The 288,358-nt window shown below is 37.2% G+C and overlaps 6 protein-coding genes and 1 pseudogene across 23 annotated transcripts; 4 read left to right on the top strand and 3 right to left on the bottom strand.

Annotated features, from left to right (window-relative positions):
* The first annotated feature begins 41,756 nt into the window (after nucleotides 1-41,756).
* On the top strand, nucleotides 41,757-59,376 carry LOC142060584 (NAD(P) transhydrogenase, mitochondrial-like; annotated as a pseudogene).
* Nucleotides 59,377-67,356: 7,980 nt separating this feature from the next.
* Nucleotides 67,357-86,374, bottom strand: DTWD1 (DTW motif tRNA-uridine aminocarboxypropyltransferase 1). Of its 7 annotated transcripts, none has more exons than XM_075100432.1 (6): nucleotides 86,274-86,374; nucleotides 83,625-83,906; nucleotides 82,425-82,568; nucleotides 80,869-81,145; nucleotides 75,161-75,405; nucleotides 67,357-67,677 (listed from the first exon to the last, which is right to left on the bottom strand). In XM_075100432.1, exons 2-5 carry the CDS (start codon nucleotides 83,898-83,900, stop codon nucleotides 75,176-75,178), a joined length of 927 nt encoding a protein of 308 aa, XP_074956533.1. In that variant the 5' UTR covers nucleotides 83,901-83,906; nucleotides 86,274-86,374; the 3' UTR covers nucleotides 67,357-67,677; nucleotides 75,161-75,175. The 7 variants fall into 7 exon arrangements, with proteins under 7 accessions (XP_074956533.1, XP_074956535.1, XP_074956532.1 ...); XM_075100434.1 differs by lacking the exon at nucleotides 86,274-86,374 and adding an exon at nucleotides 85,780-85,986; XM_075100431.1 differs by lacking the exon at nucleotides 67,357-67,677 and adding an exon at nucleotides 69,518-73,529.
* A 1,964-nt stretch (nucleotides 86,375-88,338) lies between these two features.
* LOC142060583 (protein FAM227B-like) lies at nucleotides 88,339-92,518 on the top strand. The gene is given in 4 exon segments (XM_075100956.1): nucleotides 88,339-88,464; nucleotides 90,069-90,150; nucleotides 90,153-90,369; nucleotides 92,395-92,518. Coding segments are annotated over 4 exon segments (492 nt in total). The 5' UTR covers nucleotides 88,339-88,395.
* Nucleotides 92,519-108,884: 16,366 nt separating this feature from the next.
* Nucleotides 108,885-139,943, bottom strand: FGF7 (fibroblast growth factor 7). Of its 2 annotated transcripts, XM_075100430.1 has the most exons (4): nucleotides 139,711-139,943; nucleotides 138,605-138,799; nucleotides 111,428-111,531; nucleotides 108,885-111,046 (listed from the first exon to the last, which is right to left on the bottom strand). In XM_075100430.1, the coding sequence occupies exons 1-4, from the start codon at nucleotides 139,748-139,750 to the stop codon at nucleotides 110,852-110,854; spliced, it is 534 nt and encodes a 177-aa protein (XP_074956531.1). In that variant the 5' UTR covers nucleotides 139,751-139,943; the 3' UTR covers nucleotides 108,885-110,851. The 2 variants fall into 2 exon arrangements, with proteins under 2 accessions (XP_074956531.1, XP_074956530.1); XM_075100429.1 differs by lacking the exon at nucleotides 139,711-139,943 and having other exon boundaries at nucleotides 109,209-111,046; nucleotides 138,605-139,144.
* Nucleotides 139,944-176,757: 36,814 nt separating this feature from the next.
* Nucleotides 176,758-226,363, bottom strand: GALK2 (galactokinase 2). 4 transcript variants are annotated; one of them, XM_075100426.1, is made up of 11 exons: nucleotides 226,073-226,204; nucleotides 223,356-223,444; nucleotides 222,698-222,898; nucleotides 221,858-221,981; nucleotides 216,847-216,937; nucleotides 213,819-213,965; nucleotides 200,814-200,912; nucleotides 197,930-198,082; nucleotides 192,809-193,019; nucleotides 184,006-184,207; nucleotides 176,758-177,237 (listed from the first exon to the last, which is right to left on the bottom strand). In XM_075100426.1, exons 4-11 carry the CDS (start codon nucleotides 221,941-221,943, stop codon nucleotides 177,030-177,032), a joined length of 1,197 nt encoding a protein of 398 aa, XP_074956527.1. In that variant the 5' UTR covers nucleotides 221,944-221,981; nucleotides 222,698-222,898; nucleotides 223,356-223,444; nucleotides 226,073-226,204; the 3' UTR covers nucleotides 176,758-177,029. The 4 variants fall into 4 exon arrangements, with proteins under 4 accessions (XP_074956527.1, XP_074956523.1, XP_074956525.1 ...); XM_075100422.1 differs by lacking the exon at nucleotides 222,698-222,898 and having other exon boundaries at nucleotides 226,073-226,363; XM_075100424.1 differs by lacking the exons at nucleotides 222,698-222,898; nucleotides 226,073-226,204 and adding an exon at nucleotides 225,204-225,291.
* A 703-nt stretch (nucleotides 226,364-227,066) lies between these two features.
* On the top strand, nucleotides 227,067-250,377 carry COPS2 (COP9 signalosome subunit 2). Of its 2 annotated transcripts, none has more exons than XM_075100428.1 (13): nucleotides 227,067-227,395; nucleotides 237,021-237,134; nucleotides 238,193-238,270; nucleotides 238,869-238,994; nucleotides 240,351-240,440; nucleotides 240,559-240,636; nucleotides 241,488-241,662; nucleotides 242,732-242,910; nucleotides 243,036-243,088; nucleotides 245,371-245,468; nucleotides 247,348-247,430; nucleotides 248,518-248,576; nucleotides 249,348-250,377. In XM_075100428.1, the coding sequence occupies exons 1-13, from the start codon at nucleotides 227,342-227,344 to the stop codon at nucleotides 249,490-249,492; spliced, it is 1,332 nt and encodes a 443-aa protein (XP_074956529.1). In that variant the 5' UTR covers nucleotides 227,067-227,341; the 3' UTR covers nucleotides 249,493-250,377. The 2 variants fall into 2 exon arrangements, with proteins under 2 accessions (XP_074956529.1, XP_074956528.1); XM_075100427.1 differs by having other exon boundaries at nucleotides 227,271-227,395; nucleotides 240,330-240,440.
* A 6,892-nt stretch (nucleotides 250,378-257,269) lies between these two features.
* SECISBP2L (SECIS binding protein 2 like) lies at nucleotides 257,270-288,054 on the top strand. Of its 7 annotated transcripts, XM_075100421.1 has the most exons (19): nucleotides 257,474-257,524; nucleotides 259,995-260,184; nucleotides 267,910-268,088; nucleotides 269,499-269,823; nucleotides 270,350-270,485; nucleotides 270,794-271,023; nucleotides 271,106-271,130; nucleotides 271,886-272,019; nucleotides 273,835-273,969; nucleotides 274,515-274,598; nucleotides 275,391-275,558; nucleotides 275,722-275,863; nucleotides 277,507-277,676; nucleotides 278,903-279,035; nucleotides 280,011-280,173; nucleotides 280,861-281,081; nucleotides 281,707-281,861; nucleotides 282,337-282,556; nucleotides 283,514-288,054. In XM_075100421.1, exons 3-19 carry the CDS (start codon nucleotides 267,973-267,975, stop codon nucleotides 284,185-284,187), a joined length of 3,231 nt encoding a protein of 1,076 aa, XP_074956522.1. In that variant the 5' UTR covers nucleotides 257,474-257,524; nucleotides 259,995-260,184; nucleotides 267,910-267,972; the 3' UTR covers nucleotides 284,188-288,054. The 7 variants fall into 7 exon arrangements, with proteins under 7 accessions (XP_074956519.1, XP_074956518.1, XP_074956517.1 ...); XM_075100418.1 differs by lacking the exon at nucleotides 259,995-260,184 and having other exon boundaries at nucleotides 257,270-257,524; nucleotides 271,904-272,019; nucleotides 273,835-273,966; XM_075100417.1 differs by lacking the exon at nucleotides 259,995-260,184 and having other exon boundaries at nucleotides 257,270-257,524; nucleotides 271,904-272,019.
* The last annotated feature ends 304 nt before the right edge of the window (nucleotides 288,055-288,358 follow it).

Below are 288,358 nucleotides of genomic sequence, written 5' to 3'. Positions count from 1 at the left end.
ATTCAGATTTGACTGAAAAGTGTGGGATACATCAACTGTATCAATCAAACAGACTAAATAATGAATGCATTGGATCATCTTGCTAAAAGTTCTTACTTATTTTTCTGAAATATTTCCTTATTAAACAGTTATTTAATGTTAATTATGTATATATTAATCTAAAAATCAGCTTAAAGGAAAATTTTATTATCAGCTTTAAAATATTTAAAATAGTAATGAAGAAAGTAAGTAAGCAGTGATGTACATGTAACAAAACTTATAGGCCATGACAGAGGATTTTTATCTAAGCGAAAACAATCTGCCAGGAAAAGAAATGTTTGTATGATAGATTGTAGTCTGATGGGAGATCTTAGATGACCTCTCTAGTAACAATTCTAATATGAAAGAACTTATTTCTATCAAAACAAAATACATACTTTTTGGGGGTGAAACCAAATGTGCTTTAGGTAGCATAACAGGCAATTACTGTACATTGTACTGAGCTACACAGTTTAGCAATCTTATGCTAATGAGTGTAGTTCAGTTTTGACTTTTTATATTGCACTTCACTCTTAACCTTCAGGGTATGCAAATTAAGGACAAATGCTTTTGTCTTGGGTTTGAGATCAGTTTGGAACCAGTGACCAAACTTGGGGTACTTTATGTCACCTCTGTATATGTTGGTGGCCTGTGATTTCACTCGCAGGTTTCGGCTCCTGCAAGCTGTGGTTTGCCATCTCTGTCACTATAGAATTGATTTCAGTTGGCTGCTACAAGTAGTTTGCTTTTGTCTTACATCACATGGTGTCCAAGATGCTGGTAATGGAATCTCTTTAGAATATCTTGCCATGTGCTGCACAGTACTGTATGTTTGCTGGTTTTTCCAAATTTGAGCATTGCCTAATTAGGACCATGGAAAAAATTAAACAAAAGTTGAGGGGGAGAAAGTAATGGGACAGCTGAAAAGAATCACTTGCATTCCAATACACTCTTTAAATAAACACAAGCTGTGTTCCGTGGTTAAACATGCACTGTACTTGTCTTGAGTCTCAGTCTTCTGTCTGCGGTATACAGCATTTAGCCAGGGCATTATTTCCATTTTTGCCAAAACATTTAGAGAAATAAAGACTATTCTACCGTAATGCCACTGAAAATGCAGCCTGGCTTTATAGCACAGTAGAATTAGGAGCTCAATCACAAGGGGAATACCAGAAATGGGAATTTTTCACTCCTCCTCTCCTAATTACTTGAAAATTTTAATATTTCGCTGTGGAAAAAGTTCTAGGGAAATACTTGATAGGTGGGTGTTTCCAAAGGACAGGTAACATCATTTCACTCCTAATGCTCTCCACTTGATCCCAAGAGCAGGTTTGTTTTACTATGATAGCTTAACAGTGATGTTTCTCTATAGGGGAAGAACAATTACCAGGTGAATATGGAACATGAGCTCTAAAGAGAAACAAGACATGTTCTTTGCTATGTGTAATCTTTGTTTAAAAGCAAATATATGGATCTTATTGGCCAGTTTTCTGTTTATTAGTCTTTTCTGTATCTGTGGATTTACATTTCTTTATTTGTAGTGCATAAAGCTGTCTCACTCTCTGAGCCAACCAATGCAAGGAGCCTAGGAGGTATTCATGTGAGTCAAAATTGGCACCTGATGTAATCAGCTGAAACTAAGCTAGGAAGTCTCAGTTTCCCGCTGAAGTCAGTGGAGACTGATTTTTAAGATCCTTTAACAAGTGATTCAGGGAAGTCTTGCATGTCTGCTGGCTTCTCTTTATTGGCTGTAATTGCAGCTTGGAGAGCCTGCCTGACAAATTGAGGTGCCTAAAGTTGCTAAGAATATTTCTTTTTTTCCCTGTGCATTTGTAGACACTCTGCTTATGTGTTTACAAGCCCCCAACAGCTGAAATAAGGTGACAGCCACATCAGTGCTGTCACAGGACAGTAAGATAACTACTTCATATTGTAAGATGAATGTCAATATTTCTTCCTTCACTCATGACACACAATCTAAAAATTTTTATTTAGCTCATCGTGGTAGAAGTTTTGTGATATCAGCAAATTCTTCTACCTTTTACCTTTGTTTACCTGCTTCATCTCTCTTGTGCAGTTAGACTGCTGAATTTTTCACAATGTCCTTATAAAATGCTTGGCTGTCAGCACCGTCACTATGAAAATAAATTTTAAAATTATATTTGTATCTACAGAATACCACTTCATAAGTTTTAGTTGAACTTAATTCTTATGATATGAAAAGGTTTGCTTGAGGGAGGAATGTTATTCCAGAGTGATACAGTGTGTGTACACCTAGTCCTTACTGCATGTTTGTCCTAAGAATTCTCTCTCCCTCTTGTTGCTAGTGAAACTCCTAAAACCAACTTAGATAAACTCACAGGAATTCTCCTTTGGGAAGTTAGTACGTACTCTCTGAATAATGACAATATGCTATTTCCACCCCCCCAACCTACTTTGATTTCTTATCCATCTTTCAGCTCCTTACATATGCATGTTTTGTACTTTTTTGAGTGTATAACAGCTATGTGTCACCAGTTCTGTGCCTCTGAGCAGAGGATAAGTGATAGTAGTGCAGATACCTAGCTTAGTGCATCTGTATGAATTTTTGAAGGGAAACCTTCTGATAAACCAGGCTTCTACACAGAGATTTAAATCAGTGGGTAGAATCCTATGAACATTCAGAGAGGTAAAAAACTCCAGAAGGTTGTGTTACCCCCCCTAACACAGTACTGAAACAACTGGCATTTCAGAATCTGCGTTTTATATTTGATGATAGTATCTCAATTTGCTTCAAAGAGATTGAAAAAAGTTATTGTACTAAGAGTGAAGGAATGCTATTCTATTCCTATGGATTGTGATTGACATTCCTGTTATGGTGCACCTTTTATTCTAAACTCTAAGCACAAACATATTTGCTATGATAAGCTTGATCATTTTTAAAATGTTTTTAAGGTTTTTGTCTTAGTGTAGAAATAATTTGTCTTGGTCACAACTACTTCATAAACTGGGAATGTCAAATCTATTACTACAGAAAAAGCATATCTGCTGAAGTCCTAGCTAAACACTCAATGAAGAATTGGGGCACGCTTGGATATATTTTCCCAGACAAAAGAACTCTAACTTAAAATGTGACACCACAATGAGTGCTCCATTAATGTGAAAATACATGGAAAGGTCATCAGTGTTGCTGATTGACCAGCCATTCCACAAATGGGATTGTGTTTATAACTGATGTTGAATTTTACGTATGTTGTGTTCTTTTCATCTTGTTGCAGTACTTGTTCCCTATTTGAGTCTGAAAAATTATCCAAAGAAACATGTATTATAAAATTGAGTTCTATTTTATGTTTTGGATAGCCTTTGTTTTGTAGCTGAAATATGATAGGCTTGGCTAGAAAATATAAATTAATGAGGTGTAGAATGATATTTAGAAATGATAAGGTTGTATTAAAGGATAGTCCTTATCTAAGTATAAAATTCTTTTAGTCAATTTTTAATATTAAATAATTTTTCTGAGCTTTCAAGATAATGTAATAAAACTAAGTAATTACTCTAGAATAGTAAATTGTGTGGGGTTCTTTTCTGTGAACATGTTTTCTGGGTGAGCTATTTAGGTAAATTCTAATAGTTATAAATCTTTACAACTCCTATAGCTCTACTCTTTTTTTTTTTTTTGCCCTTGCCAGTGATGTTGCATGCTATTCTCAAAGCACGCAGTATGAATGTTACTATGTCAGATAAATTATGTACTAATTGTTTTACTCCATTAAAAAAGTGGAAAGCATGATTATCAAGACAAAACCTATGGCTATATGTGCCATATACTATAGTGATGCTTATCTTAGAGGTGCTCAGATTGCTTTGTCTTTCTAATCCAAAAAGATCAGATAGTCAGTCTTGGGTTTGCATCATCTAAGTCAACTGGAGGTAGTCTTTTATAAGCTGCTATATATAGTGACAAAATTCAGGTGGGCCATTTTAGTTCCTTTATCCATCCAGCTTGTTTTAATAAAAAAAAATAATAATCTGTATAGTAACATTTGTGGAAGGAGCAGTTTCATTGCTGCTGCTATAACTCTTAACTAGGATGAAGTAAAGACTATGCAAATAATTAAGTGGCTCCCTTTTGAACTTTAAGTACCATTGATTTCAGAAGGGATTTTGAAAAAAAGTTGTTATAGGTAAGGTTCCAACTTTATATTGAAAATTCATATAGATAAGAATGTGTCTTTAAAAAAATTCCTTTCCATTGTATTAATATATTATGGAGAACTAAGTGTAAGAACAATATCTGTTTAATACATATTCATTAACATAAATATTTTTATTCACTTGCCACTTCAGTCTGTCTTTCTAGAGCTTTTGTTTTCTTGTTTTCCCCCTCTGGTTTTGAGCTTCAGAGCAAAAGACTATTCCAAAGAAACAAATGACTGATTCAAGAAAACCTGATTCTTAAAACGTCTGTGACTTTACTAAATCATCATAGCATATACTTAATATGGGTTATAAACATTGTTTTCCTCTTCATAACAGAGCTTTCTCTTAATCTTTTCCAGAAGGCCAACATCGTTTATATGAAATGAAAGCTGGAGTTGTAAGCATCTGATCTTTTTTTTTTTTTTTTTTTTTTTAAAATCATTCTTAGATGCTAAAACCTTGAGTTTCCATACGTATTCTGTGAGGTTAAGAGGGGCGGTAGGTTTCTGTGTGTGGCCAGGGTACAGCTGCCATCTGGATAAGGGAACAACACAGTAGTATGGCTGAAACAGTGCTGTACAGCATGCGCACACTAAATTAGATGATGATGGCTGGAAAGACTTGTTCCTTTAACCTCTTTCTGTCAGCTTGCACCTGTGTCTCTATAGTCAGTCAGTCTTCCTCCTTTCCTTTTCTGTCTCTTTCCCTCTCTTTTCCTTCCACTCTCTCTCCTCCACTCAGGCAATTTTTTTTCTGCAACAAAAATAGTTTTCCCTTAATACTTAATCAGTTACAAAACTTCATTACCTTGTAGTCCAATTTTTGATATTTAATGTTCCTTTGAGTTTTTATTGTATTATCTTATACTGGAATATAGGGAATGATCAAGCTATGTTGTTGTTAGTGGTGAAGCATACAACAATTTGTTTTGTTGACATTTGTTTAAGGTGAAAAACATTTCCTGACATATTTGCCTTTTAACAGTGAAGCTGCTCATGATCTTTGCACTTAAAATTTCAGTGAGTAAATGTCTTTGAATTTATAAACAATGCAGTGCATTTTGCTTAAAAAAATGCCTCGTGCAGAAGAGTTCAGTAAAAGTACAAGTTTTGGATACCATCATATGCATAATAAGTTATTTCTTGAATATCAATATTATCTGTGGATTTTTGAGTTCAGTGATTGGTCTTAGGACTTTCACCACTGCAGTTGTAATGGGCATGGGTCATTGGAATATTAACATGAAGGATGAGAATCATCACATCTCTTTCTTAATATGCTTGGAAGTCTTGCAATTTGGCAGTAAAATATCTGTATCTGTGTGCTGGCCAATATTTACTTAATTATATCCTTATTTTCCTAGGTGTTAACTAAAGCCCATAATGATCTTGGAGCTTATTGCAAGGAATCATTGTTCACTTGGCTGTGAAACAGTAATGAGGAAGTGTTTTAATTGCAGATTGTTCTGTCTTCACAGAATGATAGAACCATTAAGGTTGGAAAAGACCTCTAAGGTCATCAAGTCCAACTGTCAACCCAGCACTACTATGCTTCCCAAACCATGCCCTGAAGTGCCATGTCTACATGTTTTTTGAACACCTCCAGGGATGGTGACCCCACCACCTCTCTGGCAGCCTGGTCCAATGCCTGACCACTCTTTCAGTAAAGAAATTTTTTCCTCATATCCAACCTAAACTCCCCTGATGCAGCTTGAAGCCATTCCGTCTCATTCTATTACTAGTAACTTGGGAGAAGAGACCAACCCCTGCCTCGCTACAACCTCCTTTCAGGTAATTGTAGGGAGCAATAAGGTCTCCCCTCAGCCTCCTCCAGGCTAAACAACCCCTGTTCCCTCAGCTGCTGCTCATAAGACCTGCTCTGCAGACCCCTCACCAGCTTTGTTGCCCTTCTCAGGACACGCTTCAGCAACTCGATGTCCTCCTTGTACCGAGGGGCCCAAAACTGAAGCCAGTATTCAAGGTGCAGCCTCACCAGTGCCGAGTACAGGGGCACAATCACTGCCCTGCTCCTGCTGGCCACATTATTCCTGATACAAGCCAGGATGCTGTTGGCCTTCTTGGCCCCCTGGGGACACTGCTGGCTCATATTCAGCTGGCTGTCAACCATCTTCCCCAAACACTTAATATAATTTCTTGCAGTTCTCCTAGTACTTAAAATATGAGTATCAGACTTATTTTCGTGGCTCGGTGATGATATCTAGATTGAAGTTCCTCTGTTTTGCTTATATTCTAGTACCAATTTCCTGATTTTCAAAGTTAATATTCCTCCTATGTAACAGTTATGATGTGCATTAAGTAAATAGAAATTACATTTCCCTGAATATTTTAATCATAATTGTAACTGCTATTATTGTAGCATAGTTTGATAAAAGCATAACTCTGAAGGATCTGACAGAGAACACTGGTCATATTGTGCTTTATGTAGGTATCTTTGGAGAAAGGTAACAATGTAAAAGGTTCTACTGATGGGTGTGTATAATACCTGCAGATGCTACTCATCTGTGCTTTGGGAGGTTGAGTTCTTTGTGTTTGTAATGTATCTTTAGAGAATATATATGATATAAGGTGAGATTTAACGGGGAGAGTACATTTATTTAGTAATTTTGAATATTGCTACAAACTGCGTTTACATTCTCTGGGTATTATGTTGATGCTGGTTTATGATGAAAGTTCTTGGAACTCATAATCTAAATTGAATGTTGATCCTTAATAGCAAGCTCTAAATCTCTAAACTTAGAGAATTATGCAATTTATTTTAAGACTGATTCAACAGAATTTTGTTTTGTTATTCTGAGTAATGCTTTGTGACAAGACTCTGTTCTGTGAGAAAGAATGGAGTTTATGATGTCCTCAAACAGAACAGTAAGGATATCTGGGTTTTAATATCAGTTATTCCTTTCATTTTAATTTTTCCACTCAATAGTTTTCTTGCTGTTTCTGTACTTTAATTTGTTTGTTTAGACTGAAAATTCTTTAAGCTTTTGCAAATATTTTCAAAGTTAGTATCATAACAGGACCTAATTTCAATGAGGTACTTCAAGTGCTGTACTACAAATAAAAATTATTTATTTCAGGTGAAAGGGCATCTTTAGTCCTAAAATAAGTACTAAGAAACGGTGTAACTGTATTGGATGATTTATAGTATTATGATAATGAAATATTTCCAGGATAAATTACCTATGAATGTAGTCGCTTTAATTGCTGTCACATTAAAATGGCATTAATATTTCTCAAACTGCCATGAATATCAGTAACTTCTGTCATATGCTGACAGGTGCAATGAAGGAGACTGTCATAATGACTGGTCACACAGTGATGAAGTACATAAATAACTCTAAGTAAATGAGAGCAACGCTTTTTCTGTCCTTCCAAACCAAATATACTAAATTAATTCCTTTCTCTTAAAGAAAAATTAATTATTTTCAGTAAAAGTCTATCTATTCATTTTGTCAGTTTAACTAGAACTATGCAGACTTCTGTCTTAATTTACTTTGTAGAAAAAACCCTTGCTTTTCCACTCTTTTAAATATATGAAAAAAATTGCATGTGTATTGAAGTGTCTTGAGGCCTACATGGTCTCAGGGTTTGGCTATTTGCCAGTTGTCTTAGAAGTTAACACAAAAATTGTGTTAAAAGGATGTTATTAATGATACAAAGACAGTTTCAAGAATTGTCGACCTTCATCATTGCCTAAACAAAGCTCAAGTTTCTGCTTCCAGGGGAAAACTTCACTTATTGCAAAAGAAGAAAGAAAATATAAGGAGTGATTAAGGCTTTTTTTGGGGTTAGTGTGAATAGAAATTAATTAATATAAATGGTGCTGAGATACTGTAGTAATAAATGATAGATCTAAAAAAGGAAATAGAGCATACTGTCTTCAGAATAATTGGATCAGTGATTGTACCTGCATATTAACCACTTCATTGTCTGCATCTATGGCCATTTGCCATCCCACAGTGGTTCAAGGGGGATTCTTATTTTTGCATTTCTGTCAGCTTGCTTTCTCTTGACCATCAGAAAGTGTGTGGCTTGCTGACAGGCAGTATAATTAAGAAGGTCCCTTTTCAGTCTGTTTGGGTCCACCTTAGCTCCAAGGAAAAGAACATTGCAGGAAAAGTGTAGCTCTTCCTTGGCTAGAGCTCAAGACACCACCTTTGTGTGGTGGCCATAGCTGCTGTCTGGTTGTGCTATGGACCCTGGGTGCTACCAGCCAGTCTAATTTTATGTGCAGGGAGGCAGACTTAACTTGCTTGTACAGATTGGTCATGCAGCATGTGTACAGTAGACACTGTCTGCATGTCAAACTGTGCGTGCTTGCAGTTGGCTGCTGAGGCCACTTCTTAACAGTTTTAGAATGACAGTGTACTCATTTGTTCTTTGGAGATACTATGTGAGCATCAGTGCAGAAGATGACATCTGAAAAGTGACAGTGCCACAAAACACAGACTCCTAGACACTAATATTTAGCTTTGCCATGCCTATCAGCAGCCTCTTAAGATCCCCCCCTGCCATGCACATATGAAGAACCTCTGTACGTCTAAAGATGTTATATTGATAAAAGATTCCTGAAGAGTACTCAAGTGCCTTTGAGTAGCCTGTCGTTGGAGCTGTAAGGTTCAGATATACTCAGAGTAGTCTCTCCAGATCCTATAAACCTCAGAGCATAATCATCTCCTACTAGCATGTGATTTTTTTGAAGGTTCTTAACTGAACTAAGTATTATAGGCATTTCAGTCTTACATTTATAGTGTATTAACTTAAAACGAAGAGTGGAAAATTTACTTGTGTGTTACTCTTTAATTTCTGCTTATAATGTCAATACCACATGTACATTACATACTATATCAAAATGTGTAGTTTACACTGAAAATCAGTTTTGCTAAATCAATTTTATTTTTTATCATTTGTTAATTTATTTGGAATCATTGGTCAAGCAGATGCAAAATACAGGGGTGAAAATCCAGCATGAATACTAGTCATGGAGGACTAGGACTTGAGAAAACATATTGTCAGAATGAGATAGGAACAGTGTAAAATGAGTATAATGATTCTTTTTCTCTTGGAAATATATTAGTGTAAGGTAAATTCTTGGGGGTACAATATGTATTATCACAGCCTTTTTCTGTGTAATATAGTGACCTGAATGCTAGTGATGTGTATTATTTTACCAAGCAACATGATGCAGTTTAACAAATGATACATAGGAAAATTTAGAATTTTTTTGGTCAATGCTTCCATCAGGTATTTTAAATTACTTGAATTCCACCATTTCTCTGTATTAATCTGTAAACATACCAGTAAGCCTGATTTGCACTTCACTCCTCTTCGGAATGAACAACTTTTTTTGTTGTTGTTTTTGTTTTTCTTTGAAAGTAAAAAAGATTCATCTGCACTAAATTTGAAAGAGCCAAATTAAGAAAGAAACCCAAAATTCATTGTAGTTATTTCTGAGGAATAATTTAGGCAATTTTTATATTACTGAAACTTAAAATACATGTTTAAAACATTGAGGATGGAGAGACTTTCTGGTGGATGAGCAGACAAATGAATTCTGGCTTGGGTCTTACCAATTCCCTTCCCTACTTCATTCACTGTGAAGCTTTTAATAATGTCTTGGTAATCCTGTAGTAATTTCCACTGTTAGAGTTGCCATAAAGATTGTTTTTTACACACTGAAAGATCCATCTCAAACTTGTTAGTGAATGAACATCTTCCTTGGATGTGAAATTACTAAGTAATTTTTACTATAATATTGTCTCTTATCCAAGACTGGAAATATGTGAAAATTTTTAAAAGTAGTTAGCTCCTTTAGCTAATAACTTTCATGCCACTTTTGTATCAAAGCATGCTTAACTGTTCACCTTCATACACAGAGGCCTGCTTTTGTTTCCCTTTTAACACGTTGTCTCTACCCTTGAGGTGATTTTGAACTGGTGTGCACTTGTTATCTTGAATCACAAATTCAACCACCAGGTGGCCTTCACAGAACAGAAGTTGGCCTTTCCCTGGGCAGCAGCTTCCTCGCTGCTCTGGGCTGCTTCCTGGGCTCCGGTGTGTCATAGTCAGGTTGCTGCCCGTTTTGCAAGCCTCGATGATGCCATAGGGCAAATAAACACTAAACACTGCTCTTCAGTGAAAAGTTTAAAAGTTTCCTGCAAAAACTGGGTGTGGTGGGAAAAGAAAAACTCACTTCTGCTCACCAACATAATTCTAGGGATTCTTGACTATTGTTGCTACTATCATTACTGCTATTACTGTTGATACTGCCTACTTCTGTACAAGCTTATTCTCTGAATCAGTAGTGGAGCAGCCTTTTGAGAAACATACATAAATTTTTGGAATAAAGCATCAAGACTTGATCTGTGAAGATAGGATCTACATTGTGTTGTGGCCATTTTTAGAATCTGGATATGTTAAGACTAGTTTCCTTTAAGTCTATATGATTAAAATTTAAGAAAGCTGAGTAATTTCTAAATAAAATAATGAAAATTAAATAGACATCTGTAACAACATTAATTATTCCAATGCTAGCAGTTACTAAAAGGGCAAAATAAGGGAAAATAACAGGTATCAATTTAGTTTAATAAAGATCTCCCTTCATGAGATACATGATCACTCTTGTATGTGCTCTACTGCCATAGTATGCCATGAACTGTCTATCTAGTAGGTCAGCTAGCATATATTGTGACAAAACATTCTTTAAGTGTTATGTCATAAGAATAAGACATTTGGAAAACACTTATAAAAACCTCCTTATGCATAGTCCATTTCTAAATAACACTTTAATTTGCAGCTGTATCAACAAGATTTTGTAGAGCTTACCAATAAGTGCTTCCTTGCTGTTGAGAGAATGAAAATGTCCTTTGTCTGGGAAACAGCAATCCAGTAGGCTCAGGAGGATGTCAATTAAGCTCATGGAACCCAGTGCTTGTTCTGTTGTCATTATTTCAACTTATACTTTTCTCCTTTCATATTCCTTTTCTACTTATAGAGCATTACAGAGTATTCATACAACAAATGTCAATGAGATTAATGTTCAGTTTTAATAAATTTCTAATGAACAGCATTATCTCAGCCATAGATCTAAACACGCACAAAGCATTTAGAAAACAAAAATAATGAAGAGATTCCAGGCCAAAAAATAATTCTAATACTAAAATAAAAAAGATAATTTTAAAAGTGCCCCAGATCTGTATATAGGCTCTCTGGTGACACCTCTAAGTTATTGTTGGGTGGCCACGTTCTTTTCTTAAACTCTCTCCCCCCCGCCCCCTTTCTTTAAAGGAAGCAAAAGAATACCTATTTGGATGAAATGAAGAACTTTACGGTTCTCAGCTACTCTGTAGAAAAAATGCAAAAGTCAAACCAGGGCTCATTTTGGGACAAGTGTGTCATCGGTACTCAGTTAACACCTTAGTAGTCAATGGTTATGGCCTGGTAAGTAGGTTTATCACTCCCACTTTCATTCCCACTCCAATTGTATGTGTTCTGTTCCAGGAAAGCCAGTTTGTTCTCCAGAACTGCTCCAATCTTAAAAAAAATTTTAGATTGTTTGGAAAAGAAATGAAATTAGTATTCTGTACAACTTTTAAAAATAAATTTTACTGAAGATAGACTTGTAGTCAGAAATGTTTCACACAATCTTATCCATTCTTAATTAAAATTAACCACTGCTGCTATTAAGTGCTTGTGTGGGAGTAGCAGCACAGGACTAATGCCAATTATCTGAAATACAAGTAGGCAGATGTAGTACAACTATTTTTTCCTCATTTTGCTTAAAAGCACAACTTGACCTTAAAATCCTTACTACATCAAATTAATGTCATTAAGTTACCTCCAGTGGGTTTTCTAAATATCAGCATTTTATGGGAATGCCAGACCAATTTCCTTTGATTAGAAAATCTGGTTCCTGTCATAAGAACAAGCTTGTGTTCCTTTCATGTACTTGGGGTTTGAACTCTTGAAAAAAACCAAAGGTTTTTATTTACTAATTTAATAGAGTTTCAGGCTTCATTCATGAGAATGTAGCTGCATTAGATGATACAAGTTGGAAGTTCTAGTCTTCACCTGTTCTTCTGACTCTTTTTGAGTGTGCAGTACATGCTTTCCTCATTTCTGTGCATTTTTTCTTCATATTTCACTACCATATCCTGTGATTCACAGCACTCCCAAACTTCTGAGATTCCTACTTTTTCATTTCAGAAAGATTTTCTATTTACATTTTATTTTAATGTAACAATTTTCAAAGAAATTAAATCCTATAATATATATGCAGATGCTACAGAATTTGTGTTGCTGGCCACGTTCCCGATGTGGTTAGCTGTAGTATTAAAAATAAATCCAAAAGAGAACTATCCATGGGTATGGCTGAACATTATGTAATGATAAATTGCAAAAGTTAACAACAGGACATTCTTCCAAGTTCTGAATCAGAGAAACACACATTCCTGTACTAAATGCGTATTGACTTGATAGTTCAATTTAGTAAGTCTTTTTGTTTACTCCCTAATCCTCCCAGGGTCAGCTGGAAAGCCGAATGTTTTCCTTAAGTAGCCAATTTTAGGGAGTTGTTGTCTTTTTTAGCATTTAGTAGGTAAAAATGAAATAAAATATTGTTGCAAGAAAACGTGTTTTATAATCTTTTGTGTGTTGAGATTTATATAAGCACATATGCGTACACATAAGAGGATGATCTATGATGCTGAATAGGAATGAGGTTTTCTGCTAAATGCTGTAGTTGCTTAAAATTCCTTTGACTTTGCTACAAAAGAAAATACTCTACTTATTAAATGCAAGGAATGACCAAAATCGTGTTGTCTTATAACAGTTATGAAACCAGCTGCTTTACCAGAAGTTTTCAGGGTCTTGCTGTTAAGGCTGATCAGGAGAAAATTCTTGTAACTTGACTGTGTGTGTAAAACTGACTTGCTGTTGAGTCACTCCTTTACAAAAAGCATGCGTTTCAGAGCTGATTAGGAAACAAGTGAAGGCGGTTGCATTGGCAGTAGGAGATGGAGCTAATGATGTCAGCATGATCAAAAGTTGAGGGGAAATTTAGAATTTAAAATGTCAACAAAAATGATGGTTTATTAATGAATTTGTAGTTATAGCAAGCCCATTATGTAGACCTTTTTTATTTGAAGAACTGCTTTTCCTTTTATGGAAAAAATAAACTCAGATCAACCTTTGTACCATTATTTGGCACTTGAAAGGAACTATGATAAAGAAATAAATTAGTTTGCATGGGGTGAACTTAAACTGAGTCAGACCAAATATCTGTCTAATCCAGGGTCCTATCTTTAGTGTCCAAGAGCAGATGCCTAGGAAGGAGCAAAAGAACAGGGCAACCGCTGAGTTGCTTGTACATCTTCCTTTATTCTTTGCGTCTCAGGAAGATGTGTATTTTCTGTGTTTACTAGTTTTTGATTGTTTTTTGTCCTGTAACTTTCGTCACCTTTTAAATATGTGGGAAAGGATAGCTTCCACAATAGCATCCAAATGGTTATTTTCCTAAAATGCAAGGTTACTGTTAATTACAAATGTTTAATGTAAACATAGGTAAAAGAATATGACTGAGGAACTTGAACAAGTGGTCCATGTTTCTCAAATGGGATGGCTGATAGGTGTTACTATTGTGCTATTTTTTTCATGACCTATCTGTTAGGAGTAGAATACAGCCTATGTAGCAACCGAAAGTATGAGTAGAATTCTTATCCTCTGCCTGCCACCACGGACTTTTTTCATTCAAGTCATTTACTAAATACTGCATTGAATCCTTTTAACTGCTGTCCTGAAATCTCACCTTTTGTCCTGCTTTAAGGAGATGATTTTAATAACAAATTGTGCATCTTCTGCTGTTAGCTGAAATATTTCTTTCATTGCTTTATCTTGCTCATAGCTGGGTCTTTGGAATAAAAATAACCCAAGTCTCTTGCACAAATATGTAGTTATTTTACCCGCTCTGGGCTGAACTACCAAATACTGGACCAGATAGAACTCGTACTGTATTACTGTTCAGAGATACCATGAGCAGTAGAGATGCCAGAATGCAGTAGAGGATATCCTTATTTGGGTATCATTTAATTGCACGCAGATGTCTCAGTTGAAATTAATGTTTCAGGAAAGTAGAATACTATTAAACTTTATGTTTTGATGTCCTGTAAAACTTCCCACCTGACTGATGTTCCTACTCAGAATGCAGTGTGGTGGGATCAGAACATCAGACACTATTAAGCACAGAAAATGTTTTATACTGAAGTTAATATTAGTAACTGCTCTGTTCAGATACTTGGAAGTTCCTTTTTACAGTACAATAGCTATGTGTGACTATACAATAAGTATATAATTTCCTAATTAATTGGTGGGCAGTTATAAAATGATATGACTTTATGATGAATGATGGCCTGAGTTGCTTGCTTACTTTATTTCACCTTGCTCCTACTAGTTTTGCCCTGTAAATTTGTCAGAAGCTTAAATTTCAATGCATATTTTTGAAGCAGGAAAAATAGCAGAACAGGACTCCACCAAATAGTCACAGAATAGATTGTTCTGTAACAGCTTTAAGTTTTGCTGTTGGCATCTAAACCTGGAAAAGTTTATAGTTAAGTTGCATTCATCTAGTTTGGTGTGAAGAATTGGGAAATGGTCTTCCAGAGGCAACAAAAGAAAAGGAAGAATTAAACAGGATGTGGAAGGAGAAGGAAGAGAAACTGTGGATTAGATAACAAATAATCAAAACATTAATTTACACAGGGAGATTCTTAAACTCCCGGGATGGGAGGAATTGTATAAGTGAGTCATGAAAGCAAGTGTTGGTATGAGGCCATTCCCTCTTTAATAAACACTTTTGGCACTTATTTAAAATTTCTTTTAGTCTAGGGCAGTGTTTTCCATTGACAGTAATTGTATCTATTGCCTGAAACTGTCTAAGTGGTAGCCTGATAAGCTGATATCTGTTTTTCAGCTACTCAGTAGAATTAAGTTTCCTCTCTTTGCTTGCAGGTGCACAACCTGATGCAGGAGTTGGCATCAGTGGTCAGGAAGGAAAGGAATCAGTCTTGGCCAGTGACTGCCCAGTTCAAATACCTTCAGAAGCTCTTGCAGATTCATGGCAGATGTTCTTGTTTGAGCGTGTGTAAGTTCTTGTGTTACTTCTTTTACAAAACCTTTGCTTTCACACTGCTGCATTTGTGGTTTGTCTTCTGTGGCTTGTCTGCTCAGGTTTGTTTCTGTTTAAGTTTATAAATGAAATGGAACTACATTCTCTCACTGCAAAAGATGTTCAGTAAGCAGTTATACTAAGGCATAATCTGTCTTGGAATTTCATGCTTTTAAAGCCACAACCTAGATGTCTTACCGCTTTTTTTTTTTTTTAAATGCTTGGTGTGTGGGCATTTTATTTTGGGAAACATTAAGTGGTGATTTAAGAAATATTGAAGGAAACAAAGAGTGGAGTCCTTGCAAGCTAAACATAATGTTTTAAAAATTCTGGTTATGTTGGACTGAGAGAGCTTTATGGGAGACTATATTTGGAGACGTTTAATCAGTCCTAAATTTTGTCTCCTGAGCATTTCAAACATGTCTCATACGAATGAAGACAACTTCCTCCTTTCCAAATTTCTTCATTTAGTGACATTATATATCCAAAAGGAAAACAAAAATCTTCTTTTTAAACCAATATTTAATAGATTAAGAAAAAACTAATTTAAAAAATTTTGTATGCTAGATACCATAGTATCTAAGCAAACAGGGGGTTCAATCTGCCTTTTGTAAGTTCTTTGCTGTTTGGAATCTTCCACCTCTGTTCAGGAGTTTTTACTAGACCTAAAAAATGGCAATACTAGTCAGACCAATGACCTCTTGTCTTGTCAGAAGCATCTTTTCAAGTGTCCACCAGCAAGCAACTGTAGAAGAGTGTAAAACTGGGTCAAATACATAATGGTACTTTCTCATGTTACTTTCCTAGTTTCCAACAATGTGCAGCTGAAGGACTTTCTGAACCAAAGGTGGTGGTTTAAGTGTCAAGGGTTTTGTCTTCAAACATTTACAATGTACAGCAGTAAGTTCTACAACTTAAGATTCCTTTCGCTATTGCACCTGCTGTCTACTACTTTCATTTGATGCCCCTTAGTCCTTGCCACTGAATTAATCATGATTTTATATACTACTTTCCTCAATAGTTCCTCCGTTCTTTTCCAGCTGAAAAGTCCCAGTCTGCTTATTTAGTGTCTGATAAATCAAATAGTGATTGGAATATCCTCTTGAGATACTGAAAAATAGTTAGGAAATAAGTAGGTAGCTTTGGTTAAGGTGGGTTGATCTGGCAGGAAGAAAGAATGAGAAAAGAAACATCTTCCTTGAATACCTTGAAGCATAGTGATGTGGGGTGTTTTTTTCTATCCATGTGTAACTTCTGAAACCAGATAGAGGAATTGGGGGAAAAACTCTGAACTGCAGCTGCAATGCATGTTCCCAAAGTTATACAGAGGTAACTTTAGAAGAGGAAACCACTTCTAATGCTACTGGCATGGTTCCAGAAAACAGAGAATCAAGGACTCTGTAAAAGCATGAATAATGGTGAAAATATGTTGGTGTTCTGAGCCTTGGGAAATAACCTTTCTGTGTCTGTAGAAGGGGATGTTTTTCAGTAATTGCAGCAATTAAACATTTGATTATAATTTCTAGGATTACACAGTATTGCAAAGCTTTTAGTGAACAGTAGAACAACCAGTGTGATTCACATGAGTATTTTTGCTGGTTTTGCTCACCTTACTAAATGTAGTACACAAGTTTTTGTTTGTTTAGGGTTTTTTTTTTTTTTTTTTTTCCTCAGAAGTGTTAAAAAAACAACCGCCACACTTAAATTTTGTATCTATATGATTTGTTGTTAGGGCTTTTTTCTAGAGTTTTGGTTTGATTCAAATTTGAAGAGATTTTCAGACTCATTATGACTACTTGCCTTTTTAATTAATCTTTCATATTCTTATCAGTGAGCTGTGCTTAGTGTGATATAAAAGACTATGTATGAAGATGAAAAAGCTAGAGAGGTAAATTTACATGGAGATTTTAGAAGAAGTGCTATAGATATTTCCTACATGCTCATTCAGAAAATGGAAGTCTGTAGAATAAAAGTAAAGAAAACATTTAGCATATAATCAACTGTCAGCGTACTAAAAATCCTTCAGTCTTATTAAAAAAAAATCTTCCACTTAAGCTTTTGTATTCAGGAGGCTGGCATGTATGTGTCATGCTCAGGTAATTGCTACTTTGCACTACTTCACATTGTTGTCACAGTAGACTTCGATTACTGATGGTCTCTTATGTGCTTTGTTCTGTCCCAACCAAAATTCCTTGGTAGGTGGGTTGTATACACCAGATGACATTTTTTGAAAATTTTCTGGAATGTAATCTGGTGATGTGCATGTCTGAAAGCTGTTCTCTTGTATGGTTGTGTGATACCAAATACTGATGGTGGGGCAACTAAGGCTAATACAGCAGCAGTGTCATATACCTGGCAGTCGCTGATAGAATGTTCCTTATGTTTTTTGCCTGGTCTGATTTAAAATGTGGTTATTTTGGTTCCTCGTTTAGGATTATATAGTATAAATTCTCCTTTATAAGATGTATAAATTCTTCTTTAATACTAAGTATAGTAATAATTTGTATAGTAAGTGTAAAATCTCCTTGTATGACTTGCATACAAGTATAGTGCAGTGGAATATTCTTTCCTCTGCTTTGACCTGCCTGTTTTGAAAAGCAAACTGACTGCAAGCTCTATAAAGAAGCAAGCATCCTGTAAAATAAGGCATTCTTATTCACAGAACTTTCTGGCTTGGTTTATGAGCAGATCTATATCAGCTTTCATGCATTACATGAACAGAAACTAGGATAAGTTTCCAGAATTCCTACAAAATGCAAACTCAAATTTTGAGAAAGTGTTGCATATTAAAACACTTCTGGACTTTGAATTCTTGACAACCTGCAACTTACGTTTGTACATTTTGAGTATTTGAGGCCAGCAGATATGCTGCTATATCAACTTTGGGGACTTGTGGGATTAGTTGTACATCTTTGATTCAGACTCTTTTACATCATACAGCTAGCCTAGGCTAGGACTCATTGTGGAGGCTTACAGATAACTGTCCTAGACAGGGCTCCCTCAATATCAAATGGAGTGAGAGGCCTCCATGAATGACTACTTAAATGGGGGTCACTGAATACACTGACAATTTTTAAAGTTGTATTGCTAAGAAATTATTGTAGCTTCAAATTGCTCTGAAGGTCTAGGCAAAATGTAAAACTGCTGCTTGTTGAGGATCTTATGTTTACAGTTAATTCAGCTGTGGCCAGCTTTTCTCTAGTGGATCCAGGTATCCTTCTTGCTTCATAGCTTAAGATGTAGCCAGTTTGCCCAATGGCTGTAAGAGAATGACTTGAATTGGAGGGTGGCTGTATCACATACCTGAACCTTAACAAGCAACACAATTCTCTGGAATAGTAATGCTCTTAGTAAATAATCTTTTGTCACTGTCCCTTTCAGACTGCATATGTACTTAATCATTTCTCTATACAAGAAAAAGGCTTTACTGAGTATTTTACTTGTACTAATTATTCCATTTTGTTTTACCAGTACTATATGACGATAAACCACTGAATTGTTGGATATCTTCTACTGTGTCATTACAATTCATATATTCTGTTAGAGGATATTGTATTCTCTTACTCCAAGAAAATATCAATGGAAATCTTCAAAATGGTTTTGTTGACACTATTTTTTTTGTATAAGATGTCATCCTTCTAGGCTGTTTATGGTCCACAATTTATCACCCTTTCCAACATTGTCTATATTTCACTGCCTGTACTAGATTTGGGGTTATTTGACCAGGTGCACTTCTATTTGATGTTTAAAATACAACTAGTAATTTGACAATAACCACATTGTGACAAGTGTTAAAGTGGTCCCAGCATCAGGTGGCAAGCCTTTGAAGAGGCTGCTTAAGGATTCCTATTTTTGATTGCTTTGGCTCTAGTATCCATAGCTTAAGCAATGAATTCTCTAGGAGCTGGTGTTTTAGTGGCTGAGGCAGCTGGTGACTGGGAGCTTGGCTGCCCACTGAGGTGGTAGAGTCACCATTCCTGGAGGCGTTCAAAAAACGTGTAGATGTGGCATTTCAGGACATGGTTTAGGAGGCATGGTGGTGTTGGGCTGACATTTGGACTTGATGATCCTAGAGGTCTTTTCCAACCTTAATTATTCTATGATTGATGGATAATGTTTTTTGCTGATGCTATAACTTTCTTGCTCTGATTCTGCCTATTCTGAGGATGTGATGAGTGGATATAGTACAGAAATTACCTGATATTTTCTGGCAGAACAATGTGTATGAGATGTAGAGGGTGAAAGGCCATCTCATATGCTAGTACTAAACACAGTCAAGTGCAAAGAAGACATAATAGTTAAGAATATTTTTCTCTTTGCTTGTATTTAAAGACATAGAATAATAATATCAGCTCAATAAGATTTGCTTATGTTTCTTCTTATCAAGAGGGCTATGGGAAACAGATCATCCAGAAAGAATATGTACATCAGCAACTCACATTTGTCATCAAGGTTATTGAGGACCATGCATAATAGCACCAGTGGACTGACAATTTAAATTATTTAAGGGGACAATGGAGGCAGTGAGTAGTTTTAGTAGTGACAAAAATCTGAAACTTTGAGTATAACAGCAAAAACAATTTTTTCTAAGTTTCAACTGTTTACTAAAGTTATTGCTGTATCTTCACACTGTTTGATATTTTGACAGCACTGAGCTCAGCATTACTGTTTGCAAAAGACTGGGATCAGGTGACTAACCATCTGCATTTTGGGGGCATGATAAGTAGTAATGTGAACATGGTTATTCCAGGGGCTATTCCTTTCTATTTCTTTCATTTCTGTGAAAATTCACCTTAGCAAAATAACCTACATTGCTCATTAAAGAGGAAAAGCACTGAATGGATAATTTTCTATATTAAAAGATGAATGCAGTATTCATATATTTGTATTAGATAGCTAACCTGAGATCTTTATTTAATTCTGTATATACTTGCATTCAATAGAGGCACTATTCATTTGCATTCAAACACATGTTAGGACAAATAAAAAATTATTATTTTGCATTATTAAAAATGCATATATGGACTAAAAGGTTCCAACATGTTTCAAAATTTTGAGGTCAACTGTTTTCAAAAGGTACTGCCTTCTTAAGGATAAAATTTATAGGTACTGGTGATATCTTCTGTTAAATCAAAGTAGTGTAGTTGCAAAGTGAATTTTAGGGTATAAAACCCCTTTTTCAGGATATGACTTTACATTCTGAAACTTTTTTTTTCCTCCCCAAACTACATCAGATAATCTCTGCATGTAATTCAGTATTCATCTATTACCAATGGCTCATCTAAAGTGCTTTTCTGTTAGACATGAATAACAATACAATATTCCTATGAAACTGAGCTTTCACACACCAGTTCTGGGTTAGACTTTTAAAATATATTTCGAAGCTCGGTCTACTGGAGAGAAAGAAGCATTCCAAACTGCACATTTAAGTATGTACTGGTAGTATGGCAAAGCATGCTGCAATTTTGTCTTGTGAGGTGCTTCTGATCCAAACATCTGAGTGTCTGTTTTTATCACCAAAGAACATTCATCAATATCCTTATTAGACATAGAGAATAAATGTCATAAGAAATTCCTGGATGTTTTTTTTTCTTAATAAGAGACATTTTCATTTAAGGGAGACCAAAAGGTGCCCTTGATAATATTCAGTTGTGCTTCTGAGACATTTTTCCCATTCTGTTTCATGGATGTGTGCTGTCATGCCTTTGCAGTTCGCTTTCTCATAGCCCTCAAAAAGACTGTTTTATATTTGCTTCATTCACATGAGTTTGTTTTCTAATGCACTGCCTTAAATAGTGGCCTTTAAGACAGACAAACGTGTCTAATAGATCATTTGATTCAATTAAATGACTCATCAATCTGTTTTGCATCTATTAATCTGCTTTTTGAATTATTACACTGCAATACTATTGATCTTTTCAATACGAGACTTACATAAACAACACTGCATAATGCTTTCTGCTGAGACGCTGTTTAGAAGTCTCTAAATCCACAACTTTAAGCTTTGCAGCTTATTTTCAGGACATTATTTGTAAAACATAATATTGCATTTCCTTTCATGATAAGGATTAATACATCCAATGTAATCACTCTGTGCTGAACAGATACATTGCTTCATCTAGCAGCTGCCTTGTAGTGGCTGTATTCTTTCCCTAATGTTCAAAGTTGGATGTCGTACTCCCTTCTTCAGCATATTTTCTGAACATGGCTTCTAACAAAATTGGAATTTCAATTTGACTTTCCAAGATTAAACAGTAGCTAGTAATTCCTAAATAGGGTTATATGGAGGATGCAGCTATCCTCCATAGCTGTCATAATTATGTATTAATAGCCCTATCCTGTACAGCTCCCAATTTAAGTTCCCCCTGCGCATCTTGAAGCCTTGTTAGGCTTCAGTTGTCCATGGTTCATGAGAAATGAAGTCAGATAAATAATTTGGAACTTTTTGCAGTTTAAAATTTTCATCAAAATTAACATGTCAGGAAAGAATTCAAGCATTTGGTAAAGTTTTTGTTAGATTAAACATTTGCTTATTAATTGGCTACTTGCACTTTTAAAATAGCTTTCCATAACAAATTCCTTTTGTTGCATTAAGCAGCTGCTCAGGATTAATGTCGTGTGAATGTTTCAGACTCCAGGAAAAGGATAGATGAGTAAAACTCAACCTCAAATGTCAGCAAGCTCTTCATTTTTACATCAGAGATTTTTTGCTGGGCCACCTTGTCTAGACTGCGCTCTTCCTAGAAAGGTTGGACTAGATGATCCCTGAGGTCCCTTCCAACCTGTGATTCTGTGAAAAGAGCTCTGTCAGGTTAGGTAAAGAAAGAAAATCAATTAATTGAACAGTATAGTGCTTTACCAGTGGTGTCTTTTCTTTTTTTTTTTTTAAATATAATCATCTTAGTTAATGCTAATATGTCATTATGATGAATTGGAACTACTTGCCATTGATTGCAATAGCAAGAGTTGATCACTGTCTACATTATATGCTGAGCACCTTTTTCTGACACTTAATGTGACTCATTGACAGTCAATTTAATTTTCTTACTCTATGCTGACATATGCAAGAGACAGGCAAGCAATCCATTTGACAGCAAAATAACACACCTAATGTATCTGTAATGAAGTTTTATATTACTGCCTGTTAATGAGTTATTCGGGACTTCTACATTATCCATTGGAATTTTTTTTGAAGGCTAGTTAAAGCATGAAAGAATTGAGGAAGGAAAAATCACTGCCTGTCTTTGAGAAGGAAAGCAGATACAATGTTATAGACAAGTCAACTTCGGTTCGGTTCCCATAAAAAGAAATATTATCACAAATGATGAAAGTATCTGTAAAAACCTGAAAAGGATGATGATTCACAGTCAGAACAAATTTGTCATGGGGAATTGTACCAAACTAGTTTAATTTCTGTCTGCCAGAGTTAGCAGGCCTTGTGGCTCGAGAAGAAGCAGTTTGACTTTGAGATCCTTGTTGCATTCTTATAAGCTGATAATATTTAGTCTTAATGCATCTACTGTAAGGTGGGTACTGGTCTGTTTTGTAGAAGTATTTGGAGTTAGGCATCAATGCTTTTCTCTCAAAATGGAAAGTTAAATATTGAGTGGGGTTTGGCAGCAATCAGTCTTGGGTCAGATGCTAATTAATATTTTCATTAATCTGAATAATGGAATTCAATGGCTTACTTATTGAATTTGCATTTAAGATGAAGCTGGGGGCACTGAGGTTTTATTATAGGACAGGATTTAAATTGAAAATTATCTTTGCAAGCTGAGAAGCACTCTGAGGAGAAAAAAAAAGAATACAAATAACAGGGATGACAGCAAGCTCCCACAATTAGCATTTAGGAGAGATCTGTTGCCTAAATACTATGATGGCAGCAATTGGGTAAGTAACAGTTTTGTAGAAAAAGATGTTGGTCTGTTTGTGTGCTAAGATTCAATGTGACTTGACAGTGCTACAAAGTTACAAGAAAGGGAGCTATCTTATAGGGTGCATAATGAGGATGACAGCCTATATGACATCTGAAGTAGTCAGTCTGGTCCATTTAGGATTGGTATGGCCTCAACTTTAGCATGATCAGTTTTGGTTGTCACGTTTAAGGGAAGATGTGGATCAGTTAAAGAGAATACCAAGGTGAAGAGTAAGAATGATTAAATGTTCAGGAAACATGACTTAGAAGGAAAGGTAAGTAGAATTTGACTTTATTCACTTAGAAAAGCAAGCTTTTATATCAGTCCTTGGATATGTAAAAGGCTGTTGCAAAACCAAAACTGATTTATGTCTTTTGTTTTTGGCTTTGCTGGTGAAAGAGGACTTTGGAGAATAAAAATGAGGTTTTGGCACCGGAAAGTGAGGGTTTGGATGTTAAATGTGAGGGTTTGGGACTTTAAAAGTAGGCATTGAGCAGAATAAGCTAAATTAAATTAGATACTTGGTAAGTTAAGATAGTGGGAAACGGAATACATTTCCTGAGATGGAAGTGTAATTTTGACATTTCCAGCAATTTCTAAGGTACACTTCATACTATTTTGCTGCAGAAGGTGGTCTAGATGATGTCTTGAGTCCTTTCAAGTCCTGAGATTCCATAAAAACAGTTTTACTTATTTACCTAATGATTATATTGGTTGACATTTGGTTTCAATCTTGAGTGTGATTTTGTTGGAAAAGCTGTTTCATATGGAAGTCTTTGATTCTTGCATATCTTGGGGCAAGAAACACCTGTAGTGATGATGACTTATAAGCAACTTAGCTCACCAGGTCAGTGAAAGTACGTTTAAATTGGAGTGGTATACGCACATAGCTGTATGATGTGTCAGCATATACCTCGATAAGATCTGGGGTGCTTGCTAAAATGAAATACAGATGAACTCTCCTGTCGTTCACTACTTCCAGAAAGTAAAATATTTACATCAAAAGATGGAAGTACTGCAAATAAATTGAGATTGAGGAAAAAATGATGTTACTTATAGAAGTATGGAGAGGAAGTTGAGTGTCTTGATGTGTTACCATTCATAATCCTGTAATCTTGGTTTATCTCAAACTGCTTCTGGGTGTTGAGATAACATCTTTAGCCAAAAGCTGTTTTACAAATCAGGGTAAATTACTTTAAAAAAAATTGTATTATTTGCACAATGGATCAAACAATGCATTGGAAGATAATTAATCCTGTGTACTACCTTGTCATTTTGATTTATATTAAAATTCTCCATTTAATTTGTAATAGGTAGGAAAACAAGTTAGATTTTTTGCGTTTAACATAACTGTTTCATCTCAATACTGACAGGAAGGGTGACACTAAATTTACCATTTACTGAATCTCTATACTTAATTTGTATACATAATCTGTATACTGAAGAATATTTTGAAAGGCTAAATTATTTGTTTAATAAGCAAAATTAACTTTCTACAGTTAATTTTCATGCAATACATCAATGACAACTCAGAAGTTAAACTGTACGATAATATACAGGATGTGGTGATGTTGTAATAAGGTATTATTCATTTGTCTTGGGAAAGTCTGAGAACAAGTCTTACTCAATGTAATAATTTGTGAAAACCCCCAAACAACCAAAAAACCCAAAGCAGAACCCTGTCTTTTACTTCATAGGTCAAGAGTTCCATTTTTTGCTGTGAAGCAGATTGATTTCAGTAGACTTCATTTTTAAGTGGCTGAGTAATGTTCTATAAGGATGAATGTTTAAGAACTTCCTCTCAATCATTCTGGTCATGTGTTCTTGGTAGTACTTATGAAAAGATATTTTTTATAAAGAAATTGTTTTCACAATACTGTTGATGTGCTACTTTTTTTTAAGTGAGGGTGTGTTAGAGATGCCACATTAATATTTCAAAAAATTATAATATGTCTTTAATGACTGGATGTTTGCGTTATAATAGTTATTGTATTTGCATATATTTGTTCTTTCAAATGAACAATGCTCATAGAATACTGTTTTCTCCTGTTATTGTTCAGTGTGCAGTTCCCTTTTTTGCAGATGTTTATTCTTACTGTGTCCATCCAGATAACTGACCTCTTACTAAAAAAAAGCCTGAGACAGGGCAACAAACACCTTGTGAAAAAGTTTCTGAGTTTGAAGGAAGCAATTGAACTAGTTCAGGTTACGCATCTAAAAGTTAGATGTCTGGAAATTAGCTAGAAAGAATCCCACTCATGAGTGCCTCAGGCTGAGCACCGAGAAAATGAGTAACTTGTATGCTGCGAAAAGGTAATTCTTTTCAGTTTTTAATGTAAATAAATGATTTAATAGTAATAAAATAGGGAGATAATTTGCCTCCTTACTAATGATGCAGACTTACAAACAGGCCCAAGAGCCACAGCAGGAGTAGTAACATGATGGTAAGATAATTTGACAGGATGCTCCTACCCAGAAATAGGGCACTTGGAGTGTATGAAAGGGCAAGGATAGCACCAATGTTGGAAAGGAAATAGTACCAGCAATGCACAAAAGTTTATTTTCTTAAACTTGACTTTGTCTAAAACATTCACATAACTTACAATAATAGTGTAAAAATAATTCTTCCACTATGAGGTCCCAACCAAGTCTTAAGTAGTTAATGATACTGGCTGAAGTTTGTTTGCCTAGGTTGTCCTATTGCGTAAAACTGAAAGCTTTACACTGAAGGAGGAAATCAGTCTTACAGGCTTTGTAATCAGCCTGTAAAGGCCTTTGTTTTTTACCTTTATTTGAAGGATGCTGCCTATATAAAAATGTGGGAGCGCCTGGCTGTGCTACAAAGTGAATACACAAGTGTGCTGAAATAACTCAGGCTATTTGTGTATCCCTTCAGAAGGAAAATGTGGGTAGGGTTTAGATGAAAGCTGCTGCTTGTATTGCTAGACTAGTTAGGAGAGAACTTGGCTGATAAGCCATTTTTTCCTGAGAACTGTGATCACATGTTATGTAAGCTTATTTAAAAATACAGTAGAACTGTGTGTTCAGAGAATGAGTTAAAGGCTTTTAGTATTAGGGAGCATAATCCAAAGGAAGACAAAACAACTACTTGTATTTTTGATAGAGGACAATCTTATTTCTGTAGGTTGTCAGCTCTGAAGCTCATTCAGATGGCATGGTGTGCAATGGAACACACAAAAAATGGCAAAACTGACATTGGAGGGAAAATTCATAAGAATATAGGAACCTTGTGCTCATTTTTTTCCACCATCAGTTAATATACTGGTGATGGTTAAGGAAAACCCAGAGGCTTCTCTTCTCCAGGCTAAACCCTATCTGTCTGTCTTCATAGGAGAGGTTTTCCAGCACTGATCACTTTTGTGGCCATCCTCTAGACCTGCTCTAGCAGGTCCATGTCTGTCTTGTGCTGGGGACCCCAGAGCTGGATACAGTATTCCAGGTGGGGTCTCACCAGAGCAGAAAAGAAGGGGTAGAATTACATCCCTTGGGCTGCTGGCCACACTTCTTTTTATGCATCCCAGGATACAACTGGCTTTCTAGGCTGCAAGCGTGCACTCCCAGTTCATATCCAATTTTTCATCCACCAGTATCCCTAAGTCGTTTTCCACAGGGGTGCTCTCAAACAGTTCTTCCCCCAGTCTGTATTGATACTGGGTTAGCACCAACCTGGTGCAGCACCTTGTGCTTGGCCTTGTTGAATTTCATAAGGTTCATGTGGGCCCACTCCTCAAGCCTGCCAAGGTCCCTCTGGATGGAATCCTTTCTCTCAAGGTATCAACAGCACCTTTCAACTTGGTGTCATACGCAGACTTGCTGAGGGTGCACTCAATGAAGATGTGCCTGTTTTGCATGCTTAGATACAACTTCCAGGAGGATCTGTTCCATGATATTTCTGGGCACAGAGGTGAGGCTGACTGGTTGGTAATTCCCAGGGTCCTTGTTATACTTTTATAAAAATGGGTGTGATATTCCCATTTTTCCAGCCACTGGGGACTTTGCATGACTGCTGTGACTTATCAAATATGATGGACAATGTCTTGGCAACTATATCAGCCAATTCCCTCAGGACTCTGGGATGCATCTCATCAGGTCTGATAGACTTGTTTATGTAATGAAACTGTCAGTTGAATGAATTGAGATGCATGATCATTCATGCAGTTCTATATAGAACAAATATTTTAGAGGATATCCCTTCTCAGCCTGTCTTCATCAGTCACATCTTTTTGCCTTCCTTTTGGTTTCATGTGGAGTCTTCTAGTATCTATAAATAGGAATGCTAATAGATGTACTGTTCTTGATTTTTTTTTTTTTTTGTTTGTCTGCTTAAGGAAACAAACCCCACAATCTTTCCCCAAAATCTACCTGTGATAGCAGTGATTTACTTTATGTGATGCTGAAAAATTTATAGCTCCTGGACTGTATTTTTTCAGTGGTCTGAGGCTGATTTTTCTGTATCTAATTCAATGAATACAGGATTCTGAATTCTAAAGTGACTGGAGCCTACTTTGTACACTAATAGTGATGCAGACTGCCTTTAAGACTTGTCTGTGTGGTTCCAGAAGACCATATTAAGATATGTTGGGCAGAAATAATGATTTTGACACTGCTTAATTGCTGTGATGCCAATAACGAGAGGATAAGAGCATGTATGCCTGTCTGTCTTCCCAAATGTCCCACTACCTCCTGAGGAATAATGTAGCTGGTGTCAGTTAATACAGCCATTTGATACTGTAATAGTTATATCTCACAAACAATCTTATGCATAAGACCACCAAGATTAGGAGTCCTATACAGTGATATTACACTACTTTTTTTTACATCCTTTCTTCAACTGCATTATTTACTCCTTGGCTAAAGCTTTTTTTCTGCATTACTTGGTTATCACTGTGATACTGCGATAATATTCTCTAAACTGGAAACTGCATTATTGGGTATTTCTCAACTACAAATGCATCACTATAAAGTTCCAAGCAATGTTTTTTGTAATTAAACTATGTTTCCAGTTTACTTTACTTAGCTTGCATTATCCGGTTAGGCAATCATTGTCTGGAACATAATAAAATAATCTAAACTACTGTTCTTGTAAGAATAAACCAAACAATAATTAATATGCCATTGATTCCTTAGGGACATTCTTTGAACATTTCATTGAAAAAGTTGAGAAAACATGAAGAGAAATCAACAGGATATGGCAATCATGTTGCCATAAAGGAGTATTTAAACAGTGTATTTCATTCAAAATGCTTAGAAAAACGTTAAAGAATTAAATCTTTTAGGTTTTACTTTTTATTTTCCGTGGCAGAAAGCCTTTAAGGCAAAAGTGTAACAAATCATGTGAGGAATATTGCTCAAGTGCAGTTGCTGTTCTTAAAATCAAATGTGCTAGACCTTTACAAAATAGTGGTGTTAAGGGTGTGAGCTTTTGTGTACACGTGTGTGGGTGTGCAAGTGTTTTATTCAGTCTGTTGTAGACACATTTTAACTAGATTATCATAGCAAATGTACTGCACAGTGTGTAGCATATGTTTTTTTACTGTAATCAGTGGGAGACTTCTGAAAGGCAGAGTGAATATACAAAAATATGGCTGCAGTAAGGCTCACTGCCACAGAGAGACACACTACTAGCTGACCTTCAGCTAGCCATTTTAAAGCTAATTGTGTGAGCAGATGAAATTATATTTCTAAACGTTTTTCATAGTGTGTATCACAATAATTTCTTTTCCTAAATGAAGCCTCTAAATCTCTCACCATACAAATAGTGACAAGCCCCCCCACCCAACCAAATAAAAATCCCAACAGCAAGAGATATGCTAACCCTTCTCTGAAGCAGACTGCAAAAAGCGTTTCATACTATTAATGCTTCTGTGTTTAGAATAGACTTCATAGATTAAGTCACGATTGAAAAGGTGGTGCTTTCTCTTTCTGGATATTCTACTTTTATGTAAATGAGTTACGAATGTTCTGTGCCTCACTATATATACCTCAAATATATTTGCCTTCCCACTGAAAGCAATGGCAAAACCCCAAAGACTGTCTTGGTAAGTTGCTGGATGTCACTATTCAGCTAGCATGAAAATGTTTTTAAAATGCCTATGTTTTCCTTCACAAATCTTTAATTGACTTTCCTGTTTTTTGACTATGAACTTCTCAAATGATGGACTACCTTTTCCTGAATTCCTAGAAAACTGTCAGTATATTCTGTCAACAGCTGTAGACAAATAACATAATAAGCGGCTAACCCTGAATAGCCACTATTTTCCAACAGATCTTAAGGCATATTGCAAAAAATACTGCTTTACCCAATGAGCTTGAGCCTGGAGTGGGGTATGTGTGTATTACTTTTTTTTTTTTTTTTTTTTTTTTGCCGTAAACGAAGCTTTTGGAGTTCCTTTAGATTATAAGATGACGTAAGGTTGCTGCCAACTATATCCAGACTGAGAAGAGCTGTGGAAAATTTTAATTTTCTGGAGGAGGTTTGACTTGGATACACCAAATGCTTGTGGCAAAGGGATTTCAAACCTTTAAGTGTCTGACAGATTAATTATGTCAGAAAGGAAGGACTATAAATTATTAGAATGAATGCATGATCTACGACCTGTGTGGAATGAAATAATAAAACTAGTGATCTTATTACTAGGAGAATTAGTGTAAATTTAGAAAGCAAAATCTACTTAAAACAAATGTCCAAGTTCAACAGTGTGTTGAATTATATGGGAGGCCTACTACATATGGTTTTAAAGATTTTAAAACAAAAAAATTGTACAAATGATTTTCAGTAACTTACAATTTTCTGTCTCTTCTTTCCTAATGGAGGGACATAACATTTGTGTGTACAGCAAAGATACATAACTAATGAATTTACTTTACTGACCTGCAGAAAGGAGCATGGTTGTAACTTATCTGGTACATGTACACGGCTCATAGTCTTAATGAGGCTGTAAATTTGCTTTAGGGCATAATTATTCAAAACTATTTACATTACTGGAAGGTCCCAGGAGCACAAAATTCAGAAATATTCCTGTGGTTTTGCTGATGGCACCTAAAAAAAGTAAATTCATGTGCATCCTCGTTAAAACCATAATATAAAGGAAATTATCTGAATTCTTCAAATGCAGTGGTGAAGTTTCCTGTAATTATTCTTTCTGCAGTACAAGTGAAGGACTTAGTTTACCCTATGCTAATGTTAATTATTCTTAGGCAAGCATTTTTACATTCGAGTATGTTCTTTTCTGTAAGCTCATTCACTGATTTCCTGTCTGTAGCCTATTGTATTGTACACAGTAATACACAATGTACCTTGGACCATTTGGTAAAATGTGCTCAGAGGAGGGTCAGCCCTGAAATAAGTGTGGTTTGCAAGTGAAGGCATTATTCATGGGAGCTTGTGCAGCTCCAGATTTATGACAGTGCTGTGTTTCATTAGTTCAAATTTGAAATGAATCATCAGCTTGGCAAACGAAATGAAGAGGTATATAAGGGACAGGACTAACACTCAGCTCCAGATCGCATTCTAGCTTGATTACAGTCTGTCTTTAGGATCAGAACTATGTTGTTTGGTTTCTTGTTGTTGGCTCATAGTGCCAAAGAATTTTTTTTTTCCATTTGGGGGACAGTTAAAATAGTGAGCTTTGAAATGTATAAAAGTCTAAGCTGAGAATACAGGTGTTCCAATGACCGGTTTACCAGAGGAGAGAAGTATGAGCCTGAATGTGTCTGCTTCAGGCTTGCTCTCAAGCTAAACTGCCAATTTTCAGAAAAATCTTGCGGAGGTTTGGATCCTGTTGATTCTAGGGCTGCCAGAACTTTTACTGCTTTTGCATATATAGAGATAATAAAAATATGACTTTTTTCTTTCCTCCAAAAGTGGTTATGGGAAGAATTGTATTAACAGAAATAGAAGGTGTAGAATGCTTTTTATCAATGCTGTCTATACTGCACAGACTTTTAGAATAGTATTTCACTGTAAGAGAATAGTCATAGTTGCTTGCACGATACCGAAGCAGTGATAGGTCAAGCAAAAGACTTGAGGATTCAGTCTTTTCAAATTTGGTGTAGAAATGAGTATACCATTTCCAATATGAAACTTGAATCTAAATCTTGAAGACCACATGCTGGTCTGCAGTGCTGTCATAACATCAAAGAATGGAAGTTGATATAGATGACCTATAGAATTGACTACAGATTGAAGGCTAGTGCTGAAAACCAATTCTTCCTATATTGTGTGACCAGTTTGCAAAGTATTAGAATGTTCTTATAGATAAAAAAAGTTAAAATGGCAACGGTGTTTTTCTGTTTGACCTTAAAATCTAGGATACAAAAATTACTGTGGGTTAAATCTTTTGTTTCTTTTATTTGTATAATTCCATTAGCCATATGGGATAGAACAGGATATAGGTTAAGCATTTCCAGAAACCATTTTTGTTTCTCGTTTGGATTACTGAGATCTTGCCTCAGAGGGATTCTCTGCTTATTTCCTTTCTTGCTAGAGTAAATGGGCAGGATTTAGAAGGAGATTTTGCTTTATTTTACCTGCTACTCATTAACCAAGCAATTGAGATGCTGCAAGTGCATTGTGTATAGTAATGGCTGATAGTGATGAATTGCTGTCTTCTGCCCAAAGACAGAGAAGAGCTATTAATTTGAGGAGTGTATCTGAAGCATATTTTCGTTCTTTAACAGTTGGTTGTGTATCTTCCCAGGATTGTAACAAAGCTTTGATTTTCTGTGGCACCTTACATATACAGGTTTTCCTTTTAATTAAAAAAAAAAGTATTTTGTTTTAGTTTTATCTTAAGAGCCTGAAAATATCATGCACACATGTGCAGGATGGAACTGAGAACTTGTTATGACGCTTTTCTTTGTAGAATTATAAATACTGGCAGTTATTTCCTTAGTGTCAATAGAAGTTCTTATACTTGTTCCCATCTTTGCTCTAATGCCATGTGTATATCTTCTAAGCAAAGTGTGCTCTGTACTAAATGGCTTTGTTTAGAGTGTTTCTAATAGAAGTGTCCCTGCCACATGTATCTGCTTGGTCTGTGTAATCTCTTGTAGAATGTTTTCTGGCATTGAACGGACAGTGTATGTTTAAGTAAGCATGCTTTAGTTTTTGCAGCTGTGCTAGTAACTAATGTATAGCTTGGGGTATCCCCAGTTAATTATGGGGACAACCAAGTTTTAATGAGTTGTACGCAATCAGACATTTGATTGTGTTTAATATAAAAAAACTTTTCAGAAATGATGTAGGTGAAACATTTTATTCCCTTTTTATAATTGGTCTATTTTGGGGCTAAATATCAGGTCTACCCCATGTTTGTGAGAACATTCCTGTTGAATTGGCTGGGAACAGTACTTGAGTGAAACTGATTGATCTTTCAGGACATCCACCTGGTTCTCTGTGCATACAACTGCGAGAGACAGCATTGGGTTTTGACAGTATTCTGGAGGATCAAGCCGTAAAAGTAAATCTAAAAAATTCAGGGAAGCGGTATTTAGCCTTTCTATCACTTCAATCTGTTTTGAAAGCACAGGCAGGATTTGGGTGACATGTAGCCCTCACAGTGCTCAGGACAGGGGGAGTGTAATGCTTAGAAATCCAGCTTCCCTGAAGTTAGTCTTCCACTGCCTGCAAGGGATAGTGAGTGAGAATAATAATCTAGGATTTCATCCTTATGTGGATCATTGTATTTAGCATTGATATGTGTGTACAATCAGGCATATATATTTATATATTTCTTTTATAAAAATATTTATGTGCATATACGTGCTAAGGGTAAAGAGAGATGTTCCTTAGTTTGCCTCACAAAATGACTTCATTTCTTTATTAATAAAAGACGGTTTATTCACACACAAGCCAGGAAAAACAGAGTGTCCTTTTCTAATCCTGCAGTTTTGTTATTGGTTTTCCCACCTCATATGTGAATGGAATTGAGGTTGTCACCTCATTGTGGTCAGTTCCACACCTTCTTCAGAATAAAGAGCATGTGAACTTGTATACACAGCATCTGAACCAAGGCCCTTTTATAAACCAAACTTTAATTTGTTATTTTTTTGGCATCTATGAATGTGTGTGTGAGACCATGTGGGCTGGCTGTGGAAGATGCGCTATAAAAACTAACAGATCATCTGGAGATGTTCTGTGTTATTTATGAAAACATGGGGCCCAATCCTGCCACCTTCTCTCACGCTAACCATACCTCTAAGGTCAGCCAGTGAATATACTTCTTTACGGATGACTTACGTGCATAAAAACTTACTGGATTTGATATATGGATGGAATTTTCAAACTTAATAAGGGAATTAGATAAACCATGTCCACTGACATCCATTGGATGTTGAAATGCAATCTGTGCCTTTGGAATTAAATAAAAACTAAGTTGATGTGAACTGGGGAGGAAAAGTCTTGTACTTAGTTTTATCTTTTACTTTATAGGTGTTCACTATAAAGACCTGGTTGTGGAAGTTACCAAATAAATGTAAAGGTGAGAAGTGGTTTGCAGACTCTCCTACTGGTGTCCAGTCCCAGGTAAAATAAGGACTAAAAGTGTAAGTGGAACATAAAGCTGACAATGAAGCAAAGCTCTCTGCTGAGCAATACAAAGAAGCTGGAGCAGCAGTGAATGCTGTGAAAACTGTATTTGGTTCAGATATTGTTTTAAAGGTAAGTTTGTAATTTGATGTGAATAATGTAACTATATTCTGAAGACCCAAAGTTTCTTTTCATATTTGTACCAAATAAGTTGAATTACCTACAGTGTGAAATCATTGAGCAAGCCGATGTAACTTCATATATTTGCAGTAAATGAGTGGATATTTTGTATGCTAGTGCTGTAGACTTTTATTAAATTTCTTTTCCATTACAGATCTTGTTTTATGTATGTCCCAGACTATTCTATTAGTAATCTCTTATCTTGTAAGCTTTAGCCAGATAAGTTACCTGCCTGACTGGTGGAATTCTGGTCATTTAATGCAAATGGATTTAGTCTACTTGTTTTTACTATTGCTGGTCCTAGAGCCTCAATTGTGTGCCAGGATCTGCACTTAGTATAGTGAACACTGAGAGGATAGTAGCGGGCTGCACAAGGGAGAAGATTCTATGATTATTTAAAGCTGCATCTTAAATTGTTACTATATTTAATTAAACAAGCATGGTATGTTTTGTGTCCAAGCTTAAATGAGGATTGAGAAGTGCATGAAGCAACTTTGCCTGAGAAAAATGCAACACCTGACAGCTTCACCTATCCAGCTCAGAACCCAGTCCTCCTGACAAACTTACTGAATGCAAAGCTACAGTTCTAGCAATGGACTAAGTTGCTCAAGGATATTATGCCCTTAGCCTGATGGTCAACATCAGCAGAGTACTACCAGACAACAATGTTAGTGCAGTACTGTTATTCTTGCATGCCAGATAATACTGGATTATTGTTTGTCCTGCTGTGAGCTTTACCACACAGGTAGAATTATCTCAGAAGGGAGACTAGAGCAATGCTGGCAGTTTCTAGAACCTGCTTTCCAGGTGGGCACTGAGAGAGGAGGAGCCAGCTGAAATATTGTCTACATGAAGCAAAAACAGAGCTAGCAAAGGATGGTTTTCCTTACCAGTCAGGCACCCAGCACAACACAAAGGAGGGATTGAAAAAAGAACTGAATTAACCTAATCTGTCAGCTAAATGTCATTGTCAATTTAGAAACTAGAGCAATTTGAGCTTTAGGAATACTCCCCTATTTTTTGGCTTCTGCTCTACACAAGCAGTGCTAAAGAAATGGTTTCAACTGCTTTACCAAAAGGTTGAACCTTTTTTTAGGGCTTCTGTCATGTTTTCTTTTTTCTGCTGCTTAAGCATCACTCTTTCTTTTTGTAAAACACACCATACGTGCCCTTTCTAAGAATGATAGCTGTTACAGGTATAAAACAAAACTAATTTTAGTAAATCCATTGAGACATATGGTAAGAAATTCCATTGAGAGTATGATAAATGTGTCTTATATTTGGCATATCTTTAACATACCACTTTTTATTATTTTTCCATTATAATCTCTCACATAAGTTGCAGTGTAATATAAGATTGCAAAGGGAAGTGTGAACTGATCACAATGTGCAAGCAGGATTGTCTTCAGCTTGGTGTGGAACCTATAATAATGTCTTTGAAGTTGCTGTGTTTGAGGACTGGCCCTGGGAACAGTATGAACTGGTTAAAACAATCTGTTACTCTTTCTAAACTTGCAGTCTCTGACAAGTAAAGGTGCAAATTTCTCCCTGCTAGTTTTGAGCTCTGGTTCCCCATGTAGTATCCCGTTGCGTTACTGGCCAGTCAAGACCAGTCATCATTCAGAATAAGACAGGCTTTGAAACAATTCAGATTTGGAACTGATTTCAGAGCCATTTAGATTTCTATAAGGAACTTTAAAAAAAAAACAACACACAAAACCAAAACAACCAATCCACAAACAACTAATTTAAATACTGAATGAATTATTTATGTAAATAGGCTATGTATTGAAATGGTTTAAAATTTGAACCAGTTCATCTCAAGCAGAATCAATTTGGTAAAGATATCAGACATATAAGTGATTCATTGAACAAGGCATTTTCCCTGCCACTTGCTGCCTTGCCGCTGATGTTTTATTCAGAAATAATCTGAAAACAGTTTTACATATCACTGCTTATGTTATCGTTGCATTCCACTGTGGAGGTACAGAGTGAATGTAGTCCTCTGTTTTCCACATTGTGCTTAACATGCTGTAGCAAAGTAATTTTATGTGTTACTTCCCTGCTCTCTGCATATTCAAAAAATTTAAGTGCTCTTTCACAGCAAGAAGGGTGTTTGGTCCGATCTCTGGGCCACTCCTGCTTAGATGTTAACATCCTATATGCAAAAGAGAAACAACTCTTTCCTGAGACTTCTATTTCTGCAAAACCTGTCCAGGACTTGGATGTCAAAGTGTCTTGAGAATCAGTAAACAACAAGGTTAACTTTCAGTGTTAAATTGTAAAAAACTCTATATTTTTATGGAAGACTTCCTTTAAATCTTAAGCATAAGGTACAGCTGGCCTGATGTACTGAGAGGCTAATGCTTTTATCATAATATGTCTAACAAAACTTCAATGGGACATGTAGGAGGTTAAGCTGAATCAAACCATAAGTATCTGAACAATCTGAACAATTCAAACCAAGATCTCATGTTGCTTTATAGGAGACCTGTTTAGCAAAATGACTTACTGCAGTCTGCAGAGCAGCAATTTGTCCTCCCTTCTTTTCCCCACTAGAGGTGAACACTAAGCTGCTATTGAAAGGAGAGAACTGATTCACCCTTGAATACCTGTATTCTCATGCTGTTACTCCTTGGAGTGCCCCATAAGTGCTTGAGGTCACATCAGCTTTCACCCAAACCCTGCCTCAATTCCATAATAACTCAGTGTCATGATGTGCATGTTTATGCTCTGTGCCATGTATATGCAGGCTTAGATTTGTCAAGGAGAAAGAAGCTAAGAGAAATTAAATCCTCTTCACCATATTTTCCTATTTCCCACTTTACTGTCACAGTGCTGTCACTACTGGTTTCCAATGACGTTCAGTTGCCACTGTTTCTTCTGATCCTTAGCCTCGCATCGTACATTGAGGGAGCTGCAACTATATTGGGATGCTGTTTTAAGAGTGCAGCAGTTAAGAAGAGGCAGGGTTAATTTCTTCTGGTTTAAGTTTTCTGATATCAAGGTTTCTCACATCCTGATGAGAAACCTCTCTGGTTCTGATGGAACTAGTTCTAGAGATGCACAAGGGTGTCACTGTTACCCAGTACCAGCCCTGGCTCTGGCAGGCTCAGCGCAATGATGCAAAGCAGTAGTTGTTTTCTGTGACTCCTGTCTACTTGCAAGTGGATGGAAAGAGGTTGCTTTGTTATGTATTCTACCTGGTTTGGCCCTCCATGCTTTCAGGAAATTATCTACCAGTAATTTTCCCCTCTTAGAATAAGATTGACCTGGTAGAGATGTCCATCTCTTACTATTTCTTATTTCTGTACCTTCTGAATTTATATGGTCTATGAACCTTTTAATGCACCTATTAAGTATCTTATACCAGTGTTCAAATTTCTTCATATCTTCCCTTCTGGCAATGAGCATGTCTAGGATGAGGTAACTGATCAATATGGTGGGAGAAAAAAAAAATGTGGGGGGCGATTCTGCTGCTGCTTTAGTCCTTCTGGACACCTTGGATCAAATGTTATTATTCTTACTTGCAAAATATAAATTATCAGGGTCTTATGTCATTGAGAGAAAACACAAAGAAGTGACTAATAAACAAAACTGCAGAAGCAAGCAGTTAATTTCAGTATGATCTGATTTAGTGTCTGGCTATTTAAACTGAGATAGTTGGGGGTGAGTAAACTATCCATTAACAAACATTATAGCTTAGGAAAAGGCTAAGGTTATGGCCCTCTTAATGTTTCCATAGCAAAGAATCCACAGAATAGGATTCAGTAATGATTACTAAAGAGAACTAAAAATTCATATATGCTGATATATGGAGAGCTTTGTGGCATTTTCATTCCGTGGTGTTTTCAAACCAGACTTTTGTAGTCAGACTGAACTGAAGTATATTATACTAGCCAGAAATTATCTTTTCACTTTCTGTTCATATCTGAGAATGAAAAAAGTAAGGTGAGAAGTTGGTGAGCAGTAAGGCATGTTGATGAAGTCAAGCTGGGAGTTAGCTGACAGCAAGTGGCAATTAGCAATTTTTCTTTCCACAGAGGAAAGTGATGTTAGTTCAGTGCTATCAGGAGTAACAGTATTGGAGAGCTAGAAAAATCCTTTAACTGTATCACATCTGGGCTGAAGAACAAAGTAAAACTTCTAGAGATCTAATAGATGTCTGATGCATCTCTATGCAAACCATAACCTAAAGGACAGGCTTTCTTGTGATGAATATATATGAATATATATAGCCTTCCCACATCTTTAGGGACATGAAACAAAACCTTGTCTTGTACCTGTGGAAGAAAAAAAAAATTATGCTTTTCTTTCCAACTTGGTGAAGTTTTTGGTTTGACTTAGTAAGGTTTGAATTGGATCAGATATGAAGAAAGGCCTTAGTCTACAGCATGACAGTTTTGTTCAGTAGATCTGCTCCTTCATTTGTATCTTTTTAAGGAAATTATGACTATGATGTCACACTTCCAATTACCTTTAATAGGAAAAATTTTCTACTTACCTATTTCCAAAGCCAAATTATGTTCATGATGGGGATTTTGTGTGGTGTTTGCAACTGAAGGAGACCGGACATTATGGCTTAGATTGGGCCCTTCACTTGGATCTTCTTATCTTATTAAAAGGGCTATTTTTCTCTTTTGTTGCAGAAGGAGATGAAGCTAAAGAAATGACTTCTCATGTATGTAGTCAGCCACAGTGAAGTTAAGGGGGGAAAAATTGTAAGTCATGATAATGTCGGCAGTCAATATTGTTTCTCTTTACAGAACCATAAACAAAATCATGAAACTAGTCTCTAAAAGGTCTTGATGACAGCTCTGGTAAACTTAAGCAATCTGGCTACAAAGATGAATGGTATTTTCCTGTTGCACATTCATTCTGCCTGCCTCTCTGCCTGCCTCTCTGCCTGCCTCTCTGCCTGCCTCTCTGCCTGCCTCTCTGCCTGCCTCTCTGCCTGCCTCTCTGCCTGCCTCTCTGCCCTTCTCTCATGCGATTTAAATCTAATTAACCTAGTTTCAAACTCTGACTTCCCTCCAAAGTTCTAACGCAGGGCCCTAAATGTTGATTTTTTTTTTTTTTAAATTTGCCAATGTCCAAAATATTTGTTTTTAACATTTATCTTTCTATTTGCCTGTAGACCAAAATAAGTTATTACCTCAGAATTGGATGGCTGTGACAGATGGTACCCCCAGAAGAAAAGACAGTTTTTTGACTAATATAGAAAGCATGTGTATACATTGACTGTCTTGCCCTGGCCTAGCTTAGGTATTAGCAATTCTTATTTTTGCCAGTCTTTAATTTCCTTCCACTGGGTGAAATTTTACTTCAGTGAAGCCAGTAGCAATTTTTCCGTTAACTTCAGTAGGAAAAACTATCACTCATTGCTAGGTGCAAAATACTAATACTAACTTTTGTAGAGTTATATACTAATACTAATTTTGCAGAGTTATATAGTAATTCCTGGAATGACTGCCTATCTTACCCTGCAGTACTGACAACGGACCAGCTTCTCTGCCATCTGTATCCAAGGAATCGGGAAAGTTGCACTGGATGTGCCCTGCTTTGGCATTTAGATCACTGATGTTAAACTGGTTTTATACCTGTTAACCTTTTAGGATAAAGAGGATTTTATTCCATTCCCAGCTTGGTTTTATTTTAAACTTTGAAAGAAGGAGAAAAAGGCTTTAAGTAAGAAAACTACAAATATGGAAAAAGTTTTCCAAGTATTAAAATTTCTAACCAAAATCTTGAAGTTGCTTGGTCTTTGTGGCCAAATATTATAAAGCACTGAGAAACTCATAGTTAATTGGCCTGAAAAAAATATATCTTCAACAAAACAGGCCCAAACCAACAGCAACCCCCCTTCAAATTACCGTATACCTGCAGAACTTTTGAAGAACTTGGTGATTCTTTCCTTAATTCCAGTAAGTTAAAAAAACCCCACCAACCAAAAACTCCACAAGTAGTAGATGTTGCTAACAAGGCCTGCTGTAACAAAGATATATTCCTTATTATAGTGTGGTCCATATAGCTACAAAATGTTGACACAAAACAGCATTTTAGTGAATATTTTCTAGGCCACCTCCTTTTCTCTGAACAAAGAACAATAAACCGAAAAAAAATTGAGCAATAGCTTATTGGGAAAGGTAAGTTGTACAAGAATGCTTAAGCAGCACATAACTATGATTGCAGCTTATGTTTCAAACATACTTCCTTTTGAGGTAATTAAAGGTTTGCCCTATTTTCCAGCTCATGTAAAGTTTATATAATCATCAACTTGTTGATTTAGCAAGGGAATCTGTGCTGTAAATTACTGGTATAGCTATGAGCAGCCTTGTGCACTGTGCACATTCTGTGCAAGTGGGTTGACAGTCAAGTATAGGTGTGCCAGTTGATCCACGGAATTAAAAATAGATAATTCTTATATTCCAGTTGCAAGAAGCACCAACCTTGGTATGCATTTTGTTCCCATCATTTGTCCTCCATCATTCAATTTTCTAGCCACTAGTATAAATTGGAATGACATTTGAATAGACTGTTTCAAAATTTATTGCTTTAAGATGTCCATTTTGCTATTGTTGTAATAAGGCTTCTATTAACTATCTAATTGATTTGTCTTAAGAGGTTTTGGCTCTGCTTCTGTAATTTGTATACTGACATCTGAACTCTGGGGACTGTGATTTTAAGGCATTTTTTTGGCATGAATACTTGAATGTTTTCTCATCTGAGGGTGTCACTATGTATCTACAACATTATCTGTTTACATGTTATAGGTACAAATCAGTAGTGCTGGCATCTAATCTTTTTGGCAGGGATTTTACTGGTCAGATAATGGCAGCAGGACAAGTTTCTCCTGTGAATATACAGTTGCTACAGCTGACATTTACAGAGTAAAATTTTGCCCTGGAAAGCTAGACTACTAGTGTAATGAGGCAGTTCAGCTCTCCTACATGACCTTTCTAAGACATAACTAATAGCATTTGTTTTCTTGTGGTTGTGTTTGGGTTTGCTGGATGGTACTGGCTTTAGACAGTTCAGCCATCCTGTAAAAATTTATTTAACTCTATTTGAACATTTCTGAATGCAGACTTTTCTTGATCAGAACCTTTTAAGACTTCCTCAGGGGGTCAGGATTGGGTAGTTCACAGGATGGTCCCAGAAAGGGTGTTGTACTGAACCTGTTTCTCCTTGGCAGGATGCTAATGTGGAGGACGACTCCTGTCTGTTCTCACCAGTCATAATGCAGTACAGCCAAGGCAACTGAAGTTTGGAGGTGAATGTATTATGTATGCTTTATTTCTGCCTTGGGTTTTTAATTTATTTTTGGCAAATGCTTGATCAATTGCAATTATTTTAAGTGTAATAATTAACTTTTGCTAATAATAAAATAAATTAAAAAATGTATTTAAGTGTAAAAATACCTTAAATGACATCATACCTCAGAAGGAAACTATTTTTTTTTTTTCTAATGACCTTAAAACAGTTTTTCATTCTGAGACTGAACTCTGCCTTCTTACACCCATTTCAGCATACCAGTCAGAATTCATATCTGAGAAGAGCTATAGTGAAGGAAAATGTTTGCATAGCTGGACAAATAGGGTTAGAATCCTTTATCAAAGTCTGAGTTAAGGTCTATGTCCTGTGGAATAGAAAGTGGCCCTAGTGATGTTTTGTTTAACTCAATGTTTTCCAAACTTATTTCTATCTTATTTTCTACATGTGGCACCTTCGTACAGATGACCACCTGCTCTTACAGCCTAAACCAGCTGTTTAACTGTGTTGCATTGGTAAGATTTTTGTTTTTTTTTAACATCCCTGAAGTACTTATAAGTTTTAGCCTCTGATGTTCTTTAAAGTTCCAGTGCTTTGGAAGGTAAGGCATACTTCAGGCACAGCATGTGGTGGAATAAGTGAACATAGAATGCACTTTACTATCTGTTTGATCTTTCTAGATGCTGATAATTAGTGGTGGCTTTGCTGGGCTGGCTGCAGCAGGAGCTGCCAAAGCAATGGGAGTTCCTGTCAACGGATTTGATACCAGGTGGGGAAAAAAATATGGCTTAAAATATAGAACACTGCTTAACACTTGATAAAATATTCTGGTCAAAGTTCTGCTCTTCTTTGCATTGAAGGATGTTCTTTGAAAACAATCTGACAGGTTTCTCTGTCACAGGCAAAAGAGTCTTAACTCACAAAAATTTGTAACTGTGTTACTTAGGAATAAAAACTTCAAATTATTGATTTGAACCACTTAAATGGTTCAAGCCATTTAATTGGTTTCAAACCACCTACTTCCCAGGCCAAATTTAAGCCAAACATCATCATCTTCCTCCCCTCTTCCTAGTCTCAACTTTTCTTGTTTTCCCTGCATGTTACACTCAGTCCATCCCAGTTCCTTTGAGTGTGAGGTTGCGTGCAACTGTTTCTGACCCTTGCCTCATGGCTGCCCCCACCCCAGTGTGGGTCATTCCTGGGCTGTGATCCCTCAGGTATGGAATTCCTCTCAGTATGGAATGCCTGCTTCCAAGAGTGTCTCACCAGCTGCCTGTTGTCTTAGCACTCCATGTGTCTTTAAATATCTGTTCATATCTCCTATCATAGCAGCTTCTGCTCACACGTGGGGGCAGGGGTGCCATGTGCTGCTCTGGCAGCTTTTGGTGTGTGAGAGAGGGTGTTTACATGGGTTTTGGAGCCAGCTGGAACTGGATGGCACAGGGCATTCCCCTGCCCAGGTCACCTCTGCAGCCCCTGCCCCCAAACCTTGCCATTTATGCCCACTACAGGGCTCACACATGAACTGATTAGGCACTCATGCATGTAATAATTGGGTGTTCATGGGTAAGTTAATTGTGTGCTCATGGGTTAACACAGCAGTTTATATCCAGGATGCTGGTGACCTTCTTTGACCATGAAGCAGCAATATGCCCTTGTGGCAATGTGTGTACAAAGACCCCAGTCTTTTTCTATAAAGCTGCTTTCCAGTTATGGGTCCAAAGTCTCTACTGGTACATGGTGTTATTCCTCCCCAGGTTTCTAGCTGGTGTTCTGCTGTAGATGATGTATTCCTGCCAAACTGCTTCATAGTCAAGCTTCCAAAAACTGGAAAACAAAACACAATTTTGGATAGAACATCCTGTTATGTCATTAGTCCATTTCACTGCCAGTGCAATCCAATACCTACAGTCCCTTTTTATTTGAATAGTCAAGTTTGTGTCCCAAGCAACTCAACTTTTGTGGTTCCTCTCCCATCCTTTGGGAATCTATTTACTTGTAGGCAGGTAATGCCTTTTTTCCCCACTTTACTCAGACAGTTATGTAGATGTGACTGGGCTCCAATTCTGTATCAAAGTCTGGGGACTCTTCACCTGGCCCCATCAAAATAAAATGGGAATCTGCACAAGAACAGCTGCTCCTCTTCATGTATGAGACAGATTTGGGACCTTGGTATTGTAGCAGTGAGGAGCAGTACTGCAATTCTAAACGTACATCGTTAATTAATAGAATATAATTATTATGGACTAATTACTGCAGTATCTACAGCAAAAAAAGGAAAGCACTACCAAAGTTCTTTAGTAATCTGTATAGATTATAAAACACTTTAACCCGCAACAGAGAAAATGTGCCATTTAATTGCTGCAGAACTTATGATAAGTGGTTTATCCACAGGAACAGCAACTCTCATCACTTAAGAAGGCAGATAGGTTTTTCTAACGAAGTTGTTAAATCATATGTTTAAATGTGTTGGGCACAGATTTTTTAAGCAGTGACTACTTAGCAAAACCAGCTTCTTTTTTTTGTTGTTGGGTTTTTTTTTGGGGGGGGGGTGAACTAACTTTAGGTTTTTCTTTAGTAAAATAAACACCCAGGTAAGTATATTAACAGGTATGAAACTAATTTTAATGATCAGTTTATTTTTGAAATTTTTGTTTGAAATAAAGTTTAGCAGCTGCTGAGGTAAGGCTGATAAATTGGCACAGTCTGATTTGCCTGGTTCTTATTAAAAGCTGACTCTTGTCCCTTTTCTTTTAACAGATCTGGTTATGATGAGAGAGTCTAACTACTGTTGCCTTGATACTGGTAACACAGCAATGATTGTTTTTATAAAAATAGAAAAAATATAATCCTGTATCTGTCATCTGCATTATTTTTGCTTGGGCCTCCAGCACTGGAACAACTTAAACTACCTGGAGCAGAAACTCTAGGAGGAGGTAACTGCTGAAACAATGGGAAAGAGTGTTGGAGGCAATGCAAAAGTGTCCCAAGAATATATTGAAGCAAACCTGGTATTATTTGCCAAACAGTGTAAAGAAGTGTATATAGATGTATTAGCACAGCTCTTATTCCAGATAAGATACTGGTTATAACTATTGCAGACCCAAACATATGTTCCTATTCGTATAACATGCTTAGTAAAATATGTGTGTATCTAGATATGTAGCAAAAACTATTAATGAGTAAAGGCTTCAGGGATTATGTTTTATAATTTTTATTCAGTAGTTTAGAGTATTTCCTTCTCTTCGCTAATGATTTCCTATTCATTTTCAATTCAGATTCGGTGATTAATATTTCATATTTACTTTTGAAAGCACCCATGTGTATTACATATTCCCCCATTTACCCTCTTTATTTCTAGTAAGAATTATTAAACTTCTTTGGTTTGCTATCTTAAACATGAAATTGGGGAAGAAAGATCCAACTTGAATCATGAAGAGTATGATGAAGTTGATCATAGAATGATCAGTAATTATGGAGCTGAGGCTGGAGGTAAGTTCTGCAGGATGAATAATTTCTACTTTATGTAAGGTGTATAGATTATACATCAGCATTTAGAAATAACCGATGCGCAGAAAAAATATAAATAATGTCAGAGTTGCTCTAACAAATGAAAAAGTAATAGATGCTATAGTAATAAAGACTCCTTGAAGCCACTGCAAGTCTGCCATGGAATTCTTACCAATGTGTTGTGGGGTAATTAAGCAGAGTCTTTCATAAGTAATGAAAGCACAAATTGGAATATTATCCAGACACCATTCTGTCTTTAAATATTTTATGCATAGTGACTTTTGTAAGCATGGTAACAACATTTTTAACAATGATATCCATAATGCTTCTAAATTCATCCCTAAAGCTTTAACAAGAATTTTCAGTGTCCAATTCCAAATATAGAAAAAGAAAAAAATCAACTTAGAGATTTGTTTAATTTCAATATTAAAAAAAAGGGTTCTGTGCCACTATTTTACAATATGAATGGTAGATTTTAACAGATTACCATTCAGAAGACTATTTTTAGATGAAGACTAAGTTCAGGTGTGATCTGGAAAAGTCAAGTCATGCGGTGTATAATGGTAAGATGCAATATAAAGGTGCAATTATTTGTCTGCCACCAGAGTGTATGTTAGAGTATTGTATAAAGAGTTCAAGTTTTACCAGTGGTTTGGTTTTTTTTTTTTACAACACTGCAGTTCTACTTGGTGATATGCCTAAAATGGGAGACTGTTTTCAAAATGTGTGAAGATATAATCAATCTTAAACTTTTTATTTCATTATCTCTTCGGGGTCACATTTCCAAATTATTTCTTTAGTTACAAGGATATTTTTCTTTTTGAATGGAGGATTATTTTTCCGTAATGATCTGGTTCTAGCAGATCAAACTTGAAGAATGACATCATAAAACTCAGGCTTTAAACTGAAGGACATGGGGCATGGCAACGCTAATGCCATCACATCCAATGGGGGAATAAGACAGGCCAACCAGAGCAGCAACTAAGGTGCCTTGACTGTCTCAAGAGAGATGACAATCAGAAGACCAAACACCTCAAGGGTGTGTGTGGCTGTAGTGGATCCTTGTGTGCCCCTCCAGGGAAACCTGTGTGCTCAGTTACCTCTCTGAAATGCCTGTACACCAGTGCACAAAGAATGGGGAATAAATAGGAGGAACTAGAGATCTGGGTGTGGTCCCAGGGCCGCAATTGCAATTACAGACATGGTGGGATAGCTCGCATGACTGGAATGCAGTCATGGATGGATACATGGATACATACTTTTTAGGTAAGACAGGCCAGCGTGGTGAGGTGGGGGAGTCGCTCTTTATGTGAGGGAGCAACTGGAATGTATCTGCCTAAGCTCTGCCTAAAGGTGGAGGAAGAATGAGTCGAGAGATTATGTGTAAAAATTAAGGGACAAGCAAATATGGGTGACACTGTTGTGGGTGTTTGCTACAGGCCACCTGATCAGGAAGAGTAAGTCAATGAGGCCTTCTACAGACAGCTGGAAGTAGCCTCACAATCGCAGGCCCTGGTTCTCATGAGGGACTTCAACCACCCTGATATTTGCTGGAAAAGCAACATGGTAAGGCGCACACAGTCCAGGAGGTTCCTGCAGAGCATCGAGGATAACTTTTGACACAGGTGCTGGAGGACCCAATGAGGTGAGATGTCCTGCTGGACCTTATACCAACAAAGAAGGTCTGGTTGAGGATGAGAGGATTGGGGGTAACCTTGGCTGCAGTGACTGAGATGCTGGAGTACAGGATCCTTTGTGGTAGAAGCAGGACAACAACTAGGATTACAGCCCTGGACTTCCAGAGAGATAACTCTGGCCTCTCCAAAGACCTGCTTGAAGGAATCCCATGGGTTAGGGCTCAAGAAGGTAGGGGGTCCAAGAGAACTGGTCAACAGTCAAGTACTGCTTTCTCCAAGCTCAAGATCGGTGCATCCCTAGGAGGAGGAAGTCGTCAAGCAAAGGAGCCAGGATACCTGCATGGATGAGCAAAGAGCTTCTAGAAAAACTCAAATGGAAGAAGCAGGTTTACAGCATGTGGAAAAAGGGACTGGCCACTTGGGAGGAATATTGGAATGTTGTCGGGGTATGCAGAGAGGAAGGGCAATGCCCATTTGGAACCCAATCTGGCAAGCAGTGTCAAGGATATCAAGAAGGGCTTCTTCAAATACATCAGTAGTAAAAGAAAGGCTGGGGAAACTGTAGGCCTGCTGCTGAACAAGGTGGGTGCCGCAGGATGCAGAGAAGGCAGAGATACTGAACCCAAGAGGTGGTTGTCTCTCCTCCACACATGGGCTACCTAGACTGTATGCCCTATGTTGTATTATGTGTTGGTATAGTAGTACGATTTAGGCACACAGAAGGCCTGCATGTATGCTGTGGGGCTCAGAGGTTTGTTCAATCTATTAAATGCACAGCTCACATAGTGAAAAACTTATCCAAGTTGTGAGTCCTGTAGCGTGAAAACACTTCAAATACTAATGTATCCTCTATGCACTTACTTTCTTCAGTAATAACTATAATGCTGAATTTTCCTCCTCTTTCTAGTGCTATCATTTGTTTTACTCTGTAAAGACCCATTATCTGAAGCAATTAAAAATGCTATAATTTCACTATGTAGGACTTTACCTGAGGAGGAAAAGTCTTTCATCAGGAACCAACTTGGGAAGTGGATTATGAAGAAATAGCAGAATACTTGCAGCCTTCACTTTCCTCCAGGTAGTAGATACAGGCATTGGCCTGTTCTGGAAAGCTAAGTGAAGACAACAGTCCAGCTAAAAGTATTTCAACTTTACCTTGCATTGACTTCTTCTGTGGCTGCCATACTTGACTATCATGTCATGACTTACTCCAGGATCTGTACTGAAGCTAACATGTGTGGCTGCATATGGGATGAACTGGCAACCGCAATGTCTATATGGCTATCCTGGAATGATGCAATGAAAGAAAGAAACAATACTTTAGAGTACAGTGTTCAAGATCAAAATTCAATTCAAGTTGTTTTCAGAGCATGGCATTAGAATTCTTTTGTGGTTTTTTTAAATGTTCTGCATTCATAGTAATATAAAGGGATGTTAAAGAAACATGATCTTAATCAAGATGTGCTTGCAAAGAAATTTGAAGGTATCTCTATCTTCTTCCTTGGGATTGATTGAAGTGCAATTAATCTGTGAAACACATTGTGCAATGTGAGTCTTATCAGACAATGATGAAGTGTTTTTGAATTTGAAGTAGTTGATTTCTTATTCTCAAAAATAAGCGCCATATGGTTTTGTAACCAGTTCCCTGACTGGCCTCCCAGCTCATTTAGTCTCTGGCTTTCTGACAAAATTGCTGACTTTCTTTGGTCATGCATCAGAGTAAGCTATTAGTTTTAAACAGAATCCTTAACTTGTAAAAGAATGCTTTAGTAACTCATGTCTGCAGTAATATGCAAATTTGATTTACTAGCATGTATAAAACACGCATTAGATCTGTGGAACATGTGAAAAGTTTCCAATACATGAAAGCTTTGACAACTATTTATTTTTCTTTCTCATCAGGGTGTGGTGAACACTGGTTACAAGGACTTGCCAAGTAGAATGGCTACTCAAGCCAGTAGCCTTTATTCCAATAACATCTTGAAATTATTAAAGCCATTTCTCCTGAGAAAGAATATTTTCACTTTGAACAAAAGGACGATTTAGATTATGAGGCTATTGATCATGTCATTAGAGGAATTTTGGTATGAAGGTGAGTTTCAACACCACTTAAACATTTTTGATAAAAACATATAAAATATGTTGTATGAAAGCAGTGATTTTGATAGTGAGTTTAGTCATTCCAAGGAAACATTATCGTTCAGTGTCTACATGACAATGCAGTGAGGAGAATTTCTTGCACGTTTCAAGATCTAAAGCATGGGGCAAAAATTTATACAAATTTTGATACTGTACATTTATTGTTGCACTTTCAACTCATGTTTTTAAAGAACATGTTACTGAGAATCGGCCCATCTTCTGAGCTACTGAACTGTGCCTTTAGCAATATGATTTCAAGTGTGAGATAGGTTATGGACTCAAATCAGTATGTACTGAACAAAGGTGCTGACAAGTTGGAGTAGGTGAGCTGTGTGTGATACTCAAAAGGACTTCAAGTAGTGCAAGTACTTCAAAGGCTAAATGGTTTGACACTTACTATGTCTTTGTGCCAAGGTCAGGAGAAGTTGAGCGTGGTTGCTTGTAAGGAGACAGTGGGTTTCTGTTGAAACTAGCAGGGAGTTTGGCCTCAGAATATGAAATGATTTTCAATCTTGATATGACATCATTAGGCTATATCCAGCATAGTCTCTGTAATAGCAGTAGCCCTCATATCTTCCTACATCCTTTGGCCCTTTATTGTGGGAGGGGAAAAGGAACTAGACATACAGTTAAATCAGGAGGCAGCCTTAAAATCTGTGAAAACTGATATTACTTGTATATTGGCTGCAACTTTCTGTATGTGAGTGTATCTTGAGGTAGACCGATTCTTTTTCAGTTAAGTTTATTTTGGACATAGTAAAGAGGAAGGCTTAATTTCTGTAGTCACAGTGAGCTGAAGATTGACAGGAATCCATATTTGCTTGCAGGTAGCATTAAACCAAAGTACAGGCATGCTTAACATTTAAATATTGGGAGACTGGCATTACAGCTTGGCTAAGAAAGTGTTTGTAAAGAGAAGCATATTCATGTTCAGCTTTTAAGGAATGTAGTCTAGGATTTAGGTAGGTTTTCTTGTTTAATGTTTGTTTCCTGGGCTTGTGTGTGTGTTTTGAGTTTGCTTTTTTCCCTTCCAGTGTCAAGTGTATTACATCTGAAATATATCAGACCAAATTTGGTGCAGTAAGAACACGAAGATGGTTTTTACAACTGACTGAATTCAATGGTCAGTGCTATTTTACAGGCCAAGGTTTATTGTAATCAGTGTAAGGTAAAGGCAAAATCCCATTCCATTTACTTATGTGAGTAATCCGGCTAATTTCAGAAGGACACATGAGTAACCACGAGAGAACTTTGCCTGAAGGGTCACCCCATAATGTAATGAAAGGCAAGATACAGTAGGAATCAATCATAATGATTGTTTTGTTCTGCAACGGGAAGGTGTAAAGTGTTATTTCAATAACCTTCCCCAAGAACAGCACCCTTTGTATTTAAAAAAAAAAAAAAAAGGAGGGGTGGGCACAAGAACAGGAAGAGCCACTCTGTTACAATCTAGGAACATGATGACCACAGCTGGAATTTATATAAAAGGTACAAGGGAATTAATTTATCTATAATTCTTATTGTCAGTTTGGCACTTAAATGATGAGCCATGCTAGGAATAATTATGTAAAAATAAAATGAGCTCCTGAAAGGTAGTGTGGATTAATACTGAAAAGCAGCAGGCAGTGGTAAGTCAGGGTTGCTAACATATCATGTTGCTTTCCATTTGAATGAAAGGTTAAAAATTTAACTCCTCAGGATCCTTGGTGAATTATTGGATACCTTTTGTTACCAAGATACTTTTTCTGATATTAATTATGTATGAAATAAAGAGCCAATATGGTATAGGTTAGGGACCCAATCCAGGGCCAGTTGAAATTAACATAGGCTGTTCTCAAAACATTTTGGATCAGGGCCTGTATATACTGCATAACTCCAGATGTCATTATCTGTGTTGAAATATATGTATGAAATGAATAACATAGCAAGGTTTTGATTATGTTGAATAATATTTTCCTCATAAACAAGATTGTTCTGCTCTTTGCATTAACTGCCTTCAAAAGTAATGATGGAATGAAAAAAGAATAATGCAAATGATAACAGAAAAGGACACATATAGAGCCTTTTCAGGGGTTCACTACCTTCAAAGCACTTGCTCAAGGTAAATGAGTAACAGTAGAAATACCTATTAGTTCAAGGAAAGCAATTTTTTTTGTGGTACAGAAAGTTGATTTCAAAGGAAGAAAAAGAGAAGGAAGTCTGTTTCACTTAGTGAACCATTCCATAATGAAGGTTTGTACAGCATCTGAAGGACCTTCCTTACTGCCTCCTCCCAGGGTCACTGACTTAAAATGTTTTGTCCAAAGTATCATCCTTGTCTGAAGAACACTTTTCTTTGATTAATGTTGGGAAATTTGTACACAAAATTATAATTCAACTGAAAATTAAACTCCTGTGATGACCAAGAGCAAGGCTGTGATATCTTTCTACATTGGGCTTTGTCTTGATTGGAGAAATTCATACTGTACATTGCTTTGCTTAGAGCTTACTTGGATATATTTAACAAAATATTTTGCAAGTGATGACAAAATGTGTCTCCAAGTAAAATATCATATTATATTGCATTAATGAAATGATCTAGTCTTTTCCTAAAGAGGAAAAAAACATTTCCTTAAACCACCAACACATATGGTCAAAGAGACTAGTACTGGGAGCAATAATATTTTCTCCCATGGAAGTATTGTTGAACTACTTGTGTGGTCTGCATCTCTTAACAATGTTCAGATGCTACACTGTGGTCTGTGTTCCTACTAAAGCAGTAAAGGTTGTGAGAAGCCACTGGGGAATTTGACATCTTTAATTTTGGTGTTTTTTTTTTAATGAACTATTTCTCCATATTTGCCCAAGCGGAATATTTTTTTATTTAAGAAATTTTGTTTGGCAGTCCCGTGTGCATCTGCCAGATCTTGGGGTCCCCACTTCATCCTCAGGTTGACAAAGATTCTATTATTCCAAAATTAATTTTCTGGCAAAAACAATGTATACAAGTAATGCATGTAAAAACATGTGCAGGAAATGCCTTCTGCTGCCATGGTGTCAGTGACATGGCTTCAGTGGAACTGAGGTTTGCCTGGTTTTATTTTATGATTAATGAAGAAAAGTGCTCTTTTTAGTCTTCTGAGTACATACTTTTTTTCTTTATAGGTTTGGCAGGTATTTTAGAACTGATGCTTGTTTCTCCTAATCTTTCTTCTACTCAAATGGTGACCAGAATTGTTCTTGCTTGGAATAGTGGTTATCACACTACCCAGGGAGACACACCTGGCCTCCATTTGCCTCTCATACCAGAAATTGTATTTATTATTGCAAAGTGTACTGTCTGCTGCTTTCTTCTCTTGGATGCTTCATTATGACAGATTTGAGTTCAGTTGCATTAGGAGGGACCTACAGAAAGTCAAAACAAGATTAATGGCTTACCCAAAGTGAATTACGAATGAGATTAGAATTTATGAGTCCCTGCCTCAAAACTTTTACTCCAGACACTAAACAATACTGTTTTCATCTTCACTTAGATCCACGATGTATATTGATGCACAGAAATTTTACTGGCAGCCAAAGGACTGCATAATGAGCATTCCTTGTAAATATAGAAATGCCAATACAAGTATTGGCTTTATTTTATACCCACTGTCTCTACAGTAAATACTCTATAGTAAAGTTACATATTTCTGTGAGTGATAAGTTGACCAGAGAAGAAAATGTGTAACAGAATAAGAATAGTGAGAAGGCGTGATGAGAAAACTTTGTCACCTCAGGTATGTGCATCTATATCCTTTTGCTTTTTCATCTGCATAGGACCAGCTTCTTTCTGCATGGTCTTGTCCAAAAAGGAAGATGTATCCGAAAGAGGAAAATGTTCTTCAGTCGATGAAAATACTAGGTTAAATTCTCCAGTGATCATTGGTACACAAGTAACTAGGTTACTTGGCCAAATTGAAACTACATGTGCTTGCCCTGATATAGAAGTACAAAGCTGCATATGAGAATCTGCAATCTGAGCAGGATCCTTACTGGGTCACCTGTCAATTTCTTGGAGTAGAGCATTTTGCAGAGCAGACTTCCTGATGTTTTCAGCTTTAAACTTCCATTTATGATGAAAAAGGTATTTAAAAATTGGATTCTATTCTAAGCAAAGCTGAATGCAAGTGGACCTCTAGTTTGACTTTAGAAGCATTTTAATTCCAATTTAATTTTTTATAGAACTTGAGACCATAGAATCATAGAATGTCCTGAGTTGGAAGGGACCCACAAGGATCATCAAGTCTAACCCCTGTCCCTGCACAGCACAACCCCAAATTCACACACTGTGTCTGAGGGCATTGTCCAAGTGCTTCCTGAATAGCGTCAGGCTTGGTGTCATGACTACCTCCCTGGGAGCCTGTCCCAGTGCTCCACCGCCCTCTGGGTGAAGAACCTTTTCCTAATACCCAACCTGAACCTCCCCTGGCACATCTTCCTGCCATTCCCTCTAGTCCTAAATAGAAGAACCTGCTCTTAGGACTCGGGTCCTAAAGAGACAGAAGAACCTGCTCTTAATACAATTGCTTATCTACAGTTCTGTGACTAGTATAATCGCTTTGGTAGAAGTCAGTTGTCACTATTCAAGACCTTTGCTCTGAAAAAGCATTTTCTAGGATAACTGACCGATTTTTTTTCCATATAACATACCCATCTCTGATGTTCAGTATGTCTTATGTTAGGTTTCCATTGTACTAATAGGGTGTCAAAATCAATAACCTGATTTTTAAGTATTAAACTGCTAGGATGGTCCTTGAAATCTCTTTATGTTCACTAGTTATGTGAAAGAGGTGAAAAATAGTTCTGGACTTTTGGTCCACGCAATTGAGTATTCAGGTGTGGAAAACTTCATGTTATGAAAGTATCTGTGTCAGCAACTTCATGTACAGAAGGAAACCTGTAACAAAAATGCTTGCATAGATGCACAGTGGAGAGGGATAGATTAAGTTAATTGATTCAAAGGGCTCATTGTAAATAGCCACAATCAAAACATACATTTATATTTTAGTTTGATCACATTTGCACTGAGACTAGCCCTCCACAAAGAGGGTTTCCTGCTGGAAACCTGTCTTAGAATCATAGAATGCTTTGGGTTGGAAGGGACCTTTAAAGGTCATCTAGTCCAACTCCCCTGGAATGAGCGGGGACATCCTTAACTAGATCAGGTTTCTTAGAGCCCTGTTCAACCTGACCTTGAATATTTCTGGGGATTGGGCATTTAGAGACTCTCTGGGCAACCTGTTCCAGGGTTTCACTACCCTCATTATAAAAAAAAAAAGTCTTCCTCATAACTAGTCTGAATCTACCCTCTTTTAGTTTAAAACCATTATCCCTGGTCCTATCGCTCTAGGTGCTACTAAAAAGTCTGTCCCCACCTTACTTATAAGACCCCTTCAAGTACAGAAAGGCTGCAATAAGTTCTCCCCATAGCCTTCTCTTCTCCAGGCTGAACAACCCCAACTCTCTCAGCCTGTCCTTGTAGAGAGGGGCTCCAGCCCTTGGACCATTTTTTTGGCCCTTCTCTGGGCCTCCTCCAACAGGCCTATGTACTTCTTGTGCTGAGGGCTCCAGAGCTGGACATAGTACTCCAGGTGAGGTCTCACCAGAGTGGAGTAGAGGGGCAGAATCACCTCCCTTGACCTGCTGGCCACGCTTCTTTTTATGCAGCCCAGGATATAGTTGGCCTTCTGGGCTGCAAGTGCACATTGGTGGCTCATGTCCACTTTTTTATCCACCACTATCCCCAAGTCATTCTCTGCAGTGTTGCTCTCAATTCCTTCATCTCCCAGCCTCTATTGATACCAGGAGTTGCCCTGACCCTGGTGCAGGACCTCGTGCTTGGGCATTTGTTTACCAGTTGTTTCAATCAGTGGGTTTGTCATGCTAATTAGAACTTACAGTAATTTGTGGGTGCAGATGTAGCAGATTTCATAAACTATCTAGCCAGTTTCTGAGTTCTGAGTAGTAATCTGTGGTCAACTAGTGATGTGAAAAAGGTGGAAGAGAGACACTAGAAACACACTTCAATGCTTTTGAGTCATTAAAGACAAGAACCTTCATGCTAGAATTTTTCTGAAATGCTCTCCAAAACCACATATAAAGGCAAATCCTGCATTGACAGGAAAGAAAGATGTGTTTAGATTTTTTTTTTTTAAGGAACTAGGAAACCTATGGAATAGATAAAGCTTACAATAGAACAATGGGTTCTATTGAATGGAAGATGAAAGGCTATTGGCACTTTTATTAAAAAGATTATAGGGTAGTTCTTAAAACTCCAGATGGAGAAAAGCAGATAAATTAGACAACATAATCTACAATTAAGTTCTGTAACTCTCAAGGGAAAAAAAAAGGTAGAATTTGATAAAAGTAATTTTCAAAAATAGCATAGACAGTCAACTCAAAGTACCTTCTAAGTAAGAAATTAAAAAAACTAAGCAAATATATACAAATATATAAGCAAACATATATAATATAACATATATAACATATATATAAAATATATAAGCAAACATATATAGTACCATAGTCGTGCTAGAACTTTAAGAAATAAGATTAATAAGGGAGCCCTGACTTTGAAAGAAAAAAAGGAATCAATTTTAGAAGAGCACAAATAGTTAACAAAATAGAAAATGGTCCTAATGAAAGGAAAGTAAGGTAAAGTCTGATGTCATATGGGAACTGAATTTGCAACTGGAATAAGCTGCAGAATACAAAACGACGGTTACAGCAGTTTCAACATGAAGGGTTGTGCAGAGAAAACAAACATACTATCAGGAGTTTTTACTTTTTAATTCTTACAGGTAACACTTTTGTTTCTGAAGAGGAGGTTTCTTAATTACACAGAATGCTGGATATGTTCAAATGACCTACTCTAGAATATGATTATCTCTGCCTTCTCCCTAAAGCAGTGTTTATAGGAGGGTATGGTACCTCTCTATGCCACTGGGCATAACATTGAACAGGTTACTCAATGTTAAGTTTTCTTCTGTTCAATAGTTACATAATCCAAAACTAGAAGGGTGGTCTTGGCCAGCAAAGCTAGTCATATGAGCAAGCAGAGACCCTTGCTACAAGCAGCGAGGAACGATAGCTATGTGCAGAATCAGGCCCTGCAGGAGAACTATTCTCTTATATGGGCAAATGTTTGCCATCCCTCTTCGTTAGATCATGGAATCTGTTATCCCTAGGGCCAGGGAAACAATTTTATAGCCTTTTTGTTTTCTACTGCCCTTATTTGAGCATATTCCTTTGACTGTGCTATGTTCATTCAAGAGAAAACAGCTTTGCATTTCCAGTTCTGTAATATTCAGTCAGTTAAAAAGCAGCAACATATTCATCATTTGCAGAAGTACCAATCTGTAACTAGTTTAGAGTGTACGTACATCAGGAGAGTTACCATATTAACTCTTATTTGCTATTTTTTTAATCCACCTCCAGATGCATGTGTTGTTCAAAACTTATTAAAACTAAGCTATTTCTTATTAGAGGTAGAATCTAATTGGTAATTATCTTTACTGAAGACAGAGAAAGGAAGTATTTTGGAAAGAAAACAATCTGATAGTAAGCACACCTGAACTGGTTCTCTTATGTGCCCTTAAGGCTTCCTACGTCCTAGAAAAGTGTTCAGTACTAGATCTGGAAGAAATGAGGTGTGGGATTTCGTTAATTCTTTAAAGTTTGGGTTTTTTTGTTTTTGTTGTGGGTTTGGGGGATTATTTTTGTGGGTGTTTTTTTGTGTTTTGTGGTGTGTTTTTTTTTTTTTTTTAAAAGATACCATTACTGGAGAGAAATCTAATGGATGCCCTGGAACTTATTAGAAGGTCATATGGCAGTCAATATATACATAGCAACAAAGCTTATTTTCCAAATGGTTGTTTCACAGTTAGTTTTACATTGGAACCCCATTCGTTGAAATTATATTGTATTACCATACTAGAATAGCTCATATGTGTATTAAAAGAATAAAGTAAAACATTTCCCTCTATGGTAAAATACACAAAAGGAATGGATCAATAGAATCTTAAAATTAATAAATGCCTCAAAGACTGACTGAGCTCAGACTGAACTGGAAGCAGCAGCAAATATTTTCAGTTTATATTTGCATACAAAGAAAGGAGACGTCAATCCTTACACTTAAATTTTGATCTGTTTCATTGTGAGGATGAGGCTAATAATTAGATGAGTGCTGGATCAAAATTATATGTTGCATTGTTGCTTCTTAAAGTTAAGGTGAAAAATCACTGAAGCCAATATTTTTTCTAGTTGTCTTACAAATGAGTACTTGAGATGCATTCTGGGAAATTTACGTTGCTTCTTGGTTCTTGTTATGTTGCATCTTTTCCATGGGCCATAGTACAAGCCACATCAATACAGTCATACAGCTATTCTGTTTAATGCCAAATCTCCTCAGGATGCAGTATCTATAAACTTGCTCCATCTCAGCGATGTTAATATCCTTATATGACAGTTTCCCTTCTGTCAAACTTAAGTCTTTGGACTTAGACTTCTGAAAAGCTTATAAATATTTCTTGAAGATACCAGCCAACACATGGTGTTTGGCTTTTCTGAATGTTCTAAGAATGTTGTCAAAGAGCTGTATTTGTTAGTTATGATGTAAGCATCATAGATTTTTTCTGATTATATTATTTTGGATCATACTTTCAACTCATTCAGTGATGCAGGTTAAAGGACAACTTATTTAAAATTAAGTCAGTATGTGCTCTTTAAATACCAAAAGGAAGACCACGTTTACTAAATAAGGCCGTGTAGGAATTCCAGAGCATATTTTATATCAAAACATCTAAACACAAAATTTAAGAGAATCAGAACTTTATATTTAGCTTGATAAAACACGCTACTCTTACCCATAAAGAATATAATGGCTAAAATAGTTTTAAACTTGATCAGTGCAGGTCAAATATAGTAAAGGTGTAATATTTTTCAGCTTTAACTAATGCAATAAGTATTTTTCTCTTGGGATAGAGTATTAAGAAATAAGCCTGAAAACAATAAAGAATAAGGCAGTAATTGAGGCATTGTAGACTAATATTAGAAAACAATACGTCAGTGTTGATGATAATTGAAAACATGTACTCAAATATATGTCAATGGATCCTGGAACTGCATTGCTGGGATGCTAATTAGTTTCATGGTTGCTTGGTGGATTGGTGTCATAATGAAATACAGAAACCAGAAAACGTGAAAGGAGGAACGTGCAGAAGTCTTATAATTAGAAACGGATATTCACTTGCATAAATTAAAAAAAGAAGAAATCTTTCTCATCTTTAAAGATAAACTATTGGTTCTCAGTCCTGAAGACTTTAAAAGCCTTTCAAAGCCTTTATATTCCTTTACAAAGAGTAAAGCTTGAAGTACAGCAATGCTACGTGTGAATTTTCAGATGATGCATTTTGGCTCAGCTGTGGGCTGTGCAGGAGTGCTGGCAGGGTTGTCTGGTCGGAACACTTCTGGATTTGGGAATGTCCTTGGTATGATTGGGGTGTCAGATTTAGGAGCAAGCAGCGGTAGGAGCACCAAAGTCCTCCCCAAAAGTGAGGATACAGACCTCACAGATGTCTATAGCCATGGCTCTGGGTGGCATACTGGGTATGTACACTTCTATATACTATATGTGCTCAATTCACAGTGTCCTTGTTAAGTGTAGTTAATTAAATTTACTATTCTTTGAGAGGATAGTAGAATATATTATGTAAGTACATGAATTCCTAAAGGTGATGCTCTTAACTAAGCAGGGGGAATATAAATTGGGGGTGAAAGATCTTAACTGCTCATAAAATCTTAAGTTTTATCTAAGTCAAGTGTTGTTCTGAAATGAAAAATTTGATGTTTCAAAAAGCACTGAAATCATTAGATGTTTTTGGAACTTTTATTTTCTCAGCTGAAACAATTTTCTTGTTATGAATCTACCAGCTGTCTCAGTTGATCTGAATTAGAATTTATTAATTGGTGGAAAAAGAAATATTTGAAAAATTGAATTAAGTTTTAATGCTGATTCCCTAAGGAGGGTTTTGTATCTGGTACTATGGAGGCCAATAGAAATTCACAAAGGTTGAAGTTGAAACTTGGGAAGAGAGAAGGGAGGAAGGTACTACTACTTTACCAGTTGGTCACTTAGATTGTGGCAGTGTTCTAATGTATTCAGAGGCATTTGGCCTGCCTTGATTCTCTGTAGGCACAATGTGTTTGGAAACTCTGGTGGGTGAATTCACACAACTCTCTCCCATACATAAGAAACAGTGCCTTCAAAAGAGCTGTTCTAGCTCTGTTTCTTACAAGCTGTCATCCCAAAATGTTCTAGGAATGTATTTTTGGAAAACACTTAAATTAGGTTAAAATTTCCTATAACTATTATATTTTTATTTCATTGTACGAAAAAAGAAAACAACATTAAAAAGTAAACAGGCCTTTCTTGCTCCATGATCTGTTTGTGCTTTGAGTATAAAACACAATGTAATATCTTATTTTGGGCCTAAATAATTTAATTTTGCAGGTCTTACCATTGCAAAAGGAATTGAAATCTCTGACCTTCCTCAGCTTGTAGCTGCATTCCACAGTCTGGTTGGTTTGGCAGCAGCAGCTCTTACATGTATTGCTCAGAACGTGATCAAATATCCATACCTTGATGTTCGCCCTTCTGCCAAAGTTCTCAAAATTGAGGCATATCTGGGCACTATGTTGGGGTGTGGCTTTCAGTGCTTCTTTAGTGGTTTGTGGAAAACTGCTGAGTACTCTTTACTTTAGTCTGTCCTATGAAATTTAGGATTAAGTTCACCAGAGGCCCTTTTTTGTTTTCCTCAAAATACAGCTGAATCTTAGGAAGAGTTGGGGGCTAATTCTCTTAGCTCCTTGTGGAATAATTACTGGGGGTGAAATTACTGAGGCTGAAGTTATATCCACATTTCATAAAAGTCAACTTCCAGGGTGAAATACAGTTGGCATGCTGAAAATTGGTTCAGTGATTGTTCCCTAAGCAACACCACCTGCACTCTTAGATGTTAGGAACACTGAGGGAGCTCAGCATACTAGCTTTAAGAGAGATAATTGGAGAAGGGAGTAGAGCGAAGGCTCTGTGGCCAAACTTGCCCATAAATCACTGCAGGTCCAGGAACTAGATGGAACCATGGAACCATGCCCTGACCAGCACTGTAAAATCATGCCCTGTGACTGAACTTTACTCATTATAACCTCATTATAATACTAAAACACACACCTCCTTCCCAAAGTTACCCATTGCCAAGGTATGACCACCCCTCACTGAGCATGCACTCTGAATTTCTCTTAGTCTATACCTTTAAATCAGGAAGTAATTTCTACACCAATCAGTAATGAAGGTATGTATGACTAGAGTCACTCAAGCTCCACCTAAACGTATAGTAGTATAAAATGCCCTTGAGAGAAGGATGTTAGTGAACATATCATAGCAGACTACTGGGATCAGTCAACGGGCTGAACCTCTTTTCCCCTCCATAGGGATGGCTATTTGGTAAGACTCGAACATTTGGTTATACTAAGGAAATTTAGAGAACAAGGTTGTTATTTTGTATTTTGTGTTTTAGCGCTTTATACTTGTATGTGCTTTGCAGACAGTGCCTTTATCACCAGCAATCCAATAAGAACCTGTATTTCTGTTGTTTGAATAAACTGCACTATTAGTGGATCTGGCCATGAAAAGTTATTGGGCACCACTAGGCTGATAGTGATTGTACTGTTAGTGCATTCCTCGACTGGACTGACAGCGCTAAATTTCCACCTATTAATGCAACAGTCCCTTTGCAAGGGGAGGGAAGTAGCCTTATACAACTTAGCTTAACAAATTTGGAAAGGCTGGAACACAAGGAAGAGGTTGTTAACGACTTTGGCTTTTGTGTTGATTAGGAGAGATCTTGATGTTGGTCTCAAGGATTTATTTTGCTGGATTTGCTAGAGAGGGCTTGTTTAACTAAGAGGCTGATTTAGATTCCATAGAGCATTACTCTGAAGATTCTGATGTGAACAATTAGTGGCTAGAGGAATTGTAGTAAGAGATCTTCTAGGTGCCTAGGTATCAATTATTTCCTACTGCAATGATACACAGCTATTGAAGCTTTGTGTCCTATTTGCTACTTCAAAGCAATCATATATCAAACTGCATTTGTTTTCCCACAATTAACAAATCTGACATAGAAGGAGTAATGAAGACAGGAGCTGGAACACTTCCATTTCTGAGAATTCCTTCTAAATATTTCTAAGTTTTTGTCTTGATCTGCGATAGGTGGATCTGTCTTCCAGCTAAACTAATTTCCAAGGAGACCAGCATCTTTGGTGTTTTTATTCTGTATCCGTAGCCTGTTTTAATTTCTAGTGCTTTAGCATTAAAAATATTTCAGTGCTAAAGTCAATACAGTGCTAGAACAGCATGCTTGCTTCCAGGTTTGCTGAACTCGGCACTGTTTCTACTTGGGCACCACTAGTTGAGTGCTGATTTGCTGACAGCATCCATGGCTGGTATGATAATTTTTGCACTGGATCCAAGCTATCCCCCTGGATTAGTGCCCCGTCTTGGTGTTACAGGACTCTCCTCAATTCTGGTAATAGTATCAAGAGAGCAATTTTTGAAACTCTTCATTGCAAACAAATGTAAGGTTTTTGCACACAAGTCCAGCATTTGCTGAATGCTAGCCACAATACAGTCTTGCATGTTAGCTGAAAAATTTGGCATAAATTATGAGAAATCAACAAAGCACTCTGCAGAATGTTTGTCTTGCCCTATGGAAATCTGTAACAAGTCTGTAAGGCCCTGAAGGATCCCACAAACCATACTGCAGAGATCCAAAACTTTTTAGCCAGCAGCAGTGCTGTAGAATAAGCTGTGCATGTTTATCTAGCCAGATGTATATGTAATCCTAGCCGGTGCTGTAACTGTGGACTAGTTTTGGAAAGAAATAAGAGAGTAAGGGGGATTGTCCCGCAAAATAACAAATTATTTCAGCTCCTATTATGGCTGTATAATCTTTCAGCAAAAATTCTAAAGGCGTATCTGTTTACATGACCAAACCCAATAATGATCGTAGGTAAGTCTTCTGCTAACTGTGTACTTGAATGAACTTTTATTTGCTTTTGTTTCACTTATTAAATGTTTTAGCAATTATATAATTTCTTGAAATATGAAATTAATTTTTCTTTCCCTTATGTTGTGTTTACTAAATTGCAGGGACTGACACAGCTGTAGGTGGAGAAGATACACCTGTTACTAAAACATCAAACAGTTACTCTGGCTGAGCCTTGTGTGCAGAGGGATTTAATCTTGACAACAGTCTTGACAATTGTGGCTGCCTTGATTGGTTCCTCTGTTGGAGCTAACCTGTCATGCATTGTGTGTGTGGTAAGGAAATACCACTAGTTTGTCCCCTTTTCTGTGTGAAATAAGACTAGGGCATCTACTTTTGAAAACTCTTAGAAAGAAGATATTGCAGGAGATTGGATGACTGGACTAGCTCCCTGACAAAATTTTGCTCATAATGGTAGAAATAATGACAAGTTATGACAACTGGATAGATGTCTAGTGGGTTTTCTAGAATTAGGATTTGACAAATGAGCTCCTTAAATGCCAAGAACAGGAAAGAAATCAGAATATGTCTGAATCACATGATGCTGAGCTATAGAGAGATATCCAGCCAACTCAAGGATTACAGGCAGTATATATGTGCTAGGAGAGCCCTTTCTCACTTTTTTACCCTGCTTTGTAGTAGCTCCTTTACCTATTGCTCAGGCGCTTCCACGTGGCATTTCACTGAACAATGTAAATATGTTGTCAGTTCAGTTCCTGCTGGTCACAGGCATGGTGGACTGGGCATTGACTGGCACTCACACATCAGCATGGAGATTAAACTACTGGCCTTGAGAGTGTTGATTCCTTTAGATCAGAGTGGTGGTCTTATAGCATAAAAGAACATGCATATGTTTGCCCAAGTTCTAGCCATTCTGTATGTAAACAGTTCCTACTACACTAAATCTGGCAACTGAACAACTAGGAAAAGCAATAAAAGAATGTGATTTACTCATAAAACCAACAATGTAACTTAATATTTTATAAAACGCTGAATGGCCTTCACTGAAGGATCTCACCCAGCAACTGACTTTGAGGAAATGGGAAATGTGCTGTTTCATAACAAGCAGGAGGGGAGATGTTCTCTGTTTAAATAACATATCTATTTTGCTAGGAAAAATGTTAAGGTAGTTTAGGGAAGAGAAGAAAATTGTTTAAAAATGGTTAAAACCCAAGGTTTTCTCAAAGGCGAATCTGAAAATCTGTTTGAAATGTGTGATTTTTATGCCAAGTGGCATGCTGAAGCTTTAAAAAAAAAAAAAAGAGGCAATGCAATACTGAACTGTTGAACCATCGCTGTATCAGCTTCACAGCTTGTTAAAGTAAACTGTAATGAGCTGAAGAATAATGCAGTCTGCCTTCCCAAACAAACTATATGAGAATTTACAGCAAATGAACTATTTATTTTGGGATTCTTTTAATGGACTTGGAACTGTTGTTTCGACCAATATGCTCAGGCCTTTGCCAAATGTAATTTTTGGGTGGATATGGCACAGCATCTACAGCAGGAAGGAAACCTATGGAAATTGTTAGAACTTGCACTGAAGCTGGATTAGACCAAACTATTGAAATGATAAAGGAGTCTAATTCTATTTAAAGGAGTCTAATTCTATCATAGCCTCCAGTGAGAGTTCAGATATTTGTTCAATTACTCAACAGTAGGCTTTTCAAGCTACCTGGGGTCTTGCATAACATTCTTATATTTCACTGTTTACCATCACTTTAATCATGTCAAACTCTTGTTTCCAATTCCTTGAATCTATCCAGTTCATGCTTGTTATCCAAATATTAAAATTGTAAAATATGTTTTCTTTCTTGTGCCACCTGTGTCTCATCCGATGTTAGCAGTCATTCCTCCCTGGGCTTTGCCCATAAATACAGACATCTACAATCATTAGCCAACTTCATGCCTAATCATCTCTGATCATATGTATATGCTATGCATATACATATATGCATATGTATATTCCTCAGAAGCTGGAGTGTCCAGAGCTTTCCAACAGAGTACTGTTTTTCTTTACCTTGAAGCCTGGATTGAAAGCCTAAGCCTGCTGAGTCATTTACTGAGCGCACCACCTGAGTGTACACTATTAAAGCATTGTCCAGCCTCACCTTGACAAGTCTACTGTCTTTGATGCTAAATTTTTCCCTTGATTTTAAGTGTTTCAGGGCGCAGACTTTGCTTCCTTGTCTGTTGCAGACTAGTGCTAAGTATTAACTGTTATTTTAGTGATGTACTGATATGCAAGAGACTTGAAAATTTGAATTATAGACATTAAAAATACAGTATAAGCTAAGAAGGGACTTATAACAAATGTTTGGTTATTAATCACAAGGTTGTATTTTCCCTTTTCTATGTTTGGCAGTGAAACCATTTGTTCAGATGTATTCAAAAAGTACGACATTTTGGGGACCTGGTACCTACTTGTCATTGGTAAAGCCATTTAATACAGTGTCCCAGATGTATGTGACACTAGTCCTTCCTAATGCTTCCTGATGTAGTGAATTACAACCATAATTAATGTTACAGTTCTAATGAAAAACATTGGTTAACTAAAAGTATCACACCTGATAACACAGCGTACCTCTTTGCAGTACTACAGTCCTCATCCTCTTGTGATGATACAGCATAGGGCAAAAGGGTTCATCAAGGCCCTAGATCTAAGACTACACTAATCTTAATTTCATCAGGTTTATGCCATTTGCCATATCCTGGAATTTTGAGGTTTTACTACTGATGTATACTCCAGTTCTGATGTAAGTCAGACCTTTTTATGATTAGACCTTAATGAACAATGCTTCACTTTACATCTGTGAACTCTGTTGGGAGTTTTTTTCATCTTAAACAATGAAGGCCTCTAGTGTAGAGCTGGGGATAGAGGAAATACAAAGAATCTGGGCACAAACCTTAAATGGATTTTTTTTTTTAACCTTTGGCTGGTACTGGTTTATAGCAAAGAAGTGACATGCAGTTAACTGAAGTTACTTCGCCGGGCCGCCCTCTTCATGTTAATTCTCATAAAATAAAAAAATCTCTTGCTTTTCCTAAAAATGGGTAACCAGCACAGCCAAGATTTATGCAGGGTAATCAGCTGTTCAGTCTGAGATTTCTCCAAGAATGGCAAGCTTTGGCCAACATTCATTTTCAATTTGCAACAACAACAAAACTTTGTGTCATGATAATTTTGGTGAGTTCAATTTCTGTAGGATACCTATACATGGAAAATGCTAACAGAGATCAGGAAATGTTCAGTTTTCACACATGTTATCTACAGGAGAGCATAGCCACTGAGTTGAAATATGCCAGCTAATCATTCTTCTTTCATGATAAAAAAATTGCAAAAAGTTATATTATTTTATGAATGCTTGTGAACAAAAGATTAGCTTCCATATATATAGGAGAAAATTCTTAACTAAAATAATTTTTAAGCACCAGATTGCCTGAAGCTGTTGAGCACTTGCTACATAGCCGGCTGATCTGTTTTGCACCTCCACTGAAACCTGAGGTAAGGCCTACATCTTCCCTCCCCTAAGTTATGGGTGTTAGAAGCACTGTATATACCTACAGTTGTAATCAAGCAGACTTCTCCAGCTGACCCAAGAATACAGTTGGCTTCTTTTGGATGCAGCTGCATACAGCCCTTAGCCAAATAGATGGGTCATCATGATGAGGGGCCTCTGAAAGGAGAGCGATGCTGAAAAAAAGGAAGAGAACTGCCAAAGTACATCCCCCAGCAAAGCAGGCTGCTGTAGAGAGTAATGTTAAGTACTGTTGTTTTTGTATAGTCACATTAAAAATCCAACAGAAAACACTCAAAGTCCTAGAAATTTGTTATTAGTCAAGATGTTTATATACTCTTCTCCTGATGATTAAAGAAATTACTTTTAAAAGGGTCAGAGGCGTTATTTGCAATAAAATAGTGAATTACAAATAGAACACTGCAGTGTTAAAAACACACACAAAAAATTCAATGTTCAGGGTGTTAATGATTTGTGGTTTTAATTTTCACTCACTCTTTTGTCTCTTTTGGATTTTTTTTTTTTCTGTATAAGTCCTAGGCTTGTGAGGAGGGCAAATCCTCATCCTAATGTATTCCACACTGCATAAATCAGGAAGACCATAACAGCTGTGATCATTTTTCTGGAGATGCATATGACCTGTAGCATCAGGAAGAAAGGCAAAAATGGCTTTATACTGCCTCTAGGCCTTCCCCCTCCTGAAGCTGCCAACTGTTAAACCAGAGACTGTGTAGGCCACTGATGACAGGTGGGGAACTGGTAATTTCAACAGCACCTTTTCAGATCTTTGTATCACCTTGCACTGGCCATATTTCCTTCACATAAGAATTCTTCACTGCTTTATCTGTTTTAGAGCTGCTTTGCATCACTGAACCCAGCTTAATGATGGGAGTCAAACTATATTAGATTTTGCTCCAAGCAAATATGCAGGTGATAGCTGATAAAGGAAAGTTTACAAGCTAAATTTAGTACTTCTGAGAAGACTCCATGTCAAATCTTTTCAGCTGACAATCTTAAAATGTCTCTGACTCACTGTTCATCCTATAAACTCAGTCTGGAAAGGCAAGATGATGTATCTACTTTTCATAAACGTCTGCAATAGGTGTAGCTTTATTGCTGTAAATGTGGCTAATCTGCTTGCATTGTTGTATCTGATGTTGTAAGTTTGTCAACATTATATTTGCATGCATTTTAGGAACTTGGAAACAGCAGGGTAAACACATTTCTGTGTTAGACTGCTTTTATTCCCCTTTGCTCAAAGTAGACCTATGGTTGTCTTACACCTGGAGGCTGTTCTCCATGTAACAGTACACTAAATTCCTTTGGCTCACACATGTCAGTCACTTGGAGGGCTGCTGCAGAAGATATAAAAATGGTACAGCCAGAACATTCTTGCCTTCTCTGGTTGCCAGGCTCCAGGGAGGCATAGCCAGCCCTGTGGTTGAAAAGGTTAAGAGGAATGGAAGTTGGAATGTGATGCTGATTTTAATAATGACTCTAGGAGATTGAACAGATGTACAAGCCATCAAGCTTGACTTTACTGGGCAAACTGTGAACAACACAAAAAAAAACAAACCTAAAACTGGTAGGCACATGGGTAAGGATGTGTGGCAGAGGAATCCCTGCTGCTTCTGCAGATGTCGCATTTCACAAACCCAAGGCTTCAGTGAGCATGAGGATAAGGGTGCTATAGTTGATACTGCTGCTACTACAGCTCTAAATTAAGCCCCATTTCTTTATCAGTAGTTACTCTAGAAATGCACCATTCATGAGCACTGTGTCTAGAGATTTTAGTAATTACTCGCAATTGTTAGAACTGCGTTCTACCATCTACAACCCAAGTTGTGGAATCTCTTGGACTACTGAAATACTAATTCCTGGACCTACAATGGATTGTGTGTTAACAGAGTGTTTCTTGTATGCAGAGCCACGGAACTGAGGAACTGAACAGAAAAGAGATTGTAGATTTGGACCATAAGTGAGTAACGTAGCAATAAACTACATGGTATAACATAACAGATATCATCCTCAGGTTCCACATATGCGCTCTATTTGGCGACCTCACAAGGGCCTTGCGTAAGACTGCCTCTTAAATCTTGTATTTATTTTCATGATATCTTACACAGAGAACGCACAAAATTTTTAATAGGTTTTATTAGTGCATGTAACTGCCAAGATTCAACTCTAGGTTTGAACACCAACAGATGGATCTAATTTTTTCATTCAGATGAAACAACAAACTGTCATCATTTATTGTATGCTTAATTAATGTGCTTTGGTGTTGTCTTGATAACTTGAAGCAGTGGCTTTTCCCTTCAGAGTAACACATTTTGTAATAGACTTCCTTTTTGTCTCAGATACAGACTTGGCTCTGGTCACCGGTGCAAATGACAGAATGAACTCAGCAGTGCAGGAAGATACTGGCTCTATTATCACTGGCATGCCAAAGCTGGAACTCTGGAAAGGAGAGGGGGGAAAAAAAGAAGTATGAAAACCTAGTGGCAGAGTTCAGTACAGTGTTAGTTATGTTAATTTCTCATAAGAAAAGTGCCAACATATAGAGAAACAAAAAAGAAATGTCTCTTCTAAATTGATGCCTTACGAGATGAATATGTGTAGGCACGTTTAACTGAAAATGGCTACCACCTGTGCAGAGGGGACAGAACTTTAGAGAAAAAGTAATCCTGGACACTTCCATAGGACCATCTGTATGTTGGAACAGCAACAGTATTGCACGTTACCTGGCTTGCTTGAATCTGTGTTAGTTTTCATGGACTTCAAAAGATTTAAGATTTCTTGTTACTTACCCTGTTATATTTTTTCAGTGGATTCTCCTTTTAAAATGAGCAAAATCAAGTTAGCCTGTGCCTACGTTAAGAGATTATTCTGCGTTTAAGAGTTTGGCAGTATAGTTTTGTTGGCAAATTCCCTGGCAGCTGCTTCAGGCATTGATTTTAAACCAGTTCCCCAGATAAAGTAAGACTTATTCAAGGAAAAGAAGCTTTTGGTAACATAAAGGTTTCTATGTTATATTTTTTGCCAACACAGTCATGATAGAAAAGAATGCAAGCAATTTTATACTCTTAACTGACATAGGTATGTACATTGACACCACTATTCCAAACACACTTAGACACGTGTGAGGTTGAAAGAGGAAATAGCACGATCCAACTGCGTTAAGTAGACTGAGGTGCTTTACATGCTTCTGAAAATAGAAGCTGTATCAAGTTGCTTCCTTGTTCGTGTAAATACAAAAAAAAATTGACTCTGCAGCATTGATTTAGCCCAAAGAAAGCCTGTGAACAGAGAAGCTACACAGAATGCTTCAACTGTATAGGCTAATCGCTAGAAAATGCAGGTTCAGGTCAGCTGGAATTCATGCTGCATTTGGCAAACAATTTACCCATGAAACTGAAGCCCCAGAAATATTTTTTGAAAGATATAAAACATTTATGATCTTGAAATACGGAATTTTTATTTAGCATTAGCAGCAACAATTAAGTCTGTAGTCAGCTTGAGCAATCTTTTTTTGCTGGAACCCGAAGTATTGTTGTTCTGCAGAAAAGACACTAAAAAGACACTAAGGATACTTTTTTTGTTGTTGTTTAGACTTACCAAGAGTCTGATTTCGTTTAATTCATTAGCATCTTCTCCAAAGTAAATAGTTTCAGAAATTGTACTAAAGCAGACCTTTAGGCTGTGAGGGTGGCATTCAAGTATGGTTTAAAAGTAAAGGCTCACTGATTATATCAGACATTTCAAAATGGAGTGCATCCTAGGAATGTATTTTATAACCTAGTTTCTAATTGAGTAGAAGTTTGGTTTTCCATAGGGAAGCCAGCCTAACTCATTATGATGAAAGGTGCAAGAGTCCAAAAGTATGTTTAAAACCAGGACTTGTACACATTAACAGATAGGTATTAATATGACTAGAGATGATATCCAGTCACTGTTGATGGTATGTCTGTTGAAGATGATAATGAGGCATAAAATGTTGCAGAAAATGAAAAGACCACGTTACTTACCTCACAGACAACTTGCTGTATTAAAGTTACATGTTGTTCCAGATCATATGTACAAAAATGTATTCTCACAGAGTAAAGGCCAGGTCTTATCTCAGTTTGGTAGGATGGGAGGTATATTATAAAAGTTACAGTTTTACATTAACAGATGTACATGCTGTTGTTTGTAATAAAATTACACTGAAATACAGTAAATACTAGCATAAACTGAGGAATTTATAAACTAATTGTATATTATTAATAAAAAAACCCAAAAATAACAGAGAAACACTAACTCTGGTTTGATTATTTTATTCTCCAGTAAATAATCAAAAGACAGCAAAAAAACCATCATATTGCATTATATATAATAAGAATTTTCTATCGAGGGCCATAGACATGCATGTTCACGGTCGGTGACCATGCATGCAATTACTTGAGGCAAACGCATTCTCTTTCGCACCAGGGTGGGTGCACTCTTGCTCCTTTCTCCTCTTCTCTGCTAAACAAATGGCAGGGCATGATCCATGGCATTTCCTCTGTGCAGGTGAGTCAGAATTTCTGAGTAGTTCAACACTCTTGATTTTTATTTGCGGTTTTACTCTTTTAATTGTTTTGAAATAACCCGTTTACCCCTTTGGCCTCTTTTGGCATGCCCTGTTAAGCCTGGATGGATGTGCTTAACTTTTTTTTTTACAAATATAATACTTCAGTGCTGCTTGGAGATGCAAAGAAAACATGATACTTTATGAGAAAACAGTGGGAGCTACGCTACACTCGGAACAGTGAAAAGGTATAAAATATTATTTGTTTTTCCAGTGTATTGTTTGGAGGGATAATCCAGCACTTGTGCTGGATAGTGCACCCAAACTTAACAAATGAATTCCTAGTCAAACTACTCATCTGTGTACATTAACAGGCTCAGCTATATGTCTATATCTAAAGTATACATTTGCTCTGTACATTTAACAGCTTATTCTTTAATTTAGTAAACTCTGATATCACACTTTGATTTTCTTTGTCTTTACATTCCCTAAGACAGAAACAGCATACGAGAAAATCTTTGGCTCATGTCCTAATGCATTCATCGCTAGGAGACAGGTATATGTACACATACTTTTGTATAGCTCTCCTATCCCTGTTGTTGGAAAAGCAGAAATTATACTCAGAGCATTTGAAGTAATAATACTTAGCCTTTAGATTTCATACTGAGTTCAACTGGTTCATGGACAAAGCTTCCTGTGTAGGGACATGTTACTGAGAGGCAGAAATTAACTTTACAGGTAAGGGAAGTGAAGCGCACAGGCTCATAGGTCGAGTAGGACTCGATCTTGGGTATACTGGTGTGGAGCATTCTCTTCTGTTCACTCTTCCGTGGTATGTTTCTAAACATCCTATTGCAACACCAGCAGTCTGAAAAGTCAGCGGTAAAATCATAGTTGATTTGAATGTGATAACAGCACCAGTATTGCTAAAGTTAGACAAAAATGTCAGTTTTCACTGAGGCAAAAATACAAAGTATGCTTTGCATTAGAGAAGTAGTTCCCACCTCTTGCAGTGGGACTCAAGAACTATTTGACTTTTTTTCTGGCAGTTAGTGGTAAATAAACCACACCACTATGAGTGTTTTTAAAGTTTAATGTGATACACTGCTTTCAAAATTCTACAGCATCTGATTTCTCTTCAGAATCCATAAAAAGGCAGCAATGTGTTATCTCTCCCAACAAGGGAACAAGAAGAATGTCGTAAATTTTTCATATAAACACTTACTTTGAATGTTGGTATGACTAAGTGTTGCCAGTCAAAATGAACATTCTTACTAGTGAGAGCACTGGAATTTTACTAAAATAGTGTCTCTCAAGACAAGGGATAACAGTTCAGAATTACATTGAATTGTTCAGTACCTCAGTAGGTGACCTCATATTCTGGTGTCAATAGATAAGCGTCTTACTGCCACATGCTCTTTTCATCTTAGTGGGAAAGCTTTCCTGTTTTAACATTGCTGCAGTCACTGTTTTGTGTTGCAAAAGAAGTTAGATGAATTCAGCTGATGCACAGGTTTTTGGAATACTTTGAAACACAAGTCAGTGGTACCTGGGAGCGTGTTATAACAGCATTATAGTAAATTATGGGAAACTAACAGGAAGTTTCCCTCCCTCCTTATTTTGGTATTTTCAAAGATAGGAATTATCATATTATGTTTCATCTTACATAAGTATGCTAAGACCACCATTTATGGAGACAGACTGATTTTTAAAGCATTCAGGCAATATACTGAAACTTAGTGCAAGAGAAAAGCAAGAACAGATCACTACATTACTCCACCATTGGGGATGAAGCAGCCTATGTGGAAAACCAGATGGACTCAAACTGAAAAAAAATTGCAAAAAGCAGTAGCAAAGGATTTAAATTGGGTGAGAATACAAGTGCTTTGGAAGATTCTGCTGCGGATTCCAAGCTGCCACCTCTTTTCAATCTCAGCATGTCTTTACCCCGTTCACTGACATGACCCTTTATTCAACCTAGGCTTGGATGACTTTTATGCTACCTTCCACAAAAAGAATTGTCTTTTGCAGCTCCCTCTCCTATTCATTTTGAGAAAGGGATTAAATCCTCCCTCTGAGCAAGCATACAAACATGTTAAAGTGAAGCCACTTCACACTCCTGGCCAAACAAAGAATGAAAATACCCACAATAAGCAAAAGCAGATGGCTTCAGTGGCAGGAAATGAATGAGCCAGACTGCAGGTAAAATGGTTCTCTGAACACATCTTGGAGGTTTGTAATGACAGGTTCTTTGTTATCTGTGACCTCCCCACAGGAGGCCAGATGTCTTCTGTTGAGAAAGGAGATAGATAGAGATGCTCTTCCTTTTCCTCCCCCTTTAACTTATGGCTGTTTAAGTTACTGCTAATGGAAATAGAAGCCTGTTTTCCCCCTTGCTCTCTCTGATGTTTTTGGAAACAGAAGACATAGTTAGTGAAGGGGTACTCTGATATGAAAGAAAAGGCCCAGAACTGGCCTTTACCTCCCCGTGACCCTCATTTTAAAGAACAGGGAGGCCAGTGCTGCTAATTGCATTTGAAAGGATTAACCACTTGATCGCTTTCATTTGGTAGAACGCAATGTCTCAAAGCTGGAAAAATGTATCAGCCGTATTGAGACCTTTTCAGCGTGAGGTGGGTGATTTCATTGGTTTGGCTTCTTATACCAGTACTGAAATAGAGGATTTAAATGTATTTACAGAGGGGAGAGCAGGATATGGGAGAGAAGGGGGAACTGCATCTGCTGCTCAGATCGAACAGATTTGCAGCAGAAGCGACAATAACCTCCTTCCTGCCCTCATAAAAGGTTATCATAGGAATATCAACAGAGCATGACTAATTACAGATATTAGATGTGCCTCTGTCACTTGGTATAAGAATGACTCTTGCATTACACTGAGGTTACATTGGAAGAAAAAGAATCTGAACCCAATGCCTGGACAGAGTGTCCAGATTTAAAATCTTTTCTGTACATTGATTTCACCTGAGAATTAAAATTACTTTTGGAATAGATTCCTAATTCCCATTGCTCAAATAAAGTGAGGTACACAAAACTTAAATTTGGAAACTGTTTTTAACCTTATGAAAGTATTTTCCAAAAGTAACAAAGAACAGTTTATATAAGCTTTTATCTGACCTCTGCTTCTTAAATAAAAAAACATGTTTTCAGGGAAATCTGTCTTGGAAGTAACCCTTCCCCCCTGATTTTTCTCTCTGGTTCTTGTAAAACATTAGGTCAGTGGGTTCATTTTATTTTTGCTTATTTAAAGTGGGTGAAAGTTCCCTTCTCAAGCTATTATACTTGTGTGATTTTTTTGTTAAATATTACAGCAATCTTTGTTTAAGAAATACAAGAACAGATGGAAATGTCAAAAGACTATCAAAATTCATACCAAAGGAAATAGCATTAATCATTGTAAAAAGCCGAAATAACCTCTCAATAGCAATAAGAACCAAATGAATAAGAAATCTGTTGTTTCAATATCACTGAGACATGACTGCTGATTTTTCTCATTGCCTGGAACATGAACTCACAATACACTTAACATCTGTGCCACTATATATGTATATTTAAAAACAATCTTTCTCATTCTGACTTCAAGCCTGCGTTTCTCGTGGTGCCGTTGTAGTTCACGCATGCTTCACATGCACTCACGTATCTTAACTAGCATTTCCTTTTGCAAATCGAGATGTTTTAGTTGTCCACTGAAATGCGTTTTTATGTGTTCACTTGAGCAGATAAGCATACAAATCTGAAGTATGACCTGCAAAGAGAGTGCATTTGTATCTTTTGTTTTAAGCAATGTTAACTTGGATTTCCATATCTCAAAGCATGAAACATAGTACAAATCGGTTGTTTGAGCCTGTATGGATTGCTGTTCAAATGTAAAAAGAATTTCTTGAAGTATTTTTCAAGGTGCTGTTTCTGTGTTCACCAGGGTGTGAGGATGCCCTCCTGGAGAGTATGCTGCAGGTCATAATTTAGCCATATTTGTTGAGGAAAATGTACAATAAAAACTTTGGAATTTTTGTTTGAAAAATAATGTATTATATTTTTCAATCTGTGTCACTTCAACAAGATTTAATTTTTTCTTAAGTAACACACTTCTGAGAGTATTCAGAAATATTTATCCATCTTGTATCGTACCTCTAATGAAACATTTTTTTCTACCTTAAGACTATAATTTTTGCCAACATGAATTTTTCTAGAACAACATCCTCATATGATAAAAATATATTTGTATAACTCTGCTTGTAAAGACACAGCTTAGGTCTATTACTTCTGCCAGAACTAGCTGTATGGTACAGCTTGGCAAACACACTTGTATAATTACACTCACATGTGATGACTCTGCGAGCAGTGCTACAAATACCAGCAAAAATTTCATCGGCATAGACAAAGCCTTATTTATGCTGTTCAAATCTGCACTATTACTGCAAAAGGAGAAACACAGCAGATTCATAGTCTGCCTAATTTAAGGAAGTCTTGTCAGAAACGTTGTGGTCAGAACCACCACCTTCTCTATTTCTTTTTTCTGCAAATTACTTTAAGTACTGCAAAAAGATCATCATTCTCAGGCCACTCCTACAGTGCAAGGAGCACTTTCTGCTGCTTAGAATGCAAGTACGTGGCATGTACAAAATTTTATTGTCTGTGATATGCCATAGTGACATTTGTTAAGTTAGTGTTCCCAAAAACAATAACAATGATATTATATAATAATAAACACTGGACTAAATTAATTTGTTTGAAGAAGTCTAAAATCATCCAAGAGGTTGGAAATAATTTAACAGAATGTGTAAAGAGATTGCTCTCTTCTATTACTAGGACAATTTTCCAGACTTAATCTTGAAAGTACATAATTTATATTCTATTCACTTAATTGATATGGTCTTTCATCTTGTATTGGTGCCCTCCTCCCCCCAAATTAAATACTATCCTAATAATTTCAGTAAGTTTTTGCTGTCATGGAAGTGAAATCACTATTACTGGTTAAACCACAAAGAAAACACCTGAAACAAAGTATTAATAATAATCATAATGATAAAAAGCTAGCATGCAAATTCCTTTTTACAGTTAGATCGCTTCTTCTGGCAAGAGGGGCCAAGTCGTCCTATCCCCCACCTCAGGAAATAATCTCACTGTGATGAGCATATCAGTAATATTTAGCAAAGCATAACTGTTTTCAAATAAGCAATTCTAATCAGACTGCTCATCTGAGTAGTTCTACAGCCTCAGGTGTGCAGGACATGAGGTCTGCAGCTTACTTTTGGGCAAACACTATGGCCATTACGAAGAGTACAGCCTACTTCCAGGTTTTGGTTAGACAAAAATAGTTATATTTGTGCAGTTTATCATTACAAAAGAAACAAAATAAAACGTACTGTTACTTACCTATAGACAGACATCTTACTCTTTTCCTGCACAACACTTGGCATTTTTAATCAATGTGTACATAAATGAAAAGAAAAAAAGCAGATTATCATATTGTCCTTTGTAGTTCTCTTTCAAAATCTCCTGATGATAGTCCACAAGGAAATAATAAATTGCTTCTATCGTGGAAAGGTATGTATCTGGCTTTCCCTTCTGATGGCGCCAAAAGCAAGTCTTCCTTGTCTTCAACTCAATTTGCAGCAACCCTGCCAAGAAAAAAGCTGATACATTAGACAATGTGGATTGGTGGATGGGATGCCAAACACATCTTTATTTTTGTTTTCTAACTTTGCCGCTAGCCTGCTAGGTGCTGGCATGCAAATAATTTCTCTTCCTGTACCTCCGTTTTTCATGTGTAAAATGAAGGCAATAATTTTATCCTCCATTAAGGACCATGTTGAAATTTGATTAAAAAGTGCTGTACGTTCCAGGTTACAATCCTCATATTTGCAATTAAAACTTAGAGGCTATCCCTACATTCATCCAGCCTCACAGCCCCCAGTAAACTGCGGGGTCTCTTCAGCTGGGAAGAGTGAAACCTACACCTACAAAGACTCGTCAGTGCTCATAAAATAATTACTCAAACTTCATCTTTTGCAAAGCTAACACCTTTCAAGTGTAAAATAGACTTCTAGCTTTCCGGAACTGAGGAGTATTTGCTAAGAGCCAGACACTTTTCACTTGTGCTTAAGTAACTGAAATCTCATCGAGATTACTCATAAGTAAGTACAACAGAATCTGGCCATTAATTTTATTAGAAACTAAAAGCATTCCCACTTGAGATGAAAGAAAGAAGTTTGGTCTTTATATGGCATATGAAAATCTTTTACCTACTAGAGACTCAGTAACTGTTCTATTATTCAGATGAATTTTAAACATGTATCTTGATTTTTATGTTCCTTAAGATGTACAAACTACTCAAAATTAAAAACACCTTAATGTGTAATCACTTTGAAAACAGGTTGGACAGTGTATATACCTGTCAATACCATGATCAGGCTGTAAAATTATCTTTTTCTAAATGTTAAAATCAGACACTAAGTGTTTGTCATAGAATGGTTTCATACAAGTAAGAGTATAAACAACAATATGGCTTAAGAATTCCTTGGAAATTATGGACAGAGAAGGTTCCGCAAGGTCCAAATTCAGGATCGCCAACGGGCCTATGGCCCAGCACTTGTTATTCTATACTTTCTACTTTCAAACTAGGTTTAATTCTTTCTAGTGTAATTGCAAGATGGATTTAGTTGTTCACTTTGTAGTTAGTAATGTGTATCTTGCATAGTAACAGAAAACAGTAAACAGCGTTTAAAAAAAAAAAACCAACACAAAAAACCCCAACAGGAGATTCTATCACTGAATTTAAATGTTATTGCTGGCATTTTGGAACTAAAAAATCAAAATAATGTAGTCTAATTATTACCTCTAATAATCCTATATATGTGTATTCAAAATAGCAACAGGAAATTGCATTAAGCTTGTTTCCCTCAAGAGGTTTTAGTACTCAAATTCTCAGCCCTAGTCAAAGTGAAAACTTTCATCAAGTTCAGGGAGGTTTCCACCCTAACAGCAGTAAACTAAATTTAGGTGATGATTCCTCCAATGTAAACTCCCACCTATTTGTGGTTTGAATACAAACAAAAGTTCACTGAAGGCAAGACTACTGATACGGCTGAGCTTGCCACAAATGCAGGATCAATTAATTTCAAACATAGAATTTTAGGAGTTTTGTCACAAAAAAAAAATTAGAGGGGGTTAAGGGTTACAGTTTACTGAGCATGTTTCTATCATCTGTACTGTATTTGTATCTATGCAGCCAAAGGCAATGTTTTATTACAAATACTGATTGTTCATATGACAGCTTACAAACTAAGGAAATTAACAAGTTGGTTTTACTTTTTTAGCATCCACATACTTTGAGCTCATTAGAAAGAGATGTTTCCATGAATTTGAGATCAAGCGAAATGGAAATACAGCTACCTTTAAATCTACTTAGGCAATGTAACCAAACTTCCTTCACAAAAGTTATTCTCCTGTATATGTGTCTTATGGCAAGACAATACCTTTCCAAGAGATCTCCCACCTTTCCTTAAGCCTCCACTTTTTTTTTTCCTGACATGTTACATCCTATTATCACAGCGAATCCCTGTGGTCCCTCCACTGTAATAATCAAATGCTCAAACCTGTAGGATCCTATATTAATCATGTTTGGTCACTGATGTTACATCTAAGAGAGATTTTAAGTTCTTCTCAACAAGATGTAAGCAAGCTGTGAACTTTACACACATGATGAAGCCTGTTGCTTACTCTGAGCCCTCCATCACCTCTTCATCCCTATAGCTCATATAGTGAGCTGGGAGATTCACCAGTTCAAGAAATACCCTTCCTGAAAAATTTAAGTAATGAATAATTACAGTTTGTACCTATGGTAGTAAGAGTCTAAGCTCTTACTAATGTACCTATTGTTATTTTAATTATACTGTTGATTTCCTAAAGACGTAACAGCTTGAAAATGCTATTTCAGGCAGGAATTCTGCTCTTTTCCTAACCTTTTAGATTCCCAAGGTTTATGAGTAACTGAAGGATTTAGGCCGAGGAAGAAGGGGTTTACACACCTTGGATTCACCTTGCCTCTGCTATGGCCCCTGAATCATGTCTGCATATCTTATTTTAGAAAGAATGTGGAAACTCATGACAGAAGTCCCCCTTTTAATTTGGATCACACCCCTGCATGTGATTTTGAGGGAAGAAGAAAGATGAAAATGTGAGGACAAGAGATTTGTCAGAAACAAAGGATGAGGGGTGTTTGCCTCAGAGAACATCCACTTACTGTTCTCAAATATCGTAGCTGTGTCTAGGTAAAGGCTACCATTTTCTTGCAGAAATGAGAGCAAGCACAGAAACTTAAAAAAAAACCCACAAATGACTTAAGCAGATATATGATTCAGTGTTGTACAAGAGAATGTACGAGCTAAAAAAACACGACATTTGGCTAATACAAAGGGTATCAAACTTACAGGTAAAAAACCCAAAGCAATCTGTTTCTTTAACAACCATGTTCATGTTGCCAATAACCTTCATTGCTCATATGAGAAAGTAACGGTTAACATTAAATGCAACTGTTTCCTTTCTGATCTAGTGATCACTTTTAATGAAGTAATTAATCCTAGACATTACCAACTTTCAAATATTTCCTGTCTTTAACACAACTGATTTAGTTTTGCTTTCTAAAGATATATTACACCACTTTTCCAAGATGTATTTTTTGTCTGTTTTCTAGGCTGTTTTTTTAAGATTGATGTACTCATTTGCTTTTTCTTGTAGTACAATTAACTAGATTTACTCTACATATAACTGTGGGATTACAAAACACAAAGCTTTTCTTCCCATTTTATTGGCTCCATTAATGTTTCCATCCCGTATTTCTTTTAAGTTCATCTTTCTGAGTATGGCAATTACTTTTTATTTGGAATTATGCTCATTTTTGAACTTAAAATATTCCTTATATTAGTTGGACAATGGCTTCATTTGTAGTTGAACTGAAAAATGACAACAGTTCTCTATTTTTAATGTGTGTATGTCGTGGTTTAACCTGGCAGGCAGCTAAACACCACAGAGCCGTTCGCTCACTCCCCCCACAGTGGCATAGGGGAGATAATCAGAAAAAAGGTAAAACGTATGGGTCAGGATAAAGATAATTTAGGAAGGAAAGAAAAATAATAATAATGATAAAAGAATATACAGAACAAGTCATGCACAATGCAATTGCTCACCACCCACTGACTGATATCCATCCAGTTCCCAAGCAGCAGACCTGCCTGCCAGCCAACCTCCCCACTTTTTTTTCAGCATGACGTCATATGGTATGGAATATCCCATTGGCCGGTTGGGGTCAGCTGTCCTGGCCGTGCCCCCATCCCAGCTTCTCGTGTACCTCCAGCCTGCTCGCTGGCAGGGCATTATGAGAAGCTGAAAAGTCCTTGACTTAATACAAGCACTGCTCAGCAAAAACTAAAACATCAATGTGTTATCAACATTATTCTCATCCTAAATCCAAAATGGCACTATATCAGCTACCAGGAAGAAAATTAACTCTATCCCAGCTGAAACCAGGACAGTGTAGGACATAAACATTTCATCAATTTATGCCTAAAGAAACCCTGCCCCATTCATCTTGGAAGGCAAAACTGCAATCTCCAAAATTAGTATTAATGCAACTTATGCCCTCTCTGGCAGGCACTAAGGAAAACGAAGAATGCATGGGTTGTGCACACTGTTATACCTGCTGCGCGGAGGGCAAAATTCTTCCTGGGTGTGGATAAAAGAGACTGACTTGCATGACGCTAGTCATGCCTTACAGCAATCCTGAAAGGTGCTTAGGGAAACGGAGGACTAGAATACAGCTAGAACAGAGATGGAGTTCTAGAAAGGAGGAAAGCGTCCAGATCAGCATTCACATGGGGTAGCTGGAAGCCATTCTCTAAGAGTTCCAAAGTAACAACAACCATGAATTTTTGACTGACTGCATAAACTTCCATGGCAATCTTCAGTTCCCCTGGGTGCCTGTTACTTTTCTTAAATTTATCCTTTTAAAGTAAGTTCCAAATGCTTTACAGTAACTTGCAACATGCAATTACTCTAATCTTTACAGTAATACTTCAATTTATTTGATAGAGTATGTTTTGTGTTAAATGGAATACTTGGTAAACAGGATTTTAATTAGCCAATACATTATACTAACGTGGGATTCTTTAATAAACGGACCAGACAGCAAGGCAACATTAATCCTGCATATAAGAAGTCTGTGAAATTCCTTGTGGGGTCCAGAGCAAAGCAGGCATTAGTAAGCAGTTGTATATATGTTACATCTAAACTGGATAGCCTGCCTCCCAGCTAAGTGCACCTTTTTCACTAAGGAAGATATTTCCAAACTCCTACTTATCTCAAAGGAAACTGAATATTATTGCTAAATTGTTTTATCTTTTGCAGTTTTATTTAGAATACTTAACTGTAAATTTCTTGTAATGAACCTAAGACAAAAAACCTTTGCAGAATTATATGTTTTTGCTTTCAGAGATGGGAGGGTGTGGAAGGCAAGCAGGCATTCCCCCTTCTTCTGGAAAGCAGTGAGGACACTGAAATGACCACGAAACACAGAACTTTTACTAGAAAAATAAACCAAGCCCTTACATGCTTGCGCTTTATCTCCCAGATCCCTCTTTCACCTTCTAGTGACCTGTCTGCCACTAGTGTGTATAAAAATTTTCCCGTGTCTCCTGAAAAAGCAGGTAGCCACCTGCACAGGAAATCTTTCTGTATTCCTTCAGAGGTCATTCAAACCACTGTTCTATTGTCTTACATGACAGCTTCCATTCTGTAAGATTGAGGAAATTTTTTTCAATAGACAAGTGGGAGAAATAAATGGAAACGCTTTCTTAATAATAATCTTATCACTTTGCAAAATAAATTATATGATATGAAAAGTAATGGAGTCTTTAGCTTAGGAAGTCTTTTACAGCACTGAAAGAGGCTGTTGAATCTTTCATGTATACTCAGATATAGGGTGAGGTATACACTTAGATCATGCTCAGGTCTCTTATGTAGACATATATTTCCCTTAATAATTTCTGTAGCAATAACATCTCAACATATCAACTTTTTTTTTTTACCTTGAAGTCGTTCATCAGTTATAATTTTGTTAGTCTGATTCCAGGTACTGTCAATAAATATTATTTTCTTCAGACTAGTGCCTTCATTCCTGTTGCTTGAGATGCATTCATTTAGATTTTTTTCTTCTTCTTTAGATTCTAATTTTGCTTGCTTAAAAAGTGGCTCTCTGGACCAGTCATCATCATCATCACCAACACCTTTCTTAGCGTACTTTTGGAGATGGAAAACAATATCTTTTACTGAAACTGAATTGGGGCCAGGAAATATAAGTGCTATCTAAATAAAGAAAAGAAAGAAATGAGTGTCAACAAAATCTAGTAAAACACCAGGAATTGTTTCACTAAAGAACAGAAATTTTCTATCCCCACCCACAAACATTAGAGTCAGGGGAAGATGAAAGCGTATTTAAAAAAAAATATTATATTGTCCAAAAGGATAGAAGACTATGTTAAGATAATGAGTAAAGATACTCATTAGAGATCTTTAATTAAATGTCACCTCCCTGCATCTACTACCAACTCTAACAGTTCTGTAAAAAAAAAAGGATTTTTTTAGGCAAGACAATGGTGTCAGCCCTGAGGGAAGTTCCAATTTCACTTGTCATTGCAGTGTATGTGGCAGGAAGGCCATAAAGAATACTTCATTCTTTATGTAATGTAATTTCATTCACAAATTCTAGATCAGAGGAAACAATCTCTTCTGTCCTTGCGTCCACTGCAGGTCCCACTAATATCTTACGTGAAGACAACCACTGGCCTTACTTAGTATGTTTCCAGTAGCTTATTGCAGCATTCAGAATCTGTGACTCGGAAATCCTGGACAATACAAAGTCACTGCCATCTCTTCTCACTTTTGCCTGCCTTCCCCATTGCTCTTTTTGCTTTTTTCCAGCTTCCTGCCCCTTTGCCACATATGCTTTTCTTGATGGCTCACTCCTTGAAGAAAGTAACATCTCTATGAGAGATGTATATTATCCTCTTCTTCACGTAGTCAAACAATAATGAAAGTGTTAATTATGACATCAAATGTGTAAATATTAGTTTTCAGATTAATCACACCTTTTAAATAAGCATATAAAGCCAAGCTCATAGCTCACGTTTTTCAGGCTCTGTTCTGACTGTGACAGACAATAGCTCCATTTCAGTGAATGTTAAAAATTAAGGAAGTTTAAATGCTGCAGCTGCTAAATACAATGAGAACAACAACTAACTGCTGTTCAACTTGCTGTAAATCAAATACTTTCACGTGTTTAAGCAAAATACTTATGGTACACAATGAATCATATTATCCATTATCTAAGGAGGCGAACGTACAAAATTCAAGGTGGTTAGATAGTGCTACAGCTTTTCCAAGCTCTGGAGCACAGCCCATAACCACTGTACATTTGTAGGCCCAAGCTTTGAGAGAGCTCAAGGTGGAGAGGACTGGATTAATACAATAGTGCTTTCCTCCTGCTCCCTCCCAGAAGAGTGCAGTACAACTGCAGGAGGAAGTACAGAAGATACCTCTGCATCTCCCCAGTGCAAAGCCCTGCTATCTATATAGAATTTCTTACTTCATGCCTTTTTTCTTCATATCCTGGAATGCAAGGGTATTTATAAATTGTAACATCATCAGGTGCCAGGAGCTTAGCATGCACAGCAGTGCTTTTGCCATCTGTTTCATTTGGGTGTTTAATAATGTCAATCTTCAAAGGTAACTACAGTAAGAAAGGAAAAAAGAAACAACATTTATGAACATATATACAGGGACAAAAATTTGTACAAAAAATTTATGCAAAATCCAGAAGAAATCCTTATGAGCATGTAATTAAGGCAATTTGACTTTTTGACAATGTTTTTGTTTTAATAGATTTACAACTAAACTAGACACAAGTGAGAAGTACCTGTTACATTTTCTCTGTTCACGTAACCACCCAAGTATGCAATGAATGCAATCTGGAATGCTGCAGCAGAAGCATGGTAGAACGCCTAGAAATTCTATCAATAAGGTAAATAAGACATGGTCTTAATTCAAGCAATAAAATGACCCTGAATATGACTAGTCATCTGTATTAGGTATCTACCCTATTGCAAAAATGGCCATTTCAATGAAAATACACCTCAACTCAGTAGGTCAAATTTCCAAAGTACTTCTAAAGTACTTTCACGATGCTGTCAAAGTACAGAGTGTCTTCAAAATGCATTCTAGTTCCTAGGTGATTTTGCAAAAGTCTCTCAGACCTCTTTGATGGTTTCTCCACATATTTTAGCTGAAGGGCATTACACTTTTTATTCTTTATTTATATTTAAGAGTGGTTATCTGATATTCAGGAATGCCTTTAGGTCACAATTTATGTAAAATTCACTCTTGGTTGTGGACAGATCATACTCTTTGTTCACAATACACTCTGTACTGGCCAGAGATGTTAGAAACTGAAGAATCAAGGTAGGAGCACTGTAAATAAACTTTTAAGAACTAAGTGAAAACATTGCCATTTGCATAGGAAGCTAAGTTCAACTTATCTTCTCTCCTAGTAGATGCATCAATATTTATGTGAGGACCGGAACATTGTGAATGTTTGTACATGTAATTAATCAAATAAGAACAATAATTTTATCTAACTGTAGTTTACTCATACTTGTAGCTGTGTTAAAGATAAATGTCCGTAAAGAATTAATCAGAAAAGCAATGGTCACAGACAGACTGTCTGTTCTCTGTCCCCAGTAACTACACGGCCCAAGAATATCGTAAAAAATCCATACGAAATATTAACCTTCACAGTCGGAATTTCTTTGGTAGGGACAGTTTCAACAGGAACAAAGCATGTATAACAATAAAACATCCTTGAACTACTGCATCGGGGGCATTTTGATCTCCCACTCTTTTTTGCCTTTTCGAGTACTTCCTGTGATGCTAATTGTAATTGTTGAAGTGGGTTATCTTGAAACGATGATGGAGTCTGCAATTCTAGACTTCCCAAACATTCTGTATTTTGTTTTGGTCCTTGAGAGTTTTCTTCATTGAAAAGCGTAGACGAATTTAAAGACATGGTTAGCTGAAACAGACAATATGTTGCAGCTGTTAAACAAAAATCCAATATACTATGAACTAATTTATTGGAAAGGATCCTATTTAGCAAAACATACTCATCAGAGAAGGCATTTCCTATAGTGGAAAGAACAGTAAAATCACCTGATTCAGTTGTTATAGCACCAAGAACTCCAACCAGATTTCAGAAGAGCATGAGAGAAACAGCTAGAAAGAACTTGAGACCTCTATCCTTAATGTATGTATATGCACTTACTAAGATTAGTTATCCCACTCACTTAAATCCTTCAGAATTATATTTTTTTCTATTGGTAGGATCAGTGTCTAAAAGCTTGTGAAAACACTGGTAGACACTATTGACCTGGATGAACAGTTCCATTAGTCTTCAGCATGACTATTGACAAGGAATTAAATGTTTACAGGACAGAAATCCGTAAGAGAAAAGTTAATTGTACAAATTTAGATCTCTGTCCTGAACTTTATTGTGTGTGGGCAAACCAAACTACTTGAACAAAATCCCTGTTGACAGCACTTTGTGAGGTAAAAAAAACTCTTCCAGGAGCAAGGCTTGAGGCTGAAAAATTAGTCTCAAGAGCTAAAACACAGCTTTGGTACTTCATTGTACCAGATTGTAAGTGCTGACCCAGCCTAGACTCGTTCTGCAAGTTTGTATTTATTTAATAACAGCAGTGGATTTTTTTCAGGCTTTCTTCAGGACAGATGTCATCTCACCCACTGCAGCTGGCATAATATTTTCACCGTGCACTGAGTAATGTATCAGAAACATGACCGTGTGCCCGTACCCAACCCGGACAGGTCGGTGGTACTGTGTGCAGAGGTTCACAGTCACAGTTTTAGTGAAACCCTTTTGACTAGATCACTTGGGGTCCTCTTGGTCTTCGAAGCAGCCCGCAATTAGGGGCTTGCAGTAGTTATAAACTGCCTTTTGTACTCTGTGCTGCATCACTTTAAATGAAAGAAGTCATTCTTAGTATTTACCTTCAGCTAATTTAGGTTTACTTTTTCATGTCAGGGATCACAACTGTGAAATGATGTAACAAAACAGCCATATTTAACAAAAACAATCAATCATTCCTGAGATGTGATCCAAAATTAAGTGTTTAAATAAAAACAAGTGTCATTTCACTGAAAAATAACAAAAACAAAACAACTGCCTAACTTTTCAATAAAAATCTAAAATTAATCCCAGAAAAATTAGTTGTTACTTTTTAGTAACATTAAATACTCATACATGCTATGATACTTTCCCTTCCCCCACTGACAAGCTCTAACTTTTAAAAGGTCAGGGATGTCCAATTACAAATTTTATAGTGTAATTTGCTTTTAAATATCTTTCAGACAAAGCAAATAGAGCCTACATCTCAGACTAACCCACACTATTATCAAGTTTCCTGAAGAAGCAAAGCGGGCGAGAGGCCCTGTAATTGGACATGCATTCCCAGCCTGCACACTGATTCTTTTCAGTATAATGTCTTATGGCACTGTGGCGTTCAACTGTGACACCCCGAAGCACTTTCATTATTGATACTGACAAGAGATATGCTGCTATAATGGCACAGGGAAACCTCTGTCGTCTCAAAATAGCTGTTCTCGAAGTTACAGCAGTACACATACAGCGTGCTTTTCAAAAAGAGAGAGCAATAGAGTTTAAGCAACTTGTAAGATCCAAATATCGATCGAGAAAGTTTTAAGACTGTACAGAACGGCTCCCTCTACACCTAACCTCCAAACCCCAGGTGAATCAGCGCCGCTGGAAGGTACCCTCCGTGTTCCAATCGCAATTCTAAGGCAACTTAAAATCTCAGTCGAGACATGGGGGTTTTGTGCAAAGGTCACGCAGCGCGGGAAAGCACGCCCACCTCGGTCACTGCCGAGTGCTGGCTGCTCGACGGCTGCCGAGGGCTGGGGGAGCAGCACAGCAGGGCCGCAGCGCGGGAGCAGCGGCTGCGGGGGCGTCCCGTGGCACGCAGGGCAGCGTGAGGCAGCCTGCAGGACAGCCAGCGGAGCCCGCACAGGCGCCGGCCTTCGCTCTCGTCATGTCTGACGGAAACAACCACGCACGGCTCCCCTCCGGGCGTGGCCGCGCGGCCGCCGCTGCCACTGGGGCTCCAGGGCCCCCCAAGGGGCAGAGTCGCCTCCTGCCGCGGGCCGGCCCCGGCGGCGCTCTGGGGAGCTGCCCGGCCGCCCCACACACGGCCCCGCCGCAGCCGCCCGCCTCTCACGGGCGACGGGAGCTGCCAGGAACGCGCGGCCTCCGGCCCTGCGCCGGACTCTCTCCTTCCCCCCGCCCCGCAGGCCTCGACGCCCTCGCGGTGGGGCGGGGAGCTCCACACCACACCGCACCGCTCCTCACCCGCTCCCTCGGCCCCAGCCTCTCCGCGGGCCGCGCTCGCCGCTGAGGGCCGCCCGCCTCTTCTGCGGCCCTCACAGGCCCCGGAACGAAAGTGTCGGGCTCGGCCGCCGCGGGGAGTAGGGGGGGCCGGAAGAGTGTGCCCGGGAGGGTGCTTTTCGGCGGGGAACGGTTGCTAGGGGCCCTTACTGACGCCGAAAGGCCGCGCGACAGCCCCACGCGACAGACTGGCTGACCGGAGCCCTGAGGGCTCTTCTCCGCGGCGGGGCGTCCCGCTCTCCGCACATCCGGCTGCTGCGGCGGGGTGAGCCCCCGGTAGCAGAGGGCTGCCCCCAACGGGTCGTGTCTAGCGCTGGATTTTGTGTTTGTTCGAGGGCCTCCTGCCCCGAACCGCCTTTTCCACGTTTTCTGTCACAAAAACCCGAAGAGAAACCACATCCTGTAGCCTGCAGGGGAGAAATCCGCCTTTCCCTGCTGGTTTCGGTTCCAGGTTTCTCCTTTTCCCCATGGAAAGGTCCCTTAGGCTTTACTCCCCTGCGGCATTTCCTCTGTGGAGGTGGTGCGGCCCTGCGGAGTCTGTCGCCTTGGCGGAAGTGCGTGGAAACCACTCTGTTGCAAGGCTGAAGGTTGTGTCTCGCTCCCTTGTTAATTCCAGGAGAAGTAGATCACTTACATTTTTTTTACCTGTATTTTACACCCACCCACCCCCATCTAGTAGTATACTTACTGCGTATTTACACCAAGGGCTGGAAGAATTGTGTTGCCATATTGCTTTCTTGTTTTGCATCTCTCTCTAAATAGGCCACAGGATCTTTTCCATGGAATTCCTTGGCCTGATTGAGGATGCTGTTTTACCGTAGCATTTACCCAATATTCAGTGTTCAGTAACTGCATTTTTAGGTTGAAGTGAGTGAACTAAACCAGTAATTTTGGTATAGAGAATATTTCTCTTGACTTGGTGAAATAAAGTCTGTGATATATTAGTCGTAATAGCCCTAGGGGAAAAAGCTGACATTGTAGGCAGATTTTATGCCAAACTTTGATCTCAGTTACACCCCAAAAACCTCACTGACTTCCGTGGTATTACATTCAGTGGCAGAGGATTTCTACCAGCGTTGTGTTATTTGTTTTCTTTTGACTTGATCCGTTTTTTTTTGTGTGTGTGTTACCAGCATGTAATACATTGCAGTAGTAAGAAAAAAGAGCTGCATTCCACCATCATACTTTTTTATCTCCTTATACTGTGACAATGTCTTGATGACTGGTAGTTAATTATGTCGAATAACAAAATGTTTATTGGACACAAAGAAGGCTTCTATAATAGTTTCTGAAATGCTTTCTTGCCAAACGTAACTGTGGTAGGTTTTACTAAGTGTACCATCTCTTACTTTGAATGATTTCTTTGGGTGCTTGATCAGAACTTGTTTGGGAACAAGCAGAGCCTGCTTATCATTTAAAAGCAGACTCTGAAATCTGAATTACTCCTTTGTATACTTTTATTCTATGCAGTTATTTGCACAAAAGCTGTGATACCAACAAACCCATTTTTAGGAATGGTTGCTATATAATTTTTGTTTGGGATTCTTAATGTCACAATTTACTAAAAAGATAATTTTCAAACCGGTATTTCTCACACTTGGATTCTGCTCAGATATAAAAGAGTAAAGTTTGAGTTTTTAACTCTACTGAACTCCGAAGATACCAGTTGACTGATTTCAGTAAGACTTCTGCTTAGCTGCAACCATCACATTTCTTCCAACTTCTAAACAAAAACTGAATATGTAAGAACAGAGCAGATTTACCAGATTATTGGACATTCACCTTTTCTTCAGTATGTATTTTAGAAGTACATAAATAATAATAGTATAAATATTTTATATGGAGGTACTGAGAAGAAAATGGAAGTTCTGCCTTTATGATTAAGTGTCCTTGCATATCTTTCACATTTTTAGCACGTTTCTCAACATCTGAGAATGTGTAGTATTCTTCTGTTTATTGGAAGAAATTACAACTAACATGTTCTATATATGCTATAGTGATAGCTTTGACTGTCAGTTACCTAAAGTTTAAATATTTGCTAATATATGTTATCTTAGGGTTTTTTTAAGGCATTCTGGTGAGAACAATGCTTACTGTATGTCAGCAGAAAATGCAAAAGCCTCCTTTTACTTTTGAAGAATTCTTATGGTCTCAAGTTTGGTGAGTCCAACTACATATTATTTTAACCACCCATGTGTATGGTGAAGTGAGCATGCAGGAGTCGGGTCCTGAGCAAAGCCATGTGAATGCAAACACTGAAGATTGAGTTTGAGCATAGATTGTATTTCCAAGACCCTCAGGCAATGGAAACTAAGAGGTTCATAGAAATGGCAAACCTTTAAGAGAGCAGCCCCACCTTTAGGAGAGCAAGCTCTTTGTTGTTAACTTTCCTTTATCTCAACAGTAAACCATAGAGGAAGATTTTTGTCTGTTGTACAGCAATTTTTCTATTGTTGGAAGCATGCTTGAGTGATGACGCTGAATCAAGCTTTGTTTGAAATATTTGACCAGTCCACAGCACTACTAACATAACAGAAAGTCCTGAACCCTGAGGCAAAAAGTTCTGATGAGTATGAAAAGGGGAATAGCTAGTTTTGCTTTTTAATGAGCTTTCTTTCTTTTCTTGTACCGATAAGACTGCTAGGGAAACCCTTGAATATGCCTTTGTATTTTGTTAAAGAATTTAATATAATGTGGTTACCAGTATTTCGTTGAAATTACATTCTTTTTGGAGGAAACAGAACATTCCTTTTGACCTGCCTGCAAGTATTGATTCACTCAAAGCCTTTAACTACAGAGCTATGAGAAAAATTGCTCTTTTGCTTTGAACCAGAACTTTTTATCTCACAGGAACAAAGAAACAAAAAATCTTTAGAAGTATTTTGACAGGCAGAACATTTCATGATAAAATTTACTCTTTTCCTTAAAATGTATATTTTTAAGAGGAGCAATCTGATATAAAAGTGGAAAAAATTTATTTTGGGATAATATCAAAACAAACTATTAGTATGTTTTAATTTTCTAATTGTTTTTGCTCATCTTTTCTCTTTTTAACCTAAAATGTTTGCATTTAGTTTGATTTTTTAAAGAAATAATTTGTCTTGCTGTCCTGCTATTCAGATAGAACATGTCATTGTCTTTCAGATACACTAGAGGATTTAGAACCACATTGATTACACTGTATTGACACTTACTAAGTTATTTCAGGGAAGGGACCAATTTGATGATTACCTTCAAATAACTACCGTTGGTTTCAACAATTTGCTCAAGTATTTAAGCTGCTAGTTTAAATTCTTTGCTAGATCAAGGAACAGAGTTTTTTCCTATGCTTCCAAGGCTGTTCTCAACAGATGGAAGGCATTACTGTCCTTTCCGAGAACTTAAATTGCACGTTATTTTATTTGTCTCTTTAGAAACATAATAACTCTTTTTTTCTTGAGTTATCTCCTTTTCTAACTAAAAAATTATAGTCTTTTTAATTACTCTGTGTATGCTGTAATGGGCCTCTGTGGCCTATTTCTGTTTTTCTGTCTTTTTGAGATGATGTAATCATCTCTGAATGCAATACACGGGAGAGGAGGAAATCGCAGTCTATGTTAACCATGTTACCAAAATTAGATTCTTAGATGGTATATATAAAATGCACTTATACTGGTATTCCAATTCTTTATGCAAAATAAAGTTCACAGATTACCTAATTCAATCTTTTCATTTGTATCATTTTTTGAAATAACTATTTTTACTATATACTGTTTCCAGAAAGAGTGGCCAAGTTGTATCTCTCTCAATGAGCCTTATTCTTTAGTGGATAAGTTATAAAAAGATTATTACTTCAATGCTATATGTGTCTGTATTCATATGTTCCATTGAATGTCAATCTACCCTCAGAGTTGGAGAAGAGAATAAACACGTGTATCACTGAACTAGAGAGACATGCTGAAAAAATATTTTCATTACAGTGTGGACCAGCATATCTAGAAGAACATCTTCCTGCCCTTGAACAAAGTAACCAGTGGACATTGGCCAAGAGAAGTGTTTACAGCTTTTCTTCAGTTTGCAAGTGTGAAATGTCAAGTTTATAATTTAAAAAAATCCTAATAAGCTAAAGTCCCAGTTCTGCCTAGGTTTTAGGAACATTTTGTTTCAGGCCTAAACAAAGTGCAGGCAAAAGTCTATGAAACCTTGTTTTCTCTACAGATCTTGGAGTTAAAATGGAAAGATGAGACATATAGAAAGACCAAAACAATGATTTTTAAGCCTTCCAATCATTCCAGTGAGGCCATAGGACTATACAGTGTGTTAAGTTTTGGGCACGTATGCATCTAGATGTCGATCTAGTTATATAACAAGTCTTTGCCTGATTAGAGCTTTTAATAACTAATATCATCAATCCAAGCTCTATTTCTAGCTAACCTTGCTAATATTTTTAGGACATTGCTGCTGAGCAAATTGGTGCAGAGGAGGTTCTGACTCAGACAGGTAAGCTGGAGAAAGCAAACGTATATTACATATTTTTAATTCTACTTATGGATTAGACAAGAAAGACCAAAATTTCAAGTTTTTTCCTTGGATCCGGAAGTGGGATTACACCTATCTCTGTATATTTGTTGGGGGAGGGGATGGGGGGGTAAGGATGGGGCACCAACTGGAAAAGAACTTTGTTTTCTTTATATCACCAAAGGTATTTTGTAGTTACCTAAAATATTGATTTTGACCATTGCACCTTATCTGAAGTATATTCACAGTTCATAGTATGAATTGTTTTAGCTGAAAATATTGTTATTATTTTGTGTGAAATAGTGTTAATAATTAATTAAGTATTTAAACATTGTTCAGGTTGCCAAATACATTGTTGGGAGGTCAAAGGGTAGAAGTGTAGAGGTGAGCTTTTCTAAACTACCTGTAAAAAAGTACACAGCATTCTGTCTTATGAATATGCTTTGAACTAGAAGCCAGAGAAATACCTCTGATACCACACCAAGGGAAAGAAAAGTTTTGAGATTCACTCATTCAAGAGTCAGTCAATTTTTCTAAGACTAGATGAATTTAAATATATGCAGTAATGGAAATGCCAAATACAGTGTAAATACGATGATTTATTCATTTGGCATATTATGGTCACATCTTTGAAGCCCAGGTCTGGGACTTTCCAGTGCGCTAGATGAGGGACTTGAAGGAGAACACACGTGTCTCTGGTAGTTTGGAATGTCTTGGTCCTGGTATTTCTTGGATGTTGGTTAGACTTCAGGCATAACCAGACATGAACGGGTTCTTTATTTGAAATTTTAATGTCAATACTGACAAAAGCAGGCCCTAAATTATTAATAACCCATTGAGTTAATATGTTATGTGATTAAAAAATTTTAACATAAGGCTGTATCCTATTTGATATTTGGCTTATTAAAGCTCAGTTAAAATTTCTATTGAAGAAATTAATGAAATATGTAAAAATAGCAAATCCATTGTTAGATTCTTCTGAGACATCTCAGAAATTTGGCATGGGTTTAGTCAGTTTCTGATATAACAGAAATTTTTGAGCAAGAAGAAACTCACAAGAAACAAACCTCATCAAAGACTAAAGTGGTCATCTCGTGTAGTCTTACAGACTCTTAAGAGTAATAAAAGAAAGCAACTGCTAAACCCAGTATTTTTAGAAAATGGGGTCACGAGCAACTGATCACCTCTATTTTAGAAAATTTTTTAATATTACTTTAGTGTAGCTGTACGCTTCTACGGGAGAACTTATCTTGGGCCGCATGTCTCCGGGACACAGGGCTCTACCCACCCTGGGGACAGTGATGCACAGACATCAATATGATGGATACAAAATGTCCGTTTATTTAGCTGCGTCACACGCTTATATAGCTCTTGCGCTTCCTGTTCCTGCCACTCCTATGGGGAGGAGTCTATCTTTCCGTCACAGCCCGTGATCTTCCGGTCGCCGATCCCTGTCTATTCCCCTACATTTTAGAAAAAAATTGGTTATATGTTTGAAATAGTATTTTCTTATTGGAGCAGCTGTTTAACACAAAGGGAACATAGTATTTAGCTTTATTTACTGAATCTTTTTATTTTCTTTTTAAAGCTATAACTACCCTGGTTTCAAGGTAAAGCAACTTTCAGAACCTAGACATTTGGAATCTCCAAAACTTTGGGACTTAGTTATAAAAGCTCAGCATTTCCAAGCAGTCTTTCTTTCGATGTCCTGAACAGAAGCTACTGACAAAGAGTATTGAAAATATTTGGACATGTTCACCTTTGTGTTCCATTTTCATACTCCTTTTAGTATCACTATTAGTATTTCTTGAAGCTGTCAAATTGACAAATCTAGTAGTCATTTATTACCAGGAGCCCTTATTGTTGAAGGATTATTCTTGCTGCCCTGTCCTTATGTCCCAGAGTTGACCAATAATTACAGTACTGAAATAAATAATGTTTAACTAGTATTAAACCTGAAAAGAATTTCAAAAGTAAGGTAAACCCAGAATTGGAATCTAGAATATATAATCTTATTGCAGTCCCCTTTGGCATATATGTTACGTGTCATCTTAAATTACATGATAAATTTTTTTTATTGTGTCATTGAGTACGCAGATCTGACAATGCTCAGGGCATGATTTAAGATTATGCAGTGCAATGATTGTAACACCTACATCTGATTTGCTGCAGGAACTGTAGGATAGGTAAAGTAGAAGTTTGCAGGGAGTATGTAAAACACTTGGATGCTCTTATGCAAATGAATTTCAAATTAATGTCTTCTGTGGGTGATCATGCACTTTTACTCCACAACTGGTGGGCATGAACCTCAAGGTTGTGAAATTTATCTCGTAGCAGCAGTGTCAGACAGGGCCTCTCAACATACTGAAGTACAAACTTATGCCTCCCACCTGGGGGCGTAAACAGTGAAGACATTCCTTATTTCTTTCACATGACCAACGGCAGCAAAAAGAAGCAGCTGGACACTGGACACTGTAAGGGCTTCAGTGTGCACTGTTAATTAATGCTAGTTACCAGCTCTTTTTTGTCAGCCAAGGCAAGATTTATTTGATGATGTGCTAGTTCCCCATTCTTTACCCATTCTTTACATGACTGATGTGAGGTACTAATTATATGTAAAGATAAAGCTTTTGCACCTGCCCCTTGGCAGAATTAGCCACAAAAATTGTAAATGACAATTTAGAGTATTATCGCAACCCTAACCTTTCTGGTTTGATTTTTCACTCACTTTAGTGGGAATGAGCTATGCCTTTAAATACTTTAGTTTTTCTTTGTGAATTCAGTATTTTAAGTAACAGTTGAAAAAACAGAGCTGATGTAGAGCTATGTGTCTCCTGTCTTTGTGATCTGCTTCAGGCAGTGATCCCTAATCCTGTGGCCAGTTAGTTGACTGGTAGTCAGGATAGCTTTCTCCTTGGGAAAGTCAGTTTGGGGCAGAGTCAGAACCCATGGCACTGTGAAGGCTAAGATACAGATGTTATATTTTTTTATAATTTCCACTTGAAGTGGAAATGTGTACGATTTCATTAATACTTATCTTTAATATGTAAATGCTTAATGTAATAAGATACAGATTAGAGAGCATACATACTTAGAGTATAAATTAGACAATAAGGAAAAAATTATTTTACGAACAAATTGGAATGCTCACTATAGAAACAGTTTTTAAATTTTATAAGTAGCTCTCCAAAATTACTTCGTTTGTGCTGTAGGATCAGTTGGTTTGCACTGGTACAGAAATATATATAAACAAGAGGAACAGATTCCTAATAGTCATGTGATCATAGTTATCACCAACATAAAACAATCACTTATTTGTTACTGGTATCAGATGCTCTGAAATCCTGATCCATTGAAAAATTTGAAAATTTTGATCCATTTTGCATATTGTTATTATTAATCAAAATAAAAATTATTTTTATTACTTTTTTGCAAATTTACCTATCATTAAATAGTATTACACAGACTGAATTTCACAATCTATGTTGCTAACTGATAAGACTGGAGAATATTGTAAATGTTGTGTCACTAACGTACTGCATTTTTCTGAATGAATTTTGACGGCTTCAGATTTATAAATGAAGGAAACTGTTAATTCTGTCATTTGTCTAAGTCCAAATACTGTCAAGCTGATAAAAACAAGTTGTGCAGAGCGAAGGATAGATTTAAAATTCAAATTGTTGAGCAGTCTTGATAAACCCTATGTCTGAGTAGTCCTGTTGATAGTACTTGCTGCAAAACATACGTGTGCAGGAATGTTAATTTTTTGATAAAAAGGATTTAAATATGAACAGAAGCGTGCTTGTTGAAGTTGACAGTGAAATATCAGTATACAGAAGTAATCACTAGTTCTACAAAATATGAAATGTCTTTTTTTTTTTTCTAACACCTAATGTCTTGGCACTCAAAGAATGGCTGTAGACCTTACTACTTGCACTGAATAAAAATCTTAGCTGAGTTTATAATCTTCAGCTATTCCTATTAGAGGCATTTGTAATACACTGCCAGAATACGAGGTAGCTTTCTGAAATGCCTCATCTGTGTTTCAAAAAAACCTTTGGAGGACTAATTTTAAAATTTTGTTTATTTGTGCTTAAATGTGTGTGAATGTACCCAGATAAGCAAGATGCAAGGAATCACAGAATCACAGGTTGGAAGGGACCTCAGGGATCATCTAGGAACCTTTCTAGGAAGAGTGCAGTCTAGACAAGATGGCCCAGCACCCTGTCCAGATGACTCTTGAAGGTGTCCAACATGGCCGAGTCAACCACTTCCCTGGGGAGATTATTCCAATGGGTGACTGTCCTCACTGTGAAAAATTTCCCTCTCGTGTCCAGTCAGAATCTCCCCAAGAGCAACTTGTGTCCATTCCCCCTTGTCCTCTCCATGTGACTCTGTAAAAAGGGAGTCTCCATCTTCTTTGTAGCTACCCCTTAAGTACTGGTACATGGTGATGAGATCCCCTCTAAGCCTCCTTTTCTCAAGGTTGAACAAACCCAGTCCTCCCAGCCTATCCTCATATGGGAGGCTTCCCAGACCTCTGATCATCTTGGTGGCCCTTCTCTGGACCCCTTCCAGCCTGTCCACATCCTTTTTGTATAGCGGGGACCAGAACTGTCCACAGTACTCTAGGTATGGCCTGAGAAGCGCTGAGTAGAGAGGGATGATGACTTCTTTATCTCTGCTGGCGATGCCCTTTTTGATGCAATCCAGCACCCTGTTGGCCTTCTTGCCGCAGCAGCACACTGTTTGCTCATGTTGAGCTTTCTGTCCACCAGGACCCCCAGGTCCCTTTCCACAGAGCGGCTCACCAGCCAGCTGGATCCCAGTCTGTGCTGCACTCCCGGATTATGTTTTCCCAGGTGCAAGACCTTACACTTGTCCTTGTTGAACTTCATAAGGTTCTTGCTGGCCCACTCTTCCAGCCTATTCAGATCTTCCTGCAGAGCAGCTTTCCCTTCTGAAGTGTCTACTTCCCCACTCAACTTGGTGTCATCAGCAAACTTCATCAGGCTACGCTTGATGCTGTTATCCAGATCACTTATAAAGATATTGAATAACATTGGGCCCAATATTGATCCCTGGGGGACTCCACTAGTGACAGGTTGCCACTTGGAAAAAGAGCCATTTACCACCACCTTTGGGTGCGACCGGTCAGCCAGTTCCCCACCCACTGCACAGACCATTCGTCTAGGCCATAACGCATTAATTTCTCCAGGAGGAGACTGTGGGGGACCGTATCAAAGGCCTTGGAGAAGTCCAGGTACACAATGTCCACTGCCCGCCCCATGTCAACCAGGCAAGTCACTTTGTCATAGAAGACCACCACTGGGTTTGTCAAGCACGATCTGCCTTTAGTGAAGCCATGTTGGTTTTTCCTAATCACGTGCTTCATTTGACTTGTGAGGGCCCCCAGGGAGGATTCATTCAATAACTTTCCCAGGGATTGAAGTAAGGCTGATGGGCCTATAGTTACCCAGATCCAACTTGACCCCTTCTTGTATATAGGGGTAACATTTGACTTCCTCCAGTCCTCAGGGACATCCCCTGTTCTCCATGACTTCTCAAAGATTATGGAGAGCAGCCTTGCAATGATGTCAGCCAGCTCTCTCAACACCCTTGGGTGGATGGCGTCAGGGCCCATAGATTTGTGGGGGTCAAGCTCCTGTAGTAATTCATATACTAACTCTTCCTTCACTGATGGTGGGTTGGTGTTTGGATCAATCAGCAATTTTGTTCCCAAAGCCTGAGACCCAACAGTGTTGGTAAAGACAGAGGTGAAGAAGGTGTTGAGGACCTCTGCCTTTTCTGCATCATTGGTGATTGACTCGCCTTTTCTGTTTAACAGTGGGCCTATGTTTTCCTTCTTTTTCTGCTTATGGTTGACGTGTTTGAAGAAACCTTTCTTAATATTTTTCACGTCTACAGCCAGTTTCAATTCAAATTGGGCTTTTGCTTTTCTAACTGCACATCTGCACACTCTGGCTATGCCCTTGTAGTTCTCAGCGGATAATCCTCCACTTCTCCATTTCTGGTGTGCTTCCCTTTTGGATTTGAGTAGACACAGGAGGTCATGGTTGAGCCATGGGGGCCTCTTGCTCCGCTTACTTCCGTTTCCTTTGTAGGGGATAAATTGGCTTTGTGCTTCCAATAGAGAGTTCTTGAAGAATTCCCAGCACTCAGTAGCTCCTTTGTCTTCCATGGAAGCTTCCCATCGAATCCCTCTCAAATGAGCCCTGAATGCACTGAAGTTTGCTCTTCTAAAATCCAGAACCCAAATACGGAAATGGAATATGGAAAACCTATTAGCACTTCTGCACACATTTTTCACACAGTTTAGAATCAATGATTGCCTCCTAACGTAAAAGGAAATAAGTTAATACTGTGTCTTAATCTGCTTTGTTGTTGTGGATATTTACAATATTTCTGTTCCTACATATTTCTAAATTAAGTAATAAATTTAATGTAACAAGTGTGTCTTGCTTCTTACTGATTTTGTATGTCTCCATTTTTGTCTTTTATACTTTCGATAGTTAGACTTGTAGTCTTAGGTTTACTGAAAATTTAAAAAAAAACAGTAAAAAGTTGAGAGAGTTGTAAGTATCTGGCAAATCCAGATCAGTCCCTATATTTTGATATGTTGAGGTGCCCAAAGAAGCTGGTTTTGTTCTTTTCAGTAAAGGCTAAGCATTTCCCTGCAAGGATTTTTCCCATCAGTATTTCTGCAAACAGAAAGAAGTTCCTATTTGCTTTTGGACTGTGTTCCAAATGAAAATCCTTCTACTTTCTACCTTTGTCTAGTTTTGGGTTGGTTTATGGTTTTAGGATTTTTTAAATCTCTGCATTCTATGTAATGAATATTTTATTGTTGTTTTGACAGAAAAATGTTCTCGAAGTTTGGAGATGGAGAAGTTTGCTTCTCTCAAAATCATCTATTGCAGTGTCTCAGTATTCTTTTTGGTGGTGGTTTCTCCAAAAGTTTAAGGTATACATTAATTTCAAGCATTCTTAGATCTGTTATCAAACAAATAAGGTGCACATTCTGCAAGTACAAAAATGCAAGTGTTTTAACAGATTAAGCTCAACTGCATTAAGTGTAGGGCCAAGCCTAACTTGTCACCTAACTTTAAAGAGCAGTAGTTGAACATGTGAAGAACTAATTTAGTTAGCAGGTTTATACCAGGAAGCTTAAAATAAACCTTTAGATCAAGTTGACCGTTTATTTTACTTTGCTTACTTTGTGTAATGGTGCTAGGATTTATAAAAGCTATGGGTTTGGAATATTTAGGTTAAGAATGTAAATCAAAAGTGTATGGATTCTGTTACCTCAGGTGATCACTATGTTCTTTATTAAGAAGAGAAGGAAAATATTTATGTGGCAGGAGACTGTGATTATGTACACTGGCTTTGATTCAGTTCAGGACTTAGATTCCATCTTAATTGTTGGCTGATAGACTTAACATATGCTTCAAATAATGTATGTTCCTAAGTGCTATTCTGAATGAGGAATTACTGCAATATGCTAAAAGAAAAATATCTGTTAGTACATTTAGAAGAACAACATACTGGAGTAAGAGGTGGAACTAATTTAAGAATATGTGTTTCAGTGCTATTCCTTTGTGTTGTCAATGCCTCATATCGTCAGATAGGTGAACATCAGCTCTAGTAATGTCATGCATTGGTATATCAGCCCACAATTATACCTGAATTTATGCTGATACCTTTTTCCTGAGTTTTTTTTCCCCTTTGAAACCTAACAAAGAAGATTAAGACCACTTGTTTGACAGAATTGCAGATTTTCTTCTTGTTCCCAGGGATCCTAAAGATGCTTTTTTTCAGGTAACAGTACAATTAACATTTTCAGTTATATATGGGTAGATGCTGTATTTCAGCTCATAAAAGTATTAACATGTCACATAAACCAATTTACATCTATCCAGATTGGCAGCATTTGGCTCCAAAAGAGAGTTGGAAGCACATGCATGTAAGTATCAGAGAGAGAACAATCAGAAGTGGTGAGAAACACCTAGAAATTATCATGGGCAATCAGAAATTATTTCTTTTTAGCTCATATAATGTGTGGATAGTAAAATTTAATTATAATATTAAAAGATATGATTTTTTAAAGTCTTGGTTTTCATTAAATATAATGGTTAGTTAAATATTAACAAATAATACTTTATTTTGCATCCTGATTTTAACCTAATTTTAACTGCGTGACTTGTTCAAAGTACATAATTTGTTGAAATCGGTATCCTCCAGTTTAGGCTTAACTGGGAACTTTGACTTATACATTGATTGGGCAAATTTTTGAGAAATGAATTCCCCTATTGTTGATAGAGTTGCCTGATGTTTCACACAAATAAAAGGTTTTACTATTTCTTTTTAGCAGAATGGTTTTGTAATTACTACAGTTCACTTGAATATTTTTGCATTAACTAAAAAAATTGTAATATGAAATATCTTTTGCAGCCTTTTTAAGTACACTGTTATTCTTTATTTTAAGGATGGATTGATAGACATAATTTGCAGTGGATATCAGGTACTGGTATGCTTTTTCCTTCTCCCTGAGGCATATTTTGTCCACACCACCAGGTCTACATTTCAGTGAGAATCTATTGCTTTTTCCCCTAGTAATTATATACAGATATATGCATACATAGAAAATTCAGTACCAGAAATACTAATGTCAAAGCCAGCTTTCTCTGCTCTATAATAATAATGATGATGATGATGATATCTTAGTTCTGATTGTTGGTACATAAATATGGATAAATAGTTTAAAACACTAGCTTGGAAAGAAGGCAAAGACTCTGAGCTGACTATCCATGGCATTATTTCCCTTTAAGGAAAGATAAAACTGGACCCGACATTTCAAAGTTTTTTTGGCAAAAGCATGTCAAACAAAGTATGTTACCTGCTTTATTTGTTAAACTGTGCTGTTTAGATCTGTCCTGACAAACCTGTTCAGTATCCCACAGCTGACACAGCGGAGGCACACTGTGTTCTAATTACTTATTTGTGTAGGAAGATTAGTTGGATTGGATCTCCCAGTGCTCAATAATGATAAAGTCTTACTGCAAATATGAGACATTTCTGACAACTTGTTTCTATCTTTCTATCGTGATACATGTTAGATCCAGTTTTGGGACTGTTCCAATGTAGGATGACTGAGAATGAAGCTAGATTGATATTTTTCTGTTTGATTTAATCATATATATTTTTCCCCATTAAATTAAGCTCTGATGTCTCTTGGTGTTTAAAAGCTTATATGCCTCAGAATCTGAGTGGATGGGAACTCATAATCCCTTTAGCGTTGGTATCAGGATGATACTGAAAAGAAAGTATTGTATTTTTGAAGTTATATGTGGGCTCTATTTGAGTCCATTCATTGTCTTACTGTGTTGACTGTTCTGTAGCAGCCCTTTTAGCTGTTAAAGTGCTTAACTATTGCAGAATTAGCCATCAAGGATATAATCATAGCCAGAGACGTAACTTATAATTGAACTGATGAATATAGATTTCATTTCACTGCTTTCTTTGTGATACTGTGTAGGACATGTATTCTGGAAAAATCTATGGTAAACTCATAAATACAGTCAGGAAGGAAGCCTTAAAATTCAAGCCCTAAGCAAAATCGTACTAACTCCTGGAAAAGCTGCTGAACATAGCGAGGGTTTGGGGTTTTTTTTGGTTAAAACAGAAGACTGGGAGATCTTCCTCAGTAACTATTTGTAGGTGGCCTTGAAGGTATCTCTCTGTAAAAATGGTCACTTTCCATAAACATTCTTACAGAATTCAGACTGTATCTGTCCTAGAAGTTTCTATTGGAAGTAGTATTATATTACCATTAAATATCTGCATGTTTTAACAGTAACAGTTTATTATTTTTAGATTGTATATGTCATTTAATATCCATTCCAAAACTTAGATTTAGAGCAGATTCCTATCTTCAGTGCCCATTTATTTCGATTTCGTGACAATGTGGATTTCATTATCTTATATGTTGAAGCCGATTGACAAATGCAATAGAAGTATGTTTTTGAAATAGATATAAAATACAGAAGTATTTTCTCAAAACCTTTCTCTGTGTCAGTCACTATTTGTTGGGCAGAATTTTCTTTTTAGTTACAGAGAGAGAAAATTGTGTGTAGAAAAAGATCACCCTGAAAAATTTGATTTAGAGGAGGTTTACATACTTCAAAGTTATATATGCACCAAATTCCAAATGGGCCTTTAACTTGGAAGAGCTGGGTAAACCCACAGTATACTCTGTAATGTGTGACCACTATAAATAGATAATGGATAGAATTAACTGAAATTTAGTAAGACCAGAAAAAATCCCAAGAAACTAGGAGACCACTGCTATGGCATAGATTCTGTATCTGCATGAAACTTCCAGTGTGGGAGCTGTGCAAAATTCTACTGGAATGAATATTGAAAACCACTGAATAAAGTAAATTATGTATTGCTGCCAGAATCATTCACAACCTCAACAAAACATATGCAAATGTATTAAATTACCAGAATTGAAACAACCACAAAGATATTCACCCATGTGCAAAATCAAGCAGAAGCAGAAGAGAAATAGCAAAAACTGTCCTGCTTGACTCTAAGTATATTAATATAATTATTTTAGTTAACAGGCTTGGATCCCAAGCCTAAAGATGACCATGGGCATAAAAATCTGCACATTGGAGACAGGAAAGAAAGCACTTTTAATTTCATTTGGGAAGATTCATAGGGTGATTTCCAAAATCAGCATAAACATTTTTCTAAATTAGATTTTTGATTTTCAGGCCTAAAACCAAGGAAATGTGTATGGAAGAAATGGAATCCCGAAAGCTTTAAGGCTCCCACAGTAAATCATACCAGTAAAGATACTACTGCTAACATACAAACTAGTGCAGCTGGCAGTTCTACACAAGCCAGTAAGTCTTGTAAATATTTTTAAACACATAATGCATATTACTTTATGCATTTTGGAATGAATGCACATTGCAAAATCTAATTGTCAACATAAATTATTAGTAATATTTTCAGTTTGTTTTACACAAAATCAAAATGTTATAGCAATTAACAATGAGTTGTGTATTTTGATTGACTCTAAACATATGTCCTCACAATGTACTTATACTTTCATTTAATTAAGCTGTAAACAATATTACAAGGTATTTAAAGAAGCTGCTGGTGCTCCATTTACCAAAATCTGATGGTTTTGATTTATCAGTTCCTCTAATACTAATAACAGCTACTGTTTTTTCTACTCCTTTCTTTGGCGCCTGGCTCCTGTTTTCAGTGTGTCTTGCATTCTAGCCTCTAACTTCTGCCCCTTTGTCTTCCCTGTCTTGACGGGTCAGATCTTTGACTTTTATTCTTTCATACTACCCTGCTGTTCTTTGTCATTGCTGCTATTTTAACGTCTTGTCTCAAACTTCTTGTGCTGGTGTTCCTTCTAGCTTGCTCCCTTTCTGAATGTTATCCAACATTTTGTTTCTTCAAGCTAGCCAGATTCTTCTCTCTTCCCCCTGCCTGAAATTACTGTTCCCCTTCTAACAACTACAGCCATCACTTTATGCTGCCAGTTGATCTTCTCTCACTCCTTTTTATCTTCCTTCTGCCCCAACCATAACCAAACAACTTTTTCCATCCATGCCTCCCCCCCGCCCCCATGCTTTTTCCCATGGGCTCATATGCTTTTTCTGGATTTAGATCATTCCCCGGTGACCAAGGTAGGAAAACCTTATTATTGTTGCAAAATAATTCTGATGAAAATATCTGGGAGAAAACTCATAAATTTGTCTCATAGATGTCACTTAAGGCAGTGAAGTCTGTGATTCTTTGATTTTCCATTTTCTAGTGTATAACTGGCTACATAAAATAGGGATCTCATTGACAGTCTTAAAGATAAGCCGAGGAATGATTTTAGAAATTTTTTAGTGATGGAATGTACCTGAATAGGAAAAGATACCTGTGTGCAAATTTTTAAGGCTACTCATGCCGGTTTGTTGATAGCAGTCTTCCCACTCCCCAGCCCCTACCATTTTCAATGATATTGCTCTGAGATGTTTTCTCTACAGTTACATTAATTGCTTAGGAAAGATAGAGGGTTGTCTCTTGTATCTGTTACTGTTGAGAAGGTTTGGAACATGCTGTACTCAGGAAATCCTGAATTAGTGAAGTACTGCAGACATGTCAGAGGAAGGGAAGTGTTCTGGCGTGTGCCATGATTCCCACAAAGCTTTGTCTTGTAACGTAGATGTAAGAGAACTGTGTGGGTTTTTTCCCAGTGGAACAGGCTATCTAAGCAAAGAGAGTTGCTGTTGAGATCTAGCTGAAGGATTTGGTCTCTACAAAGTAATACAGCTTTGTAGAATCTTTGTATGGATTGGATATGCGTGTCTGTGGCTTAATAAAGTGAACTATCTTTCTGTCATGTATTGCCTGTTAGCTTTCCTGAATAATTTTTCTTTTTTACTTTTCTTTCTTTTCAAGTACAATTAAAGAAGTTAAATGTGTTTTTTTTAAACTTGAAAATCAGTGTTACTCTTACCAAGTTACAGTCTTGAAAGGAAATTCAATTCTTGTTTACAGAATCAATTTTTTTGTGTGTTGCTCAGTTTGCAGTACAGTTTTTAGAAACAGAAATGTGTCTATGTTTTTGAACAGAGGAACATTTGGGTTTAAAAAATAAGATGCTTTTACAAAACCTAAAACCAGTGGAAACTTTTGCATGATTTTTATAAATTCCAATGGTTTTGTTCTGGTATAATCATATTTCCTTTTGGATCTTGGTCATTGTAGTACTTTACTAGTATATGAAAACAAGAATATGAAACTGAGTAGGAAGTGATTATTTGTGAAGCAGGTTCAGTAAATCACCTCAGCTTTGGTTATAATAACACTTCTAAATTAACTGAGTCTGTTTTAATGACAGTAATTTCTGAAGTCACTGAAGCTATTGTTATTTTGATGTTTCTCTCCAAGATAAAATTACTTGGGTTTTTATATGGCAATAAAATAAAATGGAGAAGCTGTACTATTTTAGCTCTTCCTGTTAATATCCTATTCTGTGATCTACCTTATTGCTTTAGGCTTGCAGGATGCTCACAGTTTTATTCGATGAGCACTTGTTCTCTTTTATGACCTCTGAGAAGTTAATTGCTTTTCCAGATCCACTTTGATGCCTAGCTTTTGGTGAAGTCAATAGGAATAGGGTGTACAGGCAAGATAGCTGTCTTATTAACATGTCGTGTCTTACAGAAGAATTGAGTGTCCATGGTTTCCAAACGTTCCTTTTCCTCTAAAGGTCTCATCCAGTGTTCCTGTACTATGCAATAATGTCAGAGCAACTCGTGTAGAAATAAACACCCTAACCTTATTAGCTAGATTGACCAGACATAGCAATCTATGACGATACATTGTCCTGTGCAGCAACAGGAGCCACTATGAGTACAAACAGCTACATCTCCCCTGCTGACCTGCGCCCTGTAGTGATTAGTCTGGTAATTTAAAGCTAGTGTGGGTGTATGTTTAATGTTTTAGCAGCATGTACCAGACTCAGACATCTTTTTCTTACTTATTGAGGACGACATTGAAAGTGGCTTGCTTAAAGTTATAGAAGATACCTGCAGCAGAGCCAGATATCAACGGCCAGTAGATGAACTATGGAAACTCAGCAGTCACTGGCCAATGACTTGATTCTTGTCCATCACAACTGGTGCTGTCCAAGGTAATAATGAATTGTGTTTATCCTTAGACAGCCAGTTGTAAAGGAGTCGGTCCTGAACTCTGATTAAAATTATACCACATAATGTTATTATTATAAAAACATTTCTAGTGATAATGAAGATATTACCGAATTAGTTGGAAGAATAGGGGGGTGATTCTTCCCCTCTACTCAGCACTGGTGATGACACAAATGGAGTACTGTGTTCAGTTCTGGGCTCCTTAGTAGAAGAGAGACGTAGACATACTGGAGACAGTCCAGTGAAGGGCCACAAAGATGATTAAGGGACTGGTGCATCTCTCCCGTGAGGAAAGGCTGAGAGAACTGGGACTGTTTAGCCTGGAGAAGGCTCGGGGGGATCTTATCACCACATAAAAATACCTGAAGGGCAGGTGCAAAGAGGACTGAGCCAGGCTCTTTCCAGTGGTGCCAAGTGACAGGACAATGGGTACAAACTGAAAGACAGGAGGTTCCATCTGAACATCAGGAAACACTTTTTTACTGTGAGGGTGACAGAGCACTGGCACAGGTTGCGCAGAATGGTTGTGGAGTCTCTCTCCTTGGAGGTACTAAAAAAATATGTGGACATGGTCTTGGGCAGCTGGCTCTGGGTGGCCCTGCTAGAGCAGGGGGGTTGGACCAGAGGACCTCAAGAGAGGTCTCTTCCAACCTCAACCATTCTGTATTCTTTGAATAAAGTGAAACAGAGATTCTTTTAAATAAAGGTGGGACAACTGAAATGTCTTTGATTGGGGTTCTTCCCTTCGCGAAGAGGGATTGTAGGCTAGAAGTAGTGTCTTTGCTGCTGTATAAAACCAGAAATATATAAATAAGACATTACATCAGGATTTGCATGAGTTGTTCAGCTAACATTACGCCATAGATATGTCAGTCCATTGTTGGCACGTAGTCAGAAAACAGAGGTGTGAGTCAATGAAGACTGGTCTGTAGAATGAGTTGTCTTCAGTGTTACTTTGCAAAGCTGGAAAAATACTTTTTTTGTGTGTTTTAGTCTTACAATATCCTGGACATCCAAGTGACACGAAAGCTTCCTAATTTCACAGACTCTTATTAGCTCCAGAAAGAGTTTAGCCTGCAGAGGACTGAGCCCTTAAAATTGACCAGCCTAACTTCTCAGAAATGGGGAAGCTGTCGATATATGTATAGTAAACTTGTAATGAGTTACACAAAGCTATCAGGGTACTAGGTAAGGCAAATGCCTACTTTCATAATGTAGCTGAGCACACCAGATATCTACTTCCTATTGAAATCTGTTGAACTTTGGCAGCCTACTTAACCTGACACCTTCAAGTTCTCACTAGGTACCCATGTGCACCTTTTAGGTACCTGGTATCCTTTAAGATCTGTACTTCACCTTAAAAGTAAGGATTCGTATTTGGTATTGGACTTCAGTCTGAAAACACTGTAACCTTTATGTGACACATTTATGCATCTTCATTCGAATTCCTCTGCTTTTCTGGTTAGCACTGAAGGAAAATAGTTTATTCTCATGAGGAAGTAATTTCCTCTGAAATGAGTTCTTTTTTTTCCCCCTCTGTGTTACGAGTCAATCTTTTCAAGTGCCAGGCCTCTAAGTAAAAGAGTTTTCTTAATGAAACAACCAATCTCGGTAAGCTAGGATCTGCCTTCCAAAGAGAAATGAAGAAAATCTCCCTTTTTAGGTCTGGTATGTAACCAGTTATATAATTTCAGTGTCTGGAATGCTTGATATTTACAAGCTAGCTTTCCTCAGCCAGGTATTGTGAAGTTATTTACAGAGCTCAAGTTTTAACACTTGGTAGTTTTAACATGATATGTTTGGGGTTTTTTTTCCAAATTTGTATAATTAAATTCTGCAGTTGTATTTTATTTACGGCTATGAATTTAAAGGTATGGTGTTAAAAAGCTTTTTTAGAAATTTTGCTGTGTGAGTATCATTAAAGTTAATGTCATGTTAAAAACATCATGCAACTCCTTGAATATTTTCCCATCTGAGTTTCTGCTTTAAAGACAGTCCTAATCTTCAAAATTATTCTGCTAACAGCACAGAGAAGTTAGCTTTTTCTCCTGCTAATACAGTCACCTTCTCCCATTTTAAGTAAACGTGATTTAAATAACTGTTACCTATTAAAACTCATTCAGTGATGTAAACAGTTGAATTTTTTTTGTCTTGTTATTAAATGTTAGTTTAAAAAAGGTGTAATGTAACTTCTAAGTATGGATCTCAACTCTGATGATGACTGGTTCTGTAATCTGGGGAAAATCATCTAACTTGTCAATTCCATTTTCTACATATGTTAAATGTTATGAAATTGTTATGTTTTTCAGGAAGTTATTATGAGGAGTTAGATTGCATTGGCTTATGAAGTATTTAGATTACTTGGATATGGGTCATTGAGTGCAGTGAAATACTGTTGTTCTCTTATTACTTTATTGATTTAATGTTAACTTATATTTTGCTTATGCTCATTCAAAAAGAATATACATCTTTTCTTCAAAAAGTAATTTAAAACACAGACAAGTCTATTTTAATAATTACTCAATTGATCAATCATTTAGTAATCTGATTATGACAGATGCTAAGCACAGTGGTGTTTTAAAGTATTTGCAACAGAACTAAAAGTGAGACTATATTGTACCATATCATGTCTTTTAAAGGTCATGGAAATTCTCCGTCATTTTTTATTGTGTTATGGAATGTATTTACACCATTTTGCATACCTTTAATGACATACAAGTTATTATAGATAAACTGTGAGGCAAATGTGTAATTACTCCCCTAACCTGGAAAACGTGTTTTGTGTAGTTGTTCAAAGAGGCTGAACTGCACTCTAAATGGCTGTTTTAAGAAAAATAGCTTTCATATGGAATCATAGAGTCATTTGGGTTGGAAGGGTGCTGCACGCTCTCGTCCAGTCTTCTGCTCAAAGCAGGGCCCACACTGATTTTAGACTAATTTGCTAAGGGCTTTGATGAAGTTAGGTCTTGAAAACCTCCAAGAATGGAGATTCTGTAGTCGTCTGTGAGATTCCCCAGATTAGATTAGCTGATTTCAGTGTCACAGAGTATTTATCAACACTAATACAAAAGATAAGTTTGTAAGTGGAACCTTGTTAATTAGATTTAAAGAGCCTGCATAATGGAGCAGTTTCTGGGAAATGTGAATGGTTATTGAAGGTGGCTAAATAGAATGGCTCTTTAAACCACAGGAGCTTATATTTCAGTTTTAAACCACAGACTATTTGCACTGTGTAGTTTCTGTGGTAAACAAAGAAAAAAAGCTAGTGAAAGCCAATGCATCTGAAGGAAAAACAGAGAAATTACAATTGAGAGTGGCTTTTATAGACCACTTTATTTGGATTTTCTTGAACCTTTATTATCATAAAGGATAGTAATGAGCCATATCCAGACAGGTATATCTGTTTCTTTTCGTATGAACTTGTTTTCCTCCCTCATGGTTGCTTGCAGGATTGATATTAAGCTGGATTGTGATGTAATTGATATAAAAGGCTTTTGTGAGGATTTCTGACATCTATTTGAATAATACCTGTTAAAATCTAATAGATTCTTTTTTTATCCTTATCTTTTAATAATTTGCTACTGTAGACCATCACTATAAATTTTCTGATTATTCTTCTCTGGTTTTAGCACTGAACTGTTTTCTTTTTTGGAGACAGCTGAAAAGAAATATATTTCAGAAGAGATTTGCTAAATTAAAAATAATCTGAAAATTGCTCAGCTGGGTTGATCTGATCTTGCTTTTCTGTTCACCTTTTCCGTTACAAACTGGAGTAGAACAACCCAGGATGTGTTTTAACTGTTAAGTCTGTTTCACTATTAAAATGCCAGAAGAAATTAAAGAGAAGGCGTAAAAGAAAGGCAAAATACTGTTTTTTCGCAAATACAGCCCCTCTTCTGCTAAGTCAACATAAGGAAGGTATTGCAACATGTAAGGCCATATGACTGTGCTACTGAAGGGTTGTAACATTTGCACTCAGGTGTCTTTTTGTGAACCATTCACTTGGAGGATGGATTTCGGATATGACAGCTGTAGAACAAAGCAACCTTGGCTTACCTGGTAATGATGGTAATATAGTGATCCAGTAGATAAAGCATTTAGCAGTAAGGGCTAATTACCATTGGGGTTCAGGAATGGCTTGGCTGTATTCCTGTATACTTGAATTACATAATAAAAGGCCTTTAGAAGAGCTTGTCTGTATCTGTATTTACTTTTAAGCTTTCCTAGCATAAATATTCATATATTAATGTGCATATTCACAATTAATTCGAACTTTGGTAAAGCCTTTAAACACAACCTTAATGAGATTTTGTTCTTTTAATTTTTATTTCAAAGCTTCAACTAACCTAATTTAGATCTAGAAACTTTTGCTGGTATGTTAATGTTGATCATGAGTGTGAACTTTGTTTCAGTGTTTATGTAATCACAGAAAATGGTGCAGGTAGTTATCAGCAAAAAAGTCTGTTGTGTTCAGTGAACAAGTAGTAGGTAAACTAGCAAAAGCACAGTAAAGGTTTACTGATAGAGCTCTATTGACAATTTTTGCTACATAGACCTGTTTATATCTACACTTTGATGCTTGATATTAGCACATCAAAAATCAGAAATTATTTCCAAATTACAGTATTTGATAAACAAGGTGTTTTTTAAAATAAATATTTATTAAAGAGAATTGTTGCTGTCTTCTGAGAGTGCTCTTATAAAATGAATCATGTATGAAAAAGTGGTTGACTCTGGGCACTTGTAATGAAAAGTAGAACATTTAAGACTATTAGTAATTAACTAGACTCCATCCCAGTCATCTAGCACTCTGTTAGCTAATTTTCTGGTGATCTTTATCTAAGCACAGTTATCACAATACCAAGAAAACGTGTAGGCAAACAGAACAGAATTAAATAATATAATACATTAGTCATGGAGGGCTTAGCTGAACACTTTAATAGCTAGAAAATTCAGATGTCTCTTCTTCATCAGGTCACATTGATGTTGGCTGAAGTTTTAAACTAGTCATATAGGCTCTTAAATATTTCTGTAAGTACAGGTCCTACCATCTGAGGATTAATTCCAGTACCTGCTGGAACTGTAACCTTCTTTTACCTGGTGTAACTCTGAGCATGCTATTAAATTCCATTAGCAAGAGTATGTGGTGCAGATTTTTTACATTTTTGCATTGTTTCTTTTGAGATGTCCATTGTGCGATTTGCTGCAGGCTGTCATTTTTGTCTGCCATCCAATGTATGTTGGCAAGAGAGTTGTGTACTAGTCTTTGTGTCTGGTCACAGAAAAAAATTCATGCATCTCAGCCAGACCATTTTGTTATTCCTTTAGAATTAAAAGCATATGAAACAGATGCAGCTTAATAAGTATTTTTTTTTATAAATAACATTTAAATAACTTAGAACAATAAAGTTCAAATACAACTTAAAATAAAGTTTAATGCTGTAACAACAGAAAAAGCATGTATAAGGATGGAAAAACAATATTGAAAGCTGTATGCCCTAACAGGAATTATACAAAAGATAAGATATGTTACATAAAAAATCTGAATATGTCTGAATTTTTGCTTCATCGTTATATAAAATGTTAATTTGTGAAAAGTGAGATGAAGTACATTATTTATTCCTATTCTTATTTTACATACACTATTTGAAACATCTTTTAGAGCAGCATTAGTTATTTGTTTCATTAATAGATAGGAACATTTGTAGTAGAGTAAACTTAATTTTTCCCAACTAACTCTTTTATCTGAATACAACAATAAACATTTACAAGATTATATACTTTTTTCTGATCATATAGTTTATGTATAGGATATCAGTTTCTCAGGGGAAGTATTTAAAATACTGCTCAGCCTCCACATTTACTATTGACTTGATAATCTGACAACTCATTCCAGCAGCCTTAAAGTCTGACATATTTTACACATTATCATCTGCTTATTATTATTATAGCAGCCATATTTAAGAAGCAGATAGGTTTTTTTAAATAAAATATTATCAGATAATCAAGTAATGACTTATTCATCAGGGTAAATTAATTTAAGAAACTACCCAGTTACAATGACTAAGATAACGATTGTACAACTCTTTAGAATTTTTTACAACTTTCAGTTAGTAAATCTGGTTTTGTGTATATTTTCAAATCTTTTCCATGTAGTCTCTTAAAAATAAACATAAATGCGCAAGTCCAGCTTGTTCAGTTTCTCAGTAGTATTCCAGCCTCTCTTGATATCTTGTCAAATAGTCTTCTTTAAAATAATCTTCCTGCTGGAACTAGTTCTTTATAGATCATTTGTGATTAGGATATTGCCAGAGGAAGAAAGTGGGATGCTCTGTGTTCTTTCTTTGTTTTTTTACCTTTCATGGGGACCCCTTTGTGGTTTAATGTAACAAACATCTCCTTTCCTTTGTGTGTCCATTTTGCAGAAGCATATGTATTATAATGGTTTTCTTCAATCAGTTCTATGAAGTTGCAGTCCTCATTACATACTTTCTGTTGAGAGTAAATAACAGAGTAAAGTAAGTACAAGCAGTTTTTTAAATACTTAGGTTTGGGAAGATGGGAGAAGAATATGCATTATAAAGCCCACATATTATTATAATTTTTAATAAATAAATTGACATCTGAAATCTGAGTACTGAATATTTTAGCTTTGTCTATTCCCACTTACCATTCCACGTTTTAAAAAAGTATATAAGCTCTAATCACTGAATTTATTAAATGGACATAAAAGTCTAGTATGGGATATATGGGATAACATTTTAATTTGTTAGGAATCATTTTATACAGGCTATACAGATGCTACATCTAAAAGTACATATCTTTAAGCTTGCATGTGATGAGTGTACCCATGAGAGAAGTTTGCATCCGTACCTTTCCATAGAGTCTTCCTGACTTGTTCATTGCCAGAAAGTATTCACTTTCCACTCCTTTGATTGCCACTATTCCAACTGCCACTGTTCGGATTTCTAGAATACCTGCAAAGGCACACAGTAAGCACTGTAAAATGGTGGTTTGTTCTCCAGTCACCTTATAAGGTTTAGTTGAACTAATATTCTGTAATACTTCTATGTTTATTGAAAATCAGCAGCCATTGTTCTTGGAAAACAGAAAAAATATGTATTTATTCATGTGAAGAAGGGGCTATACTTTAAAAATTGTATGCTATCACATCTGCACACAGCCACTTAAAAAATTGTGTGGTGATAACTTTCAAGTATATACTGAAGTTGCGATGTTACTATAAGTAATTTTTCTATTTTCAAAGAATCAGCGTATCTTAGAATTTATCAGGCTCAGGGTTTCATTTGGAAGAGTTGTATACATAGCCAGCAGCGTTCACAAAATTTGTGTAAAGAATTCATTTTGAAGACTTGTGTAGCAGTATCATCTCCTTGGAAGAGTGTAAACCTTAGAACTTGTGAGTGATAGAAAACAGACCACAGTGTCTTAAATAAGATAAAGTATTTGCTTGACCTTTGTATGCTTTTGTGACTGATTGGAGCTGTAAAGATATGTGTATTTGAAAATCATTAAAAGCTGCTTTGAGAACTTATTTATTCAAAACCAGAAAACATTTAGAGTTGTTGTCTATAAATCACTTTATTTTCATCTCGCTGGTGTGTATCTGCAACAGCTTTCTGTAGTCACTATAATACATTTAAGTTAGCTGCAATGTAAAAAATATTCTTATGTTAATTTAAAAAAAAAGGGCAAAGGGAGGAGGATGGGTCAAGTTATTAAGGAACACCAAGTTGTTTTCAAGCTTAAATGTTATTATTGTTTTAAGCAATAATTTAGAGTTATAGTTCTGAGTTTGAGCTGTTTTCTTCCATGTTGAGTCACCTACAGAAGTGTGTGCAGTAGCCTCTATACTGTGACTCGTTCAAAGCCAGCCAACTCTAGGGAAATTCCAATAGCTAAGCACAGGACAGACAAGTGAGGGAGGGGGAGACAGAAGCTTGTGTTAGATTGTCACCTGAAAGATGACCTTCCTCTTGAACAAAACATCTCCTTTTTGTCTCTTTCAAGTTTGTTTTGACTCTTGACCACTGCCACACAGGATAATAATTTTTCATTAATTAGGTTTTTTAGAAAGGCATTAAATACCTATGATATTTCTCCTTCCCTATACTTTTTTAATGTCCTGATGTCCTTTGCTTTCTTTACTGTTCTGTTTTGCTTTTTTCCTGATACTATTGATGTATCAGCCCTAGCCTGTATTGCTTACTTTTTTCTTCCTGTTTTCCCTGCCAGTAGATCAGTTACCTCTTCTCATGGTGTGTGCCCTGCTGGGCATTCATCTCTGAACACTTATACTTCCGTACTTCTCTATAATGCTAAGCAAACTTTAAGTAAAGCTTTTAGAATTCTTTGACAAGTTCCACTCTGCGACAGGCCTAGCAACAACTCTTACAAAGGGTAATTTCTAACTGAAACTTACAAAAATTATATTAACTTTCATTTAAATTTCACTTTAGAAAAACCACAGTGAGGCTGAAAAACAGATGAACATCTGCATCTAGCCAAACAAAGAATATAACAGTGGAGGGGATCTCTGGGTCATCAAGTCCAGTGCTCTGCTAGCCTGGGAATTGCATCAGATAATTATCTTTTCATAAACTTTGCCAATACTAAATTGGAGTTGTTATTTCTTTGCCCCCAGTGTTTCCGCCGAAGGCTGTTCCAGAGTTTGATTTATTTTAATGGCCAGAGACTCTGTAGTGATTTGCAATCTGCATTTTTTCAGTGACAGCTTATATCCATTTGTTCCTTTGCCTGTGCTGGCCATTAACTTAAGGAGGGGTTTTTTTAAAAATCTATGTTTGAGTTTTCTATTTATACAGAATTTAAAAAATGAAAGATTCAAAATGTCTTTTTAAAACAAGTCATGCTAATAGGACTTGAGATTTCCTTGAGTAAGCTGGTGATGGCTGAAGTTACAGTAGTAAGAAATACTACTACTTTTAAAAAGGAAATGCCGAAAGCTTTTGTCCAAGGCAATATTATTATTAGAATTTTTACATTATTTTTTAGCTTGGTTTTTCTCTGAAGTAGATGGTGACATTCATACCAACTTGTAGGATTTATTTTATTTTGGTTTTGGGTACTTGTTTTTCTACTTTATTCTCAGTTTACACACAAATGTCTTTCATGTGGAAAGTTTACACTATAGGATTTGGTATAGGATAGAAATTGGGGGTGTAAAAATATTTTATAAGCCTTCTGTATAGCAAAGCTCAATGGCAAAATAAAATGTTACCCATCAAAGTTGTATTCTACTTATAATTTATAAGGGCACTACGTGTGGTAGATTTATTGTATTCAGATCTTTACATCGTTTTTCGTCTTATTTGTTAAAACCCCGTTGTGCATAAAGAGCAATGCATTTTAAAGACAGATAATTTGAGATTAATAAATTGTTATGCATATTCAGTACTATTTGCTATATTATTATGTGCTTTTCACAATTTTAAGCAATTATGTACCCCCAGAATTAGGGCTAGCTCTCACATAAATAACATTTGACACCCTGACTCAGAGGTGATATGAAATCCAGAGAATGTTTTAGGTCTTTGAATGGTACTTTTCTAAAGATACTCTGTCTGTGCATCGCTCCATGAAGTTTAGTGAGGGAACACCACATGAACTCTCCAATAACTATGTCGCATTAAAAATGTTGTAATATTTGCAGTATTAAAGAGAAAGAAAGAAGACCACAGAGAGTTCAGTGGAAATAGAGCTTGTGTATTCTTGATTCTTTGCTCAGAACGTGTCTATCTTAGAATTAAATGGCCTGTCATAAAGTCCATGTGCTTGTTTCTCTGTTCCCAGTTCTAGATCATGTCTCCTCTGTTCCAATGTGTCTTAAAGTATCCCAGAAAGAGAAACAAAGCATAGATTTTTTCCCTTTTCAGCAAAGTATTTATGTGATTTAGGTCTCTGTGGCAGCATCTCACATGCACTTTTATATTTGGTGTACAAGTGATTCATCACTGAGTTCCTCTCTCTATTTTAAGGGGTATGACACAAGTTCCTTAAGCAATATGAGAGCATGCTGTTAGCTCCCTTTTCTTCTTCTGGAAGCTATGCCTCAGTAATTCTTTTCACTTCAGAAAGGTTGTATTGCTGCAACTCATTGCATATTTTTTTCTTTAAATTAAATAAATTATATAGGAAATGGAAATGTGATTTCTAGCAGACTGGGAAGAGTAAAGTTTTACTGTGTAGTTAGAACTGTGATAGCTGATTTTAGCTCAGGATTTGATTTACGATCTTTCAGTATATAGTCTTCTGTATGGAACTAACTTTTTATGTTAGTTACAAAATGTCACATACATACATTAATTTAAAATTTCTTCCTTTATGTACAGAAACTATGGAAAGAGACTATTAAGGTTGAGAAGTCGTACACTGAAAGTTTATCAGTTTATCAGTGTCAGCATTCAGATGTATCTCATGCTTAAATTTAGTATCCAATATCAGAGGTCTCTCACAGACCAGGAAGAATGATTTTTGAGTAATAGTCAATTTAATACAGACAGAGATTTCAGTACTTTAACTGTTTTACAAGGTGCCTCTGAATACACAACATATAAGGTGACAAGCTTTTTCCTGCACACCTATTATGCGCTGCAAAGCACAAGTTCTTTGCTGAACTGGTTAATGGAATCTTTAACACTTAGAGACAACATAATCTCACTGTGAAAACATCTAAACTGCTTTTCTATTTTTTTAATACTCAGCTTGATACATAAACACAACACAAACTTCCAGGTTAAAGAGAGTCGTGGATAATGGAAATCACTGCCTCTTCCAATTATACTTTTATAACTTATATTTAAATACGAAAATGTGCTTTTATATGATATCATAATTATAGCATCAAAGCAGGAAATTCCTAAAGGATATACTAAAGAATAGAATTCTAAATCCATAAAATAAAGTAAGTTGTATTTTTCCCTCTTTGTTTAACTTCCATTCAGTATTTCTAGTAAGTCAAGATACCACATTATATTACACTATATGACGTTATAATCATACTGGTCTGTCTTTATTTTATATGTGTTCCTGGTACTCAATCACTGTAAAAGAAATTGCATAATGGTAAATAGGCACTAGGATGTGTTGTTGTGGATAGGAACCTAATCCATCAGTAGGTGTCAAGACGTAATAAAACCAGGATTTTTGCCAACTGCAGATATTTCCTGTTTCTTCTATATTTCTGTAATCATCTGCTACTGGCGATTCTTGCCAACAGAATGTTGGGCTAAATGAAATGTGGATCTGAGCTGATACGGTTATCCTTATGCTCTTAGCGTATACTCAGTTGTGACTGTTATGTTCAGCCAAGTCTGTGAATGTGGTCTTTTAAATTAGTTAGGTTTTAAAAAAAAAACAACCCAACCTCTCTTTCTTGTTTTCTCTTTCATTTTGAAATTCTGCGTCATTGCAATGTCTTTAATAAGACTAGCCAGGAACAACATTTGGTGTATTGGAAAGTAACCCAATAATCTCATTTTTCTATAAATGCAGGAAGAGCTTTGCTTCTGAGTAATTGATGGTATTAAAATCAACCACAAAACAGTAATATACCTTTATAAGTATATAGGTTTATAAGTATGGTAACCTGAATTAAGCAAAACTTACCAGACCTAAGCTAAAGGGTGTCTTTTCTAGTATGCCATTTTTGACTGCCTTTAAGACATGAACTGAATTAAAAATATATTAGTTCCATTACTCCTCTACTATGAAACTAAATGTAGCTGAGCCTCAGTGTTCATGCTAATTCTTGTTAGCTGATTCATTGGAAGGACGTAAATCTCTATATCATAGAAAAATGGTGATAGAAGTAAGCCTGCAATTTTGTGTTATGTTTGTAGGCCATTTTATACAGAAAGGCAAAAATTCTGTCCTCATTAAAGTGAATAGTATGAATTCAGCTAACTCAGTAGAGCCAGGGTCTTATCCCTAAGGTTGTTCCTTCAGTGAGGCAGGAGAGGTATAATAGGCTAAAATCTTCCCAGAAAAAAACCCACACAGAAATAGAAAAAACCGGTGAACAGGCACACATGAGATTTGTCTGTGCCAGTTTCTAAGTGTTAGTTTATGTAGCACCAGATACTTCAGAGAAATTATAAAGAACTAAAATCTACAGTCAGAAATTCTACCAAGGAAGGCATCTTCTCCTCAGTCAAATAGTATACCATTCCTTGTCTTAGCAAATTCAGTCCTATGTGCTTCCTTTTGAAGTAAAAAGTTCTAATCCTTTCAATCTCTATTCATGAAAAGGAAAAAGTCACCACACTAGTATGGGAAAGAGAAAATTCTTATATGTAGATTGTTTCATTTAAATACTCTCTTAATATTCTAATAACAAAAATTACTTTAAAGGCATGCTTAAATTGATAAGATGCTGATTGATAAGAGGTTCAGAAGACCAAACTTCAACGAGGTCTTAAATATCCTTGATTTAAAAATGAAAATGTAAACCATGTTTTTCAGTTACTTTATCTAAAGCATCCACATAAAAGTTCAGAAGGGGTTTAAGAGAAGACTTGAATATACCACAAAGTAACTGGGAAAGAAATCAGATTAAAGCCAGAAAGAGGAAAAAAACCTGAAAATGGGCATACAAAATTGAAAACAACTGTAATTTCTATAAAATCAGCATGAAATTCCAAAAAATTTTATATGGTTGCATGGTCAGTGTATCAAACATCTTAAAATTCCTATAGTGCTTGAAGTTCCCTATAGAGCTGAAATTTTGTCCGGTGTACGTAAAAGACACTCAGCTGAGGTGGGCTATAGCTTTTCTTTAGAAGAAGATGACTATGGATGCTGGTAGCAGTCTGTTTAACCACTTGGTGCAAATTAAATAACAGACAGTTGATATAAAATCCACTAGGAAAAAAAAAAAAACAAACAGAGAAACAAAACAAAATTTATTTTGATATAACAGCTCTGGTGGGTGAAATATATATAGGCTTTTGGATACAATTTACATAACAAATGAGGTGAGTTTCCTGGCATTCTGGTCTAGAATGAAAGTTGCTCAGTACTTTACATGTAGACACTTTAATGTCTGGACTTATTCCCTGGCTGTGGCCTGGAAGACAGGGCAGTACCTCAGGCTGGAAATTTGTGTAGAAAAATTGGCATTTAGCTATATCATTGATACAAAATTGAGCATTCTCATGTGAGACAATTCTTTCCTGGCAAGTAGTTTTTGATAATTTTGTTTTTAATAATCTGATATTAAGTACATTTTTCTGATTTAATTAATATTTTCACATTAACGTTTTGATCTCCTTTTTGTTTGTTAAACTTTTTTTGCTTTTACAACACAATAATACTGTGACATTTTATTTGTTTTAACAAATCTTTGCTTTTATTGCTACACAATCTGTTTACAGATTATATTAAACTAATTTCTAACTGTATGCAGCTATAGCTGGATAGGAGGAGTTTCTTTGTGTTTGCCCATAATATCCTCCAATAAAAATATCCTATCTATAACAAAGTAGTGAGAGCTTTGTGATTTAGCAAAACTGGAGCATTTTGTTTGTAATCATTTTGCAGCCAAGAGGCTGAAAGGGCAATTGCAATTCTTGTTTCTGAGAGGTGTAAGGAAACCGGTAAGTGCAGCACATTACTGAAGATCCAGCAGGTGGTAACAACTTGTCAAATGGGTCTTTGGAAGAGAAGAGAGAGCAGAACCACCAGGCTAGATATCTTTTCACATACTAGGGAGCTGCCCCAATGTCGGGTGATAAGATTGCTCAGGAAGGTTTTGGAAGAGGTTTTAAAGTACACATTGTGTTCAGTCCCTCATCAGCTGGCTCTTTCCAAACATTTCGTATGTTGCCAATACCTCTTCAACATCTATCACATAATGTTTCTGGTCACTGCTCCTCGATTTGTTAGTGTCAGAGTTTCTGTAAACATTAATTCAAAGAGAAATTTTGGCATCCATTACATTTTTTCAGCAAGGCTGACAGCAATTTCATCCTTGTATTTTTCTGTTCTGTCAGGTACATATGTTATGAGAAAAGGGTAAGATGCAAACTGCTAGGAAGACTTCTTTAGTCTTCTAAATACTGGAATGAAGGGAAGAAGAATAAAAAGAAAAGTATGTTTAAGGAAAGAAAAGCAAAAGAAAATGTCCAGAAGCTACTTGTTATTTTACATTCTTATTATTTCATTTTTTAAAAATAGTTAACAGATAACATATCTAATGCTGATTTTTAAAATATTCTAAATGCTTTACAATACAGTATTTTGTTTGATATTTACAACACTTTATTTCTTGTGGCCTCTTTGTGCACTGAAGTTGAAAAAAACAGTCTGTTAATTTTTAGGGGTAGGGAGGCTGGCACTGACAGTTAAGTGGTTAAGTAACATGTTTGTGAACCACCCTTTCCTAGGTAGAACTGTCTTAAGATAATGTGGAATCTCAAATAGGGAAAAAGGGGGCAGTAAAGACTTGGATGGAGAATAGGTCAAAACAAAATGAAACTTCTAAATTTCACTAACTCGTGTTTCTAATTAGTTAAATTTGGAGCACTTATTTATGAGTTCAAGTGACCTTTGCAGATGATTCAAGGCCAAGAAAAATGCTCTCTCGTCATTGCTTACAAGAGTGTTTAATGGTATTTAATGTAATTTGTTCTTTTGTTCTGAGATTTAATAAGCTAATGTTTGTGTCTCTTAAAGCAAGAAAATACAAATCACAATGGTCAATCATACAGTATTTTGGAAAAATTTCATGGTGTTATTAGTGTGTACGCACATTTGGTGGGCCAGCACAGTGAATACATTCATTAGCTGGCTTATTACACTTGAAATGTTTTTCCAGACGAGTCCATCAGTATTTTTTTCTGAAAGTAAACTAATGCTTTCATTGGATAGTTTTAGTAAGACATTGGTTTCAGGAAACTGTCCCTTTCTATATCTTTCTAAAAAATAGCATATATATTTTGAAGTATTTGTTTGTGCTTAAGTTATTTTGATTTTTAATAACATTTTTAAATGGATGAGTCTTAAAGTTCATTTTTAGATAGAGCAATTTGTATGCTCAATCTCTCTCAAATATAAAAGCTAATGGTAAAAAATTTACTGCAAATAAACGTATTAATTTAAGAGATATTGGAATATGATTTAATTCTTTTTTTACCTCATTATTAAATTGCAATTGATAGAATATAGAATTTGCATTTGTATTTTGTTCTTTCCTCAGCAAGAGAGTGAAAGAGTTTCCCAGATTGTACCTCACAGAACTTATGTTCACAGGCTTTGTAAGTAGAAATAGATACACAAGTATATGTTATAATGGTTTTCAAAGCAGGGATGAGATTGTCTCCACCCCAGGAATTCTGTCTATGAATATGAATTTAATAAACAATTAATTGTGGTAACAGAAAACAAGCTAGTACACACATTCACTCTCACTTTCTCTTTTTAAATGTCATATATTTGGTTCTCCTTGTGATACTCATACTTTGAATTTATGGCATAAACACATATAAAATATGTGGTTATTTATGGCACAGACCAATATGAAAGGCTAAAAAAGCTTTTATTTAGAAGCTTTGTGCTGTGTCCATGCAGGTATTTGCTGTGCATATGTAGACTATCTGAAGCAATCTAGATATGACTACGACTGTAAAAAAGAATGCACATAAACAATGGGTCGGTCAAGGATTTTCAGTAGAACAGGGGAAGCTACTGCTTCAGTGAGGTGCCAGACATCTGGATATCGTGGACAAATATTCAAAGCACTAAAAACTCCTGGGTTTGTCCCGTGCATAATTTCCAAGCAGGAAAAATTGTAGTTGTCTGAGGAAACCTGGTTAATGTTAGAGAGATATTCCTTGAGGACTTGCTGCAACATATTTTTCAAGCATCCTCAAGTAGCAGAATTTGCTTGTAAGATTTAGTCTGTGTGCAGAACATGTTTGATTAAGCATAAGTAGCTGATGTTTAATTAACTTCTTGCAATTCATTGGGCACAAAACCAGTAGCCATACTGTATTAAAAAAAAATCAACTAATTGCTGAACAGAAGTCCATCAAAGTATTTTTTGAACTTTGGTGGATTTTCATTTATTGATAATTTTAAATATTCCTTACTTGACACTACATTATCTATTTCTCCACTGTTTGCCAGTCCTAGAGACTGATTAACATAAGCATTGCTAGATAGAACAACTTTATAATAAACCATTGTCCTAGTGGTATTCAACAGTTAACTGATAAGTTAATTATGGAATTTGAGCCATGTCAAGGTTTCTGAAAGAAACTGCTAACTTGATAACTCTGTGAAGATAGTATAAAAAATGGAAGATGGGAATCAAACAGAAGAGAGAAGATATAACAGGGCACTAAAATGACTGTTTAGAAATGCTGTTATTTTACTTATAAGATCTGTTCTTTGCATGTATACTTGGACCTGTGGGTGTTTACCTTTATGACAGAAAAGGAAGGAAGAAGCTGAGTTGCACTCTTCAGTTGGCATTGTTCAACGTATTTACAGTTTCACATGCATCATCAAATGTATAATCTGGCCTTCTGAATACATATTACTGGTACCATAGCATAGCAAGAGGGGAGTGTGGGTTGAACTTCCAGATTATTGTTTAGGAAACACACCTTCCTTTTTACTTACAAACTTACCGCATTTGATCTGCAGTGAGAAATATTAAAAGCCGTTGTACCTCTTCTAGTTATTTTCAAAGTGAATAAATGTAAAACAGTGCTCATCAATTTACAACACTCAGTAAATCTTACCTCCACTAATTACTGTAGTGAGGATTTCAGTGATCATATTGCAAGGAATTATTGCTGAAGAGAAATAGCTTAGAATTTCTGAGTATTTTTCCACATTGTACAATCTTTTTGGTCTCAGTTCTGTATTAACACTCTGCTAATGCTGGTGAATTAGATAGGTTTGTAAATCAAATGCTTCATTCTTCATTGAAAATGGTAGCATAATAAGAATTGGTCTAGGATATTCTGACTCTAAATTGCCTTCTCTCCTTCTGTGTATGTCTCTTTGGAACATTAGCACTTTGGACCACTGTCTTTCCAATATTTCTCTTGATTTGATCTTCAGAGCCAAAAGGGTGTGGCATTTTTCACTGAAGTAGGTTGTAAAACTATGGAACTTTTAAATTTAGAGGTCTGACTTGTGAATAGCAGTGTATAGTAGCAACTGAATAACATGCTGCCCCAGGCAGTCATTCACTTGAGAATTTCTCATTAAACTTATTAGAATCCTTCACTTTGCTGATCCTTACTGTGCATTTTATATAAATATTTTCTTGATCAGCCTCTTATACAGCACACAGTCATTTCTCATTTTTTTTTCAGGAAACTACATTTCCCTCCAATAAAAATGGCCTTGGAGCTAAACATATGGTTATAATAAAAAAGAATATTATTTTTTAGAATTAAGTGCCATGTAAAATCCAAGTCTTAATCCTCAGTCTGAAAAAGTACCCTCTTATTACAGCATTAATAATTTACTGATATTAAAAATGGGAAAAAAGGGTGGAATGACTGTTTACAAAATATAATTGTTTCCAAGCAGTAAGAAAATTAATGATTTAATAGTTTAGAGCTAAACTTTTACAACTACTTTCCCTACAGCTCAGATGGAGGATATTTCTAGTATTTATATCCTTTGTGCCAATATCACTAGAATAAATGATGTTTTCAAGCCTGCAGGCTTTTAGAATCTAGCTTCAAAATAGCAAAAGTAAGTGTAAAATGCTGCTAATTAACCTTTCCACAGCAAAATGAGATACATCCATTTAGTGATGCAAAACTTGCCAAATTTAGAGTTTCAGTGCCTACAGCTATTTTGATGACTTGGAAAATTCCACATAGGACCAGAGCCTCCTGTCTCTCCAAATTCTTCCGTAATGCAAAAAAAAGTCTTTAAATATATTAATTCGTTCTTTGATATTTGTTACTATGCTATTTTGTGTTTTCATCTAGGAAAGAGCTGGTGTTTTCATGTCTTGCCCCAGCATCATTGCTGATTAAATTTCCTTCCCCCTTTCCTGGGTAGAATTAGTGATCATGTATGACATAAAATTAGTCTTGTCATTTCTATGGAAGAGTTTTTCTTCTGTTTTTCTAAGGAAAACAGGAGTGCATATTCAGATACCTATTCTGTGTGTAAGAAATCGAATAATTCATTATCTGAATTGTGTTCTGAAGAACTTCCATTCCAGGTGCATTTCATGTCTATTTCATGTTATCATCTGTATAGGCTGGCTGCCAAGATGGCATAAATATAACATGGCACTGTGTACAGGACTTATTCAGTTAAAGGGGGCAAAAATACATCTCAGGTGTTAGCTCAAGGTCTAGCTGATTTGTTCTGTGTATTGCACTGCCTCCAGCTGTTGCTGTGGCAGCTTTTCTGGTCCCTGAAACAGGCTTGACAAAAGGTATAGCAGAGCCGTATTCTGGGGAGAAACTGAATCTAAGAACTACCTTCCTGTTCTTTAAGGATAATTTAGTGTTATATGTAGTTGACAAACATTACTAAAAGCTATTATTAAATGCTCATAAAATGATCATAATTGCATTCTCAGTGCTGAAAACTGTATTATCAGTTTAAATATAAGTAAAATGCATTTTCAATGCTGAAAATGTTCCCAGATGTAGCTAATAACTGAATTACTTAAAATACCTAAGTGGTAAGAAAGTGGATGCATAAGAAAGAATGTGGCTGCAGTATTCCAGAGCTTGAATGTATACTTAGGAGCCTCTGGCATAGGAGCAAGTAGTTTTAAGTGGTTTGAAATTTTGGACAGGAAAATTTTGTTTAAGAGAGCATTTAATTAATAAACACTGCAATCCCTATTGCAAAAGAGAGACATCTTTTCCCACTGTAAGTAGCCGTGTAAAATGTAGGGCAAACACTACCCAATTGAATACATTTTAGTGCAATTTCCAAATCAGACCTGCTTCTTGGTGCAGGAATAGTTGAAGCCAGACATCTAAATATATCAATTACGGTGTCTATGAGAACACAAGCAGGCAGTACACAATTCCTTTTGAGGTACAAAATGTAAGACGCTGCTAAGAAAATCATACTAACCCCTTGCTGCACCACAGAGTGGGAGTTGATAGAAACCATCTGGCTCACCCTTTCTGCCTTCAAAACACTACTGGACATATATTTATACGATATGGTCTCTCAAATTATTCTGGTTTGCTGCCGACAAATAATTTAGATTTAGTTGAGCTTTCAAAGTCTCTATTTGACCAAATGCTGAAATATAAACTAATAGAAGGGGAAAATAAAAAAAACCTCAAAATAAAAAACAATCTAAAAATTTATTCCAATTCTGATAAATAAATTAGGATTTTTGTACCTGATATTTCTCCTGTCTTGCTCAGTATATGGATCAAAATGTGTGTCAATTATCCAACGATCTTTTCTTTTTTCAAAGACCTTAATAATCCCTTGTTTTAATTTTGCCTAATGTCATTAATTTACTTCATTACACACTGGTTTTACCAGTCTAAAAATTTTGTCTAAGATGAAAGCCTCATTTTAGGGAAATCAATGGAATATTTGCCATTGCAAACAGGCAGCACTTTGAAACCTCTCTTTGATTATATGATCAGATAGTTATAAATGTGTTACTGTCATCCAGTTAATCTTTAGTTGTCTTCTAGCTTTACAATTCCACATGAAAACTGAGAAGAACAGCAGCATCAGCAGCAGTGGAGAAAATTGTTCCTCTGATTTGGGACCAATTGCTATTACCAGACCAAATATACAATGGGAGCTGTAGCCATATTTCCCTTTTATTTTGTATTTATTTGTGTGATTTTTAATCTGCCTGTTTAAATTCAGCTGAACTATCCAGTTTGAAAACTGGGGGGCGGGGGGGGGAGTGTCAGTTTTGTCTTCAAATGCTAGGATGTAGAGGAAGTAAGGTGTTAACGATTTTGAGTTTGATGATAGAGATATTAATGGACACACTTAGGTTTTGCCCATGTGCATAATATCAGGAAGTCAGTGAGAAAACTATTGCAACTAGTGTCATGTAAATATCAGCTATCAGCTATCAGTCATAGCTAAAATGTAAAAAGTCATGGAATAACGATAACAGTACTGAGCAGTTAACAGAGCATAGGATTTGCCAAATTATATGAAAAGTTTCTTTAAACATTTTTATTAACCTTAACACATTTTTATTATGTGTTATTGGTTTGTACACAACCGAGTTTCCCATTGCTTTTGTTCTAATCTTTATATCCCATGTGTGAATCAGTGCAGTTATGTTTATTTCAATTAAATTGTAATTGTTTATATCAGCTAAAGATATATAGAGTGGACCTATAAAGGGAAACTATGAAGGTAGAAAGTTGTCTTGGGTTGTTATCCACTGTTCCTTTGCATTATCACCAATAACCCCACCTACAGGCTAGTTTAAAAGGAAGATTTTCATACATATCTAATGCTGCTTAACTCCACCTTTAGTTACTGAAACATTCCTAAAAACCTAGCCCTTAGTGACTTATAAGATAATGTCTCTTGAAAAGGTTCTTTAAAGATTTTGCCCTAAACCCATTAAATTAAATTTAAAAACATTAGTAAAATAAGATGCCATAACAGTCATCTCTTAGTTAACCAGAGGAAAGTATTGTAAATGTGATAGAAACTACTCCACTTTCTTTACCAACTAAGGAAAATTTCCTGTGACCCTGAACGGCATAAGGAAGGATGCAAGCTCTCCTGTGCCTGCAGTAGTCAGTTTTCTTGTCTCTCAGAGCACACAGGCACTACTATATCACTATATGGTGACTGTTTATAATAAAGTTATCTGTGACTAGTCTGTTAAAAGATTTAGTATCTTAAATTCAGATCCATCCTGGCAGCCATATTTTTCTATTGGCAGAATTTCAAATTTCCATCTCTGACAATAATCAAACAACCTGTTTGATAGACTACAGTTCAGTGCACTGGCATAAGCAAAAAGACATACTTTTGCTCTTGAGACAAATGGAAGATTTCATACCACTCAGGCATTTGATAACAGCTTCAGGCAGGGGCCTTTGGGAATGCTTCACTCTTCAATTTCTCTGCTATAATTCACATAATTCTTATTTTGCTTTTATATGTATTGGTGTCATGAATTTTTGATGAGCTCCATAGAAGTAATACATAAGCAATCTGTAGCTGAATATATGAACCCCTTTAAAATCTGGAAAACAGCTGGTCTATGATTTGTAGATGTTTGAAAACATGCATTTCAGCTAATGAGCTTAAACAAGGACCTTGTTCAAGCAGGGAAGAGTAAAATATTCTCTGTAAGGAAGCAGAGGACATGGTAGAGATGTCTTCCATAGGTTCATAGAGCTACAAAAACCCCTGTTCTTGGTAAAGAATTTGCTGTGCTTTTCATTCTGACTGAAATGGATATTCCAAGACTTTAAAGGGGTGAAGAAACCTGTCTTTGCATAAAATATTTGTGACTTCAGCTGTATTGCAACAAGGAGCTAGAGAAAAAGTGCCAAAGTTGAGAAGATGATTTGGTTTTACCACACAAAACTAAACAAAGTGCTTCTTCTGTTCTTAACTTGGTCTTTTTGTGCCACCTTGATTCCTCCATGACTATCAATGTATTCTTGATTCATATATGAATGCAAAAGTTATATGGGAGAAAAAAATTTACAGAAATAGATTATATTTCTACTTTTAAATATATATTCAGTATAAATAATGCAGTCAGTTTCTACTCATTACAGAATGTAGATCTGTGGTTTTAATATAGCTCATAAAAAACTTAGAATAAGCGTTCATTTATATCTTTCATACAGAAATATAAATTTGCACATATATTTGAAAAGTAATAGCTAACGATTTTTCAAGTTGAGTATTCTAAATTTAGTATATTCTAGTGTATTGCGCTCTTAAGGCCATATCTTGAGTAGAATAAATAGAGACAGCAACATTACTCCTAGATAGATGTTGGTAAGATATAGGTAAGTCCTTCTGACTTGAAGGTCAGGAAGAGATTAATGGTGGGACAGGAATTTAATTTTTCTTTATGCCCGGTCTGTATTACCAATGTTATGAAACCGTATCTTAAAGTAAAAGCACATGGATTTGCAGAAGCAATAGTTATTATTTGGCACATTTTAAAATTAACTCCTCAAACCGTTGACAGGCATCAGTAACAAAACTTACTGGGTTCAGTGGAGCCAGGCTTTTACAAACAGCATATATTTGTCTCTTTCCTAATATGGGTCTTTCAACTCTTGAGCAAACTTTTCCTAATGAATCACAGAGTTAGATAGCTTTTCCACTAGTCAGTAACTTAACTCCTCCACAGCTGTGCAATATTCTTTACTTTCAACAGCAACTATTTAGACTATTAATGATAGTTCTGTACAGTTCATCAGCAAGTAATATGAACAGAACAGCCATATTTCGCCTGTATGCTGAAAAGAGAGCTAATGGTCTACTTCTCACGATTACTTTCTCATGTTGATTACATCTCTGTGTTGTTGAGAATGTATTTCAAATACCATGCACACAGAGAAGGAAATCTGTGTTAATCAAATAAATATGGCACAGTCTGACAGGGCTCAAATCAGACTTTTTTGTACAATACCACCTGTGAGGTAAATTGCAGCACGTGTGAGTACAATAGACGATGTATACATAATTCTTTAGGGATCCACTAAAAGATGCTAGTTTGGGATGCAGCTGTCAGATAGCTAGTAAGAGGAAAACAAAGAAAGAAATCGTCCCACTATGATGGGTCTGGAGCTGGAAAAGAGTAAACCCATAAAACAGGAGCTATAACTAGCAATTCTACTTTGCTAAGCGGAGTTCAGCTGAAAGTACCCATAACTGCATTATTGAAGTATGAAGAAGAAGACAATATAGTAAGTTGTGTTCCAAAATCTTCAATATTTACAGTGCTGTATACAGGCAGAAATATCCTGCATTTTTCTGTATCACCTACAGTGGGGTTAGGATACATTCTAGTTTTGGAATTCACATAGTTAATTGTTTGGAGAAATAAGCATGATTACTTTCATGTGCAATTTGTACAAAATAATGTTTGTTAAATATTCTCATATATGGATATGGATATCCCAAACAAAATGGTATCATAGACAGAGAAAAGTGAACAGCTAATGTGAAAAGGGAGAAGGGGAAAAAAGATTTTTGTAATGGCAGTCATGCATTTTAATTTAGACCTAGCAGGAAGAAAAAATTGTATGCCATGCGTACGGGATGATCACTTAAAAGTGATTAGGAGAAAGTCAGGAAATAGGGGTTCTGTTATTTATTTTTCTGACACAGTTGCATAACAGTGGCTACTTGCACATTTTTGAAAATATAATCTGAAGTTATTTAGAAATGTTAGGCTTAAATATTGCTTTTTGAAACTTAATGGGAAATGTCCCTTGAGTACTTGTCAGCACTTTTAGAGAATTGTCTCTGGAACATCTACAGATTGTATCTGAAAAGGACAATGTACAGGATACCTACTCATGTTTATGGAATATTATGTATTTATTTATGGAATGTTATGTACAAAGAAAAAGTGGGATTAGTATTTAGTCTTAATTTGGAAAAGATAGGTATTTATCACATTCTAAATGTTAAACAGTTCTGAATAATTTCTCCAATAATTTATCAGAATAATTATGATAAATATGTCTTCTATCCCTAAATCATTTTCTGCTTAAATGATACAGCCATTGGAACTCATCACATTCTCTTAAATAATCTGGTTGGATCAGAGCTAGGCTGTTCACCACCTTACTAAATTAGGGGGTTTATGCCTCACGTTATGAATCACCTGACAAATTCTGGGTTTGGTCTAGTTTGGTCTAATGCTAGTTTTATGATTTTGGTATAGGCCCGTTTTGCTTCCAGTGTTCCTTCTGGATGAAAGTGCCATTTCAGAAATTCTCATTAAATCATTCAGAATGTGTCCTGGAATGATATGATTAAAATAGATGAATTTGAATTCAAAACACTGGATTGCTTAGCAGAAAAAAACCTATCAGAGCATGATTTCCTTGAAAGATGTGGTAATTTTTTTTTATTTAATTTTGTTGCATGACAATTAAGTTCAGTAATATAGACTGAATTTCCCAAGTCACACAAAGATGCAGTCAGAAATGAAGGCATATTAAGTAATTTTAGTTTGTTATTTATAATCAAGTAGTCTGAGCACCAGTTTGCTGATTTGAACATTCTGATTGAAATTGTTGTACAATGATTTAAAAGGATTTTATTAACAGCTGTATTACTTTTATTGCTCAACTGAAAGGGCATTTAAAGGGACAAGTGTAAGTGGCCTAGGACTCTTGCCATTTACTTTATAATTTGAGCAGACTCTCCTAAGACTGCTCTCAAAATTCATGTAACATTTGGTTTCCTTTGAACTAATAAATATTAACTACAAACTCCAATACCAATTCACCCAAATACAAGGCTGTTACACTGTTAGTAAGGTAGGAAAATGTGCCAGACTGTTTGTTTCGATAAGAAAACTTTCTTCCTGACTGCTGAAGCAGATGCTCAGAGAGAATACTCAGCTACTCTAAAACATAGTACCAGAAACATAGGAGTGGCAGGATATAAAAGAAAGCAAGAGGCTCAAAACACCTGTGTAGCTGATTACATTAGTAAATGAGAGGAAGGAAGATCCAGTCAGTCCCTTGTAGCTGACCAGCAGTGAGAAGGGAGGGTTCCTTACGGGGGAGCAGCTCTCCATGTGTTTCCCACTGTGGTTTACTCCATGTTTCTTATGTTGTCCCTTACCTGATGAGGTAGGTGGTAGTATTTGTTTCCTGAGTGGGTGAATAGTCTTTTTGGAATCATAATTTGGACATAAAGTATAAAATAGCTTCTTTGGTTTTTTCTGACTTTTATACAGTGTTTTAGAGTGCTCTAAAGAAGAACATATTTGCCCTGGAAATTATGTACCTTTTTATTTGGTTTTGGTTTTTAGTCTTTGTTGGAAATATTGACCAGGATGTCCATGCTCAGTAAAAAAATGTAGAAAGTTCAGTTAAAGGAATGGAGTTTATGTTAATTGGAGGAATGGCTTTTTGTTACCAGTTAGTTTGAAGATAGCCTCTTGAAGTTGTAGCCAATTTAGGTTTTGATTAGTAACATTTGTAGGCAGAGTACTGTTTGAGCATTTGTCACGTTGCAGCTCATGTGTTTTCAGAGATGTGCTTAGTACATGGCATAGATACATGTATGTACTGCTAAGTACATAGATTTCTTTTTGTACTATGCTATAACATGGTATTGGTAAGATGGTTCTAAACCAATACAAGCAACAGTGCTGGGCAGGGAATTCAGTTGGATTGAATCTCACTTTGGGCACAGGTATTTGTTCCTGTCCTTATGTACAGGTAGTATTATAGTTTTCTTGTTGTAACATTGGAAAGTGATATGGTTGTGATGTCTTCAAGGCTTCTCAGGTGCAGTTTACCCACATGAGCAAACAAAGGAATGCTGCTGAGGAGGATCTTGTACTTGTCTCCCCCGCAGCAAAAATCTGTCTCTTGTTACAGGGTGGCCCTAACAAGCAAGTCTTGTTATTTGAATCATTATGTGCTGGATTTGCATAGCTAGTTCCCTAAATCCTTGTAAAATCTCACCAATAAGCACTCAGGAACTGCTTGGATTTCTCTGTATCATTTTGCACATTAATTGCCATCTATAAGCTGCATAGGCTATTCCAAAGGAAATAAAGTAACATCGTGGAATTGAAGTTCATTTTGCTGGTGGAAGTTGCACTTTCCAATTGTACTAGCTGAGCTCTCTAGGATTCAGTTATGCTTTCTATTTTACTTCAGAGTTTCTGTCAGGGAACTCAGCTCTTGTTTTCACAAGGTCTTTGCTGCAGAAGCTACACAAGCACTAGATGGAATTAGTCCATTCCCCACCCTGTGCTGCCTTCTTCCCTTGATTTAGCTAGGTCCACATTTTCTCCCAAATCCATCTGCGTAGTGGCTAGCTAGAGAGCCTGAACATTTCATGTAGATCACTCAAAGGGCAAGTCTATCATCATAATGCAATGTTTTCTCTGTGTGTTTTAGGCAAGCAGCCAGAAAACCCTTGTAGTGAGCATTTCCACACACCTGACAAGCATCTAAAACTTCACATTTGCTACTACATTGCTTACAGCTGTGCATATAAACAGCCCACAGAACTATGGCACCAGTTCACCTGGCCAGCTCTGGGACTTCAGCACAGATTCACATGTAATCTTTTCTTGATTGTGATTATTTTTTCTCCTAATATCTTCAGCTGTAGATAGTATGTATGTTAATCTGTAATAATTTCTGTCCTTAACAATCGTCAAGTTCTCTATTTAATTTTTTTTTTGCTGTAAACAGATACTTCTGATTGAAATATCAAATCCTACTTAATATTAAAAGTCACAATAAAAACTTATAAAATTAGCACAGGTCATTAATGAAAATATGCCTCTTGTTAGCAGGTCAGTTTTTTCTGTTTTGAAATACATTACCTTCTAGTTAGACATATATCAAAATTCCAAGGTATCAAAATGGCCAAGGACAAGTCTGATCAGCTTCTTTTTATAGTTTATAGCACCTCCAGGTGTCTATTAACACATTTAAAAGAAAGCAAGCCAGCTTACCAAAAGTAAGGCACGTATGCTAATAAAAGTTGAAGTACTAATGTTAGGAAATACCTTCAAAAATACCCACAGGTAATGGGGGTATTCAGAAAGTGTTTCCATGTAATCTCCAAGTAATGGAGATGAGTGGTGTTTGTTACAGCCTGCTGAGGTTATTGTGGTTATAAATAATATGCAAAGGTCATGTTTTCTGTGTTTATAGTTTTGCATGGATCTATTAATGTTTTGACTGTGCTTAAGTTTGCAAGATTGCATACTGAAAGAAAATTTCAGCATTTTTAACAGAATATCTAGACTTCTTAATAATTTCATCCTGGTTTTGAATTGTCAGATTCCCATTATAACTTTAAAAGAGCAAATGCTCTGTTGGAATAAATCAACATAGCTTTGTTGATGTTAACTGGGATTTACCTGTCTGATCATCTCATTCAGCCTGTTTAGAATATTGTAGTCTGCTGTTGATAAACTGTGCAGGTACCAGATTCATGTCATAGCAGTGTGTGAATATGGTAAAAAACAAAATTCCCATTACAATTTAATAATTTTATTCTTTGTTTCAAAAACTAAATAATAGTCAAAAAAGCGTATTGATTGCATTGGTATTTTTATTGCTTTTTTGGTGTGTTTTCATGAAGTTGTGGGCCACATCTGTGAATATCAACTTCCAACTTTTCAGCACCAATTGTACAAAGAATTTTTTCCATTTGTATAAATGATGTCATGTGTTATGAAAGTTTAAGTGTGACAGTTCAGTGCTATGATTGTTAACCTCTATTATATTATTGCCATAGGAATTTTCACTGTTAACTTTTTCTTAATAACGTTTCTAAAGTATATACACCAGAAGGCCAACTTGACCTTTCTGTCAGCTCGTATCCAGAATTAAAAATTAAATAAAGTCAAAGGTCAAAAAAGACAATTAGAATACAGTTGCCAAATATAGTCATAGACAGTTAATTATGCAATGAAAGCAGCGTGCCACCCAAGAAGAGTAACAGCCTTCATTTGCCTAAACTTATTCTGCTCTGATGAGGAAAGTGTTCCCAAGTATACTACTAGTTGATACATCTTGTAGTGTGGAACAGTGTAATAGATATGGTTTAGGATGTCTTGGTCTTCCTGAGCTTTAAGGAAGATGGAGGGGAAAACCAGCTTTGTTCCTAGAAATCTAAAAAAAAAAAAATCACTTTCAGATATTCAAACAATATAGAAGGCTGGAAGGTGTGAAGGGACATATCTGGATTTTGGTTTAGTTTTGCAAGACTTGACTGATAAGGAATTAAAATTTCTACCAAGTTCTATTTTCCTGTATGGAAAATTGCTGCTTTAAGATTAATCTGAGCTCTTTGGTTTTTTCTGTCTAGCTACTGACTTAAGTTATTTTAGTTAATATACTATTAGTCAATTAATATTCTATAATAAAATTATTTAATGTTTATCACATAATACATAATTCTTTAGTAGGTTTGGAAGTGTTTTCACTAATAATTTTTAAAGCTCTTTACACAGAGGTGAATAATTCTTTATCATAGAGGCACAGAGAGTCAGAAGAATTTTCCCAAAGTCTGTAAGCAAATTGCTTAAAAGTTTGGATTAGCCTCAAGTCTCTCGAGTCTCAGATCAGGGCCACTTCAGCACACTTTCTTCAGGATGGAGCAACAGCATGCTTAGTGATACAGTACTAAATTTTTTTGTACATTCAGAAATTGTAAACAATGGGGAAAAAAGCTGTGGGGGAGAAGGGGCTGCAATTTATCTTTTTAAATGTGTCCTGTAACTGCTTCTGTAGTTGGCTGCTAAACTTGATTGATGATTCCATAAAAATGTAACATTTATCATTTCTGATAAACCTCAATATTGAGAAATTCTGAAGAACTACCAAGTAACAGCTGAACTACGAAGGTATATCAAGGTCAAATGAATCTGTTAGAGCACAGCGTGTATGGGTTCAGCTTAGTATGAGCAGTGAAAACCATCTGATTTTAGCTCATACCCCAGTTTTGAAGCACACACAGGCAGATGTAGCCCTGTTGGTGTGTTAACTTGTGAAGCTGCTACCTCTGCCTGAGCAGTGGTTTGATTCTCCCCTTGCAGAGCTTATGCAATCACTTTGTGTTCAGAGTGAGAAGAAAGTGAGTATAAACTGCTACCATTCTGACTTTACGGATATTTTTCAGCTGGTAAATACCATGGAATAGAGAAGTTGGTGAAGATTCAGGAGGTAAATTCAAAAGTGATGAACAGTTTTAATTGTGTTTTATGGCCCCCCGTCATACTGTGTCAGTTGAGCACTGATGTGAACATTAATATGCGAGATCTGAAGAATCTTGCTGCAATGGTTTAAGACTCTACTCCCTCCTTCCTTCTCCTCACTCCCCCCAAAGGGTACTCTTATCATAAAAGTCAGTAGAAGCTGTATGACAGAAATAGCTCAGCTGCTTCTGTTGTCTGCCTCTTTCCTAAACCCCATCATCAGTGTTGATGGTGAAAAGCTGGGATCTGTAATAAGGTATAGGCATAGAGTCTCTTCTGCTGGTTGAAACTTGAGTGGTGGTATCTACAACCAGTGCTAGACAAAGCACTATAGAGGGAGCAGGAAAACCTGTTATATTTAGATATGATTAGTCAGTGTAGGAGAGAAAGTAATCCTTGGCACTGTAGACTCAATTTTGAGAGGATACACATAACTGCCATTTGAATTAAATCTCTTTCTGTTGTAATTGAGAAGACTAGCAGAGTACTAATGTGAAGCAAAAGCAGTTTCACATTAGTGAAGGTTTGTCTTCTCCTGAGGCCAATGTATTGACTGAACCAACAACCTCTTGAAAATCAAGAATGCAGTTGCAAAGGCAGACTTTCTGTCTGGTTGGAACACACGTAACCCTTAGCTGAATCTGATACGTCAATACCTGCCTTGAAATAACTGGTTTTCAGATACTGAATCTTCTGGCTTCTCTGTGTAATGTGTATTTAAGCAACAGAAATAAAATGTATACAGTGGCACAGCATACATAGTCCAATGTTTGTTTTACCCTAAGAAGCATATATAATATTCTATTGGAAGTAACTTTGATTTCTTAGCAAGTTTGAGTATTTAACCACTAAGATATGTGTAAAGTGTGTTTTGTCATCAATTAGGATTTAGGTTTGAACAAAACTGGGAGTTCATTTAATATTGCTGAAAGGTATGACTTGTTGGATTTTGATCATAATAGAAGTAGTTTTCCAAGACAAAAATTTTAATCAAGATTTCAGCCATTTTGTGCCAAGATATCACTAGACTATTTTTTAAAACTTTTTTGTTTGGCTTTATCCACTGAAAAGAAGAGGAAGTAGGCACTTTCTGGGTTTAGAGCGCACATGGAATATGATAGGATCAGACATCTTAGGATTCAGGTTCCGGGAAGGCTTTTCTAGTAACTAAGAGACCCTTTGAAGTCTTTAAAATGAGATTCCAAAGGCAACAGAGCGTGGAAAGTCCTAAAGCATCATCCAGTCGTAGTTGTAAATCCTCTTGGATAGTCAAAATAAACTCTGGGGGTTTTTTCTGCATTTTTTTCTGAACAAAATCAAATAAAATCTGGCAAAATTCATAAAAACAAATGGAATGAAAGGAGGAATAACCAGTAATAAGGAGATATTTATTTTCTATCAAAGCTAGAAAAGAGTTAACAAATTGCCATATTATCCCCAAGATCTGTTTAGTCACTCTTTTTACAATCATGAATTCAAAAAGTCTGTTCTGTGTGCCCACTTAGATTATTTTACAGGAACAAGCTACAACATTTATTTTTTTTAATAAAAAGCATGTAGTTTAGGCTTGGACAAGGCATAACTGATTGACAAAGAGGAAAAATTTTTATGAATAGTGACAGATTTTTCTGGGTGATATCATGTCTTGGCTGCTTCCTAATTCTTGCTTTAGTTTTTCAGTTTGTGACTCTCAGTTCCCACCCTGCCTTTTGGTTTTCAGAATGAAAACCAGGTGCACGGTGATTTCCTCTGCTTAGTGGAGATCACTGTCCTCTGATTTGCTTAGTTTTACTCGTGAGTTATCACCTTTATGTCCACCAGAAGGCTCTACCGCTTTCTGAAATGCGCACAGAATAATATTCTTCAGGTACTTAACAAGGTCATCACTGTTGTAAACGGGATTCAACCATTTGCTTTCACTGAAACAGCGCACATGTATTTCTTGGACTAAGCAGTTAACTTCTAATGTGTTTTGAAACAAGTGAAGGATAAACACAGATTAATTACAATTGGTGAGTGAGGATGTGGTTTGGTATTAAATTTTGTCATGGAATTTCTATCTGCATATGTTTAATACAGTGGCTTTTGAATTGAAATCTTGGGAAATTTTCGCACTTTCATTATTTTTGCTGTTACTTTCCTAGGATGTGTGTGTATATTTTATTCTTTAACTTCCTAGAGAAGTTTGAAATACAAAGACCCTCGTTCCTCACCGTCTTGGCATTCTTACATTTATAGTCTCAACTGATGAGAGAAGCTCTGTGAACTTTGGCGCTTGCCAAAGTTATGATGAAGTTATTCTACAGACATTTCTCAATGTGAAGATTGCTTTTCACATTATTCATGCTTCACAACTCATGGGCTGAAAACAAGTAGTTGACTCTTGTCTGCAAAACTGTCAATGCAGCTTCCTTTAAGAAGCTAAGTTGTGGTAGTTAAAAACATGAATTTTTTCTTGTTTTCATTTTAGTAGCATATGTTAGTATTCAAAAGGGAAAACAATTCCATTATGCAAGTGGAAAATTAGGATCAAATAAGATGATACTTCTTGGAGCAACACTTTTCATAGCCATTGATTAATTTGACTGCAACTGCTCCAGGATTCCATCCTGAGAAACAGGTCTGATTTACCATTTACTAACCTTTCAGAACTGGAAATCACAGAACAAGAATATTTGACCACCAGATTAATATATCTTTATAATGGATATGATTTTAAGATGATGCTTTTCAGAGACCCTGGTTAAAAATAGCCTGTTTAGTTTTCTAACGTTAAATGTTTTGCTTGGGGGAAGTGTATTAGTCCAGGTGGATGGATTTTGGTTGTTTCCCCCCCCGCCCCGTACCCTTAAAGAAAATATATTATTTTAGTATAGAGCCATAAACACATCTTCAGTAAGGCTTCTTACACGTTCTGTTGAATAGACAGTATTACAAAAAAGCTTTTCACAAAACTAATTTTTTGAGTTTCTCAGAAAATCCAAGTTATCAGTGTTCAGTTTTTCCAGTCCTCTTTGTCTATATTTCCCTGTTCTATTTGTCCAACAAAAGCATTTGGATATTATTTCCTAGTACACAATAGATAGAAAGAGACTTAAACTTAAGATGGTGGGAGACTTCCCACATACTTAGTTAAATTTAGTGGAGACAGTTCATCATAGCGCACATCAGTTACCAGATAAGCTGTTAAAGTATTGATTTTTTTTTTTCTCCTGATATACATTGCATTTACCAGAAAAAGAATTTAAAACTTTATTCACTGCAATATAAATGTAAGGTTTTAACAACACAAGATTTTGCCTTGCTGTAACTTGTAATAGTTAGTTACCATTGCTAAATATGCATAAAGTGTTCAGAAAACTACAAGAAAATGGACTGCCTTTAGCTCAAGATAATCTGATAGTCTCTAATGGTTTCAATACAGAAAGTTTCAGGGTGTCATTAGTGTGTTTCAGCAGCTTGGGATCCTGCAGAGAACTGAGAACCTTTACTAATTAACATTATTTCAAAATCAGGTAACAAAGTTTTTACTCAAACAGCATGGAATTAAGTACAAACGTATATAATTATTCAGTTCTATGTGCTGTCATAATCCCTTTAAAGTGTTTGTAAATAGTAACAGGAAAAAATCTGTACAATGGCTATTCACTTTTTTGAAAAAATTTAGAAGAAACTATTTCAACAGTCAGTAACAGTTTCCCCAGTGAATCTTATGGGAGTAACACTTCACTTCAAAACTAGCCCTATGGATCTCTATTGTAGCAATGTCCTCCTGGAATTCAATGGGTGTCTTCTTGAATGTGGACCAAATAATTGGTTTGGCTGCTGGCCATGTGTTGTCTTTCAGAGGAATATGGTTGTTCACTATGCTATGTAATAGTGTAGGAAGAAAGGAGACATATGGAAACAAATTTTAAAAGAAACAGTAACATTAGTGAATGAAGTTTTAACCACACAAGTTGCCAAGCACTTAATGTAGCCAAGAAGTAAAGAAATAAATTATGAAGCCCACTAACCAGGTGCTTAGCATGTAAAAGTGCTGTTCTTATAGAAAATAAGCAGTCAACTTCAGTTGAAAGCTGAATCACACTAACAGTTCTTGAAGTTTTATTTACTGATTTATTTTGCTGCTGCTGTTATAAAAAGCACAATAATCTGTACAACCTCCATTAAAACTGTATTTAATAGCATCCTTCATAATATGGTTGTCCTTTTGAGATGACTATAAACACTAGACCAGCATGTCTCTGGCCCCTTTTCCTTATAATTTTGGTTTGAAATAGGCAATATAATCCTATGTGTTTTTCTGTTGTGTCTTAATAAAGTGATGTATTTTCAAGTAGATATAATTTCTCTAAATAATATATTTGTAATAACATGAAGACCAAAGTGGCAAAAATAGTGACCATAAAATTGATGTCTTCAAGTGTAAATGGAAGATATATAGGTATTTGTGTGAAAAATACAGATTAGTACAACAATTATTTTGCTAGTTCAAAAATTGTATTTGGTACAGCTTTTCAAAAATATTATATATCCATTCTCTCTAGATGAGTCATGTTTTTGGAAGAAAGGGGAGAGAATATTTTTTCAGCGTCATGATCATTGTAATAATGAACTGCAGAAGCTATAATAGATTTTGTTCCTGGCTTGGCAAACTATCTGAAAGATTTTGCAAGAGAGTTTACATAATTCTTTCCATTGAACTTTCTAGTATTGCATATGTTTTAATTGTTAACTCAAACACACTAAAGTTTTAGGTAGTTTGTGGAGTATATAAATGTGCTTTAATGCTTCATAAGTATTTTATGAGCAGAGTTTGTGTTTATACATTTTCATACTTACAACCTTAATTCACTTGTTAAAATAGGCTCTCTGTTTGCTAATAGTTACCAGCTGTAACTAATACATTAGCAGATCTACAATGTAGTATTTAAAATGACGCATTTCAAAATCAATAACAAATGTCCTGCTGTAGGATTAATTGGAAAACTTGTCTTATAAAATGGTCAGTACACTATACAAAATTCTTTTGAAATTACTATAAATCAAGCAATAGGAAACAATGATGCGCAAATTCCTAAACACGTAGAAATAGGAAGAGCAAAAATATTACTTACTGTAGTTGTTGTTTGCTTCTCGTGTCCCTTTTACTTTGCCTCGCTTATCAATCCTCATATACCACTGAGTTCGACAGAAAAGTCTTCTCACTCTTACATCCCCCCCTTCCATATAATCATAGCTTCTGGTATGTCGCTCAGGGCTGGAACAGTTCACATTTGTAGCCATTTGCTCTGGAGTCATGTCATTGCAAGCTAAAGATATAGTGCCCATTAGAAAGATAATGTAAAAGTATGATCTGTAGAGCAAAATTGGCAGGATCCATGTCAGTATCCATTTGTGCATTATAGTGCAGTGTTCTGGGTGTTCATGAAAAACATAATGAAAACTAAATCTCAAGTAGGCTGTTGCTCTTAGGTCACCGACCTGCCTTCTGTCTTTACGAGTTACAGATTCATTTAAATGAGACTGTTCCCTCTTCTAGAATTCTGATTGTTATTCCTTAATAGTTAATGGCGAAATAGAAGAGCTTCTTAAATATCTCTTCAGTCAGAATATCCTTTAAAGACACAAGTTATAAAAACCTTTGTTGTCGTGACCTTCTGTACTACTTGAATTTGCTGCTTTCACTGAAAGTAAAAGATCTGTGAGAAAAGGTGCATGTATAAGTCTTTATGCTCAATTGGTAACAAACGTGCAAGGATACATTATGCTACTGAAAAGCACTATACATAAATGTATGATATGCTAAGCTGACTTTTAAAAATATACAAATGTATATACAATAGATCTCTCTCACACAACTCTCTACATAAACAGACATTTAACATGATTGTAAGCATCGTTTTCTCTTTAGTTTTAAGTCCTTCCAAAAACCCCTTATTGATTCAGTTGTACTACTTTCTCATATATGGTAAAATTCTGCTGATTACTTCATACTTACATATTCACTGCTAGCACAATCTATCAAATAACTTTCCTCTAGTTCAACTTTCAAAACAGACCTCATTGTCTTAGCCCTGCATATTTATTCCTACCCTTTTCAGTTTGTTAATAGAAATAGTTTTCGTAATGCTTTTTTTAGCATCTAGCATATACAAATGAAGATAAAAGTTATTAGCTATTAAAAACTGTTGAATGTCCTTGTAAAGGACAGATAACTTACTTGTTTCTGTTGATAAGAGCTGGATACCCAAGTATTCCATTTCTGTTGTCTGCTTTTTGCAACATGAGACACTCTACTGTAGCTACAAGCTTTCTCAGCTCAGAAAGACTCCACCAGAATTATAATTGTTTCCATAAATCAACACGCTGGAGAGATGGTGTATATGTGCTTATGCGTGCGCGTGCATGTGTGTTGAGCCTGTTGTTCAGTCCTTTTTGATAAATACCTTTGCTGACCTCACTTGGAAGCAATTAGATTTTAACCAGTCAGCTGTCAGTTGAGCACACGAACAAAAATAAAAGGAGACTTGCATTGTATCGTGTCCAATGGTCATCAGAGGGAGCTATGTACATGGTTTATACTTTAAATCTCCAAGAATGTACTTTCTAAAAACATATATTCCGTGGTGCATGGACAGAATTGCTTCGCATGCTAGCTAGTGTTTCTGTGCTTTGATTTAAGTCAGTATTCTGTCGTTAAAAATTTCTTCCTCCTGTGTTTTGTACTCACACGCTTATCTCAGTTTGCTTTCAAATCTCTTCTGCAGTTTGGATTCATAGTCTGCTTAGTGCCTTTCTGATGATATATGAAACATGTGGGTCCGTTATGTACTGTGGAGAAGGGTATGCTGTGGCCATTATAGATCATGCAGTATATTTTTATATCGTGGTCTTGAAAAGAGGAACAACTGCACTGAAGACCACCGAGTTTTTTATTTGATCAGCTACTAGGTGAAAATGAGAACATATGTTTGGATGATTCAAAGTCTTATATTCAAACACAGCCTTTATCAGCATGAAGAAAAAATTACTAATAGGGAACAGCCTTCCTTTGCATACGTAGCTATTAGGTTTTGAAACTCAGGAGAATGAAAGTGGCAACAATGCAAGAAAAACATGTATGCTGCATACCAACCAATGGGTGACCAGTAGGCTTAAAATAAAGAAATCAAAATAATGGATAGATATTCCTGCTTTTCTGTATGTTTATTTCCATCTCTGGCACCAGTCTGGTATCCAAAGTCATGTTCCATTTCACCCTTAAATTCTACTGAGTTTCTGGTGAATGCATTTGTAAAACACACTGAAGCTAAGTTTTCAGTAGCTCCTTATGCTGTTACATTCACATCAACAGTGTGGAAATTAATCTTGGACACTTTAGTAAACAATAGTAACAAGGAAAGTTTGGAATTAATCCACATGTTAAGAATAGTTTATTTACCTTTAGTTGTCTATACTTGATAATATAATGCAGTTTATCATTCCCTGGTTTTATGCCACCCCTGCTCCTTCCTCTCTGTAGAAATGGATAACAGTTACATGTTAAAAGTTAAGTAAACTGTAAGAGGCTGTTGAAAATCATGGGGAGGACATATGTGCCACCTTGTGGTGAGGGGGGCGTAAGTAAATTGGGGTTTTTTTTCACTGGAGTGATCCAAAATGAGTATAAAGGTGTATGGCACCAGGCAACCTTGTATTACTTAGTGTTTCCTATACACAGAGAATGAGTCATTTCCTTCCTTAACATCCTCAACTTCCTTCTCAGCACTCACTTCTTGGATTAATCTCATTTGTCACTCGCTTTGCATTCTTTATTTTTTAACCGTTTTCACTCGAAGCCCAAAGTTTATCAACTTTTCTTGTCATTATCTCCATTTCAGCATATTGGGTTGCTCCCCATATTCTGTGGCTCAGCCTAATTTTCCTAGCTCAGCAAAAGTCTCAATATATGCACCTTTACAATATGAAGGGTATGGCACTTAGGGCTTTCAAAGGCTGGATGCCTGTAGTAGATACACAGAGGAGTGGCTTTCATTAAGTGTACAGTTGTAAACTGTGATTACAGCTATTTCCAGTTTGACTTGTATCTTGTCAACCCATGACCACCATTCTGGCAAGAAGTGGGGACTGAAATGATTTATCCCAGTTGCGGTTTTTGCCAGTATGCTTGCTGGATTTATATCAGTATGTTTTCTGATCCATCCCACAGGCTGAATTCAGGATGATAGCAATGAAAAAAATTTGTGGCATTCAAAAGGCTTATTTGTTGTGTATTATAAAGAAAGCAACTGAGGATAAAAGGTAATCTGTGTCTTACTCAGCAAAGTAGGATGCAAGTAGAAATGTTTTTGTAAATATTCTAGGTCTTTTATGTGCAGTACCAACTTTCACTTTCAGATCCCTACTGTTTTTAATTTTTGTTTTTCCTTCCTAACTTATTGTTTCTGACAATTAGTAACAGGAGAAAAAAATACATACCTGAGGTTTTGGTTCCAGAAACCTGGAGCTACTCATGGTCCGGGCACAGGCATGTATTTCTTTTGGCTCTGAAAAAATAAATCACTTGCTGTATGTGTGTCTTTAAGTGGTGCTTGAGTTCAGATCTTTATAAAGTTTTGTATTTAGAATAAATGAAAAGCAGTTTAAAAAAGGCACTAGCTGTAAGTTTAGTCAGTGAACAATGCAGTTAATTTTTAATTATTGCTGATAACATTCATATCCTCACATTTTCTAATTAGAGTAACGCTTTTCCACAATGCTTTAAGTGCAGTTCTATTTAATCACACAGTTTTGTCTTGCTATACAACAAGAAAAACTGCATATTTTTAAATGAAAGGTTGCCATGTTCATCTCTATATGCGAGTGAGGATTCTTTGCATAAATCTCTGATCCCTTGAATGACCCAACCATTTTCCTAAAACCAAGAATAACTAGTATCTCTCTCAAATTTAACTGGTTTAGTTTTATGGAAGATTTAGCTTGACTATCACTACTTCTATCTTCTTACAAACATGCATGCCCAGGGCTTTGCAAATCCAATCCCAAGCAAGTCCTTAATGATATACAGAAATTGTCCACCTAAAATGCTAGTCACTTTGCATTTCCTTGGTAAGACTGTACTTGAAGAAATATGTTAAGGTATCAGGATCATATGAAATGTGAAAATGTGCAAAATATACATGCTGTAAGCCATCTTTCAGTATTTAAACCTGCTCCCTTTATATTAACCCATACATTGGTTCCTGCTTCCTAGTTGATTGACGGTTGTCCACAGCATTGCTACAGTGCGCATGATGAAAAGAAAAAAAAAAGGCGGAAATTAATTGCAAGCACTTTGTTTCCAATTATGAAGATTGTGCATAGGCCTCCAGTTCAAACAGAAACAGCTTAATAAAGTTTATTCCCTTTTCCCTCGCATAGGAAATTACTTTTTGTCCTTTTAGATGAAAACATGGCTATAGGGATCCATGCTTTCCTAATCTCCAGGCTGGCCTGTTGTAATGTGTACCACCCAGGTTTGGCATTGGATCATGAATGCAACTTCTTAAAAAACCCTACGTTTTGTCTGGCTTGCCCTCAGGGTAACACGTACCTGCTAAGAAACTATTGTTCTGCTGCTCCTTGTTCCCTGATCCATTTCAAGCTTGCTTTAGAACATCTTCCAGAGCTTTCAGGATTTGTGACAGTAGGAGGATAAAAATCTCTGTATCAGACTTTAAGATGTTGGGATTTAGTGGCCTGTGGCAATAGCTAAAATGGGATTGGAAGGTCCTACAAAAAAAAATAGTGCAGATGTGAAAGTGCTGAATGTTCTTATGGTGAAATCCTCATTCTTAGTCCCCTGATCTCAGAAATCAGAATTAGATCAAGATTGACCTTTGCTCTGTGCAAAAGATAAAATAAAAGTGCTATTGTTTGCTCAAATCTTCCGTCAATATTGATATCTGAAAAACACTGCAATGTGCATGCAAAATAAATTTGTTGAACAAGGCAGTAAAAACGAGAGAGATGAGGAATATGGCACTTCAGTTTGGATTCATCTTTTCAAGTTGTAAACGTAAGTGTAAACTGAAGATTAAAAACCAGAATTATGAATCCTTTGTCTGCCTGACCATGAGAATGTCTTTTTGGTTTTGGTAACTGGTATGGGTTATTAAAATTGTATTGAAAAGACAATAATAAATTTCTCCTAGCAATTTTCAAAACAGATGCCTTAAGCATCATTCATTTCTTTGTTTCCTCCTATTCATCCAGATCATGTTGAGCTGATTTAAATGTACAGGAAAACTGAATGGGATGCAGTAGATACTTAAAAAAAAAACCACACAAAAAAACCCAAACAACAAAACAAAAAACCCAAACCCACCTACCAAAACTAAACTATCATATAGTTGACAACTATATAACAACTTCCTTTCTTGTTAATTAGCCACAGCAAATATTTTTTTATAGGGCTTATTTTAGGGAAAACAAAGGGTGGGAATACCTTAGCTCAATCAGTAATAATCTTAAATGGTAAAGCCTTTTTTTTCACTAGGACAATGTAGTATCATGATACTCACTTTTGAATGAGACAGAATAAAAAAGAATGCAATGGCAGTCAGATGAATCCTTCCTTTCTGAATGGAGTTTGCACGGTATATGGTTGTGATAAGTCTCCTTGTTATTCATAGCTTGATAACCCTCAGCTTCAGGGAATCCTACCTGTGAAGACATCAGGACATTCAAACTGTGATTATAATAACCTAAGACGTTGTCACAGAATTAAATTTTAACAGTACATTTTTGATGGAGGTACAAAAATGTAGAACTGATACGAGAAAATACTGAGAACCATTTGGTTGATCTTATTTATTACCAGGTATGAAGTTCAGAGGTCTCTTTCTGAAGTGATCCATATGTTTGTATGCAATTTTACTTTTACCAAGATACCATGTAGTGATTTCTACTGCCTCGTGTTAACTACATTCTTTTTAAAAAGGAAAAAAAAGTAGCATCTTTTTATATACACAAATGGTTGGATAAGAATCAGCTTGAAGACCTAGATTTGTGTAACTTTGCTGAAGTATCTTCTTAAACTTGCAGAAAACTCTTGTTCCTATGACTTTAAATGTAATCATTAAATAGCAATATTAAGCAGCAATAAATAAAAATAAGGTATTCATGTATAGCTTTTAACTCAGACTGCAGCTATATATAGGTATGAATATTGCATATAATTCAAGACTGGATTATGCAAATTACTTCTGTGGGTTTTTTCTTTTTAAGTGATCAAATAAGCTAGCTGTTTTTAATCCTTCACATAAGTCCATATATAGCATACTCTTGTAATTTACTTAGTGGTTAAACATTTTATGGACCATGTTTAAAAAAAAAAAGTGACACCTAAAGCAAGAATAAAGCTTTGTTGCCATGATAATATATATACATTATTACCCTGTCTATCTGCTGCTTTTTTAATCTTAAAAAACAATTTTAGTTCCTTCTAATTGGAGCCCACCTGAAGGCAGATTCTGGAGGACAGTTTTCAGCCTTTTTTTTTTTATAGTTTTGAATCTGTGGCTTCATTGATCTACTAATACTACCTAGATACTTCATTGAACAAAGGTTAATTGAAAATGAGAATGGAAAATTATCCTCTTATTAAAATATTTCTTTATATCTCTAATTAAAATCTAGACATGGAAAAGAACTGTATAGTGCAAATTATACGGTCTTCTCTTTGATTTGCACCACAAGCTGCACTTCTTGACTGAACTACAATAAAGCTGAAATTATTAGTAGACTTCAGTAACTACCTGTTGGCATTTAGTTCGATGGCAGCGCACTAAGCACCGCATTTTCCTATGTAAAGATGCTACCAGTTAAAATCGTAAAGACGAGACTGTTAAAAGTCCTAGTAAAAATGTACAGCAAGTATAATGGCATGTGACTTGACATCTTCCGTAGATCTATACCTGTACATAATGAAAGGACTTGCAATATCGCTTAGTAGTAGGGGACCTTACACATGTGTAAGGATATCTGTAACTTAGCTGGAAGTGAGCTGGCAAAGAGACGAGGTAGCAACTGATCAGAATTTGGGGGAAAATGCTTTGGGTGGGAGAGCAGTAGGATTTGATTAGGAGATTGGGATTGGGCGCTCCCAGGAATGTGCAGAGGAAGAGGCCAGCACTGAAGAGAAAGTTCGAAAGGGGAACTGGGGAAATTTGAGGAAGGGACAGGACCTAGGTGTGGAGGTTGAGAGTCTGAATACAAGGAAAATAAATCAGGAACGATTCCAAAATCCTAAAGTGAAATGAAGCTTTACAGAGAAGCAATTTCTTCAGCTGCCCATAGGCCTACCTTGCAAGTCTTTTGGCATGGGCCAAAATATTGGGTGCCTCTGTGTGCTTACAGCCACCTTCTACAGCTGTGATTTTCTCCAGTCAAATAGGCGTGATAGATCCAATACATACTGCCCCTATTGTATACTGTAGGTGTAAAAATGCTCCTGTGATGGAATTTAAAAAACCTGGGCTCACATGTATACATGCTCTACATGGAAACATTATTAATGCTGAGAAATAAAATACTCAAAAGGCACAAAATGCTAGTTATTCATCTCATGCATTAAATTGGGGAGGGGGCTTGTGAAGAAAGGAATGATACAGACTTGAATATTTATCATCATAATACATACAGAGACAACCAAATCAGTGTTATCAAAGCAAACTCTCAGCATCTCTGTATACTTCAGTGAGTCCAGGATTTCACCTGAGGTTTAACGTGGATTCCTTCTTTATGATTCTGTGTTATCTGCAAATGTCTTAAGTCTTGAGATTTAGCTAGACATTTTTTGCAGTGGCTGCCTCCTTTCCATATACAGGAGGTAGTAAAGCAGGTTGGTATAATCACTACAAACAAATGCAAAATAAAATGTGAGACTGTGTGTCGCAGAAAAGCTACTGGATTACTACTGGGTATTTAATATTTGATTTTAGGAAACAGCTGGAGTAAGATCTTTCCTAACCTTCAGCTGAGTATATGACCTATTATTCCACTTGGTCTAAAAGCAAAATAATGTAGGGAAAAAGTGCCCCGTTCCCTTGCAAAGCTGTGCTGTTTGCAGAGAGTTAAAAGCTCACCAGTAGATGCAGAACAAGAGCAATTATCTGTAATGATTGCATTATTTATTGCCCATCTGTCAGAGACAGGGACGCCACTTAGTCACAAAAATGTAAGGTTTTCCAGCTGTTTACCATTTCAGTAGTAGATAAGCATTTGCTGAACTAAGGGAATCTAATAAAAGGGTGTTTTTACTAGAGAATCTGTGGTAGTAATTGGCTTACAGAGTGAACTCCACCACATTTCCTCACTCCTTCCATTCTTTCACTTACTGATAATGACCTCCATGATATCCTACTATGATATCTATGTAAATTAAGGCCAGAATAGGCATTTCATAATCTAGTAAGGGTGTGAAAGGAGGATGTGAAGTACTAGGGATCTGACTGCCGTTCACCATATCAAGTGCGGGGTTAGAACAAGTATGTCAGCATCATTCCTGAAGCATCTAGTGTGGGCATGGACTGGCAAGCCAGTTTTTCTAATTATAAAAAGAAGAAAGTGTCAAAATACCATTGCATTCAAAGTAGCAGGGCAAATAGAGGCTATGTCAAAACTTCAGAGTTTCTTTCAGAGCTCCTGCAAGAGAATTAGGCAAGATGGGACAATACTGATTTCAAACTGATTGTAATTTAAACGTGCCTAGACTGAAGATTACCAGATAGTTTATACTGCAAGTAAATAGCACCATCCTGATCCTCTGTACATGTAGTTCTGTAGATTGAAGGAGTGATCCTTTATGTGAACAGCTGTACTTCCAAGAGTTTAAATGCCCCCTGTTGCAGCTGTTCCTCTGTTAGATGGTTATTTGCTTGGATTGTGGCATCAGCAAGGATTGAATTTTGTCAGCAACTGATGAACGTCAGGCTTTGAAACAGATCTTAATCAGAACTTATGTTGCCTCTTTGCTTCTGGCGTACATTGCTTATCCTATCACATTACTGAATTTCTACCCTCTTAATGCAAATTCCAGTTGCTAGTGTTCCATGCTTACTTTTGACAAAGACTGTCTATTGCAACTAAAATATTCTCCACCCAAACCTAAATATTACTGTTATGTGAAGCTGGAATACAGAACATTCAGAAGGTGATAGAAAGAGGGGGTGGGAAAGCTAGGATTAAGGGTTCTCTGTATTCCCTTCTCCCCCATGGCAGACAACTTCTTAGTCCTATAATGGAGGAGGAAAAACTTGATTCCCTGATGGGAATTTGTCTGGTGTAGTGGTAACTTCTCCTTATCAGCTTTTTATGATATTGGGTTGAGTGCATCTGCATCATCTGTTAGTTTGTATTTCTTGCATTTCTGTTGGCTCTGCCATACTTGACAGTATGTTACTGCGACAGAGACCTTTTCTGTACTAGAAAGCTTTTTTTGACTTGTCTGTTAGCAGACTGTGTGAATACAGCCCTTCTGCTTCAAGGACTTAAATGGTACAGATTGCCTTGCCCTGTACATCATGGGTGAAAAACTGTTGCATGTGTGTGGAAAAACAGGTTTGAGGAATAGCTGTTCCTAAGAATGTTAGTTATTCACTTACACAGTAGAAATAACATGATTTTGGAGGCTATTGACTACAAATAGCAAGTCTGTAAAGCATTTCATAAATAACCAGTACCCTGAAAATTCCTTTTCATATCTATTCTGTAAATATACATACACCAGGTTGTTTTTTCCAGATACTTTCTAAATAAAGGGGGTTTGATTTCTTGGGTTTTTTTTTCCCCTGCAGAAACAAAAGGTTTGGTGAAAACTTTTTGCATAGTGAGTAGGTGTGTCAGCTCCAGCACTGAAGTTGCTGTGCTGAACTGAATCATGCTGAGGTGCAAGACGTGGCAGTCAACTAAACAAGTAATTTTTTAAATACAGTTGACTAGAAACTACAGAATAAGAAGATATAAATATTTAAGAAAAATTACTGAAAAGTAATTTTTTTAAAAAAGTAAGTTTTTTTTAAAAGTAAGTTTTTTTAAGAATTTTGACAAGCAGTGTTTTGCTAGTTAACATTTCTATAAAATTCCTCTCTGAAGATCATGCTGTTGTTTCTTTGTTTCATAGCATTGTTAGACATGAACAATACATTGGCAGTGTCTGGTATGAATTCTTGGTCTCTAAAGTTCTCTGATGAATAGTTTTTCAAATTTAACATGTATTCTATAATCTTCAGTTACAGATTAGTTTTTCTGCTTGAGTAAATGGGCTATGCCCTTCCTGATTGTTCCTGCTGGTGAATAAAACTTTTTATATCTTCTCTTGATTGAGAAGCCTGTGGAAGAAAAGACAGCACTCTTAAAGTATCCTAAAATCGGGGGGCTTGTTACAATTCTTAGACTCTTCTATGAGGATTGTGAGGCTTTATCAGTAATCCTCAATACCAACATGATTTTGATAGCCATTATTTCAATAGTAATAAGAAAATGGAAGATATCTATTATATGAGTCTCTCGTTGTACAGCTGTGGAAAAAATATATGTGATAATGCAAAGAGACATCACATCTGTACACACAGAAGTTGAAGTAAGGTTGCATGAACGATGTTAAAAATCTGTTATTTCTCAAATTCAGAGTGCTTGACGTAATTTTCTTCTGATATTGTTGACAGTTAGTGATAGTAGTTGATAGTTGTAATTGTTGGTTTACATAGTTTGTAGTGTGAGGAGTGTAGATCACACTTCTACAAAAACCCCAATGCTGCCATTTATTCAATTACAGATATTTTGCTCTGTGGATATATTGTTTCTTACGCCTCCAGAGGGGTGTTTCCAATGTCAAGTGAAGGCACTTCTGACTCTTACTTCAATGCAAGGGGCGAAGAATGTTACTTAATACTCTTATAACAATCTCTGTAATAGTTATAGGCACCAGTATTTCCAACATAACAGAAGATGTCTCAAAGAATGGAACTTTAATCCAATACCAGTCTTTCAACATCCACAAATACTACTTCTTATGCTGGTTACTGTCTGAGAATGCAGGCTTGGTGAACTTTTGTATAAGGGCAGTGATGGGTGTCCTCAAGTATACCAAGGGGCCTTTTCATGTACAAGCAGGTGCTGGCATGTGAAAGCGAATGGAGAACAAGCTATGGAATAGGGCAATTAGAAGCATTAAAAATAGTGGAAAAGAAGAAATAATGGAAAAAATTCGGGGAACTCCCAGACAGGAGGAGAGAGATGTGAGGCCTGGGGAGGAATGGAGGAAAGTGTAATGAGGTCCTAATGTATGCGGTATGACAGAAAAAATAGGAGCTAGAAAATAGGGGACCCCCAGAGGTGAAGTTTAGTATACTGGGGTAATTTTAAGAAGGTCCAGGGAGGGATCAAGGAATTCTTTATATAGATCCCCTTTTGTGTCTGATGCTTTTCTGAAAAATATGAGAAAAAACAGGCTGGACTGCATGGAATCTTTAATTTCTAAGTTTTGTCTAAATATATATAATAGTGTATTTTGGCTTTGGTAATTCTGCAGTGTAAGACTTCTAGGGATGGAGTAATTACTGTACCACATGGTGACAAAGCTTTGTTCACATAAAAAAATTAAGATGCTGATACCCAAAACTGTTTGTTCATGAAAACTAGAAGTTAGGTTATCTCTTCTGCCTTTATATGGTGTGCTCTTTCAAGCCAAGTTTTGCAGGCCTGATTGTGTGGTCTGTGATTTTCCCACTGGAAGTGACTCTCAGCTGCAGCAAAATGACCTGGTGCAATTGGGCTGGTAGTCATTAGAGTTGGTACTGAGCAGGACCAAATCAGTCTCTCTTCTAGCTCTTCTGTAATTAAGGTAGATAAATATGAAAAAGTGAAAAGGGTATCTTTTTTACTACCCAGGTGCAGAAATCCATTCTTCTCTATGCTTGTCAAAGGACACTGCCCCCCTCTTCAGTGGTCTCTGGTTCCAGGCCTAGATATAAAGGTGCAGGGGAAAAAAATATGGCTCCAGCAGGGCCACCCTGATATCTGCGGTAGAAACTGTGGCATTGATGACTGATCCTGTAATTTCCTTTGTGATTTGTGATCCCTGTTCCTTTGTGAATGGAAATGTTGCTCTTTTCTAATGGATGTGAAGGAACAGATGGTCTGCTCTGCAAAACAGAACCATTAAGTCATACTCAGTCTTCAAGATTGCATATACTGGCCTCCATTTAGTATAAAAAGAGCTCCCATCAGGACTGGCATGAAGACAAGGCTTCCATTTAGTGGCTTTCTGGAGCTGAAGGTAATTTTTTTTAACCTTGGTATCCTACTTAAAGGCCAGCAAACCAAAGTGGTATTCCTGTAAAATGCTGAGGTCTACATGTAACTTAGTCTTCTCCCCCGGCTTTATTTCTTGTGGATTTATGAGCAAAACTGAACATACTGATTTTTCTTTGTTTCAGTGTTGACTGGTGCACCCAATTTTAAGGTAATGGTGCACTGGAGTATAATCAAAATAGGTGTTGGAAAAATGAAGTGGTTTGATGTTTTTTAGGGATTTTTTTTTTGTGAAAGAGAGTTCTGTTTTCGAGTGTTTTTCAGTTCCTGCCCCACCCTTCTAAAAGATACATATGCTCTCAGTCTTTTGGTTTTTGAGAAACACCCCCAGGGCATCCTTTTTATCTGAATTGATTTTCTGGTTGTTTATCTTTTTCAATCTGGTCATGAAAAGCACATCTGGTTCCTATTTTAATCAGTATTCCAGTGGGAGCAACATATTATAGAAGGCTAACAATGCTAAAGTAATAATCCATAATGATGCAACTTCTGGTAATTTAAAACTGTTTTATCCACTGTTTGTAGAAGTGTGTTAATGATGTAGGCCAACCAACTGCTTTGTAGATTAAACTCACTCTGGGTCCTAATAACAGAGAAATATCTGACATCCACATAAGTAAACCCTTTGAACTGTCAGGGATTCCTGGTTTTTTTTTTTTGAAGTGTCTGAGTATTTTAGTACTTATGGAAAGTGCAAAACCAACTGTTGTGGAAACTGAAGTAATCAGTTGACAAAGAGATTGGGTAAAGCAGCCCCAGTGCTAGTTAACATGTTCTGCCTTTTATTTGATGCAGTTCTACGTCTAGAGTTGATAGGGTTGGAGGTCTCTGTCTTGTTTTTCTTTACTTGGTTAGTTGATTCAGTATATGGCCTATATGGCAAGACTGCCAGAAAGTGACAGTGGTTATTTTATTACAAAACTGTGTGCTAGCAGCTAAACTGAGACCTGCCACTTCAAATAGGGGGCCAAACAACCTTCAAGTGGTAGGACTTGTTTTCTGTATTTCTTGTCTTGATTTGAGCCAGCAACAAAGAAGGGAGACTGCTGTCATTTCTCTGATTAATGCATGCATATGTACTTCAGCAATTATGTAAAACTGAAATGTGATATCTCCGCAATTTTCATGTGAGTTTGCAATAGTCCAGTAGAGCAACAGACTCTGATACCTTATGTGACAAGGCAAGGCTTTGCTGAAGTGTGGACCTATCTCAATTACATTCATATTAGCATTGCAACTTACTTTAAAGTATATGCATCCTGGTACCATCTCCAGGTTAGGCTTCCACGATATTGCAGAGTAATCTGAAAGCTCTCCTTTAGAAATAACTTTGAGAGGTGGGAAAACATACTCCTGTATATTGAGAAAGGTCTGATAAGAGTACTCTATCTAAACCTTTCTTTCAGTCTTCAAATTCTTTCTTGAAACTGTCACTTTAATATATACCTGCTTCTCCCTTGACTCTTCGTTCAGCAAAGTTTCTCACTGAAGCAGGATATAGCATATTTTAAATTGGAAGGTCAAGTTTAATGCCAGTATGATCATATCAGGAGTGACTTTCTTGGCAGGATGACAGTGTTACACAGTAATTATTTTAGAGACTAAACTTCCAAGTGAAAGTTGGAGTGCATGACCTCTAGTTCTTTCTAACTTGGTTTTAGCAAAAGCTAAAGCCTCAAATAAAAACAAAAAGTTTGCAAATTCAGCTTTTAGACAGGAATGCTTATGTTTGAGTGCTGTAACTGCAATTTCACTGTTAGTGGAATTCTTCTAAAGGTATGTGTTCTTGGAGGAGAGCATGAAGGAGGTATAGAAATTAAACTCAGCAGTAGGTTTCTCTAGTTCTCTAAGAAGCACTGCTCTTAATTTGCTTTATCAGCTCACTTTCCTATTTTGAGATAACTGATTAATGGGTTAATATCTTAGCACTTCCACGATTTCATTCTTTGGAGCAAAATAAACTATTTTTCTTGCAGTTCTAAGAGCAAATTATAACATCAGAGGAAAGCAATGCAAATTTTAGAGGAGCTAAGCTTTTGAAATGCTGTGCCTGAACTTCTGTAAATAATCTTGCTTGAGATCAGAATATCAGGTCAGGGATATCCAATGACTACACGTTAAAGCAGGGGAGCCACAATATCTCTCATCACTAAAGTTTTTGGTTTGCATTTTTAAATAAACCAGGAACAAGTGCAAGGTATATATAGTATCACAGCCCTATGTTGACAGAGGAAATGTCTTGAATACCTTTGTTCTATCATCTCGAAACGTGGAGTTAGTTAAAGTGGTGAAATGCTATGTTTTCAACTACCCATCTACCAGAGACAATCTCTGTAAGATAGTCAAGTGCCATTCATTGCTGTCATTCAAACTGATGCTACGTTCATGTAGACATGGATGCATTTCAGTAGTAGATAAATGTACTATGTGCAAAAGTACTTTGGAACCCTCATCGTATTGTGGACCTATTACACTTCTCTGCCAGATATAAAACACTTGAAATACTTTGCTTAGGAGGGAATTATAGAATTGAAAAGAATGGGAAGACAGAAGATTCTCTTAAATGTTACTTTGGTGAACTGGATTTTATTATTTGTTCAACTTTTATTCCTATTTTGACACTATAGAACTTCAGAATTTCAGCTGTATTTTAGAAATCATTCTCATCTTTAGAATGTTCCACTTTGAAAGGGCTTTCATGAATACAAAACTATTTTTTGTTTCTACTGAAGAAGGGGATGGAGAATCACTCTACTGTGTGCCACTCATTTGGCACTTTTAGATTTCCCTGGTAGCCGATTTCAAGCTGTGGGTACTGAAACAAGTTTCCACCTTTGGAGGCTTTTCAAGTCATAGAGGGTGTGCAATGGCTAACATTTCTGGTGTTGAAATTATACCCTGAATACACACCAAATTTGTCTTTCCAGGTCCTTGGTTTAATTTCTCTATCCTTGTGGTCTAACTTTTGAAGTGCTTTCCTCTAGTATTTTTCTCATATGTATCACAATTTAACTTCTACATGAGTTGCATAAATGCTTTCAGGATACTCAGGCATAACTGTATAAATAATAAAAAGGAAAAATAGCTTCCCAGTGTGTAAATGTCTGGTTTCTGAAACCTGGCAACTTTCTTCAGAAAAAAGTTTACAAACTCCATGCCAAGAGGCATATGCAAGCAGCAGTCATTCTGAAGAAACAACAGAGAAGTCCTTGTTACTTGGGATCATAGCTGGGGAAAGTCAGGTATAAAAAAGAGATGTATTTTCCAAGGCTGTGAAATGAGGTAGCCACAGATCTTGGAGTCGAGTTCAGGTGGCCTCACTGCAGGACGTTTCAGAAGGAGAGCAACCGCTTAGGCTGTATCTTGGAGTGTGCATTTTGCTTTCTAGATTTTCCCTCTTGTCATCATATTTTTCCTTTTCTTTTTGTACTATTTACAAAAGAATATATGGGTACATAGAAAACTATGAACATGTATTTAGGATCAGTATATAAGTTGTCAAATAAAACATGTTCCCAGGATGGGATAAAGGCTCAGTAAATGTTAAGTCATGACTGACTTTTGAGAAATACTTTTCTACCTGCCGCCCCCAACACACTGCTTAGCTAGTTGCAGCTCAAGTATGTTATTTTTCACAGCTCTCTCCTTGACTTCAGTACCAGAACAGATGCTTTTTTTGCCAAGTTTTATCAGAACACTTCCCCTCCCTCTCTCCCCACTAAAAATTGTTAGCGCCACCCTCTATTTTGGAAGAGGCTACTGTCTTGTTTACGGAAGCCAGTTCAATTTTTCCTTTGGCTCAAGAAACAGCTGGTTTGCTAAAATTTTTCTTCCTGTGTCCATAGTGCCAATCTGGAATTTTGCTGAATAAATGAGTAAATAAGATGCAGGGTGGGTAGGAGAGAGGCTGAAAAATCTTTGGCATGAACTCACTTTCTCCAAGGAGTTAGTCAAGCAAGTTAACAAATTTCAGTGAATCTATGATAGAATGAAGTATAAATCTAGGCATAGTTTACAAAGTAAAACTTGTAATTTTTTCAATAGACAAACTATTTATAAATCAGTGGCATAATACAGCCTTCTTCTTTTGTTTTATACAGTTATGCATTATTAGTTTTCTTTCACTTTCTCACTACAAGTAAGATGATACCAGATCATATAATTCCTCTGTTCTAGAACAGAAAACCCACCCGAGTTCAATGATTTTGCTTAAAAACTGATGGCATGATAAAGTCAGTCTATTTAACATTCAGTATTATAAGATAAGAAGATTAAGAGCAGCTTTATTGTGCAAAATGAGAGCAGATAAACTATCTCTGCTTTATCAAAGCTTTACACATTCTAGAAACAGATGCCTTTTCAAACCAATACAAAATTCCTAGATATTAACTTTTCAAATAATAACAGCTGTCAGAAATCAATCCCTTTTGATTAACTACTTTTAGAGTAAGCCAGATTTGTTTTAAAATTACACACTATAGCAGAATGAGTTTCTAAGATCAATTTATTGTTTTCATGCTTAGTGCAGGGAAATTCAAGTTAGTTCAGAATTCCTTGTATATTTCATACCATATTTCACAATATGGGAAATAATTTGTAAAAGGTAAAATGTTACTTTTGTCTTTGTTCAGTTTAATGCAGCTTTTCTGTTTCACTTTTATGGGTTGTTTTAATCTAGTCACAAGAGTGACTAGACTTAGGGCTGGTATGGATTCAGTCAGTTGTGTTGCTTGCTGGGATAAGTTGTTCTGGCACCTTCTTGAAGGGATGAGTCAGTTTGGGAGTTTCACTTAGTCTTTTTTTAATTACAAACAGATAAACATGCAAATTAAATATTAGGAGATAAAGTTGAAGGAGAGTGCCTGATGTCATAGAGCTGGACTCCTGCTAGATCCTCTGCCACATGCCTGCGTATGTGTACAATTCCCTGCCCAGCTGCACCTGTTCAAGCTTTTTGCTATTCTGAGAATACATTTGTGTGTGTGGCAACTAGTCTGCCTTTTAAATGGAGATGCCCAGAAGGCACTAGAAATACAACGGTAACCAGTGTATTTGGAAACTCAGATAGCATGGTGCTTTTCCAGTCATGATTAATATTTTTTTTAAGAAAAAAAAGTCAATAATTCTTTCCTTCGCTGCTGTTACTGCGATTTTACAGCAAAAGCTTTTGGGAATTCAGATTTTCTAATCTATAAATTGATGGTACAGTTTAGTGAGAAGTACTTAGAGATAAGGAGCAAAGCTCTAACAATTTCTTGTTTATAACCCTCATTTTAGACATTAATTTTTTTAAAAAAACCAGCTTTCTGTATTTTAGGTGTTTAACAATGAGATGCGTGAAAAAAAGGTGATTTACATGGTGAAAAAAGGGTGATCTGTGGTTTATCGTCCATCTTTGGAAGGACTGCAATTCTAACTTTCCATTCAACTTAGAAGCAGCAATAACTGCATAACTGTACTAATGAAGCTGTTAGTTCTTGCAGCCAGAGATACTATCATTTGCGGGAATGTAAATCTTTGCTCATTAACTTTATCACAATGCTTTTTCCTTTACTTTGACACCGAAGACAAGTACAATCAATGTTTTATGTAACACCTAATGCCATTTTGAAGCATGAGACCCAGAGATACAGATACAGAAGTACAAGTTCTTTGCTCAAATGTTGTTGTCTGTACTCAAAAATTAATTACATATGAATTTAAGTGTCAGACCCTCAAAATAATATGAATAAATTTGTAGCGGGCAACTCAATGCATCCTAAGGGTGCATATTTTTAATAAACTCTTCCTCTGCTGGTCATCTTCTAAAAACACTCAGATTGTGGTATAAGTGACAATAATTTATTAATGAAGGATTAAGAATGATAAGCTATCTTCTGGTATTCAAGCAGATGGACCAAAAAGAAAAAAAAGCAGGCTTTCCAATAATATATAAAATAAAAATTTCCAGACTTATATAAATACTTTCAGGAAGGAAAGTTTTAGGTATTTAGGCTGACTAAGAAAAATAGACCTCGGAAAGGTCTGAGTTCCACCTACAGCACCAGTTCTTTTCTGCTTCCATCTGTGAAAATCAGGGAATGTATTAAAGTGCTACCAGGTCCTCATCATGTGATAGTTGTTCATTCAAAATTACTGTAGCAATTAGAATCAGAATCTTACCTCCTTCCTCTTTCTAAGCCTCAATAGCCTCAGAGACTAGAAAGGCCTTGGAGTGCTTCATCATTTTTAGAAAAAAATGGAAGCAAGCTGAATTCCTAAAGCCTCTTGAAAGTTGCTCTTTTAATCAAAAGTATTGTGAAGTCTGAGTGACAGTAATGGGGTACAGAATTTCTCTACCTGTTGTCTTGGGTGGGTTTTTTTGCATGCATGCATATTTGAATGACCAAGTATCACTAACCATTTTGCAAGACCCATATATAAAAACGTTTGCCAGTGTTAAACACATCAGCTTTTTTCTTTCCAATACTGTTCCTGCTGTTAGTTCACAGGGTTACATACAGTATTTAATCAGAAAGAAAGAATATACATATTTTCTACTCCTCTCATTCTTCTATAATGCAAAAATATGCAAAACACTTCATATAGATTGTTTGGTGGCTAATTAAAAAAAGAGCAAATTTATTTTCATTGTGGACTGAGTCTACTTCTGTGCCCTAAAATCTGCTGCTGTGATAGTTGAAATATTTTGCTAGTTATCTCCCTAGCTGAAAAGAAAGATATTTTTCTCTTTCAACATGCAAATACTGCTCAAAAGGGTTCTGGAAGCATTCATCCCCCATGTAATCTCTCTGACAGTGTGCACACTACTAGTGGAATTTTCTAGATATGAGTGCAACAGTCATTTGCCTCATCTTATTAAGGGGGGGTGGGGATGGAGGGAGGGAACTGGACTCATCAGAATTGTGTCATGCTTTTTCTGACCAGGTAATTATAAAGGGTCACTTTCAGTTGTTAATAATGATTTCTTGCTTTCATTTGCAGTTATATCATGGCATGCTACAATAACTAATGACATTCTAGAAACTGTTTTCTAAATAAAAATAATTTTTAAAAAGTTGTTTAACAGTTAAATGTTTTCATATAAGCTGGAAAAAAAAACTTAGCAGAGTAAAAGCTTATATAGTAAAATTTGTGCATGATACTAGAGCAGGCTCAGAGTTCATTCTAAGTTTCTGCATGCTGCTGAAATCAGTGGCAGCTGCCCATTAAGAGGTATTGCAGAACCCATTCGCAGCTTAATGGTTACGAAAATATTAAATATGAGATAATCTGACTACTTCATTTTAATTGTGAAAATTTGGATTCAGAGTTTGGGATAAAATTGTACCTAGACTTCCATATGAGTTTATACATGTCATCAGCATTTACTTCTGAGTATGTCCTGTATGACCTGATCAGGTACTCATCCCAAGCAGTTTGCTCATGTGCCTTTTCCCCTACACACCTTCAATTTATAACTCTATTTGCTAAATCAGCTCTTTATAGATAGATTTTTAAAAAATTATTTTGAAAATTTATTGTAGCAAATGTGATATTGTTTCCAGCTGTTTCTGCCCAGAACTGATATTAAATACTGGAAGATAATGCAACCAGATCACTTTATCAGACTTTGACACTAGGTCACGGGAATTAATAATGTTCAAAATGTATCTCAGATTGAAGCTGGAGAAGCCAGTCAGAGATCTCAGCCAGCAGCAGATGTTAAAGCCAAACTCTGATCCAGTTATTACCTTGCACTGCAAAGAGAAAAAATATTCTGGAGACCAGTCATGACATTTGGTCTTTCTGGGTGGTCTGCTTGTCTCCTCTTCTGCTGATCTATTTTGAATACTACTGAAGACACTTTCAGGTCATTCAGCTAGCAGCACAACATTTCATTCCTTTCCACTGCCCATTAAGATATCGGTGAGACTTATCTCACCCTTAATGTGGGTAAGATATGGAGGAAGTCAGTATCTGAGCTAATACAATTAGATTTAAGTTCTGTTATGGCTGTACTTTGTTAGGGCATAATATCGCCTATCCACTTTGGAGCAGTGCAGTAGCCATGTCACTATGATGTGGTGTATCTAAGATAACCTAATGTGAAAGATATCCCATACTTGCTGGGATGCAGAATTTTTTTCAAGGATCAAGGTACTCACTCAGCTCCAAGTGCTTTTTATCAATTCATTGCCTTGTATGGTAAAATTTGGCTTCTAAGAAACAAAGTAATCAAGGGGGAAAACATGGAAAAAGGGAATAAATCATTCTACTGATAGCAACAGTGTTGGTTCTGTAGCAGCAGAAGTCTGGGTAGCAGTGCTAGCAGCAAGAAGATACTCTATTGTGGTAGTTGGCTTGCACCAGAACATTCTAATGTTGTTTACTAGTTGATCGATCCTACCTGTATACCAGGTAACACGTTGATCATGTCTGTACACCTTGGGCAACAGACTAGTTTGTCACTCCATTAAGTGGCCTTTGTTTTCAGGATGATGCATTTCTGTATAATTTATTCTCTAGTTTTTCTAGACAGCATTGTGAAGGTCCAATGTTTGGTTGAAAGAACATCTGCATAAAGCTAACAATCCCAATAAAGGGGTAGTTCTGCTAGGAACCAATCTAGGTGAGTCCTGAAAAATGGTTGTAGGTCAGAGCTGCTCTGTTCTTCTGATCCAGTTTATTTACTTTTTTTTTCTTTTCTTCTCAGTAGCCGTACTGGGAGGGAGAGTAGAATTTAAATTGCTATATACTGACAGTGCCTCAGAGTGAGTAGCTACTGAGAAAAGCTGTTTACTTTAACCTCTAAGCTATTTGTTTTGCTTAAGGACTGAGTTAAGTGAGGTGTGATTACTTTATTTAACGACTGAGATAAGTGATGTGTGTCTTGGTATTTTGGTCTGCAGGCAAGCTCATTTTTATGGTGATTTATGAAAAGGTAGGGAGAACAGCTGATCTTCATCTGGCTAGTGTTATAAAATAATCTCTCAGAAAAATATAGTCTAACATTAAAATACTTGACAAAACTGCTATTAAAAGTTTTGGTTATAGTTTAAGAACCTGAAAATATTGAATCCAGAAAATAGAAGTTCTCATCCAGTAGTGTAGGAATATTAAAGGAGACTCACTTCCTTCTGCCAGAGGACATTTGGGGAGAAGAATTTTATGTTTGCAAGATGTCTTAATATACAAAAGTCTTCAGCTGTCTATTGCAAGATTTTGTGTTATGAGAAGTTCTCTGATTATTTCCTAATGTTAAAGCAAATGAGACTAGCAGAATGTCAGAATACACAGAAATAAAATAGAAATTACTCTTCCTACAGTATAGTATCTACAGTGTCCTTTGGTGCTTAACAAAATTTTAAAAAGTTTCAAAGATGACTGAACTGGTTAAAAAAAAAAAACTCATACGGGCCTATTAGAGTAACTACCTCTGGTTCCTGAGCCACAAAATGCTTGTGGCCAAGAGAGATTTCTGTGGAAATATCACTATGTGCTTGCCACGTTCTTAGTCTTCCTTAGGCATCTGATGTTGGTCAGAGCTGGAAATTGGATACTGTGCTCTATGTACCTTTGGTTTGACCGAGTACAGCTATTCTGGTATTCTTCTGTTATAACAGGAAACAATCCACATAAGTTTTTTTTTTTTTACTCTACTGAGAGAAGTCAGATTTTTCAAGTTTAGTCAAGCAGATGCAGCATTTAGTTCTCTGATGACTTTTAGTCATACAAGCTCTCAGTATGCTAATTTTGATTTTTAAAGTTTTCTTTCTGATGAGCAGAAAACCTAATCTATAGATTTTATATTTTAAAAAAAGGCACTGATAGCAAGTCTTCTGGATTTTTAATATATCTCATTCCACTCTTACTCAGAGCCTGCATACCTTAGCTTCACATGCTTGCTTAGAAAGTAATTTTTTTTCATTTTTTTTCCTCAAGATTTTGAGAAGATTCAGAGGAATTAAGTGGTATCTGATGGTTGTCAAAGTTGTTCTTTTGCATTAGTGTTAGAATTATGTTCGCTGCTTTTTGAAATATCCTTCTATTGTTGACCTCTTCTTGAACATAAAATTTTGCATGTCCAAGCTCTGTCTGCCATCTTGTTTTATGGTTCACTTACCCTGCACTTAGTCCCTTCAGTACTGAGTGTCTTTGCCTTTAATCTTCCTTGGGTCACCAATCCTTACTACTTCTAACAAATTCATTTTTCTCTGAGGCTCACAGGACCAATAAGGTAGATCATTTCAAATTGGAGAAGCAGGTGACATGATGCTTGCACTGTGTCTAGTTTTGAATCCCCTACACAGTGAGGAAGCTGTTCATCTCCCTTTGACAAAACAAAAGCTTATGGATATTGAAGTGGTAAAATAGACTCTCCTCCATAGAAACCTTACCTCATATCTCTGGACCAGGATGGCAATAGCATCACTCCTATAAAGATCTCCTGTTTCTTTCTTTTTAAATTGGGGTCGTATTTTGAAAAGAAGGATCATAATTCTTGTATATCTGGAAAACTTCAAAAGTTAGAACTTCATACAGCGATGCCTCTGATTATCTGAGCAGGGAACAGCAGTGTTTCTCATTTTAATGGCAATGGTCAGTCTAGTGTTTCCTATGTTGCCATGGTTGTAAAGAACACTAAATTAGATTTCTTGCAGCAGTTAATGGAATATTTATTTTTAATTATATATTTTTGAATATTATTTGTATTTACATAATATATTTAATTAGCCCACTAATGCTACTGTTTTCAAATTCTTTTTATATTTGGAAAGCAAGGAGTAAAAAAAAGGTGCACCTCCAAGCCTAGACTGATGATAGTAGGCTGTGGCCAGTCATGGTGCAGAAAAACAGATTGCAACATAATTTGGAAGGCTGTCATGTAAAATAAGCCAGTTGCTTATGAACACCAAAAGGATGCAGATACTTCATGTGACAAGAATAGTTTAAAATTTCCAAACCTACTTTTAAAGATTCCTTTAAGAAACGGTCTCGTGAGGAGGAGGACTGGCTGGTCTCCGTGCTTATTGTTGAGTCTGTTAGATAATGGGCTAGGTATGTTAGGTATCTGTTGCAGGCAATTTGTTGCAGCACACTTTAAAGTTGACCTGCGGTAATGTTTTGCTTTCTTTTCCAAATGGCTTTTGTCATTCTAAAGAGAATTTAGTAACACGTTTCACTAAGCAAACCAACTTTTCCTTCTCCTTTCACTCCACTTCTTTCTCCTTGTTAGGAACTAAGTCCTGTTGAAGAGAAGGCACTAACTCCTTATCCAATTTCTCCCTTACTGCTAACATAAATTCCTTTAAGGCTCTTCTCTGTAGGATCACATGTTGTAAAAATACAACTATATTCTGAAAAGTGACTGTAGAGGTGGCATCTTGGGAGTGAGTGGGGGAAGGTTATATTTATTATCTGTTAATGACTTCCAGATCAAGTTTGCTCAGTTTGCAAGTAAAAAAGCCAACCCTTTTTTAGCTGCCTTCTCTGCAGACTCAATTTGGGATTTAAAAATCATGCTGTGCTTATTTTAATCCAAGTATTACTGTCAGCAGCAAAAAGGTTCTTCAGGGTACATTGTGCCTTTAGTTAAACTGTCCATCAATGGACTGTAAATGCATGATAATTCTGTTGATGAGAAGCATGTCAAAATCAGGATTTGTCTAGTCCTAGTTATTCTTGATTAAGTCTTCCTTAATTAAGTCTTATTAACCCTTTTTAAACACATCTGTTTAAATAGTTGTTGGACTTACCTACTGTGGAGGAATGTAAAAGGAGGAGGAATAAACCTCAGAGCAGTTATTTTTGTGTCATAAGGATTGATGGGTGAGGTCATAAGAGTTATAAAAGAAGTCCTGTTGACATCCTGACCATCTTGTTAAGTTTAAATTTCTCAAGGATTTGAGTATCTAGTGCTCATGTGTAACACAAATGAGAAAAATTTGTGGGAAGAAGCAGTATTAATTAAACCGAATGATGTAATTTGGAAAACGTCAGCTTTCAGACATGCAGGTCCTTCTTTAGATCCAATTGTAATCAAAATGCTATCAGAGATAGAGCCAGAAATTCAGGAAATCTTGAGATGCATTTAAGTGTGGCCTCTGACAGTGCTTTTATGGCAATGCCGCTGAGCTTGGTGGTTGCAGTGAAGGGAAAAGGGGTGTCAGTGGTAATCACAGAATGGCAGGGGTTGGAAGGGACCTCTGGAGATCATCTCGCCCACCCCCTGCTTGAGCAGGCACACCCAGAGCAGGGGGCACAGGACCGCAACCCAGGAGGGTTTTGAATGTCTCCAGGGAAGGGACTCCACAGCCTCCCTGGGCAGCCTGTGCCACTGCTCTGTCACCCTCACAGTGAAGAAGTTTTTTCTCATGTTTAGGTGGAACTTCCTGTGTTCCAACTTGTGCCCATTGCCCCTTGTCCTGTCATTGGGCACCACTGAAAAGAGTCCAGCTCCACTGTCCTGATACCCACCCTTTAGATATTTAAAGGTATTTATGAAATCCACCCTCAGTCTTCTCTGCTCCAGGCTAAACAAACCCAGGTGTCTCAGCCTTTCCTCATAAGGCAGATGCTCCAGCCCCCGATCATCTTGGTAGCTCTCCTCTGGACTTGTTCTAGCAGTTCCCTGTCCTTTTTAAACTGGGGGGTCCAAAACTGGATGCAGCATTCCGAATGTGGTCTCACTAGGGCGGAGTAGAGGGGGAGCATAACCTCTCTCGATCTGCTGGCCACATTCCTTTTAATGCAGCCCAGGATATTGTTGGCCTTCTTGGCCACAAGGGCACAGTGATGGCTCAGGGTCAGCTTGCCCACCAGCACTCCCAGGTCCTCCTCAACAGAGCCGCTTTCCAGTAGTTCAGCCCCCAGCCTGTACTGGTGCATGGGGTTGTTCCTCCCCAGGTGCAGGACCTTACACTTGCTCTTGTTGAATTCCATGAGGTTCTCCTCGGCCCAGCTCTCCAGACTGTCCAGGCCTTGTTGGATGGCAGCGCAGCCTTCTGGTGTATCAGCCACTCCTCCCAGCCTGGTGTCATCAGCAAACTTGCTGAGGGTACGCTCTGTCCCTTCATCCAGGTCATTGATGATATATTGAACAGGGCTGGACCCAGCACAGACCCCTGGGGAACACCGGTAGTTACAGGTCTCCAACCAGACTCTGCGCCGTTGATCACGACCCTCTGAGTCCTGTTGTTGAGCCAGAGCATTCAGTCCTTTTTCTGACAGATATTCAGTGATTCAGATTGTACTTAAATCTTGTCAACAAAGACCTCGTTACTGACTTGTCAGGCTGCAGGGCTCAGCCACGTTCAGAGGTGTGACTTTTCCACTGCTATTCTCACTAGGCTGGCAAACTGCCTCTCCCTGTCTTGTTCAGCCTGGGACATTGGGATCCTTTGAGGATCAAGGTAGGAGAAGGAAGTGCTCATGTTCTTTGGCATCCTTTTCTCCTTTTTTTGCCTCTCTGATCATCTGGCACTGTCTTTGACAGTAGCTTTTCCTTAGCCTCATCTTATTGGTTACCAATCCTGGTTCCACTCAGTCCAATGTCTTCTTTCCAGGGAGAACACTACTGCACAGTAGGAGAGTACTGCAAGGATTTGAGATCACTCTCTGGTTTTAATAAGCACTATAACTTTTCCCCTCAGTACCCCAACAGAGGAGCTTTCTCTTCTCTGTTCCTGGTGTGAGGGTTGTTTCCTCCTCAGAGGTACCCTGCACCAGTGACATCTAAATTTCTTTCTTCTGTTTTAGTCTTTCAGGCCCTTGTTCACCTGCTTGCTGCTGCACCTTTCCATGGAAGTTTTTTTCCGTGCCTGTCACTTCTTTATGCAGCGGGAGATTTTCATACAGCACAGGGGTGTTATTCCCTGTTAGCATGTCTCTGAACACCATGTTGTGAAAAAGGTTAGGTTATAATTCAGTTTGAGTCAGGACATTATTTTATGCATTTTCTTTCCTAAATTCACATCTTGGGGCTAAAGTGTTGATGTGCTTGTTGGTTTCAGAAAGTCCTGAGCTATGTCTGAAAAACCAGGCCTTTTCAATGATGTCTTTATTTAGTTTTATTGCTGAGACTTGTGACTACACACATCTCTGCAGAGGGGATGAGCATTTAAATGATGGTCCATGGAAAGAATTGCCGTGAGGCAATCAAAATCATCTTCTTCATTGGTGATTAGACCTGCTCCAGGAAGAGTTTATTCCAACAAAGATATGGCCAAAGAATTGTTCCTCCTCACATCTCTGCCATGTAGCTACCTGGAGCTGCAGTCATGCTCTTCTGAAGCTCTGTGCTTGAATACAATGCTCCATTTGCTCTCTTTGAATCATTGCTTTGCTAAAAGAACTCTTGGACATACTTTGAGATTATTATTGAGCTTCTGGAAGGGGAGTACTGCTGCCTCAATTATAGTGTAAAAAAAAAAAGGACGAGTTAAGAGGGAAGAGTACTTTCCGGTAATTACATATTTTATATATGTTGCCCAAATATACATTCACTGTCCCAGATTTTTTCTCTCTTTCTACAAGTCTCTTCTAAATGCTTCTGAAACTGAAGAACTGAGTATCCCTGTGACTGTACATATAGCAGGTCTTGACAAAGATGGATGACTCTGCATAATCTATGTGTACTGCTAAGAGAAAAATAACAGGTATGAGTTGCAGGCTCCTGGAGTAGATGTTTGCCCATGAACCAGCATATCTCAGTATGAGGTAACCTTTCTTCCCATTTGTGTTTTAACATCTTTCTAAGAATTCAGATTAACTGATCTGGAAGTGCTTGGTACCTCCTTCCCGCTTTTGCTAACTTTCATCAGTCTGGAACATTATTCTCACACGTATTCTTTTTGTGAGTATATAAATTGTTTTGAAGCCCTCTGGCATAATTGTCCTTGCTGGAAAACTTTTTTGAATGGTGTTTGTCTGCCAGCATCAAAACTTGAGGTTATTTCATCTTGGCTTTCATTTCAGTTCTATTTTAGCAGTTCTTTGTCTTCAACTCCATCTTCTCTGTGCACTGAGCTGCTGTGTTCAAAGACATTTTTTGAAATAAAATTCTTCACTTTGTGGTTCTTATTCGATGATGTTATTTCTCATTTTAGGAGCTTTTGTATTTCTTTAAGGCAAATGAGGCATGTTAGTGGTTATTTGTAAATCTCTTTTGTTCAGTGGATTTCCTGTTACGCAAAAATGTAAAGCTTTCCTTGCTGTTCTTCCAAACTTTTGTTTTCCTGTCTTGATAGTTTTGTACATCTGTGTCTGCTTTATAACCTGTGGCTAAGATATACTTGCCCAGTTAAGATCTGGCTTTGTCTTCATGGATGCCTCACAACTTCTTGTAGAACTGCAAGTTAGAACTCTCTTGCCTGTTTGTTTCAAGACCTTCAAGAAGTGAACAACTTTTTTTCTTTAACAGCTTTTCTGAATGGACATGAGGGTACCAAAGATCTTATCAAAAAATGCAGCATGTCATGCTTATGTACTCCATTTGTCCAGTAACCATTTACTCATTTGTTATTGTAACTACAAAAAAGATTAGAGGGAGCTTTGTAGAACATAAGGCTCACACTTAGACATGTGTGCACTGCGTGTAGTGTTTCTATATGGCGCACAGGCAAAATCCCATCAGCCTGCTTCCTGTTCAAACTGCAAAGTTGAATACTTGCATGCCCATGTTTTACAGCTTATTTCTCACTTCACTAAGTGGGTGGGTAGGGACAGGTGGGCAGAAAGATGTCAGTCTTGTGAGACTGGATAGTTATTCTCCACTTTCTACCACCCTACGAATCTAGGATTATTAATAGTAGTCTTTTAAAAATATCTGAGATAAGCAGAGCTGTGTTTTATCAGTAGTCTTAATAAGATGTTGTCTAGTTTCCAATGAATTGACAGATCAGTCTGTTCCCAATCAAATAGTTTCATTTTTCAAGGTACAAAAAGTGGATTAAATAACCTCCTTAGCACCATTTTTCATTAACTCCTTATCTGTAGTGAAATCTCTTTGCATAGCATTTTGTCTGGAAAAAAATTGTGGTAAATGTACTAAGGGGAGATTTGGTTTATTAACATTTCACTGAAAGTGTGATATGTATCATACAGTACCAAGAAAATGCTACATGATGAAAAAGGATGTCAAAAAAATAGGAAGACAGCAATATTTATGTATTGCTAGTAAGTGAAACTGTATGATCTTTATATTTTTGTTAGCAGAGGCTATAATTTGCAAAGATCTAACTGAAGATAGGAAATATATGGTAGATGAAGAAGTGAAGATTGTGAACATATATGTGATATGACAAAAGAATCCAAACCCATAAGAGGTTTGCTTTATATACTTCTGATATTAAAAGGAGCATACTATGGGTAGCTCGCTAACAAAAGCCATGTTTCTGTTTATAAATATGAACTTTGCTACTAAAACACTCTACGGAGCTAAGTTGTCTGCACAGTGACAATTGCAGAATTTAGAGGATTATGGAGAGAAAACAATTTGTGTAATTGGAGAAAATAAACTGAAAAACAAGGGAGTTCTGATTTGCAGCTGCAGTAATTTTAGGTGTGATTTGTTTTAGCAAAGTAGACAGTCAGACATAAGTGTTCTTTATGTTTGTTGTTTAGATTATAAGTGGTTTATGAATAGTGCTGCATTTATGTTGGACTTTTCCTTTTATAACCTGTATTTGTGCTGGGTTGTTTTTCAATGCTTTACATTATTTTATTCAACTCTCTTTTCTACCATATTTTAATGTGTTCAAAGTTCACAAAAGGAAGATGCTTTAGCCTTAAATAAGAATTAGTCAGATTAAGGTAAGAGCATGAATGTAGTAAACTGCAGTTTAAAATGGGATTCACAAGGTTCGTTCTTAACCAAACTGAATTATCACACACCTTGATTTCACCACCCCACGCCCCACCTTAAATTACTGTGCAAAAAAATACTGCACTGATTTTAAAAATAACTCAAGCTTATTTGCAGGTGTTTATATTCCATGCCAAACACTTGGTCTTATCCCTATTGTACTCTGAAGTTTTTCTGCTTGAAATGGAGAATGGCTTCCCAAAACCTTGCCATTAGTCTTTGTCAGAAATTCTGATACCTCCTTATACTGGTATCACCTTTATGTAGTACAGTTCTTTGCTTTGGTGAAAAAAATCTTAGTTAAAAAAAAATTTCTCACTAATAAGTTTTAATATGTAGGAGTTCCTAGTCTGTTCTGTTATTATTTTCAGACAGTTTGATAATATCCTTTACTGACACTTCTCCCGTTTTTACAGTTGTCCTGTAGCGGATCAGGTCCAGAATGCAAGCGTACGCTCTTCAGGCTTTGGCCTAAGTCCTTTGGTCTCCTACTATCTTAGGATATGTTAAAAATTGATAATGCTGTGTCATATTCCTTGACTTGCAGGGCCAGTTCTACTCAAGTTTACAACCAACCATATCCTTGTTGACTCCCAACCTGCATTGTGTTCAAAAACCTTTCTTCAAAACTTTTTGCCAAGATGGTTTAAACCAGCTGGGGCGGGGAAGAGAAGAATGCATTACTGAAGTCTCACCCATTTATTTTGTTTCCTTTTCTACTATGATCCACAATAGCTGGGACAGTTTTCTCTTTTCTAGACTGAAACAGACCACAGTAATGCAGACAATCTCAGCAAGTGGTTTGCCTGAAAGAGAAACTTAGAAATACAAAAAAAAGATTTGATTGGTCCTTCATCTTGTTGTCCTTTAACCTAATGTGATTTAAAATGTCTTAAGTAAGACTGCACTTCAGCTTGGTTACTTTATTTCTGTTAGATTTTCAGGGAATAAGGCTGAATGAACAATGTAAATCAAACTTCAAAAAATGTAATGAAACTTCTATCATATCTGGATTCTAGCTTTATATATTGACTTGGTTCTGTTAAGGCCCTGAACTATGCTCTTTGGATCCAAGCATCTATAAATCTTGAGGAAGTTTAGAGTATTTTCTGAATTTGGACATACTTCTGTCTGGCACGTATCTATCCAAATGTAGAGAGGATTTATCTGTTGTGTGGTACAGATACTCAGAGCCCTTTTGTGTTTGTATCTAAACAAAGGGGTTTCAGAAGTAAAGATTTCCTAATTAATTCTGTTCTTTTCCTGATGTAGATAAAATTTTTTTAACTAGGCTGGTTTTGGAGGATTTAATGAAGCCTTACTTGAGTTCCCCTGGAACATTTCCTGATGGGAATTCTGAGAATTTTGATCTCCTGTAAATTGAAGTGTTTGCACACAATAAAGAAAAACTAGTTTACTGCTGCTTTTCAGTGTATTCAGAATAGGGAGGTCAGAGCTTGCTAAAAAAGAATACTGTCAATTTCAGCAGCTTTTGTAACAACAGGGCAACTCTTATTCGATATCTTTCTGTGTTATAGTAGTTTGACTTCTCTGGCTTCAACAAATTCCGCAACATCATATAGAAGAGTGGAGAAAACTCCCTTCCACAACTTTCAGTGTGGTATTTTTATATTTGTCACATTGTTTTTATGACCTTTACAAGCAAAAATGTAAAACTTTTTATTAGGCTGACTAATGGGATAAAAAGAAAATTTTAGACTTCTTGTGAAACTAATTAATGTTTTTCTCAGCAGATTTTAGGTGACTGTTCACATCATGAGCAGAATTCTGTCTAAAAATAAGCTGTGTCCACTTCTTTATGGGTTCATTGAGAGCAGAAATTTCCACGCCAGTCTCCCTTAATGTGATCACAATGGGCAGTCGTAATTTGTCCATTTATATAAAAGGAATGAATTAGCAAATTAGCCACCATAAACTGTTAGTATATCCACTTTTGCTGACATGTTTATTGTAATTCACAATATGCATGATGTTGATTTTTCAAAAAAGTTCAATTTTTTTTTGAGTATGAATTATGAATTCATGAATCACAAAGCAAGACTAATAAAACTTTAAAGTTGGAAACACTACATGGCACTCATTTACGTCATCCTCAGTTTGATTAAAAGCCTAAAACCTTCTATTAATTTTACAGCTAAAACAGCAAGACAGATGATTTTTCATGCATTTATGTAATGAGTGAAAGACAGCTAATGATTCATGTCAGGCAATGTCTAGAGGAAACCTAAAAATAGACAAATATGTAAATTTCAGTGCACCACTCAGAACATTACACAGCACAGAATATCATAAACACAACCTTGTCTAAAGACTTAAAGTTTTTTTAATGTTTTGTTTTAATGGTATGTATTTCAAAAGAAAGGAACTTCTCTCCAAAAAAATGCAGCTAGGAATTAAAGATGGCCTCTAATGAACAGACAAAGGAACTTAAAAAGGAGAAGCTTTTACAGCCATAAAAGTAGAGTTCGAAATATCACCCCTCTTACAAAATATTTCCTGAAAATAAGCTTGTGGAGCACAAAATAAATTCTGGAAACTCTAGAACTATGAAAGCAAGTCCAGTAGTCGGCACTTTCAAAAATAAATAAAACCATCAGGCAACAACTGTATGCTAATTGCATTTAAAAAATAAGCGACCACCTACATAGAAATAAAATAAAGCTCATTACTGGAGCTAAAGCAGATAGCTGAGATTCAGACTTTGTTAACCCAACCCCTTAGGCTTGCTTGAAAGAGCTTACAAAGTCACTGCCATTTTCTTAGTGATGGAACAGAAGCATAAAATGTGCACCAGCATCTCAATGCCCCTAACTCAAGTGGGCTGTAGTAGTTGATGTGCATTTCTTGGCATAGCTGTGCCCTCACTTGCAGAGGATCTGACCAGATTTTTCTTGCTGAATGAGCGCAGCTAAGACAGGGAGAAAAAAGGTCACCAAGAGCAGGTTGTGTGCAAGAGGGTGCTAGTTTTGCATGATACTAAGAAATTCCACAAATCATTACATTTTTTCTGGCAATAAAATTTTGCTAAAACAAATTAAATGGTTAAATTAATAAATCAGCTTTATGAAAGTAAAACCCTGAAACCTCAAAGTCGAGGAAGTTAAATATTTTCTGAATTTCAGACAAGACAATAAATTTTGGAGTTTTTCAACAATAGTGAGAGGCCTGTGAGTCTGTCTCTTGAAGAAGCTTACACATCCTATTCCCTCTAGAGGAAGTATTGAAAAGCATTTGCAACAGTGCCCCTCTCTCCCCCCATCAGCCATCATCAGGTTATAGATCTTCAGAAACAAAAGCTGCCCAGATCTTCTCTCACTCTCTCAAATGCTATTCTGGGGGGGTGGGGGGATGGACAACAAAAAATGAAACTAAAAAAAAAGGTACCCAAACCAAAAAACAACCAAACCCAAGGATTCTGAAAGCTCCTTGCCTGTTCTGCTGCTGATATAGTTGGATTTGCTGTAGAAAGAATTGCACAGGAATTGAACTGCATATATTCTTAGGGTCAAGGCCTGACCACAACTAACTTTAAAAATGTCACAATAGTTATTTTTTTTCCTTGATCTTTAACCCTTTGTCCCCAAATCTTTCCAGAGTTAGTATTTGGCTCCACTTAAGTTTATAATTCAGCTGTGGAGCTTTAACTTAATCTGACAGTTCTGTAAATCCTTGCTAGACTCTTGATTCTGATTTTAGCTCCTGTTTTTTGTTAGTCTCTTTAATTCAGCTATGAAAGTTAGAGCTTTATGCCTCTAACATAAAATTAGGTTCAGACCTTCATAAAAATTATTATTTATGCAGCTGCTATTGCTGCTTAAAAGTGGCTCACTGAATTCTTCCTCAAGGATAGGGTGGTCTTGGCCTAATTCTCTGGACAGAATCCTGAGTAGGAAGGCAACAGTTACAAGAAGGGATGTTCACTGGGAGAAAGCCAGTAGAAAACTCTTCAGCATTTAATCAGAACAATTTTATTTTGATAGTTGATCAATAGAAACACAACTAAAAAATCCTGCTCAAAGTCAGAACAGCTGAGCCAACAAAAACAAATACACAATTTCCAACATGAAGGACAGATAAGAAACAAGAAAATGTAGAACAGCATGAATAAAATCCTCCATTGTATGAGATTTGGCAAAACATAAGGCCTTTAATAATAATTCTTAGGAACTGCTGTAAGAGTTTCATACAAACCTGCTTCATTGTCCCTCGAAAAATTAATTTGAATTTAAAACAAAAAACAAAAACCAAACCCACACATCTGGCTTAATCGTTGGCTATTTTTATTCCCACCCCAAATCACAGCTTGGCTGGAAAGAAGACAGCTGCTTGGGCACTAGTGTGTTTCAGTTTGAAGTACATCTAATCTTCATTGAGTTATTTGAGCCTCCTGTGCCAAGTGCAGAAAGGCATGCTTTTGTGGGGAGAGGTTTTTTTTTCCTTTTAATGTTAATGTGTAATTTTGGCCAACAAAGTAGTGCTTAGGAGACAATAGCAATTTTCAAAATGCGTTAGACTTGAAAGGCAGTAAATACACCAAATGCTTTTGTATAAATCCTCATCCAGTTCGTTGCTTCTCCAGGAACCACTGCTATTGGAAATCAATCTCAAATATTTTATTGGTCAATTGATTCTGAAAGCTCCTTAGTGTCTTCTCATCTGAGTAGCTTTAACATTTTTTACTCCTCTGTAGTTTTTCCATTAGTAACTCTTACACATATGATGAATTTGGCATGAGTGCCTTAATTACATGTGATGTTTTGGGCATGTCAGTTTTATGTGTGAACTATCACTACATGTTATCCTACCGAGTGAAATGTTTGCTAGGGAACATGGGCTGGGGTGAATCCACGTTCTGCTGAACTTGGTGACCAAATCTGCAGATGCTTCAGGGGCTCCAGAAAATATTCATCTACAGGTTTTGCTGGTAAAACAATCATACCCAAGAAAGAAAAAATTAAAAATCAGCCCAGAAAACAGCAATTCCCAATACATCAATTACAGCTTGGTCCTTCTACCTTAGTTAGACTGAGTATTCCAGTCCCACTGACATATGAGAGATCATGGAGGAGGTTAGGGACTCTCTGCATCAGCACCATGGCACATTCTGTCTCCTAGTAAACCTGGCGCTGTTACCAAAGGCTGTGGTGTGGTATCTTGCTGAATCTCGTGGTTAATTATGTTTGATACAAGTCTAAAAGCAGAGGGCAGACTATAAGAGAAGATCAAGAACAGAATTAATCTTTTGTCTCTATTTTATGTGCTACTGAATCTCAGAAGAGCATTCAATGAAAAAGCTGGTCAAACTAGAACAGCTGAGGTAGGGTGGATGAGACAGCAGTATTGCTTGGCAGCACTTTCTCTGCCCATCCTGTGCACGCTGGGAACATCTGTCAAAGGCGGCTATACCCCAGGGAGCAATTTTCAGTTACAGTTTTACATTCCCCATTGTACTCCCTTCTGGGTTGTGAACTAGTCTCTTATCAATACCTAGCCTTCTATCTCAAAATCAGCATTTAAAATATAATTTCCAATGCTGCATGATTCACAGGGTTCGTGATCTTAAGCCTTTCCAGTCTGGTTTTCATGCTACTGTTACTTTGCAGTATAAGTATAAGATAGAGTCCATTTTTCTTGATGAAGCTGATAGTGGCAAGAATCAGAAAGCACTACCTCTATCCTGCCTGTAACATATATGATTTGCAAAGTATCTCTTTTTTTTTAGACCAAGATAGCTCTTGTGAACGTTGTTCCAGGTGTATCTTTGTTTAACTATATCTGATTGGGATTTAGCACACAAATGAACTTTGTAGTTAGCTGAAAATAAAAATCTTTCACTTGACTGAAACTGTAGTGCAGCAGTTGTTCCAACATATCAAGATGTTATTAAAGAGACATATGGACTCAGAGAGGAATTTCAGAAGGATTATACTGAGTAAGTACACAGCAGTTACCAAAATAAAAGATGGCATTCAGATCATATTAACTAGAAACCAATATTCCCAAAGATGTCATGTAAGTAATTAGTATATACTAGGTTGCCACAAATACGTGTCTGTGTGTGTGTGCGTGCTGTGTCCAAGAGAGCAAATGTCAAACATACAGTCACGATCCCTTCCCGTCAAGCGCGTGGTAAAACTACTCTCGTTCTATTTTGGAGGATGAGCATGTTCCTACATACAAGATGCACAGTCAGCAAATGCAGTGATGGAGGCAGACGTGTCAATGGCATTAAGATAATACAGAGTATTAACATGGCACCAGGCAATGTTGCTGCACTTAGATGTCTAACAGTGTCTCCATTCCAAATCCTTTTTGGGAAGGTTTAGAACCCATTTACTGCACAGTAAGATGAAACTTGTCATTGAATGAATTACAATCAGACGTTATAAGATAAAATCACACTCCACTGATAATCATAGCTCATGCTAACAGGATGCATCACCTCTGCATGTATTCTGGCATTTAATTTTGTTAGTTTTCCAAGTGTGTGTGTATGTATATATGTGTGTGTGTGCATGTATACTGATTAGCATAATTTTAGCTATGGAAGAGATTTTGAAAACATATTAAAAATACAGATCTGGAAAGACTTGCTGAGGAGTTGCTGCTTTATACACAGAAATTTCCATCCAAACGAAAATCTTCTTGCTTTATTGTTAGAAATACTACCAATATCCTTGCTGCTTACCTTACACGCTGTTGGTAATCATTCTCATGCTCTCATTATCAGAGCTTTTTTATTATTATGTAGAAAAATGTCTTCAAAGGTTTAAAAAGAAAACAAAAACCCCAAAGCAGAGATTCATTCTTTTTCATTGTTGTTGTTTAAAAGGAAACATTTACTTCCTATTGGTAGTCAGTAGATAAAAATGCCTGAGTGCCATTTTTCATGCATACAGTTTGAATACTGTAGGTCTTTCAATGAAAGTTATGTCCCAGTTTTATTTGCAGATCTCGGCAGAAGTATGGGAAAGATATTGAAGTAATAAAAAAGGAAAGGAAAGAAATTAATCAGAAGTTTAGAACGTCGTTTATACTCTGCTAGGTTTCTTTTTTCCTTTTCTTTGTTTACAAGAATATCATGTACAATATTCATTGACAGAAAAATTATGAAATGTACTGTATGTTTTTGGGAAGATTCCATGACTTTGTTGTCATACTCAACTTAAAAAGAAGGAAAAAAAACCTTAATATACTTGTTCTGCTCCTACACTGATTAGTGCTTCCATGAATCCAGCTGAACTAAAGCTCAATGCAAATACATTAATGAAAGGACGGGTATGTGCTGTGGCGTACTCCATTTTTATGACAGGATAACGAACAGGAACTCACGGAATTAAGCTGAGGACTATATTTAGTAAGGCAGTTGGTACTAAAGCCATGGCATTATTTTCTTTAAAAATCTCTAAGGTTATCTTGGAGATCCTTGAAGGTATTTACCTACTGTTGTTTGGTTTTTGGAGTCCTATGTTTACAGGACAGGTTATCTGCTGTCCGTTACAAATGGGTTACAGGGTATTTCATTTTCATAGGCAGTAACAGTGAATGTTTTGAGATTAAACTTCTCTGTAATTCTCCCTCCTGTTCTTAACTGTTTCCTTATCCCTTGCTTTCCCTTTCTCAGATGCATCCATTTAACTGTCCTCCCTCCAGGTCCTGTCTTTTCATCTCTGCCCATCGTGCCCAGACCCCATCTTTTTCCTCTCTTCAGCACTTGATTTGCTTGATCTGCAGCACTCTGTTCCACTTTTCCTAGTTGTCAGAAAACAGAAATCTTCTCTAGTGATAATATTACCATTATATGTCCCTTCTGAGTTTCCTGAAAAGATCTGGCAGTTTGCATTGGCTGTTGTTCATCTGCTGTGTTCAAATCTGGCAGAGTCCTCTAACGGAATTAGTAGCCTCTAAGAATTTGGTTTTGGCCTGAATTAGCAGGGGTAACGTACAGAGGATCTCTTCTGAGAGATCTGTAATTTGATGCAGACTTCTGGACGTGAACTTGTGCTTAGCATCACAAAAACATGCACAGGGACAAATCCTGCTGTGCCTTTTATGGCTGCCAGTGTTATGACACTAGCAAAACACCTCTCGTTTTCATTGTAGGTATCGGAGAAGGGGAGGTTTGTGTGCTGTGAGAGAGAGGGCACAGGAACCTAATATTCCACTTGGAAGCAGGGTTAGGACATTTTTGGGGTATCTTGATGTACAGTCGCCTCTTCCTGCAGTCACAATCATTTCTCCTACTGAGGCGATGAGTTACAGACTGGGGATGCTGTACTTCCAACACAGTGCAGTTACAACCTTGAGACTGTTGGAAGTTTAAAGTGGGAATAAGATTGGAGTTGGTCAATAATACGTCAATGACATTTACTCTTGGTCTTACCTATTTATTTTTGCTTAGTACAACTGAGAGAATGATCTCCTTAATTATTCCTTACAGATTTTAATTGCTTTTTTACATGGTCAATGGATTGTATTTAATCCTTTGTAATAGTTTTGCATAAAAATGCAGATGCTCTACTTTGTAGAAGCACAGCTAGGATTCAACAGCTAGGTGTTGGGATAACTCAAAACCAAACTTTGCTTTGTTATTTGTTCATTCACTTAGGGGAGTGTGTTGTCAGGTTGTACAGCTCACAGACGGCATCATTTTTGTTGAAACCTTCAAAACAAGACGCCCTTGCACAAGGATACATAAGAAACATAGCTAGAAGGACAGTTTTCCTGCATAACATAATGTATTCCTAATTGTTTTACTTGGCCTGCAGATGCTCCTCCAATATTATCATTAATTACAACAGTAATAATCCTACTTGAGGAGAGTATAAAACTTCTAATGTTTAGCAAGTTCCTTCCAATTTCTTGAATGCCTCAGTTTAATCTTCCATTCCTACAGGACACACTAAACAAAAGAATATCCAGCACCCAAAGAGAATAAGCATTGAAGAGCCCTGCACACATTGCAAGGTCCCTACCCTATAATGAAATAGCTCATTGCTCCACCTGGTCTTACTTTTATGACAGTAAGGGAATGGAAGAGAGAGCCACTGTAACAAAGTATCATCTTTATTTCAATTTCAGTTTTCCTTGTCAATAGATTTTGTAAATCAAAGTTTACACCGAAAGGTATTTTTAGTATATTAAAAAAAAAAATTATAATCAGAGAGTTTTCTTTCAATGGTTTCTTCAGAAATATATTCTGATAATAGGAACTGCTCATTACAATAAAAAACAGAACAGGCATTCATTTAGTGTGGCATGGGAAGTACTGCCAGTTCTAAATGCCCTTCATAGTTTCTTTAAAATTTTTACGTTCTTTAGGCCTCAACAAAAACCAAAGCTCCTCTTCCAGGTTTGGTAGCAAACAGACTATTATTCTCCAATGCTAACCTTTGGATGTTGGTTTGGTAATAAGCTTCTTTGACATTTTTTAGAAAAGTATTCAGTTTGTCAGTAGGCACCATTGACACAGTGCAGCCACCCCATCCAGCTCCAGTCAGACGTGACCCGATGGCCCCAAATTGCCTAAAACAAAATAACAGGGGGGAAAAAAAATCATGTAAAATGAACCGAAAAGGGGTAATTTGTCATATATAAAATTCCTATAGAAAACTACTGAATACTTTACTCAAAACACATCTATATAATCTGATTTTTCTGAAGCTCAGTTGCAGTTACTCAATTTGCAGTTACTGTCTTGGACCAAAAAATGCTGAAGCTTTAAAATTCAATATAGTCACTCCTGTCAATTCCGAAAGTCACCCACTTCTAGAATGCTTCAGCATCAGCTGTTTCAAGGATCACGGCACAGCTGAGATGAAGAAAGCAGGGGAAGAAGGGAATTGTGTTAGCAACATTCATAAGACATCAGAAGTGAAAACAGGAATACATGACAAAAATAACAAAAAAGGGTTCATAAACTAATTGCACAGGATGTAGGCATGCAAGCCATTTTCTAATGTGGCAAAGACAAATAGCTCTATTCTTCCAGGACAGATCTAAAACATGCTGAAGATTCACAGGCTTCTGCAGGACTGCTGAGCATGCCAGTCAAGAAAAGGAGGGTTCAGAAACCCTTAAAAAGTCATCCAGAGTCATTGCATTCGGACATCTGCTTATGCTGAATGGACAGGGTTGGGTATCTCTCTTTAGAGGGACCTCAGGAACTTAACAGATTTACAGCAGTAGAGGTAAAGTAAGAATTTAGTCCCAAAAGAAAAAAATGCTCTTAATAAGGAGGGTGAATAGAAAGAACAATGACAAATAACTGACATCCAAAATATAAACCATTCCCAGCCTCAAGATACTGGCCTACTAGAAATGTCCTACAGCAAATCCCATGCCATTACTCTGCGGGATTCAGATGCCATCTCATTAGAATGTAGTAGAATTATTTTCATTAGTTTACCTTACCTGTGTTCCTGATCTTTACTTAGATTCAGAAAAAGTAGGAAAATACCATGTAATAAATTTCTTTGGGGCTTTTCTAACCTAGTCAGAAAAGGATGATTTAGAAAACTCTTTGAAATCTTATTCTCATGAGAGGTCTAATCTGATTTGCAATCAAATACTTTTGATATTTTTCCCATACGCACGCACAGAGGGATTTACCAGTTTAGAATGTGTTTGAGGAAAAGACGGCATCATCTGAATAACATATTGGAAAATGACAGCTCATTCTGAGTCGGCTGCGGTAATTTTTCATATGTGCATTTTATGTTAAATGAATCTGGTGTACTGCTGGGTGAGTAGAGGTTTAGGTCATATTTCAAGCAAGTACTTACATATGTGTTCGATTCTAAACATGCTTATGTTTCTTGAACAGAAACACTTTCTTCAGTGTGTCTGTGTGGTGCCACCCTTCATATTGACTCGATTTGGTGTTCATTCCTTATTTCCTGTTGGGTGTTTTATTTTACTTTTTTAAAATTATTATTATTATTAATTTATTTATTCCTCCTGTAAGCCACTCATTCTCTGATGCAATTTTAGTTTTTTCTGGTTCATGGAACAACCTCCTAAAATGAGCAGGATCCAATCCAGTCTCAACTGCAATCAATAGGGAAATTTCCATCGACTTCGTAAGGCCCAATCCACTTTCAAAGTCTGCTAAATCAACTGTCTGTACTCAATTGGTCTGTTACCTCAGTCAGAACTTTGTATTTCAGATGGTGTCTGGTTTTTATTTTGGTAGGCAACTGAAATCCCTTCAGAATTGCTCTGAACCTTTTACTGATTTCAAAATTCTCTGTGGTCATGCTCATGCCTCATTTTTACTGAGTCATTTTAAAATACTTAGTTGAAATAAAGCATAATGTAGACAGAAATATGCCTGTCTCAGAGCTGAAGTCACTGTGTTTCAAAATACTGTGGCTAACAGTTTCAAATGTGGTGATATGATTAGGCACTTCAGCCTTAATGCTGAGGAACTTGGCGTTTTGGTGGGCAGTGCTGCAACACCTGAAAACTAGGCACCCGATACTACAAGAATTCAGAAGCGAGGACCTAATTCCGCATCTACTGGAGATGTGGTGCATGGGAGGTATCTGGGTCAAACATGTGAAAGTTAACTTTGGCAGAGGTCTGAAACTGTCTTTTTCAACTCTTAATCAGTTGAGTCCTAAGCTAGACTCCTCTGGTAAAGTGGGATTCACAGCCAGACACTCTTGTCTTGTGCACTGGCACCTGAATCATGCATTTATGAAGAGGATTACGAGCAGACAGTAAGTGCTTGTGGACAGAGCACTCACCCACACAGTGGGTGACATGGATTTAACGTGTAGGCAAGTACCCTATGCATCGCCTGGCCTATGCTAGAGCTGAGGACAAGTAACAGAGGGAGAGACGGAGCACACAAGAAAGATGTATCTGTAGTCCAGCACTGGGGACACTCAGCTCCCAATCCCGGGTTCTGGCCATTGCTTCTTGAAGAGTTTATGTATCTTGTTGCAGTATTCACTGGATAAAATGAGACTTACCTTATGAGGAAGCGGGGGGTGGGGTGGGGTGTAAATGAGAGTAAAAACAGGAGTACTGCGGCAAAGGGAAGAATAAAAAAAATGGAAGTCCCATAGTTTGGTATATGGAAGCAATAGGTAAGACATTGCGGTACCTCATTTTAAAAATAATTGTGCTGTAAGAGGCGAAAAAATCAGAGCAATATTGTTAATTTCAAACACTCAAAATTATGAACCAGCTATTCAGAAAGCATGGACTTAACATGAGATTGAAATATATAAATGGGGGGGTGGGTATTATTCTGTTTTGTAGCTTAGCGTGCATTTGAATAGCATCTTTAAGCCTTTCTGGCTCTGAAAGACCTGCAAACTTCTTGTAGGGTGGTTTTTTTGTTTGTTTTGCTGAATTTTCAAATTGTGCCGTGACTCCAGGCTTTGAAACTCTAAGGAAATCATCAGTGATAAGAGTCTTGCTAAAATGCAGAGTTGTCTCAGCCACCATAATGCAGCTGGATGTCATGTAAAAACTGTATCTTTTAAAAGCGATCAGAGAGGATTCAGCTATCTTCAACTGTAAGGGGCATGGCTGGTAACACAAGAATGATCAGGATTTATACCCCTAAAAGATGGAGAGTAAGGGAATGAAAGTAAGTCGTCTGCAACACTCAAGGATTCTGAGAGATTTTCAAAAGTACCTAACGAATTCAGGAGCTCAGATCCAATATTTTATTCCTTAATTGTTTAGTAAATCTTCTGTGTTACTTACTTTGAAAGACTAAAAGGTAAAACATCTATTAACAGCATGAGATAGGTGGTACAAGTCTTCTGTCTTTGCAAAAAGAGAAAAAACAACTGGCCAACTAGTGGTTACAGTTTTCAGCACTACAAACCACAGCAAGTATGGATCCCTCTGTTTCTTGGCAGAGGTTGTACAGTAAAACATAAAGATCTAGGCAAAACAGAAAACATCTGGATATGCAGATTATTCTTCACAGTTTAAACCTTGTAAGGAGAGAGCAGCAGTAGACTCGGGCAATTCCATGGAATGTACTTTTGGAAACGCTTTTTAAAGTCACAGGGCAGCTGTATATCATTGTAAGTAAAGAATGTAATTTATGTAGTTCCTGACCATTTCTATAATCACATCAGCCAAGTTTTCCTAGAGTGACTAGTGATTTTATGTCCCTTAGGTTTTTAATGTACAACCTGAGAAAAGTTAAGACTTTTTTCCAATAGTTTCCAAAAATTAGATGCTGTCTTAAGCTGTATTCATCTAGAATAGCTATATGCTTTTAGAAATCCAATCACAGAATCGGAAAAACATGAAAGAATATCCAATGTCTAAAGAAGAAAGATATATTTCTTAGGAAATACTCTTGATGGGACAAGACTGTAAGGAATAACAAACAAATAATTTACTTGCTTCTGTGCAATGAATGTAATAAACCACATCCCCCCCACCCCCGATTAAATAAGTTCAATATACCAATTAGAAATTGTTTCACGCGAATGACACTCCGCTGTGGTGCTTAGCTATGCTCATCGTATTAGCTGTGGGCTCTTCTGCTGGTAAGTTTGAAATTTGATGTAACATAGGCATTCACATCACTTTTTTTTCCTTCACTATTTATATTTTGGTCCCTGGAACTGAAATGCTGTGATTAATTTTAATTTAATTTAGTAAAACCCTAACTGTGTACTCCTTTCCTTTGGGTTCTGTGGCTGTGTCTGTGCTACCGCCTGCAAGTCAGTGTCACGATACCCAAGCTAGCTCAGAAAGCAGCAGCTGTCTAGCTGTGAAAGCAGAGAGCTCGGCGTAAATGAGAAACAGAGAATTTCCATCCCCATGCTGAGTATCATGCTGCAATAGACTGTTGCTAGCATCCATGCTAGCTTATTTAAATGTAGCACAGGTAACTCCATGTTGTAGTGCAGATCTTACTAGTTTATACCTACTTGTTTTCCCCTGCTTGAAACAGGACAGTTCTCTCCCAGCATTTCTGAGAACAGGCCCTATTGGTATGATTCAAGCTGGAGACCTGAAGTGAAGACACTTAAAATGGCTCTTTTGCCAAGTTCAGTCATCAGATACTATTGACTGAGGCATCAAGAGTGGGCAGTTACTGTACCTAAAAATAATGCAGATGTTAAGTTTTAAGGCTTTTCCTGTGTCAGCGGTGTCACAGAGACCTTGCACTGGATCAAGACTTTGCAGACAATTGCAAGACAATTTTTGACACTTCAGCATAGTTTTTGTCTTCAGCAGACTCTGGAGACAGTTCTCCCTTCTCACACACAGACCAGCAGTTCCCTTTGAGTAGCTGGGACAACCGTGGTGGAATTGCCTCACTAACTGAGTGACTGTCATAGCTTATTCCACTATGTGGTCATTACGTGATACAATAAACTGAGCATAGCCTGTGAGTTACGTACTGGATTGGCTCCCAAGAGAAGGAACAAAAACTGTATTGCTAAATTACTATCAGACTGTCCAATGGCTATCGGGGCTTCTCTGTGTTTTATCACAAAATAGCATGTGTATCCCATATGCAAAATAATCTGTGAATGTCCAAAAGTCTTCTGTTCAGTTTTTAAGTTTGTAGTTTACCAGACTAACCTAAATAATCATCTGTATCATACTCTATAAATTTACAAACTTGGTAAATGGGTATTACAACTTACAAAATCCTCACAAGTATAGAAATAAGAAAGCATATGGCAAACTTGCATGTTTGTAAAATTCCTATTTTCATTATAAGCTAGACTAACTTCTTACTTTAAAAAAAAAAAACCACAACAAAACTAAACCAAAAAAAAGCCACTTGCTGGTAAAGAAATATTATTGTAACCTTCATTTTTAGGTGATAAGGTGTTCATTTTTTTTAGCTTCAAATTGAAACAGTTTCTGTTTTCTTCAAGGCTGAAATATATATAGAGAGGATGGGATACTTTTTATAGAGTATTTGCTTCTAAAAGACAGTGAAATAACATTTCTTGACCCCAGGGCTGCAAACACTTATGGCACCTACATTCCCCTTCTGGCAGGGCAGTAACACTCTGGTTTAGGGCAGACTTTCCCAAAGGAGAAATAGGAACCATAACAGATGAGCAGAAGTATGAAGGTGGCATCACCGGGAGCCATGATGAAGTGAATGAGGGAAGCAGCTGGGAGAAGGTGGCTGGGGCAGAGGCAGCTGTTTCGTCCCCCACACCACTGTTAAAATGATCACCAACCACTGAATTCCTTCTATAGGCATTGAATTTAGATCACAGCTAGTGTAAGATGTCTGTCCCATGATTAAATGTACCAGAAAAACAAAAATTCAGAGGTACTGAAATGGGTACATCCTTTCATACCAGTCCTGTGAAATGGATGAAATACTATGTAGAATGTGAGTACTATGTATTTGCTTTTACTTTCTGTATTAACCCCTGGCTGTACGAGATCTCATCACCCACTGTAGCAGAGTTATGAAAATAAAAGCCTGCTACACGCAACAACCTGTGATTTCCAGCTCAGTTCATGCCATTTCTCAAACTCTGTTTATTCTGGCTAGAAGATATGAAAGTGAGGAGGAATAGAGGGAGAAGCGAAGGGACAAAATGACACGCAGGGAGTGTGTTCTGGAGTTGAGAGGGCTTGTCTTATTGCAGCCAAACTGAGTTAGGGAGCCCAGCTAAAAGAATGAGGCTGGGGCAGCCATGGAGACTGAATAATGCAGAGGAAACTGAGACATACAATGCAGAGAGCAGAAGCAGCGTGTTAGCTGTTACAACAGTTAACACGCTCATGTTTAAATGGTGAAATACTGTCCAACCTATCTGATACCCTAGACAACATATTTTTTGAGTTGAAACAATGCAATAGCGTTTCACAATGTACCACTACGATTCCAGCACAACCTAAGAATGAAGAACAGCTTGCTTATGCCTTGGAATTCCCATGGCAGCAGTTCTGAAATGGTTAAGAAATATAAATAAAGTATCAAAGTTCAAATAGAATAACTAAGATGATGTTTTAAGAAAACCAGTTATGACTTCTTCTACAACTTAAAAAAAGAATAGCCAACAGTCTAACGTAACACTTGTGATGATGAGTCAGTCCAAAAGCAAAGTCTGTAATAAAGCCATAAACTGCATCTTTCATCTGAAAGTATTACACAGATGTCAGTAGGGAAACAATTGACCATGTAATGTCCCTGCAGGAGATTAATTTTGTAATAAGAGACAAGAATACTTTCATTTTAAAAATGCAATAGCCAACTATGTCATATTTCTCATCAATTCAAACAATATTCTCAACAGGCGATTACTCTTCCTTGTGGTCAAAACTTACAGGCAGATGTCTACCAGCCGATCCAGTTCAGGACAGCTGCATTCGTACATTTCCCTGCAGCTGATGTAGCTCTGGTTCATTAATTCTCCCAGCAGCTGGATTGCATTGGCAGGTGCTTCGTTGCATATCTTCTTAAATTCCAGCACTCTGGCAGCTTCACTGTACACATGCTTTGCACGCTGGTATAACTTAAAGGTGGAAACTAAACAAAATGAAAATATTAAGTACTACAGTTATCCATTAACATTCACTACAAAAGGAAATACAAAAGCATAGTAGAATTATATCTTTTTGGTAATTAATATTTTATATTAGAAATCTCTAGGCTAGAAGTCTTCTGCAAAAGCTCACCTACATCTTCTTTAGAAGCTCTAATAAAATAGCATTTAGAGTGGATCAAAATACAATGTACACATTTTTTTCATGTTGATAACTTCATGCACATGCTTTAGTTCTTTGCTGTGTCACTGAACAGACCCAGTCTCTCCTTTTACTTTGCAGAGGCAAGCCCCAAGTTCAAGAGTTAGCAGAAATGTGCACAAGGGCATTAATCTACAGCTTTCAGGTTTTCAAATACCAGCAAAACTGAGTCATGAGAAGACCAGAAAGGTATCCAGTGCCCTGCAGGCAGCCGTCGGCTGGCACCTGCTGGCCCAGGGCATTGTGTGTGACTGCTCCAGGCCAAATCCGCATCAGTTACCTAACTGTGTAGATGGACCTTTTCTTGAAAAAAAGAAACCAACCACCAAAGCAGAAAAATCCACCAACTGCCCACCCCCACCCCCGAAACTCAGATTAACAAAAAAGCTATAATCCACATCTCCTGGTGCATAGGTAAGGAAGTCTTCTCAAATATTTTTGCAATGATGCAGGCTCACCCTGGCTGTCAATAATACTAGATTAAGGGTTAGGTGAAGAGCACAGGTCTTTTCAGTTTGGTTTTCAGGTTTATTTTTGGTGCGTGTTACCAGCCAGAGTGTCAGTGCTGCCTGTGTGGATGTGAAAAGATGTCAAGCTCAGACAGGTACTGCTTAGTATAGTCCTACTAAGAGCAAAGGCTAGTGCAAGGATTTTGGCTAAAATTTTTCTATAGTGCCATGAAAAAGCAGTTCCTCTGGTAAGGGTGGGGGGTGCCCAAACCTGCGTGGCCATTGGGGTAGAGACCTTGACCAAGCCTGAACAGTGGGGCATAAAAAGGAAGGATGGCTGTGCTTAAAGGCTCCTCAAGCTACTTCTATTTACAGGAGGGTTTGGTTTGCAGCTAATACCCAAGAATTGATCTTTCTTTCCCAAGCTCATGTTGTAGTTCACTATTTTTTTCTCTCCCAATATAGTTCTGTTTGCTTTAATACCACGGCTACTGCCGAGGAAGTAATGTTCACCTGAGGCATGCATGGCATGATTTAATTTATGATTAAATTGGTTTACATGAGCTGTTTGGGTGGTAAACAGTAGCTAAGCGGACTTTATTCTCTATGTGGAGCACCTACTGTAGTATGTTTCCTTATTTCATCACACTCAATCACACTCTTGCTAGAGCACCTCAGAACATCCCTTATTTTCTTTCTACATGTAAATTCTCCTTTAGAGCAAGGTCCCTCGCTTCATTTCAGCTTCCAGTCTCTCTTGCTTTCTACAAAAGGCTGATGAAACACTCAAATAGAGGTAAAAGAAGAGAGACAAGCCCTGTATTCAAAACAGAACACGCTATCTGACCCAGACACATTGAGTTCCCACTTGGCTGCTCCGTGAAGACAGCCAAGTTCTGGAACTACTTCTGATGATTTCAGCAATCTACATTTGCAAGTATATGTAGAAATCTTCCTTGAAAGGCTGGAAATAAAACTGCGTCCTGTATTAAGTCTCTTGTATGTATACTCCAGGTTGCAACCCTTACAGACTAAAACTTCAGCAGCATCTGTATAATCCCTTTCTTTTTCTCCAGAGTAAGTGTAAATCACAACTGTAAATGCTGCAAATATAGTGCTGAGAGACACACAAGTAGTCTAAAATGATAGAGGAACATTGAACATAGCGGTGTTCTGCTACTGGTGATATTGCTTCTTGTGGTATTTTGTAATTCAATACAGCCTGCTACTGAGAAACCTTGTGTTGCTGTCTTTTGAACAGGCCTTCTGAGTGCATTTCAGCTAGGACAGAAATGAGAAAATGGAGTGCCCCCAGAAACATCATCTTGAGAGCGTCACACAGGAAGGGCGTATTTGGTTTCCCATTTAGAGGCGTATTTTACCCCACTGGGGTTTGCTGCTGCTGGAGTTACTTGCACTGTGTTTTGCAGAGCGATGCCTCAGTGGTTTTGAATGTTGAAGAAAAGCAGCTTGGCCTATTTTTAGGGATGGTTTCTCTTTAAATATTCTTTTCTTATAAGGCATTGTTTTAGAGCAGGGAGATTTCTAAATGTGCATTCGTTTAGGGAGTATCTAAAGTTGCGTGAGACATTGCCATAGCTCACGCTCTCTTGTAAATCACCATTGAACAGTAGTAACCCAAAGAATGAACTGAAAACATGTCTGGTTTCAATTGTAAGGCAACAGACTTGCCAAAGGCTGTGATTGATTCGGAGACCACCCTTTGGTAGAGCAATGCTCTACTGGCCTGATTACCTTAAAAATTTCTGGGGTTGTGTTGTGCTCGTCATGTTATGAATTGGCAACCAGAATGGGCTGCTGGCTGCCGGCCAAAAGATCTGAGCTGTGTCCTTGACAGCATTTGCTCCCAGAAGAGTCACTTAATGCAGGGGAGAATTTGCTACCTTGACACTGGCTTTCTGTTGGTGCAAAAGCAATCCTTTCAGGCAGTTCTTAAGTGAGAAGGAGCGGCTCTATGTCATTTTTCAGATGCCTTTGTGGCCACTTACCAAATTAGTATTGGTTAAAGGCTGGTATCATTACGTTAGCTATTGGTGGGTTATGGGCAGCATTTTATTTCAGAAATTTACATTTGTGTTTTTAAAAAAATCTTTTATAGCTTTCTTTTCCTCTCTGGCAGGTACTGTTTAGGTAAAATTATCTTCAGGACAGCAAACACCTCTGTGCTCTGTAAATCCTATTCTAAAACAATGAAATGATTCACATATTTTCATCTTTCAACACCAAATGCCTCTGGTAATACAGAAACCCTCTTGTATCTCTTCTGTTTGGATGGGTAATCCAACTAACCATTGCTATATAATAAAAGATAGCACAGCACACACGATATTTCCAAAAATTACATCTATACTGGAATCTCCTTGCTACATCACAGCCTGCATATTAGCTCTACATAAACAAAATCTGAATTAATAGGACATGCCAAAGAGCTATGGAGTCTGTGATTTTAGAAGAGTGCAGGAACTGATCAGAATCTGGATGCTCCATGCGGCCACATTTTTTACAATTAAAAAGGACTGATTTCCTAAGTTATACTCTGTCATGGTTAAAAGAAACAAAAAACAAAGTGCACATGACTGACTCGTTTATATCTCAGCTAGGGCTGGAGTGCTCTGAAGCCCTCAAAATAAACCTTCCAGTGTTGTACAGGACTGGGTTATATGGTTTTGCTCTCTGTGGTGCTCAAAGGAGAGCAAAAAAGCAGGGTTTAGGGAACTAATGCCAGATTCTTAAAAGCATGTGTATCCTTAAATCTGTTATAGTGTATGGAAATTAGGTTTTTAATCTGACTGAAAATGTAAATATACTTTCCTAATCCAGTAGACTAAAGGCCTAGTTTCTTCCGCTTAAATTTATTTCCAAATTAGGGGTACAGGTACCCCCAGCTCCATCTGAGCATCCTAAGATCAATTGCCCTGGGCATGTCTGAAGTAATGTTTCTTCTAAAGCTGGATCTGCACAAAATCCAGTTCAGGTGCTCTGCTTGTTTACAATGATGTAGTGCCCTTCAGTCTGATGGAGATCTGTGTTGGCTGAGGATCTAGCCTCTGACAAGAATCTTGCTCTCAGAAACTGTTTGTTGAAAATCACCACGCATTTCCTCTCTGCCACGTTCTGCGTAGCTCACTGCCATGCCAGAATTAACTGTTTGATTTTTGACCTAGACACACTTGACAAAAGAGTCTCTTTTGTCCTTGAAAAAAGTGTATGAAGATTGTAATTTATTTTGTATGGTATCAGCTGCACACAGAAAAAGTTTCTTGCAGACTCAAGTGAGGGTAACTGATACCTGTTATGGATGGAAACACAGATCAGAAGAAATCAAAATAAACCTGAAAAGTCAAAATGAGGCCAAAGAAAACTTTAAGAAGGACAAGGAATCGTATACCCAGATGTGCTCTTAGTGACATTTTGTCACAAAGTTTTTAACGCATTTCACCTGTATTCAGCTAATCCACCTTCCAGGTCATAGTCTCACTAACTGGGTTTCTGAAGTTTCAAAGATGACACAGTGAATCTTCTACAAAGAATCTCCTCCACTGTTAACTGCTTTATGTTACCAGTCCTTATCTATTTTTCAGAGAATGTCAGCAACTCCTGCTGGCCCTCTGTGGATTCTTTGCTTCCTAGCTTTGCTCCTCTGCAGAGGATTTCTGTAATATCATCCGTGAACAGGTCGATTCAATTCACTTGCAAATCACCAAATGCCTTTGAAAGAAATGGTGACATTTTCCAGTGCACTAATAGCTCATGCTGCAGCAAGAAAATTCCAGGTTGTTAAGAGAAGCAGACTAACATTAATGAAAGTTTGTCCAAAATCCATATAAAATCTCTTAAAAACAAACAAAAATCCTGGGCTATTAGTCCAAAACAACTGTGGGTTAATTAAACTTAACAGAAAAGTTTACTGTGGATTTTCAATTGTATGGTCATATTTTTAATTTTACCCTTACAAAACTATGTAAACCTGTCTACTCCATTTACAGGGATTTCTTTTTCTGTATAATTAAACGTTGTGGCTTCTCAGCAACTCAAATTATTTCTTACACCTTCAACTTCAGGAGATTCCTTTCTTTAGAGGCTTCCTGTACAATTCTAGCTGACCTTTAGCTAAAGACCAACCTCTCTAGGCTATGTATTTTTTTCTAGTTGCTTTGCCAGCTTCTTAAGATATGTTTCACTGTAGATTAATGAGCTACACATGGCTGAGGGAAAACTACCGACACAAAATCATGTAGGGGACAGTTTCTACCACCATTACTCATGTGGAATAGTACCCTTCTCTGTTAGGCATCCTGCTGATTGAACATGATGAGGGTGAAGGTTTCTGGCTTATAATGTATATAAGAAAATGCTGCCAGATGGCTCTAATTTGAGCCAGATTGTGAACCCCCTACTCAAAGTGGGGAACAGTTACTCTACAGAGACTGCTCAAGTAACTGTTTGCAATCTGGCTTTCTGAAAATAAACCAGGGGACGAGTCATTGCTGGATTAAGTGATCCATTTAGCAGACACCTGCTTAGAGATCATGATAACTACGGGTTTAAAGTGATTTCTCCTCCAGAGGAATTCTAGCTTTAACAAGGCTTTTTCAACCGACCTAGACCGTTCAGTGCCTGTGCCTAACCTGTGGCATGCCCCAAAAGCCTGCATCCTCCAGACAGCTCTGTGGGATCTGCCTGGAGAGGCTGCCTCTCTGGGGCTCGTCCCAAGTAAGTCATGTTTTTGTGGAAGGGGATGGTATATTCCCAAATTTCTCCATGATGTGGATCAGGCTGAGGCTGGAATAGACACCTGGACCCTCAAGCTGGGAAGTGCTCTTAGGTCTACCAGTCTCAAGGTAACTTCTGTTTATGTAAGACAAGGGGACTCTACTAATGCACAAGACAACGTTTTATGTATCCCAGAGCAGCCTGACAGAACATCTGAGAGTCCATCTTCACATACGCCTCTTTGTGCAAATAAAGTTGAAACTATTCTTGCACCGAGATCACCATTAATGCAAATTACTTGGCAGTGGGAATGAAAGGCTATTCAAGCACCACTTACTGAAGCTACAGCACAGATTTAGAATTCTCTTTGCACAGATTTAGAATGAATAGGAAGGCAGTTAAACAGCCAAATCCATGCAACAAATGGGTGCCTGCTCCTCCAATGGCGATTTCACTCCCAGGTTTAAATGTCTCAATTAGATTACAGTTTTACACATGAAAAAGAAAAATAGGTTTAAAAATACCTCATTTAAGAAGGAAAAAAAACATTTCATGGTTAAAGGAATACACTGTTTTACAGAAGAATATCCTTTTGTGGTGGAGCTTATAAATACTTGATGTCCCACAATCACCACACATTAAATGTTCTGTGAAGCACTCAAGTCCAAGCCAAAATTATGGCATAGTGCACCTTAGAAAGTAATAAATACTATTTTTTCTAGAGGTGTTCAGAAGCCACAAGTGTAATCCATGGCTAAACATTTGCAAGGGGAATTTAAACTCAGGATTTTGAGTTGGCCAAGGAACAAGTGCAAGAAGTTGAGAGAGTGTTCATGTACCATCTGTACCTCTCCAAAGCTGGGGAACAAAGTGGTCTGTACAGATGGGAACTGCAGAAATCCTTGAGTACCTGCCTATAAATAGGATGCAAAGTTGCTGTGTGCTTCCAGCCCTGGCCTGGGACTCACCCAAAGCCTGTCCATACCGTTTTTCTTTGGGATGTGGAGTTTTTATCTGATCAGCCTTATAAAATTTTATGTAAGTGTATAGTACTACCACTGGAGGAGTACAGGAGAAGAAGCTAGACTTAAGACTAAAATAATATTTATATAGCACCTTCAGATCTTTAAACATGAGATACAATGCCAGTACAAAACATTATTTGTAACTATCACTGGGCTTTGAATAATACTAAAAATTCAAACTACTGATAATTTGTATTCAGCCACAGAGGAAACTCAGAATCCAGTAAATTATCTAAACAGTAACTCTCATGCAAATTATTCACTCAACATTATACTATTTTACCAGAAAAGTTGATAACGCAGGGACAAAAGAAGACAGACACCCTAAATGTTATAGTTCCTTCATGTTGTTCAACAACATTCTGAAATTCTCTGCAGATATTATTTATTTGCTGGTATGTTTTCTCTCACATGAAGAAGTCAGGAATTGTCATTAAAATATAGCGGGAAAGTAGGGTAGAAATAAGAAAAATATTTTTGTCAAACAGCCTCTGGTTTCCAAAGCCAACATAAAATGTAATTTGTTTAGTGTGTAACAAAAACAAACAGTGGATTTAGATTCCATCTTTCTGTGTCTGTCTTATTTCTTCTTTGCATATAGTTTTACAGAAATCTGTTATTTAATTTTATATTGTACATGCAAAGAGGCTTTCAGCATAACCCATTTTAATTGGCCTTATCAAATGAAATCATGGTCATACAAGTTTAAGAGATTCTGTTCAGCAAACATCTGCAAATGCTATTCAGAGCCACAATATAAAATTTCCTTTGAGTTTCTTCTATAGCTTTCATGTTTAACTTTTTTTAACCAGACTTTTGTTTTTGTTTTTGAAACACATCTAAATAACCTGTATAAGCAATTCACTTCTACAGAACTGTAGAATTTCGTTTTATAAAACAGGTATAAGGAGTATAATAATTTTTAAATTAATAGCCTTGTATTGCTTCATGAATGGGAGAGTAAGGGGACAGCATAAAAGAATTACAGCCTAGTAGTTTCCCATGAAAATGTTGCAGAGTGCAGGTACGCAGTTCAGTTTATTTCTCATGTACTTACAACACAGAGTTACAATAACTTTTTCTGTGGAGATAAAGCGCTGGATTAAGATACTACATTTTCCATCCTGGTATCCTCTGGCAGTGTAATTAGACAATAAGATGGTTTCATGCTCTGATACCACTGGGGTACAAAAGAGGTCTAGGTTCAGGACCTGGTCCTTGGTCAATATATAAAGTTTACAATTGTTCCAGATAGATTATTTAAATATAAGCATCGATATACATAGATATGTTACTGATTTGTATACATCAAATACACATCCCTGAAAGCAGTCTTAGGAAGGACTGGCAAGTATGCAATTCACCTACAAAACAGGAGAGGTATGAAGGCCACAGAATGGAAACAAGGAAGTAAGGATTATTTTAAGTTCTTAAAGATTCTGACCTCAATTTGAAGCCTGTTATGAATGCAAATTAATTATATCATAATTGTTCTATTATTCAGTATTATTAGCAACCCTACTATATGCATCCAGGATCTATTCCATGTGTGCCAGTGCTCATGACTATATGATATAATCATGAGCAATAATACACAGGAAATACTTTAAATAGTAACTTGTTCACTTCCACCAACATTTTCCTAAAAGAAGAAAAAATACTGATAGTGACAGAACTACTTTCTCAGGAACGGCTGCCCAGTGCATGCTTTATGGTATGATCATGTATTTATCAATTCAAAACCAGAAACACAAGCTTCATCTACACCAGTCTTTAACACCAGTTAAGGGAGAGCAAACAGGCTTCATTTTAATGATGCTGTAACCATCCAAATTGTTTGGGTTTGTAAGAGCTATTGCCTAAAAAAGAAGACTTTTCCCTAGAATAAAACCTGGGTTATTTAGAGATGACTCCAAACCAGCACAGGTTAATCTAAAATAGTGAGTGATCTGCTACTTCTATCATCTTAGAAACAGTTCAATCAAAACCCAAAGTTTTGCTCTATTTTAAGTTAAAAGTTAGAAAGAAAGTTGTGACAATCAATTCTCTCACTTGCCACTCAAGGTTCTGGGGAAGTATTCTGGCAAGACTTCCACTTGCGCTACTTATTAATACATAAACTTCTATATAATACAAACCTTGTACACTAAACCCCACCATTTCATATATGCTTACCATCTTGCGTGTTTTGACTAAGGATCTGAGAGCGGAGCTCCTCCAGGCTAATTCCCAGGCATTTACAAATTTCCTCTGTGCTGTAAGGCTCAGGATGTAATACCTCCTCAACAATGGTCAGCATTTCCTCTAGGCTAACTCCTAGCTTGGTTTGCACATCATGGAGTCTCAATGTTTTTTCCCAGTCCAAGCCTTTTGACTTTGACAGAAGCTAAAATTCAAAAAATAAAACAGAAAACATTGTGTCTTCCTGTTTAAAACTCTTTAATTGTCCATAAGCACCTTTAAAACCCATTTGCTTTTTTCACTTCTTAATTGGGAACCAGTAGAAGCTACCTTCTATCAGTACACAGCAGATGATTACTATATTTATTTATAAAAGGTCTGTGAATGACAGATATTCTTCCCCCAAATCAGATATTGTCTGTAAAAGCCCTACTGGCATTATTTGTGTGATATCAAATCAGTCATTTATCCTTTTCCATGGACGTTGTTCCTTCAAGCACCTACTAACCTTTTATAACTACATTCAGGAAATTGCTTATACAAATGCTACGATATTGTAACACTAAGAGCCCCTAAAAAGTCCCTCTGTACTGCTAGAATTTGGTCTAATATTTAAAGCTGTTTGACCTTTCCAATATGCTCCTAATTTTCTAATGAACATTTGAGGTTGTCATTAAAACCCTTTCTCATAATAGCCTTAAAATAAGAAAGCAAGCATAAGATTTGTGCAGAAGAACTAACTGTAAACTTTCTCAATCTCTAGAGTTTAAAGTAAATTTTAAGTACATTCGTTTACCATCCAATTTAAAGGAAGTTTTGAGCCTTATGGGAAGGTTACAATGTGTTAGTTAGAATCTGCTTGGTTCCTTCGTGATTGTTATGATGCTAATTAGTTATAGATATATCTGTTTTTCCCTTGCCAGAAAATGATGTCATACTTCATGTATCTTTGTGATGTTTTTGCAGTTGTCAGTAGTTACTTCAACCACCAGAATCCTAAAAGGAAATATGTCAGAGGCTTTTCTCTGGAAGGTTGCTACATGTGTTCATGCTCTCATGTGCCTAATGAAAATGGTTGAGGAAAGCAGCTTTCCTCATAACGTGGAATATTTTTAATGTCATTAATTACAGAATATTAAGTGATCATGTGGGATCCTACTGACATACCACCTTTAATTTCAACAGATTGCTACAGAGTAAGACACAGATTAGCACATACATGCCAATCTTGTTTTACTGTATTTATAAGCACATGACATATGTCCAATTCTGTACCATTTAAATTGAGATTAAAGCTTCCAAGTATGCCAGATCAGGTTGTATGTTTGCAGAGAGTTTAAACCAGTGCAGCAAGACCAAGGAATGAAACCCTTTTCCTATTCAACTCAGTGTTAAAACCTCTTGTCATCAGTGGCAAGATTTCACCCAGTGTGTTTTGTTATTCTTTTCAATAAATGCTGTTTTTGAGTGAGATTGGTTTGAAATCACTTACGTCTCAATTCAGCAAAGCTGCTTAACTTCCTGGGTTAAAAAAATCATGGGATTTACATATGTGTCTGAGAAGTATTTGCTTTGCTTTGCTTTGTGCAAAGTCACAGCATGAAATGTAAGCGGAAGATCTGCTGCCCAACTATCTGCTGTAGATTCTCACCCTCCTGCTCTCCTCAAACAATGCTTTTTGCAGGGGCTTTTCCAGTTTTGCTTTATTACAGTATATAAAAATTAACTACTTTTGGTGCCATCTAGTGACTTGCTAAGATTTATGTGAGGCTGAGAGCAGAAAAAACAAAATCCAATCAAAATCCAAATCATATGACTATGTCCCCATCTAAACCACAGTTTTGTATGTTCACTGGTAGAGAAAGAAGCAGCGCACTGTCCAGTAGCTAACGCAAAAATTAGGGTGAGAACATTTTCCTGTCAAAGACTGATTAAGTCACTTCCAGCCTCCTTTTCAAAGGCTCTAAGTACCTAGAACTCAACAGCCTTTATGTAATTGTATTTTAGCATACTTATGGATAAATTAGAATAACAATTTTGCTTCATTCGTTCTACTTAAATACTTAGTATCTCTTATGTTGGTACATGTTTTAAACCTGCTTCAAGGTGCTAAATGAATGGAAATTTTTTTCCTTATACTTTAATCCTAATGTTCAGCATCCCCTAGATTTTATTACCAAAAGTTAAACAGAACTAAGAATTTACAAAAAATAACATTCTATATGGCAACAAAAATTTTTCTGTTTCCTTTTTAAATAAATAATCCCCTGTAGAAATATGTTGTGTATTGTCACATCTGTTCCCATTTCTATACTTCAAGGGAGATGCTGTATTTTAGATGAGCTAACTATGCTGGCGTTTTCCAGGTTAAATGTTCCAAATGGAAACTGAGCCCATCAGGCCAGCAGGCAGGGCTTTGTTGGAAAGGTCCATACTGCTTATAGAAAAGTTTCAATTCTAACATTACTGGGAAAAATGTTATGGGCAAACAGAAATGGGTTTTGAAAATAATCTAGCTGCAGCAGCTCAAATTGTAATGGACACAGAACAGAAATGGGAAAAAAATCCCATCTATTAAATGTATAAAAGTAATCCCAATACTGATCCCACAGTTGGATATTTTCTTGATGTTCTCTGACTAGATGGATTAAAGATGTGGACATCATCCAGCTGGCTCTGAACTGCCAGGATATAGCATCTGTAGGCTTTATTGTCCTTTATTGTTCCACACAGGCACACTAGAGAACTGTAAGTAACTGAGAGAAAACATACTTAGTAAATGATGGAACAAATATAAATAAAAGGAAGCCTGACTAAAAGTAAGTCTAGGAATACTCAGCCGTTGTAGAGCAACATCACTTTCTTATACTTTACATTTCTATAATGTCATCTGAGCATCTTTCCACATATAACAAACATCAGTTGATTAACTATATGGCATTCCAGTTGCAGACATTCTTGGCAGCACTCTACAGCTGACAGTGAAGTGAACCACACATGGCGAAGCAGGGGAGATCACAGCATTCACTAATGCTCAAATTCATCCTGCAGCACCAACTGTGCGACTTTTCTGAAGTATGAAGTACAAGTTAATTTCCTTTGGAATTGTGAGTGTTCTGCAGAACATAAGTGTCTTTAAACATGCTGTTTAATGGAGTACAGGAAAGCACTCAGAGGCTACAAGAAGAAGAGGGAAAGAAAAAAAATACCAAGCAAAAGAATGACTGTCCAGAAGGGAAGGGAAAGGAACAGAACCTGATAAAGATAATTTTGTGACAGTGATCAAGAGCTCACTTGCTGTAGAACAGACTGACATCAAAATGCTCTACGCTAACGCCTGCAGGGATATGTTGTGTTGGCATCTTTACTTACATGGAGCTTTCTCCATGGAGGCCCAGCATGTTATTTCATAGTTCCATTAGCTTAATGGTGCTTTAAAGACTTCCCTGCTTCCACTTACATACCTGCCCTCCTTCACCCCACTGTGACCTGTTCCTAAACACAGTCTTTTCCTGGCTCAATGTATTTTTATAGTGTGTGCAACTTTCCATCTGGGTAGCACATGTTTAAAAATAGACAGGTGTATGTTGTTAGTCTCCTTAAAATCAAGCATCTGCTAAAGGTACCTTTTTAGACATGGCATCATAGCTAACAGGAATGTAACAAAAAAAAAAGTAATCTTTCCTTACTACATTTTCAATTTACTGCACAGGACCAATAATTTATAGCAATTTAGAAAACTGTGATTCAATTAACAGAATCTGCTATACATAAGAATACTTTTAAAAGTCTTACAATTTCATGCACTCATCGTAGTTTGCCTCTTAGTATAGATCATCTGTGAAGGCTCTCTGTTTCTCATGCAAAAGAAGCTCTTCCTAAAATACATACTTAATCAATTAACAATCCTAAATTAGAGGTTTATCAGTTATACCAGGACCAACACACAGAGGGGTCCTTATCTTGATTTTCCTAATGACACAAGAATCTTTCCATTAACTTCTTGACAGCAGCTTTAACTACGGTCATTGGTGCTCTTATTTTTACCATATCTTATAGACACCTAAAATGCAGCTGTGTTCTTCATACTTGAGTTTAAAGCCCATTTAAAAAGTCATCTGAAGTTCAGCTTCCCTCTTTGAAAAAACCTCAACACAGTATTTTATATTATTATATTTGCCAGTATCTGATTATCTCTTCAACTATTTTTTTTTAATTTAACATTAACTATGATACTTTTTTCATTGAATGCTCAAAGTACTTTTGAGTATTGCTCAGATTTTGGCCAAATGTTTTGTGGCAAGTTGTTCCTGCAGTTTTTAAAACTTTCATCTAGACTTCGTGACCTAAATTCTGTTCTTCCACACAGCACACTTAGTTATAATTGCAGTGAATCCTTATGCTTACTCCTCACTTAATCTAATCAAAGAAGAATTCACTGTTTTCCTATAACAAACTCAAATCAAACCCTACATCTACATATTCCTAAATGTATGGTCTACAAAATCCAGAATTAAAGCAGAACTTAGATTTTTTTTTTCATGTTTCAATTCCATACATTTTACAGATAACTGCAAGCTGTAAACTGGCAGCACAATCTAAATGTTGGGTTTTGATTCAAGCCTCTTTTTAAACTTCACACTGACATAAATGCTGCTATTCAGCATTTCCAATATTACTTCCAGGCCTCCAACTAGTAGCTTTGATGTCCTCTAAATCCTAGAAAATACACATCTATTGCCATATATACATGTGACCAAACTGATTGCTTTCCATTATTTGTCATTATTCAGCTTTAATTAGAAGCAGTCTATCTTATTAAATGAGAATATTTTTTTCTGAAAAATACTTATTTCCTCCATTGAAATATACTACAAAATAAATGGAATAGAACTACATCACATAATCTTCTATATAAGGGCACAGTCCTTGCACTTCCATTAAACTCATCAGGAGTTCTGTTTCTGCAGAGATGGACGTGTCTGGTTCTGGAAAGAAAAATGCTCCTTAAAGTAGCACCTAGCCAGGTGTTAAAGACACGATTGGTCAGAAGTGGAAAAAAGCGCACATATTTAGATGAAGGTTCATCAGAGTTTGACATAAGCCACACATTACCTTTGTAGCCAGACGACACTCCATTACCCTAATATTGTAATGAGAAGTTGCTGCTTTATTCATTTCAACACAACTGTTAGCAATAACAAACACTGCTCCAGTTGGAAGTCTAACATCAGTAGCCCTCAGAGGACTGAACTCTATCAACTTGGCCTATTGAAAGAAAAATGAATGGTTAGTTTTAATTTAGTACTAGCTAACAGTGCACTTAGTTCTATAAATCAAATGCAAATTTGCATGTGTTTTCTCTCGAAAATCCAGGGACAGTTAAGGAAAAAAACCTGACATGAAACAGCGAGAAAAGGGGTTTAACCTCATTGGCCAAGTTACACATACATTTCAAGCCTTTCCCTTGTAGCTGGATTTTTAAATGCTTCCATTAAGTCTTTGGGTTTTTTCAGCATTTCACAGAACCCCACCCAACCTATTTTTCTTGCCTGTTTAAGACAACAGTTTTTCTTTGATCTACAGAGAAGTACCAGGCCTGGCTGAAGCTAATGGTGCGTGCCACTAGAAAAAAGGGGCTTCACATTCCCTTCCCCTTCACCAACACCCACCTCCCCCTTAGTTTTCTGATTTTCCACTAAATCAAGATTACTTCACTGAGGTACAGAATAGCACTAAAATCTTAGGACTGACTGGAGACAGTGATCATATTACATATGGACAATCAAACACAGAAATTAGATAAAACTATATGTAAAAATGTTAGTTACTACCTCCTTCCAACATAAGAAACTCTCTTGCCTCACAGATGCCTTACACGGGCTGCGTAAGATGTTCCCAACATTTTGTGACCTTTTAATGGAATAAGCTAGGCATCCATTAATTAAATAATTCAGGATGTAATGTAATCAAGAGATTAAATTCACATCTGGTTTTTCATTGGGATAAGTTGTAAATCATGTGCCCTGCTTTGGCTTCTTAGAATACACTGTAACTCTGCAAGCAGGGACGTCTTACTGGTTTTGGCACTGTGCACCCCAGAGAGTTCCTTGAGCAGCTAGAGTGCTAAATAAACAATGACAAATTTGCTTGTACATTATGTACAGCATGTGTGTTACTCCCTGCCACTGAGATTCTGGACCACGTCACAAAATTACTATCAAGACAGACAAGCTTGCTTACATTTAAATATACCATCTAAGAACTGCTACATTAGATCAGAATCTACCACTAAGCTGGTCCACTGTCCTGTTTCTGACAGTAGCCATAAATGGGTATTTAGATGGAATATAAAAATAGGACATATACAAAGCAATCTTTTTTACGTATATTTTTCTAGCTTCCCATAAGCAAAGATTACGGTGGTTATACTTACAGGGGAAGACACATCAGACTATTATGTTTAATAGCTACAAATAGGCTAATACTCTATCAGTGTATCTAAGAATGTCTCTTTTGAACCCTTTTTAAACTTTTGCTTTCCGCAATGTACAGTATTTCTTAATTTAACAATGAATGCTTTGGAAAAAAAACCCAGCAAACTTCCTTGTTTGTTTTTAACAGGCTGCCTGCTAATTTCATTGTGTTTCTATTAGTTCTTCAGTTATGAAAAACATTGAATTCTCGATTTACCTTCTCTTACCCATTCAGGGGTTTTACAGAGCTTCAAAGTATCACCCTCAAAGATACTTGTTTTCCAGGCTAAAAAGTTTTAAATCATTCAGTCAATGCTTGTATAAAAAAATAGTTCTGATCACCCTCAGTGGCCTCTACTGTCCTTTTCTCATTTTAGTTTTTTTTTTGAGATGGGAGGCTAGAACTCCATTCAGCTGCAAGTACACTGAAGCAAGGATATTTTCTGGTTTGTTCACAATTTCTTTTCTAATCTTTCCTAACATTTTCTTTGCCTTTCTGATCACCATCTCAATATGTCAGAAAAGCCTCCACTTACATGATCATCTGCATGTATGCCAGGAAAACATGCTGCTTCCTTCAGCATTCATGTAGCTGTGTGTTTACTACTACCAGTGTAGGTGTGAAGGAAAAGTACAGAGTAGGTACAGGTGATGTGAAATTGAAAATACATGTGTCTGATGCTGGACTTAAATGTTTGGTGTAATTCTAGGAAATAGTTTATTTTCTGAATAAGCTTATCCAAGATATGGCATTAAGGAACAAAAGCTGTAGAGACATAATATCACAATTATAAGCAATAAAGGTCATAAAACGCTACATTAATTTCAATAGAAGTATTGTGACAGGTTTTAGGTTTGAACATTCGCAGTCCTGTGCACCTTCTGGGACAGTGGATGAACTCCACTGTAAATTCCACTGCAAGCACTCATTAATAACTTGGCAGGTCCTGATATCATTGCTAGTCCACCTTCTGTCACCACGTTTAAGACAGCTAAATGCCTTTCTACATCAGAATCCAGCCACAGAATTGTCTGGAATTAAAAAAACTGGGGGGAAAAAAGTCTCCATTGTCTTTGTAACTGGACCTGGCAAAACTTCCTAGAACTGTTTGGTTATAAGAAGTTTCAAGAAAGCATTTTTGTAATAATTATCCCATTTGCACTGAATACAAGGCATACCGACCATTCAGATTTCATTATATGGGAAACATTCTAAGTTCAGCAATGAACTAGCCAAATAGCATGGAACCTAGTACTCTTCTAGACCACATCTTTCCCCACATCTCTTCTTTCCTCCCTCTTGCCATTTCTCATTTTCATTACCTTATTCCTTCAAACTTGTCATACTTGATTGTACGCTATTTTATCCATACAATTTCTGTGTCATTTGCATACCAACAGTGCTTATACTGCTTACAAAGGTATTCCAGTTTCTTGTCTTTCTGCTAGGTACATATGAGGATATTTTTTGTTTACATAAATTAATATTACATTGTTAGTTTAGATTACAAAGATCTACATACAGCTCCTTCTTCTGCCAGAAAAGAGATTGACTGGTCCATTCCTCCACCTTCTGTGCCAATATAACGTTCACTCTTTGTGCAAATTTCTGCAAGTTCCACCTGAAAAAACATTAAGATGAACCTCCAGCCAAGGTTAAAGATGATATTCAGACTAGATACAAGGAAGAAATTCTTTACAATGATGGTGGTGAAACACTGGCACAGGTTGCCCAGAGAGGCTGTAGACGCCCCATCCCTGGAAACATTCAAGGTCAGGTTGGATGGGGCTCTGAGCAACCTGATATAATTGAAGACGTCTCTGCTCACTGCAGGGGGGTTGGACTAGATGGCCTCTAAAGGTCGCTTCCAAACTAAACCATTCTATGATTCTATGTTACTTTTACACTGCTTACGTATGAACTAGTGAGAAAACAAAGGAGATAATGACAGAGCTCTGAAACCATTGTCTCTCCCACACCAAGTAGTGTAAGCTGGTATCCACTAGGATGCTACATGGCCCCTTTTTCCTTTTGTTTTGAAGCAAAATATAATCAACTGTTCAGCCGCCACTGGACCCACCATAACCCGACGCTTTTCAGGATATCCTTGTTTAGACAGTTAATTCTTGTAGCTGGCCTCCTCTCACCTTCCTCATTCACCTGACACTCCTCCATCCCAGTAGACAATACTTTGTTGATTTATTAGTTGAATCCATCTATATGTGCATCTTGGTAGCTTACGGAAAAACGGCAAGTTGTTACTGTGTACTATTTTAAGGCACTGACTCCATAATCAGAAATTATGTATTGAACCTAACTCAGAAACTCCTTCTCACTGTAAATACTCTAATCAGTGGTGCTTGTCATCTCTCCTTGAGATACTGTACTCTGTCTACACTGTTTATCTGAGCTAATTTGTAACTATATGCGATTTCCATTCTTTTGTGACATTTTTGGCATATCTTTGTGCATTCTGATACCTGAAGGTCAGAGGATACTATGGGAGGGAGGAATATCACTATCATAATTGCCAAAAATAATAATTTACAGTAAAGCTTTCAGCCATCAGGCAAAGTCAAAACAGAACACCAGACAAGCCTTGCAGTGCAGTTGAAGAACATAGACTAGTCAAAAGCAAGTAGATCAAAAGGAAAGCACCCATGTCCCCACACTATGACCCCTACCAGTTTGTTTTTCTAAGCACACGGTAGCCACAGGGAAGATGGGAAAAGAACTTTATAAAAGCTGCAGCCCATTTTTCAGTCTGGTGGCAAAGTCAGATTCAGATTCCACACTAAGGATGTAGCATCACAGGACTGAAACAAGCTCACCAGCAAAGCAGGGACATTAGCCAGCACACAGCTGTAAAAGGCAGCAGGCAGTAAATCACCATCCTAAGAGAAAGGTATGTGCAGGGTGCCTGCCTGCTTGCTGGCTCAATTTCTTTAATGGCACCACAGAAAGCTGTAAAATTGGTGCTTGTAGTTAAGTAAATGCACCAACAACCAATTTACTCGGCTCACAGTGCAGTAATGGCCAATAAGCCTTAGGCTGATAAGCAGAAGTTATCAAAAGAACGTTAACAAAGTTACTCTAAAACTATGCAGACTGGATCTCTTTGAATCAAACACAGTAAATGACCACTCGCAAGAGAAAGACCATTAATGAGAGAACATCTAAAGTACAATCAGCAAAAGTACTTTCCTTTTCTGTGATGCCTTTCCTATGTGTATTTTTAAAATGAGCTGAAATAGAGATAATGCTGCTTTTATTTTTCTTGAGAAAGTATAGGAACATCACACATTCTGGTGTTCGTTCTTTTTATCAAAAGCCATCTCCCAGTGCCTGGCTTTTGCTGAAGGTGAGGTTAATAAAAATTAATTTTTCCTCCCTTATCTCACATTCACTCCAAGCAGTCCCATTTCCAGTTGAACCTTAGACCTCTTCATCCCATCAGTGAAAGTTTAACATCCAGTCACCACGTTTCCCTGCTCCCCAAGTTGGAAATAATTATGAATGAAATGTTAATGAATGTAATGATGCTTCCCCCCCACCCCCATTTAATGCTAAAATACTCAAGTGACAGCTCCACAGAAAAGAGAGAACAAACCTCCACACACAGCAGCCTCTAGATGCTCACTCCTTTCTACACATGAAGGCGTGCCTATTTACAATATCTGTTGCTGGGATGTGGAAATGCTGGCGTGTTTCAGCCAGTTCTGCTGAACCTGCCTTTCGCCCGTCTGAGAACAGAGCCATACCACATCCCTCTTTTTTGTAGCCACTGGCAGGAGCCATCAGGCTGGACTTCATGAATATTATTCACTGGCCGCAATAGAAACTTCTCCACGCTGGCTGCAAAGACCATGCCAGCAGTGGCTCATGCACGCTTAAACAGGAGCTGCGGCTGTGCAAACCTGGCCTGAAGTACAGCTCCTGAGGTACTCACAATGTATGTTCCACTCTTGGGCACAGCTACCTGAGGTATTACTTCATCTGCAGTTGCCAGATAAGGCTTTGCAAAGTCAAAAATTAAGGATTTCACCCCTCGCTTAGTCTGGCTGCATGTCATCTCCATATACACATCAGCTACCACTTGATTGCTTAAATCGTTTAGACTTTATGAGCCTGGGCTTATTAAATAAATATCAAGAGAAGTCTCGCAGAGGAGGAATGTTAACAATTAGGACAGTGCCACTCCCCTGTCCCTTTACACAGTCTGGTGAATTGTGCCTGGTTAAGCATTGGGCCTTGCTTCGTCCCAGCTCACCAGCTGTCCAGCTGTGTATGCTGGGCTTACAGTGCTGTTCAAGCTTGAGCAACTTTTGTTTTGAAACTCAGCAAGGATTGGCAGGACCACCAAGTAGTAACTGGCAAGGGTTGAGAAGAACCGTCTCCACAAGACAGCCCAAGGCATCCCTGAAACATTATTTGGTTTCTAATTTAAACAGGCCCTTCTGACACAGGCTGGCCTTCTAATACTAGGATGAGAAGCGTGTGAATGGAGAGGAAATCGTCATCTGTATAGAAAGCAGTTTCTACTTACTATTGAGAGAAATAGGCAAGTGTTTGCCTTTTTTGCTAAAATGAGTGAAAGGGCGAAGTTCAGAGGAACGGAATTGTAGCGTTGGAAACAAATGTGAAGACTAAACTGGAGAGCCTTGTGCACATATTTGATACTTGGAAAAGGATGGTCATATGACTGAACAGTGAACTGAGCATCAGGAGGTCTGGGCTCAATTTCTAGCTCTGCATTAAGTTTCTTGTGATTCAGGGGAAGTCCCTTTAATTCATTATGGCTCCATTTCCTCAATAAAATGAGAACTATCTTCCCCCTCCTTGTAATTAATAATTACCACTTGGGATTCTTAGATGATAATGCTATAAATATGTGTGACTTCATTACTAGAAACTGAAAAAACCCCACATTTTGCTAGACAAGTTCTCTGACTTTAGGCTTCCACAGAAAGCACCTCTAAGGTAAAAATTCGCTAGAATCATGAAGTAAAAGGAAATACCTTTTTCCTATCTCAGAGCAATGCCTTGTTTCCATTCAACTTGCAACACTCAGAAACTCTTTAGGGCAAGGACTGTCTCAATCATCTGTTATTTATATTTCTGTATGCCTCACCTGTGAACGTACATTGCTTCACAGATCCCAGATGTCACTGCGCCATTTGGCAACATCTCAAACATTATGTCTGAACAAGACGTAGCCATGCATGACCTTCCTCCTGGCTGCACTGCAGTTCCTGCAGAGAAGTAACTCAGACCGTTCTCATAGCCACATTTAGGGGAGCTGTACCCCAGGCTACTCCACAGCATCACATGCCAGCCACATAGGTTAGAGGAGGCCTGCCACTCCTTGGTAGGGCTCCAAGTACAACTGTTAGGCATATAAAATAAATTTCACCCCTGTTGAGTTCTGCAGGAGTCCTAAACAGGCATTCTTGTAGAGCTAGGTGAAGGCAGACATTTGTTCTTCGCGAAGCACCATGAGAAAGATGGAGAAAGAATAAATCCCATCTGCACATCGATTATACTTCCATCCCATGTATTCTGATCCGTACGAGAGATCGCTTAGAGCCAACCACAAAACACAGCTAGTTCTACGCACCCAAGACTCATTAGCATGGTTTTTCCATCCCTAAAGCAGTATTTCGAAAACACTAATAAATCATAATTTAAGTCTTCATAGAATTTAACATACTTTAAAAGCATTCCTATAAGGCTGCTGTTATCTTCAATTTAGAGCCATCACAGATATTTACATGATTTGTTCAAAGTCATGTGAATCAGTCGCAAAGCTGAAATGAGAAATCAAAAACCTCCCTATTTCTAGTATTGTGGCTTATTTCTCTGAAGAATATGGTCTCAGGGAAACCTTTGCAGGGTGGGTTTAAAATCTTTTTAAGATGACGGTAATGAAAAGTAGAACAAAAAGATACCAAAATCAAAGTAAAAATGGGTCTGAACAGTAGCATTATGACTGTAGGAAAAAATTACTTAATCAGATGAATCAAAAATTTTCTTATCCCAACTGTTCTGTCACCCACATATGCTACTGCCCTCTGAATTTCTGCATTATTGTTCCAGGAAGTTGTTCCAACAGGATTGGCTAAACCAAGTCATCATTTGTAAATAATAACTAGCATGTGGACAGTAAGTCCTGAGCTACCATCTACACTATTAAACAAGCAAAGTGATATATTTAATGTTAGTGCTTAAGAAGTAAATCTTAAACAACAAGAGATGTTTCCTTTGATCTCTCCCCACCCCCCCGCTAAAAAAACCAAAAGAATCAACCAACCAAACCCCAGCGAAGAAAAGAAGGGAAGTGTATATAATGCCCATGAGTAAGTAAGGGGTTGTCAGCTAGCTACAATTCATTAAAAGATTTGGGTCAGAATAAAAATATAGAATATATTAACATAAAAGCAGCCTTTGAGGGTCAAACCAATGCCACTTCTAGTTCTGTATCTTGTACCTGAAAGTGGGCTTTTAGTATGGACCAAAGGCCAAGTATAGATGATACTTCCCCAGAACATTATTTTTTGATACAGAGCTGCCTGAGCTGAATGTGAATTCTGCACACTTAGTTACCGGCAATGGATTTCTTATATATGAACTTGTCCAGACTCCCTTTTAACTCATTCAAAATGTTAACATGTAGAACATCCAGTAACAAGGACTTTTACAACTTACCAGGTGAAGAAGCATCTCTTGTTGCTGATTATTAACATCCACCTGACTAGCTTCATTTAGTACCTTCTGCCTCTTACAACGCGAGGGGCAATGAACAATTGATTCCTATCCACTCCATCAGTTACATTAATCATTTTATGGACCTCTATCACTTCCTCCAAGTGCCTTTTTCTAAAGACTCCTAGCTTACTTTTATGGCAGTAATTCCGTACCTTTGATCATCCATGTGGCTTTTCCCTGAATCTTTTCCAGTTTAACTGTCCTGATTGGTAAGAAAGGAGACAGGCAGACTTACACCTTTTCTTGGACCACCTTACAGAAAATGTCACTGTACCTTTTGCTATTTTTATGTTGATAAATGAGCCACATAAAATGTGTGTTAATTAGTGTTGACATAGACATATGGCAATGCAACCTCAGCCAGCTCAGCGCTACATTCCACCTCTTTCACTGAGGTTACTGTCCTGACACCATAGTCAACAGGAGAGATTACGTGACGATGTCAGCCACTCCTGTGCAAAGTCCCTTTGTTTAACTGCTTTGCAGCGGCATAGCTGAAGCAAACTGTTCCCTTTTGCTCACTGTAGAGAGATCTGTAAAAATGAGCAACTGTAAGCAGGGAAGCTGGGATGGAAACTTAAATATCTAAAGGTAGTCTAGGAATATGCTGAGCTATTTCATACAATTGGTCTGTTCAGCCTCTGAACACGGAAGAGAGGAGCATAACATGGCAGCAGTGGTATCTGGTAGGTGAGTTAAACCTTGAAGTCTCCCTGGTGATCTGTCGAAAAACACTAAATATTGCAGCCTTTGAATGCCAGACCCAATGTGATACATACAAACGCAAACAGTGCTTTTATATCTGTTGGCAAGTACATATGCCAGGTTGGCTGTGCTTCCATGGGAGATGGTTAGTATCAGTGAGGTACGTGATACATTAAGTTTAACATTTCTGTTGTTTTTTTCAACAATATATTAAATGAGACTATTCATCATTAAAACAATACAAAGCAACATCATTAGGAGTAGAATCTCAGGGCATACAATTCACTCACTTGCCTAATAAGCAATTAAGCATTAAGAAATTTATGTGAAGTAATAATCTATTTAAGGAAGTTGCTGTCTCTCAAGGATTTCAAAACTGAACTCTTAGGTTTTAGACAACTTCCGTTGGAATGTTTGGAAAAAATCTAAAACTAACAATGTACAAAATTCAGGCTGTTCAGAAGCTTAATTCTAAAGTCTGCTCAGAATGTATCCTGCTGCAGGAGGCAGTGCTTACTAGTTTGTCTACCAGGCAATTGGCCCCCACGTGCAGACTGAGGCTAGCCTTTGATCTAAGAGCTCTACTAACTACCTCTGCTTTTTGTTTGAAACAATTTAAGGTTCTCCCTGATAAGGAGCAAGCCAATCTTGGGTTACAAAGCAAGAAATTACTACCACTTAAAACTGTTTTATCTTTGAGCCACAAGATTTCCTACCCAGCATGCAGAAAGTCTAATCTGGGAAATCATATTAGTGGAGATATAATTTAGTCTGACAAAGAGGGGTTGTGATTTTTTATTATTAGTTGCCTTATGTATAGATACTCTAGATGGAGAGATTTCTTGTAATAAGAACCCATCAGTAGCTCTGCATCATGTTACCTTGTTTTGGATTTTTAATGGAAAAAGTGAGTTTTCAGTAAAATTATACTTTTCACTAGTACGTATTTTTCTCTGTTTACTTTTCAATATGAAACCCCTAAAATTCAGGTTTTGATTTTCAGCTGAGTATTTCTGGTCTTTTAAAAATGATGAAGAACTGGTAAAATAATATTTTTCTGTTTCCAGGCATAGTCCAACATTGTATCAGATTTGGCCATACACCCTGATACTTCAGCAGCATGATAAATTACAAACCACCCAGTACAGCTTATTTGATTCTCTATTGCCCCATCATTTATTGTAGTTTCTCCCAGTTTGATGTTATTGGTAATGAACATGAAGGCCTAAATGTGCAAAGGTATTTAGGTAGTTGAGGAATAATGAAAGTGAACAGAACTCTTCCTTACCAAAAATTTCCTCAAAATAGACACCTAAAGAATTATCTGCGTGAGAACAGATAAGTGAGTTTCACCTTTATTAGTCCCCTTGGCTCACAAAGAGGCAAAGGGCCAACTGCTCTAATTTTCACTCTTGCAATGAATCTGGACAGTATGTAAACTGTGACAGAATTTGACCCTATATAACTGTCACTGTAAATATGTTCCACCCCAGTGATCGATCCCTTTCAATCTCACATAGACCTTTCAAGAATTAAATTTGTGTAAGATTAAACCCCTTAAAAGAGTAAGACAATTAGTGAGTAGGAGACAGGCAAATATTTGTTAGCAAAACAGAATTAGTGTTGCTTAGTATTTTTTTGGAAAAGCTCACCCTTCATTACTCAGAAACCTGATATATGCAAATACAGAATGACAGCAGCCAAAATAATGCAACCTTCTCTATAAAATGATAGTATTAAATTACACCTGCCTCGGTGGCTTTGTGTAAGTTCATTTTGGCCAAAGTTAAATGTGCTAAATTTTCTATATATAACAACACAGAGTGGTGATAATTAATCTTTAAAATCAAAAACCAGTTTTCTTCCTGTTTTAAATTTTATTGTTCGTGAAGGGAAGCTCCATCAAGAAAATACATTCAGTAATATGAGTTATTTTTAGACTGTCATTTTCAGTGCTCCAATGCCAATTCATTAACATTCTGGCCAGTTTAATCTGAAAAGTCAGACTCAGACTGCTGCTTCCCTTTACAACAAACAATGTTGGTCATTTTATGGCAAATTTAGTGTAGATTTTCTATTAAATTCTACAGGGTTTGGTTCACAGCACACAGGACTGAAAACGGAGAAGAAACATTGATAGATAAAGAGTATTTTACAGTAAGGAGAAAACATTCTCCATTGCTTAAGGCATATTTAAAGTCGAGTTAGATGTTAAGGCTTTTTTTTCAATCTGTGCATGTTTTATACACATGTACATATGTACGAAAAGAACTTCTGAAATACAAGGTGCTATGTGTCATTCATTAAGGTATAAAATGATGCCCAAATTTTGAGGTTATTTTTACCACCAGAAATGTCCTTATATCTTGTCCTGACTAGGAATAAATTGCTGAAAGTTACCATCTGCTTCCAGTTTGCATACAAAATCCCAATTAGCTAAACTTCATATATGTTTTGCAAGGTAATTATGCTTACTTTTTTCCAAAATGGGAATATATTTGTCAGATAGTATCTGGATGTCCTCATAAGCACAGCAATCTTAGCTTGACTTCGTCTGCCCTCTAACATGCTCAAATAGAAGGTTATCAATTTGGTTGATTGGAGATTACGGCCCTTGATTACCGCTACTCCAAAGTACTCTGTTTCCCCTTGATTATAAACACACATAGTCAAACTTAACAAGTTAAAGAACCCTGGTTTTTAATTCCACAGCAATAATGGAACTTTAACATTTCTCAATATTAACAGTACTTTAAAATACAATATCTATGTACCATTTTTGTGTAAGCAATTTGAGTTTCTCATATAAATAACCCGAGCGTGCATCTATCAGACATTTTTGATGCAGCAATATTATAAAATAATCCTAACCAGTATTATCAGCACATATTATTAATTTTGAATTCACAATATCAATATGAATACTCACAGATTTTCTTGCCAGCTAGATATTTAAGCCCCATTGCACATCTGAAAACTTATAAGGAAGTGGTAAAGTATTCAGTTAAAGCCCTTTCCTTATTTTATACAGGCTTTAGAAACGAAGTAGAAGGGATTCCAGTTGGCCTATCTATTCTCCCACTAAAATCAATGATGTTACCAGGTACTGTAACTGTTTAAATACATGACAATGTTGCATGTTTTGAAAGCCCCACGCTCAAATTCGTCTGAGCCATAGTTTGAGAAAATTGAAGCCAATGGACACTGTGCCATTAAGGATTAGATTTAGGTCCTTTATCATTCTGTCTGACTTGGATTTTTCTCAGTCTAGATAGAGCCAAATATAATTCAACTTCCTATGCTCAACATTTCACATTAAATTAAATAAACCCTATTCACTTTTGATCTATTTTTCCCAATAAGTATGTGCACAGCTGCCCAGCCTCGAGCAACAGAAGAAATGTTAGGGTGGCTGAACAGAACTTAGTACCACAAGATTTAACATTTGGACAGCAACACTATCATCACATCTTTCAAGTAAATCTAGTTATTCAAAAGTACTAAGTGATTTTCTGTACTCATTAATTCCTACTATGAAATACAAAGCTGGGACAATTTAGAGCATTATTCTATTTCCTTTACAAAAAGTATCTTCTCCTGATGAAAAGTTGTACAAAAGATTGATTTTGTAACAGTAAAATAAAAATCACTTTAAAATCAAAAGCTAATACTGAGCATTGCTGTTCTTTGAGCGATGCCAACACAGTCTTAGACTGGTATCCTGTTTGGAGGAGAAAAATGGATTCTTTTTAAAGATCGCATTCTAAATTTTCCATCTTTTTATTTGAATGCTCTTGCACTGCTGCAACTGGTTAGCACAGCACATCTGGCTGAATTGTCTTGGACTGGTATTTTCCCTAAACTATTGTGTATGTGTGTGATGGGTTTTTTAAAAAAATATTGTATGCAAACTGAAACAATGCCCTATTGCAGACTGCTACACACAATAATTAGTGAGAGCATTTTTTTTCTGATTCTGTTTTCAACGTCAAAAAAGTGCTATTTTTAAAGCAAGCCACCGTGAAATTCTAGCCATGCTTTTACAATATTTTTAATTTTGGGGTTTTTTGGCTCTTAATCTCATAGGCCCAAACTTCACACTGGAAGCGTTATAAGAGCTCGAAATTTCAGCGACTTTTACTCTAGAGTTACTATTTTAAACTTACATTTATCAGGAAAAAGAGCATAAAACTCAAATATTCTCATAAAAATAGTTTCACAGACACAAAACAGATAAATGTTCCATTCAGTAAAAGGTCAATTTTTCATAACTTTGGCTACAAAAGCCCTACAATTCAGCCAAATTTGATTTGAAAGCCAAAAGTTTCTATGTCCTGCTGCTACAGACCATCGTATTAAGGTTTTGCAAAGTCCATCAGACTAATAAGGGGCAAAAAGTCAATTTTTCTCATAAAATTATTGTCATGACCAAATATTGTTACTTTTAAAATCTATCATTTACAACTTTCGCAACTCTCAAGTATCTGGGGAAAAAAACCCAATATGGAAGGGAGAGGTAAACTGATATTTCTTCCTTAAAAATAAACACATAAATATCCAGAGGCCTAAAAATGCAAGGTCCTGGTTGCCTTCTAGTAGAAAGAATCTGGAAAGCCCCTATTTCTGGTCAGCTAAGAATTCCCCTGCCATGCGGGAGCTCCCAACAGATACAGAGCCAGCATTACTGGATCCTGCACAGATACCACTTGACACCAGCACAGGATGCATTAGGAGCTGGAAAGAAATGGCCAGAGCACGTTTTATACTTCTGAGGACTCACATACCTAGATTGCTCTAATTTATATTTAGACTAGGTCTGCCTTATACAAGGCAGTTCTGCGAGGCTAAGCATAAATTCAGTGCAACAGAGAATTTGGATTTAGCTAGATATAAGAAGTCTCTAATGCTCAATCATAAATTAGCCAAGAACACTGAATTTGTTTTTACTGTCCTGTAAGATTTGGGGAAACTTAGAGCCCAGACAAAAGTTACCAGTCTTCACAGCTGTCATCCTCTGTCTTAACCACCACAACCAGGTGCCTTGGTCTATGCAAGCACAAAAAACCTCGGATATGGTCTTAACTGTGCTCCTATGTTGGCTATTGGGAATTCTCATCTGTACATTAATTGCTCATTTTTCATCACAACTGCAAAATATTTGGCTGCATACAGCAGGATTTCCTGACAAAAATGTGCAATTGTGTCTCTTGTGTTTGTCCAACTATATTTGAGACACAAGATTAACTTTCAGCACATTTTCCAAACAGCAAACAGAAGAGCTTGGGTTGATTGAACAGGACACATGAGGAGGAGGAAAGATATTCAGTGGAGTCTCTGTATTCCTTCTGTTCCTCTACAAGTTTCTATGAAAATGCCAAAAGGAGTTTTGCACCTTTCTTTAGAATAGGTCTGGCGTAATGCTGGCCGGTACTCCATGTATAAATTCAGCTCAAGCTACACGCTGTATCATTTCTTCTCTGAAGAAAGCTGTGCAGTACTTCTTGGAATAATGAAAACCTGGCTTCTGGTTTTCCAGATACAGATTTCAACTACCTAGTAAATTTTGGGCTTTCTGACCTCTGTCAGTTTTAATGGATTTTGCAGATACCCACTTTCTGAACACGGGCACTCCAGTGATTTTGATCAGTAGTTCCCAAGCTTAGCTCATTTGATTACCACCATCAGAGATGGTGCAGACCTGTGATAAGACCATCTATGCAAAAACAGAAGCTTCTTGCCAGTCCAGGTACACATGTACAAAAAAGCCCGCCTGTCACCTCCAACCTTCTTACTGCAAAGTCTCATTCATCAAAGTGGGATCCTCATTTACATGTTTTCATCTACCATTGCACTACATGTCTTACCTCACAAACTAGACCCTCTGCTAAGTGTCCGATCCCTTACTTACCTTTTGACCACAAAATGCACCAGCACAAAGCAGGGTGGCAGTGACTGTAGCCACATCCTCCTACATAAAAAAGCCACCCTGCCTCACCAATCCTGCTTCTTGCTGCCTTAACCCTGCTTGACACCTTCCTGAAGCAAGCACTGTGAGCTGTGCGATGCGGGATGGAGCACTTACTGGTGAGTGGATTGCTGCAGCTGCAGCTACACAGAGAAGCAAGTCACAACTGATCAGCAAAAACCTTCTGTGTGGATCTGTTTACCTCGTGGCTCAGATAAGTGCTTGTATACAAGCACAATTAACAGCTGCCATCATTGCGTACCACTTTAAGTTGGCTCTGTACCACAATTTGGGAATGTCTGCCTTAGACAATAGGCACAAATATGCATAACAGTCACATTTAGATCTGTTCTTTCCTCTTCCTGACAATGTTCTAATTTAAGATCCTAGTTTCACTTAACTAGACATTTTTACTGGAGAGAACTTCATTCCCATGTGGCACCTTCAAGGACCATGACTCCTCCAGAAATTTTTATTACATGAGCCAAATTCTACTAACAGTTGTACTGCTAACAGGTCACATACTTGGGGTTTGTTTTTAGACTAATGTTTGTTTTAAAAAGTGAGGAATACATTTTGGATTGTAAATATGTTCCTTCCAAAAAAACTGTGAAGAAATAAGGAGAGTCAGATGGAAGAATTTTACCTCTACTTTGTGCTGATTATATAATTTATCAAGAAATTGTTCCACAGGCCTCCAACAGATGCTCTGCTGTTAAAGCCATGAAAAGTCATTTAGGGAGAGGGTAAAGGCCTCGGGGGTGTGGTCCACATGCTTCAGCACATATATCCTCAGTCCTGGCCTGCAGATAGCACATCTGGTCCAGGCATGGACCTGATGGTTGGCCAAAATACAGGCTTACAATAATGCTCCTTGTTTCAGCTTTAATGTAAGCCTGTTTTCTTGCCAAATTCAAATCCTGCCAAAATTTGGCCAAAGATGTTTGCTCAGTTGTGCAATATCTTAAGTTTATATCCAACAACCCTTTGCAAAAACAATTGTATCGTGTTTTTAATGTTTACAGGCATTAACAATATTTAATTTTAAGTAGAATTTTACTGCTGACACTCTCGTATTTTACAGTAAATTACCTTAGAGAGGGTTTTTCCATTAGCTCTTAGTGTCACGAGTCCAGCGCAGCACACCAAAGCACTGGAGCTAGAGAGACCAGAACTTGGAGGGATGGTTCCATCTAGCAGACAATTCATTCCAGTTGGGTTATTAAGACCAAAATGTTCCTAACAATGAAAAAATAAACAATCTCAGTTTCAAGTACAGACAGGCTCAGGCTTGCAATTATCTGATACTTAGAAAGAGAATCTTTCTGCTGAGTTGCTGGAACCAAGGACCTGCTTCTGGTATCTCCAAAATAAAGCAAAATTTTCATTCTATCCCTTAAGAACAAAGCCAATGGTAGGGCTTCAGCCAAAGGTATGTCTGCAATTCCTGTACACAAACATATATGAGCTAACTGAACTGTACCCCAAGCAGAATTCAGTATGGGCTAAACGCCCAAGAATTTACCAAGCTTCGTGGGTGGGTTTTGCAGCAACTGGCTTTGCTCTGAGCTGCCATGGTGACAGTACCAGAGCTTACCAATAATTTTTTACCCTACTTTTGCCCTTTTCTCCACAGCTCCTCACTTAATGCACCCTGAAGAACTTAAGGTCCACTTTATGCTTCATTTCTAATGTGGTGTTAGGGAGCCACATCATGCTGACGGGGAACTAGTAGCTATGCAGCTGTATTCAAAGTCAGATACTCCTATCTCCTGAAGCAACCACAGGACTGACACCAAGAAAACCATAATGGTACTTGAAGGACACTATGCTTTAGGAGGCACAAATACATACCTACCAGTGGTGATGCTCTCGGTCATGCTATTTTTAGAATAAAGTTTAAAATATTTTTACATATGTGATAGATATCACAGATAATATATTTAATCCAGAAGTCATAAATCCTCATGTACACACTCTTTCAATTATACTCTTTCATTGCTTTGTTTTTTTATTTAAAATCACTTTAAAATAATTTTTTTCTCTTAGTTTGAAATAAACATTCAGTACTTATTAAAAAATCATTGAATGTATATAGACGTATGTGAATAGCTACATTCTGATTGAGATTTATATGTCAATAAACTATGTTACAAGGTCAATAATCAGAAAAAATGGCAGTGTTTCCAAAAAGAAATGCCCACCTTGAAAATATTTCTACTACTTTTCCTGAAACAACTTCAACCATAAATACCAATGGTAGAGATCAGCAAACACAAAGAGCCTCCTTTAATGTCTTCTACTATCACTTCAAATTATTTTAAATTTTCCTTTCTACAAATATAAGGGATTTCATACCTGAAATATTATTGCTGCCCAGGCCCCTTCATGAAGAACACTAGACAGGCTTGTTCAAAAACAGAAAATGCTTGAGTAACCAGAAACTGATCCACAGTTTCTGGATTGTCTTGAACGTGAATCAGGCTTGCAAACTTATCACGCGATGTTTAAATAGAAAATGTACTTCAGTTTCAAAAATGAAAATGGACTTTGCCAAGTCCTGCAATTGTTCTGTCCCAAAAGGATAGAATGTTCAACTTAATATAAACAGATTATCCCACTGGACCCTCCGAGTACTTGTATTTCAGTGTTTCTTAAGTCTGTAACATTTACGCTTATTTTCTGCCAGTGCTAGAGTCTGCAAACCTGCTTTGCAAATTAACCTTCAAGTACGAAAACTTGTCCTTAGGAAACAAATCTCAGTAGCAGACTGCAAAATAAATAAAGTCAATTGGTCATGCTAGCCTTAATATAAGAAAGGATATATTGTAAAGAAACCTAATCTATATTTCTACAGTCGATGCAATTTAAATGCCTGTGTTACTGAGCAATACAAAATTGAAAATACTCATGTTACTGCAAACATAAGTAATTTATTGGGGTGTAAACATAGGGCTGGGGGTCTCTTTAGGAATAGTAAAGTAATAATGTGATTTGTGGCACTGATTGTTCCAAATATTGTATTTGGAAGACTCCAGAGGCTTTCTTGGCTGTCTGCAGTCCTTATCTATTGGATTGTCCTGTGGGGTGACCTAGATAGCCTATCCTGAGGCAAACTTCATATGCTTTAAAAAGCACATTTACCCGTAATTTGGGCTAGCTGTGGCGACTTGTCCCTGACCTAGCCTTCACAGTTTATCCCATCTGCCCTTCCAGAAATATCACTGCATTCACATTCAGCTAAGAAGTCACCATGTTTCTTCCTCAAAGGGACATAAATCACCTGCACACAGCAGGTGAGGCTTTCAGGAAGCCTCAATTGTGAGTTCATGCTGCTTCCCAGGACTACACTGACTATCAGCACTTGGTTTCACAAGGAGTTCAGTCTTCAAGTCAGTCTGGAGACAGGCTAGCTCACAAAGGAGAAGATAAAGCTCAAATGGGCAGACAGGAAAATGTCTGTCTTTTCACTGTTCCTGCCTTTACCCTAAGTGTGCCGTTTCCTGCATAGCTGCACTCTTAACTCAGGAATTTTTTAAAATCCCATTCAAATTCCACATGCTGAAAATCTGGATAAGTAATGGTTCTTACTGGAATATTTCTTCTATATGCCGGTTACTTACTTTTTACGTTTTCTTGTGCCTACGGCATGAGCCAGCTACACTCAGTTGTTGTGCACAAGTTGTAGGTTTCCAACATTAATGGAAATTAAGGTTTTTTTAATGTTTCCATAGGAAAAAAAGGACAAAAATATGATCTTTGTGTCCTGACAGACAAGCCTCCAAACCTTTTTAAAAGCAAATTTTAATTAGATTATTCCATTGGAAAGCATTCTTTTTAACTTCAAAATACAGAAATGTCATCCTGATAATGAGTTGGATCATGACTTCACTAAGTAATTATTTGCTATTGTAATTTATGTAATAAAAATTAAAATAGTGCTCTGCAAATACTTTAAAACAAACCCACTCATATCTCCTCTTCAAATTTTAACATAAAAATACTTAACTGTATGTCAAGAAAAGCTATAGAACGCAGAGGAGTATTCCGAGGGTGAATAGATACAGTTGTTGTATTTTACTTCTACATTAATTTCATAAGTTAAATGGATTTGGCTTACCTGAATACCCTTCAGTCCACACAGGAAGTAGTTATGCCACTGAGGTTTGGTTTTGTTAATCTGAATGTTATTAACACTCGTACTGAAATCCCTGCAAAAACAGAAAAACCTTAAGGCTTTAACTTGTCAGTAAATTTAGTTTGATAAAACATGGCTTGTTACTGCCACCTGCTGATGAACGAAATAATTTTGACATTAATTTTTTCTGGTGCAATGTTTTCAGGGTTTTTTTTTTGTACAGATCTTCTTTATTAATCCATTCTATAAGGGTATTTATTAAATAACTTCAGAAATTAAACTGCCTTTGGCATCCTTAATTAAGGCAGCATGACTTCCATCACATGTGTGTATGTTCTCTTGATCTCTTAGAGAAGTGAAAATCTAAATAATCGTATCTGTCAAACCTAGAATAGAGATAAATACACTTCAGGCTCCCTAGTAGTGTAGTGCTCAGTGCTCAGGAATTCATCTGCATTACCTTTGTTCTGAGTGGCACTTCACTAAAACAGGCCCAATGCTGCAAAATTATATTACGTATATTACAAGATATCATTAAAATAATTTAATTAAAATAGTTTATCTATTTCCTCCAGGATAATTCTGATAATGCTTTTCCTACTCCATCTTCATTTCAAAATAATAAAAATGGTAAGCCTGAATGTTCCTAAAGAAACTAATGCTACAGATAGGTGCTGTCAAAATGGGCACAGAGTGAGGTGCAGAGCATGCGTTAATCACCAAGCCGTGCAGACTGTTTAGAAGTCTATACTGTTGAATGCCCAGTAACTGTATCTACCTGATGTCATTAACAGATGCAAGAAAAGCTAACAAAAAATATTCATAAGTTGCAGACTAAGCTTTACAAGGCAAGGTCCGCCAAACAAGATGAACAGAGGCAGCTGAATTCCCTGGATATATTTAGGTTTAATGGGAATAAAAACACTTCCAAGAAATTATACAGCAGGGGACAGCCTGCAACTCTTAAAAGGGTCGAATTTTTCGTTCTTACACTAGTCCCAGTCTGTCTCTGTAAACAATGTAGGTTAGTGACGTGCTGGTTTTATTTTTATCCAAAATAGTATCACTAGTTAATACCTGCATACCAGTGTGAAGGTGTCTTTATCGGTATTCTGTTACCTACGGAGAAACAGTTATACTAATATAAAGCATCTTTACAATGATATAATTGTCTCAAAAGATGGCTAAACACTTCACTTTATTCTGGTGCAATTAAAGGCTGCAATTTTTAAAATTTTGCAATCCCCAAAACCAACAATCAGTGTAAAAATGGGCCCATAATCCTGTCCCCTCTTCATATGGTCTAATGCTATGCTGTAGTGAGCTACTCCACTTGTATTACCCGTCTACAATCTATTTCTAGCTCAATGTTACATGACAGATCTTACCCTTCATCAACTTAGAATTACCATTTTGTCAGCTATACATCCAATTTCAACATTCAATACAGTGCAGAAATATCAGCAATTGGTGTAGAGTTTAACATAGAAGTTGCTGTCTTTCAATGTGAACTGTTCAAAATAGTGCCATTTACAGGACTTTACCAATAATGCAGTAACAAAGACCTCTACAAAGTTAGTGTCAGAAATTGCCGGGATTGGTATTTGAGATTACAATACAAGGGAAGTTTGTCAACAGCTGTAAATTCTTCCATTTTGAGATTCATGTGTACTTAGAACAATCTCCCAGAGAATAAAACAACATCATTTTCCTTATGGCTTTTGAATATAAAAAAAAAACCAGAAGAACTTGCAAAATAGAAAATACTTGTCAAAGGAATGAAGATTAAAAAAATCCTGTGTTTGCTTATGCTTGTTTTCTACAATAATCCTAAATTATTACTGTAAAAAAGCAAGGTTGATGGAAATCAATCCATAAAAGTGATTAACAGGAAGCAAATTTGAAGTTCTCTTCCCCTCAAAAAAGAGATCTAAAATACTTTGTCTCCATAATTCTTTTTATACAATCAGACAAAGTAAAACTTCAGTGAACAAGAGGACATATACTATGATAATGTTTGCTGGTTCTGAAGAAAAATAAAACTAATGACTTCTTAAAATGCATTTTGCTCATCTCTGAAATCTTCTTCGCAGAAAATTGAAGAAAAATTGCTTTGTTTTTGGCAGGTTTCATATGGACACAATACACAAAAACACAGAATGTGGGACTGTCAGGATTGCCAGAATCCTTAAGTCTATTTTTCTGTTATCACATTCAATTTGTTATAAACACCAATTCCTAAATGCCCAAGCTTTATCTTAAATCAATAAATCTTCAGTCTTGCCCTCGATCCGAAGGTCGGCAGTTTCATGTAAGAACTTTATAACAAAATACAATTAAAAATTGGGAAAAACATACTCATAAAGTAAAAATATTCTGATATTGTGTGTTCCAGCCTTTCTGTTTTAAAGGATTCTTGGGAAAGCTTGCACCTTCTCCAAGGCTAGATACAAGCATTCCAATTCTTCTGTATAATTAGAAGAGGTGAGTTTTTTGAGTAGTGTGAAAAAAACATGTGGCTGAGGTGTTTTTTACTGCTTCTATAGTAATTAATCCATATGTTTGAGCAACCAATTTGGCTCTTTCTCACAGAACCTCATTGTCTTGTCAATCTGTTAGCTTATCTGTTTGAGTCCTCTGTAAAAATAAACCTGACTTTTTTAAAAAAAAGACTTTCAGACTTCGCCACGAGATGGAAACTAATTGAGAATCATCGTCCTCTGGTATTTCTGAAGACATTTTGAGAAGTATCACGTCAGATATTATTTGTACACGTACTTCTCAATTACAAAGATGTTACATGAAGGGGAGGTATCAGGAACTTCAGAAGACTGTAACTTTTGAAGCCCATTTTAGCCCTAATAACATCTGATCAGTTGGAATGATTTATGATGAAAAACACTTAGGTGGTTTTTCTTGCAACCTGTTCTCTGGCCTGTTTTTCCTAAAAGTTAACATGAACTACCAGGGTAGAAGAGGGCTACAAAACTGTTACACATTTTACCAGTTCACAAAACAAGAATGAAACAGGGAACAGTGATTCTACAGAGGCTTATGGTTAGTCCTTGTTCACCAAAGGCCTATATATATGCATTCACCACAGGCATAAATCTACCAGTGAGAAATCTACCAGTGAGACTGAGAAAAAAAGATACACTGTCAACAGTTTTGTTATGTGGTGTAACATTCAAAGTGTTGAAAAATATTTATTTGTTATGAAATTATGGGCATGTTTTAGCTTTGTTTTTAAGCAACAGCATCTCGACAAAACAGAGATGCTTAATGCTGTATTCTGAGACCTCTTCTTGGTTTATGGTTTAAAACATATGATTTCAAATTGAAACCAGGGCAGATACAAAAATACAGTGACTGCGTATGCAATTTGAATTCAAAGGCTGTAATTCTAGATGTGGCAGGAACTGTATGTACCTTCGGAGAAGGCCATTTCAATTGTGATGTGATGTGCCAAAGATTAAAGACCAAGTAAAAATGTTTACCTTCTGTTTACTGCTTTATTTAGTATCCACTAAGGCAACTTCTCCTAATCAAAGCTGTTATCATTCTGCCTCTTGCAGAACAGTTCTGCAATACAGCTTAAGCCCTGTTGTAGGTTGCTATTAAAGAAAGGGAAAGGTCCCACTCACATCTTCCACTTCCTTTCCCCCGCTCACCACTGCATGTCCCCACTGTTTACCCCAAGTCAGCTTTAGTGCTGAGTTCATGGCAATTCAATTCACTAAAATGACAGAAAATTAACCAGGCAAAACAATGGGTGAATAGTGCACTTTACCTTAAGATCAGACAAGTACTACACCTGGTAAAAGGCAGAGGATGGATTGATGTTAGAAGCAGGGACAGGGGCACTAGGGGTAAAAGAAGCAAGCCATTGCCTTCTGGGCAGCCCAGCTATAATGTGAAAACATACTCCACAAACTGAGTGAAAAATATTGGAGCTATTTATACTTACCATGGAAGTAAAAATTCCTTTCAACTGCCTTAGTCTCAGGCAGCAGCTCAGAACATGTTTTTATGACAAACGGAGCTTTAGGCAGGAATGTGTGCTTAAATAGTTCTTACATTTGGTAATATGTTCCTGTCCCTGTGCCTACACTGTGCTTTCAGGGAGTAATTTACCATTGCCTTAAACCCATGGCTTAATAAAAATGGCTTAAACTAAGCTTGTGCTGATTCTGATTTTTGCAAAATGCCCACAGAAGTTCATGTGGATAAGTGACCTGATCTGCACTGTCATGCAGCCACACAAACATCAGTCTGTTACAAGGAAGGAGGTAGAAAAATGTGCCTGAAGTTGAAAAGAATGGCAGGGTTATTTGCCTACACTGTGAGACCATAGCTGGAATACTGCATCCAGTTTTGGGGTTTCCCAGTACAAGAAAGACATTGGCAAGCTGCAGGGAGCCCAGCAGAAGGCCATCAAGATAGTTACAAGGGATCTCCAAAGGTCCCTTCCAACCTAAATTAGTCTATGAATAAGCAGCTATGGAGGAAGTGGAAGAGAGGGAATACAGACTCTTTGAGCCATGATTGCTGCTAAAGCTGTTGTGTTGTGAAACTAGAGCCCCAGGTTCTCCAGAGCAGGGGCGTATTAGCTTACATTACAGTAATTGATTACAAAGCATTTAATTCCCTTCTCCAGGAGAAACTGAACTGCTGCCAGTTATGGGGATTACCTCAAGAAAGATGAGCTAAAAGAAGGGAAGACAGGACTGCACTTTAAGAAAGACTGAAAAATCAGAAGCCTCACAAAAGAAATCTGAACAAACAGGTGGGAGACAGAAGCAGCAAACCTACTGCTCTAAACTAATATGCACAGCATTGAGTCAATGGGATTGCATCTGCTTATATAATTCATTTTACACAATTAAACTCTATATTGCAATGAAAGCTTGTCAGATCTCTGAAAAGTTAACCTGTATTGCAATTGCATAAACAGGTTCATAAAAATTAGTGAATAAACAAAGCAATTACTTACAAGTACAAAGAATTGGTATTTGCCAGTTGCACAACTTGAGTTTTTACAGGTTCTACTGCAATCAGTATATCTTGTTCTATAGCCATAGGGAGCACAGCATAACCACAGTAGTCTATATGTTCTCCTACCAAAGAAACAGACAATTAAAATATTTTGGAATAATTCTTTCTACACCAGCAGTAACAGGGCTTCTACAGGGGTTCAGTGTTGTTTACTGTAGAGGTAATTTCTGAGTACATTCTCAACTCTTATCACTTGAAGTTTGGGATGCATTTCCTGCACTTCATATTACTGCACAAAAATTTTGTTCTTTCTTTAGTGTTTTTATCTATTGCATCTGTTCATAAATCGTTGTTTTAACATTGGCTTATAAAAATGAAAAAACCACTATGTATTGTCCCACAATGGGAACAGCCACATTATCTGTACACTGTTGCGACAGTACAAAAAATTAAGTCAAACAATCACATTTAACTGATGAGTGGAAGAGATAAAGGCACCACATGACTCCTCATTATGTGATTTCCTCTGCTCATGTGGGTGATTCTTTAGCCACTGGATAAGGCTTGTGGAGGAGGTTGGTTTGGTGGTTGTTTTTTTTTTCATAAAATTCCTGGACCTTTTTCCATGAAGATAATTATATTTAAATAATCATTAATACAGTTACATACAACACATAAAGTAACGTTCAAATAGAAAATGTAGGTACTAAACATCCTCTCTCTTGGGATTAAATCCCAGTTAGCATATGTTCACACAACACCGAGATAAAAATTATCATTAACTGCACAACGGACTAAATAATTTTAAAGCTCTGTTTTGCAGGATCCTTTTACTTACAATGTATTCAAATGCATAGGGTTACTTTATGAATATACAAGAATTTTAGCCCTAGGGAGAGCACAATCCCAACATGGATAGAGAAATCTCAAAAACAAGGCTGCTGCAGAAATACAAGGAAGTCCTAAATACAATGTAATGGTGTCTCTCCAGTCTGCCAGTGAATCACAACCAACTGTTCGAAGCTCTGTGGATGCATCTCTATGGAAGAATAAAGGACACAGTGGTAGAATCATTTCATGCTTTTATCATATGCATTGCTGTGTGGCTGGTTATATTTGGTAACTTAACTTATAACATACTTAAAATATACTAATTTAATTTCTGGATGCACTGCTCATCAACTACTTTAGATTAGCTTTCCAAAGCCTTTCAAAAAACTGGTGTGCAACCATAAGCTGGCAAGTTCCTCCAAATTTCAAAACCATCACTACTGTCCATAAATGTTTTTTGCAAAACTGATATTGGAGTGTGCAGTTGTTTATAACGAGCTGTAGTAAAAGCTAGTAAAGTATGATACTCTCTTTTCCATTTATCACAAGCAACTTCTCTGAAAAAAAATAAAATTAAGACCAACATTATTTTGATTCTATGTTTTAAACTACTAGGCTTCCATGATGGCAGATAAAATAACAGAAGATTAATTTTCTTCTTTTACCTATTAAGTTGACTCGCCCTGGTGCACGAATGTAAAACTTGGGAGCCGATCCAAATTTTGATATAAACATCTCCTTTAGCTTCTGCAATCTGAAAGGCAGGTTAGAAATGTTTAGAAGGACTATATTTGAATAAAACGCAGGAATTTTCAATGTTTCTTGAAGTAAATTCGATACAACTTTTTGAACCACCTGGAGTTTTCCCTGTTACATCAGGAGTGACATTAAGCTGCTTATTTTTGCTCTTCACATAACACTGTTGGTGTTCTAAATAGAGAAGACTCTATTTAAAATATTCTAATTAATAAGTAAATGTGTATGTTCACTTGAAAAGGACAGAAGGGGCCTTATTTCATTTAAGTCCTCTGTCTAGGCTGGTTCTGGACAGAAACAGGGAAGGCAGTTGCCTGGGGTAAAAAAATACCATGGCCTCCACCTACCTCTCCTATGCCACAGGTCTGCAAAACTGTTTGTCATTGAGGAAGAATCTGGCAGTGTCAGCCAATACCTTATTTGTGGCACTGCAATGTGTCACATACACACAGAGGCACCCCCTGCAAAGCCAGATCTGACTGAGCAAATTCATCTTTTTCTGTCTTGACTTTTATCTGTTTCCTTATTAGACACTTCTGTACAAATGCATATACAGAGAACTAAAATTCCAAACCTCAGATTATCCCTGAGACTTACTTAAATAGTATTTACTCTACAGGCTTACAGCAACCGTTCCCAGAAAGTTCTTCAGGTTTTCCATTTCAAGGTACTAGACATACAGCTGAAGGTTCCAATGAAAAGAAAAGTTTGGCACATTGTTTTATTTCATAAGGCTGTAAAGGTGTCTACCTTCTGCCCTGTGTTTGCAAAGTTGGGATGCTTTAGCATGTCACGCAGTGGGTACACAAAGACTGAGGAGAGGTTAAGCCATCGTCTTAGTGAAGCATAAGAAATGTGATAGTGATTCACTTCAAAATTACCTTAAAGCAATTTAGGTTGCAGACTAACCCATTAACTTTCATTAATATACGCAACAGACTAAAATGATGAAAAAGCAGTAAGAATACAAGAAAAATAATCTTTAAAATGGGACTGGCATACCCTGTTGGCTTTAAAGCTTATAGCCAATTAGATTTTTTTTTGTTTGTTTTTAGTCTACTAACAAAAATCCAGTAATAGGAACCTTGCTAAGGTTTCCACATTAAGTCTAAAACTAGGACTGGAAGCCTAGTTAATGCAAAGCGTAAGTAAGAAGACATCAATGAGAAACAGATGTTACAAAATTTCACAGTCAATTATTTAGTTTGTACTTCTTTCTTTGTAAAAGCGGTGTCACTGTGCAACTACATATATTCAAATGGTTTGTAAGATTTCATTAGATGGGAAGCTATTATTTGTTGTGGTTTTTTTAACAGATCTTTCCATCGTGGTGCCCAGTAACAAAGCTATATTATGTCCCTCTATAATTTCCCCTTTGTGTAATCTCCCCTAGTATTGACTGGTTTATCACTCTTCCAATCATCAGAAGCAATTTCTGCCGTTTCATTGTACAATCCCTTTTCTAGATCACATTAATAATAATATTATAGTCCATGGGGGAATCTGTTGGCAGAATTCTAGGTGTTAACTTTATCCTTTCTGTGTCAGTATTTCAAATGCTTTGTTTCACAGATATTTTTATAGTGGTGTTGGTACCAAGAGACTAAGAACAAACAGAGCAGTCACGGGGGCGTGTTTATCTAAGTGCTGATTGATCTCTTTTTTTAACGTGGGTTTTACAAGCAGGCCTGATGAAAGGCTATTTACACGCTTTGGCCTTGATGTTGCAACACGTGTGCTGCATTTTAAGCACCTACATCAAAGATGACTGTCAGAAGTGTTAAGCAAAGGCATCCCTCACAACTTCACACATCCAAGTCTGGAAATGCTGGACTGGTCCTTTCCACGTGAGTTACACTGAAACACAGCGCAACCATACGCAAGTATCAAAAGTTTAAAAAAATGACCCTTCTCCAGCGCTAACACAGGTAAAAAGGTTCGTTTGAACTGTTTGTGTGTTATGCTTCCACACACCGAGTTCAACTCTGTGGGGAAAGGGCACACGCTGGCACGTGCTGCAGGCACACCAGCGCAGAGCCAGGCCTACGCTGTTCCAGGGAATCGCGTGGGCGTTTCTTTTATAGCCAAAAGGACTAAAGGATAATCAGTATCCTCAAAATTCTGAAAAAAAAAGAATAAACGTTAGGAGGAAAGATGAATGAATTATTCCCCCTCCCGCCACAGCGGCGCTGCGAGAGGCAGCAGGGGCGTCCGGGCTGCAGGGAGCGGTGTTTGGGACGGGGCAGGAGGGGCCGGTGGCCGGCGCTCGGCGGCGGCAGCAAGAGGAGGCCGCAGGCCTCCCAGAGCCCAGGCCCGCTTGCTGGCGGGGAAATCCAAGTATGCCCAGGCCAACGTGACTGCGGCAAGGGTGCAGCCGGGGCCACACGAAACGCAAGCGACGCGCTATTTGAACTGAGCCAAATCAACATATCGCAAGTCAAAACCGTCGCACAGCTCAACCTGGGGGCACGGAGACAGAGCGTCCCACCTGCCCTCCCACCTCCCCCGTCCACCTGCAGACCGCCCGCCCGCCCCTGCGTACGCGCCCCCCCGCTTCCGCCTCCCTCTGGGCTGCGGACGTGGCCGCCTGCTGCGGGGCCAGGGCTGGGGGGAGCGACCCACCCACCTGGGCTGCTCCACCAGCTGAACCGGGATGGTGCCGGGGACGTCCGCCGCCATGGGGGTTCCCCCCGCCGGCCGCGGGCTGATGCGGGCAGTGGCGCGGTGGCTGTGGCTGGACCGCGGTCACGGGACAGACAGACACGGTCCTTCCGGGCGGCGGAGCGGGCAGCCCGGCCTTCTCCCCGCCCCGGCGGCAGGGCACCGCCGCGGCGGCGACGGCCCGCAGGCCTGTCTGGCCGGCATCCCACGCCGCTGCAGGGCCGCCCTGCCTTCAGCTCCTCGCCCACCGCACTCCGGACATGACAGAAACGCTGCTGCGACGTGTGAAGGAAATGGTGTTTTTCTTCATTCCTGTCAGAATTTAACCGGCAACAAAGAAACTTCAAGAACTGCCGCAGTTGGGTGCGCGGGCTGCCGCGTCGGGCGCCTCGCCGGCCCTGCGGGGTTGGAGCCGTGCTTCAGGCCGGTGCCAGTTCTCCAGCACCGTGCCGGAGAACTACCGTTTCACGTGTAGTGAAAACACCAAATAAAGTGGCAATGCTTTCCCCTACAGCTTTATTTCCACCCCCCCCCCTTTTTTTTTTTCTTATGGTGCGTGGTTTTGTCACCTCATCTCAGTCTCACAGCTCCTCTTCACCCAAGATCAATGGCCGCAATTATTGTGAGGACCCGAGCTTTCCAAATGAGCCGACTCGCTCGTTATTACTGCCTATTTCGGTGTATATCACACAGCCCCCAACGTTCGACTCGTCCGGCTTTTAAGTGCTTAAAGACCAAGCCACGTCGCCAGTACTGGTGACCGGCCGGGCTTTTCGGATCTCCCACCCAGTGACGCGCAGCCACAAGCACGTTCAGCCCCGCTACGGGAGCCGGGCGGGCTGCGCTCACACCGGTGTACACGGCGTCCCGCCCCGCGCGGCCGCCCTTACACCCGCAGCCCGACGCCACGCCGCGGAAGCCTCCTGGACGACAACGCCCCTGGGCCGGGCCGGGCCGCCAGGGCGGCGAGGAGGGATGGAGGGAAGGCGGGAGAGATGGCGTGAGGACAGCGGGCCCCGCCCGCAGGCCACGGTTGCCAGGGCCCGGTTGCTAGGAGGCAGAAGCCAGCGCCGTTGCACCGCGGATCGGGCTCCGTGTGCGCTAGGCTAGGGGCGGGCGCGGAGCCTAGCCTTATTGGGCAGCGCCGCGCGGGGTTGTGGGAGAAGGGGCTGTCCTCGCTGCCTCCTCCTTCTGCCGGCCCCCTTCCCCTCCCCCCGCCCGTCCTCCGGCCAAGATGTCTGACATGGAGGATGATTTCATGTGCGATGATGAAGAGGACTACGACCTGGTAGGGCGCGGGGAGGTGCGGGGGGCCAGCGGCGCAGCGCGACGCGGCGGCCTGGCGGGCGCGGTGCCGCCGGGGCCGGTGGCAGGGCCGGTGCTAGCGGGTCACGCCCGCCCGCCCGCCCGCCGCCGCCGCAGCCCCGGTGGCTGCTACCCCGTGAGGGAGCGCTGACAGAATGAGTTTCCCTCCCGGGGAGGAGGGGTGGTGGCAGCGGGCAGTGGCTGAGAGGGGCGGAGGCCGGTTTCGGAGCAGGCCCCGCCGGGCGCCCCGCCACCTCTCCGCGGAGAAACAGGCCAATTTCGGCCCCGGGCAGTTAGCTAGGCCCGGGCTGGCCCCGCGAGCCGGGGCCCCCGCTGCTCTGCCACAGGTTCGGGGTGAGGGGCGGGCCGTGGCGTGCTGCCTCCCTCCCGCCTCGGCCCGAGGTGTCGGGCACGAAGTAAAGTCCTAAAGTTGTCTGCCCTCCTCCCTACCCGCGACTGCGGAGGGCCTGGAGGGTCGGCGCCACTCGTGTGCTTCTGTGAGCGTCACACTGAAGAGAAGGTGAGGGGAAGGAGGAGAAACAGCCCCACAGCTGGCTTCTGATGCACCCTGCCAGGGATGTACTCGTTTTTAACTTTTTAATATTCTAGTGTTACTGAGCTTCCCCCCCCCCCTTTTTTTTTTTAATTGCAGGGTTTGGGGTTTTTCCTGTTATGTCTAATCACATTTTGACATCAGGTTTTGTCCTAAGGTTTTACAGTTAAAAAAATGCTGCTTGCAGTTAGCAACAGACCAACATATCAGGGGAAAATTAGTAATATAATGGGATTGTTTTGATGTAACTAATTTTTTAAATTATGAAAACAATTTTTTTTTTTACAATGAGTAAAACCACCTTGGGGCAGGTTAGTAAACTAAGAAGTTGTGCTATTTGAAACAAAATATATTTTCTGTGCTGTGTGATTAGTTGTAATTTTATTGCCATTGTCTTATATTGGAGCTTGAGGTTTGGTCGGTTGGTTTTTTGCTCTTCTGAACTTCACATAGGTTTTTAGAACAGAGATATTTTTTAAAAAAAGCAGTGTATGGTGGAGGCTTAGGAGTCTGTTTTTCATTAATTTCAGTTAAACCTGTATTTACAGTACTGCAATTTCACTTCAAAATCCCACTTCTGGAAGACTTGCTTTCTAAGAAATTAGATAATCACTGCTACTTATGAATTCACTTAAAAGACTTGTCTGATTCTATTTCAAGTAGTTACTACACAGATTTTGTTATGAGCTGCTCGGAATGGCTGGATGACATTGGGTATCAAATAAAACCATCAGGTTTTGATTTTGAGTTTTTTAAATTCACGTAAGAGTGCCTGTTTGACATGCGTTGTTATCTTAACCTTATGAGCTCCTTCTGTCAGTATTACAAGAACTGTTAGTTTTCCACTTAAGTCCATTAATGAATCCACAAACTTAGAGAAACAAGCTTTCTGAAGGAAATACACTGAGACTATTAAAAATCTTGTTGATCCAGTTAGTTTCAAAAGTAATTTCCATTTTGTTAACACTGAAGTCTATGTACTGATTTAAAATAAATGTTTATTTTTCTGTGTGATACAAAGTCAGCACAACAGAATTGATGTTGGATATCCATAACATGAGAACTGGACATGTAGAGAAACCATTGGAATTACATTTTTCAATCTTTAAATGCAGCTGTTGACACATGAATTTGACTAAGAGTGCAGCTGTAAGCTCATGATGTATTATGTCAGTTTTCACCAAGAATAATTGCTGGTCTAACTTTTTTATTTTCCCCCTGTGTTTCTTTTTCCTAGAGTACTTTATTCCTCATTGGAAAAGGCCCACTGAAACTTCTTGCTTGTTGCAAATTTTAGCCCCTGGCTGTAGTTACTTTTCCTGTAATGTATTCATCATTGTTAATTACCACTAGCCCAGACCTTTCCAAAGTTTAAAAATACTGCTCATAATAATTAGGAGCATGTTAATTTTTTCTTTCAGTATGTAACTCCCATATAAAGTGTCAAATAATACTTAAGCTACACCTTTAAATAAAACAGATTTTTTTAAAATTTATTTTGGATGGATAACTGATGGGGGGAAAAAACCCCAGAATTTAACAATAAAAGTATTCCAGCTAGTCTGGTTTCAGCCTTCTTGGACTAAAAAACTGTGATTGGATGTTGTTTTCAGATGTACTTGAGACTGTAATTGCAATGTTCTGCAAAATTGTTTTGGAAAATATTTAAAGGCCCTGAAGACAGTGCCTGACTTCCTTTCATGTTGATACGAATCTAGTTAAATTAAGAGAAGACTATAAGGGGTTGCATGGTTCTCAAGTTCAGTGTAAAGGCTGCTGCAGAAGGGTTTGAAACAAAAAATGGGTAGAAAACAAAACACTTAGGGAAGTACAGAGTTAAAATTAAAAAAGTACATGTGAGCATTGGTGAATATTTTTTTTAAAGAATAGGAGGAGAGGCAGTAATTACAGAAACAGTTAATGGAAGAAGAGGTAGCTACTTTGTCAAAATACAGCATGGTGAAACTAGATTCAGGTCTCCCAGGGTAGCTACTAACATAAAAATAGTAGTTAAAAGAAGAGTAAAAAAAAAAGTTTTCATTTTGTCAGCTTTTATTAGAAGTGGTTATGGCTGTTCCTCTTTAAATGTGCTCTTGACCTGCTGGTTATGCAGAACCAGTCAGTAACATTTCCATAAATATGCAAATGTTTCACACTTGAACTAAAATGTGAACAGATAATTCTGAAGGCCCAGCTCTTTCCCAGCTTCATAATGGATTTTTGTACAATTAGAGAAATTACTATACTGTTGAACAACTGAAGACTACCCACTTCACAGATCATAGTTGACTGTTTCTGCTTAGTTTTTCATTGGGTTAAAAGTCAAGGGTTGCATGTGACTGACCTCGGGCACTCCTATAGAAGGTAACTTTATTTGATGGAGGTCTTGATATCAGGAAAAAATTTCATTCATATTTGCAGTTGGATGGACCTAGATTCACAATTTGCTAGTAATGTACAGTGACAGCCTTGATTATAACATGGATTATTCCACTTCATGCTTCAGTGAACAGAATAATGTTTACTGGTCATTATGAAAACCACTCAATTTTAATATCTAGTTTGGTGCTGTTAGGTGCCTTATATGGTTTCAGTCCAGGTTCTTTTTACTAGATTCAGCTTGAGGGTGGATGAGGAGGAAGAGGGAAGGACCATTGTAAATTTCATTTTTGTTTCCAGTCTTGGACAAAAAGCTATGTTTAGTATTGACTTTGAGACTAAATTCAGCCTTTCTCCAGAAATTGATTCTTCCAGGCACAATGACAACACATTGACAGTTGTTATTATACATCTACTTGATTTTTTTGTTTTGTTTTGGCTTAAATAAATAAGGAATTTGTCTGTGGTGTTCTTAATGAGACGTCTTATTGTGTTCTGAAATTCAACTTTAAAATTAATCTGGGGGAAGGATAGACAAATCTGTTTGCTGTGCAACTTGGTTTTTTATGTTATAGAGTCATATTATCTCAGTGACTTCAGTATAAGAGCTGTATACACTTCCAGTGAACAACCAGCAGTTTGCACTCTGGTGAGATGGCTACAGGTTCATGAGGATTGGCGTGGCTCAAATATGGGGAGCATACCTTCAGATTACTGAGGATTTTCCTGTTCAGGATGTGTTGATGTTAGGAAATAGGCAGTCTTTTTATTTCAAGCTATCAGGGCAATTTCAAGCTTAGTAAACGTGAATTGGTTTGCTCTTTCTTTCCAACAGGAAGAAATATATTCCTCTTCAAAAAGAATTTGTATGTGTTCCCAAACATGATAAACAATCTCATCAGTAGACAGGGAAATCTTCCTGCCTTATACTGATTCATTTTTAATAGACACAGTTGAAATTTCATGCAGGTATTGCCATCTCTTCCCACCTCTTTATGTTTCAGTATTGAGATAATTAAAAAAAAATATACCTGTATATTGCAAACAAGAAAGTGATAATGCTGCAAAACCAAGCATTTAGAACTAGGGAAATACCAAATCAAGCAGATCCACTACACCCTCTTCTGTTTCTTTGTTATGTTTAATTACATTAGGATGTAATTTAAAAAAAAAAAATCAGTGATCTTCACAGAGGACATGGGATATATGTTCTCTGACTTAATTACTGTTTCATATTTTATATAGATTTAGTGCATGTTCTGATATTTTGTTTTATGCATTCACTTCAGACTCATCTTTAAACACAGAAATAATATATTTGGGGCTTATTTTGCTCGTTACCATGTCTCTAGGAGGAAGTATTGAGGCCAAAAGCAAAAGAATAATTAGTCAGTAAATTCTTTCCATCTGAACATTGAACAGTTGGGTGTTGTTTTGTTTTGTTTTTTTGAGAGAGAGTGTTATTTAGCACTCTGTTCAGAACAGAGCTCCCCAGGACCTGATATGCAGTTGGGTGTTAAACAGAAGTAAATTAGATCTAAGTTATTCTAAAAACTGGACTTCAGAAAAGGATGTCCATAACTATAGGAGAACTGTGATAGAGGTAGAAAGAGAAGGCACTTCTCGATACTCTTTACGTGTCATAATACCAGTTTTTTCTTTTTGCAATCTTCTGTCTCATTTCTGTGCATCTTCCAACAGCTGCTTAAAAAAAGAATAAACCTAAGGTAGAGAGCACTGTCTTTCCATGGAACTGTACTGACCCCATTGCAAATCGCTGGCTTCACAGACTTCTTATGCCTGGTGTCAGCCCTGGTGGGAGCCAGCAGGCACTAGATGACTTGCAGAGTTAGTGACTAAGGAGCAGAAGAGCAGGAGACCTGGAATGTCGAGAAGAAAACCACAACTCCCAATGCATGGCTGAGTGGTTGCAGACTTCTTACACAAATCACTCTTGTTTTTACTCTCGTGGTTTGTCTCTGTTCTTTCCCCCCTTACTCTTTTGCATTCCAGTCTGATTGTTTTCTTTATATTCATGTGCCTGGATGCGAGTGGCAAATGCGCATAGAAACTGCTATTGGATTTTTGTCCCAGTGCTTGGGGCCAGTGGTCCAGGAAGAGCAAATGCAAAGAAAGTTGTGCTTCACACCCAGGATGGTGTTTGGTCAGTCACATTTGTGGCCAGTGCATATGAGCTATGTGAAAATAGTGCATGTTCATTGTAGATGGAATGTTCAAGAAATGTAGCTAGCAAGCTAATATATTAATATATTGAGGAGGGTTTTTTGTGGGTTTTTTTTTTTCAATTGGCCTCATTTGGACATTTTTGTGTTGTTTTTTAAAAACCAAACAAACTGCCCCCCCCAACCCAATCCACATCACGAGTGCTCTTGCAAAATACCAGGTCCTCGCTCCAAATCCTAGAGTTAGCAGACCTCTTAAATGCTGTGGTTATGAAATAAAGCTAGCTGCAGTAAAATCAGATTTGTACCAGGCTTATTCTGAGAAACAATTGTACTTCATAAAAAAAAAAGAATGGTTTGAGTCAGCCCAATGGTTGAAATTCGGTAAAATTACCAGCAATTGAAAATTGACAGTCATAAGTATTGTTAGCAATGTCATTGAAGGATAAATTTCTACAAAAATAGAGCTCTTTGTATTGTGTCTTTTGTCTGGAAAGTTACCTTCTATATGGCTACTTTCTCTTTGTTTTTGAGGAAGGTTTGCAAAGTTGGAGTTTGGTTCCTACACAGCTTGTGAATGATACACAGAGAAGCAAAGTATAGGTTACTGCTCCACTTTCAGTGTAGAGGTTAGGGAAGTGCTTTAGGCAAGAGAGGAGACAAGAAAATTAGTAATAAATAGTGGTAGTTCTCACACAATATTTATATATTTGGTTTTGTACATGTATAACTTACCAGGTTGACGTGCTGCTCTAATCTGCTAGAATACCACAAATCTCCTGTTAAATGTCACTGATACGGTGTTACGGTCTCCAAGTTCATGTACCTTATTCTGTCTGTGAGGAGAGGTGCCATGCTTCAAGAGTCCTATATAATAATCTCTTGAGACCACATTGACTAAGGATCCTGCTACGGTTTTCTGAAACCACAGCTGGTTTTCTTATCCTCCCTGGTCACCTGCTCCTCTGCCATAGTGCGCCAGCCTCAGGATTGCACCGGTGTAAGCATTGGTGGGCCCATTCTCTCAACCCAAGCAGAATCAGCCATCATCAAGGACTAATACAGCATAATATGTTGAACTGCTGCAGTGAAGGGGGAAGGGGATGCTAGGACCAGAAATGAACAGAGAGGGTTGGGGAGTGCTGGATGCTGTTAACCTGCCTTTGCTGCTGGAGACACTGCAAGTGGATCTGTGCCCCAAAAAGGACGATTTAAGCTGACTGGGGTGAATTGTCTTCTATGTGTTTTCATTTTAGAAGCTGAAGCTTAATGTTTTAAAGCTGTTTACTAGATGAAATTAATTTTGTGAAAACATAATATGTAATGTAATAAAGACCTGTAAATTAAATTGGTTCCTTGGTACTAATTTAACTTTTATTAAAATTATTTGAAAGACCTATGTTCCAGGCAGAGTAAGTTACATGAGAGGTTTTATCTCCATTACAGTTGAGCTAGTGTGGTAATTTTTCTTCCCCCAAAAAGTGATGTGATGGGATCGGATTGTTTATAACTGACTACATTTAGAACATGCAGATTTTCAATGGTTTAATGTCTTAACTTTTTTTTAAACTATGGTTTTTTTTAAAGCTGTATCAGGGCTTTCTAATTGAATGAGTAATAAAAAAATCCCACTTAGTTTTTTATTCCTCTCAGGAAGGGAGAACGAACTAAGTGGGCTTCAAAGAACAGTTCTGCATGCATAGTGTTGATGTTGATTTTAAAAAAATACCACAAAGATCTTAATAAAAAAACATTCTTAGGCCTGTTTGGTTTTTTTTGTTTGTTTGTTTTAAATGTCACCTGGAACTAAAGTATATCACACAGGTGCTTTTATACCTCAAAGTTATAATTAAGGGTGTTCTTCACTATGCAGGATATTAGGTGTAGATGGTATAGTAGAGATTTCTAGAGCTATGTAGAAACCTTTCCTGTAAACCAGATATTCTACCTAATTTTCGTGCACTTTTATTTTGGTACTGTATTGTTTGATGCAACAAACTCTACCTGAAAGGGTTGAGTTGGGAAAGTTGTTCATGCAGGAAGCAGGGATGTTAAAAATGGCAGTAAGAAAAGGTTAGGTGTTTGTATCTGAATTTATTGTTAAAAGAACTTTTCTGTTTTCAGTACTGGGAAGGAAATGCATCTTTTTTTTTTTAGTTTGAACTTGAGGATATAGCTTCACATTTTTCCTTACCTCCTCTTTCCATTTTGCTTTTTGGCAAAAGTTGAGTGTTCTCATATTGGTATCATACTGCACAGCCATTAAGTCTAAATCAAGTCTTTGAAAGTAAGCACCTTATATTACATTTTCCAGAAGTAGGAAGGCCCTATCTCCCTTAGACCTTTGAGTCCATATAACGTCCTAAATTTGATGTGAGGCAAATAGGCATAAAATGAAGGAAAAATATAACTGTGAGAACATAAAACACTAACTTTGATGCATTTCAAAGAATTTCCATTAGAAAAAAAATTATCTCTAGACCTAACACTCTTTATTATGTATTAATGTTATTGTGAAAATAGCTTTATAGGATATTTAAGTAGCATTGAGAAAAACTATCTGAAAAAAGGCTTCCTGCATGAGTCAATGTCCGGAATCACTGCCAGAGCTAAGATGAACATTCAGACGTTTCTGGCTTCAGGCTAGCAGAGCACATTGCTTCCTAAAATGAATTAATTTCTTTTGCTTTCCTTTTACCTTTACAAACAGCAACTTCTGCCAAAAATGTTCCCCGTTGTTCAAGTTTAGTATAAACAAAACATCAGCTATTACATCTATATTAAATGCTGTGGTTTAAGTTTTGGCAGCCTGTGTCTTCATAAGGTGGTTGATACACTTACGGCTGTTGACATCATGTGCGTGTTCTTGTAGCTGTTCCATCAATATTGGCTCAATAAGGTAGAGAATTTATGAAAATAAGCTAACCCAAATGAAAGTCTGCCCAATGAAATAAGACGCTTCCTGTTTTCTTTGCAGTTTTCATTATTAAGTTTTATAGTTCTCTGGGAATTCAGAAAACAGGTTTCTGGAATTTACTAGCCTCTTAAGTCCATTGATTCTCGCTAAATACTAATACTTCGTGTGAGTATAAATACGTACATACATACATGAGCAACTTGCCTACATGTAACAAATAGAAACTGAGCAGGTTGAAGGATAAATGTCTCGGGGACCATGTTGAATAAAATTTGGCCCAACTGTGAACTTCCATAATTAATTTTTCCATTAGAACTTCAGAAAAACTTTGAAAGATTTGCTTGCACTGTAGGGAAGAGAGAGCTAATTTAAAACTTCTCTCTTGCCTCATCTTTTTTTCATTCCTTCCCATGGTTTTGAAGGAGTCCATTAATATTAGCAATATGTGAATGAACGAAAGAATGAATGTGTCTGATGAAGTACAGTAAAAGAAGAAATTCCAACTTAAAGGTCACTTGACTATGAATTATTTATATTGTTTCAAAGGAAGGTTACTCTGCTGACAGCAACTTTGAGATTTAAACAGATTCTGTTAAACAGTTCATCTCCTCATAGCTAAGCACTCTATTGAGAGAAGTTGGCTTGAAAATGCAGAAGTGTGAAATATTTTTGACTCATGTAAACCTCAAATGAAATTATTTGAGTTTTGTTAGTGTTTTATAAGTCAGGCATGCAACATTGTCCTTCGGCAAAAGAAGATAAAATACTTAGGTTTTTTTTAAATCAGAAAAAGCCTCAGTACTTTTTAAAATGAAGTAATAATTGGGAGAAGTAAATTATTCAATTTGTTTGGTGCTAGTGTACATGATGGGTAATTATTTGATTAAATTATTGTGCCTATGCCCCACCCTCTTTGGCAGTATCTTTAACATTTTCTCAATCATCTCCTGCTTCTCGGCACAGAAGCAGCTGGTGTTATTGTCGTTATTCTTTCTTTTAATTTCCTTAGACAAGTATGAATCGTTATGGCATAAAAGGCATGTTAGAGAGATTCATGGAAGCATTTTATATCCCGCATTGCTGAATCATTACTTGTGTGGCAAGTCAGCGAGTCTTTTCTGTGGATTGCAAAGGTCATATAAGAGAGTGACTTTAAGACCACTAGCAGCCAGCATGTTCTCTCGCCCATACAGAAATGACATATGCTATTAGGCGTCTGTCCTTAAACACCAAATTTGGCAGAATTTTAATAATACAGTCTGTACTTGTCATAAAGGCAAAGTTGGTAGAGCTATGAGTTCAATAGCCCAGAAAGAAATCTGTTGACAGGCAGGTGTTGGTGGATGGTAAGGCTGGCCCAGTCATGGGAGAGAGATGAAATCATTATAAGAGTCCATACCTGTTACATCCTCTAAAACTGAAGATTTTCTGTTAATATACAAGCATTCCATGTCAGTTTGAGCAATATGTCTTACTGTATTTTACCCATTTTCAGAAGAATGTTAGAATATTAGATGTTCTGAACCTTTCTTTTTTTCTTTGATTTTTTTTCGTTTTCTTTTTCCCTAAAATGTAGGAATATTCAGAGGACAGCAATTCTGAACCAAATGTGGATCTGGAAAATCAATACTACAATTCCAAAGCTTTGAAGGAAGATGATCCCAAAGCAGCATTAAGCAGTTTTCAGAAGGTTTTGTCTTTATATTCTATCTCTTATTTTTATATTAATTCACATTTTAAAATTTTTGCTTACCATTTGAGTTTTTTCTGAAATTTTAAGAGCAATGTTTATATTCTAACTTACTGATATGATAAGTTTGTCACTGGACAACTTAGACTCTTGGCTGACTGCCTTTCAGGATTATTCCTAGGGAGCATAAATAGGACATGGAGTAGTCCTGCTTTATCGCAGAAATGACTTTTTAATCTTCAGGATTTATGAAGTTAATTAAACAGCCATAAGTGTGTTTTCGTGTGTCAACTACAGAAGCCAGATCAGTTGATTTTTTAAAATGAAATGGTGTTTTCCACAATGTCTTATGTATTATATTTGGGTTGCTATCTGATTCCAAAGCTTTAAAGGTATAAATTTTAAGTGGCGCAAAGTTTCTTTCCTCCATGACAGTTTTAAACTTTTTATGTTTGCGCACTGCCACCAAAAGCAGTATGTTAGATGTGACTTTCTAAAGAAAAAAAATAGATTTTTGCATCTCTTGGCTTATAGTGTGTAACAGTACTATATATATGGCTTAAAAAAAACTTTCTGAAATGTCTCCATACAGAACATTTCCTTAACTATGTAACATTAAATCCTAGAAGCCCCTCTGATACGTGAAGAAACTATAGTAATTCAGCAGTGTAAATTTTAGACTAATTTAGTCAAGGGGTGGGTTGAGTCAGTCTTGCAGGAAGTGTTACAACTTCTTTGTGTATGTGTATTTATGGAATGGCATTAAAGTCTAGTGTTTGGTGTTAGACAACAATGAAAAATATCTATAAATAACAATTCACCCTCACTACATCAGGTAGGTTGTGAAAACTAATAAGATACATACCCCTCACTAACTCTCAATAGTATCACAGAGGAGTAAAATTGAAGAACAGGGCAGATTGAAACATTGCTTTGCAAGGAACAAAGTGCAGGGAAAAGGCATGTATGGGGTACGTACCTTTTAAACAAGATGCAAATCAATTCAAGTTTGAATAAAGCTTTTATAAATATTGTTTTAAAAATTTCTTCTATTTCAGGTTTTGGAGCTCGAAGGTGAAAAAGGAGAATGGGGATTCAAAGCTCTGAAACAGATGATTAAAATAAACTTTAAATTGGTAGGAATTACAGCTATCACTTGAGAGTAAAAGGTGTAAATATGTATTTGATCCAGAGATCTTAAGTTATTATTCTAATTTATGGCTATGACAGCTAAATCTGCCAGAACTTATAATTTGCGGTCTTTAATGGCTACTACAGACATGGCAGGGAAATTGTGTGGTGGTTGCAAGTCAGAGGCAAAATGGATGCAAAATAGCTGTTGTAGTCAGCTGATACTCTCTGAAAGTTTGAGGCTCAGTCCTTGCTCTCCTGAGGTATCATACCATTGAAACTGGTACTGTTTTATATATATGTGTACTTCCCCAGAATAAATGAGTGAAAAATTTATACGCCACATATGCAACCATTCCAAATAGTTGCATAGCCAACTCTGTTTTCCTTGTTAAGTATTGTCAAAGTCTGTTCCATGCAGTGTTGCTGAAGTTATTCCTGATTCTGCTGCTTACGAATAAAGTGATGATATAAAAGTTCCTAACAGCAACCACTACTACATAGTCTTTCTGTTATGCTTTTTCTGTATGTGTATATGCAAGATATAACTCAGTTTTTAACCATTAAAACAAAAATGATAATGTAATTTTGTTTTTCTTTTAGACTAACTTTCCTGAAATGATGAACAGGTATAAACAGCTATTGACCTACATACGGAGTGCAGTTACAAGGAATTACTCTGAAAAATCCATCAATTCTATTCTTGATTATATTTCTACTTCCAAGCAGGTTAGATCATCAGTTCTTTCTTCGTGTTTTTACTTTTTGCATTTTTAACTGTGGGCTTTTTTGTGTATGGTAGTGTTTTGGTTTTGGGGTTTTTTGATCTTAATAGAGAACATTTGCAGTATTAATTTGTTGTCATATGTTAAAATATATTTCCACATTTAATGGATTCTATCAACACGCGTAACTTTTCATAAATCTGTCGGGTTTTGGCTTTTTTTGTTGTTAGCATAGTAGCTACACATTGTAAGTGCCTTCTCAAATGTAATTTGTAATTAAATAATACTTTTTTTTTTTTTACTTTGTGGGGAGAGGTGAACCTTTGAAAAACTTCGCAATGAAATGTTGGTGTTACATACTGCCTGTCTTTGAGCGTACTGTGCAAGCTAGGTACACGTTCATAGATACACAGCCCAGCTCCTTTTACTTTGTGTTGTTTTAGAAGCTTTACAGGGAGTAGAAAGCTCCCCTAACTGACTACCTGGAAGTAGCACCTGCATATGGAGGATCACTGGTCTTTAGTGATGACTCTTTTGTCATTATCACAATCCTTCCTGTCCTGCCACTCATAGGAAGTGAAAGTTTAATAGTTGAATGATGGTGTGCTCTTAAAGCCTAAAGGATTGTCTTAAACTGTACCTTGTTGGCAGAGGTCGGTGTGTTTGGTCTAAATGCAATTAGAGTCAGACCTGGAGGGACAGTCTGGAACTTTTAACTTGATGTATAGCCACAGATCTGTTACTCCCAGAAGAACAATGGCCATAAACAGTACTAATGCCTTCTCTGTCGAACCTTTGTTAAAGGTCACACTCAGCACTTCGATTTCCATTTTGGATGTTGTTTTTTTTGCTTTTATGCAAATAAATGGTTTGCTGTGCTCAAGAGCTTTCTTTCCTACGCCATTGACAGTCTAGAAATGAGAAAGCATCTTCTCCTTTGACCATTTCTCTCTCCTTGTAAATCATATTTTCTTTCTGATACGTAAATTATTTTTGTTTTTCTTCTAAGTAGCAGCAATGCTGCCTGTTAGTGTCTTTTGTTACACAGCATAAGAATTTTGTTACTTGCTTATATAAGATGGGCTTGTATAAGGTGGCTTTCATTTTTCACTAGCATGATAGATGGTTGCAAATCTTAATGTGAATACTTCTAAATTATATCCATTTCATATAAGAAAAGCAAGTGTACTTAGTTTTGTTACTTTAGAAGGTCTATAGTATAAAAGCAGATATTCAGTAAGATGCAGATAGCTTTCTTATTTTGAAGTTCAAGCATGCACTTTTAGTTTGTTCAGGTTGACTTTATTAACAGGTACAAATTTGCTGTTTACAATTATAGAATTCTGATTTTTTATGTCAGATGGATTTGCTTCAGGAATTCTATGAAACAACACTTGAAGCTCTGAAAGATGCTAAGAATGATAGATTGTGGTTTAAGACAAACACAAAGGTAAAATATATAACTTATTGTTTTTTGCTTTTGTTTGTAATACCTTCAGCTAACTCTTGTAAATAGCAATTGTGAAATCTTAATAGACCTTAGAACTTTAACTTTTCTTTCATTACAGCTTGGCAAATTATATTTAGAACGAGAAGAATATGGAAAGTTACAAAAGATTTTGCGTCAGCTGCATCAGTCATGCCAGGTACCTTTATATTCTAAATCACTGTAACTTAGTAAACAACACCGATTTTTTTTTTTTCTTTTCTTTTTTTTTTTTACATCTGTTGCTGAGCTTTAGTACAGAGGGAAGAAATACTGTGCCTGCTTTATTTGTTAGCTGTTTGATAATGCAAACAAAAAATGTTAAGTGTTTTATTCCTTGCTTAAAGATCATTTTTAAAAAACTTATTCACAACTGCTGATTAAGTTTCCTTTTAGTCAGGTGCAAGGATGAGAAGCACCTATGAATAATCCGTAATGCCGAGACATTTACTTTAAAATATAGTGAAGATTCCAAGTGAGGTTTACTCAAAACTGGATGTACAGTTGCTACTTTACCGTTTGGAAGGGGAAAAAAAAAATTAGCCTTGCAAGCCTGCTCTGCTTGTTTGTGTCCCCTTTTCTTCCTCTCGCATGGAAAATGGGTTACAAATATCTAGGAGATGGTTCTGTTATAGGCATCAGAAGAGTCGTATGTATTATCTATATATTTATGTATGTGTGTCAGTCATTGCATTTATATACTGAGAGTGTGGTTTAAGGAAAGTGGAAAAGAATAAAGGGCAAAGTTCTGAAAGCTGTTACAAGGAAAACGTTTAATTAAACTAAAATACTGACTTTTTAAATAATGGGCTTCAAAACTGGGCCTATGATAAGTTATTTGAGTATTATGCTTTATGTTAATAGTTATATCAAAATTTTAAAGTGTTAGGAATATCCTTATTTCTGACAGGAAATTACTGACAGTATTTGGTAATCAGGTTTTTACTAGTATAAAACTGAAATCACTGTTCTCTTAAAATTTCACAGTATTTATTACTTAATCTATCCTAGACTGATGATGGGGAAGATGATCTAAAAAAGGGTACTCAACTATTGGAAATCTATGCTTTGGAAATTCAAATGTATACTGCACAGAAAAATAACAAAAAACTTAAAGCACTATATGAACAGTCATTGCACATCAAGTCAGCTATTCCTCATCCACTGATCATGGGAGTTATCAGAGGCAAGTTAATCTTGAGTTCTTCGTTTAACTTCTGTTGCATAGATTAATTTTAAGAAAATCTGATGATTGATGTTTTTTCCAGTTCCAACTATAAAGATGGGATCCTGTAGATTCAGAGGCAGACAAACTGTATGTGAATAAAGGACTACAAATGCAGTGGCTACAGTCTCCTCATTTAACGTTTGCCTCCTGTAGGACTTCAGCTCTGCTGTTCTGGTGCCTGAGTACCAGATGGGCTGGTCGGAGGGGCAGGACAGTTGGCTACATATACTGTAGGAGAGAAGCACTAGAAGAACAAGAGGAAGACTTGAGCTGTTTCACACCGTGGCAGGCAACAAAGGATAAATGCAAAGGCATTTGCAAAGGATAAAAACAAAGGCTTGGTAGGACTGCTAGCGGAAGGGGCTGCTATTTCTGCAATCCCCTTTTGTAAGCTTGTACTTGATGTCTTATCTCACTAAAATTCATCAGGAACTGAAGGCCTTTAAGATGTGTTTGAAAATATAATTCATTATCCATAGTGATGAACTATAGTGGAAACATGCCGTATGTCGTGAAAAAAACTTTCTGCAGAACACTGTTGTGCCTTCCCTCTTCCCCTGGTGTAGGCACTTGCACAGACAGTCAGGCAGCAATGGGTACTTCAGAAATAAAAGCAGATAGAGAGTATTTCTCAGTTTTACTGTGTGGTTTTGCTCAATGGATTGAGAAAATTCCATAAATACAGGAAGGCTGCCTTTGAAATGGTGATAAATTCCATTATAGTTTTTACAGTATTTTAACGTAAGGTTAAATAATTATTGGCTGTGAGGGTTAATGTTCTTTTAGATGTATGATGTGGGTTGGGTTTCGGTTTTTTGTTCTTTGGAATCGGTTTATTGGCAATGCTGTATATGAAGGCCCTAATACTCCCCCCGCCCCCCCCCCCAGTGATTTCAGAGAATGAAAAGACTCCTGAAAATATTTCAGTAATCTATTTAGAAATAGCATGGAACTTCTGAGTACAATTATTGTAGTCAGCAACAAGCACGCAGTGTTCCTTTTCTCTTCATCTGTGTTTTCTTTTCAGAATGTGGAGGCAAAATGCACTTAAGAGAAGGAGAGTTTGAAAAGGCACATACTGATTTTTTTGAAGCATTCAAGAATTATGATGAATCAGGGAGCCCCAGAAGAACTACTTGCTTAAAATACTTGGTCTTAGCAAACATGCTCATGAAATCTGGAATAAATCCATTTGACTCTCAGGAGGTAATTTTTTTCTTTTTCCTTTTTTCCCCCCTTTTCTGAATTGATAGATAAATTACCCAAAAGATTAAAATGGAGAAAAATACTTAAAATCTAAAAATGCATATTGTGCTTTCTGTTCTGTGTAGGCTAAACCATACAAAAATGATCCAGAGATTCTAGCAATGACGAATTTAGTAAGGTAAGATTTTAATTTTTCTGGAGAAGAGAACAAAAAAATTAACAAGATGTAGTGTTCAAACCAGAAGTGGAATATTTTTGGAGGTGGCTTTTCTCTGCACAGCTAACGGTTATGTCATAAAGATTGGGCAAATATTTGTAGACTGTTAGGTTTTCTTGAGAAACTCTTATTTACTATGACATACCAAAGTATTTACACTATACCAGGTAGGGGTACAGAAACATGCTGTTATCTTCTACTATGGTGAATTTCTTGTGCAGAAGCAAAAACCACATTTCTTCCCTTAAATAAAGTTGTCCCACCTTGTACTGCAACTGGTCTTTAGGGTTTGGCTGATTATATGTGAGAAACAGATGATTGACATCTCATCCCAAAGTCAATAGAATAACTGGATGCATGGATATGACATGGTAACTAAAGGAGTTTCATAATTTAGGAATACAAAAGTGAAATCTCAAGTGATCTCCCCTATCCTTCAAACATGAAAATCAAAAGAATGCTTCATTACCTCTTAGAGGCAACTGTGACGTGAGAACTTTTAGGGTATTAAGATCATCAGGCAAAATAAATGGAATGAAGGCAGTTTTTGTATGCTGTGCTGTGAAGCTAACCTGTTTTATCCATCTATCGTGTCTTTGCTGTCTAGTAAAAAAACCTTAACAATGCATAGGAAAACTTTCCCACCTTTTTAATTACATAAGAATGCGTGCTCACATATTGAAATACAGTTGATCTCATGTTGGAACAAACCTTGCTCTGATACTGCTATAGTGCTGCACCATTGTACGCATACGAATTGTTTCTGAAATTGAGAATGTCCAGCCATTATTGATGTAATAATGAATGAATGATTCGGAAGTTTATTAAGGGACTATTTCCAATAATTCTACTTTAGACATGTCTCTTCTACTTCAGTGTCGTAGTTCCATGTGAATTTGAGGCAGAAGGAACTCCAGATGGCCTTACCCAATCTGATTTTATTCATATTCCTAATTTATATCTTTTATCTTGACATTTGAGTGTAACTGCTTCTTTAAAATTAATCATGCAATTAAAGCAGTGTAGATAAGAAATATGCAGAAGATAAAATCAATTCCAAAGATTACAATTATGTGTTTAATTCTTCCTATGCATTGGGAACTTGAATGTTTCACGTATGGTAAAAAGAGACTTCTGGAATAAAATATACTTAACAGAAATTCCTCTAAATTATGGTTTCATTTGATATAGTCCATTCCATTCATATAACTCCATTTATAAACTCCTGAAGTTACACCTTAAATTTAACTGGTCTCTTTCTTGCCCATTTTACTGGTAATGAAGGATGACCTTTTTTTTGACCAGTTTAAAAACAGTTTGAAAATGTACAGGGACTATGAAGGAAAGGATACGTGTTTTAGAATGTTTGATGTTAGTATTAAACAGAAATTTAAAGCATGTATTGAACACTATGCCTTTCAGGTTAAATATTGATGGTCTGTAGCTTAATATAACTAAATTACTGTGCAAGTTTGATTGGTTAGTAGATAATCCCTATTACAGCTGACTGTTCCTGTAAGAAAAGATGATCGATTTGAATTGTAAAATCATTATATTTCAAGAAAAAGGTCTTGCTTCAGTGGTTACAGCTCTTACCTTCAAATGATGCTGTGGTGCCACTACTGAAAAATAGGTGTCTGAGCGCAACTTCTTTTTGTAATCCTTTCTCAGATAACAAGGTTGACTAGTTAATCAATACATATACTAAAAGTAAACTATAAATAAAAATCTAAAGAGTAGTATTATGCTAAAATTACTGATAGTTAATCCTGGAAGTCAGGATTTCTTCCATCTTCCAGTATTTTTAGAATTCAGCCTGACAGACATTCTAGAAACAGCAACAGCTATCTAGATGCTTTTTAGCTCTTATTTGTTCCATAAAGAATGGCTTTATGAAGCCAAAATTCAAGCAATGATACTTTTCAAAACTGACTATTTTTAGGGTCTAGGCTTTCTTAAAGAAAAACTTCTTTAAAGTACAAAAGTTTTGAAACCATAGAGTATACTTGCAGAACAACTAAATGTTCATACTAAACTTTTGTAAATGCTACTAAAACTGAAATAGGAGAAAGGTAATTTTTTGTTGCATCTCACCTTGAAACAATTTTTCCTTATCAAGGTTCTGAATATAATTATTTGCCACCAACACTTAATACAAGTTTTTTTAGACGATACAGAACAGAGTCTTATGAGTCTGTTTAACTTGTAAAAATAATAATTCAGTCTCTTGTCTTTTTCTGAAGTGCCTATCAGAATAACGACATCACTGAATTTGAGAAGATTCTGAAAACAAATCACAGCAACATCATGGACGATCCCTTCATAAGGGAGCACATTGAAGGTATTTTTACAGGCTGTCTTAATCCGTTTTTCCCCACTACTTGACAATCTAGGTTGGGGTTTTTTTTCCCTTTTTTTTTTTTTTTTTTCCCCAAGGTTTATTTTTCCTCTCGGCAAAACAAGAGTTCTTTTGTAATTACTTGTGGACAATTCTCTGACTGTTTCCAAGTACTTTAGAAGTTGGTCAAGGCCAACATGCATCCAGGCATGTAGAATGACTGCAAAGAACTGCAGGAATGATGAAGAAAGTTGTAGCAAGACTGGATGGTCTAAGACAACATCTACGGTGGTGTTAGGCACTGAACATTTTTTTCCATTGGAAGGATTAAATGAGAGCAACGCTTACTTGTAAAGGTTGTTTGTGTCAGTCTCAACAGTTTGATGTTTGCTAGTTGATAAGGTTAATTTTCTACTTCATATTAAAGGCAAAATATGTACACAATGTAATGAAGGTTGCATTAATAAATGTGAAGTAATAAAATAGGTTACAAGTTACATAATTCTAATGTGTATGTCGAAAACGATGTTTTGATTTGTAGTACCTATACTTAATAAAACAGGGAAACACATTAACATGTGCCCGTCCGTTCCATTAACATGGCAAAAAAATAAAGTTACCCCCTGCATTTGTCGTATATCTGAGAATTTAAAAGTCTCTTCACTTGAATATAGTGTCCAGTTTTTCAGATAGCTACTGGTTACATCAAGACTAGGGCTTACTGTGGCATTGCAAGATAATTTACATGAAAGAAAGGAGTTAAATCCGGAGACCTGGTTTTCTTACATTTCTTGTTTGTAAAAGAGAACATGGCAAACAGCAGGGGAAACTAAATATAACCCCTCTACTGCTGTTGACTACTGGTAGGCTTCAAAGTCTTGTAGGGGAGACTCTAAGATTAGAGATGGCTGGCTTAAGGAAGAAAGTATGACAGAACTGGAAAGGAAGAGAAGGAGGACAGTTGAATCAAAGGATTGAAGAGAATCTGAGTTTCACCCTTTAGATTATAATATTCGGCTAGTGATATCTGGGGGAAAAAAGACATTCTCATCTTTTTCACTCTGTAGTGATACAGAATGTGTGTTTGTGGTTATAATATTTACATACCTTGCCTCATTGTTTTAATCTCCTTAGTTTTACTGCGATACATAATCTGGTCTTCAGTATTATTTTTTCATTATATAAACAGTCCTTGTGCAACTCGCTAGGTAAAGATGGATCTCGCTCTCTTTCTGTTAATCTACAATTGTAATTTAGGCTTTCATTTTATCCAAATTTTCTTTAGTAATGTAAGAATTTCTAAAACAATGGCCACACTGTCTTATCTAAGAAAAATTAGACACTTCATGTAAACTCTGTTTTATACTGCTTCTTCAGTTCCTCATCATAATTATACCATTAGGCCCTGATGTTTTACCTTAAAATGTGAATATTCCCCATGAAGTCAAATGCATGCAGGCTGAGGTTTCAGAGCCTTAGGAATACCTCTTTTCACTTTTGTACAAGGCAAGCATTTTAGTCATAAATTAGAGGGGAAGATGTTCCATGCAATAATCTGTATGATTTATCCAGTTAGTTTGAATAATTGAAATTTTTACCAGGGAATACCTTGTTCCATGTTTAAACAGTTTTCAACTCTATCTGTCCATTATATATTTTATATTTATATATATATATATATATATATATATACACACACTATATATTGCTTGGGTCCCTCGAAGAAAAGGGTCCCTTTATTTTGCTGTGCTTCCCCACCTCACTGAATTATTACCTTAAAAGATCATGGTACTTAGGATGTCTTTCTCTATGGAGCTGTATTAATTACATCTTTATTTCAGTACTGTTGTTTCTACAGTATTTATTTTTTCTTCTCTTACAGAGCTTTTGCGAAACATCAGAACACAAGTGCTTATAAAATTAATTAAGCCTTACACAAGAATACATATTCCTTTTATTTCTAAGGTATGTGTCAGTGGAGCCTTGCATTTGCTTAAGTAAATGATTAATTGTGAATAAAAGCTCTTAAATAAATACAGTGCTTCCAGAAATAGAACATCTGAAATATAATCTAAACTGTAAAGTAGTACTACTGCACTGCTGGCAGCTTTGCAGTGCAAAAATGTAAATTTCAAGTGCTGTCCAAATGTTTTTTTTATAGTATGTACTACGATACACTTCTAAAATATTCAATTACCATATTCTACTTGGTGTAGAAAAGCACTTTTCTGAAGAGAAATAGAAAAGGTGACATTTGTGTAATTCAAAATGTAATTATAAATGTAAACTTTATGAACATAAAAAAGCAAATTTTAATTCCTTTTGTTCAAAAGGTATCTTCAAATGTCTGTGTTGTAAGAGTTACAGAACTGTGGTAATAGAACAAACCAACTATAATGCTAGAATCACTGATTTCATTCCCTAATCTGGAAAGAACAAAATCAAAACCCCATGACAGTAGATGACACTTTCCATCTCCTGTGAGTCTGTGATTTCTCTTGCAAAAATTCACAGCATTCCAAAGATACCATGAAGTATTAGAGATGCCTGGTTTTTAATGCTTAAATTCTCTTTAGAACTCTGTATGCTCTTTTTGTTTTTTTTTTTTCTCTTAAGCTAGCCTTAACACTTGCAGAACTTGCTTGAGCCAGAAGGTGCAATCAGCCCTCTAAATGGTTTTGGGTACAGACCCATTCTTTTTGGATAATTATTGTCTTATTTTATTTCCTGGGGGTTTTTGTGGGTTAGGTTTGTGTTGGTCTGGGGCTTTTTAAAATTTTTTTCCCAGTAAGTCAGCAAAGGACCTCATTTCTAGAGCTTCCAAAAATTTTGCTTTAGCCTCTTCAGCCATTTCTGAGACGTTACTGATCTCTTTATCGTTGGCCATATATGCTTTGGGTGGAGTTCTTTTGCTTGATAGATCGTTGGTGAATTTATACTTTTTAACAGTAAGGAACAGAAATGAAATGTAATTATGTATATGAAAATAAATATTGGAAGGCTTTGATGTTGCAAAACAATACCAGCATAATGAGTTTTCTTCTCCTTTTAGGAGTTAAACATAGATGTAGCTGATGTGGAAAGCTTGCTTGTGCAGTGCATATTGGATAAGTATGTACTTTATTCTTGCTAACTGATCTTTAATTATGTTAAAATAATCAAAGTACACAAGTGGTAACAAAACAGTGGTTTTGTGCATTGTGACAATACTGGTTGATTCTAGAACCGAAAGGTAGTGATGCTAACTTTGTTTGGATTTGCTTGGCTTAAAAGCAAGAATGTATATTTGTAAGATGTGAGCCAAGAAAATTATAGTGTGACATGTTTTTACTTTAATTTTGAATTATATAAATTACTTGAATTAATATGAAATTATGAAAATTATTATTAGTAATTGCTGCATATACCCATGTATATTTTTTGAGTACATTTTCAAGTTGACCTATTAGTAGTCTGCTCTCCTTGACTGGAAAAACTTAACTACAATTTGTAAAATTTCATTTTTTGGAGGGTAACTTCTTGTATCTACTAGGAGAATATAATCCATACATGGGTTTCTATTTTAATTTCTTTCTACATAAATCTCCATATTTCATGATTCCTTGCCTTTCAAGAACTGTTCACCTCATATTGCTTCAGACTTTATATGTGGGTCATAGCTAGGGAGATAATATATGCATTGCCCAATGAATGACTTCATTCGATTTCCAGTCATGATGACAACTAAATAGGCAGTACTACCCAGGATAAAAGTGCTGAATTCTGAAATGGACTTTGTGTCTCTCTTGCATAAGATGATGTCTTACTTCACCTGTGATTTGCTGTTAGCTCATATTTCCATGTGCACTAGCAATTTATAGTTGTTTGTTTATTTACTTGTAGCACTATACATGGCCGAATTGATCAAGTCAACCAGCTCCTAGAACTGGATCATCAGAAGAGAGGTGGTGCACGGTATACTGCATTAGATAAATGGACCAACCAACTAAATTCTCTCAACCAGGCTGTAGTCAGCAAGCTGGCCTAACAGAAAACAAGCTTTTACAAACGTACTTAAGGCAACAGTGCAGTGATGTAAACCTTAAAAGAACTGGGAATGGCAAAACTACTGTCGGTTGGTGTGCCCTGAAATTATTGGAGTTATGGCAGAAGTGCTTTTTTGATCAGCTGGTTTGTGTTTTGCTGCTGCATTTATCCCAAGAAAAAAACAGCTTTAATCTCCAGAAGAAAACCAAAATGCCACGGGATTTATGCTGTATTGACATCTTGCCCTAACATACAACATCCTAGTAATCTGTCAAAGGGCAATTAATGACCAGAGAGAAGATTTTTGTCATGATTTTAAATACACTGACACGTTACTGTTGGTTAAATTTAAACATGTTTTACCTGCAGAAATTCTCTCACAGAAATAACCTGCAATAACTTGAAATGCATACCCTTTTGAACACTTCCTTTTCTCATGTATAAATTGAAATGTTTGCTGCATTTTGCAAAATGTCAATTCTCCAAAAATGTGTCCATATATTTCTGTACCTGCAGTGTAGTAAAGGTTTAGAAGAAACCCCATAATTATAGTGGCATACTGTCACTTAGGTTTCAAGCAGCAAAATAAACAGTGCAGTTCAGAAATTGTACAGTTTGTTTCTTGATGTGCTTTCATTATACTTGATCTTTACTTTTGTTATTTTTAAAAGAAAATAGGTATTACTTCATCCTCACCTCACTTAGGAAGGACAATATGAAGATTTTAAGTCTAAGCCATGGTATGCGTGCTGTTGATTTTTCTTTTTTCCTTTTTTTTTTCTCCCTTGACGTAGTTAAATGCAAATACTAGAGTTTAAAAGCTGACATTTAGCAGTCTTGTGAACTGACTTTTCTTGCAAGATATTAAACTATTATCAGTCCTGTATAGTTGATGTTGGTGGGTATTTGGCATTTCTCAGAAATATGCTCGGGTTTTATTTTGGTACTTCAAGAATACGGGTTTGCCAAGCAGTACCCTGGGAATAGAAATGCAGACCCTGATTGTTACCTCTCTCTGCCTAATCTGGGGTCTTTTTGACCAAATTAGTGTATATAAAAAGGCAGTATGTGTATAGAGTGGAGACCAAGTACAGTGACCTTAGTAATAATGGAATCTCTTCTGTCCCAAATGTTTGATTGTGTTGTAGTCCCTTCAGAGCTGCTATTCAAGTCCTGAGGTCCTACCACATAGTTGGCACATGCCTTTCATGTCCTAAGATTTTGGGATCATCAGATCCATTTAAAATACACAGCTGCAGTGTTGACCGCAGCAATTTTTCTTCCTGTAGCAGCTTGTCTGGAGTTGACAGAAACATTATCTCATAGGTCTCAGAAATGTAAAGGAAATCTTCTAAGGCCACTTCTTCCATAACTGCAAGTACTCCATTTTGAACCTGAGGGTATGATGTAATGGTGCACAAAGCAGTGCCACACACAGTCACTGCTAGAGTAGAAAATAAAATATGTATGTAGAACAACTAACACCACCCCAAAAATAATTAAAAAGCCTAATAAATGACACATGTCCATCACATACATGCAAGACAGTGTGGTAAACTCAGTGTTCTAGGGCAGGACTTAAATTGGTAGCAGTGTATAATTAAATAGGATAGTTATGTCCCTTAGAATATTATTTTGTTCTGCAGTTGACAAAGCAAGTGATTCCTTTTTCCTAGTGCTTACACAGTAAAACTTAGTGTGTTGCATGGGTAGCATGATGCTGAATCCTGAGTGAGCATTTTTCCTTCACTGATGCATTTTTGTACCAACAGGTGTTTCTAATTTATCCACTTACTTAAAATAATAGTAAAATATGAATATAAATTGAACTTAGTTTTTAAGCAAAGGCAAATTTTTTTCTTTCATAAAACCTGTGGATAGCATCTACTAACGCGCGTTGTTCGTACTTCGTTTTCTGACAGTGTTGTGATGTATAGCCTAGTTTTTACTTCGAAAATTCCACTAAGATCTGGTGATGTGAAATTGAACTTAATAATATGTACAATAATTGGGACCCTTATCTATAGATCCAGAGCCTTTAATTTGAAAAGCCAGTCTTGCGAGGTGGTTCTTCCCATGGGCACAGGGGACTGTGACAGCTATTTCAAGGTTCTCTTTCCCATGGAGACAGGGGACAGTGGTTATTTGAGCATGTTTCCTTTCTCTGCCATTCCCTGTCCCCTTTGCTATGGGAAGGAACAGCTACTCTCTTCTGAAAGAGGTAAAAAAGAACTGTGTGCAAGCTTACTATTGCTTTTTTTAAAAAAAAAAAAGTCATCTTGACTTTGTTGTAACTGACGTAACCTTTCCCACCCCAGCTATGTCTGCTGGGGAGGCATGTTTGGATTTTTCAAGAAGGAAATAGGAATGCTGCAGTAAATCTTGTCCTATCCAGCTACTCCCCTACTTTTATCTTTTTGTTGTGAAGATCTAATTGTAGTAGGACTAGTCCAACTAGTGAAGGACTATTAGTTGCAATAGCGAGGGCTAGCAATGTGTTTTTAGGCCAAAAAAGTGTCAGTCTACCTCTAATAAATTGTTGTGTGTTTTGGCATACTTTAGTTCTTTCTCATGCATCCAGTGCCTTAGCATCTGTGCTTTAGGCACATAATGAAGATTATATAATCCCTAAGGGATTCTACCCCTTTTCTGAGTTCTCATAATTCTTAACCTGGAAGATGAGAATTGTCTGCAGGGAAATGAGGAGCTGTGTTGTCATACAACTGCAGCAGAAGTTGCTAATAGTTGCTATAGCCCACTTAGTCCTTGGTAGATCTGGCTCTGGTGTCATTTCTGCTTCCTCAGGAAAAGTGAACAAGTGGTTGAAGGAAGAGCGTGAATGAATTTTTTTTCAAGTAACATTAGTGCACTGCAGGTCATTCAAGAAGTGCTAAGCAGCCGTGCTGTGTTCTGCCACCTAGGTTCCAGTCATTACGTTTCTGCAATTGTCATTCATTGCCAGAGCCACACTTTTCACAACTTTTTGGATGTTTTTATACACCTTTTGTTGCTGTCAGTACAAGACAAGCTGGCACCTTAGCTAGTACCAATAATGCTGTTTGCAAAAGTACATTTTAATGGCTGTTGTAATCATTTGTAAGATTACAATAGTGATTAAGCTGTGTATATATAAACCCCTCTCTAAAGTTGCTGGCAGCTTATGTATTAAAACTGATCATCATACAAATGAAATCTGGGAGGCTGTGGGTGCTGGGTCTGCATGTATTTTAGATTTTTTAAATTATCAAACATACTTGGGAGGGATGCATTCTTTTCTCATCTCAAAGTCCTTTTCTGATGGATTGAAACCAGGATGTAGTGAGGATTTCATTTTCCTTTCATTTTAGATAGGCTTAGAAATATATTGAATAAAAACAAAACAGGAAAAAAGGCAAAGCAGCTGAAATGCACCTGGCAAAATAATATAATGAAGGTATTTGAATTGTAGTCTGTAAATAAACACTGTGATTTTTGTAATTGCTCAGAAGTTGTCAGCTGTAAAACATTATGTCTGTATTTAAAGATTGTATTTTCACTTTTTTTTTGAGAGGTGGTGAATTAATTGACTTGAGCAGGAACTGTGTATGTATGGATTAAGAGTAAAATGACATCACTCTGGACAGTACCCCTTGCCTTCTTGAAACCAGAGCAGTTATTTGAACTAAATTTCCATATATAGATGTTAACACTGACTTTAAAAACAACAGTTTAACTGTTACTTTATTATTTTCAAAATGCTAGAAATATGTTTTAGAACCAGACTAGAAAACTAGGTAAAATGCTACATTACAGCTAGTCATAGGCAAGTGTTAATTAAGAACTTGACAGAAGGGATTATTGCCACCTTAAATGCTTCTACATCTGTGGAAAGGTATATTGCAAATTGCATCTGTATTATGATAATTGCATGTTTAGTGCTAAATCTTAGATGTAATAACTAAGCATTACAGCAAGAGTAAAAGCTAATCTCTTCCCAGCTGTATTACAAAGAGTTGCAAGGCAGGATCTGTCATGGTTGGCCTTGCTGCATCTTTGCAGCTGCTCTCAGTGGGAGTGCTGGGCTCACTCTGGCTGCTGCCACGTAGTAATCGCATGTTGCTATCAGAATCGCGATTCTAGATCGGTGGACTAGTTTTCAGATCACCTTCCTACTTTGGCTGTGGTATGTTCCCTGTTGCGCTGCCTGCACAGGAGGCTACGTTGTATCTCCCCACGTCAGATACAAATGGTTATTTGCCAAGATATACTTTGCTTTCTGCACTTGTCTTTTTCTACAATTATGCTGAAGATTTTAGTCCCAGTCCAGTTAAACTGTCATTCTGGAGTCAGCTTCACTCCTGCTGCCTCTTCCACTTGCTCACTGTGGCAGCCTCCAAACCCCCTAGTGCGTTTGCAGTCCACATTCAGGCGGTGCTGCCATAGAGCTCAGTCTCAGCCTTAGACCTTGGGGGTGGAGGGGGGTGTTACTGAGCAACCCTTATTTCATACTGCCATTCCAGTGCGATTAACCTTGCATGTTCAGCCTGCAGTATAAAAAGCTACCTTGATTTCAGTGAGATGTGCTTAATCGCATCCTTAAGTATTCTGTAGGCCTTTTTACCAATTAGAGGTAAATAGGGCCTATGGAAGTAGAGAGCATGAGTAGCCACACATATGCTGTTAGATTTGCTTGTACTTTGTGATTTTAATTCTGAATATAGTCATTAACAAGTGCCTTTCCATACTGCTGAGATATTTTGGTTTAGGCTCCAGTTTTTATTTTTGTGATGACCTAGATTTTCTTCTTCATGTGGTCGGTGTCCTCCATTGTATTCAGGAAGGATATCTCCACTACCCAGCAGATGTAGCAATAAACACAACAACCCGTTTGCAGAATTGCACTCGGCACCTGCTAGGTTCAAGCATCATTTTTGCTTCCAAACTATTCACTTATTTACATGTTGCATGTAATAATAAAATGTAGCAATAATTGCTTACAAAATGCTAGATTTGAGAACTGGCCCCTTAGGACTGAATATTCAAAACAAACTACTGTAATTATCAGTGTGTTTAAATTGAGCAGGGTTTTAAAACTTTTTTGTCACGTCTTCCTTAAGGACTGTAACACCGTTGAGTTCTCTTACACAACACACAATCAAGATGACGATGATGTAACAAGATACCCCGGCATAGTTGTGATAGCTGTGGACAGAGGATCTGACATAACTGGTTTGGAGTGTTTTGGCATGGTTTTGATGATAATACAGAGTTAAATTTTATGGGAGACTTGAGTTCTTTTCACCCAAGTGGCCACTCAGATCACCCAACATGACTTTCTGTATTATATTGTATGGATTTCTGTAGCTCTGATGTCTATTTAATCACTGCCCAATTTAGATCTTAGAACTTCTTGTTATCGTTGTTTAAATATGCATAACAGCCCTTTCAAGTGTGACCTTTCTTGTTGGTATGTATCTTGGGAACAAAAGAAGGATTTCATAATGAACAGCCTTGCCATAATGAGTCATTATTTTTTAAAAATACAGCAACTATCTTAAGCAAATGTCATAATATATATTCTATGGTCAGCACCAATTTGGACAAATTGAGCCACATTCCACACTAAAATGCTGGTGTCCTAATACAAGGCAACAATTGTTCCAGTTGTTTCAGTGGGATTTTTTCACTGTTTTCTGTCCAGTCAGGCAAGTTCTCCCACGTTACTTGGGAGATGAAAAGTGACTAGTTTTTAAATAAGTCAACCTAATTTTGCACCAATAAGCATAACACATTCAACTATGGGGAATAAAATACATTTCACTCAGTAGAGGTTTGTTGTTTGATTTACAGAGATTAAATTTATGTGGCTTATTTTACATTTAATAATTATTTATCTGTGATTTGTATCTAAGTTCATCAGTGACTGATGAAATGCTGTTCCATTGCATCAGCTGAAAGCTCTTGGTATAACCAGCTTAATCCCCCATTTTACTTTCATGACTTCTTGTGTTGAAATTACAAATGTCATTGTGTAAAATCCCCATGGAACATAACATCATAACCTCAAATTATTATCTATGTTATTACCTTGAAATGGCCTCCTAGGGTTATGAACACTTGTGCTAGTTCTGCCAACCATTTAATCTTGTTAAGAGAGTTAAGGGAAAAAGTAAGCGAGCCTAAACCTGAATTTGACAGAGATAAGACTACCAAAAATGTCTCTACAGAGCTGGGATACGGAAGTGCATATAAAGTGTACAACTACTGCAGCTTCTCCAGTTAAGATGAGGTTTCTGTATCAATTAGGGTGCTGCAGCACCTGCATCCTGTTTTCTTCAGTTGTAGCAAAACACTGTCCTCACTGAAGTGAATAGAAATCCTATAGTTAAATTTAATTGGGATTACAACTTCACCATCTCCGTTTCCCATATGATCCATGGGACCTATGATTTTGTTAGCTGCAACCCCATGAAAACTTCAGTCACAGAACATATGTAATGTTGCAGACATGTAGGCAAGTTACACACTTAGATGGTGATCCTGCTGATGTGGATGGAGTAGCACAGAAGGCAGTGACAGCCTGCAGAAGTTCTCTGTTCCTGTCATCTGCAAGATGAGATCTTACTGTACAATGTAATAGCCTCTTCATAATACCGTATGTTATGTATGAAGTTTTAATGGTGAAGAGCAACTCTTAAGAAAACAGAGAAGGATTATGTGGATTAATCAAAAAAAATAAAATTTTTATAAAGTCGAGCAAATTGTTACGTAGCATAATGAACATAAATCTGGAAAGATTAAATTATTATAAAATGTTAAATGTAGGAAGCTCTAGCAAGATAGCTATGTAGAGGCATTTTTGGTAGTCTTACCTATCAAATTCAGATATAGGCTCACTTATTTTTCCCCTTAACTCGGCCATTTATTCCTCACAAGAACGTCTATCAAGCAGAAACCTGCTTCTTGTAGTAATACGTTTTATAAATGTATTTTACCTGGAAGTGGTCAAGAGTCTGCTCCACAATATCCCTTGTACATTCCTTTTACAAAGGTACTTAGTCTAGAGGTTTTTTTCCCCGTTGTCATGATAAAACATTATCAACCAAGTTGTAAATAAATCATGCTCGATTGCCATTAAACCCAAGGCACCCGACATATTAGCTTAACGAAATGTAGGAACACGACACACTGCATACGCTGTTGCGCAGCACCGCCTCGCCTGCCCATCGCCCACCGTCTCGGGGGTGAGCATGGTCTCACGGACTTGGCTGGCATCGCTCACGATAATTAAACACAAGTTAAAACCAGGACAGCAAAATAAACAGACGTCACGCGAGCTGTGCTGAAACCCACGTCTTAAAACCGCCCCCCGTTCCGGCAGTGGCCTGGTCCTGCGCCTCCGAGCTGCGGGAGCCCGGCCGGCCCGGCCCTCAGGGCGCTGTGCTACATTTTGAGATTTCCGCCTCTAAATAAATCAGAGATTTTCCCTTTTTCTTTGATGCTCCAGATAATTTCAAGGACAACGCGGGCCCGAGGCTCCCCCGACATCGCCTCTGAGGAGTGCAGGCCCGGCAGTGCACCTGCCACCCTCGCACGCCGCAGGCGGAAGCCGCCGCGGCGTTCGGACAGAGGGAATGGCACGGCCCCGCTCCCCATTTATTTTTGACGATTTCTTTAACGTTTAAGTCACAACCGCGCTTGTTTTGGGGTGCCCAGAACACGGCCGAGCAGCCGGGGGGGAGTGTGAGAGCGGGCGGCCGCCGCTTCGACGAAGGCGCCCGGCGCGGCTTGGGCCCGCCCGGCTTCCGTCCCAGATGATCCGTCCGTCCTCCCCGCCGCCACCGCCCCCGTCGCCGCCTCTCCCCGCCCCCGGCCGTGGCGCAGCCGGGCTCGGTTTCCGTGATAGCTGCGAGCGGGGCCAGCGCCGCGCTGGGTGTGTGCGGGAGTCCGGTGGGGGAAGCCAGCGCCATGGAGGAGGCGGCGGCTTGGACTCTCCGCCGTCCTTATTAGAGCCGCCGCCCAGCCCAGCTGGAGCCATGGACAAAGCCGACAAGGTGCGGAGGGGGGACGGGCTCGGCGCTGAGGTGACCGTAAACAGCTGCGGTGGGAGGGGGGCAGTGACGCCTCGGCGCCGCGGCGAGGGAGGGAGGTGAGGGGGGCGAGCGGGCGGGGAGAGAGGGGGAGCAGTGGGGCGGCGGCCCGGCTCTGTCAGACCCGCGTCGGTCAGGCCAGGCCCGGCACGGCCTGGCCCGTCCCTCAGGCAGCGGCCCCGGGCAGACGAGCGGGAGGGGTAGGGCGCGGCCCGCGGCCTACCGGAGCCGGCGGTGGCTCCGGGGGAAGAACGGGGACCGGCTGGGAGGGGGGTGGGGGCTGCTGTTCCTCGCCGCCGAAGAAGGGCCCCTGGGAGGCTTCAGGCGTGGCGCTTCGAAGGCTGGAAGCGGGAGCTCGGCGTGTGTTTGCCGGGTCGGTGAGGCGGCCGCCGTTCCCTCTCCCGGGGCGGGAGGCTGGGCGCCGGCCGCTTGCGGGAGGCGTCGGGCCCTGCCCGTCCCAGCCCTGCCAGCGGCCGGGCTCCGGCTCGCTGGGTGAACTGGGAAGCTGGGGGCGTCTTCCCTTGGTGTTCGCAAAGGGATGTCAAGCTCCGTTTTGGCCTTCTCTCTCCGCTTCCTTCAGGCTTTGTTTCAAGCTTGGGGAGTAATTGCAGTTAGTGACATTTAGTTGAAACCAGCCTGGTCGCTAGAAGAGACTTTGACAAGCTTCTCCAGAACTTCGCAGCGTGAGAGATGTGTCGCTCGTGTTGAAATACTGTAAATACCGGGATGAGGTTAAAGTTTTCAGTGTTAGGACATAGGTGATGGTGTCAGTTGGTTGTCTGGGTGAGGAAGAGTAGGGTATAGCTCATTAATTCTACAAGTTGCTGTTGTTTTTCCTTCAATATTTAACGTGGCTTTGACAAGGTAATCAGTCTGCAGTATTCTTAAAGCCCTTCAAACTGTAGGTACGGAGAAGCATAAGCTGCAACTTGACAGTTCAGTTGTTATATATATGCAATAAAATATTTCATCATCAGGAGGTAGTTCTAAAAGATATATCTGAAATAAATGTTACCATCCATAACAACCCGATCGTATTTTTAAGCTTCTGTTTCAGCAGAATGCATTGAAAATTAATGAATTATTGCACTTTTTAAAATAGTTTTCAGCTTTGGCATCTCCAGGGGTTCTAATAGTAGGATTAATCAATAAAATAACAGAAGCTCCTGTAGCAAAGTAGGTACTGAGTAACAATGCACTCTATAAAGATATTGCTTTTCATTTTGTACATATGTTTAAGGAAGTTAGTGGACAGTATTTCTTACTACAGTATGCCTCCCACTATGTCTTTCTTACCAGGCTTTCTGATGTGATGATTTTAAATTCACTTTTTCCATGCTTTCTTATTTGCCTTCGTGTAGAAAATCTGAGCTTATTCTGTAAAATTTACATTAGTCTAGTCCATTATACCTTTTGTTTTAAAATCTTGGGGTTTTTTTCCCCCCCTTTGGTTCATCTGTAATTAGTGCTACAGTACACTTGTAAAATATTTGTTCCTTGTTGCTTGAGTTCTTTGTTACGAGAGGTTTACACATGTACCCCTATCAAACCATTCTCCTTTTTATTTGTTGCAAATGGCTCATGAAAGCTAAGAATCCTTGTGTTATTTGCAGCGTAAGGTGTTGACTCTGATTATCTTAACTAAGTGCAATATTTAAACTTGGAGGTGCAGTTAAGCTCTTTGAAGCAGGAACCATCTTCTTGTTTATTCTGTTTGCAGCATATCTAGTCCTGTTGGTTCCTTATCCACCACTAAAGCTTCTAGGCAGACATGATTAATACTTGATGAGTTTCTAAAATGATTCAACTGTCTGGCTGCTTTTGTTTTTTCATTATACAGTAGCATCTTGATTAGGAGCTTTGGGTTTGTAATCTCCTTTACCAGTGTAAGTGTTTAAGGTTGCATCAGATCTGGGTGCTATTCCATCTTCTCTCTGATTTGGGCTCCTTTCTGTAGCTGTATTGCATTGCATCTGATAAATGAATATTAAAGCATGCGATACTTAACCTCTTCTCCCCTTTCCCCCAGAATACTCTCTTAGTATGGTAACTATACATGCTGATAGGAATAAATACTGTGGAATTACAATATGAGGGAGCAGGAATTTTATGCCATGTTTAAAGTGTAATATTTCAAGAGTAAAGGGGGATTGCAAATGCTTTGATGGGGTATGTATTTGAACAGAGTTTTATGGCGTTGGCGCAGTAAACCAGTATGAGATGTCAAGCACCAAGAACATTTGGACGCCTAAATGACAAAAAGATCACTTGTAGGTTGTCCTTCATGTTTCTGTTGCTTAAATTCTGGTATGACTTTGCTTGTTATAATACGCTTGGTGGTATTTTGGCAGCTGTCGTAGAAGAAAACGTAGTAAAGCTGTTGAAAAATAATTATTTTATGATAGGTTGTATTGTGATTTTTTTTTTTTTGTAGTGAGTGTGGAAGTTTACTTCTGTCTATGCCAGAACTGAAACTATTCCCATTGAAAAGTGTATGGGTTTCAGCTGTTAAGTGTAGGTTATTTCCCTACAAGAGATAAAACTCAGCATGTGATCGCAGACGCTCTTTCTGTTGAAGCTGATTGTGGTAGAAAACTAAAGAGAAATGACTTGCCCTCTCAAAGGTACTGCTGTGCTTTGATTTTTTCCTAAGTGTAACAAATTTGTCTTGCCCTATGGTTAAGACATTTGGTTCCATTGGTGCAATTGAGAAATCAGGTGAAGTTGCAAAATCAATGATTCGTGTTTTGTATTAGTATTGCTTAAAGACAGCCTGTTCTGCTTGCCTCTACTATTCTTGGCTGTTCAGCAGTTGGCTTGGTAATATGCTTGCTGTAGATCTACTTCTACATCAATGTTTTGTGCTCTTTATCCTATCCAATTTCCTTCAGTGCTTCTTACCCATAACAGAGTTTTCAACTGAAGCAAACTGGAAAAGGTCTGTTTTCCTGTTGTATGTTTTGCGTGTTACTTTCTTTTCAACCTTGAAAGTGCAGAAGAATGTTTTGAGAGTTTCATGTTGTTATACAGTATGTTCGGCAGTGAATTTAAGTATTATTGATACAATATATGAATGCTAACTTTTTGATCACAGACTTTATTTATCCTTGACTTGTTTGTGGCGATGAGGATTTACATGAATGGTTTGTAGTAATACTTTTAGTATGTAGGCTACAAAGCACTCATGTTACTACTTCACATTGATAATGTGAGTTTAGAAGTTTTGTATGTACTGCTAAATGCTGTAAATTACATAAGTGAAGAGGATCCAGTTGGTAGCTTGCTTTATCTTTGGACAAGCTTTGTAAGTGTAAACATTAAATTTAATTTCCCCCTCTTTTTTCCTAAAATATGCTGGTTTTGAATTTAAACAAGCCAACTTGTCATGTTGTGCCACTTGCTCATCTTCTACATATATGTAAAAATGTCAGTACTTAACTTAGTTATAGTCTGAGCATGGTACTTTATTCTGTGAAAGGGAAGAGAATTATGCATGGTTCCTTTACTATGAACTGAGGAAAAAGGGAAAGACTAATTTCATAGTGCATTTGCTTTATGTTGCATTGAAATTACTATTTTTAATCTAAATAGGGTCGATTAAATTTTGTGCTATGTTAAATGGCCTGCTGCTGGTGTTTCCAGTTGGACAGCATATTTACCATTCCTGAAGTATCTGCCACTTAGAAGCAACTAATTATAGAAACAATTGCTTCCATATTTGTAAAGTTTATCTTAAAATAGATGAAATGTGACCTGTCTTACTACTAAAATGACTTTAAATTATGAAATCCAAAATTCAGAAGCAGGATTTTTTAAAAAAAAAACACACACAAATAAAAAACCCCACTTCTGAGCTGTTTTTATCTTACATTTATAATGGGACTTGTTGTTTCCAGACTTTGAGGCAGTAAAACAGCTGATTTTATTACAGCCCTCTGAAATGTGGCATCTGTGTCTGCTTTCTCACCCTGTAAATGGTAAGACTGATATCCAAGTGCTCTCTTCTAAGAGAGCAAGCTGACAGAGATCCTATTTAATGGAAAATGCTGAATGACATTAAGCTACAATGAACAAAAACTTTTCTAAGATTAAACATACAGTGCTATAACTGTAGGACAAAGTTTACCAGTCTGTTCCTGCTTGTGTCATCTTCTGTCTTTGCAGCTGTTGATGACTACAGTAGCTTTTATATAGGAAACAAAGGATCGTTTCAGTACATATGCTGTCTTGAAAGAGTTGTAATTGTTGGACTGAAATATGTAATGTGCTACCGCAAAACATTTTGTAACTTAAAACTAGGGAAATCTACAAAACAGACCTATGCACAAATCTTGATTTCTTTTGAAGGGGGTGTGCTTCTGTTAACAGGCAACTGATTGAAAATCTGATGTTTCACCATGACTTAACCAAACTATTCTAAATATAAATTTATCAAAGGTCAATTTCAATAAAGCTTTGTGATGTGAATAGTTGAATAAACATTAAAAAGTTGCACTCCAAAATAAAATTAAGTTTGGTCTTGCAATATTTGCCTTTAGATTGCCTGATCAAAAACATATGTTGTTTTATATGAACCATTTAGAGTCTGACCCTGCATTTACTGGTGTCAGTGGCAAAGTGCTAATTCTTTAGTGGATGCAGGCTAGAATAAGTCTCAATACTGTGAGAACAATTATAGCATAAATTAGTATCACAAGTGCTCTGTTGTACATATTAGGAAAGGTGTAGGAACCTTCCCCAAATTCTTTAGCATTTGACAAATCCTTCTTGTCTAGTTCTTTTTGTTTGCTTGTGGTTACAAACCAGTGGTGTGATCAGTCCTGATATTTCTGTTCATCTGCACTTGTCACTCCATTTGTACTGTGTGAATGAAGCCTTTGAGGAATTGAGTTCATACATATTTGCATGCACCTTGATTTATGCGCTTAGTACTTGCTTCTGAAGCAAAATGCTATTTAAAAGAAGGATCTCATCTCTTATTCTGGAGTTCATTTCAGTTGTCTTTGTCCACTGAGTCTTGAGCATGTCAACATGATATTTTAAAAAATCCCAAACCACCACCACCAGACTTCCATTTGGCATTATTATTTCTGTATCTGGCCCAAGGTGCACAGAGACAACCTGTTAAAAGAAATAAGTCTCAGCTGGAGATAGTTTTTGCTTGTCCAGTGCAAGGAGAAATTAGCAGCACCTTTACTTAGTAGATGATTCTTTTCTTTTGCTTTCTGTTTTGCTTTCTCTTCTTACACTATTCAGGGAATATTATTTCTGTTGTTCTGATAACATATTAGGAGCCTGGAGACCTAAAATGCCATTTATTAAAGAGAGGAGTTAGTTTGTCTGTCTTCACCCTTTCTCCTAGTCAGGAAAACCATAGTCCTAAAAAAATCTGCTTAGATAACTTTGGGCAAATTACTTAGCATTGGTATTTTGTTTCCCTCAAGTGTCAAATGAAAACACTAGCTGTCTGTGAAATGTACTGATATGTCTGCATAATCAGACTGGAGAGTCAATTCTGTTTATATTGTGTTTGGTTAGCAGTCTGACCTGACTTAGTAAAATTGTTTCCCCTTTTTGCTTTAAGTTCAGTTTAGTGTCCTCATCTGAAGACACATCCTATGTAAAAAAGGAACTTTTAAGTATTTGGAGGGAATGGTAAAATACTATAATGAAGCAATATGTTGAAGTTAATTTTATTTAGTTGGTAATACACTTGATCTGTCTTTCTGTTTTCTACCCTGAAGTGGAAATGGGGCCTTGTTGTCTAATGAAATATATCAGTTGTGCTGAGGATTGTTTGTATTATGCTTGCAGAATGATTTTGAAACATGGGTATTAAGGTTTTTAAGTTTTCAGTTGCTATTCTGGTAAGTTAGTATATATAGGTATGTATGTATTAAAATATCTGTATATAGCCTGCAGAACATAATGCAAAATTTAGAAACTGAGGACTACTCTAAATTCTTCTTTTTGCTGAAAGAAGTTTCTTGGAAGCATTAAAAAAAAAAGCCCTCCAGAAACCAAGCCAACCTGTAGGTACAGATTAAATTGCACAAGAAAACAGTGTTTAAGGTATAATGCTTGTAAAAGACTTCTGAAGTGCAGTTTTGATTCCTTTACAGAACTTCGATAGTGTCTGTTATTTATGCAAAAAAAAGAAATTAATTTTCAGATACACCCATATGTGTTTATGATTACAGGATATGCTGTATCTTTATTTTACCACTATAGGTAAGCTAAATATATTAGAGTTGTACAGAAAACAGTAAAGATATCAGCCTGTTTTTCTGTCATAACAATAGTTAATCATTACCTGTATAAGAAACTTGACAACAGGAAACTATTAAATGAAATTTTCCTGAATGTGTCCAGTTACATAAGTATGTTTTGTGTGTTGGGTTTTTTAAATAATTTAAAAAAAAACAAAACCCAAAACCAAAAAGACACACAATCCTATTTTTACTGGAAAGATTTGAATACAAATTCTATCCCTAATTCTTCGATGGAAAAGGTAGGGATTATCTTCGCAAATTTTCAATAAATACTTTAGCTAATGCAGCCTTGCTGATGGGAGACATTTGGCTCCTGCTTTGATCAGTGTTATCTTCTTTTCTTAATATTTGATGTGAAAGACTGTTCTCTCGTAATACTAATAGTGAACAATGATATAATATCACAAAAATCATTGTAATGCGACCATTGTGCAAGTGACTCGCTATTAAGGAATGCTTTTTGTATTTCCATATCAATCTCCTAAAATAATAAAGTGAAAGAGCAGACAGCCAGACTGGAAAGGCCTTTAAAATAGGGAATCTTGTCCCAACCTGAATCACAAATAAAATATTTTGACTGTTTTCTGAGCTAGTACTAGAGTGGTTTATAATTAGTATCTTGGCTAAAGTTCACTGGACATGTTGCTGGGAAATAGTGACCAGCAGATTAGGAGTAGTTGTTTGAAAGTTTTCGGCGCTTCATTAAGAATACCATATTTGTAAGGCACTCATGCTAGTTTTACTGGTCAATTTTCCATGGATGAGACAGCTTTGGTGTGTTCTTTTAATGTTTGTGACATCTGGTTTTGTAGGCCAGCCCACAACTAAACCTGTTCTTACACAAATATTTTTGCCTGGCAATCTTGAAATAGCATGAAAAAGCCCTCTTAGTTTTCAAGGGGGGGATTTGGGTGTTGGTATTTCTGTCCGTTATTATGCGATCACTGTATAGAAGCACTTGACTGTTTTTATTAATGAAAAGTGTTTATCCCCAAGGTGCTGTGATGAGGAGAACGCCTTGGAGTTTTGCAGACTGCAGCGGAGGGATGTGCCTGAGGTCAGAGAAGAAGCTCTAGGCAGAGCAGGATGTTTGATTTCTGTTGCATAAGTTTGGTGCTGCTGCTGCAACTGCACCACAGCTTTTCCTCTGAACGTAACTTCAGGAATTGAAAAAGAGTTAAGGAAGGAATGTTTGCCTACTCACTAATGATCAAGAAATGCATTTAATTAAGGTGGTTGTTCTACTGTATAGCAGACTTTGCTGTACAGCAGGTAGTGATACTTCTGTACTGGTGCTTATAGCCATAAGGATGGTCATTAATAACCATTTTTTTTAATAGGGATAATGTATCTTGTCACTTGCAAAGATGAACTTTCCCCCCTGCTGCTCTAGTTCCACTTCTATCCTTTTATTTATTTTTTTAGATGTTTTGTTTTTCCTTGTTTGACTGTTATTAAAATATTGGGTCTCTTATGCTATAATGTTTTATGTAAATGACTGATGTTCTTACTAAATAAGCATATCAAAGCAGAGACTCATTTTGTCAGAAGGGACACACTGTGCTTTCCCAGCACACTTTGACAAATCCAAAGACAGAGAAGCTTCTCAAGAATGGTTAAAAATAATCACGGACTCTCTATTTCATTATTTTTGCTTTTTTTCACTCCATTTTGTATAATTTTTTTGAATTCTCAGTTCAATTATAAACAACCTTTGGCCTTAGTCACTGTGGTTTGCAGAATGTTGTGCCATCAAAGCTGTTAAGGATAACTTTGATCTCAAGTTAATGCTTGCAGACATCCTGCAGACAGCGTTCTCCTATCTTAAACAATGTTTCCCTTAGAAAGTTTCCTCCTGTATTTATAAGGCTCATGTTTAGTGAGGTGCACGGTATTTGGGAAAAGTGAGTTTAATGTAGATGCCTAAGTAGAAATTATTTGGTGAACTGTGTTTACAGGAAATGGCTAATGGTGAAGTTTGAGCTAATATTGCATAAAATCTCATGCAAGAAGTATGAGCCAGCAAATTCGGTAATGGAAGGGTAAAAGTAAAAACAGAGGCAGGCACTTTGTCTGTAGTAACACTTTTTGTAGGAAAAAGTTTGATTCCACTTGTACAAGTCATCCAAATAGCTGTTAAAGAATGACTGCCTTTGCAGTTACTTAGTTTGGGAGCCATATTTGGAGTTGAAAAGAATGCATTGAGCAAAATTTTTGGCTTAACTTTTGAAATTAGCTGGAATTCTAGTGTTATAATTACACGTAATACACACTGAAAATACTTCTGTATTGTAAAAATGTTGCACCAATCACTAGTAGTTATGGTTTAATAGTGAGTACTTACATAAAAGCTCCCTAACTTTCACAGTCTGAACTGGTTTTTTTCTCCTCTCTGTAAGAGTACATGACAGCAAAGTACTTAAATACCGGTTGGTTTTCAACTTGCTTGGTCAATTAGAGTGTAACTCGTGATCCGAGTAATTTACTTGATGATGATTCTACCTCTTGATCAGTAATTAAACTTTCTTGTACCTAAGTGTGTCAGGCTAACTAAACAAAGATTCAGTACTTTGACTGACTGGGTCTTGACCTCACTGTTGCTCAGACCAATGTTTGAACTAGGATTTCTTCTAGTACAGTCTGATACATTAAAGCACTTACTCATCAAGTAAAAGTAGCTTTGCTTACTGACTGGGACAAGTGTATTTTCAAAACATTTTTGGTCTTGCCCTTCCCAACTCATCCACTCCCATGCTGCTGAACAAATGTGGGATCTGATCCCATGTTTTATTTAAAATATAAATTTTGGGGGCTTTTAAAATAAGTTTGTAGATTCAGATATTGGACCATAAGGCTGACATGTCTCTGGATGGATTGTGTGTTTGACAGTTATCAAGGACATGGTCTGAGAAGCTAGAAGAAGGTAGGCATGGGGCTACTTGCCATGACATTTTCAGAGCTCCCCTTGTTTAATTGAGTCTGCTCATGTGGATGTTGTACCTGTTGCAAGGATAGAAGGCTGTTCTCAGCACATCAAACCTTCAGGCTCTCCTTTCTGTAAAATAAGAGCATGTACTTGTAAAGGTTATGTGTTGACTCTGGAATTGTTTATTAGGCAAAGGGAAGGAAAAGTTTCTGGAGTCCTTGCCTGCTTTAGAGAGAATCATCTTAGAAATTGGTATTCTGTGCTCTACTAGTGCAAGACAAGTATAATTAAGCTGAAATCTGTGTACAAAAAGATGCTTTGGCTGAATGTAGCTTATAATGGAATACAGAATTTAAGGGTACTTTGGATCTGCAGTTGTCTCATTGAATAGAGCATTTTTTTTGTTGTTTTAAGTACAAGATCCAGCTAATACATACAAGAACAACAGTGTGGGTAAAAACACCTTATAAACTGTTCAGGTTACCTTCAGGATCAGGGGAGACTTTTTTCTTTGAAAGCGCAGTTTAAAACTTACTTCTAAGCAGTCTTTAAGTCCCTCTTCATGGCAAAATTTAATCATGTTCTTAACACTTTAAAATGTTAAAACTGTGCAGATGGAATGTGTGTGTGTGGTTCTTCTATGGTACACCATTCTATTTTAGCAGTAAACCAATGGTTTACTGCTGAAAAATCTTTTTATAATTGCCTAGGAACACAGTTGATTTTGTAGAGCAGACCAGGCATTACTACATCTTCCATATGTTGGTTTCATGTACGAAAGCCTACAGAACTGTGCTCCACCTACAGTGCTAGCTTGATTTCTTTCTGTGCTCAGACTAGTATATCCTCTGCAAGATCCGAACTTCGGTCCCTTTTACATTAGTTAGTGTTTGTATTACACTTTGAAAATGTAAAGGTTAATATAAATGCTAAGTGTTGGTGATCTGTATTACAGCCTGTGTTGACTGGAAGGATGTAATAAGCACTTGCCAACTGTTTTCCACCTCTTTCAATTTACTGCAGACACCCTGTAGTCTGTCATCCATTTGCCTGCTATTTGTGATAGCTGCCATACAACTTTATGAATCTAAGTGTTCACAAACAATTTGATTGTATTTAATGAAGACATTGTTACTTTTCTTTTTCTTAAGAATGTCAAGCTGTCAGCTGAAGTAGAACCATTTATTCCTCAGAAGAAGGGTCCAGAAACACTAATGATCCCAATGGCACTTCCTAATGACAGCGGAGGAATTAATGGCATGGAACCAACACCTATCCCTAACTACCTGATCACTTGCTATCCATTTGTACAGGAAAACCAATCCAATAGGTAATATGTGGTTGTGGTCTTCATGGATGATCTATTTTGAAATGAGTTTAAACTTCTGGTAGCCTTGAGAGGAGTCAGTGACTTATGGCTGTATATTCATGTTGTTCACCATATTTAATCTTCTGATCCTTCAGGGTGGGGATGAAGTTTCTCTGTCCCCAATCTTTTTTTGCTTACTTCCTTCCCTCTACTTTTCTCTATTCATATTCTTTGCCACATTTCTTTCCCTGGCTACAGAGGTCTCATACAAATCCCTCACAAAGTCACCTGCTGTGCTGTTGCACCTTCCAGGGCAGTCAAGAGGTCTGTGTCTGAACCTCTGATGCTGAAGTAAGGCTGCAGGTTTCCAGCTTGGATCCTGCCATGAGGAAACAGTATGCAGCTGATGCTTGTATGGAGTGTAGCTGTATCCAGTTTTCTTTGCATAACTAGTTATAATACAGTAAGTTTAGGAACTCTTTATTCTAGTGCAAATGTGTTGTTCACTGAATGCACAGCTTCAATGTTGATAATTTTATATGGAAGGGATAAATAATTATTAGATACATTTTTCAAAATCAAGCAGCAATGTTTGCTTAGGACAGTGCTTAAATGCTGCTGCACTTGAGTAAGTAAGACCAAAAATAATCCTTTATCAAAGGCCATCTGTGGATCTGTAAAATTATCCTGAATCTTTGTTTCCTATTCTCCTGTCTAATATTCAGGCCTCTGCATTTTCTGTGTAGATGGTCTCCTGGTCTCTTGGGGGTTTGAAGAGAAAGAGAATTGGGTTCATAGTTTCCAAGGGGGTCTTTGTAGTATGCTGTATCACAGATAAACACAGGAAGAAGTAGTCTCCACACTTGGTTTCAGTAGTAAGTTTGTAAATGCCTGTTTTCATGTGTGCTTCCTAAGGCCTACATTGTCATAGGCATTTTGAACGAGGGTGAGTTGGCAACTTAATATACTGAAGTACTTGGCCCCGAGTTAGCTAATGAATGTCACTGTTCCATATGTCTGCTAGCTTACCTTGTGTAAGCTTAGGTATCTACTTAGGTTATATGTGTTTTCTGAAACAATGAAATTGTAATTGGTTCAAAGTACTTGTCAGCATAAATGAATGCATTTTATATTTCTAGGCTAAATATTCGAGATTTTATAAGTTTATGCAAATGCCAAGATCAACAAAGATCTTTATTTTGCCCTTGAATGTAATCTGAGCTTGTGAATAATTTAATTGGCACCTCTAAGAAGTCCTAATAAGTTTAAGTTCAGTCATTAAAAGCTAGGAGCTCATGAAACAAATGAGTTACGGTTGTTTGGGTGTTGTGTTATTTTTTTTAAGGGGGTGGTAGAGTTCTGAATTTCCGGGGGGGGGGGGGGGGGGGGGGGGAATTATTGAGCAGTTGTCTTTCCTTTTGACTTTTACAGACAGTTTCCATTATACAACAATGACATCAGATGGCAGCAACCCAACCCAAATCCTGCAGGACCATACCTTGCTTATCCTATAATACCCGCGCAACCACCTGTTTCTACAGAATATACATACTATCAGCTGATGCCAGCACCATGCGCTCAGGTCATGGGTTTCTATCATCCTTTCCCTGCCCCCTATTCTGCACCCTTTCAAACAGCAAATACTGTAAATACAGTTACTACAGAATGCACTGAGCGTCCCAACCCGTCGGGCCATGTCTTTCCATTATCCAGTCAGCGGAGCAGAAGCAGTAACAGGGGACCAGTCATACAAAAAGTAAGTCTGGTTTTTAATAGAATAAGTAGAACTGCATAAAGAAAATATCTTTGCACAGGAAGCATGCATCTCATTTGAGCAAGAACAGGTATGGCAGTAGTATCAATGGAAGGAAAGGTGGGCAGAAAAGATGTTAATCAGAGGGTACCAAAGCTCTGTCTACAGAGACATTTTGTGGCAAAATACTTACTGAGTTTATAAAGTTTGCATGTATAACATAAGAAAGTCTCTTCCACTGCCTCTCTGCTGGTTTGGTCTGAGCTTAGAATTACTTTATTAGAGAACAAAGGAAACTTACCCATACTTTCTTTACCTTTTTTGATACTTCCACATCATAACAAACAGTTCATGCAGAAAATACTGCCAAGAGGTTAATAATTAGAATATTTTTATTAATATTTCCCTTACTCTCTTGTCTTTAAACATGTGGCTTCTATAGAGAGCATTAGAACTTCTAATTGCTTTGATTAAAACTGAAGTGAAATCATATGACTTACGTGTATGTGTGGCTAATCTTTTAAAACAGCAACAGCAGTTACAGACGCACATAAAAAATAAACGTCCTCCAGTGAAAAATGTCGCCACTCAAAAGGAGACTAGTTCATCAGGTCCTGAGAACAGATCAAAGATTGTTTTATTGGTTGATGCATCGCAGCAAACAGGTGACTTACTTTCTTGTGTTCTAGGTGTACGAAATAACTAGAACTACATGTCACTCGCCATCCTTCCTAAAAGAAGGTGGACTTCACCGCTGTCAGAAACAGACTCCTTCCTGAAGGAGTTGGTTATGTCTAGGTCCAACTATTATTAATAATTTTGTTAAAATACACTCCTGTTTTTAGTCTTATTAAAGGGAAATTGTTGTCATGTGGGAAGACTTCGACTTTTTACATTTGTTTTTGATGTATAGATTTTTCATGTCTCTTAACAATTCCTGCACAAGTAATTATATTCTTATTGTGTCTTATAGACTTTCCTTCAGATATAGCTAATAAGTCACTTTCTGAGAGCGCCTCTACAATGCTCTGGAAATCAAAAGGCAGACGCAGAAGAGCTTCTCACCCTGCTGCAGAGTCCTCTAGTGAACAGGGTGCAAGTGAAGCAGACATTGACAGTGACAGTGGCTATTGTAGTCCTAAGCATGGCAATAACCAGGCTGCAGCCATGACTTCAAGAAGTACAGATTCTTGTGCAATAAATGTATGTAAACATAACTAACTTAACTGTATTTGTATCCTACAGACTAATAAAAATTACTAAAAATTTGTTCTTTCCTTTTCAGGTTGTAGAACCATCAATAAATACAAGTAAGCATTGTCTTCACTGGTGAGCTGTTTAAAATTTGGCTAGATCACTTCTGTATTTTTGCTTTACACTTCGCTAAGAACCATCCCTTGAATTACTTCCAGCATGCTACTCTAACTGATGAGATACTTCTGAAGATGTCTTTCCTGTGATTTCTACCACCTCCACCAAGACCCCTGTTACTTGTTGAATGAACAAATTTATAAGTAGCTGTAACTAATGATTTATCAACTGCTGCCTTTCTTTAAAGGATTAAAAAAAGCCAGAGACTCCAATGGAAGCAGTCAAAGCTGTACTTCTGTTGTATTTTGTCCTCAAGCTTTCTTGCCCTGTTGGACCACAGTTTGTACCTGGGTAGTAATAGACCTAGAGTTGTCATTTGCTATTTGAGAAGTACTGATATTTTTCTTCAGAAGCTTTAAAGTACTGTAACATGAACAAATATTTGATTAGTCTGGTAGTAGTGGATAATGCTAGTGGCTGTTATTTGATTTATAAATTGTTATGGATATTAACCTGAGATTTCCTTTGTCTGACTGCTTCCTGATGATCGGTTGTTGGCAATTCAAATGTCTGTCATCTGACTACTCATAAAGGCAATTCTGCTAACTTCTAGAAACAGCTACAGAAATAAATGTTGTGAGAGAAGAATTAGACTTTCTTAGAGAACTTTATTTGTAACAAAATTGTGTTCCTGGCCATGGTGGCATGTGTATCATTATGATGCATTCTGTCATTCTAATTCATTTTTTTATAGATGACACTTCTCTTTCAGGTGGTATAAGTTGGACTAATGTAAATTCCCAGGCAACTCAAAAAAAACCTTGGATTGAAAAAACTCAGACATTTTCTAGAGGTGGAAGACAAGCTGAACAAAGAAACAGTTCACAGGTATGTTGTTAATGCTTCTAAATTTATGCATTCTGTTTCTTTTAGTATATGAAAATGATAAATTTGGAATGTGTTATAGAACTAACATACAAAGAATAGTTACTGAAAACAGTGGTGAAAGTATAGGAGCTCAACCTAAAAATCCAGTTGTGTATTTCTACCTTCTATGTTTCTTGAGCTAGCACTATATTGTGTGTGTGTATATATGCCAAATACATGAAATTATTTTATAATCTTCTGCCTATAGCCTGTTTATATGTGCCTACATAGGAAAAACATTATGTATGTAAAATAACTTGTGAAATGAAGATAAAGTGGGTGTAGAAAAGCGTAGTTGTTTTTGACCCATTCACACTTTAAAAGAAGAAAATCTCAAACTTCCTAAAGAAAGAGTTTGTGATCGTGAACTAGAATCCTGGATTCTCATTCCTGTTGTCTTTGAAACTTTTAAAAAATTCATTTATTAATAATAAAATGCTAATATGAACTTAATTGTATGCTAAAATGTGAAATATACATTTCTGTGAAACTCCCTTCAATTGGGACAGGATTTCTGTAATTAGTATGTGAGGAGAAGGTGGCCTTCCTAATTTTGATAGTCTGATTTTATTGGAGATGGTGCAGAGGGGTACAGAGAGAGGGCTGAAACATCTGCCTTTGCTTCAACATAGATTTTGCTGGAATTCAGTTATTGCAGACAAGAATAGCTGAGCTTGAAAGTGGGGGCTTTATCATAGATGTGCCTGCATGCACAAAATATGCACATGAGCTATCTTGCCCTGTTTAGTTTTTTAGATGAATTGTTAATTTGTCTTGAATCTTCCCATTTGGTATCTGTGGGTTCATTATAAAAGCAGCTTGTTGATGCTCGTATCTGGTGGTGTAGCGGTTCTGAATCTTTTTATAAGCTGTAGTCAAATCAGAGGCTTTTAGAACCCGCTATTTGTGGTTTATGGCATGGTGATTAGGAAGAACCAGATTTCCTTTCATCCAGTCACAGTTTAGGCCCTAAATCTGGCTGTTATTTTTGATATTTAAAAACAAAGCTGGCACACAGATTTTAAATCACGTTTCCTCGGCAAATTCACTGTACCTCAAGACAGAATTGTCCCAGAAACTATTTTCCTTTGAAACTAAACTTGTACCAGGTCTGTAGAACATTTCCTGGAAATGCATTAGTATGAGATCCAGAATTTCAGATTCAAATCATGTTGTGCCTTTAACCAACCAGTCTTGCACATGGGTTTCCACCAACCTTTCACTTAATCAGGAGAAGAATGTTTATACCACTATGAGATCCCTGGTCCTTACAGAACTCTGTGCCTGTGCATTGTCATAAAACACATGTTGAAAAGGCAATAATTGTATGCAGAATAATTACGTAGTGGGAGAGAGTTCTTTTGATTTATCATGGTTACAGAGAGTTCATCAGGATTCATGTGTGAGTTATAGAGTCACCAGCAACTCTTGTCGTTTTTCTTCATGTTTGGCCAAAAGGACCCTATTTTTTTAAAATAAGAAATTTAGATATTAGAATGTGTGGAGATACTGTATTTGCCTTGGGGGGGGAATAGTCTGATACTGTCTGTAGAATATTTTTGTGCAGGTTTAAACAAAAACAAAAAAAATCCACTCCAAAATCCCCCCAACCAACCACCCCTCAACAGATACCAAGCTACAGCTTGTTAGCTGTAATTCTGTAAAAACTCTACCTTCTTAGCTGCTAAATAGCAGACATGAGAATGCCTTACATCCATGTACATGCATCTCAAAAAATTGAAATGGCGAAATGCCAATCACTTTCATTATTTTTAGTCTGGTTTCAGATGCAGAGACCATAGCACATCTTCAGAAAGAAGGCAGAATTTGCAGAAACGACATGAAAAACCTCTAACTACAAGCCAGTCAAGTAGAACGGAGCAGAGTCCTGAATCTCTGTATTTTGAGGTAGTGGTGTATGAAAACCATTTCTGCATCAGAGTGATGCAAGCTGTGTGGAATAAGTGATGTTCTCAACAGGGATAAGTTGCAAAACATCTGACTCCAAGAGGTGTACAATACAGTGCACCAATTTAATTATTATATGATGCTTTCATTGTGTATGTACAAAGACTTGATTTGGGTGTCATGGAAAGTCTTAAGAATTTAGAACTATCCATGACTGACAAATTAGATAAGCAACTTTCAAGCAACTTTTTATGCTCCTTTGTGAACTAAAATTACTGTGTTCTCTGGTTTATCCCCCCCAACTGTGACTGGATTACATTACTGAAGTTTATTAAATTTTGCTTTTGTTTTTCTTCCAAAAGGTTATTTGGGCCCAGAAGGACTTTGTTAATTTTTCATCATTTTCTATTCGTGTCACTCTTAAGCCATTCTAGCTTATGTGGGACTTCAGAATTCAATTAATTCTTCTAGCGTCAGCTGTTTCAGTTGATGCTTTTCATGTGACTTTTGGTTCCATTCCCTTAATTCTTAATTTGTGTGTTGTTTAGGATGAAGATGAATTCCCAGAGCTAAATAGTGAGAATGGCAGCAGCAAAAGTAGTAACATCCAACAAAAGATTTCACCCAAAGTAGTAAGTAATTATACTGTTTTGCAAAGCATTTTTAAGTTTCTTTGAGACTGCTTGTGTAACTTTTTATTACTCTCTGCTACAGTACTTAAAATGCAGTAATTGTGATGTTCTTAGGGTATGTCTGTTACCAATTTTGGATGCTAAAGAAATGCCAATTAAAACAAATGTGCAGGGACCCATCTTTTAAAAACAAAACAAAACAAAAAACCCCAAACAACAACAAAAAACACTGCTAGATATGTCTGCTAATGAGATTGTATCTTAGTTTCACTTGTTAACATATAGACACTTAGAATCATAGAATGTCCCAAGTTGGAAAGACCCATAAGGATCATCAAGTCCAGCTCCAAACCGAAATGAAAATAAACTAAACTTCATCTGGCTTAAGGTTGTAGAAATAGTTGTTGGAAAAATGCTTTTCTAATACCTGATCTACTTAAATATTTCGTTGCAGAACTGTATGTAGACACTACTTAATCTATTTGGCTGCTTTCCAGGGAAGTCCTACATGAAATCTTTGCCGTTGGGGTGGGGAGCACCCCCTTATTTAGTATTCAGACTTGAAAACCTTCTGAAGGCATAATTATAGATAAATACAATAGTTTTCCCATACAAAAATGAAATATACCTAAGTATTTTATTAACTTATTGTGTCATGTAGCTTTACGTAATTGGGATGTCATACTGCTGACCAAAGCAATGGTTCATTTGGTTTCTGGAGTGCCACATTTCTTACCAACTTGAGATAAAGGTCTTTAATTGTGGGTTTTTGCATTTTGTTTAAAATCCTAGTTGGATGACTTACCAGAGAATTCTCCAATCAATATTGTCCAAACTCCAATTCCCATTACAACCTCTGTACCAAAGCGTGCAAAAAGTCAGAAGAAGAAGGCCTTGGCAGCAGCACTTGCAACAGCTCAAGAGTATTCGGAGATAAGCATGGAACAGAAAAAACTTCAAGTGTGTAGCACGCCCCCCACACCAGCCCCCCAGTAGTTGGTAAAGAGGTGTATCAGTTAGCTGTTGCTCCTCTTTATTCTATAATAGTAAGAATCTCTTTGTAAATAATGTTTTGCATGCACTATTTTCTTGTATTTATCAGCCTGTGGTGTTCATGTTTTAGGAGGCTTTATCAAAAGCTGCTGGAAAGAAGAGCAAGACCCCTGTTCAGTTAGATTTGGGTGACATGTTAGCAGCTCTTGAAAAGCAGCAGCAAGCAATGAAAGCTCGTCAGATCACCAACACCAGGCCCCTCTCATACACAGGTATTTCTAATCTACTTGTCTACTGCTGAATCCATTTTGTGACAATATAAATGCGATTGATCTGAGCATCTTAAATAGGCTTTTTTTTCTGTCAAGTTTTAACTTTTGAATACAAAAGTAACAGAAAGCTGGGAAGACTTTCTTAATGCATTTCTCAAAATTCACTTGTGCTACCCTTCTGAGATGCAGTATGCAATGGTGAAAGTCCATGTAGAACTTGGGGGAAACTTCTCTTAAAAGACCTACTATTCTAAACTCAGGATTCATGTCCTGAGTGTAATTCAGTGCTGAAATGAGTGTGTGCAAAGAACTGTATCCAGTCAAACCACACTTTTACTACAGATATTACAGAATTCTCTTTGAAAGCAGCTTAGAGAGGATACCTGTGACTATGATACAGAGGGATACCTTGCCAGGATATTCCTCCCACCCTACTGATGAGAATTCAGGGCCTCCTTACCCAAGGCTTTCTTGAACCAAATTTGTTCTTAAACTCTCCATGATTTCTATCACATTCTTTCATTGTCTATAAGGTCCAATGGCAGTGAACTCTAACTTTACTGCGTGCTGTATGGAGAAGCTTTTTCCTGCTGCTGTGGTTTTTTTTGGCGTGGAGTTGAGGTTTTTTGTCCCACTCATAATTTTATTAGATTTCATAGCCTTTCTATTACAAGGAGACTGAGCTTATTCCCTGCTTGCCTCCTCTATGATTCTTAGAGGTCTGTCATCTCTTTTCTAATCTGAAATTTTTCTAATCTGAACCTGTTTAATTATTCCATCGTGGAAGCACTCTTCTGATAATCCGTTATCACTTTCTATGTACCTTCATATAGTTCTACTGTATCTTTTTTAAAATAAGGAAGATCAGACATGCACAGAATATTAGGTTACAGTTCCATCATGAATGTATGCAATAGCTTAATTACACTTTTTTGTTCTCTTTATCAACATTTAAGTTAGCTTTTTTAATGCTTGCTGCTGAATACAGAATTGACACTTACGTAGCTGTCTATTATAACCCATGAACATCATTCCTGGGCAGTAGTCTGTAGCCTGGAGTCCATCATTATGCACATAGTTACCATTGTCCTTCTCCTGTGTTGCTTCATTTACCTGATTTGAGTTTCAGCTGTATTCAAACATTGATTTCAGTTGGCAAGGCTATATTGAACAAAGCTCAGCAAAGAACAGTTGGCATTTCCATTGGAGACCACATTTGTCTTATTCTTGTTCTTGCAGAAAATACACTTAACTACATGCTGCATGCTGTCACCTGTTTTGTCCTGTCAAGTAATCAAGTCTTTGACAACTAAAAATCAATGTTTGGATAAATATTTACAACTTCTCTTACTATTATCTTATTAATAAAGCTAAATGTAGTCATTTGAGAGAGATCCCTAACCAGTATTAAAGAAATTCCTTTCCTGGAATCCATAGCATCTTAAAACATGAGGCTAAGTTGAAAAAAGCTTAAAACCATCTGGAAGCAACAATATCTGATGACGTAATTTTCCTGTCATTATGAACTGCTTTTTTCCAAGGAAGGAAAATGTACTTTGAGAATTCATCAGTGGAAATTCTGAAAACGGTGTTCAAATAAAGCTGACGTCTTTTGGAGAAACTAATATCTTTCTTGTATTTAGTTGGCAGTGCTGCTCCTTTTCATGCCAAAGAATCTGCCAACAGAAAGTCCTTAACAAAGGGACAGCCATCTATGGGTTGCCTTAATCCGTTGGATTCAACTGCCCCAAAAATTAAAAGAGGAAAAGAGAGAGAGATTGCAAAACTGAAACGCCCTACAGCGCTTAAAAAGGTAAACATGTCAGCCCTGGAGTGTCTTGACCCACAATGATACTTCAAAGATAAAACCTGGTATCTTCTTAGTTGAGGACTAGTGACTGTGAACATAGGGTAAGGGAGTCATGAGCTTCTGCCTCTAGCTCCTGTTACACTGGTGTACTGTGCATTGGACCTAGGCATGTAGCATAACTTCTTATACCCCTCAAAATTAGTTGAAAGTGATAAAAATCTATCTCAAGAAGGATGGCAAGGATTTTTTAAACTTGAGACACATGGGAAGACTTGCATAGCTTTTTTCATGTTGCTGTATCTTAATTTGTAGTGCAGTGTAATATGCTAACCTTAAATTTTTCTCTTTTTTTGAGATATGGGTATAGAACTTGAAGTAAAACCACCATTTTTAACTGAGTAAAATTAGAAATAGTTGGTTATATGTATCCAAGTACACGCACACATAAAGTAGGTATGTACATAGAGAATAGAGTATGTATGGAAATCAGAAGGTAAAACACAAAAACTAGCCCTAGAAAAGAAAGTGTGAAAGCCCTTTTTTTTTGTTTTTTCTTAAACATGGAAGTCACTTGTACTCATGCACCACGTTTCTTGTCAAGATCACTTTGATATCGGCAGTTAGAATCTGGTAAAGCTGTGTTTGTACGGAAGTTGGCTGTGGCTAAGTTGCTTCCCACCACCCCAGCTATCTTCTCTGACTTTTCCATGATCTACTTGAGTTAGAAATTCATAGCTACCTGTTCAGAAGAGTTTTCTAAACTCTGTCAGTGTCTTTATGTTGTTGTTATTTATTGTAGTAATACCAATATATCCATGGCTACTTACCTTTGCACTTCCCTTTCTTTTATAGAAAGGATTCTGTCTGTTGTGGTGCTTCACAAAGGTGACTAGTATTCTTGCATACGGTGTTTATTTTACAGGAGTGGGAATAAGGCGTTGTTAGTGTTATGTATTGGAAAGAAGCTGTGAAAGTACTTAATACTTAAACTGTTGAAAGAACTCTTCATGTAGAAGTATGCGTATACCACCTGTAAAATGCTGTAATGAAATACCATTTGTGAACAAAGAGGAAATGGAAAAGATTTCAGGGTTTTCTTTCCTGGCATGAGTAGGAAGGTTCAAGACAGCTTGATTAACTTTATTCTGTGTTATGGTCAGTCAAATGGACACACCTTTACAGGTGTATCTATAATTTTCAGATGCTGATAACTGGTGTTCTGTTCCTAGATTATTTTGAAAGAGAGAGAAGAGAAGAAAGGCCGTTTGTCAGTTGACCATAGCCTTTTGGGATCTGATGAACAGAAAGAGATTCATATAAACTTGACTGCTGATCAGTCTCAGGAGCTGGCCTCTCAAGAAGGTTGGTCTCTATCTAGTCCCCCTTCCCTCCTACCATGGTTGTACTAATCTGCTTATTTTGGTGTTTTGTCTTTATCTTTTTATCCAACACAACTTATTGATGTTATCTTTTAACTTTTTTAACATTATGAAACAGTAGAAACTGGAACTCTTTTCCCCTAAAATGTCTTGCCTGTCCCTCAGTTGTGGAAGGCTCAGGCAGTATAGGTACTTAGACCCAATCTCCATACAGCCTTTTAATTAATTTCTCTTGAGTGGATATTCCCAACATGTCAGAGTTGGTAGCGTTTTTGATAAGTGGGCAAAATGTGACATGTTGTCGACCATGCCATGTTGATCACAATGCCTTTTAATGATGAGCATACTGAAAGTTTTCCAGGTATGGGAGTTGCAAACTGTAAATAAGGGTTTTCAGTTCGAACATTCTTGCCAATCAACTGCAATGTCTGGATTGTTGATTTGCAGCAACAGCTCTGAGCAGCTGGGAAACTCCAAAGAATTTTCAATGTCTTTGTGTTTGGGGTGGGGGGCGGGGGAGGATGTGTCTATCAAGATTCCAGATGTGTTGTTTCAGAACTTTCTTCTGAATGACCTGACTGAAGATAAGTCTGAAAATCTTAAATGGTCTAGGAATAAGTTAGTAAAATATTATATATATAAAAATAGTTAAGAATTATTGGAAGAAGCTGTAGCATTTAGGCAGGGTTTCCCTTCTGTTCTATCCATTCCCCAAACCTAGCTTTGGGTATTTGTTTAATGACTATTCAAATATTGCTTATTTACCCAACCCATGCTGAGTGGTGGTTATGTGCTTGTTTTGTTTCCCTCCTCGTTGCTACCCCTCTAGGGAAGAATACTGTTCAGTGTTTTCAGAATGTAATTTGGAAAAAGCAAGGAAGCAATACATAAGTGTGGTGCTGTTTCTTTTACGTGAAAATGTCTTTGCATTTTATGATGTTTTAAAACTGTCTTTCAGAAACTGGATTAAGCATGCCTAGTGATGCTTCGCTTTCGCCAGCAAGTCAGAATTCTCCATACTGCATGACCCCAGTGTCACAAGGTTCACCTGCTAGTTCTGGAATAGGCAGTCCAATGGCTTCCTCTGCAATAACCAAAATTCACAGCAAGAGATTCAGAGAGTAAGAGTTTTGAATTATTAATATAAATTCAAGGCTTGCACTTCAGTCACCCTCATCTTTTAAGTGTGGATAGGTTTAGTAGACTTAAGAGGAGCTTAACGAACATAAGCTACCCTTTCATTAATAGAAATTTCTGCAAGGTTTGGGGTTTTTACCATAGTAGGATTGCGCTCTGTGTGTGTGTATATATATACGTACACATACATGTTTTGGACTTCCTTTGGTTGCTGCAACAAATAAGCCAGGTGGAAGTATTCTCTAAAAAAAAAAAACCCTATTTTTTAAAGGAGGGCTACATACACTTTAGATGGGAAAGGAAGGAATGCTTATGAGTGCTGGAAATACTGTAATAGTAACTCTTAATACATTACTGCTTTTTTTAATTAATGTATTGTTATAAAGTACCCAGTTAACAAAAAGAATAATTGCTTGCAGCACTTATTGGAGTGTTTCTTTGTATTTTTTAATATTCTTTTTTACTTCTCTAGGTAAGGGATGTTACTGGAAATATAAATGTTTTCAGGATGTATTTTTAACTTACAATATACAGTCTGATTTCTAAATCCTTCAAGTGACTTTAATGACTCTTCTGAGGAAGTAAAATTATTTTTATAACTAAAAGAAAAGGCTCAGTGAAATAGTATTGATTTTGTGCTATGCTAATACTTGATTTTTTTGAATTGACAGATACTGTAATCAAGTTCTAAGTAAAGAAATAGATGAGTGTGTGACTCTTTTATTGCAAGAGCTTGTCAGCTTCCAGGAACGGATTTATCAAAAGGATCCCATGAGAGCTAAAGCAAGAAGACGACTTGTTATGGGGTTGCGTGAGGTTACTAAGCATATGAAACTAAACAAGATTAAGTGTGTAATCATATCTCCCAACTGTGAAAAAATCCAGTCAAAAGGTATAAATGATAAAACAAGTGGTGCACTTAACTGTTCACAATTTTCTTGTGCTGATTAGCAAAGTTTAGAAGCATTTTTTGGTTACTATGCATGATGTAACACTTCCAGAATCAATTGTGTAATTGCCACCCCACATTCATTCTCTTCTACTCTATTCTGGAAGAAACTCATTCATGAATTTTGAATAGCTTAAAGAAAAATAGATATCATAAGCCCATATAATAGACTTAAATTTTATTCTGTTCAGTCTTTGATACACCTAAAGCCTTGAGCTCTGGGTGCTCTTAAGGAGCACTCATTAAGAGGAACATGGATTGGTTAGTTAGCCAACCAACACATTTTGCCACAAGATACGAGAAGAGCAAAGCTCTGCTCAAGAAGTGAGCTGTGAAAAATTCTGGTTTAATTTGTGTGCAGGACTAAGAATATAGAATGTTGCCTTGAAGTATGCTCACTTACTATACTTGAAATGTATAGCTTGTTATCCTTTAGGACATAGTGGCTGATGATTGTATGTATTGAAGTTTTACTGACTAATTACAGCTAAAATAGGATAGAGAATTGTATTGTGCCATACTATGATGTTAACTGACTAGATACATATTTAAAATTGCTTTCTTCAAGGTGGACTAGATGAGGCTTTATATAACGTAATAGCCATGGCACGGGACCAAGAAATTCCTTTTGTCTTTGCTCTTGGCCGTAAAGCTCTTGGCCGTTGTGTGAACAAGCTGGTTCCTGTTAGTGTAGTGGGTATCTTCAACTTCTCCGGTGCTGAGGTGAGTAATTCCGTTTGCATAAATGGCTGGAGTAAACAATTACGTTCCTTGTAGATAAGAATTGATCTGGCATGGAGATCACACCTAATTCCATTTGATAATGACCCTGACCTTATCTATATTAGGGTGTGTTTGTCTTTGAAATTCAGTATTTACAGAACTGAGAGACTATGTTGAAATACTTTGGCCGCAATATGTCTGTAGCTTTCAAATAGACTTAAATGCCATCTGAAATCCTCTGGAAGGCTTAAGGTTGTGAGATGTACTTACTTTAGGATAACTTTATCTTAATATTGTGTAAACATAGACTGTGTGTTTAGATTTTATCTGTATTAAATAAAAATAATTTTTAGTTGACATAAAAGTATTTGGTGTTAATAAGCTTAAGGCACACTCCTTTGACTATAAAAGGAGTAATTTAAAGTGAAAATTATGAGTAAGAACAACTGATGATAAAAACTGCTTTCATACTTAGGACCTGTTTAATAAGCTGGTATCACTGACTGAAGAGGCCAGAAAAGCATACAGAGATATGGTTGCTGCAATGGAACAGGAACAGGCAGAAGAAGCCTTGAAGAATGTCAAGAAGGCACCCCATCACATGGGTCATTCTCGTAACCCCTCTGCAGCAAGTGCTATCTCATTCTGTAGTGTTATTTCTGAACCCATATCTGAAGTGAATGAGAAAGAATATGGTAAGTGTGCTAAAACTTACTTTTGTAACTAGAAGCTAGAATTTTCTAAATGCTGCTTATTGCAAAATGTAGCTAAAAATACAACATTTCATCATGACTTAGTATTCTGCAGTTTTCAGGAATAAGAGAAAATTGGTTAGTCTCTAGATAGTCTTGTAAGTCACTTTTTTCCCTGAATCATATTGAAAACAATTTTAACTTCTAATCCTCAGAAGTGTTAGTTACCTAACTCATGTCAGTGGAGGTGGCTTCTCCAGTTTTATTGAACTGGTATAGAACTGATAGCAAATACAGAATTGACTATATGATGGAGGAAGAACTAATGACAGAGGGTAGGAACTAAATTATTGAGGTGTCTGAAAATAGGACATGTAGTTTAAATTTTGAAACCTCAGATGGCAATGAATGATTCTAGTGTGAGGAAAAGGCAAATTTATCTGGTTGCTTAAGCAGATGACAGGAGGAATAAAAGGGAGAATGCTTGCTTGAAGACTTCTGGGTTTTTTGGTCTTATGGTGAATTATAAAGAATACTATCCTGATTTTAGTTAGTTCTTTTGTGGTGTCTCAAACTTACTTAATTTCTTAAACGTTTTTTTTAAATCCTTAGATGACCTAATACTATAGCAATCTTCTGCATTTAATTTATACTTGAGAGTAACCTCTTTGTCTACGCTCGCTGTTACATCTGATTCTTCCACAGTTTACACAGGAGACTAAGTGCACAAACCTTCAACTTTCTAATGTCTGGTTTATGATACTGTAAAAACCCGAAGTTATTCACAGCTCTTTCTATTTTCTCTCCAATTTTCTAAATGAAATTTTTCTAGCAAGAATAGAATAATATTAAAATCATTAGCTCCTATTGCTATTTAAGCAGTTCTAGGATGTTCAGGAAAAATATTTTTATATAGAAAGAATTAATGTTTGTTTCTTATATCTCTTTTTAAACTTGTAGAAACAAACTGGAGAAATATGGTGGAAACCTCTGATGGGTTAGAAGCATCTGAAAATGAGAGGGAATCCTCATGTAAGACTGTGGTACCAGAAAAAGCTGGTAATGGTCAAATTGAAAAAGCCACTCTTAATAAACAACTGCCTCTGGCTACACCTGGCACTACCTCAGCAACAAATCACGGCAAATCCACACCAGGCGACAAAGACGAGGTGAAACCAGATGACAATCTGGAATGGGCCTCACAGCAGAGTACAGAAACAGGATCACTGGATGGCAGCTGCCGAGATCTTTTGAATTCCTCCATGACCAGTACCACCAGTACTCTTGTACCAGGAATGCTGGAGGAGGAGGAGGAGGAGGAAGATGATGAGGAGGAGGATTATGCCCATGAACCAATTTCTGTAGAGGTTCAGCTTAATAGCAGAATTGAATCTTGGGTTTCAGAGACCCAGAGAACTATGGAGACTCTTCAGCTTGGGAAGACCCTTAGTGGTGCTGAAGAAGACAATGCAGAGCAAAGTGAAGAAGAAGAAATAGAGACTTCTGAGCAGGCTGATCCAGTCACTGATGGTGAGGAATGGACAAATGATAAGCACGCAAGTAACGCTCAGCATAAACCTCCCATCTGCGGTTCTCTGAATAAAGAACACACAGATTCCATTTATATACCATAAAAATAAGGAAGAACTCAGGAACTTCTTAAAAATTATATTAAGACTAACTGTTGTAAAGGTTGCAGCCATTATTTCATATGCTTCATCTCAACATTTTGCACTGTTAAACATTTAATATGTATATTTAATTCACAACAATATTTTTGTAGCTGTCTGTTACCTGTCCGATTTAAAAACTAGCTTAGCTTTTAATCAGTATCTATTTCCCAGAATTGAAACTGTGTGGAAAACTTGTAAGTATTTGAACTTTTGTAAAAGGAAACATCTTGTAACTGACCAGTTCTAAGCAAAATTCTTTTAAGATGTGACTCTTTAGCTCATTTTCAAACAGATAACCTACATTAAGACTGACAAATTGCCAACATTTTACACTGGTGTTATGGTGTTATGCCAGGCACATCAGTGTATTTGGCCATGATTTTCTAGTTCTATCTAGAAATAGAAGTAAAATTTTGGTTCTCCTTAAAGAAAAGCTGGAAAACCCCATTTGCAGTCTTAATGAAAAGTAAATAGTAGAGAAATCTGTGCATGATTCTTGCGATAAGATAGATGCAGCTCTTCAGTTGGTCTCGGTGAATGCATCGTTAAAAAGCTGCTGATAATTGAGATGGTTACAATAAGCTATAACAACTTTGATTCCAGGAAAACTTTAAACCAGAGGGATGTAATTAATGTTTTGGGGTTTTTTTACAAGGTGGAAATATTGCATAAAAAAACAGGAAAGAAAACAGAAATTCCCCATGCTCTCCACAGTTGCTGTCTGCCAAACCACATTAAGTGAATCACTAACCATAATCCCTATGCAGGGCTTTTAGTAAACTGATGACTTCCTCTTTCTCCTGTCACTTACCTCAGGAATGCTGTTTTGCATATTGTAATCGACATAACACTGCAAAAAGCAAGAATAATCCTTTAACAGCAAGTGTGAATGATATGGTGGCTTAGTGTATTTACATGTTCATCTGCATGTTTTGACCCTGGCCACCCTCATGTTGAGTTCAGGATGTATCTTGACAATTCTTACTCAAATTGTGACCTCTTCTCACAGTTGTAGCAGCTTTAGGAGTTGACCTCTAGAGTGGAAAAGGAAGTAGTTACTCCAGGAAGGGAGGAAGTGCCCTGTAGTATGGGGAGGTATTTCAGTGATTCAGAGGTAAAAGAAACAAAAAATATGCCCTCCCTAAAACACACGTGTTGTGGGAGAATTGTTCCATCTTTTGTTCTGAATATTGAACCGAAATCCATTAACCAATGATTTCATTTCAGATTGAAGATGGAGTATGTGTCTAAGCCTTGCATGTTAAGGAGTCTGTTTTCCATCTTTGTCTTATATTGGTAATGGATGTACTGAAACTGCCAGCAGCAGGAGCTTCACTACAAGAGTAGCCAAAGAGTAACTCACATGAATAACACTTTTATAGCAAACATATGTTTCTTTTAATTCCACTTCATTTTTCTTGATCACTTGTATCAGAATGCATAAAAAGCCTCTGGGTAGGCTGAAAAACACAAGAAATGGGTAGCTTAGTTAAGTATTTAGTCCACATTTATTAATATGGGACCAACGCTTATAGTACTAGTGAGGCTGGCATTTTAAGTTACACTGGGAAAACGAGACTCCAGGTTTAGAAATCCTCTTCCCCTGGGCTTTTCGGATGCTAATGAGAATAATAGAAACTGTGTGTATTCTGTAAATAATGCTTTGATAGTTATAGGCATAGCAAATGCTGTGTAGATAAGCAGGATAGGATGCTGCTAGGACAACTGGCTGTTCTGTCACGTTCTTAGTTCCTTAATGCAATCCTTCTAGATGTTTGAACACGCATTTTATAGGAAAACAAAGACTAAGGAATGATGCCTCCTGAATGTTAAACCTTTTACTGTACATATGGCAGATTTCTATTGTATCTGTGTTTTGAAAGTGTTTTTGCTTTAGGAGATGATAGGTGTTTGAACTGCTGACAAGCAAAACTTGCCCTTGGATGTGTAAGCACATGTCTCGATGCCAGCTGAGATCAGTGTATACACTGAGGGCAAAACTTCACCAGAACATCAAAAAACAAAGGTGTTTGTAATTTTTCCTTTTGCTTTTTCGGTGCCAGTGATTCAAATAACTTTTGATCTTGAAGTATTAACATCAAAGGCGCATCTTTTTATATGTCTTTTCTGAACTTTGACTGTCATTTTAAAATTTTCTGACATTTGTATCAAAGTCGTCTTGTAATATTCAGCCCACTATTTAACTGCAATTTTGCTACAGGTTTAATAGAGTTCTTGAAGGTGATATAGCACTTCTAATATCTCTCAATTTGCCAGCAAATAAGGAACTGGTCTCTCTTTAAAATGTGGCAGATCACCCTTAGAGGAGCAAACTGAGTAAAGGAAACGGTTTCAGTGCTTCCTTTTTGGTAAGCTGGGAACGAGCAATAACTGTGAGAATGAAATTCTATTCCTTTGGGAGTGATCCATTTGCATCTAAAATTAGGGAAGTTCCTTGCTACTTGAAGCACTTGAGGAGAGTATCTCACTGTGGTAATTTTGATTCTATTATCACCAGAATTTAAAAAGAAAGCATACAGATGTTTTACAATACCATGATTTTTTTAAGAAGTAGTTGAATTTCTATTTCGGAATTAAAGTATGCAGTTTATTATACAGGTTGTTACTGTCCCCAAGAAAAGATGTTTCTGTAGTTATAGGTGTATAGATATTTTTGTTGTTAAAACGATTATTTGGAAAACAAATCTACTTTTCTTGATACATGCTTTATAGAAGTTATTTCACCACTCAATTTAACTGGTAAAATCAAAAATAATATATCTGTGGTAGGGGTAGGGATCTTTAAAACTGGTAGAGGTGGCTATGTGTACAACCTATTTATATAAATGCTTTAGGTATCTCTGTCAAAATAATAAAACATGGATTACAAATACGTAAAAGGGAAAAATTCTGAAAGGCTTTTGTCCTTAGTTGGGCTGAGTAACAGTGGCTGAGTAAGGCGAAGGACCTGGTCCTGCTTACACATGCTTAAGAGCATTAGTTCCACTGGCTTAAAGCAGTGGCCTGTTCATCTGCTGAAGTTGTGTGCAAGTAGTTGCAGGATTGGAGCTAAACAGTGACAGAGGGTGTTGACCTGTGTGTTAAAAACTCATTATAGGAGATGTTCAGTAATGCACTACTTGGTGGTGTTCTGGTAAAGATAAGAGGTGTCTTTATGCTCATTCGAGTGGGTGGGAGCTTACACAATGTGGTTCTGTCCGGTTCTCTAACACAAACTTAAATTTTAATGATGTTACTTTAGATATGTATGTAAAAAAAAAAAAAAGTATTGTTTGAAAAGCTGCTCTTTGCTGAAACTGTCATTAAGTATTTCCTGTGAAGTTGTGCCAACTAATGAAACCATGGAGTTGACTTCAATGTTAGCCATTAAAAATTTGTTAACAAAACCAGCAGAAGCAAGCCATAGAAACAAGTAATGGGGGTTTTCTACCCACCCTGCCACATGCAGAAATGTGAGAATGTCTAACCTGGAATTTCCTCACCAATTAATGGTAACGCTGCAAATAGAAACCCAGTTGGCACAGCCTACCTTCTAAATGTTCATAAATAGTTCATATATTTTACTTTTAATAGATTCTAATAAGGATAGCTGTTTAATGTCTTAAAACTAATAGTAATATTTAGGTTAAAGCAGTAGAAAAATCATTATGAAATACAATATGAAGGGTTTTGTTCCATTTCTTTTTTGCTGTATGAAGGATAATTGTTCTGTCTACCGTACTTTTTGGAGTAATAACAGCTTTTTTGCACTATGTAAATACTAGTGGGGATTCTTCCATAACTAATAAAAATGATTGTAGAAATTTATGACTTATTACAATATATGTTTGCTCACAGCTACTTTATCCCGAGCTCACGTCTGCGAGTGCTGCCCTGGCATGACAGGAGATGGAAGCGGTCTGTGTTACACCGTCCTTGGCCACAGGGTGGAGAAGCGCCGCGGTGGCCCCTCGCCTCTGGCTGGTGGTGGCCTGGGCCCCAGGGCAGGCGTCAGGGCCCGCGCAGGGGGCAGAGTCCCTCCGCTCACCTAGGCGGAGTGGGCACTGGTGGGGAGGTGAAGAGAAAAATGGAATTGGCTGAGGATTTTTCACATTATGGAGTCCAGGTCCCT

Source organism: Phalacrocorax aristotelis, chromosome 7 (assembly GCF_949628215.1).
Source record: "Phalacrocorax aristotelis chromosome 7, bGulAri2.1, whole genome shotgun sequence".
Classification (NCBI taxonomy): Eukaryota; Metazoa; Chordata; class Aves; order Suliformes; family Phalacrocoracidae; genus Phalacrocorax; species Phalacrocorax aristotelis.
This window is presented reverse-complemented; position numbering and strand designations above follow the sequence as displayed.

Coding starts and splice junctions, on each gene's coding strand:
- SECISBP2L (XM_075100415.1), top strand. CDS start 257,285: ATGATCCGTCCGTCCTCCCCGCCGCCACCGCCCCCGTCGCCGCCTCTC. Junction 257,525..267,909: donor CCATGGACAAAGCCGACAAG/GTGCGGAGGGGG, acceptor CTTTTTCTTAAG/AATGTCAAGCTGTCAGCTGA. Junction 275,864..277,506: donor CAGGCCCCTCTCATACACAG/GTATTTCTAATC, acceptor TCTTGTATTTAG/TTGGCAGTGCTGCTCCTTTT.
- FGF7 (XM_075100429.1), bottom strand. CDS start 138,890: ATGCACAAATGGATACTGACATGGATCCTGCCAATTTTGCTCTACAGA. Junction 111,532..138,604: donor AGAAGCAAACAACAACTACA/GTAAGTAATATT, acceptor GTGCCTTTGCAG/GTATTCTAGAAATCCGAACA. Junction 111,047..111,427: donor CAGGAAGACTCTATGGAAAG/GTACGGATGCAA, acceptor TACTCTCAACAG/AAAGTATGTAATGAGGACTG.
- COPS2 (XM_075100427.1), top strand. CDS start 227,342: ATGTCTGACATGGAGGATGATTTCATGTGCGATGATGAAGAGGACTAC. Junction 227,396..237,020: donor ATGAAGAGGACTACGACCTG/GTAGGGCGCGGG, acceptor CCTAAAATGTAG/GAATATTCAGAGGACAGCAA. Junction 240,637..241,487: donor AGCTGCATCAGTCATGCCAG/GTACCTTTATAT, acceptor AATCTATCCTAG/ACTGATGATGGGGAAGATGA.
- DTWD1 (XM_075100432.1), bottom strand. CDS start 83,900: ATGTCTTTAAATTCGTCTACGCTTTTCAATGAAGAAAACTCTCAAGGA. Junction 81,146..82,424: donor ATGAAGAAAAAAGGCATGAA/GTAAGAAATTCT, acceptor TTCTTTATTTAG/ATAGCACTTATATTTCCTGG. Junction 75,406..80,868: donor AACTGATGAACGACTTCAAG/GTAAAAAAAAAA, acceptor TTTTCTTGGCAG/GGTTGCTGCAAATTGAGTTG.
- GALK2 (XM_075100422.1), bottom strand. CDS start 226,125: ATGGCGGCGGACGTCCCCGGCACCATCCCGGTTCAGCTGGTGGAGCAG. Junction 223,445..226,072: donor CAGCTGGTGGAGCAGCCCAG/GTGGGTGGGTCG, acceptor CCTGCCTTTCAG/ATTGCAGAAGCTAAAGGAGA. Junction 200,913..213,818: donor ATGGAAAAACCCTCTCTAAG/GTAATTTACTGT, acceptor ATGTTTTTTCAG/GTGGAACTTGCAGAAATTTG.